General features: G+C 37.4%; 1 protein-coding gene across 1 annotated transcript; it reads left to right on the top strand.

Moving 5' to 3' along the window:
* Positions 1–68,853: 68,853 nt before the first annotated feature.
* On the top strand, positions 68,854–270,987 carry LOC123646099 (contactin-associated protein-like 3). Its single transcript, XM_045562762.1, has 24 exons — positions 68,854–69,074; positions 85,536–85,646; positions 110,912–111,105; positions 167,516–167,663; positions 182,504–182,707; positions 183,393–183,577; positions 184,741–184,872; positions 188,557–188,818; positions 193,691–193,834; positions 205,280–205,451; positions 208,848–208,954; positions 212,700–212,819; positions 219,399–219,578; positions 230,558–230,714; positions 238,223–238,350; positions 243,063–243,233; positions 243,947–244,165; positions 246,611–246,850; positions 256,304–256,528; positions 257,781–257,914; positions 258,814–258,901; positions 265,284–265,514; positions 265,722–265,793; positions 269,934–270,987. The coding sequence occupies exons 1-24, from the start codon at positions 68,990–68,992 to the stop codon at positions 270,053–270,055; spliced, it is 3,831 nt and encodes a 1,276-aa protein (XP_045418718.1). The 5' UTR covers positions 68,854–68,989; the 3' UTR covers positions 270,056–270,987.
* The last annotated feature ends 17,371 nt before the right edge of the window (positions 270,988–288,358 follow it).

The raw sequence follows: 288,358 nt of genomic DNA, 5'->3' as shown, positions 1-288,358 counted from the left end.
GTTCCTGTTCTTCTGCCAGTACCATGCTGTTTTAATTACTATACCCTTGTAGTATAGTTTGAAGTCCGGTAAATTGATGCCTCCCATTTTGTTCTTTTTGTTTAACGTTGCTTTGGCTATATGGGATCTTCTCTGGTTCCATATTAAGCGTAAAATTATATTTTCTATATCTGTGAAAAATGATGTTGGTATTTTAATAGGGATTGCATTGAATCTGTAGATCACTTTGGATAGTATAGACATTTTAACATTGTTCATTCTGCTGACCTACGAGCGTGGTATCATTTCCCAGCTGTTTACGTCCTCTGCAATTTCCTTCCTCAGTGTTTCATAGTTCTCCCTGTAGAGGTCTTTTACCTCCTTAGTTAAATATATTCCTAGGTACTTTATTTCTTTTGTTGCTATTGTGAAGGGTATTGAGATACCAAAGGCAATCACAGCAACAACAAAAATAAATAAATGGGACCCGATCAAGTTAAAAAGCTTTTGCACAGCCAAAGAAACTATCACGAGAGCAAACAGACAACCTACAGAACGGGAGAAAATATTTGCATGCTACGCATCTGATAAAGGGCTGATAACTAGAATCTCTTTAGAACTCAGGAAAAATCAGCAAGAAAAAATCAAACAACCCTATCAAAAAATGGGCAAAGGACATGAACAGAAACTTTTCAAAAGAAGACAGAATAATGGCCAACAAACATATGAAAAAATGCTCAACATCTCTAATCATCAGGGAAATGCAAATCAAAATCACAATGAGATACCACTTATCCCCAGTGAGAATGGCCTTTATCAAAAAGTCCCAAAACAATAAATGTTGGCTTGGATGTGGACTGCACAGTAGTGCAACCTCTGTGGAAAGCAATATGGAGGTACCTCAAAGAGATACAAATAGACCTACCATATGATCCAGCAATCCCATTACTGGGCATCTACCCAAAAGAACAAAAGTCATGCTGTGAAAAAGACATCTGTACTAGACTGTTTATAGCAGCACAATTCACAATTGCAAAGATATGGAAACAACCCAAGTGCCCATCAATACATGAGTGGATTAATATAATATGGTATATGTATACCATGGAGTACTATTCAGCTACAAGAAACAGTGGTGATCTAGTACCTCTTGTATTATCCTGGGTAGAGCTGGAACCCATTCTACTAAGTGATGTATCCCATGAATGGAAAAACAAGCACCACATTTACTCATGATCAAATTGGTTTTAACTGATCAACACCTAAGTGCACATATAGGAATAACATTCATCGGGTGTCAGGCAGATGGAAGGGTGGAGGAGGGGATGGGTATATACATACATAATGAGTGTGATGTGCACTGTCTGGGGGATGGACATGCTTTAAGCTCTGACTGGGTGGAGGCAAGGGCAATATACATAACCTAAACATATGTACCCCCATAATATGCTGAAATTAAAAAAATAAAAAATAAACAAAAACAAAAAAATTATTGCAGAGAAAAAGGAAAGAAGAAAGGAGAAAGGAAAAAAGAAAGAGAGGGAGCAAGGAAGGAAAAGAGAAAAATTTTTTTTAAATGAATAAACAAAGCAAATGGCAAAATGTGGGTAAAAAAATACGTGAGTGGATTAATAAAATGTGGTATATGTATACCACAGAGTACTACTCAGCCATTAAAAAAAATAATGAACTCTGGTACCCCTTAATACCCCTTGTAGTATCCTGGATGGAGCTGGAGCCCATTCTTTGAAGTGAATGGAGAAACAAGCAGCACATGTACTCACCATTAAATTGGTACTAATTGATCAATACTTATGTGCACATATGGAAGTAACATACACAAGGCATCGGGCAGGTGGGAGGGGGAGGAGGGGATGGGTCAATTCACACCTAATGGGTGCAGGTCTGGGGAATGGGCATGCTTGTAGCTCTGAGTTGGGCGGAGCAAAGGCAATATATGTAACCAAAACTTTTGTACCCCTGTAATATTCTGAAATTAACAAATATATATATATATAAAATAAAATAAAGTGTAAGTCTCAAAACAACCCTGTGAGGTGGGACTATTATTGGCCCCATTTTCGGCATTATAGTAAATGTCCAAAATCATTACAGTGAGATGCGTTGGAGACAGGATTCAAGTTTGACTGAGAAGCCCGTGGAATTGCATAGTGCTGTTCCATCTCCACCACCATGAGCCTGGCCTGAGAGAAAGCAGCTTGGTCAGTGTGAGGCGTTATCCTCACACCCACTTCTGCCCTTTACCTCGTCCCACTGATGACAGCTCTGCCACCCATATCTTATGTCAGAGAGATGTTTGTGATGTATTTTAAGTAAAAATAAAATGGCATTTTGCAGAAAATGCATACAGTATGACTTCATTTTTGAATAAAAATCTCCCTCTGGTATTTGTGCCTATGTGTGCTATGTGTGTGTTCTGGACCGCTTGGATTTTCAATCACCTTTGAGGAGAGAATGGGAGGTTGTCTCAATAATGTCTGATTTCCTTCAAGCCTTGTGAGATGGGGCCCAGAACGGAAGCTAATTTGTTTCGGGGAAAATGATGTGGCATTTTATATACATGCAGCGCTGTAGTAGAAATTTCATCCCAGTTAAACACGCAAAGGAGCAAGACTGAATCAAAGCAACTGAATTTTTCCTCAGTTTTGGCTGCTGCTGGCTCCCCTGTGCACTGGGGACCTTGGTTTATCCCTTATTTGGTTGTCAGCTATGCTGATGACCCCAGAAATCTTAGCCACTCTCAGAGTGACCCAACTCGGAAGGGAATTCTGGAAGGGTGAAGATGGAGTATGTTTCATGTCTGCATCAAAGATGGGGCTGTGCTGGTGTCTTCTGGGGCCAGTCTGGGGCCAGTCTCACAGAAAGTCTGGCATGTTTGGCTTTCTGAAGACTCAAATGACATAAATTATTGGTTCTTTCCCAGAGCTTTAGTCAATTTTAAGGTTTTGTCCTTTGTGAGAATGTAAAAGCTGAAGTCGTCAGCTTTATTAGTCCTTATATCTTACTGAGAAAGGTTTTATTGGATTTTTTTCTGATGGGAGGTGGTGTGTCGGGGAAGCAGAGGGGGCCCATGCATAACTTAGACAGGAAAGGAGGGAGCGGCACCGAAGGGTGAAGCCAGCCCCCAAGGAAACTGCCTGGGCTCCTTTCCTCCGGGTGGAAAAAGGAAAATTGGGCTAAGTTTGTAGGGGAACAAGGACAGCAAGTATTTTATCGTAGTAGTGATGAGGAAGGGGTTTGGGTTGAGAGGTGGGAACTGTGAAATACAGTCTTTCCCTCTGTGCGCCAGAAGAACTGCTTTTGTTTACATATATTCTAAAAGGTGCTTCTCATCCTGTGGCCCCTCAATTATCAGCTATGCCAACTTATGCATTATAGATAAGCTTATGCACCAAATATTGTTGTCAGAAACATATTCCAAAGAGGGGAACAATAGATAAAATCAACAAGGGTTGGAGGAGCCTTCTCTGTTGCCTCTGCCACTGCCTGGGTGCAGGTTCTCATCGTCTCTTTCCTGGACCACCGCAATAGCTTCATGATTCTTCTCCTTGCCCCAGATCTCTTCCCGTGAAAAGTCTGTGCTGTTCCACACAGCCACTCAGGGACACAGGATCCTGTCATTTTGTAGCCTGGGGAGTCCTCTATCCAGTCAGGAGATGAGAAAAGAGCCAGTGAAGAGCTTGTTGCTTCCACTTACATGCCATTAGCAAGAACCCCACTTAAGTGGGGTCATTATACCCCTCTTAATGGCAACGCAGACTGGGAAAGGCTGTCCAGCTCTGTGCCCAGGGAGAAGAGGAGGACGTGGGTCCTGCAGAGCACCAGCACACTGCCACAGGGGCCAACTCTTCACGAGCTTCCCCAGTCCGCTCTTGTCCTTGCCTCTCCCAATCCCAATCATGGGACTACAAGTGTTTGCACCTGTTGACTCTCCTACCCACCATGCTGGCTATATTCCACCCAAGTATTTCTCATGAAACTGTCCTAGAACACCCAGGTGAAGAAATACTTTCTCCAGGTTTCCATGGTGATTTTTAAAATCAATTTTTGATTTATAAAAATAATACATGCTTGTTCTGCACCCAATTTAGGCATCCCCAAGATCTGCCTCTTCAGAGACATCCCGTGTGAGAGTGTAACAGGGTGTGTCTTCTCATGAGGTTGTAGCCTGATAAGAAACACATTGCTTTGTGTTTATGCAGAAATATGAAATCACCTTGAATAGCCAAGGCAAATGTTAAAGGACAAAAACAAAGTTGGGAAACTCTCAATACCTGATTTCAAGATTTACACTAAAACTTCGCTAATTAGAACACTGTGGTATCAGCACAAGGACAAATCGAACAATGAAAGAGATTGGTGAATGCAGAAATAGCCCATGCATAAATGGTTAATTGGTCTACACAAAGCCACCGCAGCAATTCAGTGGGTGAAGAACGTTTTTTTCAATTCATAGTGCCGCATCAACTGCATATCTATATGGAAAAAATGAACCTGAACTCTTAGGTGGCCCCATACAGAAAAAATTAATTTGTGATAAATCAATATCTTAAGTTGAAGGATAAAACAATAAGGATTCTAGAAGAAAATGTTAGAGAATATTTTTATGACCTTAGAATAGGCAAAAATTTCTTAAACATGACCCATAAGCACTAAAATACAGAAAAAGTGATAAATTTGACTTCATCAAAATTAACAAATGTTATTCTTTGAAATACACTATTGAGTGAAAAGACAAATCAGGCTCTGGGAGAAAATAGTCACAATGCATATATCTAACAAAGGACTCACATTCTAAATACATAAAAAAATTAATGAATAAAAGACAATTCTTTTAAAAGTTAAAAGAGTTAACACGTACTTCCCCCAAAAGGATATACAAAATGGGTAACAAATATATGGAAATATGTTTAATATCATTACTCATCAGAGAAATGCAAACTAAAAATCATCATGAAAAACTTAATATTAAATGGACAACCTTAAAAAGACTGACCATGCCAAGTGCTGGCAGGGATACCAAGTATATGGAACTCTCACACACTGCCACAGTGGTGGATCAACTGCTTTGAAGAAATTGAAACTATCTACTAAAGCCCAGCATATGCTTATTTTAAGACCCAGAAACTCCAGTTACCTGTAGGTGTTGCAAGGATTAATTCCAGCAGGTTAGAAGTAGCCTGAGCTCTTTTGCTAAAGCACCTGCTGACCCCTGGTCAAAGCAGGAAACACACTGATTAATTAATAGTGGTGCTTTGTAACCATGGGTGTGAGGAGCTTCAGGTGAGTTGTACTAACTTGTCAGGATTATTTATTGGTAACAGATGATTTGTACCTGGTCTTGCTGAGACTCCTAGAGGGCTCTGCCATTGTAGCTGGTTAAAGAGCAAGTATTTGCCCACATGGCCAGCAGGCTATAGGAAACCCCAACAGAGACTTCATTTTGTGCTCTCAGGTTCCAAGGTATTCTGTATACACGTTGGTGATTCCTCATCAGAGAAAGTGCATCTTGCCATGGCTCTTATAGAGGGAGGACAATATGAGCCTGCACCTGGCCAATTTTGTAGAAATGTGCAATCCTAGTGACACCTTTCATAAGCCAATGTAATAAGCTACACTCACTCTTTTACTCAACTTGTTATTTGGCCAGCAAAATATTCATAATTTTTATTTTTTAGGGACTTTTCTAATTCATAGTGGGCCAATATTTTGTTTTTCTCTTTGTTGTCTTTGTAGTTAATTCTTCATTACTTGTGAAAATGGGGGCTATAGACAGAATCATACTTAAGTGAAACCTACAGATATAGATTAAAACTTAGCTATCAGTTTCAAAACTTTTCTCTACATAACCCTTGAAAAATTGCCGCTAACATCTTATAACTTACATTTTCATTGCCAACATGAAGATCTTGTTAAAAACGCAAAACACTACTCAATGATCTTGAAGTGTATAAAGAAAAAAAGATCCAAACCCCCCAAACACTATTAGTGATTAAAAAGGTGAAAAGAACTGAAAAGTACAAAAACTACATAATTAGTTTCCAAATAATCAGCAGCTTATGTATGAGGGATGTAATAGAAAGTGTACACCTTAATAATAACACACATTTAAAAGTTGGTACAAATATCAGCAAAATGTAGTAGACAAGGCAATGTGTTGAGTCAGGAGACTGTAGGCAAGAATTTCACTGGTCTTAATTTTCTTATCATAAAATGAATGAATTGAATCAGATAATCTGTAAATTCCTCCCATATTCTTTGATTCCCATGAGAGTGACATCTTCACTTATTTCACACCAGCAGTATTAAAGGGTGGAGAAAAACATGCTGTCATGGAGACTCCAGAAAAAAAAATTTATTTGAGGGTTAAATATTCTAATGTTGGTTCTAATTACCTCTGTGATCCTTAGAATATTCACTCAAGCTGTTTGAACTTTAAGTTTTTTCAAGAGTAATAAATAAGGATATTTATTTCACTAAACTGTTTTGAGTAGCAAAGGAAATCTTTAAATCCTTCTGAAAAAGCATAAAAGACTATATGAGGATAAAGTATTATCCTGCAGTTGATATTTATGTGCTTATTTTGATCTTAGAAGGAAAAATTTGGAAGTAAGAGGAGGTTAAAGAATTAAATATTCCCTGAGATACAGTAGAATCACTTTATGCTAATGTTGCAAGCTAACAATATAGTAAGTTTTCACTACGTGTAAACTTTAAGATTTGGAAGACAAAATTTAGTTCGTATAGTCAATCAAATGTGCCCAGATTACATTGTGCTATATAGGCAATAAATATAATGTAATATGACAAATCAATAAAATCCTTAAGATATTGATGAAATGTTGTGGTCATTTCCATGTAAATATTAGTAATATATGGACCATATGTTACTAACATATACTTAAATTCTTTCAAATACTTGCAGATCTAACTTTACGCCACAGCTTTATCTTTGGCATAGAAAGATTCAGTGGACAAGAGAGATGACTCTTCTCTTTTTTGAGCCAAGGCTCGCTCTGTCACCCCAGCTAGAGTTCACAGCTCGCTGCGACCTCAAACTTCCGGGATCAAGAGATTCTCCTGCCTCAGCCTCCTCAGTAGCTGGGACTACTTGAACTACTGGCTCATTTTTCTATTTTCTGTTTTCATACAGACGGTGGGAGCGCGGGGCCTTGTCCTTGCTCAGGCTGGTCTCGAACTCCTGGGCTCAAGCGGTCCTCCCGCCTCAGCCTCCCAGAGAGCTGGGATTCCAGGCAGGGACAGGCGACTTCTTCACGCCCTTGCGGGTGGCGCAGCGCCTCGTTTCCCGCCCGGCGGCTGCGTCTGTTCCCGGAACTCCGTGAAGAGGGAGCGGCCATAAGCCGTGTCCCTGGCATCTTGCCTAACACCCACATTTGTGTCTCTCTGTTATCACCCAGCAGCGAGCCAGGCGGAGTCCCACTTCCCTTTCTGCCCTTCCACCCACGCCCTTTCCGCCACCCCGATTTTCCTGCTGTGACGCTCAGGGCGGGACGGTCCCAGGGGAGACGCCGCCACCGCGGCTCAGCCCGGAGCCTGCGCGGCTGCGCCGGGTTCCCACGGTCGCAAACCCACAAATGGCTGTCATTAGTGTGAGTGCAGGATTTTCTCTTCCGTGCTAATTTGCACAGAAATTAAGATGCTACCTTTCAGTGGAAAATGATCCTCAGTGCCACAGTCTGGAGGAAAGACGAAATGTCGCCCCTCAGAAACCCGGGTGCCCGGGGGCTTCTCGAGTTCCCGGCAGAGGCAGAGCGCGGGTCCGGGAGGCTGAGGGTGCGGCTGGCGCCGCAGCGCGCGAGGGACTCTGCGACTGTCCCCGCGCTGGTCTGCTGTCAAAACAGCCTCGCAATCCCCTCATCCAGGCTAACTAAGAAAAAAGAGAGCAGACACAAATTACTAATATCAGCAATGAAAGAGGGACCGTCATTACTGGTCAAATGCACATTAAAGGGGCCGTAAAGGAATTTTATGAGCACTTCTATGCCCACACATTTCCTACCGTGGATGAAAAGGAACAATTTCTTGAAAGACACAATCTACCAGAACTCACACGGAAGAGATAGACAATCTGAATGGGCCTGTATGGACTAAAGAAATTGAATCTGTAATTAATAACCTTCCAAACAGAAAGTACCCAGCTCAGACACCTCCGAAGGTGAATTAAAACAAACAATTGAGGAAGAAATGATGTCAGTTCTCCACAGTCTGTTCCAGAAAATAGAAGCAGAAAGAACACTTCCTAACTCATGCTATGGGGCCAGCATTACCCGAATGTCAAAACCAGATAAAGACATGACAAGAAAGGAAAACTATGTAGACCAATATTTCCTGTGAACATAGATGCAAAAATCCTCAACAAAATATTAGCAAATTGAATCCAACAGTGTATACAAAAAATTATGTACCACCACCAAGTGGGATTTAATTCAGTTCTGTAAGGCTGGTTCAACATTTGAAAACATTTAACACCCTTCACAAAAATTAACTCAAAATAGATCACAGACCTAAACGTAAAATGCAAAATATAAAATTTCTAGAAGATGACATAGATAACATAGGAGAAAGTCTGGATGACTTTGAACTTGGTGATGAGTTTTGGATACTACATGAAGGAGAAAATAGGTAAGTTGGACTTTATTAAAATTAAAAACTTCTGCTCCATGAAAGATACTAAGAGAATGAAAAGTCAAGTCATGTTTTTGAGCTTAGAGGTAGTTGGGAACGGCTATCAGCGTGTTCTTTGTGAGTCACCTTGCCTTCTCGGTTTCTGTCTCTCTTCCTCTCTCTCTCTTTTATGCCTCAGGTCAGTGGGAAGTGCTTCTTTCTTCTTCTATTGAGGTCTCTATTAAGAGATGGAAACATGTTACTAAAAACAGTTATTAATAAAACCCAAATGCACATGGAAGTCAACATTGTGTTAAGAGACTTTCATACGTATAAAATTTTGATGAAATGGAAAAGTATGTAAATAACATTTGAGGTGTTTTCTGCAATAAATGTAAAACATGATAATTGGAAACCTGTCTAAAGAATAGAGGGAAACATAAGGAAGAAAAACCACCTGTGGATTTCTGCTATTGTTACAACTTGTCCACACGCCTCCTTAGACATGGCCACACTGGTCTTGTTTGTTTGATGGAGTTGGGGTCATGCTCAATCTGTCTCCCCCCAGTATACTCAATATTATATGGACAGTTTTTCACAAACAGAATTTAAAAGTGAACTTTTTTTGATTACTTAGTCATTCTTCACAAAATACCTACCATTAAAATTCATGATTTAAATTTCACATCCAAGTCTGAAACTAGTTTTTCAAGGCTCGGGTCCCTCAAATCATTTCTCTGGGGGAGAGAAACCAGCTGGGGCTCAGCTCATTAATATTTGACTTTCATAGTCTACAGAACTCAAATATTACACAGAATGAGCCCCAAATTAACTTAATTCTTGTGCCATTTGCATGATTTTTTTATATCCGAGTACTACCTATACTATTCATTTGCATTCTAAATTATTTTCACAATTTAAACTTAAATACATGTAAAAAGGAAATTTTAAATTATTTACTGTGAGGAAAATACCAGATCACTTGCCATAGTGAATCACTGTAGAAACAAAGTTAAGAATAAAAACAGTTTTCTGTGTATTAATTAAAATCAGTACTACCAGTTTGCCGTACTTTGGGGAACACAGACTTGCTGAGAAAATCTACTTGTCTAGTCGAGTCTGCAACCAGCCCATTCGGAATGAAAATGGCTCTGGCTGTGGGCTGTCTGCACGGGGCTCATGTGGGGGTGGTGAGAACATCATGCTAATCCACAGAACCAGCCAAAAGGACAAAGGACTTTCATGACATCCTGTGGGCCTGGTCCTCACGCTGTAAAAGGAGCCAGCTCATGTTGAAATCCTTCCTCCCGAGAAAACGTTCACTCTCTCAAAGACTGTGGAGGACTTGAATTCGCTCACTTCTCTGTGGCCCAGAATGATTTTATTTTCCATGCTATGATGTAGAGATAAGATAAAGTATTTTTTTCCTTTTCCATTGCTACAGCAAGAACTTTATTTTTATTTATTGTTTGCTTGTTTTTTTAATTTTTATTTTTTCATTATTTTGAGTACATAATTGCATATATTTATGGGATACATGTGATGTTTTGATACAGGCAAACAATGTGTGATGATCAAATCAGAGCAAGCAAGGCATCCTTCACCTCAAGCATCTGTCCTTTCTCTGCATTAGGAACATTCCAATTCAACTCTTTGAGTTATTTTAAAATATGAAATAAATTCTTGCTAACTATAGTCACTCTATTGTGCCACTGAACACTATATCCTATTCCTTCTAACTGTATTCCTGCACCCACTAACCATCCCCACTTTATACCTGCCTCCCCAACACCCCTCCAAGCTTCCAGCAACCATCATTCCACTCTCTGTCTCTATGAGTTCAAAGTTTTTTTTAGCTTCCGCATATGAGTGAGAATATGTGATATCTGTCATTCTGTGCCTGGCTTATTCACCTAGCATAATGTCCCCCAGTTCCATTCATGTTGTTGAAAATGACATGATTTCATTCTTTTTATGGCTGAATATTATTCTGTTGTGTGTATATACCACATTTTCTTTATCCATTCATCCACTGTGGACACTTCGGTTGATTCTAAATCTTTGCTATTTAGAATAGTGCTTCAATAAACACAGGAATGCAGATGTCTTTTCAATATACTGATTTCCTTTCTTTTGGCTATACCCAGCAGTGAAATTGCTGGATCATATGATACTTAACATTTTTAGTTTTTTGAGAAATCTCCATATTGTTCTTCATAGTGGCTGTGATAATTTATGTTCCTACCAACAGTGTACAATGGTTCCCCTTATTCCACACCCTTGCCAGCATTCATTATCGCCTTTTGGATTGAAGCCATTTTCACTGGGGTAAGATGATATCTCATTGTGGTTTTGATTTGCATTTCTCTGATAATTAGTGATGCTGAGCATTTTCTCATATACCTGTTGGCCATTTGTATGTCTTCTTTTGAGAAATGTCTATCTGTTTTCTTCCTATTGAGTTGTTTGAGCTCCTTATATATTTTGGTTATTAATCCTTTGTCAAATGGGCAGCTTTCAAATATTTTCTCCCATTCTGTATGTTGTCTATTCATTTCGTTGATTGTTTCCTTTGTTGTGCAGAAGCTCATTAGCTTGATGTGATCACATTTGTCCAATTTTGCTTTGGTTGCCTGTGCTTTTGAGGTCTTACTCAAAAAATCTTTGCAGAGACCTATGTCCTGGAGTGTTCCCCCAGTGTTTTTCTTCAAGTAGTCTCATAGTTTGATGTCTTAGACTGAAGTCTTTAAACCATTTTGATTTGGTTTTTGTATATGGCAGAAATAGGAGTCCAGTTTAATTTTGCTGCATATGGCTTATGGATAACGTGTTTTCCCAGCACTGTCCTTTCCCCAATGTATGTTCTTGGCACCCTTGTCAAAAATGAGTTACTGTCATGGCTACAGCCAAAGAAGAGGACAGCCTCTGAGCACTGCCTTTATCTGTTTCTCTCTCTTTGTGTTGGAAGGGCTGCAAGTTGGCAGGGCTGGACTATTCTATCACTAATGGAACAACCTGGTGACCAAGATATTCCTATGATTTCTTGTTGCATTTTCAGAGTGAGAACAACACAGGATCTATAAAGGTGAAAGCAGCTATGTAATGGCCTGTGACAGACTGGAACTGTCAGACAGGTTTTCACTTCCTTCCTGGATTACTTTTCCAGGAGGATATGCATAGGTGACAATAGCTTTTGGGGTTTTAGGGTGAGATAACAGGAATTTTAAGCCTGGATTTAGTGTGTCCTTAGAGCAGTTTTAATGTTGGGTGTTGCTCCTGGCATGGGATTCTTAGCAAACAGTAGGTGTGGTACTTTCTGGCTTCCTTAAGTAGAAGTTCTAAAAATAGAAAGAGGTCATGGTTTTTATATGTTACTACGTGTATAAAACTAGATGCTGGTCACAGCAAAGTCGGGTAAAAAACAAGGTGCTGCTGGTGGAGAAGCCCATTTGCAACAACACAGTAACTAAAAATCTAAAAGAAAATTAAAAAAGGCAGCAGCAGCTTCATGACATAAACTATAAACCTTTACAGACACCCATAAAAGAAGGCATGAATAAACAGCAAGATACTCTTAATAAGGTTACGTTCTAATCAAAAGCCCAATAGGATTGGGAGATCAGGATTTGACTAGGTGTTGCCAAAATTCTTCCGTAAATAAACACAAAGATGTACCACGAAGTCTTTGAAAATCAAGTGTTTTGGAGCATTTTAAATATGTTGTGGATCTATATGCAGATACAGGTCTATTACAAGAGTGGATGGATTAATTGGGGTGCACAGGCTGCTTGCTGAGCGGAGGGAGTAAGGATTTATAGGAGGCGTCACACGTCATGAGGGAAGGAAACGGGCCAGTCAGTGCTGCAGGTGTAATTGGTGGGGAACGAATGTAGGTTCTGCCCTCACACCATACACTGACCACAGTTACTCAGTCCCCAGCCCCTTCAGAGGTCAAACCGACGGAGCATGGCCCAAGGCTTCCACCATGAAAACCACGGTGTTAGCACAAACTCTGGTGTGGCCCAAGGCCCCAGGTATATACAGGTGCTCTTACAAGGCAGGATGTTCCCAGGACTTAGAGGTTATCTCCCAGGAACTGGTCAAGGGCCAGGCTTTTTTTTTTTTTGGAATGTGGAGGGTTTGAATTCCCCAGACCTGCTGGGTTAACCCTTTACTGCACAGGGACTACTCATGGAGCTGCACAGAGACAGAAGCCCCAAGGAAGGGCTCAGGCAGGTGTTTGTAAAGGAGGGGGCAGAGTTCTAGGGTGGAAGCAAAACACTGAAAGAACTTAGCCTGTCGCCTGACCACAGGCATGTGTAGTGAAGGGAAGGAGCCCTGTGTCGAAGGCAGAGGCAATCAGGAAGGTGGAGGTGTTGATGGTGAGGCCCGGCCAGTCCCAGGTTCCAGTGTCCACAGCAGAGCCCCTTCTGCAGCCTCACGTCCTCCCCAGCGCTGGCTTAGCAAGGGCAATGCCTGTTGATTACATCTTAGAATGCAGCCTGTGAGTTTTCTACACAGACAAGTTGGTCAATTTCTAATTGGAGAATGAGAAAATTTCTGAAGAGTTTCAAGGTATGGCTGCTGATTCAGATGTCTTCACTTCGAGGTTGCTGTGCACAGTATTCAAATTTTTCCTCATTTTTTTTTTAGCCCAATTGCATTATGGAATGTCACTCTGGGATACTTTAAAACATAGCTTTTAATCATTTTCTTAAAAAAAAGAACATTTATAAAGACTGGACCACTTCTCCCATTTCTTGTACAACTCTATAAGGGCACAGACAACAAGATCAGGGCAGGACAACATGTTTTTAGAGAGAATCCTCACGGAGTGGATGCCACACATTCGTTAACATTCTTTAGTTCAAACACCTGCCCATCCTGTCCCCAGGAGCAGTTGTCACAGTTACCAGGGCTTTATGGCAAAAGTATGAGGAGAAATTGGGGGCAGATCCCATTCCTCGGGCATTCAGTGTTTTAAAACTTAAGCAGAGGCCAGGCGCGGTGGCTCACACCTGTAATCCTAGCATTTGGGAGGCTGAGGCGGGTGGATTGTTTGAGTTCAGAGGTTTGAGACCAGCCTGAGCAAGAGCGAGACCCCGTCTCTACTAAAAATACAAAGAAATTATCTGGACAACTAAAAGTATATATAGAAAAAATTAGCTGGGCATGGTGGTGCATGCCTGTAGTCCCAGCAGAAGGATTGCTTAAGCCCAGGAGTTTGAGGTTGCTGTGAGCTAGGCTGACACCACGGCATTCTAGCCAGGGCAAAAGAGCAAGACTCTGTCTCCAAAAAAAAAAAAAAAAAAAAACTTAAAGCAGAAAAGGACATTGCATTATCATTTGTACCCAGTGGGTGTGGTCCCACGGGACAGGCAGAGAGAGTGACATGTTTCTTGCTGTGGAGCACTCATTCCCAGGAAGCTGCTGGGTGCTTCTGAGACAGGGACGGTCTGCACCACCCGGCCCTACCCTGCCGGGACACAGAACCTTCTCCGCAGCAGAGAGAGCCTGCGACTAAAGCACTGATTTATTTCTGTTAGTCGAGCACTTAAAGTTTTATCAGAAGAGATTATAAACTATTGATAAATATTTCAAAGCCTGCAATACTTTAATCACTATTTCTCAGATTTATACAAAAAGCCATTAAGGAAATCTGTGAAATAAGAACATAAGTCATCGGACGCACATCTGACGATCCCTGCACATTGTTAGTGGCAGGAGGACTCTCAGAGCAGGGGCGTTAGTGGGCTCTTACGGCAACTTCACCTGACGCGGAACTTGCTCTGTGGGGTCCTTGGAAGTCTAAATAGAAATGAGCCTTTCTCAATTAAGACATTTAACTGTTACTAAATTATGGATGAGCAAGAGTTGGGGAGGAACAGAACAAAATTCCTTTCACTGAAGAGCCTAAAACAGTAAATAACAAGAAAGACAAGAAAAGTGGCAACAGTAATCGAAGCCCGTGGCTTTTCTCTGCGTCACTCGCCATAACCAATGCCCTTTACACGTTTACCGAGAGGCTTTTCTGTGCCAGACTTTAACCACCCTCTTTATTAGCCAACCCTACACTGCTCTTTAACTATAAATTAGTAAGTCAGCAGGCAAAACAAAGCACCTAATAAGTTAAAAAAATAAATTCAGGTTTTCAAGAGACTTGTTTAGTCTTTATTAAAGTTCTGAGTCAAGTGTTTGATAAAATGATTATTGGAGCCTACTTTTGTGCTCAGATGGGAGAGCCCCAGGCAGCACGGGAGGGTGTTGGATGTTCCTGTCTTCAGCAGGACTCGGAAGGAGGAACAGCAGCGAGCCCCTCCGAACTGCACACCCGGGACGCCACCTGCTCAGCGTGTCATTCTCACATGAACAGACACAGGCCTCGCAGCAAGGTGGCAAAATTCTGAAAGGACCAGACAGGCATGTGAAAAAAGATGAACCAGGACTTGGAAGAATGTCACAAATGCTGAACGGATGAGATTCAGGTAAAAAATGTGAATTTCACTGGAAAACAACAAAAGAAATGTTTGGTGGAAGAAGGTCTAAAACTCATTTCCCACGGTGTCTCAGACAGACTTTGCGTAATGGAGAATATAATTAGCTCAGAAAATCACCGGCCAGGGAGTGGAGTGATCCACAGAGCACCTGCTTTTCTCTGAGGCGACCTCCGGGAGGACCAGGTCCCGGCCAGGGTTTGCTCTCCTGATCTCCCCACGGGGCCGGGGATTGTCGCTACCTTCTGCCTGCGCAGGACGGATTCTCCTCAGTGCGTGCCCGGCAGGTCTGAAACGTAGGTGGGCGGTCAGAGGGGTGTTGAAGTCCCTGGCTATTATGGTGCTGCTGTTTATCATTTGGTTTAGATCAAGTAGGATTTGCTTTATGAATCTGGGTGCACCTGAGTCAGGTGCATAAATATTTAGAATTGTTAATTCTTCTTGTTGAATTATACCCTTTACCCTCTTTGTATTTCATTATATGGTGACCCTCTTTGTCTTTCGTTACTTTTGTTGATTTGAACACTAAATTATCTGAAATCAGAACTGCTACACCAGCTTTCTTTTGGCTTCCATTTGCTTGAAATACTGTTTTCCATCCCTTCACCTTGAGTCGGAATGCATTCTTGTGGATTAGATATGTTTCCTGAAGACAGCAGATACTTGGCTTGTGTGTATTTACCCATTTGGCCAGCCTATGTCTCCTTAGTGGGCAGTTCAAGCCATTCACATTTATTGAGAGAATTGATAAGTGGAGCAGATTTCTCTTCATCCTGTTGAATTGAACTTTGTTGCTTTGTTTTCTCTCATGAGCCTTTGTGGTATTTGCCCTTTGACCTTTAGTTTTTGGATGATTTTACATTCCTGAATGTTTATTGTGCTGATCTGTGTGAAACACTGTTTTGAGTACTTCCTGGAGGGCAGGTCTTGTCTTGATGAATTCCCTCAGTCTTTGCTTGTTTGAGGAGGTCTTTATTTCTCCTTCGTATATGAAACTTAGTTTTGCAGGATACAAGATTCTAGGCTGGGCATTATTTTGTTTGAGAAGAGTGAGAATGAGTCCCCAGTCTCTTTTTGCTTATAATTTCTCAGTTGAGAAGTCTGACGTTATTCTGATGGGTTTTCCTTTGTAGGTTGCCTGCTTACTTTGCCTTACAGCTTGTAGTAGGGCTTCTTTGTTGGTTATTTTGGTCAGTCTGATAACTGTCTGTCACCGTTGTGGTGTCTTCCTGTTTGTGATGAATCTCCCAGGAGTCCTTTGAGCTTCTTGTACCTGGATATCTAGATTTTTAGCAAGGCCTGGGAAATTTGTCTCTATTATATCCTCAAATAGCTTATCAAACCTTTGTGTATTTTCTTCTTTCCACTCAGGGATGCCTATCATTCTCACATTAGGACTTTTCATATAATTCCACATTTCTTATAGGCTTTTCTCTTTTCTCTTATTTCTCTGTATTATCTTTGCTACTGGCTTATTTAATTGAAGGGTGCTATCTTCAATCTCTGAGATTCTTTCTTCTGTTTTTTTCTACCCTGTTCTTGAGGCTTTCCACTGTGTTTTGTAATTCCTTGAATAAATTCTTCATTTCCAGAAGTTCAGTCTGATTTTTCTTTAATATTTTAATTCTTCAGTGAATTTTTTTCCACGTCCTGGATTTTCTTTTTTGTGTTTTCTTTATGTTGGTTATGCATTTTCTCTTGCATATCATTGAGTTTTCTTACAATCTATGTTTGAAATTCTTCTGTCATTTTAGTGTTCTTAATTTGGTGGATGTCCATTGCTAGAGAGTTGGTGTTCCCTTTTGGAGTGTGCTTTCCATTTGATTCACTGATTCCTTCCAATCTGGACCAACTGCTGCTTATTACCTTTAGATTTTCGTTTGAATAATGACACGCCCTGTTTAGTCTCTGAGCCAGTAGGTGGTGCTTGTGGGTGGGATTCAACCACACCCTGTATGATGAGTCAGCAGATGCACTTAAAGGGTGTGCAGAATGACCTTTCTGTCAGTACATTTCAGTTGCTGGGAGGAACAAGCTGAAGTGGTTTTTTGGGGATCCTGTAACCAGGTCTCATTCCTCTGGAGAGGCACTCTAGTGCCTCAGGTCATAGGTGGGGCTCTGGGACTTTGAGGTGTGTCCTTATTCCCCACCTCAGTAGGGGCTGGTGAGGAAGTGAGGCTGAGCAGGGCTGGGTTCATTGAATCTACCCTGAATCTCCACAAATGCTGTTAGCAGGGATCAAAGTTCTGTTCTCTGCTTCTGGGAAAAGCTGCCAGGGAGAGGCTGAAATGGTCCCACTCAGCCAAAGAGTCTGCGTGTGAGGGTGGGGCTGTCTGAGACAGGCCTCTCTCCTTTCCACCGTCCCCTATTCCGAGGTTTCTCCCAGTCCTCTGCCAGTAGACAGGACCTCAAGCCAGTGGATCTCCCCTGGCTGTGATGCAGGCCGGGAGGTTCCCTGCCCAGGATCACAGCCTGAGCTGGGAGCACAGCCCTCCTGTGGGAGGAGGGTTGCCCCTCAAGCACACTGATATGCCCCTGAAGGCACACAGACCTCAGTAGGCTCGTTCACAAATACTCCTTCTGTGCCCCCGGTCAATGCAATCTAGACCTGGGTGTACAGGATCTGGTCTTCAGGCCTGTCCCCTGGATCCTGGATATCAATCCCTGACCCTGCCAGGGAAAGGAGTGCTGGTCTCAAGTCACCCATGGGGCACCCAAGCTGGATTGATGTCTCTCTGCCTTGGGATTTGCCCCGCTCTCCTGGAGTCACCAGGCAAGTGGCACCTGGCAGGGCTGGTGGGTAGGGAGCTCACAGTCTGCATACCCCTCAGTCCGCTGCAGGGCCCCAAAAGGAAAGGTCCCATTCCCTGCAAAGGCCTCCGGGTGGTGGCTAATCTCAGTGGCCGTGGGTAGGGGAGGGGAAGGGGAGAATGAAGCAATATGGCGCCTGCCAATCAGCTCAGGTCTGAGGGCCGGGAAGTGCCCTGAGGGAGCTGGAAGCCTGGTGCCCTGTCTACAAGAGGCTCACCACTGGCTGGCAGCGGCCATCTGTGGGCTGCTGTCAGCAGGTCTCTCCAACCACTCAGTAGCCCACCAGCAGTCCGAGATGCAAGGGAGGGGACATTTAATGGCTCCACTTACCCTTGTGGCTGGTCTCCAAGCCTCTCAAGGGCCTTTCTCCTTCCAGTTCTCCTCCACAACTTCTTCCCCTGGAGTCTCCTGTAGTTTCAGGCACCCTTCCTTCCAATCTATGTTTGTCTGCCTGTTTATTTTTTTTCACTTTCTTCTAAAATCTATCTTTCTTGCAGAGACACTCTGGCTGGTGGTTTTTCTCATCTTCCATCTTGAAGACTTGCTGTGACTTTTAAATCCTTTCCTTACAGAATATTTACCTAAGCATTAGGGTATGAAAGGAACTAAGAAACAGAAACTTCTAATTAGAGAAATTTATAAGAGAGAAACACATTCTGATGATACTAATTTGATGCTGGCATTGCACTAATATCTTGAGAGCACTAAGAAAATAAAATCCAAGGGTACAAGCAGGTACCATTGCCTCCATGTGGCCCCTCTTATGTCATTTTCTGCAAGGTCACAGACATCACAGAGTTGACCATGAAGGAAGGATAGGGTGTATTGAGAAGAGGTAGAAATAATGTTAAAATTAAACATTGAACAAATGAGCACTTCTCTAAGGAGCAATAGTAGGCTCCTTGAGAATGAATCCTTTAAGGCCTTGGGTTTCCAAAAAAATAAATTAATTAATTAAACAAATACTCTGGGCTATGTAGAACAAAATGAAATAGTGATAATGACTAGGATGGTGAAATGTTACACTAACTGGCATAAACGGCCAGAATTGATTAATGCTTACGGTACTGTAAAAGAAGGATCAAATAAAAGATGCAACGTGGAAGAGTAAATATTCAGAAAAACCCTTTTCTAAAGCATGCATAATAAAATATTTAAAAGCATCTGTTGTCATGCATGGCAGAGTCAAAATAAGGAAATTCTTCAGAGACCTGGAAGAACAAAATAGCTTAAATCCGGAGGTGAGTCCCTAGGCTGGCATTTGCCTGGGGGGTTCTCCCAATAATGAGTGGCCCAGATCCATGAGCACCTAATTCAGGAGATAGAGACTGATGGCCAAGCAGGAGGAATGGAGGCTGACACACCTCCTGCATAAATACAGGATCTCTAAAGAAAGGCATGTTAAGTGCCTGGGTGAGGAAGATCCCATTCTCATAAGAGGACAGTGAAAATACATTCCTGTTTTGGTCCCAGTAGGCAAAAGAAAAAAGTGAAAAAATGTTCTATTATAATTCCTAAGCACAAGACAATAGCCATATGGGTTTGGGTTTTAATTCACACCATCTATGCAGCCTAATAGTGGGAAATTTCCAGGGTGAGAAATTAGCCTCCTGTAGTCCTGGAATCTAATTGATCTGAGAAGTACAGCCATAGAGAGAAATATGTTTCCACACACATTTGGAAACAGAATTTATAACATAGCTGTCATTGTAGATATGCAAATAAATAATAATGTTTTCAATGATCAGCACTGGGATAACTTATCTCCATATGGAAAAAAATGAAATTGGACCCTTCTCCCATAGAGCAAAAACAAAAATATATTTTAATTGATTAATATAATAATTGAAATTTTTCAAAAGAAGACATAAGAATGGCCAAAAAACATATCAAAAAATGCTCAACATCCCTAATCATCAGGGAAATGCAAATCAAAACCACAATGAGATACCACTTAACTCCGGTGAGAATGGCCTTTATCAAAAAATCCCAAAACAACACATGTTGGCGTGGATGCGGAGAGACAGGAACACTCATACACTGCTGGTGGGAATGCAAACTAGTGCAACCCCTATGGAAAGCAATATGGAGATACCTTAAACAGATTCAAGTAGACCTACCATTTGATCCAGCAATCCCATTATTGGGCATATACCCAGAAGAACAAAAGTCATTCTTTAACAAAAACACCTGTACCCGAATGTTTATAGCAGCACAATTTACAATCGCAAGGATGTGGAAACAACCCAAGTGCCCATCAATCCACGAATGGATTAGTAAACTGTGGTATATGTATACCATGGAGTACTACTCAGCTATAAGAAATAACAATGATATGACATCTCTTTGGTTCTCCTGGAGAGAGCTGGAACCCATTATACTAAGTGAAGTATCCAAAGAATGGAAAAACAAGCATCACATGTACTCACCAGAAAACTGGTTTCCCTGATCATCACCTAAATGTACATCAGGGAAGGATACCAATTGGATATCAGACTGGGATGGGGGGTGGGGGGAGGGGATGGGTGTATGCCTACATGATGAGTGCGTTGCACACCCTCTGGGGAATGGTCATGCTTGAAGGTGCAGACCCGGGGAGGTGGGGGGGGGGAGGGGATGGAGGTATGACTACATGATGAGTGCCAGGTGCACTGTCGGGAGAATGAGAACGGACGCGCTTGGGACTCTGACTCGGGGGGATGGGTGGGACATGGAAAATGTATATAACCTAAACTTATGTACCCCCATGATGAGCTGAAATAAAAAAAAAATATATATAAAAAAAAAAAAAGAATATAATCTATATGAATTATGAAAACTAAAAAAAAAAAAAATAATAATAATTGATAAAGGTAGATTCTCAACATTTTTAGAAGAAAAATGGAGGGAATATCTTTTATCTTGGCATAGGAAAGAAAACAAACCACAAGGAAAAAAATTAATTTGATCACATAAAAATTTATGACTTCTGTTCATTACAAGACACTGCAGTGTGAAAAAAAAAATCCCAAACTTGGCAGAGATATTTGCAATGCATCTTATATAGAAAGGTTTGATATCCAGCATATGTAAACGCCTCCTATAAATTAATAAGTGAAAGATAACACCCCTATTAAAAAGTTAGTACAAATAGCTTATAAACATATGAAAGTATGTTCAACCTCATACTAATCGTGGAAATGAAAATTAAAATTACTATTTGATGCCCTTTCACACATGTTGGCAAGTTTTTTAAAAGTTCAGAAAAGTCAAATATTGGCCAGAGTAATGAATGATGAGAGTACTCAGCCAATGCTAGCACGAGAACAGTCATTCTGGAGAACAGGTGGACATTAACTCATAAAGCTGATCTTACATGTACCCTATGACCCAGTGGCTCTACTAAAACCTAGTGAAACCTAATAAACCTGACATATGCCCCAGAAAAACTCTTGCATTTGTTCATCTAGAGACATAAGAGAATGTTCACAATTTTTAAAACCTGGCAACAACCCAAATGTCTATCAATATGGGTAGATAATGAATGAGTAAATAAAATATTACATATTACAATAATAAAATACAGCACTAAGAATAAATGAATGGCGGCTATTCACATTTTCAAAAATACAATGCTGCAATGAGATACCACTACTTACCTATTAGAATGGTAAAAACCCAGGACACTGACACCACCAAATGCTTCTCAGGACGTGGAGCAACAGGAACCATCATGCACTGCGGGTGGGAATACAAAATGGTACAGACACTTTGGAGAACATTTGGTGGTTCCTGACAAAACAAAGCCTACTGTAACCATATGATTTAGCAATCTTGCTTGTTGGTGTTTACCCAAAGGAGTTGAAAACTTATGTCCACAAAGAGATCTTCACATCAATGTTTATACCAGCATGTTTCTAGTTCACACACACTTTGAATCAAAGATTAATCTGTTGCATAGATATTTTTATTAGCAATTAATAGATTTCGGTTTGAATTGCTCTAGCCAGATAAAACATCTTATCCTAAATGCGTCAGTCACAGTTCTTGGTTGGAGTGAGATCTGAAAGCTTTCACTCAAGCCAGCTGCCTCAGCCTCATAGCATCAAACAAGGCAGGGAAAGTGGAGAACTGACGGGGGCAAGAATGACCAGGCGAGTGGAGGAAAGATGTTTTGTCTGATTCATTCACAAGACAGTTACTCAGCACTGCTATATGCCAAGCACTGTTCTCAGCACTTTGCAAAAATTAACCATCTAACAGTTGAAAAGTTCATAGTTGCAATATGTCTTCAGTGCTGCCTATCTCTTGCTCGAAGCTAAAAAAAAAAAAAAAGGAAAAAAAAAGCATCCCTAGCATGTTTGAGAACTGTAGTTACTGGTAGTAGTGGAGCAAACCACAGCTCTGTACTCTGACAGACAATTCTTACCAGCAAGACCCTGGCTCATAGCTTCCAGCAAGGCGGAGTCAGTGGCTCTCACTTTGTGACAGTGCTACTCCTTTTACCCCAACTTTGCTCGAGTCCTTCCTTCTCCTCCTTCCTACCAGCCCGGTAATGTTTCAACCAGGATGCCAAGTTCACAGTCAATGGCATCTCTTTTAAGAGATCTGAAAGCCCTGAAAAGTAATCTCTTCCTGTTCTCGTTCCAATCATTTTCCTAGTGCATCTGACTTTTCTCCTAGATAATGAGCTCTGGGAGGCAGAGAACATTTTGGTAAATTAATAGTGTTTAGTAACTTAGTTCACCTCTGTGCACCCCACAGCAGTTGCTCAACGTTGCAGCTGCCCAGCTAGTGCCCGCTGAGGGGACGCAGGAGGAGCCCTGCGGCGGATCAGGGTCTCCAAGCCTGAGTGCGAAGCCCGAGAAACCGGCTCTGCTTTGTGAAGCCCAGGAGCACGATGAGGACGCGCGCAAACACCCTCAGCCTACCGGGACGTGGCACGCAGGCGCAGAGGCTCGGATCCAGGCTGCGTTCCCGCTCCGCACTCCCGCGTGAGGAAGAAGAGCTGTAAATACTAACGGAGCCAGTTGGAAACCTGTTAGCGTGGGAACTTGCGCTGCCGGTGAGAAAGAATTCTCGACACAAAGATTAGGCACCGCACAAAAGAAAGAAGTGTCAACATCGGTAAGTGGTTTGGGATTTTTACTGGGATAAAGGATAGAGTGTTTATTGTTGTAAAATGATAACAGTTGGCAGGTGTGTGTGTGTGTGTGTGTGTGTGTGTGTGTGTGTGTGGTTGGTTGGTTTTTTTGTTTGTTTGTTTGTTTGTTTTTGTCAGGCTGGCTTTGTCAGTCTCCGTGGAATGTGGGCTGGTGGATGTGGGAGGGGTTTGTGCCCCTGCTGCCTGCTTGGGAACTCTTCCAGTGTTGTTAAAACAAACTCTTTAAGATAACAAGTTAAGCCACAGGTGGTTAATCCAATAAAGAGGTAGCTATGTGTTGTGATTTCTCTCTTTCTTTTCTGTTAGATAGTTTGTTAGTAATGCTGTCCTTTCAAAACCACAACTATCTATAGTGTCACGTTTCAGTTGGAATCCCATGAAAGAGCTCTGAGGTTGTATAGAACAGGCACACATTGGGAGGTGGGGCCCAGGTGGGCTTGCTGTGAGAAGGTCCCCCCAGGTCATGGCTAGTGGGGTGTGGGAGGCTGTGGCCCCCAGCCTGTTATCTCTTTGTCCCTTACTTTTTGCTCTGTACACAGGGGATTGTCCTCAACATCTCAGATAATTTCTCCTGAGTAGCTAAAAATTGATACTGGGCATCACAAGTGTGCCTAACTTAGCTTAATGTGTGTCTTTTGCCTGTAACGGATCTATAAGCTATTGAGATGAGACAGGAGAGAAAGGAAGACCATGGACAACTCAAGTATAATCTGCCATCCAATAATTTCACTGCATGGTTCTCTTTGTAATAAAGTCTGCCTGTTACCGGGGAACTGCCCCACCATCTTCCTGCATTTAGAGAGCTCAAATGCTATGGCCTCCATAGTTATGGTTGTCATCGGGTTTGAAGAAAATCTACATGTCAATTTTGACAGCAACAAAAGGAGGCAGTGGCACAAGCTGGAGCAAGAAGCCACCAAAGTCAGGTCCTTCAGCTCTCACAGGGCCTGGGAGCAAGATCAGAGATACCTCCCTGAATATTTGCATTTCAAAGAGACAGCTCTCAGGTCTTTGAGAAGACAATTCTGAGTTGTAGATTTACATCTCAAAGGGAAGAGAAAAGACTTATAATTGCAAGCTTTCTAAAGTAACTATTGTAAGAGGGGATTCAGGGGCCTGCCTTCCTCTCACCAGGTTTTGGGTGGATCAAACAGCACATTCTCTAGGCAGCCTTGAGATTTTTCAGGCAGGCATTTTGGAAGGGGGTAGGGTCATCCTAGGGACACAGCTTTGTGCTGCTAGAAGCCATGCTAGAATTTCATCGCCTCTTTGTGCAAGGGTTTGAAAAGAGTCCTTATGTGCCTAGAGGTCTGTAATTCTCATGACCAAATGCTCACAGATGCCCATTGTTTTGCCTTCTGCTCTGCTCAAACCTTAGTTAGTCTTCTATCCTTCCCACAGACCCCTTAGCTTACCCTTAAGCCCCAGGAAGCACCTAAATGCAGAACACCCCCTCTTTCCCTGCTTATACCTAGAACAGAGAATCAGCTGACCACGGCAAGATGCATTTCCCAGTTTCCCATCAAATCACATAGCGCATGCAGTCCCCAGGTGATTTCCTCCCCCTCATCTGCCCCACTTCTTCCTTACTGCTTAACTGTCCTTACTGTAGAAAATAAAAGCCATTTTCTGTTTGACTTTGACATACTTGCAGATTTCAAAGATCAGAGTGTTCTCCCTATTGCAACAGTATTATTGAATACAGTTAGTTTCTCCTTATCTAAGTCCTGATTTGTTTTTATTTGATGCAGGGCCATTACAAGAGATTCATATAAGGGGATTTCCATACCTATCAACACGTCTTGGAAATTTCCATGGTTTTTGAACTATGTTCCAATCAAACAAAACAAGTATGGCCCAGCAGCCTTGGGGAGTCTCTGGGTAATGGAGAAATGAGAACACACACCCTTGGACTTTGAGAACCACTGGCCTAGATCTTTACAATAGTTGGTGAAATGGTTGTCAGTGAAGATCTATAGAGATTCTCCGAGAGTCTGAGGTTTTGGCATTATGGTCATTATAATCTGAAGGAGAAAGTAGAAGTTTGCTTACAAATATTTAAGAAGCTATTAATAATTAGCTTTTCCTTAAAAAGTAAAAGCAGAATTTTACTTTTATTTTTGGAAAAAGTAAAGCAATGGCATCTTGTTGTAAAAACTAAACTCAAAGAAATGTTGGAATTGGGGGAAATCCATTAAAAACTGAAGTTTAACTTAGTTAAAATCTATCTAGTGCTATAACTGTGGCTGTTGGTAGATCTCTTTTTATTTATTTATTTATGTATTTATTTATTTATTTTGAGGGGGGCTCTCCCCCTTGACAGCTTCTTTGAAATTTTTTTCTCTCACATGAACATGGTGTTATCTCCCAATAATTTTTATTTAAAATTTTTCCTCTTATTATGTCCTTCTCCACCATTATTTTCAGGTTACTTGCAAAGAACTGTTTTAAAGACCCATTTACTCTGAAGGCAGAAACTAGAAGTGCACACTTCTTTCTGAGGCCTTAAGGGAACTCACCTCCTTAAATCTTTGCTTTTCCACTCCTATTTCAGATATACCGAGACATAATATTTTCTCTTTATACCTTCTAATACTTGGCCTTCAATGTCAACAGGTCCAGAGCTGCCCTTGCTCTCAAACAAGCCTGCAAACAAGCACAACATCGACATTCAACTCAAACCTGCAGATGATGCTGGGACTCAGTCTTGACCTGTGAAAATTGCGAAATATTGGCACAAACAACTTTGTCCACCACACACCCTCTCCCCCCCCACTCACTCTCTCTCTCTCTCTCTCTCTCACACACACACACACACACACACACACACACACACTCACACACACAAAGAGACTTAGCCAAACTCTAGTGTAGCCTCTATCAGCTCAGGACCATGAACCTAGGATGCCCTGTCTCCTCTTAACGTGCCTGCCTGGGAAAGTTCAATTTTGCCGGAAGAATTCACTGTTCTAGCCAAAACTTGACTACAGGCACCTGACCTCCCATTTCTAAGAACCTTTACTTTAGAAAACTTGCAATTGCAAATCCTTCTCTGCCCCTTTGAGGTGAAGATCTTCTACAACCCAGAAATGTCTTTCTCAAAGACCTGGGAGTTGTCACTTTGAAATATAATTGTCAAGGAGGATAGAGCCATGTCTCCCGGTCTCTGTGAGACAGTAGGAGCCTAACATTGGTAAGTGCCAATTAGCAAGCACAGATGGCCTAACCACATGGACCAATTTTCCCCTAACATCAGTCTGTACTTTCCCTTGAGCGCACTTCAGCACTTGAAAAGCCTCTTGCCTTTTGTTTCAGTGGAGCTGAGGCTTTCTAACATGCTATGAAATGGTATGTCTACGTATTGATTAAGAGACAGGCATTAATCACTGGATTTCATTATCAGGCTGACTTTTAGGGTGGCAAACAGGCTGTGGTCACAGGTGCAACGTCTTTACATTTCTAAGAGAAACAGGAAATATTTGTCTTTGGCTCCTTTGGACTCCACTGATTAGGAGAGAAAAGAGAACTTTCCAGGACCGGATGGTACAGCACAACTCAGTTTAAAGTTCCAGGCAAGGAAAGCAACGTCTACTTTTTTACTCCAGGAAGTGAATCATTCTTTTGGGCCACAGAAGAGAAGGCTGAAGAGTAAAAGAGGGCATCTCTAAGGTTGCTGAGTGTGCTCCATCTGGGGCTAAATCAGACTATTTTCTTGTTTAAATAGCTCCCTCATACAGTGCTTTTCCTAACTAAAGTCCTGTTCCCTCTCACGACATTTGTTATAGTCTCCAGAATCTGGCTGAGAACCTCTCTCTCTGCCTTCTTCCTTACTAGATCTTACAGGTCTTCATTTGCACAGTAGTGCAGGACCATAAAAATAACCATGCAAGCTGAAGCTGTGTAAAGTGACTAAATGGTCAACGTGACAAACTAAAGCTATTTTGTGCTCTTTAAAATGTTTTGTCAAAGCATTAAAAATCCCTTATTGTTGGTTATAAGTGTATAAGGAAATGAAAAATAGTAAAATTAATATTGATGTTTTACACTATAATTTAAAACATTAAAAATTGAGAATTAAAGTGTTTTATTTATTTGTAAAAAATGTATCAACTATAGTTTGAATAGGGCTTGCTTTCTTCTTGTCACATAACTCACGATAGGGAACTGGCAGTGTTTCTATGCTTTGGCAAATTGCCATCCTCATTTCTATTTTTGGAATGGCATCCAGCATTTTATCCTCTGCATCTTCAATGTCGTGAAGTATCTGCAAGGGATCCTCTAATGTGAAGTTTGCTGCTGTTCTTGCTGGCATCACTTCCTCTGGAGCGTCTTCATGCTTTTCATCACAGCCACTTCCTCATTTATGTCAAAACATTGGCTGTCACTGAGTTCCTCTTGCTGGACTTCTAGAATGTCTCCTTCCCACGGTGAGCTAATTCTATTATTCCATTTACATTCGAGTTTAATTTCACTTCCAGTGTTGTCACGTTTTGTTTCTTTGCTGCATTTTAATCTGTTTTGGCCAATTTTCTCTTTTAATTATTCATTTTGATAAAATGTCATGTGGGTTTCGCACGGGGAGACAAGGAGTCAGCATAGTCAGAGGCTTCGCTGTCTGTCTGAAAACTGACCCGCAGGTGCTCAGTGATCAGCCACTGACAGACTTGGAAAGAAGTGAATTCTGTCCCCCCCCACCATGATATGTTTGAAGTCCTCATTCCCAGGATCTCAGAATATGACCTTAGCTGGAATAAGGTCTTTATAGAGGTTATCAAGTTAAACGGAGGTCCTTAGGGTGGGTCTACTCCAATCGATGGGGGTCCTTATAATAAAGGGAGGTTTGGACACAAACACACACAGAGAAGATGGCCACGTCACTGGAGTGGCGTACCTGCAGGTCAAGGAGCACCAGGATTGTGGCCAACACAAACAGGAAGACTAGGAGAAAAAATTCTCCCTTGGATCCAATCGAGAGAGCACCAATCTGCCAACACCTTGATTTCAGACTTCTAGCCTCCGTGACCATGAGGCAATACATTTCCGTTGTTGTAAGCAACCCAGTTTTTTGTGGTTTTTTATGGCAGCACCAGGAAAATAATACAGTCACTGATCATGGCTGTCTGTTACTTACTTACACAGGGATTTGTGGACTGAAGAGCTACCAACAAAGTTCGTACTTTATGCAGTTACTCACAGCTAACATCCTGTGGTAACTGTAATTTGAACCGTGTTGTTGGGGGACTGGTATTATTTAACTAAGCTGTGTGAACTTGATTTGTGCAAGCTGAAACTGTGCAAAGCTAGGACTGTTTGTACCTAGTTCCAACGTGTAGAAGGAAAGAATGTCTGTCTCTATTCAGAGCCAGAGACCACGCCCCCACTGCAGTCCTCCCCACCAGGTGTTTGCTGTCTCTTCCCTTCTTGCCAAATGACCAGCCAGACCCTCTTTCACTGTCAGAATGAAGTAGCCCCTCCCCACTCTTGACTGCATTTCTTGCTTTAATGTCCTTAGAGCAATTTTTACTTACTAAAATAATCTCTTATTTTTTCATTATTTAATTCTTTTCTTCAATTCTTCTGAAAAATGCATATTAAAACTCCAATGAGAAACCATTTCCCATGCACCAAGTTGCCTAAGTAAAAAATTATGATAATATTGTTTAAAATATACAGTTACCAGGATCTTTAACTTCTCATGGGAGCATGAATTGGAAAACACCTCATTTTAACCTAGTAAAAGTAACAACATACATACCCTGCAACACAATGATTTCAGTGTTGGTTTTACATCCTAGAGAAAAATCTAACTCTTGTGTCTGGCAGACTCAAATAAGAAAATGATAGCTGCTTTCTGAAATACCAAAAAAATGGGTAATAACCCTAATCTAAGAAGATAGAATGCACGTTGTAGTATTGTCCTGTGATGGAATACTATAAAGCAATGAAAAGAAAGTACAGATGAACATATCATAAGAATGAATTTTACACATTTAATACTGAGCAAAAAAACAAGTTTCAGAAGAAGTATGCGCAATGTGAGTCCATTTGTTTGAATTTTAAAAATCTTCAAAACAATATTTTTATACATCCTTTATTAATGCATTTATTTGATAGAACTATGGAGATAAGATGTAGGAATAATTAACAGGGTGGGTTTGTAGTCTCAAAAAGTATGGTAGCTTAAAATCCTTAGGCAGGTGATGTGTACATTAGTGTTCATTTTATTACTTCCTATGCTTTCCGCATGACTTACACATAATATTTTACAAGTTTTAAAACATAAGATGGGATAATAATGCAAACAGACCACAAGGAGAAAATGAACATATAAACAAGAAAAGGCAGACAAAGAGCACTGTCTGATGGAGAGCATAACACAAGAAACAAACAAAAAAAATTCATGAATATTTTATCAAATAAAGCTGTTTTTGTTCCATAACACTTTAAATATTTTAATGTGATTTTTAATTTTTGCAATGGTGACTCAGTTTCTTCTCTTCTGCATTTTTACAGCAAGGTTGAATCAAGTGAGTGTTCTTCTGACTTGTATTAAAAACTAAAACACAACTGAAAGCTATGTCTGTTCTTTGCCGTGTCCGCGTGTGTGGCACTTTTCCGTGATGGAACAGCAGCTTGTCCCTAGCCAGGTGGCAGCAGCAGCCTTAAGACTCAGAGGACCCTGAAACTAGACTAAAAGTCTAGATAACACATAAATGACACTAGCCAAGCTGTTGCTATGAACAAAGAAAGGATGCTCAAATGGGCATGCATTCAGGACAGTGCAGGGTATTGGGTGATAACAAACAGAGGCACGTGTGTGTCAAATGGAAAGGGACCTGCTCAGGAGTTAAAACAGGTGTGAGAGAGAAAACTGAAAAATTGATATATATGAATATATATATGTATATATCCTTGTAGAATTTTATATATGTTATTTTGTTTGCTTAGTTATAATAAAGTCATTCTATAATGCTTATGTAAAATATTATGTACCTTTTTATTTAAAATTGTAAAGATTATATGTATTGTCATTGTGTGGCGGTTGGAATTACAGTATTTGAAATTCAAGAAATACTGTATAAAATGCCTGATGAAGAAACTGACCTTAGGGAGATTGGTCAATTCCCTTTGGTCAGTGGCTAAACTGGGACAGAGCCCAGGTTTTCTAATTCTCAATCTGTGTTTGTTCCTCTTCATTTTAATGTTTCCACCCTAAAATATTTACAGGATCTAGGCAAATATAGCATGCTGTACATTATTTGGTGTTTTCCCTACATTGAATGCCAGGTGAAATAACTTTATTTACGAAAGTTTTATGAAACTATTCATGAAAGCTCATCCAATGGCTCAGGTTACATTGTCATTGCTTTTGAATCATTTATGCAGTCAGGATGGTAAATTCACGAGCCTCCCCAGACTGAACCAGAGTGGCATTCATCCCGGGTTGTAGAGTATTCTCTGCCATAAATAAGGACATGCTGGTTCTTGCTATTTATACAGGCACCAGTGGTCCCATTAGCTCTTATGTTTCATATTCTTAGAACAAGAATCTAAAAAGTGACTTAGGATACAATGTAAAGATACTAGTAAATTAAGGCAGTTCTGCAAGATTTGTGGGACTTCTGTTTTCCTTCTATTTATCATTTATGGAATGTTCTTACTGCAAACAGTTTATATCTCTCTACCTTGCTGAGTGATGAATGCTAGGCTAGGATAATAAAATCTGACCTTATTAAGTACTAATATATTGTGTCACATGCTAAAGGTTTCTTTATGTTCTTGTTTTCTTCCCTGAAGTGTTTAAAAGTAGAAAAATATATTAATCACAAATCAAGCACTCATCATGAGGCTAAAAGGATAAGATAAAATAATTAGTATAGTCAACTAAAATTATTACCAAAAATAATGACTTTTATTGCAAATGTAGCACAATATTAATAGAGAAAATATACCTTGTCAGGAATCTCTGAAGCATGGTACCTTATATGAGAAATATGGGAAATAACACCACGTGAAGAGCCACCTGGTGGTGAGGTAGGCTGTTCACAGAATGGAAGACTAGGCTGTGACTATCAATCTTTGCAGGTTAATGACTATTTGTAATAGTCTTTGAGGAAACCGCAACTGCCTGTTGAAGAAATAAAAATGTCAATTAATGACTGGTTAATACATAAAAGAATCACAAAAAGCATTTCACAAGTAAAAAAAAAAATTGATGCCACTTGCGGTAGGACATGTCCCCCAAGATAACCCTAGGCCCTGTGCTGAGTTTTAGCTCAAGAAAATGCAATGCTGCCAAACCACAGAATGTATCTTGTTCCCCCAGCCCATGTTGCCAAACCATTTTCAGTAATTTCCTTTTACACATAGCCCTCAGTCCCTTTGTTGTTCCCCCTTTTCCATTTTCCAATAGTCTTTTTTAAATTATTACCTACCTGTTCTCTCTTTAAAACCTTAGTCACCTTTGTCTTAGTTTATACTACAGTCTCTGTCTCCTACTGCAGTGGTTGAATAAAATGCCTCACTGCCTTTAACAAGTATCTGCTCTGTTTTTTTCTTTGACAATTCCTAGGGTTGCCTCAAGGGCAGTGGGAACAGAGGGCATTAGAAGGCAGAGGCCGAAAGATCAGGACTCCGGACTCACCCCGAATTCAACTGGGGGAGCTCCGCTTTCATTTTCTTAATGTACTGAGGTTTGCTGAGAGCTTGTTGGATTGAGTAAAGGAAAAACAATCAATGGACCCCTGAGGTCAGTCACTTCTCTGTGCTATTCAATTACATAAACATGTGAGGACTCTCAACGTTGTGAATCAGATTGCGTTGCAAAGAAAGATTTTGATTCTTTCCTGGAAATAATTTTGTTTAGAGTTAATGACTTAAGTATTAATCTCAAGGCAAAGGAGTGAATTAAATGATCTCTCGAAGTCTTTTCCATGAATGTATAACTTAGTGGTCAGCTTCTTCCCAAGCTATTTTTCTTCCTGCTCTTCAGTGATTTCATTGATTTTTGCCTACGTGCTCCCAGGAAGGGAGGTCAGTGATCTCAAAGGCACCAGGCTGATGTCTTCCAACATAAAGATCACTCCAGAGCAGCTCCTCCCTAGGATTTGTGATATTTATCTTCATCAATCATCTATGATTGGAGCAGCAATTGTTGTCTGTTTCTGCTATTTTTTGTTTTTGCCACTTCATCGAAGGCTTACTTCATCCATGATGAAGGTATATGCTTCCACTTCGATTGAGCACCTTCTCAGTGTGAACAAGGTGGTAAAATTCTCTTGAATCTATGTTGGGATTTATTCAATTATGAGAATTTATGCATATTCAAGTATCTCAAATGTACTTTTAATATTAAGTACATTTAATATTACATGTAATATTAACTTGAAGTATAATTAATATTAATGCTTCCAAAATAAATCAAAATATTTTTTAATCTTGCAAGCATGAGCATTTAATTTCTTTTCACAACATAAAAAACATGTCTGACATTTTGAAAGTCTATTAGAGGTGGAAACAAAAGATTATTTAAACATATCTTTGGATACAAGCTTTAATAAACCAAATGATTATTTAGTGTTGCTTACATCCTTTTGATAAGAAAATGGCAAACATCACTTACAACCATTAGAATTCCACCCGCTAACATTTTTTGAGTTAACTACTTGGTACATACACTGTTCAAAACACTTTGCTTGTGTAATCATGACAATGATGTTAATTTTGTCCCTATATGACAGATGAGGAAAGATACAGACAGGGGTTAATTAGAGTGTAAATTACCCAATGTGTTCTTTTCTTGTATGGGTTATTTGTATTATAGTACTACATACACAAAGGCTTTACATTGAAAATAACTTATAAGAACTGTTATAGGTCTTTTGGTGCTTTTCTCCACTCCTAGTTTAGGTCCAAAGTGGCAAATAATTTCTCTCTTTAGTGAAGTTATAATGCAATCCAAAAATATTTAAAACATGGAAAATATTTTCTTATTTACTAATAATTGTAAATGTACTTACATGTTAAAAGTGTACCTATAACTCTTGAATCAAAACCATATATAAACTTAGCTAATTAAATTTTAACCAGGTTAAGACTTGTTTTATTCTTTAAATTATAGATAATATTGTAGCCATAGGCCTGTGGTGACAATTTGTCTCCCAAATAACTGAAAAGAATAATTTATTTTTCTCAAAGAATTCTGTACCACTATGGGAATGAAAGATCATAAAATCCAACAAGGAACAGCCAAATAGCCGGAAATAACATTGCTGTTAAGAATTAGCTATAAAATAGCCTCAAGAAATCTCAGTGCACCACAGACTTTATGTGGTTGAAGACCATAATTATTACAAAAGTTGACCTCTGTTAATTCAGAGATCACTATCATTGTTACTCTCAAGTATCCAAGAACCATGCATAATCCCAGAACATTATGTACTTAATAAGAAATGGAGAAGAAATAATGTCCTTTTGAATTTTATACCTTGGGTGTTGCCTTTACCAATTAGAGGATTTGGACCTCTTTGAGGGTCATGATTTCTCTTCTATTTTCTTTGTGTTCACAAACATCTAGGATATCAGTAATATTATTAAAGGTTAAGTAATTTGCTGACAAAGAGGAAATTGAATAACATTTAAATATATTTGCTCTGAATATGTGACCTTCAAAAGACACTAATTTTTCAGTGATCCATTCTACACAATTTTTAATCTTTTTCATAGTAACCTCAGTTTGCTTGACTTTATATGGCAAACCCACTTTAATAAATATTTAATGAAACATTCCTATTTTTATTTGAGTTTATTTCAGTAGACATGGAAATAACAGAAAATGCCTTTAACGTCAAATTCCTAGGAAGTATAGGTGAAAAAGGGATCTTTAAAAGTATTTTAAGAAGTTAATGTTGCACTCTCTACTTTGTAAGTTAGCTATGATAACAAAAAAAAATACATGGTAGTTGCTTCAATTGATAGTATGAGGTTATTAAGTATTAAATGTCCTATTTCCCTAAGTACTAAATCAGTCTGTTGATATCTCTGACATTTCACTTTGACACTTCTTGGTTTATTTTTATTGTGAAGGTACATCCTCAGTCTTTTGAATGCACATTTTGGCTTGTGATTATCTTTCAAATTTTTTAGAGCAATTTTTGTGAAACCATGGATAAGTCAAAAATTTGTGTTATTTTTAATTGAGTTCTGTCGTGGAACCAATGCTGCACAGGCAGCTCAAAATATCAACAAAGTGCTTGGGAAGGATGTGGCTAATGAATGCACAGTACGTCAATGGTTTGAGAAATTGTACTTTGGTGATTTTAATCTTGAAAATGAGCCACATGTGTGACCTGAGACTAAGGTGGATAATGATGAGCTGAAAGCTGTAGTGGAAGTGAATCCATCTCAAACTACACGTGGATTAGCAGCAAGGTTTAATGTCACTATTCCAACAGTATTGGACCATTTGAAACAAATCGGCAAGGTAAAGAAGCTGGATAGATGGGTTCCACATGAATTACATTAGCGTAGCAGAGAAATTGTCTCAAAGCTTGCCTTTCTTTGTTGTCACAACACAATGGCAAACCATTTCTACACTGTGTTGTTACATGTGATGAGAAATGGATTCTTTTGACAATCACAAGCATTGGACACAATGAATGGATAAACATGAAGTGCTGAAACACATTCCAAAACCGAATATTCATCAAAAAAAACTAATGGTGTCTCTTTGGTGGCCCAGTGCTGGTATTAGCCACTACAGATTCATAAAACCTGCTCAATCGATTACAGAGAATGTCTACTGCAACCAGTTGGACTAAATGATGATGATGCTTGTGAGTAAGCAGCCAAGACCGGTCCCAAAAGACAGGCCAATGCTCTTGGAAGACAGTGCTCGACCACATGTTGCACAAACAACGCTGCTCAAATTACAGAAGTTGGACTTGGAAACTCTCTGTCATCCACCATATTCACCAGACCTTCCACCATCTGACTACCACTTCTTCCAGGCTTTGGACCATTTCCTGCAACGAAAAATATTCGATACTCAACAAGTGTGGAAACCCCTTTTCGTGACTTCATTGCCACTCACTTTCCAGGCTTCTTTACTGCTGCCATAAACAAGCTACCGTTAAGATGGCAACAGTGTGTTGGTAGTTTAGGTGTATACTTTGATTAATGGTACTCCTTCTTGCTTGAGATATAATGAACTATACTTTTGATTTGAAATTGAACATTTCATATTTAATGACCTAATATGATTTATCCAGAAATATACATCTCACATTCACTTCTACCTTTATACAGTAATCCAAAATGCCAAACACACTTGTGTTACTCACAGGAAATGTTAAGGAGCCAGCTCTCACTCCAATCCCTTCTTATACCAGGGCAATCCCATGTGTACCACGTTGCCCTCAGTGGACAACCTGCATCTTGCCAGGCTCTGTGAAGACCCGTCCTGCTTCATGCAATATGAGTCAGCAGCTCAGAAAAAGACGAGGACATTTGCACAATTGGCTTAAAATCTTCAATTTTTATTTTTTATACATACAAATATAAATCTCTAATATATATTTATGCTTTTCCTATCCAAACCAAAGTGCAATGATTTGTTAAAAAGTCTTTTCTAAACAAATGATGATGAAAAAAAGAAAAAACTAAATACAATCATGAACAACAGATTTAATCATTAGTTTCTTCTTCACTGCAGTAAATGTGAATGTAATCTAGAAAATACAGCATAAAAGGAAACAAAAAAAACTTTGGATGTTACTAAAATAAAAATGTTTGAAGATATAATTTAATCTTGTACCTAGCACACAAGTTTAAAAATTTTTACTCTGCAGAAATTTCCATAAAGTCTGTTTAATTATTAATGGTACATTTTAAGATTCCTCTCATTTTATCCATAAGTATTTCCATGTATATCTCTAAAGAGAGTTCCCCTCCTTTTAAAAACAACACAGCTAAAAAACTAACCAGAATTACTTACTTTAAACCAAAGCCCAGTCACTGTTAAAATTTCCCTGATTGTTTCACATTTTTCACACTATTTGTTTTTTTAGAATCAGAATCTTGGTAATGTTCATACATTGCAATTGATTGATGAGTCTCTAAAGCATCTCTTATTCTTCCCATCCCACCTTTTTTCTTTTCATGTAATTTATTTGTTGAAGAAAATGGAACATTTTCCATTAATTTTTATGATTGTATCACTGTGGTGTTCTTTAACGTGCTACTCTGTCCCCAGTATTTGCTTTGAAGCCCACAGGTCAGGATGTTTCCAACACTCAGAAAGGGGCCTAGTACAACCCACTGTAACGATCAATAACTGTTGCCTTGATTTTGACTGACCGCCAGAGGGCAGTGCAGGTGGGCTCCAAAAGCAGTGCTGTAAACAAACGGAGACACGTGGGCACAACGCTCCCTTGTCTGCTCCCAGCTTCTCTCTCTTTGCTGAAGCACAGTCACATATTCGGGGCCCAAACTCTGGGATGCTGTGACTGGCCAAGAGGTGCATGAGCCCCAAATGCGAGAGGACAGGAGACTGGAAACCCAGAAGAGAGGTCTTCTCAGAACCTGAGGACATTCAGTACTGTCATGGGAATAGGAGAAGGAATACCTAGTTGAAGAAACAAATACATAGTGTCCGATGTAGATAAGTGCTGTGGGGGAAAACGAAGCAAGAAAGGGCAAGGAGATGCCCATGGGCGAACAAAGAAGCTCTCATTGGTAAAGTGACATTTCGGCAGGGATCTGAAGGCGGTGAGGGAGTCAGCCATTCAGATACTGCAGCAAACTTGTTCCAGGCAGAGGGAAAAGCAGGTGCAAAGGCCTTGGGGCAGGAACATGCCAGTTGTGTTTGGGGAAAGCAGGCTGTTGTAGCTGGAATGGAGAAAGAGAGGAAATGGTAGGAAATGAGATCTGAAAGGCGCTAGATTACGCAGGGCTTTACAGGCCATTACAAGGACTTTGGCTTTTATGCCTAGTGAGTCAGGAAGCCACTGCTGGGCTTTGCAAAGAGGAGTGACACTCTCTGACAATTTTTAAAGGATCATTTTTGTTGCTGAGTTACAAATAGAATGTGGCAGCTGGGAGACCAATGAGGAGGTGATTGCAATCATCGGGGGTGGCTGATACAATCTATCTTAGAAAGTTGCTTAGTTCATGCTTTTTATTTCAGGCAAGTTCATCAGCATTTGCTTTTCAGATTCTTAATGAACTTTTCAGTCTATTTAGAGAATAAGCCATGTGCCTAAATGATCAGCATGCAGTGGTAGAAAATGGAAAGTGATGAGACAATAACAGAGGTGTTCCAGGGAGCAAAGTGAGGTTGGGAAAGGAAGGTGCTGAAGCCAGCTCGGAAGGTGAGAATGACATAGGACAGGCTTTCCTTGAAATTTTCACAAATACAGCCCTATAAGGTTTCACAAATTAAATCCTGCAATTTTTCACTCATAAAATGCTATAGATCCTATACCATATGCCAATTTTAAATATGTTTTACTCCAGTAAGCTAGGTTATCTGTAAGTAACACAAGTGGTCAAATCCCATATATATATAAGTAACTAATACTTTCTGAGCATCCTCTTGTTTTTTATATCTTGTGTTCCAAATACCAGTTAGGCCGGGGCTAGGCTAGTTTTGGCACCCAGAGAGTCACTGAGGGAGGCTTCTGTTTATTTGCTTTTTTGTTTAACTCAGGGGCTCTACTCCAGGTTTGTCCCGGTCAGAATTTCTGGAGGTAGGGATCCAGCGTAGTACTGATTTGGAAACCACTGGTTTAGTTACCATTTCACAATCTTCCCATTTCACTGATCCATAGTCTAGAATAGTAGCCATGGTAAACCAAATGTTGAAGGCTGTAGAAGATTTGGGTAAGTGGAAATGGAGGGAGGGAGGAAGTCACTTCAGACAAAGAGGATAAAAACACTAAAAACATAGGAGCTAGAAGGACTGGAAGGGCAATGACTTCTGATGACTTTTGATGAATGTTTAATGACTGGATTTGCCTGGAATGTAGGGTGCAGGGTCCTCTGAGGGGAGTAGAAAGATATAACGTTTTGCTGCATCTGGGATTAGATCATAAAGGGCCTTGCAGGTTGAGCAAAGGACACTTGAGTTCATTCTCTAGGTATTAGGGAGCCAGTTGAAGCTTTTGAAAAGAGTGATGACACTATAAAGCTACGGTTCAAGAACCACATATCTAACAGCCATGTGTAATAATGATTGATGTGTCATGAGAACAGAAATGTGAAAGCTTTTTGCTACAGCCCAGGAGAGAGGTAGGTGGGGGCTTAAATTAAGAACTGGCCATGGGGATGTGTAGGTTGTAATGAATATGGAGACAGAAGATATGATCAGTAGAAGAGAAAGGACAAGGTCAAGGGTGGTACTTGGGGTTTAAATACAGGACACTAGGAGGATAGACCAATAGCCTTGGCTATGTGGAGGAGAAAGAAGAGATTTAGGGAAAATTCAGTGTGGGTCACACAGATTTGGGAATGCTGATGCCATAACCAGCTATATCCAATGGGTGATGATTTAACACTGTTTCATGTGTTTTGAAGCCACTTGTCCTGTTTAAATAGGAAATAGTCTTTTCATATTCTTAAAATTTACACTATCTAGAATAGTCTATGTATATGTATTGAATAAATGTGTTCACTTTTTAAATTCATATTTAATTTTTAGTGTCCCATTTCACTATAGCTTTCTGAAGAGATCTCAGTTCTTTATGAAAATTATATCATAATAGTCAAGAATTTAGGATTACTTTCTTATTTAAGGTCCCATCTGTAATTATCCTCTTATTTAACATTATTGCCTTTGACCTAGTTTATGTCTTAACTTTAACATTATTTTTTCATTATGCTGAATGCAATTTTGATTTAAGAAACTCTAAAAACTGGTCATAGTCTATGACATTTTGAGGAATCAAGGAGCATATTTCATTGGAGCACCCAGTTTCATATTCTACAAGAGAAATACAATGCAAGGCAATACCAAGGCATTTTTTTCAATACAGCTCATGCAATCATCTTTGAGTCTTTATTATTTACTGGTCTGTATATCCTCTGTGCCTATTTTCTACTCTCTCTGAGAAGAAATTTAACCTTCACATTTTGCCAAGGCCTTCACTACATGAGCAATGAGTGTTCATGTATGTCAGTATTCCCTGTTTTTTTGTTTATTAAGTTTTCAGAAACATTTCCTGTTTTGGGAGGAGTGAGGAAACATGTAAAGTTGTGTTGCATCTTTTTTTAAAATTTTTTTATTTCATGAAATTATGGGGGTACAAACATTTTGGTTACATGTTGTGACTTTGGCACATCTCAACCGTGATTTGAGATGTGCCCTTCTCCCCCTCACCAATGCTCAGCGTGTCCATTAGTTGTGAGTTTACCCACCCCCAACCCCCCAACCTCTAAAGAATATTACTACTGTGTGAGCACCTTGGTGTTGATCAGTCAGTGCCAGTTTGTATCTTTTCATCTTCCGTCCTCCAGAGCGTGCTGGCAGCCGGCATGCCCAGGCGGGACAGTGTGCGTGGGGAGTGGGGCATGTGGAGAGGCCTCCATGGGTCTCGTGCTGTGAGTCAACGAGGTCACCTATCTTCAGGGCTGTCAGTCTAGCACCTTTTGTGGAAACTTAATTCATCCAGAATGTGAAAAGAAAAGAGGAATGGCTAAAAACTTTTCAAAATTAGTGGCAAACACCTAACCACAAATCCAAGAAGCTCAGAGAACACCAGATTCTATTTTCCTACTGATGTAAATTAAGTGATTATTTTATTAAATTTAAAAAGATGAAAAAGAACATTGGATTTGAGCAACACTTTACACCAAATGGACCTAATAGACACATATAGAACATTTCATCTGGCAGCAGCAGAATACACATTCTTCTCAAGTTCACATGGGACGCTCTCCAGGACAGATCATATGTTAGACTACAAGACAAATATTAGCAAATTTAAGATTGAAATCATATCGAGTACCTTTTCCAACCACAATGGAATGAAATTAGAAATCGATAACAGGAGAAATTTTGGAAAGTTCACGAATACATGGAAATTAAACAACATGCTTCTGAACAACTAATAGGTCAATGAAGAAATTAAAATACCTTGAGACAAACTCAAATGGAAAGACAACATACCAAAACTTACAAGATGCAGTAAAAGCAGTTCAAAATGGGAAGTTTGTAGCAATAAACATTAACATCAAAAAAGAAGAAAGATCTCAAATAAACAACTTAACATTACATCTCAAAGAAATAGGAAAACAAGAACAAACAATTCCAATGTTAGCATAAAAAAAGAAAGAAAGACCAGAGCAGAAATAAATGAAATAGAGACTGGAAAAATAATACAAAAGGTTAACAAAAGGAAGAGTTAGTTTTTTTGAAACATAAATTGAACAAATATTTAGCCAGACTAAGAAAAAAAAGAGCAGACTCAAATAAATAAAAATCAGAAATGAAAGAGAAGACATTACAACTGATATCACAAAAATACAGAGGATCACAAGAGACTACCATGAACAATTATATGCTTAAATATTAGATAACCTAGAAGAAATGGATAGATTCCTAGACATGGACAACATACCAAGACTGACTCATGAAAAAAATATATAAAATATAAACAGATCAATAATGAATAAGGAGATTGAATCAGTAATAAAAATCTCCCAACAAAGAAAAGCCTAGGACCTGATAGCTTCACTTCTGAATTCTACCAAACATTTAGAGAACTAATACAAATCCTTCACAAACTCTTCCAAAGAATTAAGAGGAGGAATATTTCCAAATTCTTTTTATGAGGCCAGCATTACCCTGATATCAAAGCCAGACAAGGATACCACAGGAATAGAAAACAATGGACCAATATCCTTGATGAATATACATGTCACAAATATCAACAAAATACTAGTAAACCAAATTCAACAACACACTGAAAGGATTACTCACCCATAATCAACTGAGATTTATCCCTGGGATGCAAGGCGGATTCAATACATGCCAATCAATAAATGTAATACATCACATTAACAGAATGAAAGACAAAAAACTTATGATCATTGCATTAGATGCAGCTAAAGCATTTGACAAAATTCCACATCATTTAATGATAAAAACTCTCCACAACAAGGTAGGTATAAAAGAAATGTACCTCAACATAATAAAGGCCATATATGATAAGCCCACAGCTAATGTTATACTCAACAGTAAAAAATTGAAACCCTTTCCTCTAAGATCTGGAGCAAGACAATCTACAGATTCAATGCAATTCCTATAAAAATTTCAATGTCACTTTTCATAGAAATAGAAAACACAATCCTAAAATTTGTATGGAGTGATCAAAAACCAAAAACCAAAAACAAATAGCCAAGTCAGTTATGAGCTAAAAGAAAAAGTAAGCTAGAGGCATCATGCTACCTGATTTCAAACTACGCTTCAAAATGATTGTAATTAAAACAGCATGATACTGGCATAAAAATAAACTCACCAACAAGTGAACCATTGTAGCCCAGAAATGAACCCACACATGCATGGTCAATTGATTTTTGACAAAGATGTCAAGAACATACAATGGGAAAAGGACAATCTCTCCATTAACTGATACTGGGAAAACTGGATATCCATATGCAGAAGAATGAAGTTGGACTTGTTCACTTACCATGTACAAAAATCAACTCAAAACGAACTAAAGACCTAAGCATAAGACCTGAAACTATAAAACTACTAGAAGAAAACACAGGGGAAAATCTACAGGACATTGTTCTGGGCAATGATTTTTGGATATGACTCCAAAAGCACAGGCAACAAAAGTAAAAATTGACAAATAGGATTACATGAGACTAAAAAGTTTCTGCACAACAAAGAGAACAACAGAGTGAAGAGACAACACCTCATGGAATGGGAGAAAATATTTTCAAGCCATACATTTGATAAAGAGTTAATATCCAAAATATATAAAAACTCAATCGTAGAGAAAGAAAATAAATAATCAGATTCAAAAATGGGCAAGGGATCTGAATAGACATCTCTCAAAATAAGACATACAAATGGCCAACAGATGTGTGAAAAATGCTCAGCATCACTAATCATTAGGGAAATGCAAATTAAAATTCTGAGATATCACCTCACACATGTCAGAATGGCTATTATCAAAAAGAGGAAAGGTAAGTGTTGGTGAGGAATTGGAGAAAAGGGAACTGCTGTATACCATTAGTGGAAATGTAAATTAGCACAATTATGGAAAACTGTATGGAGGTTTCTCACAAAACTGAAACAGAATTTATTATATAAATGATATATTATATGATCCAGCAATCCCACTCCTGGGCATTTACTCAGTATGTGGAAAAGGTGTTTGCACTCCTGTGTTCGTGGCAGCACTATTCACAATGGCTGAGTTTTGGAATCAACCTGAGCGTCCATCAACAGAGGAATGAATAAAGAAAATGTAGTACATATTCACAGTGGAATACTATTCAGCCTTTAAAGAAAAAGGAAATTTTGTCATTTGCAATAACATTGATAAAACTGGAAAACATAATGCTAAGGGAAATAAGCCAGGTACAGAAAAACAAGTACCGCATGTTCTCCCTTCTATGTGGAATCTAAAACAGTCAAACTCAAAGAAGTGGAGAGTAGAATGGTGGTTACATGGGGCTGGGGGAGAGGAATGGAGAGAAGATGTCAAAAGGTACAAAGCCTCAATTTTACAGGAAGAATAAGGTTTTTTTTTTTTTGAGACATATTGCACAGCTTGGTGAACATAGTAAATGATAATACACTGTACATTTTAAAACCACTATGAGTTCATTTCAAATGTTCTCACCACAAAAAATGATAAGTATTTGAAGTGATGGCTATGTTAATTAGCTTGATTTAATTATTCTACATTGTAGTCATAAATCATGACATCACTTTGTGCTTCATAAACATATACAACTATAATTTGTCAATTTGTATACAATTTAAAAATAAAAATTAAAAACAAAACAAGAAAACACAGTATGTGCATACGTGCGCATGCGTACACACACACACACACACACACACACACACACACACACACACACAAGGGCGCACACACGTACTCCTCACCTCTTTTACTTTCCAAAGTGAACAAATTTATAATTATTTCAATTTAGGCTCCAAGTATTTAGTCTGATTGTCATGTTTACTTTCAGAATCATCACTGGAGAACGGAAGAGGTGGCAGACCACAACATCAGATAATGATTTTTTAAAAATATTTTTTCACGATTTTTTTTTTTTTAACGAGAGGTATGGATAATGCTCATCAGCAGTGGAGGCGGAGTCCCTGGCTGTCAGTGCCCCCACATCTTCTGAATCCTGGAGCTGAAAATAGTGGGAGTTTTTCAGTCTTCCATCCAGAATTCTCTATATCTTATGCTGTCTGATGTAAAAGAATTAACGAGAAATACCCATAGAGCAGGCTGCCCCTTTAAGAGAGATATCAGTCAATCTCACCAGAAAAGTTTAAAGCACACACACAAAAGGGTATTATAAACAAAGTTACAATAAATGGCAACATGGGGAAAAATGTTAGATGGACAAGGACAAGATAGGAGCATAAACCAAAGGAAAACAGAGTATATCATGTGTTTGTTCAGTGAGTGTAAAGAAACAAATGAAAAATTAAATCAAATTCTACTTGATTATTTATTTGGGAAGGATTTATCTTAAGAAAGTACTATAGCGGGAATTTTAGTAACTTCTAGGATAATTACTTTTTGGAGAACTCGTGATAGTTCTTATTCATGTAGTGGACTCAAGTACAACTCTCTATTTCACAATTGTTGAGGGGATACAAATGTCAGTCTTCAAAGAAGGATATAATAACCAGAAAATACACTAAGGAATAAGTACAATAAGGACAGTAAATTTACTGATATCCTATTAAAGATAAGTGGGACACTGCAAATTAACAACATTGGAAGAATAGATTCCAATTTATTTTCTTATTTTATGAGGCATTTTTTTAGAATTTTTTAAAATTATAGAGAAGTATGTTTGCTTTGGTGTAGAGATTAAATTTTTCAAAAGGTAACTTAGAAAAATTGGAAGCAGCACACTTCGATATTTTCACGGTGATAACTGATACAAGACTTTTCCTGGAAGACTGAAATCTTACCACAAAAGATTTAAATAAAAACATTTGGCACTTGTTATGTACCACAGAGGATATTTTGGAAATGTAGTTTTTTATTTTTTAAAACCTTTTTCATTTTGAGATAATTTCATACCTGCAGAAAAGTTCAAAAAATATGCAAAGAACTCCATATACCCTTTACCTAGATTCATCAATGGTTAACAGTTTGTCACATTTTTTATTTTGCATAGATACAGATATAAACACACTGTTTTTCTGAATTATTTAAGAGCAAGTTGCAGACATTATGCCACTTTACTTCTAAATACTAGTGTGGATTTTCTAAGAACAAGGTCATTTCTTAGAGGAGGAAATTTACTGAGGCTTTCTCACTGCAGTTGTTATTCTTGGCGGCAAATGACATTCTGAGCCAGTTGCTTTGACCTTGTGACCAATATGAGGGACTGTCCAGCCTTATATTCCTTCTTTTATCTCCTTCTTTCTTTACACTCAGTGATTGCACACATGCTATACTCTGTCTTCCGTTTTGTTTACCTTCATAAATGTCAGGTTTGTCCATTTAATTTATAAAGTTTACCAGAACACCAACTTGAATCTCCTTCTCTCTGCCTAATGCTTCTCTAACTATCTCAGGAGAATTCTATCCTTCCTCCTCTCCTTTATTCATTTTCAAAGTTAAAACAAATAAAAGCCTCAATTATGGCCTTTCAGTATTTATAGTAGCTCAGATAATACATTTATGTCAAAGAAAAATGTCCTTTTCAATGCATTTTAAATGTAATTAGACATAATATAGAATGTGGACCCTAAATTCTAAACTATGACTATTTGAAAGTTATACCAGAATATGCTTCTTCTTGATTTGGGTTTATTTTGCTTTTCTTTCTTTCTCACTCTCTCTCCAAAAGAGATAGCAATTTGGGCATTTTGTTGAGGCCTTTTATCACTTCTAGTGCAAACATTTAGTAATAAAAATTTTCTTTTCCCATCTACTTTAGCTGCATCTTACATCTTTTCATGTTTTATTTTTATTTTAATTCAATTGCATGTGCTTTAATATATTGTCAGCAAAATAATATTTATGAAATAAAAACCAAGACAATCAAGGCATTATTTTCCTAAACATTTGTAGGACTTTAAGTTAGCACAACATATTAGATCTTTTCTTTTTTGGATGATTCCATAATTCATTTCCTACTCACTTCCTCTTTACTTATAAAGAATGATTAACAGATTCCATAAGACAATATCAAATAAAACCCCTAATACAACTAAAGTAGTGTAAGTGTAAGTAAAGGAGATGAAACAGAGGGATAGTTAACATGTACATCATCCAACTTATGTAATTTTTAATTATTTTTTTATTCCACTTGAAAGAATGAGTTAACAAGAGTGTAAAGGCAGTCCTTTGTTTAATTGTTGTATCTAAAACTGTTCACTGTAGAATAAAGCAAGTAAAAATAATTATCCTCATCCATTCAGAGCTTAATCAAGACCAGCACTCTGTTTAATCCTGATTAATTTATAACTAATTTGTTGCTGGTGGTACATTTTTAAAAGCAGCTTTATTGAGCTATAACTTACACTCCATGTAATTCACCAATTTTAAGTGTTCAATAAGTACTCATTACTGTATTCACAGAGTTGTACAATCACCACCACAGTTTAGTTGTAGAACATTTTTGGCACCCAAAGGAGACCCAGTATCCACTGGCGGCTCCATTCCTCCTCCACCTCCCATCATTAGGCAACTACTTTCTGCAGTGTCCTGATCATATAGCTCACTGCAGCCTTGAACTCTCATAGCTCGCTGCAGCCTTGAACTCTGGGGCTCAAGCAATCCTCCTGGCTCAGCCTCTCACATAGCTAAGACTGAAGGCATGTATCACCATGCCCATCTAATTTTTAATTTTTTTTTGTAGAGATAGGGGGTCTCACTATTTTGCCCATGCTGGTTTTGAACTCCTGACCTCAAGAGATCCTCCTGCCTTGGCCTCCCAAAGTGCTGGGATTACATACTCAAGCCACCCTGCCCAGTCCCAAATTTGCCTATTTTGGAAATTTTATATAAATAGATAATACAAAATGTACTCTTTGTTACTGGCTTCTTTCACATAGCATAATATTTACAAGGCTCACCCATGTTGTAGCATATATCAACACTTCATTTCTCTTATTGTATAGTTAAACTACATTTTATTTGTCCATTCATCAGTTAATGGATATTTGGGTTGTTTCTACTTTTTGGAAATTATGAATAATGCTTTAATGAAAATCCATAATGCTTTAATGAAAATCCAATTTTTTGGAAGAGTTTGTGAAGAATGGCATTAATTCTTCTTCAAATGATTGATAGATGTCATTCTAGAATTTGTCCATTTCATCAAAGTTATTTAATATGTTGGCACACTTTTTTTCATAGTATCCCTTATAGTCCTTTTTATTTCTTTAAGGTCAATAGTGATGTCCTCTCTTTAATTTGAGTCTTTTTTTCCTTGTAAGTCTAGCTAATGATTTGTCAATTTTGTTGATCTTTTCAAAGAACCAACTCTTGGTTTTCTTGATTTTCTCTATCATTTTAAAATTTTCTATTTCTTTAATTTCTATTCTAATGCTTATTATATTCTTTTTTCTGTTAACTTTACGTTTAGTTTGTTTTTTTCCTAATTTCTTATGGTAGAAGCATGAGTTATTGATATGAGATCTTTATTCTTTTGTAATGTAGGTGTTTCCAGATATAAATTTCCTTCTAAGCACTGTTTGAGACGTATTTTTATAAGTTTTGTTATGTTGTGTTTTTTTTCATTCACCACAGTATATTCTAATTTTCACTGTGATTTCATCTCTGATCCACTGGTTATTTAGAAATGTGTTGCTAATTTCCATATATCTATGTGTTTCTCAAATTTCCTTCTGTTTTAAATTTCTAATTTCATTCCATTTTGATTAGAGAACATACTTAGTATGATTACAATTATTCTACATCTTTTTTGGTTTTTGGCCTAGCATCCTGGGAAATGTTCCATGTGCACTTCAGAATGAGCATTCTTCTGCTTTGGGGTATAATGCACTATAAATGTCTGTTAGATCTGGTTAGTGTATACCGTTGCTCAAGTCCTCTATATTCTTGTTAATCCTCTGTCTAGCTTTTCTAACCATTATTGAAAATGAGATGTTGATGTTTCCAACTGTTGTGATCTCCAACTATTATTGTTAAATTCTACCTTCAATTATGTCTGTTCTTGTTTCATGAATTTTGGGAATCTTTTGTTCAGTGCACATATATTTATAATTTTTATACCTTTTTGATATATTGACCCTTTTAGCATTAGAATATGTTCTTCTTTATCTCCAGTAACATTTTTATTATTTTAAAGTCTATTTGTTTGATATTAGTATAGCTACTCCAGCTCTCTTATGCCTGTTGTTTGTATGGTATATCTCTTTTATAATTTAAATTTTATTGCCTGTTGATATCTTTGAATCTAAAGTCTTTCTCCTTAGACAGCACATAGTAGGATCTTGGGTTTTAAAAAATCCATTCTGATAATCTCTGCCTTCTAATTGGATTATTCGATCCACTCACATTTAATGTTATTATTGATATGGTTAGATTGACTCTCCCATTTTCTTTTTCATTTTCTATATGACTCATGTCTTTTCTTCAGTTCCTCATTTATGTTTTCTTTTGTATTACATGAATATTTAGTAGTGTAACTTTTTAATTCCTTTTTTTTTTTACTATTTCTTTGATGTTGTTTTGTTTTTCTTAGAGGTTAATTTAGGACTTACTATATATCTTAAATTATCAGAATCTACTTCAGAATATATTAATTTAATTCCAGTGTGATATATAAAAATGTTACTTCTCCGGGCGCGGTGGCTCACGCCTGTAATCCTAGCTCTCTGGGAGGCCGAGGCAGGTGGATCGCTCGAGGTCAGGAGTTCGAGACCAGCCTGAGCGAGACCCCGTCTCTACTAAAAATAGAAAGAAATTATCTGGACAACTAAAAATATATATAGAAAAAATTAGCCGGGCATGGTGGCGCATGCCTGTAGTCCCAGCTACTCGGGAGGCTGAGGCAGTAGGATCGCTTAAGCCCAGGAGTTTGAGGTTGCTGTGAGCTAGGCAGACACCACGGCACTCACTCTAGCCCGGGCAACAAAGTGAGACTCTGATTAAAAAAAAAAAAAAAAAATGTTTCTTCTATATATATATATTTTTTTCCATCTCCCTTTTGTGTTATTACTTTTATAGGTAGTCTATCTACATGTGTTAACAAACTCAACAATACATTATTATAATCATTACTTTATATATAATTTTGTATCTTTTAAAGAATCTGAGGGAAGAAAGAAGGACAAGTATATATCTACAGAATTTGTGATGCTAAACTTCTTATTTGCCATTTCTAGTTCTTTTTATTTCTGTAGATTTGAATTTGAATTACCCATGTGGTGTCATTTTCTTGCTTCGATATACCTTTGCTTCTACCCATCTCCTTTGTGCCATTATTGTCAACTATATATGACATTTCTGTATGTTACAAGATCAACAATATGTATATATATATTGTTTTATGCAATTGCTTTTTAAATCAGTTAATAGAGCAAAAGAGACAAAATATGCAATTATAATCTCTTTTAAAATTATCTACATAATTACTTTTATTGGCCTCTGTTTTTTCATGTGAATTTGAACTACTATCAGGGGTCAGCCTAAAGATCTTTCTTTAGTGTTAATAAATTTTTAGGTGAGTGGTCTAGCAACAAATTTTCTCAATTTTTATTTATGTAGAAATGTCTTTATTTTATCTGCATTTCTAAAAGAGAGTTTTGCCAGGTTTAAGATTCTTAGGTTCTTGTTTTCTTTCAGCACTTTGAATTTGTCATTTCACCTTCTCCTGCTTTCCATTATTTATGATGAGAAGTTAGCTATTAATCTTATTGTGGTTTCCTCTATGTGATGTGTATATGTATATGTATATACATTTATATGTATACATATTTGTGTGTATATGTGTTAGATCCTGTTGGAGGATGGTGTCATTCATATTTTCCTATATCCTGATAGTTTTCTGACTAGTAATTCTATCAGCTAGTGAGAGGTGTTGAAATCCCCAACTATAATGTAATTGTGTCTATGTCTTCTCTCAGCCCTGTCAGTTTTTGCTCCATGTGTTTTAAAAATCCGTTCATTGGTTTATATACATTTAGGATCATTGCATCTTCATAGTGGCTTGATCTTTTTTTTGTTTTGTTTTTTTTTTTGAAGACAGAGTCTCACTCTGTGGTTATATCTCACTGCAACCTCAAGCTCCTGGACTGAAATGATCCTCCTGCTTCAGCCTCCCAAGTAGCTGGGACTACAGGCGAGTGCCATTATACCCAGCTAATTTTTCTTTTCTTTCTTTTTCTTTCTTTTTTTTTTTGTAGAGATGTGGTCTTGCTCTTGCTCAGGCTGGTCTCGTACTCCTGAGCTCAAGTGATCCTCCTGCCTCAGCCTTCCAGAGTACTAGGATTACAGGTGTGAGCCACTGCTCCATGCAGGCGCGTAGCTTGATCCTTTTAACATTACATAATGTCCTTTGTCTTTGGTAATTTTCTTTCCTCTGAAGTCTACTCAGTCAGATATTAATATAGCCATTCCTGCATTATTTTGTTAATATTTGCATATTATGTCTTTTTCATCTATTTACTTTCAATTTACCTAATTTGTTGAATTTGAAGTGAGTTTCTTGTAAAGAGCTTATGATTAGGACTTTTAAAATCTACTTTGCCAATCTCTCACTTTTTATGGATGTATTTAGATAATTTAAAAAATTAACAGACTCCATTTTTTAAGCAGTTTTAATTTTACAGAAAAAAAGATGAGAGAAAAGTACAGATAGTTGTCATGTATCCCCCTCAATTTCCACTATTCTTATCTTGCATTAGTGTGGTAAATTTGTTACAATTGATGAGCTGGTATTGATATACATACCATTAATGACTAAAGTCCATAGTTTACATTAGGTTTCACCCTTTGTGTTCAACATTCTATGGATTTTGACAAACATACAATGACATGTATCTAAAATTACAGTATCATACATAATAGTTTTATTATGCTAAAAATCTTTTGTGTTCCATTCATCCCTCTTTTCCCTTCCCCTGAACTCCTGGCAACCACTGAGCTATTTACTGTCCCTATAATTTTATCTTTTTCAGAATGTCATATAGTTGGGATCATATAGTATAATAAGTAGCCTCGTCTGATTGGCTTTTTTCACTTAACAATATACATTTAAGTTTCCTTTATGTCACTTTGTGGCTTGATAGCTCATTTCCTCCTATCACTGAATAAAACAGTTTGTTTACACATTTACCTATTGAAGAACATCTTTGTGCTTCCAAGTTTTTGCAATTATTAATAAATCTGCTATAAACATTTGTGTACAGGTTTCTGTATGGACCAACATTTTCACTCATTTGTGTAAATAACAGGAAGTGATTGCTAGATCATATAAGTATGTTTAGTTTTGTAAGAAACTGCCAAATTGTCTTCCAAAGTAATTGTATCATTCTTCATTTCCATCAGCAATGAATAAGAATTCCGGTTGCTCCACATCCATTTGGTGTTGTCAGTGTTTTAAATTTCAGTTATTCTAGTAGATGTAAAATGGTATTACATTGTTGTTTTAATTTGTAAATTCCTAATGACATATTGTGTTGAACATCTTTAAATATACTTACTTATCAAGTGTATATCTTCTTTGGTGAGATGTCTGCTCAAATCTTTTGCCCATTTTTAAAGTGTCATTTGTTTTCTTATTATTGAATTGTGAGAGATCTCTGTATATTTTGGTTACCAGTTTATTTTTAAATCTTGTATATGCCTTGCAAAGATTTTCTCCCAAGTTTGTTGCTTGCCTTTTCATTTGCTTAAGAATGTCTTTTGCAGAGCAGAAGTTTTAATTTTAATAAAGTTCAATTTGTCAATTTTTTATCTCATGGATTGTGCTTCTGGTATTATATGTAGGAAGTCATCACCACATTTAGAGTCATTTAGATTTTCTCTTATGTTATCTTCTGGAAGTTTTATAGTTTTGCATTTTACATGTAAGTCTAAGATCCATAGTGAATAATTTTGTAAAGCATGTAATTGCTGTGTATGCAGTGTTTTTTACATGTGAATGTCAAGTTGCTCCATTACCGCTTATTGAAAAGCCTATCTTTTCTCAGTTGGATTGCCTTTGCTCCTGTGTCAAAGATCAGTTAACCATATTTGTGTGCATCTATTTCCAGGCTTTCTATTTCATTCCCTTGATTCCCTTGATCTGATTGTCTATTCTTCATAATACTAAACTGTCTTGACTAGTATAGCTCTTCAAGTAAGTTCTGAAGTCAGATAGTGTTAGTCCTCCAGCTTTTGTTTTACCCTTTAATATTGTCTTGGCTATTCTGGATTTTTTGCCTTTTTGCATAAACTTTTGAATCAACTTGTGGATATCCACATAATAATTTCTGAAATTTTGATTGGGATTCTATTAAATCTATAGATCATTTTAAAGAACTGACATTATAACAATATTGAGTCTTCTTATCCATGTACAGGAAATATCTCTCCATTTATTTAGATCTTTGATTTCTTTCATCAGAGTTTTATAGTTTTTCTCATATAGATCTGATATGTTTTGTTAGATTTATACCTAAACATTTCTCTTTCTTTGATGCTGATATAAATGGTGTTGTGCTTTTAATTTCAAATTCCAATTGTTCGTTGCTGGTATATAAGAAAGCAATTGACTTTTGTATATTAACATTATATCCTACAACCTTCTGTAAACACTTACTAGTTCCACAATTTTTTTGGTTGATTTCTTGGGATTTTCTACATAGACAATTATGCTATCTTTGAGCAGAGAGTCTTATTTCTTTCTTCCAAATTTGCATAACTTTGATGTCTATTTCATGTCTTATTGTATTGGGTAGGACTTCCAGTATGATGTTGAGTAGGAGCAGTGAGAGCAGACATTCTTGCCTTGCTTCTCATCTTAGGAGGAAAGCATCTAATCTCTCACCAGTGAACATGATGTTATCTGTAGGGTTTCTGTTGATGTTCTTTATCACATTGAGAAAGTTCTCCTCTATTCCTAGTTTTCTGAGAGTTTTTATTGCTAATGGATATTGGATTTTGTCAAATGTTTTTCTGCATCTATTGATATAATCATGTTTGGTTTTATTTATCCTGTTGATGTGATGGATTACATAGATTGATTTTCAAATGTTGAACCAGCCTTGCATACTTAGAATAAATCTCATTTTATTATGGTGTATAATTCTTTTTAGACATTGTTGGGTCCAATTTGCTAATACTTTGTTCAGGATTTTTACATTTATGTTAATGAAAGATATTGTTCTTTAGTTTTTCTTTCTTGTAATGTCCTTGGTTTTGGCACTAGGGTAATGCTGGCCTCATAGAATAAATTGGGAAGTATTCCCTATGCTTCTATTTTCTGGAAAAGATTCTAGAGAATTGTTTTAACTTTTTTTAAAAGTGTCTGATAGAATTCACCAATGAACTGAGCTGATATTTCCTGTTTTAGTAGCTTATTAATTATTGATTCAATTTCTTTAATAGATACAGAACAACTCAGATTGTCCTTTTCTCCTTGTGTGAATTTTGGATGATTGTGTTTTTCAAGGAATTTCTGCATTTCATTCAGGTTCTCAAATTTATGAAGCTGTTCATAATGTTTCTTTATGATCCTTTTAATGTCCATGGAATCAGTGGAGATGGCCTTGCTTTCAATTATAATATTAATAATTTATATTTTCTCTCTATCTCTCTCAATCTCTTTTTTTATCACTTCAAAAATCCAGCTTTTAATTTTATTGATTTCTATCTATTGATTTCCCGTTTTTAATTTTTATTGATTTTTGATATGATTTTTATTTTGTTTCTTCTGCTTACTTTGAGTTTAATTTATTCTTCTTTTACAAGTTTCCTAAAGGGAAAACTTAGATTATTGATTTAGATCTTTGTTTTTTAATATATGCATTCAATACTATAAATTTTGTTCTAAGCACTGCTTTTACTGAATCCCACAAAATATGTGGGATGTCAATGAAAACGAAAAGTTGTATTTTTATTTTCATTTAGTTGAAAATATTTAAAAACTTCTCTTGAGACTTTTCTGATCCACTTGTTATTTAGAGGTGTGATGTTAAATCTCCAGGTATTTTGAAGTTTTCTGGCTATCTTTCTGATGTTGAGTTGCAGTTTAATGTCACTGTGGTCATAGAGCATAATTTGTATGACTTATATGCTTTTAAATTGTATTTTGAAGTTTTCTGGCTATCTTTCTGATGTTGAGTTGTAGTTTAATGTCACTGTGGTCATAGAGCATAATTTGTATGACTTATATGCTTTTAAATTGTAATGGCCCAGGTAATGATCTGTTTTGGTGAAAGGTTCATGTGAACTTAAGAAGCAAGTGTATTCTGCTGTTGTTGGATGAATTGTTCTATAGGTGTCAATTAGATCCAGCTGATTGATGTTGCTGTTGGCTTGAATTACATCCTAGCTGATTTTTCACCTGCTTGATCTGTCAATTACTAATAGAGAGAGGTTAAAGTCTCCAACTATAGTAGTAAATTAATCTGTTTTTCCTTGAAGTTCTATTAGTCTTTGCCTCACATATCGATGCTCTGTTTTTAGGTGCATAAACATTAAGAATTGTTATGTCTTTTGAAGAATTGACCTCTTTTTCATTCTTTAATGCTTCTTTTTATCCCTGATAATTTGGTTGTTCTGAAGTGTTCTCTGTCTGAAATTAATAGAGCTACTCTTACTTCCTTTTGATTAGTGTTAGTATGGTATATTTTTTCCATCCCTTTACTTTTTATCTCTGTGGGTCTTTATATTAATATTTAAAGTGAGTTTCTCATAAACAATATATGTGGGTCTTGTTTTTTGATCCCCTATGACAGTCTCTGTCTTTTAATTGGTATTTAGACCATTAATGTTTAAATCAATTATCAATATAGCTAAATCAAATATGTACCATATGTGTTTTTGTTTCCTCTTTTTTGGCCTTGTTCTTTGTTCCTATTTGTTTGTCTTCCACATTTTTTCTGCCTTTGTGCTTCAAGTGAGCACTTCATGTAATTCCATTTTCTCTCCTCCCTTAGCATCTCAATTATACCTTTTTTTTATTTCGGGACATTATGGGGGTACAAACATTTTGGTTACATGTTATGACTTCACCACATCCAAACCATGATTTGAGATGTGCCTTTTCCCCCCTACAACACTCACTACGTCCGTTAGTTGTGAGTTTGCCCACCCCTGACTCCCAAAGAATATTAATACCATGTGAGCACCTTAGTGTTGATCAGTTAGTGCCAATTTGATGGCGAGTACATGTGGTGCCTATTCTTCCATTCTTGTGATACCTCATTTCAGAGGATGGGCTCAAGCTCTATCCAGGAAAATATAAGAGGTGCTAGATCACTGTCGTTTTTTATAATTGAGTAGTATTCCATTGTATACATATACCATATTTTATTAATCTACTCATGGATTGACAGGCACTTGGGTTGTTTCCACATCCTTGCAATAGTGAATTGTGCTGCCATAAACATTCGAGTACAGATGTCTTTATTATAGAATAACTTTTGTTCCTTTGAACCGATGCCTAATAGTGCTATTGCTGGAACCCCAGTGAGATTGGCCTTTATCAAAAAATCCCAAAACAACAAATGTTGGCAAGGATGTGGAGAGATAGGAACACTCTTATACTGCTGGTGGGACTGCAAATTAGTGCAACCTTTGTGGAAAAGAATTTGGAGATACCTCAAAGAGCTAAACATAGAAATATCAATTATACCTTTTCAGAACTTTTGAAAATATCAGCTTTAGAATTTGCAATACACCTTTACAACTAATCCAAGTCCACTTTGGAATAACACTATAACTTCACAGGTACAAGAAGTACCTCTTAATAACACAATATTTCTACTTCCTCCCTCCTTTCCTTTGTATCATTGCTGTCACCCATTTCGCTTATACAAAAGCACACATAAGCATATATAACTGCATGCATAATATAATACATTGTTGCTATTATCATTTTGAGCAAACTGTCAATATGATCAATATGTTTGATTAGTCAAGAATAAGAAAAAATGAATGTTTTATTTTACTTTTACTCATTTATTCTCTTCCTTTCTTTATGTAGATGTGAATGTCTGACCTATATCATTTTATTTCTCTCCGAAGAACCTATGCTAACATTTCTTGCAGAGCAGGCCTACCAGTAACAAATTTCTACAATTTTTGTTTCTCTGAGAAAGACTTAGTTCTCATTACTTCTGAAGGATAATTTCACAGGGTACAGAATTCTAAGTTGGTTTTTGTCTCAACACTTATAAATATTTCACTTCACTCTTCTTGTCTGCATTATTTCTAAGGAGAAGTAAGAGGTAATTCTCATTTTTGCTCCTCTATTATCTGTAAGTGCTTTTCCCCTCTGTTTTCTTCCAAGATTTTTTTCCCTCATCATTACTTTGCTGAAGTTGAATATATCTAGGTGTAATTTTTTTTGTTGTTGTTGTATTTATCCTGCTTGGTGCTCTCTGAGCTTCCTTTATCTCTGCTTTGGTGTCTGACATGAATTTTGAGAAATTCTCAGTCATTGTTGCTTCAAATTTTGCTTCTATTTCTTTCTTTCCTCTCCTTTTGAAATATCTGATATGATATTTTCTAGTTTTGTAGCTTTGTTACAGTTATTTGATATGCTGTTCTGGGGTTTTTCAGTCTTTTTTCTCCATGCTTTTCAGTTTGAGAAGTTTCTATTGTCATATCCTCAAGCTCCAAGATTCTTTCCTCAGCTCGTCTAGTCTATTAATGAGCTAATCAAAGGCATTCTTTATTTCTGTTGCAATGTTTTTAATCTATAGCATTTCTTTTTTACTTTGTCCTTGAATTTTCATCTTTCTGCTTACATGTTCTTGCATGTTATCTACTTTATCCATTAGAGCCCTTAACATGTTAATCATAGTTATTTAAAATTCCTGGTCTGATAATTCCAGCATTCCCATGATATCTGACTCTGATTCTGATTCTTGTTCAGTCTTTTCAAACTGTGGTTTTTGTTTTTTTTTTTTTGCCTTTCAGTGTGCCTTGGAATTTTTGTTGGAAAAACTTCAACAAAATTTGAACACATTATACACTGACTAAAAGGAGCTACGGTAAGTAGAATTTCAATGATGTGATAAGATGTAAGGGGAAGGGAAGCATTCTATAGTCCTATGAGAAAGGCTCAATCTCTAGGTGAGACTGTGTCCCTTACTGTGAACTTCACTAGTGCTTTTCAGCATCCCCCTTAGGTGAGACATGGTGGCTGGTGTGTGTGTGTGTGTGTGTGTGTGTGTGTATTTTCCATCCCCCATGTGGAAATCTAAAAGGGGTTATAGTTAAATGTTTCTTTTCCCCCACATGAAAGGCCAGAGGGAGCTGGAATTACTTACCTTTGCTCACGTGGAAGGCTAGACCCAGTTGGAGTTGGGTATTTTCCTTCCCTCACTTATCTTCAGCTCTGATAAAACCCCAGCAGGTTGGGCTCCAGTAAAATGGTTTCTCTTGGTGCAGGTCTTGTTAAGAAGAACTGAATACTCTGACCTATTACCAAATGGTTCATTTTCCCTTCCCCTGGCCAGAACCATAGGGGATATTTTCAAACAGTTACTGTGAGGACCTTAAAGAGATTCTGGAGGTAAAGCTCACAAAAGTATGGGGGACCCCCAAAGACTGTGTCCCCCTTGAGTTTTTTAACTTTCAGAGTTGTCTACATTAAGCCTCCAACAATTTGTCAATTATAGTTCCGGTTTCCCTGCTCCAGCACTGGTTCTTATGGAGGTTTCTGTTTATCATTTCTGCTTGAATTAGGTTTTGATTCTCTGTACCTGCCTGTCTCTCCAATCTAAGGGGCCTCAGCTTGATCTGTGACCTCACTTCTATGATGGATCAAAGTAGAGTTGTTGATTTTTCTGTTTGTTTAGATTTTTATTAGTTGTTAGGATAAAGTGGTGACTTTCAAGCTCCTTACATGCTGGTCTGGAGACCAACAGGCTCTCCCTGAGTTTTGAAGATCAGTTTTGCCAATTATAGATTTTCAGTTGACAATTTTTTTCTTTCAGCACTTTAAATATGTCATTCCTTTGCCTTATGGCCCACCAGTTTTCTGCTTAGAAACCTGCTCATAATCTTATTGGGGATCCTTTGTACTGGTGAATCACGTTTCTTTTTCTGATTTCAAGATCCTCTCATTGTCTTTGAATTTCAAAGGTTTTGGTGTATGGATCCCTTTGGCTTTATCCCATTGGAGTTCATTGAGCTTCTTAGGCATCCATGTCTTTCCTCATATTTGGGAAGTTTTTGATCATTATTTCCTTAATAAATCTCTGCCTCCTTTTGGAGCTCCCCTAATGAGTAGTTGGTCTACTCAGTGGTGATTCTTAAATCTCTTAAGCTCTATTCACTTTTCTTCCTTTTTGTGTTTTCTTTTTGGTCCTCAGACTCAACAATTTCAAATAAACTTTCTTCTTGTTAGCTGCTTGTTTCCTGTGCCTGTTCTCATCTTCTGTTGAAGCCCTCTCATGAATTTTTCAATTCAGTTATTGTATTTTTTATCTTCAGATTTTCTGATTGTCTTTTTAAAAGAAATAATTTTTATCTCTGTTGATATATAGTTTTCTTCATTTTTCTTAGTTATTTGTCCAGATTTTTCTTCATATTTAAGACAGTTGTTTTAAAGTCTTTGTCTAGTACTTCTGATGTCTGGGTTTTTTTAGGAACAGTTTCTGCTACTTTATTTTCTTCCTTTGATTGGGCCGTGTTTTCTTATTTCTTTGAGTGCCTTGTGATTTATTGTTGTTGTTGAAAATTGGACATTTAGAAAAAAAATTACCTCTCCCAATCTTTGCAGACTGACTGTAAGGAAAGACCTTCAATAATTAGTAGGGCTTGTTCTGAGACTTGAGATCAGACTGATGTGAAAGCTTTTGTCTCCTTAGTTGTTTTATGTAACTGCATTTTCCCTGGTCCTGTGTGTGCCTTTTAATTTTTTTTTTATTTCCTAGCTTTTTAAAAAATGTCTTAATTTCCCTAAGGGTCCCAGCCTTGCATCTTCCTATGCATCATGCATAGTCTATTGTATTCCTCTACCTGTAATCTCTTGCTTTAGGCATGTGCAAGTCTGTTGTGCATCCTCATGCAGCATTCATAACCTGTGCCTCTTGTTTCCCATGGGCTTTTATAGCCCGATTCTGAGATGTTCTGATCTTTGGGGTCTGAACTCTGAGTTAGGAAAAACAGAGACCAATCCATCTTGAAGCTCCCAGGCAAATAAGGTCCTGCTTTAGTTCCAGGGAAGGAATTGGGAGCTGAACCGTCACTTTCTCCAGACCACGGTCTGGAATACCAGGGAGTAGGTGTGGCAAGGCCAAGTGAAAATACCACAAAATTTCCTACCATTTTGAATGTGGTTCCTTCTTGTTTGGGTGTTCGCTTGTTTTCTATAAACCTTTGGCTACTTTCCAGAGCTCCCAAAAGTCAGTTTAGTCAATTTTTAGTTTTTTCATTAATGTTTCCCTGGGAGAAAAAGGTCTGAAGCTTTCCACTCTTGCATCCTTCTGACATCACTGAGATTTGTTTTCTGCCCCAATATATGTTTTTTTCTTGGTAAATATACTATGTACATTTAAAAAGAATGTGTACCTGGCAGTTATTATTTGGAATTTCTATACATTATAATTATGTCAAGTGGCAATGTTGTTCAAGCATTCTATAAACTTATTGAGTTTTTGTCCACTTGCTGTATCAATTATTGGCATAGGGGTAAGGAAATATCTGACTATAATTAAAGAAAGAAAAATATGTTTATTTTTCTTATAATCCTTATGTTTTGCTTCATGTATTTTGAAGCTACATTATTTATAAACATAGTGGATTTTTAAATAAACATTTAGGTTTTTTATTCCTCTTGACAAATTGACCCTTTTGTCATTATGAAGTGATGTTCTTTATCTCTGCTAATATCCTTTCATCTGCAATTTATTATACTTTGTGTTATATTTCTCTGGAATGGTATTAGTTTAGTATATTTTTCCATCTTTTTACTTGTGTCTTTGTACTTAAGATGTACTTATTGTTGGCTCTTGCTTTTATTGAATCCAATCTGTCAATCTTTGTCTATTACTTAGAATTTTGGGGCTATTTACATTTCATGTGATTATTGATATAGCTAGATTTAAATCTATCTTCTTGAAATTGGTTTTTTATTTATTCCCCTTTAATTTGTTACAGTGTACACCCAAATGATATTGTACTACTTCACATATAGTATAAAGTTTTGAAATAGTATATTGCCATTTTTCCCCTCTCAGGCACTGTGCTATCATTGTTGTAAATTTGACTTACATGTGTGTTATAAACCTCATGCTATATTGGTATTACTTTTATTTAAACTATTATATTTTAAAGATAGTTAAATAATAAGAAAAAATCTCATATTTTTATCCATGCATGCCATTTCCAGTGCTCCACAGTCCTCTGTATAGATTCATATTTCTATTTGGTATCAGTTTTCTCAATTTTCTTCTGCCTGACTTTCTTAAACATTTACCATATGGTGGGTATGTTGGAGATAAGGTTTCCTATATCTGAAAGAATATTTTATTTTATTTTCATTTTAAATGTTATGTTCACTGTGTCTATAATTCTAAGTGAAAATATTCTTACTTTTAATATCTAAAGACATTGTTCCATTGTGTTCTCACATTATTTTGTAATGGGGAGTGGGAAATCTGTTGTCATTCTTATTGTTCTTGTACATGTGATATGTCTTTCCTACCCCTGCATGGATAATTTAAGATTTCTGTTTATCACAGGTATTATGCACTTGATTCTGATGTTCCTTAATATTTTTTTTTCTAGTTTCTTGTGATTGAAATTTATTAGGCTCCTAGGGCCCATGGATTTAAAGTTTTAAACCAATTTGGAAGATTTTCAACCACTATTTTTTCAATTTTTTTTTCCTTTACCCATCTATCCTTCCCTTCACAAAATTCAGTGGCACATATATTATTCCACTTGAAGTTGTCCCACAGCTTCATGATACTCTGCTAATTTTTAATTTTTTTAAATTTTCTTTGTTTTTCATGTTGCAGTTTCCATTGCTGTGTCTTCCAGTTTACTAATCCTTACCACTGCAATGTCTAAAATGTCTTTATACCCGTCAGTGTATTGTATCTTTGACATAGTAGTTTTCATTTTGAAAAGTTTGATTTCATTTTTTTTTTGTATTTCCACATCTCTACTTAAATTGGTGAATATACAGAACATAGTTATAATAATTCTTTTAATGTCCTTGTCTTCTGATTCTAACATCTATGTCATTATTGGGTCAAATTGACAATTTTCCCCATTATGTGTCATGTTTTCTTGCTTTTTGAATGATAATTTTTTATTGGATACAAGACATTGTGGATTTAACTTTTTGGATTCTGAATATTTTATTTTATTTTCTCTAAATATTCTTGAGCTTTGTTCTATTATGTAATTAAATTACTTATAAACATTTGATCTTTTCTGATCTTCTTTTTAAGCTTTCTTAACAAGGACCAGAGAGATGCTCAGTCTAGAGCTAGTTATTTTTCTATACTGAGGTGAGATCCTCAGTGTAAAGTTATGATGATGCTTTCCCTTCTAGACAGTGGAAACAGACACTGTTTATATCCTGGCCCTTTGTGAGTGTCAAGCACTGTTATTCTAGTCCTCTGGAGTGGGTCTTTGTTTGGCCTTGCTAATATTCTCACAAATGTGCTGATCAGTACTCTTCAGACTACTTGAGGAAGACACTCTGCACATCTCCAGTGTTCTCCTTCTGTGCAGCTGTCACACTTCCTGTGAACTATATCCACCTCGGTCTCCCAGATTCCTAACACTACCATTTCAACTCAACAAGTCTTCTGGGCTCTGCCTGGGTTCTCCCTCCTGTGCTGCAACCTGGAAACACCCTCTTTAGGCAGGAAGCTATGGGCAGTTCTAGGACATACCTCATTTATTTCCCATCTTTCAGGGATCACCGTTTTTCCTTTCCTAGGTGCTGATGTCTTGAAAACCATTGCTTCATAAATTTTGGCCACATTTCTTATTGTTTCAGGTGGGGGAGTCAATCCAGTCCCCATTATTCCATCCTGGCCAGAACTATAAGCTGTTACCAATATTATTTCATTTTAAATGGTAAAAATTAGCATGAAATTATCATACTTTCATCATTTTACCTTCAAGTTTTAGATAAAATGCAATACAAATTTATTTCACCTCAACTCCCTACTATGCAATTCTTGTTCCATTTTCAGCAGATTCTATTCTAAGAGGCCTTTTCTTTGTTTGAATATCGTTTTGTAATGGGGACCTCATAACTTACATGAGAATATTCACTGTTCTTTGTTTGGCTTTAAAAGTATCCTCAGCTTTTTTTTTTTCTTTTTCACTGGATTACTTCTTAAAAATTCCAAGGATTTGATATAAGTATAGATTCTGAGGGAAAAAAAGTTCTAATTTCTAGTTATATTTATATACTTAAATGCTGATGATCATATTTTTAAAATGTTACATGTACTGTGAAGTTTTCCATTTTTGTTTATATATTGCTGCCATTATATCAGTGCTTAAAATCGCACCATAAGCTGAGCATTGTTCTAAGTGCCCAATACTTATCCATTCACTTAATATTCACAGGAATCTTTGGCGGTATATTGTGTTGTCATCCTTACTTAATATACCAAGAGAGTAACTTGCTGAGAGTTGCCCAGTTAGTAAGCCGTGTTCCATGGGTGAATAAAACTTTGCCTTTGCAAACCTTACATGTTGAAATGCAGGTTAAAAAGGTGATTTTTAAAAAGGAAATAAGATACATCAAAATTTACTGATTTATACCTGAAAAAAGAAAAAATGAACTGGGTTACTTAACAGTCAGACCAATACTTTGACATTTGATTCAAGTAGCTCTTTAATTGTAAGAAAACTTTAGGGCTCCCTAAAATGCTTCTTTCTGGGACTAACACAATTGGCTGAATTTTTGTCTAAGGGTGAAATTTGCTTAAGAATGTAGAGCTTTAAAATCTATTTGCTGTCCTCCTGAGAACAGTCTGTAGCTCCTCCACAATTTGGAAGATGAGCCTAGTGACAGGAATCCTATATAACCAGGCACCATATGCATAATTGGCACTTGACAAATAGCCATCTGTTAGATTTGTTGATAAAAACAAGAATTTAATAAGAAAAAAATCATATGAAACAAAATAAATAGTAGTTCCAACATGATTGTGAATCTGCATTAATGGTAACTGTGCTTAGGTGTTCATTAGAGGATATTAAAATTTTATAAATGTACATTGGACAATCAAGAAAATAAACGTATTGGCACAAAACACTTTGAACCACAAAATGTGCCCTTAATTCATTATTCATGTGGAAATTGTTCTGGCATAATTCATTCTACAGTGCTACACAAGAAACTTTAGGAACATTAGGAGGACAAAATGCCAACAATTTACCATAGCCCTTCCTGGGAGACATGATATGCTTAAATATCCTTTAGAGACAAAGAAGGGTCTTGAAAAGACAGCTGGTGACAACAAAGCACTTTGTAGTAATGATTATCAGTCTTTGGAAAAGTTCTTAATAATAATTGGGTTTATTTTCATTAATGACAATATGAATAATTTATTGAACTCTTAGTATACTGTACGCAGTGGGCACTTTGCATAAATTATTCTCAATCTTCACAAACTAGCCAGAAAAGAGTTATAATTATGTTCATTGTGAAAACATGGAATCTGAAATTAGGAGAGAAATTTACAGTTTTGTTGTTGTTTCCTAAGTCTATCTCCAGACCATTTCATTCCCTGGGGTCACTTTCCTAAATCTTAAGTGCAACCAAATATTTTATCACTTCAGTGTTGCTTTGTTTTTTTTCTCCCTTTGTCTCTCTCTCTCTCCTTTTTTCCCCTTACACCCAACAGTAATTTCTTTTAAACTTTGGACCAGAAGATGCCTGATAAGTTGTTCTGCAGACGTTCTTATTTAATATTCTTAGGAAGTTACCCTACGTGTAACCTTCTTTTTTTTCCCCTCCACACTAAGATACGCATGTTCAGCATAGACTAACACCATCCTGGATACCTCACAATCTCTGCTTAGATTTGCCACAAAAGAAAGTATGGTAGTTGCACTACATATAAAAGGCTGCCTGCTAATTGCATACTTATTTCTAGCTTCCAGATTGTTCCTTTACAGTGTTTGCAAAAGCACTAACCAGTCTTACCAGTACAATAGGAATTGCACAGTCCTCCTCTTTCTATAACAGGAGTTATCTACCTGGTGGTCAAAGTGCTTCCTTAAGGAAGACGATGCTCTTCTGCTGGCAGGAGTGAGCATGCTGCCCCTCTGAGACTTACAGAACTGGCTGGTGGATGGATTTGAATTCCCTGAATATAGTCAAGGCAAAGCAGTCTCTGCTTTATTTTATTTTATTTTATTTTTTTCCCCTGAGGCAGGCTTTCACTCTATGGCCCAGGCTAGAGTGCAGTTGCATTATCATAGCTCACCGCAACCTCAAATTCCTGGGCTCAAGAGATCCTCCTGCCTCAGCCTCCCGAGTAGCTGGGGCTACAGGTGTGCACCACCACACGGGGCTAATTTTTCTATTTTTTGTAGATATGGGGTTTCACTCTTGCTCAGGCTGGTCTTGAACTCTTGGCCTCAATCGATCCTCCCACTTTGGCCTCCCCAAGTGCTAGGACTACAGGCATGAGCCACTGTGCCCAGCCTTCTGTTGCATTATACTCAGAAGTTGAGGCTTGCCATAAGGCAAGAAACACAAATGTAGGCAAATCTAAAAATTCTTCCAAACCCATATCTATCAATTCTTTCTTTTTAAGTAGAAACAGTGTTCCCTTACATCCTTAGATCAGCTGAGTTAAAAAAATGTCCCAAACATAGAATATTATTATTTTAAGCTTGAAGTTTTTGTAACTTTATTCATGCCCGATGAAAGAGGCATTCTCTAGCAACACATTTAAGGATCAGTTTTCACTTTAGGCAAAACTATAAAGTGTATAAATTCATCTTAACCTTTAACTAACACTCTTCTTCCGGGCCCTGCCCCTACATTCCACCCCTTCTGGTACTTTCCTCTTCTCATTTTCCCCATCCCTAATCCAAATTCAGGTGGTATTTCCTATATTAAAGTTTGTTTTCAGGGAAAGATCTGAAATCCATGAGGGATTTCATGCTAAATATTAACATACCTCCATGGCAGAATATTGGTTTGCTGGAGTCTGGGATTGATTTTCTAATCCCTAAAATGACATTCTAATTGTAACCACCTGGCTCTTTCTATGATAAGATTAACTCAGATTTAGGGTGAGGATTATCTTTTTATATGAAGGAAACATTTGAGAGAATGTTTTCTTTGATACATGGGCACTTAAGGTACTTCTTACATATCTGTGTTAATGTGCCTTATCACATTATATAAATAAAGAATCTATGTAGAACTAGTCTCAATAAAACAGTTAAGCAAATTATTTATGAAATAGTCATGGATTATTATCCTCTTCTAATTCTCCAATTATTCCCAGTTAGCAAGTGATAAGAAACTGGGAAGAAAATTTCAAATTGTTTACAATTTATTTTCTTGTTTTCTAACCTATCGTAGTTTGCAAGGGTAACATTTTTAGGCTAGTTTGTTGATTTCACAGAAAAAATAATTATATAATGTTTTAATAAAGAATATTTGCCTTTGTATATGAGCTCAATTTACTTCTCCAATTGGTCCTGAAATGTAAGAATTGTTGTCCTAAAATATTGATGAATGTTGGAAGGCCACTAGCAGTGAGACCGCATCTTTTATGCTCTATGAGAACATCAATCTTTCTATTTCTGTGAAAAATAAGGAAAGATAAGTGGGCTCAGGTGACTTCTTGATGCTGAAGTTAATGAAAAGCTCCATTCAAAACTATGATACTCAGGCACAATTAATCCTCCCTGTTAATATAAATAGAAGAAAGAGTAAACTATTAGACTTCGAAACTCTGGTTTAATTTCCTGCAAATACAATTAATTCAGCTCCTAAATTTAAAAAAATAAGTTTTAGATTTCTATTCTAAGCCACTACTTCAGGAATCATTCATTACAAAAAAAATAAATAAATAAATAACGTAAACTTTCACAGACGACATGATTACTTTTGATTTGGTAAGTGTCCCTGTTCCGGAATGTGCTGGCCATTCTTTGTTGAGCCCCTTGGAACCACTCTCTACCTTTCCTGCCCAGCGTCACCCGCTGCCTTGTCTTGTTGGCTGATTTCCAGTTGGTTTCTGCTAATGGGGGACACTAGCAGGAACAAGAGGGATTCAGAAGTCAGAGTTCAAAATGTTTCTTCCCTACTCCCGTTTCCAGGCTTCGGCTGCAGCTTTTTACTTCTACGACTACAGTTTCCACTCGGGGAGCTCCTCTCCCTGGATTCTGCTTTCTGGGGTTCTGGAGACAATCTGTCCTCCTCCTGCCTGTCTGGCCATGGCCCTGATATCTTTCTGCTATTGCTGCTCGTCTTTGGGGCCCTTTGCTTTTCTTTACAGTCTCTTCATTGAAATCATCTGAAAGAATCTTGCTTTCTTCCTGGGTCTTGATTACTGCAGTAGTGTATTTTAAAAATCTAATTAATACCATATTACATTGATTAGAAAAATATTATAAGAAAAAAAGGAATGCTTAGAGATGTAGCATACTTGTAAGCATAGACCCATTTAGGACTTGAAGTGCTATTAGATTGGCAGGCAAATGTGGTTACATTTAGTATTCTCACTCTATTTTCTAGAACTGAAAATTGCAGGACTATAAATTCTAGCGTACATTGGAACACACATGGTATACTACTAAGAGAGAAGGTAAAACTGCAGAATAATAGTATAAAGTACAGGGTGAAACTACACTAAAATAAAATAAGCACAACCCTGTATATAGGGTTGTATATGTTTGTATATAAGAAGAGCAAAAATTGTGAAAGGATACAGAGTAGTGTGTTATCCATGACTAGTTACCTTAGGGGGATTGAAGTGATGATGGTCATGGTAACTATTAGCATTTTCTATATATGATTTTTGTAAAAATGTTCCTGCTGTAATTCAAAGAGATCTAGAAAAATCTAAAAAAAAGCTTACCTTACCAAACACTTACATTCTTACAATTAAGCTAGTCATTTAACACATCTCACTATCATTTGTTCCCATGTAATACACTAACATTCTAAGTATTTGCTATTATAAATTAGATTTTATTACCCTCTTACTCTGGTTGAATTATGCAACCATTATCCAAACTAAAATATAAAATATAATAATTGTATTTATTATCTAGGTTAAGTTTAAATGGAAGGTAAGCAAAAAGTTTCGAAGTTTCAATTGCATTATTATGGAAAATGGGGAAGAAAGCTGCAACCTATAAAACATTTATGTCTGTCATATTTAATATTTTTTCTAGGACATCCGGTGCTCTAGTTACATCAGCCACCTCAAATTTATGCTTTCATTTGTCCAGTAAGTGTAGTGTGTGATGGTTGCAGCAGATGCTACGCTGGTAGGCAAGGTGATTCCTAGGGCCTCACTCTTAGTCTGCGAAGTCCGTTACCAGCATCGTCACCACTGCAGTATCCATGCTGATTTAAAGGAAAACTTAACCGTAGAACAGCAATTAGAGCAACATAAAAATCACTTACAGACACATACTTACATCAAAGAACTTCAAGTCCCTTAACCAAAATCTAAAATAGAATAAACCTAAATGAGTTTTAAGTCAAGGAGGGAAAATAACCTAAACAACTAATTAATTACAAGCACTTCCTGTCTTAGAAGAAAATGCTGATGCTTATTGGTTTCAGCATACAAACTATTGTGTACATTTAGTATATAATGAACAATTTTGCCCTTTTTGAACAAATTTGAGTGTAACTGTAAATGTGTATTTTGTGGTTTTGGAATAAAATACATAAATATAAATATATTCCTCTATGTAGTAAAATAATGCATTCACACTCAGTGCAACAGTGATTTTACTGTTTAATGGAGTCATTTTTAAAAAAAATTACAAGTGTCCGCCACCATAGAAAAATTTCTTTGCTTTTCTTCATTAAGCTTAACACTTTGAACACAAAAGTTCATATTTTTAAAAGACTTGTTCTGATGCCTGACAAATTAGTACAACAATAGGTTGACATTTTGTTGTTTAACTTTAGGTCCAATTTAGACCCATTTTCTCTGTTTCTATCTCACTCAAGGCAATTGATCTGTCAATCAAAATTTTAGATTTATAATTTTTTCCTGTAATGAAAGAGGTGTGATTTACATAGTTCTTGTGCAAAAGTAGTTTATGTGAACCCAATTAATAATTCAAGAATGACTTCTTGAGATTTTTCTTAATATTATATTGGAATTTATTTTAATGAAGAAAAAGCCTTTCAAGGATATTTTCAAAGCTGTTGTTTCCAAGGAGAAGACACAAAGCACGCATAGCTATTATTTCTTTTGAGATATCGTCTAAAAATTTTTTAGAATTTTTTAGAATCTCAGTGGTCATTTCAGGGAGTTTGTCAGTCTTTTGCCTGTACTGTGAGTTAGGAAAGTAGGGAAAGAGAAGGCTGTGTCCCCTTCGCCCCCTAGCATACAGCAGACAGGAAGTTTGGTATTAGCCGCTACTATGCTTGGCGCTCCATCGCTCCACATGCAGGAGTTGCTCCTGTGGACGGAAAGCTGGAATACAATTTAAATTTTAGACGTCTAGCAGGGCCAGGACTGCCGTTAAGGGACTATCACACTCGTCTCAGGCACAAACCTTAAGCAACACCTAGCAATGAAGATAACATTTTATGCAATATTTTTAAAACAAAATTTAATACAAAAAATTGGACAAAATGGTCACATTTTAAAAGCCAGGATTCGACTCTGCGCTTGCACAACCGGGCCTCACTCTCCTTCCGAGCTTCTCTCCGTACGGCCAGAATTCCTAGCAGAGGGAAAGTGTGCGCGCATCTGCACGAGTATATGCTCCATCTTTCTCATTTGAACCGAAACGAAAAATGATCTTCCCTGGGTGTTTCCCCTGTGTGCGGCGAAGAGCCGGGCGATAACGCCTGGCGTTTTCAACCTGCAGCCGGAGGGTGACTGCGGGGACGCGGCGTGAGTCGGAACCGCGGCCGCCCCGCCCCGCGTGGGGACAGGGGCTGCAGGTGCTTTGGGGAAGAGCCCGCGGAAGGGGAGTGCGGGGGGCGCGGCTCCCGTCCCGCTCTCCTCCCCGACTCGCATTTGCCACCTGCCACCTCCAGAGGCGTGTGTCCGGGACACGCTGCCAACCTGCCGCCTCGCAGCCAGGTGCGGCGGCCGCGCAGCCCCGGGAGCCGGGAAGCTGGCGCGGCGACGCCAGGCGGCTGTCCTCGGAGACGCGGCCGGGGCTGGGGCGGGGCGCGAGGGGGAGTCTGCAGCGGGGCGGAGAGGCTGCAGCTTCTCCCCGCCCGGTGGGGGCGGCCAGGGCGGGAGCGAGACAGCCGGAGAGGGAAGCGGAGCATCGAAGACCCGCAGGGGACGGGAGTGAGGGCGGGAGCGACGCGCAGCAGCCCTGCTCTGCTGTCTTCTGGGCGCCCGGGGAAAGTGAGCATGGCCTCAGTCGCCGGAGCCTTCCTCAAGGTGCTGCTGCTTCTCCCGGCGCAGACTTGGAGCCCAGTGGTAGCAGGAAATCCACGTAAGTACAGCAAATGGTTTCAAACTTGCACTAGGCTAACTGGAAAACTTTGTATTTTTATTATCGGTAATATTTGGAGTGGGAATTACAGAGCATGCTCCTGAAAATAAAAAACCTTTTAATAAAAATCTATGGAAAAGAAAAAAAAATCTATTGAATTGCAACCTGAAAAATAGAATTATGTTTACAATAGACTTTCGTCTTGTGGGGGAGTCTAAAATACGTAATGCGTGTTCTTATTTTTTTAATCTATATATTCGAAAATTCATGGAGACAGTGAACGTTTTGTAAAATCTGAAAATAACATCTTAATAAAGGATTAGCCTGTAAATACTGTCATTTATTCGTTTTTTAGGATTTTAGCGTTTTATAGGAATTAAGCCTAACAGGGAAATAACTGGCAGACATTACATCATACTGCATCAACTTGGATGTTAGCAGCATACAGTTTTGCTGACCTTGGCAGCTTCAGAGTTAAGGTATTAATTAACTCCTGTGCATTACAGGGGCAGCACACCTGTAGGGGAACTTAATTTAAGATCCCAAAATTAATAACCTGCCCTGACTACTATGGGAATAACACTTGGACACTCCCCTGACAGGGAGCTTTATTTCTAAAAGTACGAAGTTCTTGCTTAAAGACAAAACTTAGCCAGTCATTTAGGTGATCTTGAAAATTATTTTACATCATTTAATTTGTCATTGGATGCTCTGTTTTTGATTTTCCTTGATTTGGTAAAAATTTAGGAAGCCTTTATTTCTAGAATGGGCTATGATACTAATATAATCATGAGATTCCAAATAGTTGAACAGAACCTAATGCACCCAATTTTATCGTACGCAAAAAATATTTTAAAATGTTTTTGCTTGGATTAAGTCTGTATGAGGGAGATGTATTCCTTTCTTAATTAATTTAATCCAATCATGAAATAAGAGTTTTTAAAAGTATCTTCCTCGCACTAAGATTATTTTTAGTTTACTTTCATTGCAGTCTCTCCACTCTCAGTCTCATCCCGCTTCCTACCAAAATCTCTTTTGAAATCCGTTCAGATAAATGCTAGTGACCATATTCTGAAATTTAGATTGCTGCAGGACAACCACGAGTGGCTTTCAGCAGTTTACCTAACCTGTCATAAAGTTTGCCATAGCTCAGTGTTGTTCAACCCGAAGGCTCAAGCCTGGATCCTTCACGCATACTGCACTGACGTGGGTGTGGACAGTGAGCACCATCGTTCAGTCCTCCTCACTTAATCCTACACTATGTGTGCCACTCCTGAAATGAACTGCTGACCCCTTTGGGCAGATGCTTTACCAAATGTACAGATTCAACTTTAATCTACTTTTCTGAAAAGGCTTGTAAATAAAACACACATATTTACCTCAAATAAAAATCCTCGGGTCCTGCAGTGGAAACTGCTCTTTTGCTTAAATAAATACATAAATGAGAAATGAACTACTTATATTTTAGAAAGGCGTACTAAAATAATTCAGTAATCAACTGGTAAAATACAACAACAACAAAGTAAGTCACTAGAGGTCACTCTAACTATTCACTAAACAGGGCATCAGACAGACTTTCCTTGTGGAAAGCAGAGCCATTCCACGGTTGTGATTAATTTTCATGCGCAGGATTAGTTGTATTGATAGCATTTTGCTTGAAACCAGTGGAAGGATTAAGAAGCTGACAGAAGTTAAGCTGTTCTCTTTTATGGTGAACATTCTTCTCAGAAGAGTAGAGGTCATCTGAGATGATCTATGCAGAACACATATACATGTTCAAAATGGACTTATCACCAAACTTAGCTCTCGACAGTGGCTGGATGACACTTAAAATTTTTGTGGGTTTTTTTTTCTAGTTTTATGGGTTTTTTTTTCAGTCTTTTTTTGATAAGGAAACTTTTAGCATCTCTATATTGAATAAATTTTATTAATTTTAAATTACCTTTTAGATCAAGAAATTTTTCCAGATAAGACTGTATAACATCTTCAAGAGGGAACCCTCTTGAATACCAATAAGCAAGTCAGTAAGAACATCTGACAGTCTCTGTCTCGTGCAGACACCATGACTTGCTCATATTATTTACACCTGGTTCTCCAGAAACATATTGTTCATCCACCAAAGGAGCCTGTGGATGATGGCATGAAATACTGGTTCACATGCAGAGAGGTCATGGGAGGAGCTCTCTAAACATTTGATATTTTAGGGAGTATATATATTTTTCTTGAATGTTAGTTGACCTGACAAATAAATGGGAAAATTTTATGTTAGGAGAATTCTGCTTGAGGGAAAATAATTTTCTTAACTTCAATGCTCATAGATTTGCTCTTTTGCTTGTTTTGACTACTTTGAATTATCCTCATACTCTTCATCCTTCTGAAGAGGAAATATCTAGAAGGGACTGCACTTTTTGCATTTTATGATAGTCACTGCTAATGTAAAAGCAGTAAGGAAGTCACCTGTTTTTCCCTCTGAACTATTCGGTAAACGTGGGTATAACATTTTGAGAACAGATCTTCTGAGTATTGCACTTTCTTTATGTTGTTTTATCTGTTGTTGATTTCTTCACTTATTACCAGAGGATAGGAGTAAAGACTTGCAAACATCTCTGTATGTTGCAGTCATGCTTGTGACTCTATCATTTCCTTCTGAACACCAAGACACTGTGGGGTGCGGGAAGGGGAGTGGGGAGGATTTGACTTCTGTTGTACCTTGGTTAATCAATATCAGTGCCTAGTAATAAGAATCCGATTAGTCATAACTTAAATTCTTTTCCTGTTCTATCACTTTGTCTCCCTAAGAGTGAATGAAAGGTCACTTACTGCTCTCATCCAGTCCCTGAAAACAATAGGAAGAATAAAGAGAATGATTCAGCTGTGGGCACTGATCCCAGAGACAAATGATCAAATGTCTGGGTGGATTTCTCAGAAATGCCTGTAATTGATAAAATGCTGAGTAATAGCCTTTGATGTAAGTTTTCAGTGGATTAATTTATTCATTGCTTTGCTAAAAACACTTTTAATTGTTTCATTTTTTTCCCCTAAATGGTTATATTTTTCAAGTTCACTAGCCAGGCCTGGGAAAGAAGTATAAACCTACATAGAATGTGTGGGTTAGTTACAAAAACTATTTATGATGTTAAATGTGTCAGGAAAAATATCTCCCAGAGTATAGGGATAATTACTTTAGCAGATGTTCAACTTGGACCTTTTAGTAAGACCATCTAAAAAAAAGAATCTGCGGATGAGTAACAGACTCTTAATTTTAGTGTCAAATGGTACTCCATAAAACATGGAGTTCAGATGTCTTTATTCACTTCCTCCAAATTTTATATGAACAAACTTAGTAGAGCATAAGTAGCCCATGGAAATGATAATCAATTCCAACAAATTGATTTGATCATGAGAAAAAGTCAAATTACTTGTTATTCCTCTTCCCTTCTCTTCTTGGGTAGTTCAGTCCAAAGCCATTCATTGGGTCCTAGAAGGCAGGCATCCGTGCTAGGTAGTGTGGAGGCCGAGGGGCATGGCACAGCGTTCAGAAGCCCAGCAGGGTAAGGAAAGCATCCACAGAGCAGCAAGGGTGGGGACACAGAGGGACAGGAGAGGGTGCTGATGGTGACTCGTTGTCAGAGGTTGAGTGGGGTGAGGAGCGAGGCATTCTAGATGGAAGGAAACTAAGAAAGCATGGCAGCTAAATGCTATTCTGGATTAAATGCTTATGTGATAAAGGGCTTTATTGAAATTGTCCAACTCGAACAAGGTTGAGGATAAAAGTTGGAGCTCGATCCGAGATGATTGTGATGGTGACATTATGATTCATGTAGGAGAGTATCTTTGTTGGAGGAAATGCACACTGAGGTATCAGGGAAGATGTAGCATATTAGCATAGTTCTTCCTCTCTTTCTATAAATTTGAGATTGTTTCAAAATTAAATGTTTCTTTTTAAAAATCATTAAAGATTGTGTTTAATAAAAGCGTGTACCAATAGAAAATCTCAAGTAAATAAACTTAAATTGATGCTTTTTACCTAAGACATACAGATTGAAAATAAAAAGGTCAAAAAAAAATTAAATAGTGAGAAATAACTGTCTATTTCTTTATAACTCTAAATCCAATTAGCCTGAGTTTCTGAATGACAAAGATGTAATTGACATTGGGATTGTTTCCCATCCTCTTTTTGGAAATTTATTGGCTGTGACTTCTACATCAGACTTTTTCAAAGTACTTTCTAAAGCTTGAATATCTGAATGAACCAACAGTCAGCTGCTCTTCTAGAATGAGCTTCCCACTTTTGATAAGACTTTTCGCTGAAGAGTTGGTTGCCTTTTGAGGCAATTGCTCTGTGTTGTTAGAGCATTTGCAAAAGCTTGACCGTATATGACCATAACCATGTCAAATCTACTGTTACTGCATTAAAATATTCTTTTCTACTTGACATCTAAAGCATAGAATTGTTTGTTTGTAAATGTCTTTTGTAAAGTATTTCCTATATCTGCTAAATATGATGTGATATTATATAAAAGAAATATGTGGAATTCATTACTTATTATCATAGCCTTAACTGGCCTAAAGTAAATCCAGTTTTCTAAAGAATGAAGTGTATGCTTAGTTTGAAAATTTTATAATTAAGCTACTACTCTGGTAATAAAAACAGAAAAATATTGTAAAGTAAGGGGTGAAAATGATCTTGTTTATGTTCCAATTAGTGAGCATTTTTGCTTTAATAAGATGGAGAATGACTGAAGTCTAAAAACATTTGAGATTTTAAAATGATTTTAACATTGTAACTACAGGATTGTAATTTAAGTAGTATACCTAGTTAATAAGACAGAGATAAAAGGAATTTTTAAGAATTAAATTACCAAGAAAAAATGGTCTAATATATATCACTTGGGCTATAGCTCTAATTACTTTTTATTAAGTTTAATTTCATTTCTTGAGCATGTGAAAACAAAGATATTATATGCTTCTGATTCACAGATGTGTTTGTGTCCCATTAGCAATCAAGACCTTAAGAGGATTTTAGGTTAAAATTGACATATTGAGTTGTGTCTTCCAAAGTTTTATATGTAATATTTTATTTTTTTTCAGGAAATATATAACTTGCAGTTCTTTTACTTAACTTGTTCTGTAGTTACATCCCATGGAAAAAAAGTTTCATGAACGTCATTGTTTCTCAGGCAAATGTAGAGTTAGGGAGACAATGTACATATTGGGAATCTTTTAGAAGGCTTGAATCTCCTATGACTTTGAGCTTGAACTCTCTGACCTGTTTGAGAGATTGCCTCACTGTCCTTTCTGGGATCTCCTCACTCTCCCTTTTCCTCATAGCCCTTTTAATATAAACCCAGTGTTTATGGAATTCCAAACCCAAATGGAAGAATTTCTTTGGAAACTGAGCAAACAATTGAATTACTCTTTGACTTAGTGGAGTGATTTGATTTAAAATATTACCTATCACATTTAATATCTATTAAATCTGATTTAATAGATATTAGTATAGATAGTATCTATCTATACTGCCAGTATAGATAGATAATTTGTTTTGGGTTTTTAAATCTATTAGCCCTCAGACAAGCTGGTATACTTTAAGTTGAATCGGTGTTTTAGGGGCAATTAAGTTGCTGGGATGCTGAGATAAACAACCACATTTTTATATGAGTATATATTTGTCTGGGATGTGGGTGGGAAAGAGGTTGTAGGGGAATTAAAAAGACACTGTCTTAATGCTGCATATTGGATTAAGTGAAATAACAGAACTAGGTGGGTTTGTGTTTGCTACCATTGGTAGGAGAGAATATTTGCAGCTTACATTTATAACAGAGTGAGGGATTAAAAATACAATATTATGCCTGGTCTGATACAGTTAACCACCCTCCACCACACACACACCACACACACACACACACACACACACACACACACACACACACACACACAAACTACAGAAGAGGAGTGCCCTTTCAGTCATCCTGTCTTTAACCCAGCTTCTGACAGGTCCCTGTATTCTAGTCTTTTTTTAACACAGCAGTGAAGATAAGGAACGAGGAAAAGGCTTTGATTTAAAGATCACTTGATATAATAGATTCCTAGTTTAATTGTGAAGATAAATCCATTATTAACACAGATACAAAGAGAAAAGTATCTTAAGCAAAACCTCTATTATGGCAGATAACCTTTGAAGGATTGTCCGATTTAGGTCTTCCATTTTAGATGATTTTTTTGATTTTTACATATCTCTGTAACAGCAATAATATTTAAATGCTTGATGATTCTCAACTTTAAGGACTTGTGATAGAACTTCACATTTGCTATAATTAAGATATTTACAATTTTATTAACAAGATTGGTAGAGAAAGTAATACAACATCAAATGGGAAAACAAGTATCTGTATAATGTTATAAAAGCTTTTCAAATAGGCTGTCTTGTTCCATGTGTATATGATTGTTGTGCTAATTTGAATTATTGTACAGCACCAGGGGAAAGTCCATAGTTATGTTAAGAAACCCCTTATAAGCCTATGAAATTTTATAGCATTTCCTGTCATGTCATAGAACCTAAAATTTGTAAATGTTAGGAAAAGTTTGGGCTCCCCAATAGGAAAAGATGTCACTTATCTTTAAGAAAGCAACTCATTTATCTCCTTCTGTTCTCCTTGTCCATTAACAATTAAAGGAACCCAAATAATCTTTTAACATTGTAATACTACTAAGGTAATAAAAATATCACAGATTTTGAGGTATCATGAATTACAGTATATAATAATAATTTACTATTCTTCATGTACAAAAATAAGCTTAAGACACTTACTAATAAAAGCTGGACTGTAAGAGATTTATTTCAGTAGTGATTTCAAAGGGCAGGCAATGCTTACTGACTATAGAAAGGTTTTGAGATCCCTAAGTTCAGGACTCCTGTCTTGTAATGCAGCCCACAGCATGTGCGGACACCCACCTGGGCCCATCCATGGTTCTTCCTCAGGAGTTGGAGGCAAGGAAATTGATGCGAATATGCTGATGCTCATGTTGCTTGCTGTGCTGTGAATAATGACGTCCTTTGCTTTGACCCAGGAGTCTTCTGACACATCCATGAAGCTGGCAGGCTCACTTGTTAGCTTGCATGTGGGGTAAAAATCTCAGACCCGTCACAGTTCTTGATAGTGTGCTTGCCTGTGAAATGGCCATCTTCTTCATGGATATAATTATAACATGGTCTAGGAAACAGTGAGAAGATATTCCCTATTCGGATTAGCAAACATTTCAATATAAAAATAGCATATGTTCTTTCATTAATCACAGTTGACACATTCTGGAGAAGAGGTCCGGCAGCTTTCGCCTTTTGGATAGCACAGCTGAGTCTACTGCACTCATCTCTGCTTTCACGGACTTGAGGAAGAACTGCTGTGGCAGAGCTCATCTTCTGGGTCGCCAGGGTTGATTGCCGATTTGTTTTGTTTGTTTGCTTGCTTGTGGCAGACTAGGCAGGTGTCCTCTCCTCCTTCTTTGCTCCATGTGAAACCTATCCCTTTGATTTTCTTACTGTATTTTACGCAATATTTTAAAACGCTACCCATATTCTATTCTGGAAAGCCTACTATCCTACCCAGAGTTTTCCCAGAAAGCTGGGCCTGTGATATGCTTTTGTGCATGTAGTCTACTTTGGAGAGTGATCTCATAAAAGAGAGAAGAGTGGAATAGAGAAGGAAAAGGCAGTAAAGGGTGCATCGTTAGCTGGTCACTGCTGTGAGCAGCTAGGGCTTGAACTCCCTGGGACCTCTCAGGAAGCCGGTAGGATGTGTCTCAGAATTGTGCCCCTGACAGACAGCAGAGGGCATGCATTCATCCCTAGTCCTGTCCCATGTTACAGCACTGCTCTTAGGTGCTAACTCCTGGCTCTAGGGTACGGAATATGCGTGAGTTGAGACTGGGTTTCTGCAGGCATCTCAGGCCGAGAAATCTCAGATGCCAAGAGGCCAAGAGACAGAGAACTTCCTGGCACTTAGGAAGGTGCTGCCACATTACACTTGTGAGGAGCTGGTTAGCTCAGCCCTGGCCAGAGTGAAAGGCGAGCGAAAAAAGTGTGAGGCGAGGCACAGGGGGTGACCTGCCATGGTATAGTTTATAATCATAGTACACTGGTCTGCAGAATGAGTCTGTGAATTTATTCAATTTTAATACATTTATGTTAAGAAAGCAAGATTTGCCTTCATGCTACATTAACGTCACACCTATCTCTCACTGCTGTTTCCTACTCAGTAATTTATAGAATTTACACGTTTCTCTGTGTCTTTTCCCAAGCATCATCTGTTCCCACACGCAGGTCCCAGGGGTGGTCTGACACATTCCAGGAGCCAGACCCTGGTCAGCTGGTCATGACAGTCACTCTTCCTCAGAGTCACGTCAACAGAGCATGGCTCCTCCCTCAGGACTGAGGTTCTCCTGTGTCCCCTCATCCCCATCTGCTGCTGCACGTGGCTGCCGTGTGGCTCCCCTGAGTGAGATGCCGCTCCTGCTCCAGAAGGCATCCTCGTTTCGTGGGAGGCAAGCCTCAGTGTTTCAGAAAAGCAGACAGACATCATCGGGGCCCACACACATGTGCGAAGGCTCTGGGACGGGGGCGGGGGGAGCTTGAGTGGAACCCCGACTGACAGATGATGAAGCCTAACAGACAGGGGGGGATGCAGTGTCATCGGGAGGTCAGTGTACATGGGCCCAGGCACAGCACAATCGGGAAATGGCAAGAGACCACTCTGATTAAAGGAGGGAGCTCGTCTGAGAAATTGGCAGGGGACCTGGCTGTAGTGCAGAAGGTGACAGGAAACAGATGATGAAGGGACTAAGTGCCAGGACATGACACTTGAATTTGAGAACGTGTGCGATGGAGATCCATTGGAAGTGTGTGAGATCCTTGTTTGTGAGACTTGTACACAGCAATATTTTTAAGAAGTTTCTGCTATGGTGATAGGTAAGGTGTGTGGGGGGGATCAGTAAATACACATCGGCTGTAAGGATTAGTTAGTAGTTGACGTGAGGACCTGGAGGAGGATGGTGGTAGTGACAGTGGAAAAGCTACTGCACATACAAAAGAAAGTGTGGAATCCTTCACGGTTTATTGGCTGTGGAGTGAAACTAGGGGGTGGGCACTAAGGACAGTGTACTAATTGGGCATCTTTCAGTTGCAGGTGAAAAAAATCTCAAATCAAATATGCTTAAACAATAAAGGAAATTAAAATTACCACTCGGTTCCAGCCAGGCTGAGTTTTGGCAATCAAATTCTGTCATCAGCAGTCTGCTTCTTTCCTCCTTTCAGTTTTGTTTTCCTCAACGCTGGCCTCATTCGTGAGCAGCTCTGTGCAGTAGCTTCGGGCATAGTGTTCACTAGCTTAGAAACGTGATTACGCATCTTTATTTTTGTTTTTAGCAGTTTTCAGTTCTGGAGCTATTATGCCTTTATTTGTTTACTCCGTTCAGTGGGATACGCTTCACAAGAGCGGAGCCCACAGCCCCGGAGCATAAAGGGATGCCTGGCACAGTGTAGATTTTTAACAAACGTTTGTTGAATGAATGAATGGATATTTTTCCCAGGAGCTCAGGCCGAATTCCCAGGTTTTGCTCTCATTCTTTCAGCACGGGCTTCCTGACCATCCTTGCACAATCCTTCCCATTAGGATGCGGCCTTCAGGTGGCCAGGCCCGGGCCGCGTGCCCGGTGTGGACCCAGGTGGTAGGCTGAGCCTCACCCCACGCCATGAAGTGAGAGTTAGGGAAGGCAGTCACTCAAGATGATCAAATGGAGGCGCAAGACCCCTTGAAAAAGAAGTTTCTGCAAGGCAAAAAATTAGATGTCGTGCTTGCCATCACTGCCGTGTTCGCTGTGCTTGTGCTGCAGAACGCCCTTAGATAGCACTGCATAGATCGACTCAGGTCCATTGTAACGAGGTAAACTTCCACTACCTTCTAAACAAAAGTTTATTTAAACTCTCATTAAAATAATGTTAAGGTACATTAAGAACTTAAAAGGCAGGTGATGCGTGGAAAGGAGGAAATAGCAGTGTATCCGGCTGAGCACATGGACCGGTCCTGAAGGAGGCGTGGGCACCGCTGCCCGGTAGGATTCGCTTTCCTTACGGCGTCCTCACTGACTCAGCCGTGGAATGACACGGAAGCATCTCTGTGGAGTTAGTGCATTTTCCCTCAGACGGTCTCTGAAAGGACATTAATCATATTTTTTAGAATGAAGAGGTTTTCTGTACACCTGGTGATAATAAAGTAACTGTTTGTCTAACTCTTTGATAGCAGGTTGTGTGTTTTTCTGATAATTTGGTGCTGATAACTTGCCTGCCCCTCATATTATCAGTCCTGGGGTCCCCTCCCCTCTTCCTCTATCCTTAGGTTCCACCAACACAGTGACTGGCTTCCTCCACAGTCAAGAGAAAGTGGGAGCCCCCAGCTAGCACCTGGCAGAGTGACTTAGCATCGTGCCGTCTTTTTCTGAAAGATTTGCTTATCTGTGTGCTTCAAAATGGATATTAATACCATTTTAAGTGAAACTTTCCTGCATTTTTCCCTAAAATATCAGTATGTAATTCCATATAAATGGTGTGTTAGTTTCCCATGGCTCTTGTAAAAAAAATGAGCACAAACTAGATGACTTAAAACAACAGAATTTATTCTGTCACATTTCTGGAGGCCAGAAGTTTAGCATCAATATTGGTGGTCTAAACTCAAGACACGAGCAGGGCCGCACTCCCTCCGGAAGCTCCAGGAGAAATACGTTCTTTGTTTCCTCCAGCATCTGGTGGCGCCTGCACATCTCCTCTGTGGCCACCTCTCTCCTACTTCTGCCTCCATCTTCACAGCACCTTCTCCTTTGTGTGTGTGGCCTGCATCTCTCTTACAAGGACAGTTCTGATGGCATTTAGGACCCATCCTAATACTCCAAGATGATTTCCTTATCTCAAGGTTTTTAATCACATCTGGAAAACCTTATACCTATAAGGTAGCATTCACAGGATCCAGGGATTGGGACATGGATGTATCCTTGGGAGCCATTGTCATCAGCCTACCACAAATGGTGTGTAAAACTCACCTCTGGTAAAGGCATTCAACCACAAACACAATGCCGTTTGGTTGTTTAATGAAATCCTTTAAGGAATAGTGTGATTTTTGATGCAGAGCTCTACCCAAAGATGCCAGACGTATCCTTGTTTAGCTTTAAAGCCCCTTTCCACAGAGTCAGCTGTATCCTCCTCTCTTGGCTTCTCCCATTTCCTCTGCAGATAGGGGTAAAATCTGCACTTCTACCATCCATGCATTCATCTTTATTTCTTTCTTATCATCAGATCCCAGAGCAACACGTCACCGTTTGGAAATGCATGGTTTATGCTCATCTTTCCCAGAGGCACCATGACACGTGTCTCTCCTCTCATAGTGTTTGCTCTTTCAGAAGCTGGTTTTATTCCTAAGCAATTAAGAAGCTTCCACACATTTGGGAAAAAATAGTATTATCTATTTTTTTTTGCTCTGTTATCTGTTCACATAACAGATATTTACACATCCCCCTCCCATGTCCCATGTTAGATTGTAAACCTCTTGAACCCAGAACTATGTGTCTCTTTATCCCCCACAATGCTTTGCATGTGGTAGGTGCTCAATACACTTTTATTGACTAAGTGAAAGAATTAATACTTTCAAATTAAATGTTGTTTTGAAAAGTACATCAGCTCTGTCTGACTTAGGAAAGTAGGAGAAATTCCTGAAATTTGTTAATCAAATTTTTTATATTCACATGTTAAAAGTTGAGCCTTAAGATTAGAATATCTGTGAATTCAGTGTTGATTTGTAGAAAGCCCACAGACTAATTTTGAATGTTCCACTGTCTTTTGTGAACATAATACTGAAAAATGGTTTCTGGCCCAAATCTTTCATAGGCAGCGTGGCCCAAATCACAAAGCATGCTGAGAGCATCTATCAGGGAGAAATGGCAAGCTGACCATGATGCCAGGCAGGGGCAGGGGAATAAATTGGACCATGCAATCTGGTAAGGAGCCTCCCAGGAAGGGCTAATCACCAAGACCAAGTCAGCAAGTGCAGGGCAATGCGGTGAGCCCAAGGCCGGCTGGTCTAGCATCAGTTGTCAAGGTGGTGGCGTGAGATGGCTGTGTGAGGGTAGCACATGGGATGCCCTGTAGGTTTACTTCTCTTCTCTCTCAACCACTAATTCACTTCTCTCATGCTATATTTATTCTCTGCATTTTTACAAACACCTCTCCCCTTCTAACCTGTAACTTTTAGTATGAATCCAACTGTCACCCAGCTCAGCATGTGAGATTTTAACAAAGTTCACCATTTTTGAACAAGTATGAAATAACCCCAAAGAAAACTTCTTAAATCATCTTCAACTATGATTTTCTAGTAGAAAAATAATATAAAATACATCTATGTGGTAATTAATCCCTACCTTTGGATGGTGGGATTAAATATGAAACAACATGTATCTATAGCATCCTTCTATTGAGCCATGGAAATACAGCAGATCTTAACCAAACTTCCTAATAAGCTGAGGAGGTTCAGACTCAGTAACACCTGTGGGATGTCCACCATATTTTTGACTCTGAATCTCGGTAGTGTACAACTCTTTCTAAGAAGAAACTGTTCACAAAATTCAAAGTGGTATGGAAAGAGCAATACATAAACTTAGATACCAGGTATGTTCTTTTATTTTGTCTAATTTATTATTTTTATGAAGGACAGATTTCTTCAAGCCTGTGCCTAGAAATTTTCTTCATTACAAAGTGAATCTTTGGCAAACAAATGTTATTGACTTGAATTTTCTAAAGGTGAAATTGAAAATTTCAATAATTTTGTTTCTAGCTGTATTTATAGATCTATTCTTGAACCATAATGATACTGGAATCATCTGAGACTAGTGAAACACATAGTTAGGACACCAGGGAGAAACCAAGGGAAAGAGTAAAAGTGATATTATCTATTACACCTATTTACAACATTCTTTTGAGATCACCTTAGAGACTTGAATTGTAATGTCTCTAGGCCTCTTGTCTTTTAGCTTGAATGATACAATTTAATCTCATAATTTAGAAAAATTAAGTTTAATTAAATTTACTGGTTAATTATAATTCTATTTGTTTACATATTCAATTAATAAATGTTCAATTGAAGTTTATTGAGCATGTGCTATCTTTCAGCTTCTGTGCTAGCTATACAGCCTATAGAGTAGGGAAAGACTTGACCTGTGTCTTCAAGAGCTCGTGACTCCACAGGGAGAGCTAGCATGTGAGCCAGGAATCCCAAGGACGTGTGAAAAGTCCGGGGCCATAGTCTGGAAAGACATTGTGGTACACAAGCATCATGAGTATAGTTAGTGTGTTTTTGTTTTTATCCAAAAGTTTTTAATGCTACTTTTGAAGATGTTCCTGGATTTCATTCCCCTGCCCCCACCCCCTAGCACAAATGGGAGAACACAATATCAGACAGATGGGCTTAGGGGGCAGTATTCCCTAGTGATGTCCTTCCTGCTTGGACCCTGCTGTGATCCCTTGTGGTGGTGTGGGACCTGTCATCCAAGGGCGGAGAACAGGCTTCGTTGCCTTCTTATATCTTAGCATCTTCATGGTTTGAAAACACCTTTTTAGAAAATTTAAGTAAAGTTCTTAGCAAGCTAGATTAGTATTCCTCTATTTTTCTTAGCCCATTATGTAGCATATCTGCTGATGTCTAAGCATCCTCACTGCCCAGTGTTATCCAGAGAACATCTGTCTGTGCTGGGAAGGTCAAGAAAGGCTCTCTTGTGATGTAAACATTTCAGGGGGAAGTTTAAAGAAGCCATAGAGAAAACAAACTTTTCTTAACCACACTGCATGAGTCTATGGTCACCCTGCTGTGCACATTTATTAATAGAAAATAATGGGTGCTCCCCATGCCAAGTGTGTTAAATTGATGCTGCTCTTTTTTAAATTTCAAAATAGTAATTAAATGGGTGAAAGTGTTTTTCTTACAAGGATATCTTGTATAATGCTTAAGTCAGGGCTTTTGGTGTGCCCATCACCAGAATAGTGTTTGTTGTACCCAATAGATAAGTTTTTACCGCTCACCCACTCTCCTGCCTTACCCCCTTCTTGGTTTCTGGTGTCCTTTATATCACTCTGTGCCCATGTGTACCCATCTATTAGCTCCCACTTATTAGGGAGAACATATGGTGTTTGGTTTTCCATTCCTGAGATACTTCTGCAAAGTGGGCAAAAGACATGAAAATACGTTTTTTGAAGGAAGATAGACAAATGGCCAACAAACATGAAAAAATGCTCAACATCACTAACCATCAGGGAAATGCAAATTAAAACTACAATGAGATACCACCATACCCCTATCAGAATGGCCATTATTAAAAAGTCAAAAAACAATAGATGCTGGTGTGGATACAGAGAGAAAGGAATGCTAATACACTGTTGGTGGGACTGCAAATTAGTATAACCTCTATGGAAAACAGTATGGAGATTCCTCAAAGAAATAAATGTAAACCTACCATTCAACCCAGCAGTCGCACTACTGGGTATCTGCCCAAAGAAAGTGAAGTCGTTTTATCAAAAAGACACTTGTATACGAATGATAATCACAACACAATTCACAATTGCAAAGATGTGGAATCAACCCCAGCGCCCTTCAATTTATGAGTAGATAAAGAAGATGCGGTAAATATAGATACTATGGAGTATTACTCAGCCATAAAAATGAATAAAATAATGTAATCTGCAGCAATGTGGAGGGATGATGTTCTTTATGTGTTAAAATCACAAGTCCCAGTGTCTGACTCACCTATATAAATGTAACATTGTCACCTCTAGGGAACATATAGAAAAATGTTTCTGTATCAAATACTTCGAATGTTTTACTAAGCAGTGAAATTCTGTTCTCCATATTTTAGGATAGATGCTTCACAATGTGTTATTTTTTTTCTGGTGTCATATCTTAAGGACATGTGACTAACTTATGGCGATTCATGTTTTCAGAAAAGCTGCTGTAATTCTAATATTTCTTTATGAAATCATATTCACTCAGACTAATTATAACCAATGAATTGTCTTTTTATTGCCCCCAGTATCATGTACTCAAGGCAACAAATAAATCAGTGGGAGAGCGCCTGGACTACCTCTTATATCTGTCTCATTGAACATAGTTGACATTTTGCTAAGTCATAGCAATCTAGTTAGTTCTACATGCTTTATTTCCTTCTGTGAACTTAACAAGTTGCTCACAAGGAAAAAAAAAGTATACAAACTATGCAGGTCAGAATCTTCTAATGATATGTTAAAAGTATAGTCTCATTCTTTCACAAAAATATCCCAGTATATGACAGAAAACATATGTTTAAAATTAATAGATGAATAATCATGCTAGAAAATTAGAAGAGGTAGCTTTCTGAATGAGAAAATATGTGGAATGTCTAAAAATAAAATGATTACAAGATTGGACTGAAGGATGCAAAATAACCTTTGAATTACTTCTGTTACACGTGGGGTTACATATGGGAAAAGAGTAACCCAAGGTGGGAATGGTTCCAGGGGCTCCTCAAGTTCGGAGATGGTGGATACCAGGAGCAGGTGGGGCATGCGGGTCCTCCTAGTCTGGTAACAAGTAAGGTAGTCTGGCTCAAACACTCCTTAACCCCCAGCAATTCTTTTAGACCAGAACTCAAGCAACAGAATATGACCCCAAGGTGAGAGTGACATGCAGGGGTCCCTGGGTTGAAAGGGCAGGCAATTTCCTGCAAGGCTAGAGATACCGGATGAAAAGGAGGAGCCCCATCCCCTGCAGGCAAGCATCCCCCAGGGACTCCTCTGCAGAGGTCTGCAGGGTGGGGTTTTACTAGTTCACCACTGCAGATGCTGCCTTTCCTGGGTCCTGGTTTCACACAGGTAACTAACTGATCTGAACACCTAGCACAAACTCCAGCTGTTTCGTCCCCAAAGGTTCTGTGCAGGGACACTGTGAGAATTTCTAGCCACAGTTAAGGTTTGGGCACAGAATTTATACTACGTGTGTGTGTGTGTGTGTGTGTGTGTACCTAAAGAAACTAAGCATCAAATTTAATTTAAAGTAGCCTTGGATTGGTGGTATAGCCAGACACCTTGCAGAATTCAGAAAATGTGGGACATTAGGGAATTGTGAGGGCTAATGAACCTGTTTTGTGTCTTCATTATGGTGGAGGTTACATAACTGTATCAAAACTAATAGAACGGTACTTTGTTAAAAAAAATTGAATAAATTCTCAGGAATTTTACTCTGTACAAATTATACTGCAGTGCAAATATTAAAATTGTTTAAAAATTAAAAGAGGAGCAATGCTTGCCCTAGGTCCTACTATATATATATTTTTAGGGCTATTATTTCCCCCAAGCTACAATCTGTATGTTAACCACATCATGGTATTCTTCCCTGGCAGGTGACTGTGATGCCCCGCTGGTGTCTGCGTTGCCTCAGTCATCCTTCAGCAGCTCCTCGGAGCTGTCCAGCAGCCACGGCCCTGGGTTTGCAAGGCTTAATCGAAGAGATGGTGAGTCTGCTTTTTCCTCATATTGCTCCTTGGTGACTCTCATTGGATTTTCATTTAGCAAAATAATTATAATGGATTGATGCTTTGCAGAAGGAAATAAAATGTGAAATAAGCATATTTGTTCACATTTGAAACTTTGAGGATGTATTTGACATGAATACATTGATCACTGTGGCTCCCTGGTCCTGCTTGGCCTCTCTTGGTCCAGCCCACATAGGCCTTGGAACAAGCCCCACCTGACTTGGACAGTGTTTGCACTCTCTGTGTACTCACTGCAACACGTAAGTATGTATTGAAGGCCTCAGAATGAGCCATGTTCGTTTGTTTACCTTGCATTGCTTTCTCCTACCTCAAGTCCACATTTTGTTGTCCCAGGTTATTTAATCATCCTTCTTTGGACAAGAAAATTGGCAAAATAAAGAAGTATTTAAAAAAGATTTTTATTATGTTATGACTACAACTCTTAGTTTATTTCTCATTATGGCTGACTTTAGCATCCACTGTGGAGAAATAAACATGTAATGGTTTATTCATGCTCCACTGTGAATATTCTATTTATATTTGTAAGCATATCTCATAAGGAGTGATTCTTTTACATATGCTTAAACAGAAGTGTAGAGAATTGAATGTTATCTTGCTGTGTAAATAAGAGGGAACTTTAAATATCATGTAAATAGAGATGATGCATCAGCCTGGCATTTTTCAAACAAAAACTAAGGTAAAACTTCTTTGAATAAATTCTTAGAAAATTGAATTTATACTATTAACAAAAAATATCTGTAGCATATATGAAAAAGAAGAAAAAAAGTGCATATATGAATATGCTTTCCTATTTCCTTATTGCCTTTTTCTTACGTGTGCTTTTCTGGTTTTGTTCCTACCTGTTGTGTTCCTTGGTGTTTTTAATATTTGAGCACATTAGTGCATTGCACACTGGGGCCAAATAAACACATTCTGTCCTTTGTTATAGGAAATACAGTAATAAAAAATGAATAACTTAACTTTTCATTCTGCTCAACATATATTTAAGTCTGTTATTTCATTCATTGCTGATATTTGGTTCTGGGTTTTTGGTTTTTTTTTTTTTTACTTTTATATTCCTGCAGAACCTAAGTGGATGGTCATTATCATTGCAACAGTGATTGAGACTGGGCACAGGGATAAAGGAAAACAAGAGTAAGCTCAAGCTGTAGCTCTTCTAGATGTCAAATCCTTTTCATTTATTTTTTTAATTTCAAGATATTAAGGGGGTACAACTGTTTTTGTTACATGGATAGCTTTTGTAGTGCTTAAGTCATGGCGTGAGTGCTTAAATCATGTGCCCATCACCCAAATAGTGCTCATTGTACTTGTTAGGTAGTTTTTTGCTCCTTTCCTTCTCCCCTTTTCAATGCCCCCCTGCTTTATTTCCAATGACTTTTATTTCCCTTTGAGCATGTGTGCCCATTGGTTAGTTCCAATTTATTATAGAGAGTACATGTGGTGTTGTTTTTTCCATTCTTGAGATACTTCACTTAGGAGACTGGTCTCCAGTTCCATCCAAATTGCTGAAAAGGCACTAATTCATCCCTTTTTATGATTGAGCAGTACTCCATGGTGTACTATATGCAATCCATGTGTGTATATATATATATACACACACCATGTTTTGTTAATCCACTCATGAATTGATGGGCACTTGGGTTGATTCCAGATCTTTGCAATTGTGAATTGTGCTGCAGTAAGCATTTGAGTGCAGGTGTCTTCTTGATAAAATGACTTCTTTTCCTTTGGGTAGATACCCAGTAGTGAGATTGCTGGATCAAATGGTAGGTCTGTTTTTATTTCTTTGAGGAATCTCCATACTGTTTTCCATAGAGATTGTACTAATTTGCAGTCCCACCAACAGTATAAAAGCATTCCTTTCTCTCTGCATCCATGCCAGCATCTATTGTTTTTTGACTTTTTAATAATGGCCATTCTTACAGGGGTAAGTTGATACATCATTGTGGTTTTAATTTGCATTTCCCTGATTATTAGTGACACTGAGCATTTTTTTATCTGTATGGTGGCCATTTGTCTATCTTCTTTCAAAAAATTTCTGTTCATGTCTTTTGCCCACTTTTTCGTGAGGTTGTATGTTTTTTTTTTTTTCTTGCTGATTTGTTTGAGTTCTTCATGGTTTCTGGATATTAGTCCTTAATGGATGCATAGTTTGTGAATATTTTCTCCCATTCTGTAGGTTTGTCAGTTTGCTCTGTTTGTTATTTCCTTACCTGTGCAGAAGCTTTTTAAGTTAATCAAGTCCCTTTTATTTATTTTTGTTGTTGCTATAATTGCCTTTGGCATCTTATTCTTTTCCCTAGTTTCTGTTGTTGTCTGTTTTGTTAAAGATCAATTGGCTGTGTGTAGATGGTTTTATATCTGGGTTCTCTGTTCTGTTCCATTGGTCTCTGTCTCTGTTTTTGTACCAATACCCTGCTGTTTTGGTAACTATTGCCTTGTAGTATAGTTTGAAGTCTGGTAATGTGATGCCTCCAGATTTGTTCCTTTTGCTTAAGATTGCTGTGGCTATTCAGGCTCTTTTCTGGTTCCAAATGAAGTGTAGAATTATTTTTTTCTAGATCTATGAAATGTGATGTTGGTATTTTGATGGGAATTGCATTGAATCTGTAAATCACTTTGGGTAGTATGGACATTTTAACAATGTTAATTCTACTGGTCCATGAGCATGATATATTTTTTCCATCTGTTTGTGTCATCTGCGATTTCTTTCCTCAGTGTTTCATAGTTCTCCTGGTAGAGATCTTTGACACCCTTGGTTAAGTATATTGCTAGGTATTTTATTTTCTTTATAGCTTTTGTGAGTGGGATTGAGTCTTTGATTTGATTCTCAGCTTGACTGTTATTGGTGTATAGAAATGCTACTGATTTGTGCACATTGAAAGAAGAGCTGTTACCCATACTGCAGAAGTTATTCTGTAATGTCAAGAAGGAGGGAATGATCTCCAAATCATTCTATGAAGCAAATATCACCTTGATACCAAAGCCAGAGAAGGACACAACAAAAAAGAAGACTACAGACCAATATCCTTTATGAGTATAGATGCAAAAGTCCTCAATAAAATACTAGCAAACCAAATCCAGCAGCACAGAAAAAAAATAATCCACCATAACTAAGTGGGCTTCATCCTAGGGATACAAGGATGGTTCAACATACATAAATCAATAAATGTGATTCACCACATAAGCAGAAACAAAAACAAAGATCATATGATCATTTCAATAAACAGAGAAAAAGCATTCAACAAAATCTAGCCCCTTTCGTGATAAAAACCCTCAAGAAACTAGGCATAGAAGGAATATATCTCAAAATCATAAAAGCCATGTATAACAAATCCACAGCCAACATATTGAATGGGGAAAAACTGAAACCATTCTCCCTAAGAACTGGAACAAGACAAGGGTGCCCACTATCACCACTTCTATTCAACATAGTTCTGGAAGTCCTAGCCAGAGCAATCAGCTAAGAGAAAGAAATAAAGGGTATCCAAATCAGGAAAGAGGAGGTCAAACTATTGCTTTTTGCTGATAATATGATCTTGTATCTAGAAAATCACAAAGACTCCACCAACAGCCTCCTGGAATAGAGAAATAAATTCATCAAAGTCTCATGTTACAAATGACTATGAGGATTCTCCAACCCAGGGATTATTTTTATTCATAGTTTGTGTTCCTGCAACTTGTAGTACAAAAGCATGATATCAATCTTAATACAATTTATTTTCATGTTAATGAAGTTAGAAAAACAGGCCTATTTCATTACTTTAGTTAGCTATTAACTGTGTTAGTTACAAATGCATTGTTGTTGTTCTTGCTTTTATGGTTTTGACTTTTTCCCCCTGCTTTATGGTATTCTGTAATATTCAACAAAGGAATTCCAAATTGGGAGTGATTTATTGAAAGCTACAGATTATCTCTAGTGTTTTAATACCCTTTATGAGATTTATCATGGTCAGTGGAAGGGTGACTAAATAAGTATTGTCATCATAAATAATTAAACACATAAATAAATGACCCCTTGTCTCAGACATTAAAGACTTCCTCTGGTGGCGTGTAAAGATGTGAGAGCTAAAAATTAGCAGGCAGAAAATAAGTAATCGTTCAGTTGTACAGCCTAGTACTTTGTACCTATGTGATGGGAAGATGCCAAGGAAATAGCTGTGATATTAATAATTGCTAAAGCCCTTTCCTGAGGTGTGAGAAGAGAAGAAGGTGACTGTGGAATCAATGAATCCCATCTGATCCACTGTAAGGGATAAAAGTGTACTTTTTAGAGGTCTCTTCCCTCATGCCACTTAGATGCCACTAGTAAACTAGTTCTTCTATTTCACTAAATGATGAATCCATAGGACAAACAAGTGAAAGCACTTACACAAGCAACATATTAATCTGTTTTTTTTTTTTATGGAGAAGACTCAATTTTTCCATCAAACATTTTATAAGTTGTAAAGCATAATCCAAATTTACTGTCAAGTTGTAAAAATGCATCACCATGAATACTAGACAGATTAGAATGTAATTAATTAAATATGTTTTGGCTTTCCACATTTTCATAGAGTTTCAATATACCTTGAATTTTAATGTGTCAGTTAATAATAAAATGCACATTCTTTAAACAAAAATCAGTGTTATTATTCTAGCAGGCTCCATGGAAACATTTACAGGTTAAGATGGGGTCTCAGGACAGAACATGATCATGAATGTCTGTGTCTGTAACTGAACAGACATTTGAAGATACAGCATAATATGCCTTACTAAAATGGTTTTTCCCCCCATGCACTGAGGAAACTCTGAAAATGTGTTACTGGGCCTTTAATTGCATTTGAACCAAGGAAAATTTGAAATAATAATCAGAATTAGAGTTTAAAATACAATAACATCATATCATTGCTCCCAGAGACAATGAATGTGCTTTCTGTCTCTCTCTCTCTCTTTTTTTAATCTTTACCATCTGCTCAGTAGAAAAGATTCCTAAGCTAAAAAGATTCTCGATATAATATTATATTCTTGATATAATATATATTATAAAAATATAATATTATCATTTTCTATTTTTGCCGATTGTTTTTATTTACCACCACTGAGCCTTTGTATTGCCTGTAATCACTTTTAATGTTAAGATCAAACTCTGGTACAGAGACATGACAAGCAGAAAGATTTTGTTAGATATGTCATTGGCAAAGATGATTATAGCTCTTAGATAATAAGCCTCAAAAGAGACTAATTTTAAAATTCTGGTGAGGATTTTTGGGGGAATATTTTGTCCTAAAGCAACCTGCTGAGTTTTTATGACTTTATGATGATGGCACAGTGCTCATGGACCAGGTCCTTGAAGACGACAAGGAAGAAAGGACTTTTTTGGATGGTTGTTTTCTGCTGTTTAACCTATTACATAAAAGTATTCAAAAAATGGTCTTTAGATACTTAGTTATCTGATAGCTTTCTTGGGAATGCTTATAAATATTTAGGAAAAAATAATCATAATTGTGACACTTATGTTGAAGTTGACATCAACTAATTACAAAGAAAGGGGGGGAAAGCTGGTTCCTGTACTTCAGGGGATATTTCAAAATTTAATGATAAATGCTATGTTGGGCTTCACTGAAATCTCATGACCAGTTGGAGAGAGGCTGTGGGTGAGGTGCTGGGTATTCCTGCCCACAGGAAGACCTGTGTCCTGTGAACATGTGCTGTGGGTCTATGGCTAAGGAAGGGCCCATCCTACAGAGAAAATAGGGGACAAGTCAGGAAACTCAAGCAGGTCTAGGGAGGCACTGTGCACCACAGACAAGGTGGCAGAGACATGGGGCCTGTGGTCACTCAAGCCTGTATAGGCGCCTGCAGCCCAGCCTCAGATCCTGGCTGTAATGGTGATGATCTTGCTCTAGAGGCTAACAGAGCCCTGATGCATAGTGCATTCCTGACAACTCTGCAACACAAGGTACCTCCATGTCTGCAGACATTCTCTGGCTCCTCTGTCAGAGGTCAAGGCCAGCCACCTTCTGGTTCTTCTGCGGGCCGCAACACCCAGGCCACAGACTGGTATTGGTGTGCAGTCTATTAGGTGCCAAGCCACAGAGCTCTGCGACCCCACCCCCTGCCATCTGTGGAAAACTTGTCTTCCATGAAACTTAGGAACGGGGAGATCCCACACAGCAGGAGGTTAGTGGTGGGTGAACGAGCGAAGCTTCATTTGTATTGACAGCCACTCCCCGTTGCTTGCATCACTGCCTGAGCTATGCCTCCCCAGCCACCCCGACTCCTATCTGTGGAAAAATTGTCTTCCATGAAACCAGTCCCTGGTGCCAAAAAGGTTGGGGACCACTGCTTTAGACCTCCCAGGATTGCTTCACATAGGTGACTTCTTTTCCTTTCTCCTGGGCTTGATGGAAGGAAAAGCAGTACCACCCCAAGGGCATGACTACACAGTTCACCCGTAGCCTTTCCAATCTCCAAGGACCTCTTGGCTTCCCATGTCTATATTGTAGCTCTTCTTTGGGGGTGTCCCACCTCATTTTCCAAGATTGGAGTAGCTGATTCTTCTTGTTGGGGCCTCAGCTTAAACTGGGTGAGGAATAGTCCTGCACGAAGGTCCTGTTACTCATGGAAGTGTGTCCTAGGGAACTGCGAGGCCACATCATTTTATAGCAAGGGATTGTTTAAAATGCCTAAGTTAGCATTTTACTTGTTAGGGATATGAAGAGAACCAAGAAGTATATTTACTAGTTTTCCTCTCCTGAAAGTCAAAGACAATATAAGGAATTAAATTAAGTTTGTGGCAAGTGTAGAGGGGAGATCTATACTCATGTTCATGAGAACAGGCGTAAGGAAAATGATGAGCATATCATCATGATGTGTCATCATCAAAGCACAGAAAATTCATCTATAAGTAGTTAAGGACACTGCATTGAAATAATGTCAGGACCATAAGATCAAATGAAAATGAGTGGGCTGGAGAAAAGTTCAAGGTTTCCTTCCCTCAGGTTTAATGGCAGCTGTCAAGACAAAAAGATGTTTTATGAGTCTGAAAACATGCTCATTTGATGTAAGATTTAGTTTTCAAGATACCAGATTTGTAGGTGACACAAATCTGATAGGACACTTAATAATGTGATTTAAGTATCACAGACCAGCCATCCACACATTTCACCTGGACAAGACAGGTGTCTCTTCCACCCACTTGACACCCAAAACCAAACTTCTTTTGCCATAGATGATAAAATTGAGGTGTTAGTTGGACCATATTAGCATGACAGTTGAAAGCAGATAAGAAAATAACAAGTTGCAAACAAAGTAAGGTTTTTTCATTTGTTTCAGAAACTGGTTGCATAGATTTGGACAAGCTAACTTGTCAGCAAATCTTGTAAAAATGATTGTAGAATTTTAGTGGGTTCCAAATGGTATGTTAAACAAAAGCAACAAGTGAAATCAAAATCTCGTCTCTCAAAAAGGCAAATTTCTCCCAAACCAGAAATTCCTTATTGTAGGCATCCTAAACCAAAGTGCCAGGTATGAGCCTCAGGGAAGCCCTGAATCCCCTCGTACTGTAGGACAAATGGTTGAATCTGTGTACGTATGTGAGTAGCAGGAGCCAACTTACTTTATCATATTTGGAACCTATAATCATTCTTCTGCTTCGTTATCAGGGAGGCATGAAAACAGGAATCCTTAGTTTGATCTTTCACCTTTATTTACTTTACACTTTAACACGCAGCATTATTGGATTAGATCTTCTCATTTCTAGACATTCAAATTGGCTATTTCTAGATGCTTCCCACTTCACCTTCTTCCTTGTGCTTGTCTTTACCTAATAAAACACAACCAGCCCATCCTCCCGGCCTTGTCTCCCACACAGCATTTCTCCCAAGAATCATCTCCAAGTTCTCACTCCTGGTCAGCTGCATAGATGTCCCTGAGGGGCCCAAAGGCTGCTTGTAACCAGGGTCTAAGCCCTCCCGAGGAAGGAAGGCGGGCGGCTCTAAAGCAGTTTGGCAACTAGTCTTCAGAATCCTTATTAATTTATCCCACTTCTTCCAACTATTCTGTCACCTTGAAAAGCCCTGATGCGTTGATTTCTGTACCTCAAATAAAGTCCTGTTTGTAGTTGAAGCATTATGGAGGAGATGAAAGGAGGAAAACTTGGAAGGGAAATTAATAGAAAATATAGAGAATCTGTTTAATATAATTTTGCAAAATATTACTGATTTGGTTGAACATAAGATATAAATTGTGAGCAATGTCGTGATAGAATCCAGGCTGGTAAACACAGTGTCTGGGGCATGTTTACAGGAGTAGACCAGGTGGATGTTTGACAGCCCTGAGCCTCTAACATGATACCGACTAATCTGAGTAGAAAATTGACTTGCTGTAAATATGAAGATGCTGAGGGTTGGTTTGCATTTCTCCACCTTTGACATTGCATGACTTGAAGCTAAGAAGCATTTGGTGGTATATTTAATGTACAAATAAAACTGAAATAAGCTGACGAAGACTTAGGGCAAGAAATAAGATTTTGAGAGGAATTGCAGAAAACGTTTTGGTAATAATATCAAAGAAATTCAGAGAAGTCATTGAAACCAAACATTTAATTATGTTTCATAATATGTTCATTATTTCTTTTTTCTGTAACTGTTTTTGTGACACTAAATGAAAAGTTCTGAAAATTGATACCTAATTTGAAGGGTTTAAAATATGGGAATTCAAATGATTTCCTAGCACATAGCAAATTCTTAATATTTTTGAATGAATGAGTGAATGACCTGTATTAGGAAAATAGAATATATGATAAATACATGCAATTGTAGAACCTGGCTTTTTCCATCAACAATAATTGACTTTCAGGGCAAGTTAATTATGCAATGATTGTCATTGGTTTTATTTTACTTTACAATAAAGCGACCAATGCTTTGTTTAGTTAGCAAATATATAGACCTAAGTGAATTAGTTTTACTGTTTGTATTAGGTCTGCTTTCTCAAGTGCCTGTGTCAAATGAATTTGTGATTAGATGAGAGGAGAAAATCTAATCTCTTATTTTAGGCACTTTCAACAATTAATGAACATTGTAGGATTATTATTCCATGACAGTGTTTAAGATGAAAAACAATAGCCATTCTGTGTATCATTTCACACGTTGGCTAAGGACAGTGATTTATTTGTGTGTTTGGTGCCTTATGCCTCCTCTGTATATATTTTATTAGTAGGTTCAGCTCAAAATTTATTTTTCCATACTTCTAATTCCATACTCCGTATGCTGGTTTTCATATGGACTTGCCTTTCTAAGGTTAGGACAAAACACCCTCTTTGGTGTTTTCTTTCAATCCTACCTTGAATTATTTTTAAGCCAAATGCTAAGCTGGGGTAAACTGATCATAATTTGTTTATAACGAAAAAATACTAGGTACCTGAAAATTTTTCCTCTCCCTCTTTACCCATGTATTTATTATTTTGAAACCTGAAATTCCTTCAAAATTTCCCAGGGTCAAGGAGGATATATCACCCACAGCTAAGATGCTTTTGTCTTCATCTGTAACTTTGCAAGTCCTGTCCAAAAGAGGCCTCCTCTGGGCTGGAATTGAATTTAGTTTTCAAGAAACAATTATACAGAAAGTGCTTCTTCCATCTTGTTAAAATTTTCAAGTTGGAAGAAAAGACCTCTGAAGTTTCCAAATAGACTTCTAACTGACCCCTGTGTTTTTGTCCCCACACTGTAGGCGTCCTGACACAAGGGAGCATTTGTGGCCGCTCATTGAAAGGTGTCTTGGCCCCTCACAGACTAACACACGATGAGTGTGAGATAAACACTCCGTGGTCTAAAACACAAGACTACAGCTGTAAACATGTCTATTGACCCAACCTGGGATGCTTTAGTGCATTTTATCACTTAGTTATCTTTACAATTTCCCTCCTCATTTGTTAAGTTTTCCACCTCAGGCTAAAGGAATGCTGGGTATTAAGGAGAATTAGTGGGGGGGAAGTCTTTGGAAATGCAAAGCATGGAAGATGTGGACGTGATTTATTAGAGTATTAGAGTCAGGGAGGAATTAGCAGCATATTAATAATACCATCTTCATAATGGCTCACACCTGTCACATTCTCTAGTGTTATGTCCAAGGGCTATAAGTAAAGAAGGTTGCTTATGCCGTGTGACCCTGGATGGTCAATGTCTCCTTATGTCTCTGGTCACACTGGCTTCACCAGACCTATGGGCCACCCAGGGACTACCCCTCTCAGATATTGTCATGTAAAGAGAACAGAAAAGATAGTAAGTTATGACAATGTGTGAAAAATATGAAAAGATTTTATATTCTTTCATGATAGGTATAATTCAAAATGCTACCACAACAAATTAAATACTGTATTTTCTTCCAAAGATAAGACATATGCTCTCATGGTCTAATGAAGCTGGACAACATTATTATTTATGGTTTGACACTTCTAAAAATCACAATGTAAATGTACAACAATATAAGTAGAAATATAAGAAACTCAAGGATGAAATATGGCAAGAAAATTACAATTTGGGGGATAAGGGAAAAATATAATGCGTGACGTTAAAAGTAGAGAAAAAGGAACATACACACTTCTGGTAAGTGTGAGGGCAACTTCTAAAATAATCCCATAAATTTTGGAACAAAACTAGTAAGGCACATAACAGTGCATCAGAAATAGTCTCTACTCAGTCTACCCCATGAAGTCATTGGATGAGTTACTGTCTTTCATTGTCAAGGCTGAAATATTAATTTGGGAATGAATTTGGGTATTTTCTAAAGCCCAGTCCATGGTCCTCTTCTCCTTTTCTTTTTGAACACTGATATTTCCCACTGCTGGATTGATTGTTCAGCCTTGTGGTCTCACAAAAACCTCCACAAGTTTTAGATACCTCTTCATTGCCAAGCCTGGCCCTTTTTTTGATACATACTATTTGTACATATTTATGGTGTACATGTGATATTTTGTTACATTCACGGTATGTTTAATGATCAGGTCAGGGTATTTGGGGTATCCATCACCTTGAGTATTTATCATTTCTATGAGTTGGAAACATTTCAAGTCCTCTCTTCTAGCTATTTTGAAATATAAAATCATTGTTGTTAATTATTAGTCACGCTACTTTACTATTGAATTAGAACTCATTCCTTCTATCTAACTGTATATTTATACTCATTAACCAATCTCTTTTTCCATCCCTCCCTCCACACAAGCACCCCCCTCTCAGCCTCTAGTAACTATCATTCTACTCTCTACCTGCATGATGCCAACTTTTTTAGCTACTACATGAGTGAGAACATGTGATATTTGTCTTTCTGTGCCTGGCTTATTGCACTTAATATAATGACCTCCAGTTCCATCTGTGTTGCTGCAAATGACATGATTTAATTCTTTTTTATGGCCAAATAGTATTCCATTGTGTATATATACCACATTTTCTTTATCCATTCATGTAATGGTCTCTTAGGTTGATTCTACATCTTTGCTATTGTGAATAGTGCTTCAATAAACATGGGAGTGTAGGAATCCCTTTGATATACTTATTTCCTTTCCTTTGGATAAATACCCGGTAGTAGGACTGCTGGATCTTATGGTAGTTTTATTTTAGTTTTTTGAGCAATCTCCATATTGTTTTCCATAATGGCTGTACTAATTTACTTTCCCATCAACAGTGTATGAATCCCTTTTCCTCTGTATCCTCATCAGCATCTGTTATTTTTTGTTTTCTTAACAGTAACCATTCTAACTGGGGTGAGATGATATCTCATTGTGGTTTTGATTTGCAACTGAGCAAGAAAGCGCAGGATCAATGTCTGATAATGAGTGATGTTGAGCATTTTTTCATATACCTCTTGGCCATTTGTATGTCTTCTTTTGGAAATTGCATATTCATGTCCTTTGCTTACTTTTTAATGGATTATTTATTTTTTTGGTGTTGAGTTAGTCAAGTTCCTTGCGTATCCTGGATATTAGTCTCTTGCTGGATAAATAGTTCACAGATATTTTCTCCCATTCAATAGGTTGTCTCTTCACTGTGTTGGTTGTTTCCTTTGCTATGCAGAAGCTTTTTAGTTTAATGTAGCCCCATTTGTCTATTTTTGTTTCTGCCTCATTTCTTCTCTAGTTATTTTGGAAAAGAATCATGTACTCATTGTTTGGGAAAAGGAGCATGCAGGGAGCCTGGAGACAGGAATACACACTGCACACAACAAAGCCACAACCCTGCATTGACACACCCTTCGCATCTTGGCAGTGACTTGCCCAGGTTTCAGGCTGTCTGTGTGGCTCCACAGAGCAAAGAAGGGGTAGCAGAGACCCAGCTTCTCTTGCAACACAGCATGTGGCCTTCCCAGAATGGATGTGCACTTTCTCTTTATTATTCATTCTCTTTATTATTAGCACAAATAATTATCTCAGCTTAGCAGAAAAAATAATAGCAATCTGTGCCTGATTCTCCTGAAAACAATGCATCAATTTACCTGTATTTAGTAGATATAAAAACATAGTTGGTGGTTTTTTAGTAAGTACAGAAAAAGTATTTGGCACGTTTTATTTTTCATGCAATGTGCATAAATATTTTTAGTTTTCTTTTTGATGTAATAAACCTACAGAGGATAGATTTCAGTGTCAGTAAGACATTAGTTTCTCTTCTTTGAAGAAGTGAGTATGCTGTGAGCATGTACACACACACACACACAGAAAAAAAATGGTCAAAAGTTGCTTTTATAAAATCCAAGGATCAATTTGTTACACTAGCACCTATGCTCCATGAAGACTACAATATATGAATAAAAAATATTATCTATTAATGTTGGGTGATTTGTGAAAAAAAATTTTACAGTCATCATGCCCTTTCTTTCTCTCATCCTCAATCAGATGTCAAATTCTGTGTATTCTTTCTTTAAAATATTTCATGCTTATAATCCTTTTGTTTCACTTCCATGGATCCCTCCCCCAATTCAATCCCTTCATGTTTCATTTAGATTATCTTAATAGCCCCATGACTGATCTTCAACTTGTGAAGCTTTCCTTAATTAAGTAAATCCCTAGCAAAGTCTTCAATTAATCTTCTTTAAAGCACTGCTCTATTCTTGTCATGTGCTCACTCGATAAATCTCAGGCACTGCCCCCTTGCATAAAGCAGTTCTCAAACTGCTGTTCATGAGCCATTGAATGTGCCCTCATAATTAAGCAGGTGGTTTACTGAATTTAGAAGAAAAGGAAATATGTATTTCTCAAAATCAAAAAGTAGGATCAATTACAATTTGGCCAATACTTAATTAAGAGGACATAGGGTGTCTTAGTGAATGCATTTTTATGTTTTTGAGTGTATAATTAATTATTTTGGATTTGCACTTAGCTGTTATTACTAGATTTCACTAAGTTCCTGATTTATAGAAGTGAATCTTTGAGGCATAGAGAAGTGGTTCTTTGAGGCATAGAAACAAAGATAATAACAAATATAAATTTCAGAATCTAGGATAGAAAATAGTATTAGTGATCACAACTCAAATACAAATATAAAAAGCACCTTTATTAACCTGGGAGGAAGGCCTCTCTGGGTGTGACAATTTTACCCAGACAAGGGAACAAGAAAGTGCAGGATGAATGTTTGAAAACAGCCCTTCCTGGACCAGTGATCCACTCATCTCTACTTCCCACTGCGGGCTATGCACTTGCACCAGATGGGAGCATGATGGATGTTGTCAACTTTGTCAATTGATCTTTGAACAAAACTTAGGTAATCTTATATTTTCTGGAATGAGCACAGGCTAATGTTTTCCAGTGTGAAGCTGGTGAATTTTATGAACAAAAGAGAAGAAGATATTGGAACCACACAACCATCATTCAGAGTAGTGCACCTTATATCAAAAACTTCTATGACTCTCTATTATGGACTAGAGACTTCTAAAACACGTCATAAAGTTAATATTTTGATTGGAGGGACAAGTAGAATGAGCTATTGGAAAATTTGTTTAACATTTCTTTGCTCTGGTCATCCTTGAAAAATCTTGAGGCTCGTAGAAATATTAATACTTTAACATGTAAGTATAAATCATTCTGTGAGTCCTGGTGCAAGTCAACTAGAAACTCAAAATGGAAGTTTTTGTTCTAAGGGGTGGAGGAATGTGAGATTTAAATAAAATTAATAACTTCCTTCATGGCACTGATGATTTCTGTAAAGACCATTTCCATGCCTGGGATGATGTGTACAATCAATGTAAATGACTCTGGGTTCCAAGCTCACTGAATTTTTTCACTGGTGACCTTTGACGTCAGTCTTTGCTCCTAACTGAGGTTTTCATGAGTCATCCTGTGTAGAGAAAAGGAGATCACCGCAGAGATTGTGGATGAAGGCAGCAAATCCTCAGTTGCAAAGTTCCAAAGCATCTCCTGGGTCTGAGATAGGAAAATTTGAAAGAGAACTGAGCAGGCTGAAGGTATGCTAACTTTTCTGCTATCTCCCAGAGTAGGAAAACTCAACACAGTTGGACTTTAGAATGGATGATGAGGTAGGCTCTGCCCTGAAGTTCTGCCCTCAAGGTGAGTCCTGAAGGTGGTGGCTTAATGGAAGTCTCCATTGAAGTTCAGAGATCTAAGCATGTCCTCCCAAGTGTATAGTGGAGAGGAGACAGCCAGCCCCCAAGAGAAGCCTGCACAGCATCCTGATGATGATATGACACAGACAGTGGCAGGACAGGACACACTGTGGTAGCTCGAGGTGGCAAATAAAGACAGGCCAAATTATCCAAGGGCACCTTGAGGTACCAAAGGCAGGTGAGGAAGGCCATGATGCCACAAGAGGTCAAGCAGAGGGAGGAGAAAGAAGCATGAAAAAGTTGTGGAGAGGACTGTGTTGCTGGGGATGGGAGGACTTGGCTCCATCAGCTGGAGGTCACCAGCCCAGAGAACAGAGTGGGGCTGTCAGGGCCTCAATACACTCTCCTGCCAGCCCTGCCAGGGCAACTTCCAAAGCCAGCTGAGCCCAGAGTTAACCCTGGGGAGGGCAGGGAGATGGAAGAACACCTGAAGGAATTTAGAACTGACTGTGACAACTGGAGACATGAATTCACAGCTTATCCCTGAAATGGGCTGAGACCCCTGTTGTGAATAGTTTTAGTCTCTATGTCAGCCAGAATTGGAGCTCCCATTAGGAAGCTTTCTGGGTTATGGAAAAAAAAAATTATGTTTTTCCTCATGAGTCTGTGATTGAAAAATTTATACCTGCAGAATGATTCCAATGGATTTGTTCAAGTGGTTTATGTCAGGGATGTATTAAATATCTTCAATAGCCTGAACTTATCACTTCTATACCAAAACATTATGATATTGAGGATGATTTAGTTTTCTTTAAAAGATTGAAATATGATTTAAAATGCTTGCACTAAAAGAGTTTTACATTTTGTCTACATTTGTACTTACTAGAGCCAAGTACATGAAAGATGTGGATTAAAACCCCTTTGCCACTTTCTTCCAAGGTAAAGCAGCCAGATTTGCAGATTTTGTTTGTGGCATGCTGGTCAATGCAATGTTTGTCCGCTGAATGTAACATGGCTCTCTGAGATTTCTATATCTGTTGAATATTCAGAGTTATCTGACAAAGCCACCAGTACCATTCCTAGTGATCTGTAACTATACATTAAGACCTTTCTATTTAAGAGTTATAAAGGGTGAGGAAACTAATAAACTATTTAAGAGTTATAAAGGGTGAGGAAACTAATAAACTACCATCCATTATTGAGCTTGGGACAGGTGGTTGGCATGTGTTTGCAAATACTAATTTCTCTCTCACTACAATGAGTAAATTATTAATACCACTTCTAATTTTTATGAGACATTGTTTCATTTTTAAGGTTAAAACTGTGGTTAATACTCTTTCCAAGTTCCAAAAATTGTTGATCCACATATAGGCCAAACACACATAAAGTTAAATTTTTAAGCATTTATTCTCCTTGCCTTTGTGCAAGGGACCCTCTGTGATCTGGCTCCACCCTGCCCCTTCCGCTTAAGAACCACTGCTCCCTTCTTGTCCTCTGGGTGCTCATTAATCTGACTTGTATGCTTCCACTCTCATGCATTTATTGCAATCCTCCAGCAGAACTAACTCACACTCCAGCTTTTTAAAATTCGACATTAGGACATGGGTGAAATGTTTCCTATTTCCTGATCACTCCAGTCATCAAAGATCTCACCATCTTTTAAAACAGGAGCTGGCATTTCTCTTAGGATTAGTGATGTTGAGCATTTTTCATATATCTGTTGGCCATTTGTGTATTTTCCTTTGAGAAGTGTCTGTTCAAGTTCTTTGCCCAATTTGTAATAGGGTTACTTATTTTCTTGTTATTGAGTAGTTTGGGTTCCTTGTATATTTCTGATATTAGCCCCTTATCTGATGTATGATTTGCAAATATTTTCTCCCAGTCTGTGGGTTGTTTCTTCACTCTATTGATTATTTCCTTTGCTTTTTAGTTTGATGCAATTCCATTAGTTTATTTTTGCTTTCTTTGTCTGTGCTTGTGAGGTCATATTCAAGAAATCAATTCCCAGGCAAATATCAAGGAGTTTATCCCCTATGTTTTCTTCCAGTACTTTTATTTTCAGGACTTACATTTAAGTCTTTAACCCATTTTGAGACAGTTCTTGTATAAGGGATGAAATAAAGGTCCATTTTCATTCTTTTGTATGTGGACATCCAGTTTTCCCAGCACCGTTTATTGAAGAGACCATCCTTTCTCTATTGTGTGTTTAAAGCATTTTTATTGCAAGTCAATTGACTATAGATGTGTGTTTTTTTTTCTGGGCTCTCTGTCCTATTACATTGGTTAATGTATCTGTTTTTATGCCAGCACCATGCTGTTTTGATTATGATAGCTTTATAATATATTTTGAAATCTTGTAGAGTAATGCCCCCACCTTTGTTCTTTTTGGTCAAGATTGCTTTGGCTATTTGAGGTCTTTTGTGGTTCCATATGAATTTTAGGATTGTCTTTTCCATTTCTGGAAGAATGACATTAGAATTTTGATAGGCATTGCACTGAATCTGTAGATCATTTTGGACAGTATGGTCATTTTCATAGTATTAATTTTTCTAATCCATGATCATGAGATATCTTTCCATTTATTTGTATGATTTTCAATTTCTTTCATCAATGATTTATAGTTTTCAGTATACAAATGTTTCACTTCGTTGGTTAAATTTACTCCTAAGTATTTTCTACTTTTGATGTTATTATAAATGGGATTGATTCTTTTCTTAATTTCCTGTTCAGGCAGTTTATTATTAGTGTATAGAAACACTACTGATTTTTCTAAGTTGACTTTATGTCCAGCAACTTCACTAAATTTTTTATCCGTTCTAAGTTTGTTGGTGGAGACTTGAGTTTCTACATATAAGATCATGTGGTCAGCAAACTAAGATAATTTCACTTTATCCTTTTCTATTTGTATGTCTTTTATTGCTTTCTCTTGCCTGATTGTTCTTGCTGATTAAAACCACAATGAGAAAGCACCTCATAACTGTCAGATTGGCTATTATCAAAAAGATGAAAGCCAACAGGTACTGGTGCAGATATGGAGAAAAGGACCCTTATACATTGTTTGTGGTATTGTAAATCAGAACATCCATTTTGGAAAACTGTACAGAGGTTTCTCCAAAAACTAAAACTGCACAATTACCATATGATCTAGCAATCCCACTACTGCATATATACCTGGAAGAATTGAAACAGGTATGTCAAAGAGATGTCTACACTCATGTTTCTTGCAGCATTATTTGCATTAGCCAAGATATGGAAACAACCCTAGTGTCCATCAACAGAAGAATGGATTAAAAAATGTGGTATATAGTCACAATGCAATACAATTCAGCTTTAAAAAAACAGGAAATTCTTTCATTTGCAACAACATGGGTTAACTGGAGTTTAAGTTTTCCCTTATGTTAAGAGAAATAAGTCAGGCACAGACAGACAAATACTGTATGATCTCACTTACATGTGGAATCTGAAAAAAATTGGGCTCACGGAAGTAAAGAGTAGAATGGTGATTGCCGAAGGCAAAACTCTGAAAGAGCTTCTTTAATTAGGCTCTGACAGCACATGGGGAGCTCAAGTGATATGTAATTAGTTTACAGGGACTGAATACCCTTATAGTTTCATTTAAATTGCCTATCACACTGTCAATAGCATGACATTAGCAACTCAAAAACAAAATTGACAGAAAAACTCTAAGAATATGATTAATGCATTTCTAACTCTATCATTGACAACTATTCAATTTAAAAAAACAGGAAAACATGATAAACAGTCTTACTAAGCAGTGGCTGTATCAGTGTTAACTTCTATATTAGAAATGCAATGTGGTTTTTTGGTGCATTTTAATTAATTTTATAAGGGGTCCTATCAGTTGCTGAGTAGTTTTAAAATTGCTGTTATAATTGTCAACTTGGAGAGCTCTTCACTATTTTATTTGTACTTCACTGAAAATTACAGTCCAATTTTATGCCTAATGTTTTGTAGAATGTCACTGTTTAGGATTATTCTTTCCAGTGGAATTCATGTGTGTTTTCTATTTAAAAGTGGATGATCAGGCTGGGTGCGGTGGCTCATGCCTGTAATCCTAGCCCTCTGGGAGGCCGAGGCGGGTGGATCGCTCGAGGTCAGGAGTTTGAGACCAGCCTGAGCGAGACCCCGTCTCTACTAAAAATAGAAATAAATTATCTGGACAACTAAAAATATATATAGAAAAAATTAGCCGGGCATGGTGGTGCATGCCTGTAGTCCCAGCTACTCGGGAGGCTGAGGCAGTAGGATCGCTTAAGCCCAGGAGTTTGAGGTTGCTGTGAGCTAGGCTGACGCCATGGCACTCACTCTAGCCTGGGCAAAAAAGTGAGACTCTGTCTCAAAAAAATAAATAAATAAATAAATAAATAAATAATGTACATAAAGTAATGTAAAGTACATTTTAGAAAAGGGGTTTCAATAAGAAGAGGACGGAGGTCCTTGAAGCACTGTGAGAAGGACGGCTCAGGGAAGTAGGAGGAGAGTGAGGAGATCACAGGGTGGGCCAGAACCAGAGAAGAAGCACCCAGGTCCCAGGGTCTGCACGGGACTGCTGGTCTCCCCCCGGCCTCCGCCCCCGCAATTCCCCTCAGTCTTCCTGTCAGATGCCTCCATGAGATAGAGGCATATTGAAAACAGAGAGTAATTATTTATAACACAACAAAGATGAAAAGTTCTTGAAAGCATTATCAGTCAAAAATATGATTTTATTACTCCTCATAATAGTTGAAATCTCTTCACATTTCCTCTAGAAATTCCTGATTTCAAGTCTGAATATGTATGTAATCCATTCTACTCTAACATCCAAACAGTTCTCTTACCTCATCATGCAAAGAAACACAAAGGGATGAAAAGTTAATCACAATTGTATGATTGATTTTGCATACATAATTTTGCAAAATTGATAGATGTTAATATGTTCAATAAAGTATATAAATAACACTACATATACATATATATACAACACATATATACATACCAGTTGTAGAAAAATTGGTGCCATTATATAAAATATAAAGCTCTTGAAATTTGGGTTTGACTATTAAATCTGACTATGTTGTCATTAACTTTTTACATTGATATTTCCTAGAATTTCAAATTGCTAAATCTTTCTACAAAACCAAGATTCCTAAAATACGATGGTGCATTCCATACCAAAAAAAGACAAAGCTGTGCTCCATTTTTCATTCTTAACTATCTCTTTAAGAAATCTATGTGATCCAAAGTTATTTAGACAAAAGCTTAAAAAATAAAACATTTAGTAATTCGTACTGGTATCTGATTATCCTTTTTGCCTATCAATTTTCTCCTTTTTATGGTTATAATACCTTTACTTGTGAACATTCATTGGGTTGGTTCAGTAGCATTTTATATGAGACTACATTTCATTTCAGTAACAACATTTTCTCCTGTTCGGGTGAAATAGAAATTCAGGAGTACAAATGAAATTAACATTATTGCCAGAAGCAATTTGAAACTGACTAGGCAAAAGCATGTATGTATTTTGTCTTCCTTTTCTGTTTCCAGATAGTGCTTGCACTAACTCTCTTTCCCAGCCAGAAGCAATACTTTATTAATGACTCAGGAGAGTTTTTATGTACTGAAACCCACGAACTCTGATGTGCAGAGTCCAGCCAGAGAGCGGGCTCATAGGTTTGAATGGAAATTAGCATTACTGTGTGGGAAGTAATTTTACTGAAGAGGAAAATTGAGAAACCTATGTGATCTACTGCAAATACAAAGCAAATGGAGATACACTGGATTTCCCCCTCCACCCACATTTCTTCACCAGCCAAACAGTTATCCACTGGGTCACACTTCCTTAAAACATTGTCTAGGTTCTATCCTGGAGAGGCAGAGAAAATATTTGCCTAATGCTTCTAATTTTTTAGAAAATGAATGGCTCAGGATATTCGTAAGGGTCTTTTAATAGCAAGATATTTGTTTCTCACTTTAAAAACCATAAATCCTGGTGAACACTTAGCACCATACTTTAAAATTATATTACTAAACACAAGCAAAATTCTTACATTGGGGAAATGACCCTTAAATCATTGTTTATAGCATGTGATCTTTAATTATTTGAAATTTCCACTACTTTGCAAAATGCAGTATCTCCAGACAGAATAGGATGTGAGATTCAATTGTTTTGTATGAGGAATCTAGGGGAAAGAAATTGAAGAGAGTTTGCAATAATTTAAAAATCAAATGAATGTCAATCTCTGATATAATAATGTTAATGTATCAAATGTATATAATGTTAATGTTATAATAGTTATGTTTTCCTCTACGTTTTTCATAAAATCAAAATTCTTACACATTCCTCTCCTTAGTTTACAAGCCAGAGGCTACACTCACCGGCCTGATGTGCCTGGATGTCAGATGAGCCAATTCATGTCTACAGTGAAGGGCTCTGGAAAGGAGAACATTAATAAAATGGAAAATATTTTGCTTGAGGATATTGGTTACTAAATTTTTTTATCTGTACCTCTTAATAGTTCTTAGAGCTAGTAAGTCCTGTAGCATTCTATTTTTATGCTATTTTCTCTGATTTGTAGCGTATGACAATGTGAATACCTTACAAATGTTGAATGATTTAGCTGACTACAGGCCAAACAAGATATTATTATCTATGCCAAAATGCTTTTTGATTGATGAAATATGTGAATTTTGATGAAATTAATCTTTATATACTTATACAAGTAGCATTATACTTCATCAGCACGCGCAACTTTAGTCAAAATCATCTAAGATGTGTTGTTAGTACCATGAAGGGAAATGGTATCCAAACAAACAAAATATTTATAAAGATGTTAATATAGATTAGACATGAGAACAAGACATATTTGGCTGGTCTGATTCTCTCAGGTCACTTTAAAATTATTTTTAAAGTTTTTGAAATTGAGGCATAGTTTAAATTCAATTAAATGCACAGGTAAAGTATGTAGCTTGGTCAATATTTACCAGTGTGTAATCCTATATAACCAGAGCCCAGATCAAGTTGCAGATCATTTCATCAGCCAGTTACATTCTTTCATACTCTTTGCTAATTACCTGGCCACCTTCCACCTGTCACTGTCATGATTTCTATCACCATTATTTAGGGCAGTCTGCTCCTGTTTCCTATTTCTGTAATTTCCTTAGGTCCTCAGGTTCCTAGCTGATCTGTCATTATCTCTCCATTTTTTAATTCTTATGTTTGTTTAATATATAATATATCTTTTTAACTGTACTTATCAGGAAGAATAAGGAAAAGATACGTACTTTATCCAGAGACCAAAGTCGGCAATATGGTGGCCCATATAGTGTCCATTTACTCATCTATTATATGGGGATAAAATCACATTTGATATAACTATCTCAGAGGGAAATGTCTCTTTGTGACAAACTCAATTTAGTTATTTATTTGCTTGATCTACAGGAGCCTCTAATGGTGGGTGGCTCTGCACGTTGACTTTGTTTACTTATATTTTGGGCCCTTGAGTATCTTTCCACCCTGGTGCTCATCATCTGTCAAGGAAAGTACAGGATGATGCTGATGATGCTGATGATGATGATGTTGTCCATGATGACTGGCCTCTGTATACTGTCCCATGTAAACAAAGTCAATAATACTCCGTGACGGGGCTGCTACTTAGGACCAGGTACTATGGTCATGGGAATTTTTATTGTTGTTAATCACAAGCAATGAAGGCTCTAGCTGAGGGGTCTGGGCTTTTCTTTTCAGACTCCCAGGTAGTAAAATGTGACTGTCTGACCTGAAGCAAATACAGACTTACAACATACAGACGTAAAATGCATAAAATGGAGACATAATTCAGCCAGATTATTTATAAACAAAAAGTCCTAAGTGATTGATAAGTCATATGAATATGTTCTGGGATAGGGATACAGAATGGAAGTTTCATTACTTTATCAGTAATGTCTGAAAACTGTGTCTTATTTGCATATGAATACTACCTCTTCATCACAGGTAAAATCCGGTAACTGACCTGAGTCAGGTTTGTTAGCAGGAGTACAACTATTAAAGCAAACTAAAAAACTCTTACTGGGACAGGAAGGAGCGGGGACTCCGGTTTCCTCTAATGAGAACTCGTGATCCAATGGCAGCACACCAGGCACGGGTTCATCTCTCCTCCCTGTGCCTCTCTCGGTGTGTTACCCTGTTAATCACTTGTCCTCACCTGGGATGACAAGGAGTGAATATGTCAAAGAAAGGTTCCGAAACACAAGCTACAGAGCGTGTCATTGTTGCTGACCAACCAGGATGAAGGGAAAAAACCCAACACACACAGTAGTTCCTCAGAAGTTTCAGCTGATGTGTATAAAATTCCCAAGGTACAACATCGGCCTAAGATGATGGGTTAGCTGGTAACAGCTCTTTCACCCTCTCCCATTTCTTTTTTGAAACAATCGTAAAATAATGAGAAATAACAGAAGGGATATTCAGTTTCAGTAGTGCTGTACCTAGGAACTACTGGTTACTTGTTAGACCAACTCCAAACGGATTTCCCACTTACTAAATTTTACATACGGTTGGGAGAGAACATAGACCTGGTAGATTCGAGAGGAGAACAGTAGACCTGGTAGATTCGAGAGGAAGATGCCAGAAGATACCCCCCCCCGCCCCCCGGCATTGCACACCCTCCCCTCGGAACCCAGGCCTTGCCCACCAGGAGTGAGAATGGTCGCGCCCCTGCATGGGGGCTACTTCCTCAGGTAGCTGGACCCACTCACACCCAAATTCCCTTACATCTTTTGTACATTTATTTGAAGATAACAGCATCACATCAATATCACCAAAATGGTATAATGAAAATAGTTAATCACACAGATTCTGGATTCAGACCCTGTTGACCACTTGCTGGCTGCATCAGTCTAGGAAAGCCGCTCTGCATTCACATAAGGGAGTCATCATAAGGCCTTATTTTGTAAGGGCACTTTAGGAATTAAATGACAAAATCCATCTACAGTAGACTCTGTGCCTGAGCCAAAGTTCTCAAATGCTCAATAAATATTAGTTGTTGAGTAAGAATGGAAATGGTAGGTGGGATCTATCACATCCTAAATGCTGGAGGGAAGAATGGGCAGGGAAGCAGCTATGGGAACAGTTTCCACCGAGGGCTGAAAAAATCCATGTGCTATCTCTGGCAGGGACTCGTGTAGTTATTTCTGCAAATCACCCGACAATAAATATTCCCTCCTAAAGGGACCCATGCAGCATGGGGGGAGGATGCCCCCGCTGCACAGCAGGACCCCCGACTTTGAACAACAGCTGTGCCCACCTCCTGGCCATCTGGCCTAAGAAAGGTGTGGAAAATTTTAGTGGCAATCAGATGTGCAGTGTTGGTCACCAATTTTTCCTCTTGCCTACTGGATCATCAATTCAAAGAAGTGCCTAATAAATACCGTTCTCTGCACTTCCCATAATAACTTGTCATAGCAAAGTGTAATGTCCCGCTTACTCATTTCTTCTCCTAGCAGTATTAGAATAATATCAAGCTTTTCGAACATTTGGTTTACATTAGGCATTGTAGTAAAGAGTTTGGAAGTAAGAGCATAATTATCCAAAAATAATCCTTAATAAGAAGACGTAATATAAGCCAATAAATAATAATAAACTGTCTAGAACTTCAGACTTTCTACCAGAGCTTTAAAGTAAGTGGCAGAACTAGGGAAAAAATAAAAATGTGCTAATCTCTTCAGCTTGGAAATTGTTTATAGAGTACTCTCTTTCTCTAGGCATTGTTATTAAAGAAATAGTGGTTCAGGAATGTCCCCCAATTTTATTTATTAGACTGAAAAAATAACAAACATCAATAAAACATCACCAGGCATTTCTATGTTCTTGGTTTAGATGTGGCCTTGGTCAAAACAAAAAGAGTAAATTTCCTACTCTATATTCATCTTCTGGAACACTTGACAGACTCCTCATTATCCAAGACAGACCAAGCACTGTGTGAGGCTCTCCCTCAGTCTCCCCGTAGTGCTGCCAGAGAGAGCAGAGTGTGCCGGCCCTGCCCTTCCTGTAACTCACCATGGCCACTTGCTACTCTGCACTTTTTTTTAAACCAATATTTCCTCCCACCTGCCAGTTCCCGGTAACCACCATTCTACTCTGCACTTGTATGAGTTCCATTCTTTTAGATTCCATGTATAAATGAGATTACTTCACAAAGTACTCTGTACTTTTAATTATTCTTTTAAATATCTGTTTCTCCTAGGAGATTGTAAGCACTTTGAATTCAAGAACCATATCTTAAGCACTTTGGTTTATCAGTACTTAATACCATACTTCTTACTGCAGGAATTCAGTCTATTTAGTCTCTTGTGTTTGGCAAAGAGCAAATCTTGCACGCAGCCTATTAAATACACTCGTTCTGAAAGGTGACAAGAGTACTAGATTGGGCACCTATGTCACACCATACACTTTCTTCACTCAGTGGGACACCTGCACTTCGGAATGTCAGGTGATCATCTAGCTAAATGTGAAAACAATTTAGGATCTGTCCATTTACACATAATTCATCTGTGTCTTTTTTTTTATCCTATTGTAAATCTATGATTTTCTTAAATTAATAAATATTTATGATCTTATAGTTTTCTACTCCAGTAACAGCTATGTTAAATAACTTCCTCCTCCTTACCATTTTTCTACTTTTTCTGTTTCAAAAAAGGAGCTGGTGGCTGGACCCCACTTGTGTCAAATAAATACCAATGGCTGCAAATTGACCTTGGAGAGAGAATGGAGGTCACTGCTGTGGCCACTCAAGGGGGATATGGGAGCTCTGACTGGGTGACCAGCTACCTCCTGATGTTCAGTGACAGCGGGAGGAACTGGAAGCAGTATCGACAAGAAGAAAGCATCTGGGTATGTCTTCTAATAATAATAATTGCTACGTGTGACTGCAAATCTATTAAAGAAATAGAATCTTAAGAATTACTTTGAAAGAATTTTCTGAGTTAAAGTAAGATACCTATTTTACTGAAAACATTGAAAGACAATCCTGTTATTATACTCCTAAGTAGGGTGGAAGTTTAAGAATAATACAAGTCACATATAATTTATTTTCTCTGGATTTGCTTCATAAAATAATTTAGCATTGCCTCTCCATTATTTTACATTAGCAGATTAAATTCATTCTCTTACTGTACCTAATTTAATCTGATATTTCTGAAAGACACTGAAATTTTAAATTTTAATAAATGAGCAATTTCTCTATGCATGACAAGTGCAGGAGGACAGGCTTCGAGCTTGAAGAATGATGTCGCCTTTTTTATGAAGCCACATTTAGTAATTCATAGGCTATGGATCTCTGTGCGAGTCTCTGGGATCTTTAAATAGCCTTATGGCAGTGACATCATTTCTATTTCTGGTGACATATCAATGCCTCTGTGCGGGGAATCACGTTTTGTTTAACACTTGTGAATACTGTAAATGTACTTATTAAAAATATAGCTATTACATAATGTTTGGAAGTAACACATATCTGCTTCGAATCGTGCTCTGCATTGATTAATAATGTTTCGTTGCGAAGAGTTTCCCTATTAAAGACATTCTGTAAAAGTGGAATCTAACAAATCCTGCGCAGTGTTTGTATGGTGACCCTGTTTCCTCCGCCCCAAGAGTGCATACACGATGGAGGGACCCTGAGGGTTTGTGTCACACAGTTAAGCAGTTCAGAGGAAAGCCACAGCCAAGGCAGTGCCATCTGCCTTTTCTGGCTTACTTTAAAAGGTTATGTGCCTACGGGAAATTAGAGTAAAGAATAAGATTCTGATTAATTCCAAACAGTAAAAATAACAAGTGTCGACTCCCACAGTCTGATCACCTGTAGGAGCTCACTGAGCTTTGCTGGATTGAGTGGTTCACTCTCTGTCAGTGTGAGCTTCCTCTAAATGTCTCTGTGTCTTTCATGCTTCATCACTGTTATGGGTTGAATTGTAGTTTCCTAAAAAAGAGATGTTGGAGTCCTAACCCCCAGTACCTTAGAATGTGACCTTATTTGGAAATAAGTTATTTTCAGAAGTAATCAAGTTACAATGAGGTCAGTAAGGTTGGCCCTAATCTAATATGCCTGGAGTCCTCATAAAAAGGGACATTTGGACCCAGAGACAGATGCATGCAGAGGGAAAATGATGGGAGGACACACAGGGAGAATGCCCTGTGAAGGGGGCCATTGGACAATGCATCTACAAGCCAAGGAATAGCCGAGATACCAGAAGCCGGAAGACGGCATGGAACAGCCCCTTCCTTGGTGCCTTCAGCAGCAGAATGGCCCTGGGGACACCTTGATTTTGGACTTCTGGCCTCCAGAACTTTAGCTACCTAGTTTGTGGCACTTTGTTACGGCAGCTCTGGAAAGCTAATACAATCTCTAAAGCTTAACTGTGCCTTATAGAACTAGGACATCCAGGAAATGTTACTTTGTTACTTGATGCTGTGAGGGTTCAGAACTGTCCCTTCCACAAGGTTAAGTTGAAAGGTTTTGAGAGTAGGGCGTTATCTTTGCATATCCTTCATCCTCTGTCACTGTGACTGGCGAATAGTCACCATTTAATGGATTTGTTTCCTACTCTATGATTAACTGTACAGAATTTTGCATGGTGAACAAAATGGTAATGCTACTAAAGAGACAGAACCCACAAAACAAAGCAGAGATGACTGTCATGAGTATTCAATGATGAGACCAAAGGAGACTTGAGAATGAAGTGGAGCTTGGACAGGCCTTGGAGGAAGCATCATGATGTCCATTGTTGTAAAATAATTGAGGGGGACATTCCAGAAAGCAGAAATAATGTGAACCAAAGCATGGATAGTGAATGAGATATACAGAAACCAGTGAGATGTGAGATCACTGTTCAGACTGCAGTGGAATGAACATGAAGAATTGGATGAAAATTGTAAAATGGCACAGAGGGAGGATCTCCAGTTGGGATTATACAATATCTATGCAGATATTTGAGTTTGTTGAACTGCTACATAAGTATATTAAGGGCCTTTTCTCCATTCTGTCTTTGTTTCTTTCTTTCAGTAAATAAGGAAATAAGTATGGTAGAGTCTAGTAATACACTGTTGGAAAACATGAGCTGAGTTACAATGAGCATGTTTTTGACTAGATATGTCCCTTCTGTCTAGTATTTTTCCTACCAAAGCTTTTTTTCCCCCAGAAATAACATTCACTAATTGATTGTCTTACATTTATAATTTATCATTTCGTTAAGAGGAGGGGCCGATATTGGCTGTTCTCCAGCCTTATCATTCATTGCTGTTTTGATAATAATTACATGTCTTATTGGAGCTTCTGCCTTTTACGTAAGCATTAATTTTAGGTATGAATAGATGAAGTTACAATGAGTTAACTTAAAGAGATGTACCTTTGATGCCTAAAATATTAACACTCTTAATTAAGGAAAATTAGATATTTTTACAAGCTTATTATCATCTTAGCACAAATTCCGACTATAGCTGCATCCCTGCCTCAGGTTCATGGTATTAACCTTCCTTCACTAGGAGAACAGAATGCATTTTCAGCCCTCTCCTAAGAGCCTTTCTTTTACTTTTATGTTAAGAAGGACACATTAAAAATTCATTCTTCTGTCTTATATGTTTCCTGGATGTTCTCCTTATTCTCTTTTTAATGACTTTTGTATTTTTTTGTCTGGGTTTATCCATTATCCATGTTAATGTTTTCTATTATTAAAAATCCACACTTGCTTATCTGCAATTCCTAATTCCAAAAGCAAAGTTATTAAAATGGAAAAACCCAAGCAGACCTAAATTCATTTTGCAGCAAAATCTGAATATACTGACTTTGGATCTATTTACATTCTTTATTTACCCTGCTTAATGTGAATATCCATATGTTTTACTGCAGAAAGAGTAATGCATGTGATTACCCGCCTAGTCACTAATATTTGTATGCACAGTATGACCCTTCTAAAATCTGAAAAAAAATCTGAATCTGAAACAAATCCGGTACCAAGCTTTAGATAAGGGATTGTGTAGCTGTCATATCAATCTCTAACATTTGATTATCTGAATAGATTAATATCTGAATCCACATTCTTACTAACTATATGCTTCACATTGACTGCTTCAAGGGCTGGACTGGTTTGTGTTGGGAAACACCCAAGAGAACTAAAAATAATTGCCGGACTTATGAAATCTTCAGAGTAATAAAAGCTGTGTTCAAATGAGACAAACCTCGTTATTTAAACAGGAATATATGAATCTTTTCCTCATAACAAAACAAGTTTCACTATGTATTGTATTTTCATTTTAAAAAATGCATTTCAGGACACATACTCACTTGATGTGAATAGTAAATATCCTCATCTGCTACGTCATTTTAAAAGGCCCCTTTCATTATTCAAACAAGGTCAAAAGAATAAACAACATAAGAGAAGAGATCAGATAAAAGATAATTTTCTGGGGAAACCACACACTTCCCCTCCCCAGTAGCAGTAGTAGGAATAGCCTAAGAAACCACAGGGTCTAACAAGAACAAATGTTTAGGATCAGGAAGGAGAGAACAGATGTTTGAAAATCCAGCTTACCAGTGCTTAAAAAATGTCCTGGGATCAGGAACAGAGGTTATATGACAACATTGTGCTGAACAAAGTTCCAGATTAGCAATCCCTGAGAAACCATCTTCCCTATGTGTACTTTTCACTCATTTCTGAGAGAATAAAGACCCAAACCTGTAAGAAAATATATAACTCTTTAATTCATTATGAAATTCTCTCCAGGCTGGAATTAGAGATATTCAGATAACTATTCAGCTCTGACGCAGTTGTGAGCTCTCCTCTGAACATCAGACTCTTTGCTTCCTTTTCCATGTCAATTAGACTAGAAAATTAGCACGTCCAAACCAAATTCTTTGTTTACACACCTTCCCCATCACCAAACCCATCTCCCCTGGGCACCTGTGTCTCAGTAAGTGCCACAGCATTTACCAGCCACTTAAGCCAAAGTGCACGGAGTCATCAATGACTTCCGCTCCTCACCCCCACACTCGATCCCACAGCGGATCCTGTCAACTCGTAATCTTCGGGCACATCATGGCAGATATAGCTTCAGAGTATTTGTAGAATCTGACAACTTTTCATCACTTGCGTCATTACCCCTACAGCCCAGTTGACCTTCACTTTCACCTGACCACTTCCATGGCTTCACACTTGGGCCCCTGTGTCCACCTTTGTAATTGGCTTCCAATTATACAATCTGTGGGATTTTATTTTCTTTAATTCTTGCTGTAAATAGCCACATATTCTATGTGCCATATGATGTAGTTGTTTCCAATGAAGAACTTATCTTATTTAGAGACAAAGAAACAACATTGACTGTATTCTCTGCTTATCTCTGGCTTCACGGTATTTTGTGCTAAGTTGCCCTTCCACTGCTCTTTTAAAATGTCAAGTGAAGTCTGTCTTATGTTCTAGCTGTTCAGTCTCTCTGAGATTTTCCCCTAGATAATTTAGATAGCATACATAACCTCCTCAACTCTCTTCTCAGATAAATTATCTCTTCCTCGTGGAATTGTTCCAGACAACACCCCAAAGCACGTACGTGTGCGTGCACATGAGCACACACACACACACACACACACACACACCTCTCCCACGTCCCCTGCCTACCCCAACCACCCTCAGCCCCGTCTCTTTTTGTGTTTTGAATTTCCTCCTGGGCCTCATTATTTCCTATTACCATGTATGGAATTTTGTTCGTTTTCTGTGTGTCTCTCCCCACTAGAATGATTTTATGTAAAGACCAAAATTGTTTTCTGAATAATACTGTGGGAATTGGTTTGTTTACCATTTTAAAACTTTCTGGCAAAGAGCATACATTTTGCTATAATTCAATACTTATAGTACCAGTCTTTATCTTTTTATAAGTATTTATTGCACAAGAATTGCCTTTAATCTATATTGAAATCCGGCTTAAATATTTCTGAATGCCAGTTGTTTTTATCATCATTCTTCTTGTGGGTATACATAAAATCCATAAATAATATGTCATCTTATGGTAAAAGATATTATTATATGGAAATATTTCTTTGTTTAAGTCACATTAAGGTTTTTAAAAGTGGTTCTAGCATAAGAAGAAAGTTTTCTTTTCCTCTGCTATATATTTCAAATATTAACCCTTCAGTAAATATCTTTCCAAGTTTAGAGTTTGAGATCCAAAATGTATAACCATCCATACTGGGAAAGATGAAAAAATCTACTAACTGTAATGTGTTACTTTGGGCAAGGTAGACAAAGTATAGTAGATCTTCATGGCCTGAGTGCATTTTCCTCTAATTTTGTTCTTTGGTTTCTGGGCCTGATTGGAGCAGATGTGAGGGGAGCTCACGGAAGCTGCAGAGGGAAGGTGGGATCAGCTGACGTCCACTGAGCCCAGAGGCAGCAGCCGTCTGGGCCGACTCTGCACCTGCTGTGAGAGAGCAGAATGGTTGGCAGACTCGCCACTTAGCACTGGGTAGAGACAGAAATGCCCCTACTCACTACTGGTGGTCATTCTGCAGTAATTCGAATGAGTGTGTGTCGCATGCCACGCACACAGTCAGTTGCTCTCAGGGAGAAGAGAGGCTGATGGTGTGGCTGTGTAGCCACCAAGCCGTGTGCCAGTGATGGGCTTCGACACAGTGGGCCAGAGGAAGAGCAGGTCTGAAGGACATATCCAGTCCTGCTCTCTCACGGCAGGCACAGTGTCAGCCCAGACAGCTGTCCCTGCTGGACTCAGAGTGACTAGAGAATACCAGTGTTCACCAGCCTTCATTCTGCCTCTGGCCGTGTCATGGGTATTGGGTTGTTCAAAACACTGCTTGTTTCCTTCTGTGTCTCCACATCTGCACTTGCAGCTTCCCTTCATCCAACGTCAAGTCAAGCAAATTGTCCTTGTAAGGCAAACTACACGCTAGCAGATCCAGTGCATACACAGAACACTCCAGAAGGTAGGAGGACATTCTCTTCTCTTGAAGCAAATGCGCTTTTCCTGACTAGCAAGCAAGGGGAAAAAAGAAGCATGTGGCCAACCTTGAAGCTAATACCGTGTACCATTTGTGAAGAGCTCTCTGTACACCACATTCATGCTCGGTGCTTTCCAATACTTCCACACTTAATCTTTGCACAATATTTTCCAAGGGTTACAATTTATAAGAAGATGAAAAAACAGAGTCTCCCGAAGGTGAAAGGGCTCTTTTTTCACCTTCTTTCCTAAATCCATTTCTATAATAGCAAAGGAATGAGAGACTTATGATGCATTTGTCCTTATGAAGCATTCTCAGTTTTAGTTGTATATATACACACACATAAATACATATACTCACATATATATACATACATACATATATACATATACATACACAAATATATACACACCTATATATGATTCACCTACAAAGAAAAATGTAATATATACGTGTATTTATATATAATATGTGTGTATATGTATATATATATAAAAAATCCATCTGCAAAGCAAAATGCAGAAATAACAACAACAACAACAAAATCCTGCTGGAATGCGGTGGCAATTGAATGGGAAACGCTTCTAAAGTTGGATTTAGAGTTGAGCAGAGGGGCAGTCCACGCGTTAGAAATTCCTTTGAGGTTGATCTGTACAAGCCGGGAGCGCCATAAGTGACACCTCTACAAACTGGTCTTTCCAGCACTCCTGGGCCTTCTTCTTTGCAAACTGAAGGGCAGCATGATGTGTCCCCAACTTTGCAAGTTATTTATTATAAAAGACAGCCTATAAGCTGCAGTTGCAGGATGAAAAGAGACCTGGAGATGGATGGTGGTGATGACTGCACAAAAATGTGAATGTACTTAATGCCACCAAAGAGTATGCTTAAAAATGATTAAAATGATAAATATTTTGTGATATATATTTTACCACAAAAAAATATCTTTTAAAAAAGTATCCCATGAGTAATTTAGTCATTGGGCTATATTTAGCAGTGCATGATTTACACAAAGATTATTTTACTTTTTTCTGTGCAGTTTCAATTGGGTCTGAGTTTTAAAAGATAAAACCCTCTGAAAACTCCTAAGGTTAATCATTTCGGCCTAATGTTATTGAGCCAAGTGTAGTTAGTGCGAGGGAGGAGCCCTCTGCAGCAAGATACCCCTGGGAACACAGAGGTACCACCCGTCGAGAAGGATTTAAACCATCATTGCCGTGAGTGAGCTATTGATTCCATAAGCTCTGTGGGCAAACACATGACCCTGAGAGACAGCAGAAAAGATTCTAGCATACACTTATGTTAGGTTACGTGAATAATTGCCTGGGAATTTTACAGAAAATCAAAATAGGAACTGTGGGTGAGTGTTATGAAATGATTAAAGATGGAAGTAAAAGGCGATAACTCAGCCTTAACGAGGAAGATCTTCCAGCTCTTTCCCCCACTTTGGGCACTCGTTCTGGTGACCTGAACCTGTGAAAGCGCTTGTGATGACATCGAGACTCGGGCTAATCCAGAGCCTAACTGACTTATTCCACAATACATGATTCTGTTTTGTCAGGGATTCTGTCCTTTTGTCAAATTTAAAATCAATATAGCAGTTTAGAACTGTTTGTCACAGTGGCAGTGAAGCTCCTCAGTAATTTCTTTAAACTGCTCTGCCTTTTAAGAGAACCTCTGCCACAGCCCCAGTGGAGACCTCAGTGATAGTCCGTCTTACCAGCCAAATCCTCGCATTTCTCTCTGGGGTCCTGAATGACTGTGAGTCCCTTAACCTTCTGGAAACAACTACCCCAGAATTGTGCAGATGTCTTAGAAGGTAATAGCCCTCACTTTTAGCTCAGCCACATAGACAATCAGACAAATTTGCTGGTCTAAGCAGTTTTCTTCCAAGTAGTATCATCGGTTTAGTTCTATCCAAGATACAGATGAGCAGGGGTTTTTCCTACACTGAAACTTTGGCTATATAGTTAGTGATAAATTATGTCAATAAAAAGTATAGCCCTCTATATAATTATTGCCAGTTTTACTCAAATAATGACATATGCTAGTTTCTAATGTACATATTCACTGGATGTTGGTTTTCCTTTTTAGATAGGATGTCTTTATATGGCTCTGTAGAAAATTTCTGAGATTTTTTTTTTACTCTTTCATTGTAATTATGTTTTTGTTCTTTTATCTTTACTGAGTATTCTATTTTAGATAATATTTGATCAGCTTGCCATTAACTGTAGGATTTTTAAAATCAATTTTATTTTAAAACAATTCTTGTTTGTGGATTCTGTTCTTGTTTCTTTCTTTGTTCTTATTTGATTCTTAAATATCCTCTAAATGGAAATGCACTCTTTAGGCCTCAATTGGAGCCTGGGCTGGGGCTTTAAAGTCATACAGAGCTGGCTTTGAAAATAAGAACCAGTTATAAACTATGTGAACTTAGACAATTTAACTTCTCAAAGTTCTAGCTTCCTCATTTATAATGTAAGCATAATTTTTGGGAGGATAAATGAGATAATCCATTTAATGAGCTTAATTCTGTGCATTTAATAAGTTCCTGTAAGAGCTTTGTTGTTATTTTTCTCTCTTATCTCTGTTTCAGTCCTGTTATGCCATTGAAAACTTCTTCTATCAAGCAGTATGGTCTATTATCCTTTTATATAATTTTGCTCATATAGCATACTGTATCAATGTTTATAAACTCTGCAGATTTTATCTATATAGATTTATAGGATGTAATATGAAGATATGGACTGAATACTATAAAACTTAAATATATACATTTATAATTATGCTTGTAAAAATGGCTCATATTGCCTAAACTTCTTCAAATTGATTAGTCTGTAGAAGGCAAAATAAAAATAACTTGTAGGGAAAATATCAAAGCAAATAGAAAATTTGGTTTGGCTCCCTCTCAGGAGTATACACACGTGTAAGGAGAGAAGCCTGACCAAAATCACTATTCAGAGGTGAAAAAATGTTTTAATACTTGCATCTCACATTATGTTATTAATACAATACTTCATAACCTCTTTCCTACCTTCCCTCTTCATGTTGCTATAACGTTCTCAAATTCTACTGATGACTTTTTTTTTTTTTTTTTTTAGTAATTTGGTCTCAGAGATGCTGGGAATTTGAGTTTCCCTTATTTTGTGGCTGTAAAATTTCTTCATTTTCTGCAACCCTGCAAAAGTAATATTTCAGGCCCTTCTTCTCCAGTGTCTATCTTTATTTTCCTGTGATATAGAGTGTGCTCCAGTTAGAGAAGAGAATGAAAACAGGAGGTGTAAAAATTAGAAAGGAAGTCAAAGTTATCATTTGCTTCTTGCAAACACAAGAAAATCACCTGAAATAAATCAGTAATGCCTCCCTTGTTATAAGTTATTAGTTAAAAATTAAAAGAAACAAGACTTCATTTATAATAGAACAAAATTGAAAAAAATTCACAAAAATGAAATACCAAAAAGGGAGATGTACAAGATCTATGTAAAAAAGAAAAGGTTAAAATATCTCTATGAGACATATGAGGAGATTTGCATAAACTCCCATTCTTCGATAGTAAGACTCAGTAAAGATGTTAGTCCTCCCTAATTTAACTCACAATAACATGAGATAATTCTAAATTTTGCTTTAAAAATGTTCACACAAGAATAAACAAGGCAAGGGGCCAGACATCAACAAGATGGTGGAACAGGAATTTCTCCTGCAGAAACATCAATTTGAACCACTATCCACACATAAAAACACCTTCGCAAGAGCTAAGAAAACTAGATAAAAATCTTATAGCATCTGAGAATAGCACAGAAATAAGAAAAGATGCCTTAAGAAGGCAGAAAGGACAGTTTTACATTACCTGTGTCACTCTTCCCCCACCCCCAGGCAGCACAGTGTGGAAAGAGGTACCCTCCATGTGGGGGAAGGAGCGGGAAGTAGTTTGCTTCAGACTCCCACACCAGGCCCACCCCAGTAAAACCCAGTGCTTGGCTTGCCCCCACAGCCCCAGACTCCAGGCTGCTATCTGCAGACGGAGCCTCCAGACTCACTCTGGTGACAGCCTCTATTTCGAAGCCCCAGGCTCCAGAATGCCCCCAGGCTTTAGGCCCGCCCAACTGCCAGGCCAGCCCCCACAGCTCTAGTCATCAGGCTGGCACCCATGGGCTGAGCCTCTAGGCTTGCACTTGCAAATACAGCTTCCAGGCCCACCAAGTACCAGATCAGTCTGTGTGGCCCCAGGCTTTAGACCCATTTCAGGTTCCAGACCAGTTCAGAGCCAGGTTGATACCCTGGCCTTAGGCAGTGGGCCAACACTTGAAGAAAAAGGCTCCAGGCAGCCCAGTGCTAGCTCAATCCCTGAAGCCCCACCTCCTTGGCCCAGCCCCTGCAGTTCCATTGTCTAGCAGACCCATGCTGGGCCAGCCCCTAGGACTCCAGGTCCCAGGCTAGCACCCATGATTCTAGTCTCCAGACTGGCCCCCAAGATCCCAGTCTCTGTGCTTGCCCAAGAACCAAGCTGGCCCCGGGATCCAGGTTGGTTCCAGTGGACCTAGACTCTAGTGAACCCAGAGTTCAGGTCACCTGTTCCAGCAGATACAGGGTCCAGGCAAACCCTAGTAGAACCCAGTGCTATGCCAGCCCCTATGGACTGAAGCTGCAGGGCCATCTCTGCAGACCCAGGCTCTAGGCAAGCCTCTGTGTACTTATACTTCAGGCCCACCCCAGCTCCAGGCCAGCGCCCATGGACTCAGGCTCCAGGCCCATTCTAGTTGATGCAGATGCCAGGCCCATCGCAGCACCAGGCCAGCCCTTGAAAACTCAGGTTTCAGGCCTAACTCAGCACTGGATAAGCCCCTGTGGAACAATTTTCAAGCTGGTTAAGCAAATAAGGACTCCAGGCCAACCCTCATGGACCCAACATTGAGGGCCACTCCTGTGGACTCAATCAATTTGTCCACCCCGGTGAAAGGAGGCTCTAGGCTCAGTACCATGGATGCAGGCACCAAATATGCCACTTGCTGACTCAGGCACCAAGGCAGCCTGCTGAAGGACTCCAACAACAAGCCCATTCTTGTTGCATGCCAGATGGACTACCCAGAATCTTTGGACAGGCTGACTGGGTAAGGACTTTCCCAAACAAAGTCAGCCTGTAAAGACTAGAATAAGTACCTACATCATCAAATACACAGATACCAGCACAAGAATCAAGAAAAATCAAGGAAATGTGATACTACAAAGGAACAAAATAAAGCACCAGTAATAAACCCTAAAGAAATGAAAATTTATGTACTTCTTGGCAAAGAATGCAAAAATAATTGTTTAAGGAAGCTCAGCAAACTTAAGAAAAATACAGAGAAATAATTCAAAATTAATTAGGAAAATGATAAGTGATCAAAATGAGAAATCTAACATAGAAATTGAGAATTTATACATAAATATATATATATATATATCTCAAATTCTAGAACTGAAAAATAAATTAATGAAATGAAATGCAGTAGACAGTGCCAACAGCAGAATTGATCAAGCAGAAGAAAGAATCTGTGAACTTGAAGACAAGTTATATGAAAATATACAATCAGAGAAGAAAAAAGAATGAATGAAAAGAAATGAAGAAAGCATATGGGACTTATAGGAAAGCATCTAAAGAGCAAATTTTCAAATTATAGGCATTGATGGAGAAGAGAAGCAAGACAAAGGGCCAGCAAACTTATATAAACAAATAATAGCAGACAATTCTCCAAATTTTGAGAAAAATATAAATATCCAGGTACAGGAAAGTCAAGGTGTTTATTCAGATTTGATCCAAGTAGGATTACATGAAGACATACTACAGTCAAACTGGCAAAAATCAAAGACAAAGAAAATACCCTGAAAGCAGCAAGACAAAAGAAGCATATCACATATAAGGGAGTTCCAATAAGGCTAGCAGCAGACATTTCAGAAGAAATTTTGTAGGCTAGGGTAGAGTGGGATGATACATTCAAATTGCCAAAGGAAAAAAGCTGCCAATCAAGAATACCTTATTCAGTAAAGCTGTCCTTAAGAAAGAAGAGTGAAAAAGACTTTTCTAGACCCAAAATATAAAAAAATAAATAAAGAGCTGAGTGAATTCATTACCATCAGAACTGTCTTACAAGAAATGCTAAAGGGAGTTCTTCAAGTTGAAAGAAAAGCTAATTAGGAACACAAAAACTTAAGAAAGTATAAAACTAACTGGTAAAATTAAGTACACAGTCAAATTCAGAATAATCTAAAACTGAAATGATGGTGTGTAAATTACTTATACTTTTATAATGAAGATTAGAAATAATACTATTAAAAATAAAAATAACTACAATAATTTATTAATATAAAAGCACAAAAAACATAAAATGGGGGATAAAAAATTTTGAATCTTTCTATATGATCTAAGTTAAGTTCTTTTCAGCTTTGAAAAGCCTATTGTAACAATACGATATCTTATGTAAGTCTCATGATAACCACAAAGCAAAAACCTGTAGTAGATATACAAAAGATAGAAAGTAAGGAATCAAAGCATACCACTGAAGAAGATCACCTAATTGCAAAGGAAGGCAGCAAGGGAGAAGAAAGAAGCAAAGGATCTATAAAATAGCCATAAAAGAATGAATAAAATGGCTGTGATAAGTCCTTACCTATTGATAATTACCTTGAATGTAAGCAAATTAATTTATCCAATCAAAAAATATACAGTGACTTAATGGATTAAATAAAACAAGACCCAACTATTAATATATGCTGCTTACATGAGACTCACTTCACTTTAAGGGCATATAGAGATTGAAAGTGAAGGGATTTAAAAAAAAATATTCCATGCAAATGGAAACCAAAAACGTGCAAGTGTAACTAAACTTACATCAGATAAAATAGAATTTAAATAAAAAACTGTCAAAAGAGACAAAGAAGGTCATTATATAATGATAAAGGGTCAACTCACCAAGAGGATACAACAATTATTTATATATGCACCCAACATTGGAGCACCTGAGTATATAAAGCAAATAGTAATAGATCTGAAGGGAGAATTAGACTGTTATAAAATAAAATAATAGTATAAGGCTTCAATACCTCACTTTCAGCAATGGACACATCATCTAGGTAGAAAATCAATACCAAAACATCAGACATAACCTACACTTAGATCAAATGGACCTAACAGACATATACTGAAAATTCCACCCAATAGCTGCAGAATACACATTATTCTAAAGCACAGAGAGAACATCTCCAGGATAGATTATATGTTAGGCCATGAAACAAGTCAACAAATTTAAGAATATTGAAACTATATCAAATATCTTTTCTGACCACAATAATATGAAACTGCAAATTAGTAACTAGAGGAGTTTCAGAAAATTCACAGATACATGGAAATTAAACAACATGCTACTGAACAAACAAGGTATAAAAGAAGAAATTTAAAGGGAAATTTTAAAACCACTTTAGACAAACAAAAATGGGCATATAACATGCTAAAACATATGGGATGCAACAAAAGCAGTTTTAAAAGGGAAGTTTATACCAATCAACACCTACATCAAAAAGAAGAATGATCTCAAAAACCAGCCAAACATTACATTTCAAGAAAATAGAAAAATAAGAACAAACTAAGTCCAAAGTCAGTAGAAGGTAGAAATACTATAATAAAGATCAGGGAAGAAATAAATGAAATTGAGACTAGAAAAACATTAAAAAGGATCAACAAAACTAAAGGGTTTTTTTATTTTTAAAGATAAACACACACAGAGAAATAAACTTTAGCTAGGCAAAGAAAAAAGAGAGAAGACCCATATAAGTAAAATCAAAACTTAAAGAAGTGACATTACAACCAATACCACAAGAATACAAAGGATCATAACAGATTGTTATAAACAATTATACACTAACAAATTGGACAACCTAGAAGTGGATAAATTTCTGGACACATACAACTTACCAAGAATGAACCATGACAAAATAGAAAATCTGAACAGACCATTACTGGGTAAGAAGACTAAATCAGTGATAAAATGTCTCCCATCAAATAAAAGCCCAGGATCTGATGGCTTCACTGCCAAATTCTAAATAGGTACAGTTATTATGTATCAAAATTTTTAAAAATAACTAATACTAATACTTCTCAAACACTTTAAAATATTTGAAAAGGAGGGAATACTTCCAAACTCATTTTACAAGGCCAGCATTGTCCTGATACCAAACCCAAACAAGTACACTTCAAAAAAAAAAGAAAATTACAGACCAGTATTCTTTATGAACATGCAAAAATAATCTATAAAATATTAGCAAACCAAATTTAATGGCACATCAAAAAGATCATTTGGCTGGACATGCTGGCTCACACCTTTAATCCTAGTACTCTGGGAGGCCAAGGAGCAAGGATTGCTTGAGGTCAGGAGCCCAGACCAGCCTGAGAAAGAGCGAGACCCAGTCTCTACTAAGAATAGACAAAATTAGCTGGGTATGGTGGTTCTTGCCTGAAGTCCCAGCTACTTGGGAGGCTGAGGCAGTAGGATTGCTTGAGCCTAGGAATTTGAGGTTGCTGTGAGCTAGGCTGTTGCCATGGCACTTTAGCCAGGGCGACAGAGCAAGACTCTATCTCAAAACAAAACAAATAAACAAACAAACCAAAAAACTAATAAATAAATTCAGTAAAGTTGAGGGTACAAAATCAATAAGAAAAATCACTTGTGTTTCTATACAGTAGTAATGTATATTAGTGTATGCATTAAAGAAATCCAATAGAAAACAATCCAATTTATAAGAGCTACAAAAAAAATAAAATATTTAGAAACAAATTTAACTAAGGAGGTGAAAGACCTGTACACTGAAAACTATAAAACATTGAAGAAAGAAGTTGAAGATGACACAAGTAAATGAAATGATATTGTATTGTCATGGATTAGAAGACCTAATATTGTTAAAATGTCTATACTACTCAAAGTGATCAACAGATTCAATGTAATACCTATCAAAATTCCAATTACATTTTCACAGAAACAGGAAAAATAATCTTAAAATTTGTATGTAACCACAACAGACCCCAAATATCCAAAGCAATCTTGAGTAGAAAACAAAGCTGGAAGCATCACACTAACTTCAAAATATACTATAAAGCTATAGTAACCAAAACAGCATGGCACTGACATAGAAAAAGACACATGGAGCAATGGAACAGAATGGGGAGCTTCAAAGTAAATCCACACATTCATTATCAATTTGCTTTTGACAAAGGTGCCAAGAATAAATAATAAAGAAAATTTGATCTCTTCAGTAAATGATGTTGGGAAAATTGGATATACATGCACAGAATAATGAAATTAGACTCTTATCTTACACCATGTACTCAAAATTGATTTAAGACTTCAAAGTAAGACCTGAAACTGTGAAACTACTAGAAGAGAAATGTAAGGGAAAAGCTCCATGAAATTAGTCTGAGCAATGATTTTTTGGCTATGACCCCAAAAGTACAGGCAACAGAAGAAAAAATAGACAGATGGAATTAAATCAAACTAAAAAGTTTCTGCACAGCAAAGCAAACAATCAACAGAGTGAGGTGGCAACCTATGGAATGGGAGAAAATATTTACATACCAAATATCTAATAAAGAGTTAATATCCAAAATGTATAAGGAACTCAAATAACTGAATAACATCAAAAGAACAGCCAAAGGACCTGAACAGACAGTTCAGAAGACATAAATGACCAACAGATATATGAATAAAACCTCACTGATCATTGTCAACCTCACTGGTTATCAGGAAAATGCAAGTTAAGAACACAATGAAATGTCACCTCATACCTGTTAGAATGGCTGTTATCAAAAAAGATAAATGCGTATATAGTATTGGAGTGGGCATGTATATCCAAGTAAGATGCAAAACCCAGACCACAGTGAAAAGACTAATAAATTAGATTATTCAAAAAATACCATATCAATTCATGAACGGGAAATAATATTTTCATATATATGACACCATTAATTTCTGTATCTGTAAAGTGCTCTTATACATCAATGGATAAAAATGAAAAAATGTAAAAATGAAAAGGATTAATGGGCAGTAAACACTCATAAATTTATAAAATGATATTCAACCTTGCTTACAAGTTGAAGAAATGCAAATTAAAATAGCAAACTATTAGATTGGAACATACTATTAATAAAACATTTGCTGATGCTGGGTTGATTAGGATAGTAATTTAAACTCTAATGTAGTACAAACTTTCTTTCAGTTTGTAGTTATGTATTAAATTTAAAGTCTCAAAAAGTATAAATAGTATACAGACCTATGATATCATGAATATTATTGCTTAGCATAGGGCTCAGGTTAAAAATAATCAATTTAAAGAAAAAATTTAGGTATGAAGCGTTTACACATCCTAAGTGCTTAGTGTGCACTAGACACTATTCTTTGGGCTTTGACATATTTAAATCCTCACAAAACTCTATGACAGAGGTACTAGTATTCTGCCCAGATAAAAACAAGAAAAACCAAAAATGCAGACTGTGTTTATTTACCTCAAGCATGGAGCTAGTTAGTGGTGGCACAAGGATTTGAACTCAAGCAGCCTGGCTGAAGAATGTGTGCCACAACCCCTCACCACAGCTAGGGGTGTTATAGATAGGTAGGTCTGTTACATCTCTGTACATGAGTTGAAAAAGGAGAGCTAAAATGATTCGGTCTCAGGAAACAGTGCCTTAAGATGTTGGTGGGTGCATATATTGATATCATTTTTTGGCGAGCTATTTCACAATATCTATACAATAAATAAAAGTTATCAACTTACAACATACTGAAAGGAAGTAATGTAAAAAGAGGGGTGCTTTCAGTTCCTGTCAGTGTACAATCTACATTAAGTCGCACTGTACTTCTAGGAATTTATCTCACAGTTATACTGTATATTCATATGTAAATCTTCATAGAGATTAACTAGCATTTTATCATAGCAAAATAATATATTGGTACAGTTCTCTATCAGTAGGTGAATGACAAATAAATTGATACATTTATACTCTGGAATAACTTGCAGCTTTGAGAAAGAATGAGGTTAACATAATTTATTGATAATAGACTTCAAGATATTTTTCAAAAGTCAAGGAATAGGATAAGATGTTCTCCCATCTGAAATTCCTAAAATGAACTTATGTATAAATGTGCATGTAAAATATTTCTGGAAGAATACACAAGGAAAATCATTATACCATTTTTTCCCTCTGGGTAAAAGGAATAGAGATAAAAAAAAATAGAAAATGAATGTATATATAATTTAAACAATATGAACTGTATGTTTTTTTCAATTAAATGCAAAACAATTGAAAGAATTTTAAAATAATAAATAGTGATGCTAATGTAATTCCTTTTATCCATTGAAATTCCTTCAGAGTGAAAGCTAATTGATAAAGCTCAGTGTACGGATAGAAAACCTGAAAATGAACAAAAAGTCCTCATCTTGGTGTCAGAGCGAGGGGCAGCGAGTGGGGCTTGTGGACGTCAGTACCAGAAAGAACGAGACTTTCATGGGTTTTCAAATGAGGTAGAGCAGCCTGGGTGTCAGGAGGAAGATCCCACTGGGGAGTCCATTTGGAATAGTGCAGAAGAAATTTATTTGATTTTTTTAAAAGAGAAATCCATAATATGTATCTCATTTAGGTTAAATGTCATTCTAACTTTGTAACATTTATTAATGGTTATAAACCCCATGGAAGTAAATATGAGCCATCAAGCCAATATTTATTTTTTTAGTGGTGTTTTAAAAATAAAGACCCTGTATTCATTTGTTTAATGTTTAATGAATGATACTTATTCATGTTCTGGATCTTTGACCATTACATGATGTGGTACAGACAGCACCTGGCTAAGGGCAACTGAATGCTGTCCCTAAAATGGCCCCTAACAAGACACCTGACCAAGTATGAGGTATTCAACACCTGTGAGCTTCCTTTCCTTTTATTACAAAATGAAAGGTGGAGATGGAATCCATCCATGTACTATTGGCTGAAGCATGTTAAATTGCCAATATCTAGGTATTTTGACCCCCCAAAATAGCAGTTTCATATGATTCGAGCTAATCAATATACTTTGATTTTATTTCAGGTTTAAAATTAAATATTTCTGCAGCAAAATAAAGGGAGAGCAGCACCAGTTTACTACAGAAGCAGTCGCAGTTCAAACTATTCAATTCTTATCTACCCCCCCTTTTAAATTCATACGGTAGATCTATTTCTCACACCAAGATCTCATGAGTACACACACACACTCACACACACACTCACAACGTGGGTGCTGCCGTAAACTACGATGAAGTAATCCAAAAGAAGATTGAAGAATGAGTTAAGGCCTCTTTCATAAATAATCTATAATAAGGAAGCACGATGATGTAAAGTTTAATAAAGTATTATTCAATATTTTATTATGCTCTGAAGTATTATTGGAGTTCAAAGTGAGTTAGCTTTGCTCTGCCCTCCACCTCTGCATCAACCTTTCTGTTGCTAGATTTCCGGAGTTCTCACAGAGGATTCATTTGAAAGGGAAAAATGCATAAAAATAAGGCTATCATGATTTGGGAGGGTTTGCTGGGTGAACGCTGTGAATACAGGTAGCACATCAGGGTGTCTGAATGGAAATGTTTGGCTTTACTGTTGGAACAGCCAGTGCTGCCCACTACTCTGACCCTGGCTTTCTTCTAGAATGGCTTCCTTTTGCACTTCAACTACTGACTGAGTTTCTGAATTTCTGCTCCTAGGTAAATCGGTAGGGTTTTGCATCTTTACTCTCATGAACACTTCTCCAACTCTTGCTCCCCTTTGGTCTAGGCATCCCTGCCAAACGTTTTTCATCACATCACCTCTGAAGTGGGTCCTTCAGCCAACAGTAAAGCCATGTGTATGACAATTGGTCTCCACCTTGGAACTATCCACTGAATTATTTCTCACCTATCATGTAAATGGCTTCTAAGATGGTTCCATTTCAAGATGCCTTTCTGAATTACCACGAGCCACAATGGTTTGCCTAATCTTTCCCTGCTGTTATTTGAAACTCAAATTATTGTCCATTCTGTCCCACAATGGCTCTATGCTGGCCTTTCTCCCAAAATTATTCCTTTGACATAAATTAATGCCAAACCTAATATATATATGCTACTGGATAAAATATATATCATTAGACTATATTTTATTAAAAAATATTATTTGCTCATTTCAGATTATGAACTCCTGAAAGATGAGGACTTTGTCTTAAGTTTTCTTCATATAGATAGAATATTAAATCATCTCTACCATGAATATTTTCTTAGTATATTCTTTCAAATAATGTAGATAAGATAAATATTAATAATACTATATTCTTACTGACCTTCTTAGATAAAATGGAATGTTGTATCTAGTTAGAAGTTTCTGCTTCTAAAGAGACATGTGCATCTCTCTGACACATTGTAAAAATATCTACAAGAAAAGCTCTCCCTCAGAAATAGGAGGACTTAAACCAGATGGCTTCTATTCCATCCGTATTTCCAGTTTCTCTCCTTGTCCCCTTCTAAATATGCTTTGTATAAATCTTCTGTTTATAGCAATAAAAGCATTATTTCTCCTTTCACAAATATCCTTGTGGGTGCTATGGAAAAGGTTGAAGTGTCAAGACACTAGTTCTGAAGTAGCCATGAGATGAGAAAAAAGGATGGACATTAGAAACACCAGCACTTAGTCTCAGGATTGTGTCTGTGAAGCAGACACACTCCAGAAGGAATAAAATGCAATCTGCATTCTGAAATGAGAGTACTTTTTCTATTTAAACTCCTATCTCTTATTTTCTATTCCTTAATGTCCTTATTAATCATTCAAATCAAATGGCTTGTCTTTCTTTCAGAGCCTTCAACATTTTGAAGACATAATGTCATTCTTTTTAAAAGAGAGAAAGAGAAAAATTACTTAAGCTGTGGAAAGAGATCCCCAGGGTGCTATTGTGCTACCCTCCAGCAAAAGCTTTATTCACTAAACTTCTGACTGAAAGGAAAAATAAATTCAGACAAGAAAGGCTTGTATTTATTGTAAGGAAGTTTGCAAAGATTATTGCAAAATATCCCAATAACTCAATGCAAATTTACTACGGCAGTATTTTTTCCATCCTGCTTCCCAAAAACAATAAAAAGTAAGATGTTCCCTAAATTTACATTAACAATAGATTTTCTTCTTGTTTTTATTTCAGCATATTACAGAGGTACAAATCTTTAGGTTACATATATTGCCTTTGTCCCACCCAAGTCAGAGCTTCAAGCATGTCCATTCCCCAGACAGTGCACACTACACTCATTAGGTGTGAATATACCCATCCCCTACTCCCCGCTCCTGCCAGACTGACACCCAGTGGATGTTATTACTATATGTGCACTTAAGCAGTGATGAGTTAATACCAATTTGATGGTGAGAACATGTGGTGTTTGTTTTTCCATTCTTGGGATACTTCACTTAGTAGAATGGGCTCTAGCTCTACCCAGGATAATACAAAAGGTGCTAGATCACCATTGTCTTTTGTTGCTGAGTAGAACTCCATCGTATACATATACCACATTATATTAATCCTCTCATGTATTGATGGGCACTTGAGTTGTTTCCACATCTTTGCAATTATGAATTGTACTGCTATAAACATTCAAATGAAGATGTCTTTTTTATAGAATGTCTTTTTTTCTATGGGTAGATGCCCAGTAATGGGATTGCTGGATCAAATGGTAGTTCTACTTTTAGCTCTTTGACGTATCTCCATATGACTTTCCACAAAGGTTGTACTAGTTTGCAGTCCCACCAGCAGTGTATGAGTGTTCCTATCTCTCTGCATTCATGCCAATATTTATTTTTTGGGATTTTCTATAAAGGCCATTCTCATTAGAGTTAAGTGACATCTCATTGTGGTTTTGATTTGCATTTCCCTGATGATTAGAGATGTTGAGAATTTTTTCATATGTTTGTTGGCCATTAGTCTACCTTCTTTTGAAAAGTTTCTGTTCATGGCTGGGTGCAGTGGCTCACGCCTGTAATCCTAGCACTCTGGGAGGCAGACGCAGGAGGATCATTCAAGGTCAGGAGTTGGAGACCAGCCTGAGCAAGAGCGAGACCCTGTCTCTACTAAAAATAGAAAGAAATTAGCTGGACAACTAAAAACATACATAGAAAAAATTTTCCAGGCATGGTAGCACATGCCTGTAGTCCCAGCTACTCAGGAGGCTGAGGCAGAAGGATTGCTTGAGCCTGGGAGTTTGAGGTTGCTGTGAGCTAGGCTGATGCCATGGCACACTAGCCCAGGCAACACAGTGAGACTGTCTCAAAACAAAAACAAAAATTAAAAAAAAACAAAGTTTCTGTTCATGACCTTTGCCCACTGTTTGATAGGGTTCTTTGATTTTTTTCTTGTTGATTTTCCTGAATTTGATATAGATTCTAGTTATCAGCCATTTATCAGATGTATAACATGTGAATATTTTCTCCCATTCTGTAGGTTGTCTGTTTGCGCTCATGATAGTTTCCTTGGCTGTGAAGAAGTTTTTTAATTTGATCAGATCCCATTTCTTTATTTTTGTAGTTTCTGTGATTGCCTTTGGGGTCTTGTTCATAAATTCTTTGCCTAGGCCAATGTCTATAAGAGTTTTTCCAACATTTTCTACAATTCTTATAGTTTCATGCCTTAGGTTTAAGTCTGTTATCCATCTTGAGTTGATTTTTGTGAGAGGTGAGAGGTGTGGATCCTTTTTCAGTCTTCTATATGTGACTATCCAATTTTCCCAGCACCATTTACTGAATAATGGTTCTTTTCCACAGTGTATGTTTTTGTCTGCTTTGTCAAAGATTAGATGGCTATATGAGGATGGTTTTATATCTGGGTTTTCTGTTCTGTTCCATTGTCCTATGTCTCTGTTCTTGTGCCAGTACCATGCTGTTTTATTTATTATAGCCTTGTAGTATAGCTTGAAGTCTGGTAAATTGATGCCTCCCAATTTGTTAATTTTGCTGAAGATAGCTTTTTCTATACGAGGTCTTCTCTGGTTCCACATGAAGCATAGAATTATTTTTTCTAGATCTGTGAAAAATGATGTCTGTAGTTTAGTAGTGATTGCATTGAATCTGTACATCACTTTGGGTAGTATAGACATTTTAACAATGCCGATCCATGAGCATGGTATTGTTTTCTATATTAGCTGCTACTTCCTTCCTCAGTGTTTTGTAGTTCTCCCTGTAGAGGTCTTTCATCTCCTTAGTTAAATATATTTCTAGGTATTTTATTTTCTTTTTTGCTATTGAAAAGGGTAGTTAGTCTTTGATTTGGTTCTCAGTTTGACTGTTGTTGGCATATAGGAATGCTACTGATTTGTGTACATTGATTTTGTAACCTGAGCCTTTGTTGAATTTTTTTTATCAGTTCCAGTAGTCTCATGGTAGAATTTTGGGGGTTTTCTAGATATAAGATCATATCATCAGCAAAAAGTGATAGTTTGACCTCTTCTGCCCCCAATTGAATGCCTTTGATTTGGTTCTCTTGTCTGATTGCTCTGCTTGGACTTCCAGCACTATGTTGAATAGAAGTGGTGACAGAGGACAACCTTGTCTGGTCCCACTTCTAATGGGAATGCTTTCAATTTTTCCCCATTCAGTATGATGTTGGGTGTGTTTGTCATATATGGCTTTTATCATTTTTGGGTAATTCACATCTGTGCCTATTTTGTTCACCATTCTTATCTTAAATGGGTGCTGAATTTTGTGGAATGTTTTTTCTGTATCCATTGAGATGATCATGTGGTCTTTATTTTTATTTGTATTAATATGTTGAGTTACATTTATAGATTTCCATATGTTGAACCACCCCTGCATCTTTGGGATGAAGCCCACTCTGTTGTGATGGATTATTTTTTTGATAAGCACCTGAATTCAGTTTCCTAGGATTTTGTTGAGAATTTTTGCATCTATGTATTCAGAAGAGATATTGGTCTGTAGTTTTCTTTTTTTGTTGCGTTCTGTCCTGGTTTTAGTATCAGGGTGAGGTTGGCTTCATAAAGCGTGTTGGGGAGAATTGCTTCCTTCCTGATGTTGTAGAATAATTTCTACAGAATGGGCACCAGTTCTTTTTTGTAGATGTGGTAAAATTTGGGTGTGAATCCATCCGGTCCAGGACTTTTTTTTTAGGAAGGATTTTTATTGCTGCTTCAATTTTGGTACTTTATATTGGTCTGTTAAGGAATTCTATTTCTTCCTGATTGAGGCTAGGGAGGCTGTGTGTTTCTAAGAATTTGTCCATTTCCTCCACATTTTCCAGTTTATGTGCATAGAGGTTTTGATAGTATTCATAGATGATATTTTGTATTTCTGTGGCATCAGTTGTAATCTGTCCTTATTCGTTCCTGATGAAGCTTATTAGAGTCCTTTCTTTTTGCTTCTTGTTAATTTAGCAAGAGATATGTCAATTTTGTTTATTTTTTCTGAGAACCAATTTTTGTTTTATTAATCTTCCATATAGTTGTTTTGTTATCAATTTTGTTTCAGTTAGTTCTGATCTGATCTTTGTTATCTCTTTTCTTCTGCTGGGTTTGGGGTCAGTTTGCTCATCCTTTTCCATTTCTTTGAGACAATTTATTAAATTGTTGATGTGTGATCTTTCTGTCTTTTGTATGTAGGCATTTATGGATGTAAATTTTCCTCTCAGGACTGCTTTAGCTACTTCCCACAGATTTTGATAACTTGTGTCTCCTTTATCATTTAGTTCAAAGAATCTTTTGATTTCCTCCTTAACGCAATAATCATTCAGCAGAAGATTGTTTAGTTTCCATGACTTTGTGTAGAGATGAGAGTTTCTGTTGAAGTTGATTTCTGATTTTATTCCACTGTGGTCTGAGAAGATGCATGGTATAATTTCTATTTTTTTTTAATTTTTTGAGACATGCTTTGTGGCCTAGGATATGGTCCATCTTAGAGAATGTCCCATGAGCTGATGAGAAAAATGTATATTCAGTGATTTTTGGGTAGAATGTTCTGTAAATATCAGTCAGTCCCATTTGTTCTAGAGTTCTGTTTAAGTCCCTTGTTTCTTTGTTTATTTTCTGTTTGGAGGATCTGTCCTGTTCTATCAGAGCGGTGTTGAAGTCCCTGGCTATTACGGTGCTGTTGTTTATCATTGGGTTTAGGTCAAGTAGGATTTGCTTTATGAATCTGGGTGCACCTGAGTTAGGTGCATAAATATTTAGAATTGTTATGTCTTCTTGTTGAATTGTACCCTTCACCATTATATAGTGAGTGACCCTCCTTGTCTTTCATTACTTTTGTTGATTTGAAGACTAAGTTATCTGAGATCAGAACTGCTACACCAGCTTTCTTTTGGCTTCCATTTGCTTATAATATTGCTTTCCATCACTCACCTTGAGTCTGAATGCATCCTTGTGGATTAGATGTGTTCCCTGAAGACAGCAGATACTTGGCTTCTGTATATTTATCCATTCGGCCAGCCTATGTCTCTTTAGCAGGCAGTTCAATGCATTCACATTTATTGAAATTATTGATAAGTGGGGCAGATTTCAGTTCATCCTGTTGAGTTGAACTTTGTTGTTTTGTTTTCTCTCTTGAGCAATTGTTGTATCTGTCTTTTGACCTTTAGATTTTGGATGATTTTATGCTGGTGAGTGTTTACTGTGTTGATCCATGTGTAATGCTGTTCTGAGTACTTCCTGGAAGGCAAGTCTTGTCTTGATGAATTCCCTAAGTCTTTGCTTATCTGAGAAGATCTATATTTCTCCTTTGTGTAGGAACTTAGTTTTGCAGGGTACACAATTTTAGGCTGGGCATTATTCTGTTTAAGAAGAGTATGAATGGGGTCACAGTCTCTTCTGGCTTGTAAGGTCTCAATTGAGAAGCTTGCTGTTATTCTGATGGGTTTTCCTTTGTAGGTTACCTGCTTCTTTCACCTTACAGCTCATAGGGGGGCCTCTTTCGTGTTTATTTTGGCCAGTCTGATGACTATGTGTCATGGTGTCTTCCTGTTTGCACTGAATTTCCCAAGAGTCCTTTGAGCTTCTTGTACCTGGATATCTAGATTTCTAGTAAGGGCAGGGAAAATTTCCTCCATTATATCCTCAAATAGCTTATCCAACCCTTGTGTATTTTCTTCTTCACCCTCAAGGATGCCTATACTTCTCATGTTAGGACTCTTCTCATAATCCCACATTTCTTATAGGCTTTGCTCTTTTCTCTTGTTTCTCTGCTCTATCTCTGTGACTGACTTGTTTAATTGAAATGTGTTATCTTCAATCCCTGAGATTCTTTCTTCTGTTAGATATACCCTATTCTTGAGGCTTTCCACTGTGTTTTTAATTCCTTGAATAAATTCTTCATTTCCAGAAGTTCTGTTTGATTTTTCTCTAATATTTTAATTCTTTAGTGAATTTTTCATCCCAGTCCTGGATTTTTTGTGTGGTTTCTTTGTGTTGGCTATCAATTTTCTCTTGCATATCATTGAGTTTTCTTGTAATCCATGTTCAAAATTCTTCTGTGATTTTTAGTGTTCTGAATTTGGTTGATACCCACTGCTAGAGAGCTGGTATTCCCCTTTGGGGATGTCCTTTCAGTTTGATTCTTCATACTTCCAGAGTTCTTTTGCTGATTCCTTCCCATCTGGAGCAGCTGTTGCTTCTTACCTTTGGATTTTCATTTAGATAATGACACTCCGAGTTTAGTCCCTGAGCCAGTAGGTGGTGCTTGTGGGTGAGATTCCATCACAACCTGTGTGATGAGTCAGTAAATGCAGTAAAAGGGCATGTAAATTCACCTCCCTGTCAGTAGGTGGCGCTTGTTGGGAGGTGTAAGCTGCAACGTTGTTTTGGGGACCTGTAACCACTCTCCTTCCTCTAGAGAGGCACTCTAGTGCCTCAGGTGGTGAGTGGGGCCCTGGGATTTCCAGGTGTGTCCTTATTCTCCACCTCAGGGGGGTAGGTGGGGGAGTGAGGCTGGGCGGGGCTAGGTTGGGTGAGCCTGCTCTCAAATTCCACAAGTGCTGTTATTAGGAGTCAAAGTTCTGTTCTCTGCTTCTGGGAAAAGCTGCCCGGGAAGGGCTGAAATGGCCCCACTCAGCCAAAAAGTCTTTGTGTACGCGTGGGGCTGTCTGAGAATGGCAGTTTTGTGCAGGCCTCGCTCCTTTCCACCCTCGCCTGTTCCACAGTTTCTCCCAGGCCTCTGCCGGCCGGCATAACTGCCAGCCAGTGGAGCTTCCCTGAGTGTGATGTGAGCTGGGAGGTTCCCTGCCCAGGCTCATGGCCTGAGTTGGGAGCACGGCCCTCCCATGGGAGGAGGGTTGTGCCTCGAGGATGCTGCAGCTAGGACCTACTCTCTCCCCGAAGGCACACACACCTCAGTAGACTAGTTCACAAATATTCCTTCTGGGCCCCTGAGCAATGCGATCCAGACCTGGGCGTATGGGATCTGGTCTGCAGACCTGTTCCCTGGCCCTGGAGATCAATCGCTGACCCTGCCAGGGAGAGGAATGTTGGTGTCAAGTCACCCACAGTGTGCCTAAGCTGGATCAATGTTTCTCTGTCTGGTGGTTTGCCTCACTCCGCTGGAGTCACCAGGCAAGCAGCACCAGGGAGGGCCAGCCGGTAGGGAGCTCACAGTCTGAGTACCCCTCAGTCTGCTGCAGGACCCCAAAATGAAAGGTCCTATTCCCTGTGGATGCCTCCAGGTGGTGGCTAAATTGTCTCTCTCAGCAGCCATGGGTTGGGGAGGGGAAGGGGAGAATGAAGCAATACGGCCCCTGCTGATTGGCTCGGGTCTATGGGGCAGAACATGCCTGAGGGAGCTGGGAGCCTGGTGCCCTGTCCGCAAGGGGCTCACTGCTCACTGGCGGCAGCTGTCTCTGGGCTGTGTTAGCGGGTCCCTCCAGCAGCTTGGGAGCCTCCCAGCAGTCTGAGATGCAAGGGAGGGGAAACTTAACTACTCTACCTACCCTTGTCACTGGTCTCCAGGCCTCTCAGTGTTTAGAGCCTGCCGATGCCTTTTTCCTTCCAGTTCTGCTCTGCAGCCTCTTCCTGTGGAGTGTCCTGTAGGTTCAGCCACCTTCCTTCCGACCCTCATCCAATCTGTGTTTGTCTGCCTGTTTGTTTGTTCCACTTTCATCTAAAATCTTTCCTTCTTGCAGAGACACTCTGACTGGAGGTGTTTCTCATCCACCATCTTGCCTCTCCTCTCAACAATAGATTTTCTATCATTGAATTAGAATTACTTCATTAATTCATGTTATCTTAAGGAGCCTGTATGCCAATGATGCCATGTCGCAATTAAAACACCTCTAAACTGAGAGGAATTAGCCTTATCACATCTCATTAATTTAGTATAGAAAAACTTTTAAACATAGTGAGTTCCCATTTGTACTAGTACTATAGGTTTTTTTTATTGTTCTATTTAGAATCTCAGTACTGAGAGAATATTTTTCCTCCATCTAAGCTAAATGCTTTATGCTATGAGACAGAATATTTTAAGAAAATTATTTCTGCAAGGAAACTACATTTGTGTGCTGGAATCAGACTGAATAAGCTGTAGCTACCTGAATTCTGGTTCTGGAATATGTGACTCTCTTCCCCCCTCAATCTTTTTTGTGATACCTGCTTTGGGCATTGCCTGGAGCTCCTGGCTGCCAGGGGTCCCATAGGGTCACATCTTAGTTCAAGACACTCATACCTTATGGCGCTCCAGAATACTCAGTGCTGGGTGGCCCTTGCCTTTTCTCTCTTCTCTTCTGTCCTTCCTTCTCCTTTCCTCTTATCTCCCCCACCCTTACTCCCTGTTGATCCTCACCATCCAGCCTCCTTGTGGCACAATAAATGTTGCTGGATCTGGTTACTCTATCTAGCTAATGTGTTAGAGGAAAAATATTAGTGAAAACCACCAGCACACTTCCTCTCCTCCGGCATCTTTATGCATTTTAACAGTGGATTTCTGGAAATTATGGTCCTACCTCTGCTATCTAACCCAAGACTGACTTGAATGCTAGGAATGTCAAATCAGCTAGGACAGCGTTCTGTCATCAGAGCAAGCACATGCCAGGTGAACTGCCAGGAAAAGCAGGAAGGTACATAAGGACACAGATGCTGAGTCAGATCGGTTGGGTTCAAATATCTGCTCTACCTTACTAGACTTGGGCTAGATGCTTAGCTCTTTGTATCTTGTTTCTTCATCTATGTAGTAGGCATTATTACTATACTATATACCTTATAAGATTATTATAAGAATGAAACAAGAATATCTGTATGAATTAATGTGAGGTCATCTGTAACTATCAGTTGATGAGAGTAGATGCCTGATTGCAGTGGGCTTGGGAGAGGAAATGGAAAATGAAAAGGAGGCAGCAATAACAAATACTTTTTCTAGAAGTTGAGATGCTTAGAGAATGAGAGTGGGATAGCAACAGCAGGAGGGACATGCGTGGGCAGAAGAAAGCACGAAGTGGAAGCTAGGGATCTGAGCATGATCGCCCTGGGAAGGATGGTGGAAATCCCACACCCAGCAAGACGCTGGATATAGATGAGACTCATGGAGTGACTGTGGAGCAAGATCCCAAAGAGCGTGGTAGGGAAAAAGACCCAGAACACAGAAGACACTGAAAAGAGACATTGCCTTTTCTGAAACAGGAGGGAAAGAGCTGATTATGTATGCTTTATTTGAAATTTCTGCATGGGGAGTTTCTGGCTGTTTTTTTTTAGCTACTTGATGTTCAAAAGATTCAAGGAACTTGAAGTCAAAGGATCTTATTGGTCTTCCTCTAGGATGTTCACATTGTGGTGTTGGGGTGGAGGAGGTGGTGATCTATGTGAGGGAATGAGTTTAGACAATGGCAGTGGTCAGGAAGGGTAGAAGGGGCTAGAGTCAAATGTTATTTAAGAGAGGACGTATTTTCTCATTGTACTTGTTCGGTTATTTTTGTTAGTGAGGAAATGCAATGATCTGAAATTATAGGAGGTTGATAAAAATGCTTTCAGACCTCATTGCAAATAAGATGGGGGGAAATGAGGAAACTGCATTCCTGAGTGTTACAAGGGCAGTGGTGTCCAAAAAAGATCTGAATTTCAATAGAGGTATAGAACAGCGGCTGACACCTAATATTATTAATACTAAATTTTTATCATGTATCAGGCACTATTTTAAGAATTTTAGGTGCATGATATCACTTACTTTTTCATAATCAACTTGGGATGAAGAAACGGAGGTTCAGAGAGGTTATGAAATGTGCTCACATCACACGAGCAAAGAGTCTGTATTAGAAACCTGGGCCACCCATCTCGAGAGGCCACAGTCTCCATCTCTAGGATACACTGGAATATTCTGATGTAAGATTAAGGTATCGTTTTTTTCTTCCTTTCTTCCTTTCTCCCTTCATTATCCCTCCCTCTCTTTCTTCCTTCCCTCCCTCCCTAACCCTCCCTTCCTTCCCTACTCCTTCCTTCTTTCCTTCCTTCCTTCTTCCTTCTTTCAAATGAGGGGCGCAGACAGCACAGAAGAAGGAGTTGCAGGGAAGGGAGGAGAGCAGTGGGAAGGCACATTAGGCAGGCAGGAGTGTGGAGGGCACATAGGACAGATTTATCTGAGGGTCAATGGCATGGGATTTGAAGGTGTGTCCAGGAATGACAGGGATGAGAGGTCTAGGGGAATTGCTGGCCTCAGGATTCTAAACGGAATTCTGGAGTGAGGTGGTTTTGCTGCTGTCCCAAGCCCAGACCTTGCCCCTGTTCAGAGAACCACACAGAGAACCACACAGAGAATCCCAAGTCATTTGGTATCTCCATGAATTCTGTCTCCCTGGTGGCAGTGAGGGTACAGACAGGTGCGGCTGTCCTGGTCGGGTTTGGAATTCATCAGCGTTGGGCAAAATGCATCCCCTGCTTCATAAAGGCATATGGATTTTCTCAACTAGGGACTCCAGGGCATCTTCATGCAGAAGAGGGGAGAGACTTAGTTCCATCTAGGTCTTTAAAGTTCTTTTCACTCTGAAGCTTGAGTCCTAGGGAGCCTCTCCACCTCTCCAGTCCTTGGGCACCCTGTTGTCTAAACCTGCCTGAACTCAAGTGTCTGGTCCTAAAGAACTATCCCAGGCAGAGAATCTATCCCAGGGAAAGGGAGAAAGGCTGACAAGAAGATGCTGGTGAGTGGGGAGGGGAAGGGTACTGGCACCATCCAGGCCTACAGAACAGAAGGGAGGATGTCACTGGAATGTTCCCATCTCACCTCCCCTGTCTCCAGGCTGGAGCTGAAGGGCTCGACCAGACTCATTTCTTTCTATTTATAATTTGCTATGTCACTTTAACATTTAATTCTCAATTTATTTTCCCATTTAAACTTGCTTTAGGATTGAATTTGCTTTGGTTTTGCTTTCTGCTTTTTTCCTCTTGATTTTAGCTTTATTAATTACAAGTTATACCTCTTTTTCAGTTACCACTTTCCTCTTATTATTGCCATTTTAGTTTGTATGCTGAAGGCTAATTTCCTACTTTCACTCAAAGTCTGAGCCTTGCAGTGATGCAAAATAATGCAAAGAAGTCTGATTGTCCTTTATAAAAATGGCAACATTTTATAAGTTAAATCACATTCACCTTGAACGTGCTCAATAATGCTGAGCACTGCTGTCCCCAGGGGCTACATGTGCACACATTTGAGTGGTACTTTCACATGTGCATTAATGAATATGGCTGATAAAACTTGTAGTTTAAAATGTTATACAGTATTTAAGAAGAATGCTGCAGAAGTTTGTGTTTTTATCTTTCTAAATCAGTTGTGGCTTAAATCCTCCTTCCGAGTACATATTGCACAATATCATATTAGGAGGACTGCACTGTGGCTTATGCTAATGAGCACTGACAGAAACAAATACCACGTTGGGGTGAAAATGAAGGAGAATTAGCAATGGACTGAGCACCACTGTGAGAGCTGTGAGCAAGTGAGCGGGAAACCGACCCTCTGTAGCTTGGTTAGGACTAGATGCAGCTTTTCTAGAAAAACAGACTAGGAAAACATCTTTTTTTCAAAGTGTGTATATTTAGAGCCAAACAATGCATTTTCTTCCAATATTACTTGTTTTTTCTGTATCCTGTTTTTCAACCTAGTTTTCGTTTCCCAGAGTGAAAAAACACCTCTTAACTCTGGGAGAGTTAAGTGTAATTTTGAAATATATTAAGCCCACTGAAAGTTACAAAGAATGAAATATGTTTTAAAATTTACCTTTTGCTGTGGTTTCTATGGTATCTGTAAGCACACTGACTACGACACACCCAGCTATCACCTTTCAAATGTCTGTGTGCATTTGTTACAGCAAAGACAGAGAAACAAACCCAAAACCTTCATCCTTTTTTATCCTTTTCTTATTTTATTTTCTTTCTACCTTGCTTCATTCCAATGCGTATTTGAAGTAGAAATTATCTGAATTTTCCACAGTGCATTATGTTTATAGGTATGCATCCATCTTCCCTCAGACAAGATCCTTGGGGTAATTGCAGTGACCTGTTACCTGCATTTTGCAAATGAAGACGTGGACATTCCAGGAGGACAAGTGATTCATGTCACAGTCTGGAATTATGACAGGTCTTAAACTCTCATTTAGATCCTCTGACTTAAAAACCATTCCCCCCACCCACCAAATTCAGTGCTGCCTCTCTCAGTATGTAGATAGGTCGCCTATGGACAGAAAGATCCCAGAAACTTACAGTTTCTCAGGGAAGCACCATTTTCTACTGAAAGTTTCACCCAGGCTGGTCCCTGTGTGGTTTGCAAAGCGAGCCCAAGGCACTAACTACCTGTGCTGGGCAGCTCTGGGCGGCAGCCGTGTGGGATTCCAACTGCCCCCCATCTACTCCATGGATGCACCGAAGCTACAAGACCCTGATGGGCAGCTCCCATGGCCCCGTAGTTCTCCTAAGGAGTCCAACTTGGGAGCCAGGAGTCACACAGGACAAGCTCCCGTGGGGCCTGTAAGCTGCCTGCGGACCCGAGGATGTAAGGAAGGTTCAGCGACCGGAAAGTCTGAGCCCTGGTGAGATGTCAGTAAAAACACTGAGGCTATTCCATACTTAACTGAATCTGCAAGATCCGAGTGTGGAGCTGAAAAGGGCATGCTAATATTAAGACTTGATAACTGGTGCAGCTTGTGATTTTAAAAATTCTACCATATTTTCTTCATTCATCTGTCAATGGACATTTAAGTTATTTCCACATCTTGGCTACTGTGAGTAATGCTGCAGTGAACATGAGAGTGCTAATATCTCTTCGAGATCCTCATTTCAGTGTTGGGGGTATATACCCAGAAGTGAGATTTACAGATCACATGGTAATTCTGTTTCTAACCTCTTGAGGAACCACCATACTGTTTTCCTCCATGGCTGCAGCACTTCACATCCCTACCAACAGCGTGCAAGACTCCGCTATTCCCCACATCCCCACCAACATTTGTTATCTTTTCAGTTCTAAAGTCTCAGTTACACAGATGAACAAGTTGTAGAAATCTGCCATACAACACTGTCCTTATAGTTAACAACATAGTATTATTACCATAAATACAGAATACAGCAGTCTACCATAAAACATGCATGAGATTTTTTCAATGAATATAATACTCAAAATCGGCAAAGGAAATGCTTCATAGCAACAAGGGACCAATAGGAGGCTTATATCCTTTAATACATCAGCTATATTTGACTGGAGTTTTTAAGAGTTGAATAATAATCAATGTTTTTCTCACTGTTTTCATTTGGAGTCACAACACAAACAGCTATAAAATTTTCAAGAAAAATAAGGTCATGCTGAAGTATAAAGAAGAAAGATGACATATGCCCACAAATCTGACTTGTAACAGGATCAACTTGGAAAGTATAAAAGAGCTTCTATGTTAGAAGTGTAATTATAAATTGATAAAATGTGCTTTTTTATCATACTACAGTATATTTTTATTGCTTTAACTTTCTCAAGATTTTTTATTGCTCAAAATTTTTTTGTGGAATGTACTTGAAGCAAAGAGCTGCCCATTGTAAAGCCATAACACTGTCTAGAAACACTCATTTCATGAACCACTTCCTCTGGCACAGGCTTTGTAATTTTTCTTTTTCTTTTTCTTTTTTTTTTTTCAGTCCACAGAACCAGCCTATGGCAAAATAGTAAAGTGGAACAAAGTAGTCTTACAGTTTCTTGTGTTATTTACTTATTCATTGATCTGCACTTTTCCCCAAATCAATCTGAGTCACTTGTCTTCGGGAGCACTATAAACTCTCCAAGGCCTATCTTGTGCATGCTTGTTTCCTAATACAGTGCCTGACAGTGTTATGGTTTAATGAATATTGTGAAAAAATTAGTGAACAAGGCACTAACTGATAGGAATCCCACAAAAGGGCATTTAAACTTTAATAAGGGACTCCATGAATTTTAAAAGGCTTCAAGCCCCAAAACAATGAGTATTTTGATGGTGACACCTCAGATAGGAGAAATGGAGGTGATATTTTGACAGAAAGTGACTACAGTAGTCCTAAGACCTCCAGTGGATGCTTGAAAGCTTGGATAGTACTGACCCCTATATATACTATATTTTTTCTGTACATGTATACCTATGATAAAGTTTGATTTATAAATTGGGCACAGTAAGAGGTTAATAACAATAACTAACAATAAAATAGAACAACTGTGACAGTATGCCAGCATCACTATTCTTGTGCATTGATTAAGTAAATAAAGGTTACTGGAACATGAGCACTGTGATCGGCAATAGCCAATCTTATAACCCAGAGGGTTACTAAGTGACTAACAGGCAGATAGCATATGGGGTGCAGATATGCTGGAGGGAGGGATGATTCATGTTCCAGGTAGAATGGGGCAGAGTAATGTGAGATTTCATCACATTACTCAGAAGGACATACAATTTAAAACTTATGAATTGTTTATTTCTGAAATTTTCCATTTAATATTTTTGGTTCATAATTGACTACTGGTTATTGAAAGCATTGAAAGCAAAACCATGGATAAGGATGGACCACTGTATTTCTGTCATACTTCAAATTTCACTTTAAAATTTGAGTTAGAATGGGGAAAAATTGAAAGCACTCCCACTTAGAACTGGAACAGACAAGGTTGCCCTCTATCACTGCTTCTATTCAACATAGTACTGGAAGTCCTAGCCAGAGCAATCAGACAAGAGGAAGAAAACAAGGCCCAAATGGGGGCAGAAGCGGTCAAACTATTGCTCTTTGCTGATGATAGGATCTTATATCTAGAAAATCTGAAAGAATCTGCCGAGGACTACTGGAACTGAACAAATTTAGCAAAGGCTCAAGTTACAAAATCAATGTACAGAAATCTGTAGCATTCCCATATGCCAACAACAGTCAAGCTGAGAACCAAATCAAAGACACAATACCTTTCACAATAGCAACAAAGAAAACAAAATACCTGGGAACATAATATTTAACTAAGGAGGCAAAAGACCTCTACAGGAAGAACTATGAAACACTGAAAAAGAAAATAGCAGAGGACTTAAAAAGATGGAAAACCATACCATGCTCGTGGATCAGCAGAATCAGTATTGTTAAAATGTCTATGCTACCCAAAGTGATTTACAGATTAAATACAATCCCTATTAAAATACCAACATCATTTTTCACAGATCTAGAAAAAATAATTCCACACTTCTTACGGAACCAGAGAAGACCCTGTATAGCAAAAGCAACCTTAAGCAAAAAGAACAAATTTGGAGGCATCAGTCTGCCAGACTTCAAGCTATACTACAATGCTATAGTAACTAAAACAGCATGGTACTGACACAAGAACAGAGACATAGACCAACAGAACAGAAGAGAGAACCAAGATATAAAATCATCCTCATGTTGCCATCTGATCTTTGACAAAGCAGAGAAAAAAAAAACACACACACACACACACTGGGGGAAAGAATCCTTATTCAATAAATGGTTCTGGGAAAACTGGATAGCTACATGTATAAGTCTGAAACAGGATCCTCACCTCTCATGTCTCACAAAAATCAACTCACAATGGATAACAGACTTAAACTTAAGGCATGAAACCACAAGAATTCTCAAAGAAAATGTTGGAAAAACTCTTATAGACATTGGCCTAGGAAAGAATTTATGAACAAGACCCCAAAGGCAATCACAGAAACTACAAAAATAAATAAATGGGACCTGATCGAATTAAAAAGCTTCTGCACAGCCAAGGAAACTATCATGAGTGCAAACAGACAACCTACAGAATGGGAGAAAATATTCACATGCTACACATCTGATAAAGGGCTGATAACTAGAATCTATATAGAACTAAGGAAAATCAGCAAGAAAAAATCAAACAACCTCATTGAAAAATGGGCAAAGGATATTAACAGAAACTTTTGAAAACAAGATAGACTAATGGCCAACAAACATATAAAAAAATGCTCAACATCTCTAATCATCAGAGAAATGCAAATAAAAACCACAATGAGGTATCACTTACCTTCAGTGAGAACAGCCTTTATCAAAAAGTCCCCAAACAATAAATGTTGGCATGGATGTGGAGAGAGAGGAACACTCATACACTGCTGGCGGGACTGCAAACTAGTACAATCTCTCTGAAAAGTAATATGGAGGTACCTCAAAGAACTAAAAGTAAACCTATCACTTGATCCAGCAATCCCACTACTGGGTATTTACCCAAAGGAAAAAAAATTCATTCTATAAAAAAGACATCTGCACTAGAATGTTTATAGTAGCACAATTCGAAATTGCAAAGATGTGGAAACAACCCAAATGACCATCAATACATGAGTGCATTAATAAAATATTCTATATGTATACCATGGAGTACTACTCAGCCACAAGAAACAATGGTGATATAGCACCTCTTGTATTAGCTCTCTAGAGGTTCATCCATGTGGAAAGGGAAAATCATGTTAAATCTCTCCATGATTTTAAGAGCTGCAAAACGATGCAGCTTTGAAAAAGAATGAGTGAGACCCAAATACATGAAATGGAGAGATTTCGAAGACATTTGTCTTTTAAGTGAAAAAGAACTTGAACAATGAACAAAACATGATCCCATCAATGTTAAAACACACTCAGACAACATACAACAATAAAATATGTGTGAACATAATGTTAAAGAACTCAAAGAAATTCACTGATCTTGTTATTCCTAGGGGAGAGAGAGGACAGATTGGCAAAGGTGACTTATTCATTTTACTCATATATTTAGCTCTTACTTGACTTTTTAGAAAGACACATTTGCGTCCATAAATATAAATAATAATGACAATAAACACTTTGTGCAAACCATGTGCCAGGCACTGTTCCTCACAGCAGCCCTCTGAAATAAATACTATTTTCATAATTTTACAGATGAAGAAGCTGAGGCACAAGTAAGTGAAGGATTTTGCCTAAGGTCTCACATTTAGTAAGTGGCTCCAAAATCTTCATTGTTAACCATTGTGCTATACGATCCTTCAAATCGTAGAAGCTGGGCTCAGTGAAAAATGAAAATGTGAGGCCCTGTATTCAGAAATTATTGATAATTTCAAGATGGCAAAAGCAGAGAGAGAACTAAACCAAGCATCGATGGGGGCCCTTCTGAGCATGGCGCCCTGTGGTATTGCGCCGGTTGCACACTTCTGACGCTGACCCTGCATATAATAAGTAATAAAAATATATCAAACAAGGGAGGTGAATAAAACAAATGTCTTAAAGAAGATGAAATGGCTGTATCAGATTATTTCTAAGAATCGTTTGAGTGGTTTTATCTTAAAATAGTTAGGAACATCCTCTTTTTATTATTTCAAAATATTACGGGGGCACAAATGTTTTTGGTCACGTGGGTGGCTTTTGCTATGCTGGAGTCAGGGTTATAAGGCTGCCCGTCACCCGAGGAACACGCTTTTCGAGGTCAGGCAGATCTGGATGAGAGTCCAGCTCTGTCGTCGACCGGCTGTTGGACTCTGAGCAGCCCGTACTGGAAGGTGACATTTGATCTGAACACTGGATTATAGAGGGGGATAAGCTGTGAGGAACCTTTCTGAGCTTGTTTACTAATCCATAAAATATTTAAGAATAGGAACTGCCCTTCAAGGTTACCATGGTGAGGGGAGATGGCCAGGAGGAGACTCGGGAGAAAGGTCATGAGTACCCTTTGATTCTGAAGTCCCAGAATTCTGATTTCTACATGTCTATTTAAAGACTCAAAATGTACCCCACAGTTATGGCCATCTAACAAGTCTGAGGTTTAGGAGAGGAATGTTTAGAAATGAGTAAATTCTGAATTATCCACACATTTGAAATTCTAGTTAGATATGCATTGGTTAATAAACAAGCACATCTGGGAGATGAAGGTGGAAAATATTGGTTACAATTTTATAAGCCTTAGTTTAATTAAGTATTTCCTGATAATCCGCGGGTACTAGGCATCAGAGATTCAGAGCATAACGTGAGAGAACACACTGGTGAGAGACGGATAAAATAGCTATTGAAATAATTAATACTTGAACACGACAAGTACCGTTCCAACAGCAGCTGTAAAGGAGTAATGGCGTGGAGAGCACGGCTGGGGCCCGAGGGGGCAGGGAGCTTAGCCAGGGTGAGCGAGACACGCAAACTGGAGAAAGTGATGTGGGTCTGAAGACCGGATGATGGAAGGAGCTGGCCAGAGACCATCTGGGACAGAAGCATCGTGGACAGGCAGGAGGAAGAGGAAGCCAGGAAGCAGGGGCCAGCTTGAAGATTTTAAGGGAGAGAAAAAAGTTCCTCATGACTGGAGACCAGCGACCCAGCGGGAAGGTGGTGTGAGATGCAAGCAGGGTGGGAGTGCTCAGACTGCTGGGGTCTCGGAGGCTGAGAAGTGAGAGTGTCGGGCTTGTCAGAGTGATGTTGGTGATCACTGCAACGTCAGCATCAGGGGAATTAGGGGGAAGCGGATCACATTGTGAAAGGTTTAAGGTTGTGGGTGTGGAGCAAGCAGAAGCGGTATCTTTATGCTTCTCTTTCCTGGAGAGAGGTGGCGAGGGCATTCATGCGTATGGCCAAGGGGGCTTGGAAGTTCCACATGGCTCCTTGCAAGCGATGCGAAGTGGGCGTAGTTGTCCTGGTTATTGTGGATAGATAGATGGGATGTGGGAGAGAGAGATGATAGATGGAAGGATAAAAATATACAACTGCTACTTTGGTTACCTTTCTAACAGAAGTAGTAAGATCACTAGAAATAATCAACCTGCAACATTTTCGAGACGTGGCAGAAAGTCTACATTTAGTATCACATAATCAAGACAGGCACTGTGGCCAGTTCTTAGGCATTTCATTAAAAACATTATCTCTACCGTGTATACTGTATACTATTATTTCCCCATTTGTCTATAAATATTTTTTAAAAAACTACCCCCTAATTAGTCAGCATCATTTTCAAAGAAAATTTAAAAACCTCTCTGCTGGACATGCTTCTTGAAAAAACAGGATATAGTAGGTTAGGTCACAATGTTGTGGCCATGGCTTGGATCCAGGCAGCCTGTGGGTATTTGTAGTGGTGCTCCAACATCCGTGCTTGTCCTCCCTGGTAATTCAGACCAAAATTACCCACAAGTTGTGGGGATCACTAAGTGGCTAGTGAAGATCTAATATTTGAAAATAATGTCAAAAGGTAAAATTTTCTAGAACAATTTGGAATTCTTGGTGTAGACTTGGGAATTTAAGTGGGTTTTTTTCTGATTTTGAAAAGAATTATATCACAGTTTATAAAAATGTATATTTAAAGCACAATTAGCCTCATAAAAGTCATACTTGCAGCGAAAATATAGAGTCATGGTAGACATGTAACACATACCTGTTTTTCTGATACTTAGCCAGGGTTTGATCACTGAGAAACAGTTCTTATTGTCCATCAATTTATATAAGCTAAATTAGCATCTCACCTAATATTTATTGGCTTCTAGTTTATCATTTATAGATGAAAAAGATTTTATCTTAAAATTGTCTTTACCAAATCTAATTGTGAAAAGCTAGTTTTCAAGAGTATTAACAAATATATATGACCATTATTAATGGGAAAATTAGTTCTTTTCCAAAGTCTAATTTTAGAAAGTTTGTACTGGGAGACAGATTTTTATTTTGGTTTTTATAGCCACTGTTTTTATTTTTTGTCTTTCATGATTTTTTTCCCTCAAAAAAATCATTCAAATGGAGTGTTCTATGAACAGAATTGTGTTTCTGTTAATATGTTGAAGTTTTAACCCTCAAGGTAATGGTATCTAGACGTAGGACCTTTAGTGAGTATAATTAAGGTTAATTGAAGTTGTAAGGGTGGGGTCTTAATCCCATAGGACTGTGGTCTTATAGGAAGAGGAAGAGAAAGAGAGAGAGAGAGCTCTCTGTCATGTGAGTTCACAGTGAGAAAGTGGCCATCTGCAAGCCAGAGTATTAGACATCTAGGTATTTCCAATGTTTTTAGAGTGCTTTTGTACCACGTTAATGATCGCTGAGTCAACCCATAACTTCAAAATAAATATTTTCAGAAAATAGACTGCTTTTGAAATTAATCCACATATGTAACAGTAAATTACTCTCTGAACAAAATTTGCTATTTAACCTATATAAACTGTTCATCTGGATATTTCTCAGTGTCTACCAGTATCCCCCAGTGTGAGATCATTTATTTCTAACAGTAAAATTTCATGTACTTTGGCCTTTATCATGGGGAGATAAATTCTGTCTGTGAACTTTAAGTAAAGGTGGAACAGTGAGCAATCACTCACCTTTAGAAGGAACCAATGTAGGCAATGAGTTTCAGCCTCAGTCCTGTGAGTTCCACAGGTCTGAGGCTGTTATTTCAATGTATATTGAAATAACAACATATATTTTTGATGAGTGCTATAAAACAATTGACTTTTTTTAAAACCTATAGTGTTAAATGGTAGAAAGGTGGCTGTGAAGGCTATGAAATCCCTTGGAAGGCTGCATAAGGGAGACTGCATCCGCTGACTCAGAGATCTGCAGGTGGCGGCTCCTGTGGGATTATGGTGGCAGAGCATCTGGACAGGACCCGTTACCCCAAACCGACCGCCCATCCAACACGCCGTCCCCAGCCCGCTCTCCCGCAAGCGTCAGGTTCACCTGCAGCTTTAAGACACCGCAGATTCCACTGCTTTCCCTAAAACAGGAAAGAAAAAGTTTTCTTCAAATGATATCTGAGTTCACTGATATTGTAACTCCAAGTCCTGTTTTCTGAAAATAATCTTCATCGAGCCAGACTTGGAGTGGAAAGAGAATCCACATGGAAAAGGAGAAACAAAGGGGCAAATGTATTAGTCCATGTTTATGGATCAGGCTGTCTGAAATGGTTTACGTTTATCACATTTAATTTTCACGAAGGCATATGGGAAAATGGAGGCTTCGCAAGTGAGGAAACGTCATCAAACCTATTCACAGCAACTTAGCCTGAATAAAGACAGAATGAATTCCTCTGAGAGTTTCTCGGGCAGGTTAATTACATGTTTTATTCTGAACATAGAGCAGCCACACCTTCTAGATTCTGTGGAAGAGTCATGATTTTCAATATTCAGCACTGTCGTGTTCCATATTTTCATCTTATTGTCAAACCCTCTGTCTCGAATTTAGAGCAGTAAATTTGGACACAGTTCCTGGCCCGACCTTCTTTTGGCATCTTTGAATAAAAAGTGCAGTTGTACAGCAAATATTACCATCAGTGGCAGATCCGGAATGCATATGGCTTGAAGCTTAGTCAAGACCAAATGGCTTTAATTTAGAACTGCTGCTGATGCCACTGCCCACAGACACTCTAGTGGAGAAAAACACAAAGTACAGGGGACAGGAGATGATATTAAACAAAATCTCCCAATTTAGATTAGTGAAAGGAAAGAAAGTGGAGGCAGCTTATAGAGGTGATTTAAAAGCTTTATTAAAACAGCCCAGAGAGCTTTTAAAAAATATCATGAAAAGGGTATGTTGGTGATTCTGGACTGAAAAAAGGGAAAAATGAGAGAAAAATTAGAAAACTCAAGCACAGAGATAATCAGGGTTATTATCCTAGAGACTCAAACCGAGAGATAACTACTTCTTTTTGCTAAAGGTGTCTAGAAAAAGAAATACTTTAGCCAGACAGAAGATTAAACATAGGATGAATTAGAAGTATCTCCTGAGGAACGCCAAGGCCTTGGAAAAGGCTAGAACCTTGTGTGGTCCTTTGCGGATTTCTCTCGCGCTCTCTCTCCCTCTCTCTCTCTCTCTCTCTCTCTCTCACGCACACACGCCCTTCCCTGGCAGGAGAAACACCTGCAGGTGCGGGAAGTGTGGTGGGCAGTGAGGGGGCTGGGCCAGCTCTCTCTGTGGGGTCACCCTGGACTGGCGAGGCTCTCTGAAGCCTGAGGGCACCCACACAGGATGGGATAAGGGCAAACCAGACGGAAGGAACCTGGCACAGGACATTTAATCACATGCTCCTGCCCTTCAGCCTTAGGCTGGGAAGAGCCAGTCCCCCAAGCCTCAAATTACAGAACATGATGCCAGATGAGGAGGCAGGAAGAGTCAGGAGCACACACAGGCCTGGAGCAAAGCGGGGTGTCCCAAAGAGCTGAGCACACTACAGCGTGTGTCCCAAGTGCTGTGGGGAGGGCCACAGCCGGAACACAAAAACTAGCGGGGAGCGGGCAGTAGATTAACCTGCATGGCTGAGGACAAGCAGGCTGTTCTAGAAGAAAATATGGACTAAGAAAAGATGATCACAATAAACCCTCAAGAGTGGTTACTTTTGGGGTTCAATGAAAGGGTGGCATTGGTTTTTTTTATCTTAATCTTTCTGTATTATTTTAATTTTCTAACCAAGCATGTTTAATATATGTAATAATATTTTATTTGTTGACTTACTAATATGTTTATTTTATTAATATATGTCAACAAGTGAGCTTACGAACCATATTTTGTTTTTTCCTTGTTATTTTCTATATAAAAACAAACAATAAAAAGAAATAAACAGAATGTCTTTAAAATGTAGATTTATAATCTTGCACTGATGGAAACAAATAAAAAAAGCAAAACATTTATCCCCGTATATTAATAATAAAATATGAAACTAATATATTTAAAAGAAAAACTTTTTAAATTACTGAAATTACTCAGGTACATTTTATTCTGTTCTTTCGGGAGTCAACTGAACATCCTTCAGGGTACTGGCCTCGTGGGGGCAACTGTTAGGCACCTGGATTCTCCGCTTTCTGCACTCCCGGTGAACCCACTGCCACTGCGCAAGGCACAGGGAGGGACATAAACAAAACGCCTCCTGCTTTTTTCAATTTACTTTTCATATGTACATTTATTTTTCTTTTATCTTCAATTTGATATTGAGCTTTTTGTGCACAGTAAGCATTCGTCTTGAACTTACTGTTAATTACATGACTTTCATCATTTTGGTTTAGACATATCGGAGATTTATTTAAATGCCAAGAAAAACGTTTTTATTTTTTCACTAAAACTTCCAAAATGGCTTGAAAGCACAATTCTGTGGGGTTTAGCCATTTGATTTTAACAGATTTCAAATATATCTGGCTAGATTCTGTTTAATGTTTTCTTTAAATGCAAAATTAGTATTTCTTATAAATGCCCAATGTTATTTTCTATGAACAATGGCAAACTCCTGGGATAATAAACATATTTCTGTTATAAACACAATGTAAGACATATTTTAAAATTCTAATATGAGAAGAAAATTTTGAATGAGATAGTTTTTATTTCACTTACTGTACTGTTTCTCAACATCAAAATGGACAGTTACACTCTTAGAAAAAAAAATCCAAACTGAAGTTCTCAAAATCAGGTTTGGGGAAGAATTATTATTGATTTAGAATTTAACTGATAAATGTACTCCTCCTGATTGGGAAATTATTGCATTTTCAGCAAGTGGCATTTGGGCCAATTTGGAGTGATTTGACATAGATCATAGCTGAAATTATTAGTGGAAAATGGAGTATTTGCTCAAGATAGCTCATGTTCTTTTACCAGTTTTTCTTTTTTCTTGTGATATGAGCTTATTTCAAATTATTTCATACTAGTTATGGTGCATACTATTGAACCAAAATTTAATGGTTAATGAATATATGAACACATTGTCTTATTCACATATTTTAAGTAAATGTTGTAAGCACAATTAATATTATCGATCTCAAAAACATTTGCAGTCCTCCTTCTGTATTCAGAACCCCCCTCAGAGACCAAAATCCACACATACTCGAGTCCTACCCTCAGCTGGCACTGCTGGAGGGCTGACTGTATTTATTGAAAATAATCCATGTACAAATGGACCTGCAAAGTGTTGTTCAGGGTCAACTGTAATTGTTCAATATATTAATGGTTGTTCTTTGTAAAGATCTTAGAAAACATAAGCAGATTGTGGCAAAAGTCTGTCTCTGTTGACATGTTGATTGTATTATAACTCAAAAAAGTAAAAATGCAAGGAACAGTTTTCCTTACATATAAAAGGCATATTTGTGCCAGATGGAACAAGTGAATATAAGAACAGTATCTAAACTACATTCTGTAGAACTCACATATGATCCCTGTCCCAATTAAATATGGTTATTGATTATTTGCCTCTTGTGTTTCTATTTTTTAGTCCAATACACTTTACTTTTTTCTCCCTAATTACTTATCTTTTTTTTGGTCACCAATATTCACAGTCTGGGAGCTTCACTTCAATTTCATAGTCTATTTGATTTCCCCTAAAATGTCTTTAGCTTACTCCTCACATACTCAAACACACGATAGTAATTGATTAAATAAACACATTCTAAGCAATACATAAAATTAAGCAAATCATTACATTCAGAACAAGTGAGTGATATTTAAAGTCATCAGTTGAGAAACTCTCTCTAAACTTTAAATGTTCAGCAAATAAAAGTTCTGTATGAATACAATTTTAATTAACAGTCGGTTCATTTTAAATAACCACATCACTTACAGAGGTAAGATGTTAAGAAGCTTGGGTTTTGCATAATCCCTGTGGGAAGGTGGATAAGCACATGAAATCCACACCCAGCTGAACCCAGAGGATTCGTGCCATGGGGAAACGGGGCCTAACCTAGCCTTGCTGAGGAATGTTCAACGATGTGACTCATCAGAGGCACTAATGCACAGTCGGGGCAACCATACATCCTGATACAGGATTTTGAAGAACTTAACATCAAAGCAAGCCTGATAAAGAAGTATGTAAACAGAACATCAGGGTAAACTCAATGTCATTACTGATGCAAAATGGATGTCTGCTAACTGTTTTCTTAAAGTAGGATGATGTTTAATAACTACAAGTTTAATTCCATATAAATGAATATCCACTACAGCTTTGTAGCCACTTGCTGGCTACCTGTGTATATTCAGGGCATTTGTTTTCTCAGTAATAAAATCAACTAATTCTATGTTTATGAATTGGCATATTCGTTTGGATCTTGATATTTTTTGCCCCAAACAATTTGGTAATGTGGATGGGATTTCTTGAGTGCATCTTTCTACTGGCTGAATTTGTTAGAAGAATTGTGGCCACTTTTTTTCAAACATTTTTATTGTGATAAAATATGCATAACATAAAATGTGGCCTCCTTTGATCACGTAAGAGACCCTGACTATTTACTTTAAAGTCTCTCTTTGTTCACTTTGGCTCAGCAGGATTGAGTTTCTGGGAAATATTTCAAACCCTCGTTGCAATTTTTGAGTTATCATTGAGCAAGATGTGTAATATGGGCTCTCAGTTCCCATCTGATTCAGAATGGAATTTAATGGCAGAAAAATATGGGAAAGTCCAGAATGTTGCCAGCAGATCTCTTTCTTAGAAGGCTTATTTCAGTCTGTCATGTTTAGAATATGTGTATTTATGAAAATTCTCCTTTGCAAGGACCAGAGAAAGGCTCTCTTGAGGTAGACAAATTGGTATATGCAAAAGAATTTTAAGAAAAAAAATCACCCAAAATAAATGGATTATTTGTGTCTCTGGGATGAATATTATTCAGGAAACAACAAAAAAAGAACAGACAGCTATAAAGAATGAATTAAGAAGCTGGAAGAAGAGATTAAGAAGTCGAAATCTATTGCTCCCTCCAGGTTCTCATTCCTTCTCTGCTGTCATTCCTTTTGTTTCCTCTGCTTCTGTTTATATTATACTCCTTTTCTTCACTCTGGGACCTCAGAGGAGGGAGCTAATGGTCTCGTGGGCAGATGGTTCTCACTATCTGTGGACATCTGGGATGACTTCCCTATAGACGGGGCAAGTTGTCAGCCTTATTAGAATATCCTGATGTTGGGTGTCCTGGTCCTGACTTCAGCTCTGTGATTCCCTTTAAACCAACTATGCAAAACATAGCTAAGGATGTATAAGTCATTAAGAGGGAAGGTTGAAGAGTCATTGAGAATTCGGGTAAGAGATTGTATCCTAGAATAAAGGCTTTAGGATGGTGAGTGATTGCCCTAGTAACTTAGAAGAGAGAGAATACAAAAGGAGTCAAACTACTATGGCAAAATGAGAACCGAAACTACAGTGACACACAAATCTATTTTTTGTTTGAACATGATGAAAACCAGCCCTACACCCTTGGACCTCTAGCAATTCAAATGCTAGGATCCTTCCAGTTGCCTTCCCCCCAGTTGATATTCCCATCTTTAGAGTTCTTTTTATTGCACTTGGAAGATTCACAAAAACTTGCAGAAGCACTCTGCAGCGTTTTTTCAATTTACAGCCATACGTGTGGGGACGTACACTGGCTGCTGTGTGAAAATGTTGCCTCTGGCTGACTTGCTTAGCTAACAGAGCAGGTGTGATGAGAGCCAAATGATAGCTTCCCTCATCAGAGAACGCATGGCCACAGGAAGCCAACCGTCCACCTCTTCCAGTAACTCAAGCTGCTCTTCATGGCTGAGAAACCCAACGTTAGGGGCTGCTGATGGCAGTCCTTGGAGCCTATCTGCAGATGGTGACCTCTAGCAGTGTTACAATAATGCACTCAAGAGCCAGGTGTGTCCCTGTTGCTTTTCATCAGCAGTTCATGGAAACGGTTTCTAAATTTATGGGATCAATCCGGGAAAAGATCAGAATATATCCTTGACCTCTACTCTTGCAGCAGCCTTTTTGCCAGGAATTTCCCTGCCAGGAATTGACAGGGAAAAAATAGTTGCATGGCAAGGGCAGACAGTTGGTGGCAGCCATCCAGTTCAGGAAAATGTGGAGAAGAACTTAAGACTGCAGTGTTAGCTGCCCAGTAAGAATTATTCACAAAGGGAACACAATTTATTGGGAGCCAACAACAAATAAGAGGGATGCTCTAGTGGAAAGTCAATATGTCACTATGTTAAGAAGCCAGGACATTTGGGAAAAAAGATTAAGGATGATATGAAGGATGCAACCTAAGTCCGAAGCTTCATTACCTCCTGAGAAATTAGACAGAAAATAATTGGGAAATGGCGCAAACTAATGTGCAAAATTGACATGATGAAGGAACTTCTGAGTTGGGAAATGGAGTGTCTATTTCTTTTCCCCAACTTAACCTTTTTCTGCTCTTTTTTGGATCCTGGAGCCATGTACTCTGTAACTTCTTCTGACCTTTTTTTTTTTTAAAGCTGTGGGTCTCTCTGGACAACCTTCTATCTATTCTTTCTCCTTGAATATTCTTATGCAAATAGACCTTTTGTTAGAGGAACATACGTTTCTCTTGTCTCCTAAAGCACCTGATGATCCCTTGGAAAGACAACCACTAGGAGAACTAATGGCCGCCCTATTCTGCACTCTGGATGAAGTGTTTTGGGAACTCCTGGGGGACAACCCATCTGAGTTGGTAAATATGTGCCTTCTGAAGCAAAAACTAGGACAGGGAAGAGTGGCAATCTCACCTGGCAGCAGGAAAAAAAGCAAGAAAATTGCAAAAATAGATCCATTCTAATTACAAGAAATAGATCCATCTTTATGAGCCCAAGGAACAAACGTACCAGTTTAGTAAAATGTATCAATTCTATGATATAGCTTAAAACAAAGAAAAACCAGGGCCACATGTAAAATGATATCCTTTTTCTCTAGCCCAATTACAAGGAATAAAATCTGTATTTGTTTTTAAATTAGGAAAACAAGGTGTAACAAAGAAGGGAAATTCACTTCGTAATACTTCCATAGTTCCTGTGAAAGAAGGAGGGAAAATTTGACAGGGAAGGTAGACCTGTTTATAGATATGTACAAGATCTTATAGAAATAAATATGTTTGTGATTCTTCTGGCACCTATGGCACCCAAACTTGCTACTATTTTAATTGGAGTAGTAAGTATTATTCTGTATTAGACTTTTATGTCCAGCTTTCTTTTCTGTACCTTTAAATCAGGAATCAAGGTTCTGCTTTGCATTTGCCTAGGACAGCTTTCCATATTTGTGGCAATGGATCCCTCAGGATTTAGAGATTCATCTACTATCTTCTCTCAGCATTTACTGTACAAGAGAACTTAAAGTAATTTTCCTCATCTTAGAGTTTCACACTAATTCAATATTTGGATGAGTTATTAATGGCTGCTGACGCTTTATGTGTGATAAGAAAATTTAACTTTATTACAATTTTTAGCTTCTCAAGGACATAAAGCATCCCTATGTGAACTAAAATAAAATCTTAAGCCCCTCAGCTGACTGAAAGGACCCCCCTCTTGGCCGAGGGGACGGCAGAAAGCTCTAAAGCTGAGCTGCTGGCCATGAGAAGTGAGGTCAGACATGCCTAGCCATGGCCCCCTCTCTTCTTGAGACATTATCAGGCCTAAGGCCATGCAAGACAAGCTTAAACCACACCTTCAGTCATCAATTTACACAACAGATCATGTGAGTTTCAGTAAATGTCTGGTGGCTTGTCTCACATCCTTACCTTAAGTGAAAACATTTCAGGCCTTTAGACAAAACTTCATTTCTTTAACCAATTACAGACACAGGAATATATATTAATAAATGCACCTTATGAAGTAGACATTTTATAGATAGGGCTCTTTCTAAGAATATAGGTGTAAAGATATAGTGAAATATATTTTTGTCATTCAAATGATTTTTTGTTGCTAAAAATAAAATTAAAAATAGTGAAAAAGTATTCTAAAAGTTTCTGAAACTATTATCATAGCTATTCTTAGACTATCAGGGCTATGACCTATTTTCCATAATAGCACATTAATCATAACCACTTATATGTGCATATCCAATATCTAATATTTGGGGATAAAATCACATGGATCACCCAGTTTAATGCCTACAGATTCTTATGTTAAAATATGTAGATCTGGCCTCAGCTAAAAGGGACAAAATAAATTAAATCTATCTGATAGTTACTGACAAGTAAACATGCCCAACAAACAGATGATTATAATCTTTAATTAGAATAACAAAAACACTTAGATCATTGATTTATTAATGGTGGTTCCTAGCTAAATTCTTAACCTGGGTTGGGATCATCAGGGACGAGGAAGAGTGAAAACGCTACAATTAATAAATTGCTCTGGGGTTGGTGGGAGTACCCAGGAACTACTAGAGAGTGCAGAGCTGGAGATGTGGCGGTGCCCTGAGCTGTCCAGGCAAAGGAAGGGAGATGCTGGTCTGCACGGGGGGACCAGGAGGCTGGCCTGGAGAGACTGACCCAATATGGGACAGGCGTCCCAGGTTATGGTTGAGATACGTTCCTGAGAATATCTCTAGGTTGGATTTGTATATAATTCGGATCCCTGATGAACGTTGCATATACGGTAATAGTAACAATACTATAATGTCTCATATGTGGTAATAATAATATAATGTAATACTATAATAATAAAAATGCCCTCTACTATAATAATAAGTTGTAGAAACTTTTGTGCTCTTTCTTTTAATTCCTAGGCTAACAGAAATGTTATTCCTATTTTGATCTTCTAGCCAAATCAATAATAGCCTTTCCATTTCAATAATTAATCTGCTACTCTGCTTGGTAATAATTGATGCTTCCACAGAAGCACTGCCTTTCACACATTCCATTCTTCTCACTTTATCCTTTATAATTGTTCTGATCATTGAGAGACTGAAACCTAAAGCCATCCCAATGAATGGTGGCATGTGGCCTTTCTCCAAAGGCTTAATTATTTCTACTTCATTTCCTTTGTGATCACCTTTCTCTTTGCTGTAGGCGCACCTGGACTTGCAGTGGACTTTTCCATGGTCATAAGGGTAAACACAGACTCACTAAATCAAATAAAAAAGTCAAGATGAAAGTGATACTGTGTGTAAGCCACCATGTAAACAATAAGGCCAGCTGCTAGCATAAAGATGCCGCACCAACCGCTTAAGCCATGAGGGTTTGTTTATATGCTCAGAAGAAACTAGTTCCTGAATTATTAATTTAATTATTTAATTATAAATTATCCGCATGGGGAGCTTTGGGAGCCCATTTGTAAGTATGGAACCCTGCTGAGTTGAGTCATCTGTAACCAAGGACTGCCTGTCCTAGGAAGACTGACTCTGACAATTGAGCCAATTCACTAGTGCTTACTTGGCACCAGCTAAGTGTTAAACAGTGGTAAAGATTGTGAGGGCTAAGAAAGGGGTGTGAGTCTTGGGGACCCTAGCGTAAAATTCAACACAGCAGACATTTATTACCCATGAAGAATTTCTGATTTTGCAACAATGCTTACTATCTGCTAGAAGCAGGCTGATTGCTGAAAGTCTCTGAGAAACCAGAGATGGCACCAGTAGAGCCTGAACTTTAAAAGCACCAAGGCTTATAATCATAACAGGGAAATCAAGAGCAAGAAGACTTACTGAGCAATCTTACACAGCAAACTTGTCCAAGATCCGAGTAAAATGACAAGTTAGATGAATTACCTGTTTTTTAAAAAGGTATTTTAACATTTAATTAATGTGATCACTTAAAGTTGATAGCAGTATCTCCGTCAGAAACCCTATTAAACTGTGTAATATATTTAGCTATATTCAATACATACAAAGGACTAAGTGGCTAGTTCTGCTCTTCTCATTATCTGAATTATTTTTTAAATGACATTTAAGTTCATCTTGATTCATACCTTGGATATCTCATGTTTCCGAACGATCATTTCCTCAAAGTCGCCCATAGTGAGCAAACATGAAGAAGTATTTGTTCGAGTTGTCTTTTTTTAACATGAGCTATACTTTGTTTTAGTCTTTTTGAGTTATGATTCAAATATGGTAAATTACTTCATTTTTATTTTTTAAAAATTGGGATGTTCAAGTATCAAATGATATACAAATGTATTTTCAGTGTTTCATTTTTAACAGTTATATATATTTAATTAGTTAAATATATACATATGTGTGTATACATATACACACAGACATGTATTTTTTAAATAGGGTACTCCTGCTGTCACTGATTATTCATTCATTTTTTCTGTAACAATTATTTTGTGTACACCTGAAATAAACCCACTATTTCAGGCCATGATTTTTTTAGTGCTGGAGAAAACCTGAGATTCCATAGCACTTTATACTATGCCTCCAGCTCTGAGACTTCAGGTGACTTACCCTGGCTCTCACAGCTAATTAATGGAAAAACCTACATTTCTTAATTCCTAGTTAAGTTTATTTAATAATACTAGAATAAGGTGAAGTCACATTATTCTCATTTTTTTATGTTAATAAACATTAATGTATTCTAGTGGTTAGTAAAATATTAATTAAAATGATGAATTCTAGTGCTTACTTTAAAATAATTAAGTACAAGTGTTCACATAGCCAATTATAGATACTGGTTTACATAAGAAGCAATTTTGCATGTGACACCATTATCTATAATCCTTGAAAATGACAGGGACAAAAATAGCACCATTCTTGCCTAATGTCACCTGCTAGTGAGGGGCTGCAGACCTAAGAGCTTGAGATGAGTCAGGTGAGAACCGGAGGGGAAAGCGCGCCGACTCGGTACTGTCAGGATAAGCAGGAGGAGATCTCGTTAGCGTGGTCATAGCAGTAGGTAATCGTAAGTGGTGTTTACTGTGGATTATTTACCACATGCTCGTCCTATGCTAAGCGCTTAAGAGACATGTGGGAATCTCGTGAGGCTTGGCTGTCACCGATCCACTGTTCAGAGGAGAAAGCTGGTGTCCACGTGGTTGTGTAACGTGCCTGCAGTCATGGAACCAGTAAGTGTCGGGACTTGGACTCAGATGCGAGTCTCCAACTTTGCAGCCCATGTTCTCCATCATGTGATGGGCCGCCTACAGGAGACCCTAAAACATAGCAAAAGGCTTCAACAGCCACAGGAACCAGCATGCTGCTGGAACGGTGACCTCCCAGTCCCGTCAATGCCCCTGGGAGGGTTCCGTGGCAGCCCCAGGTCACTCTGCAGCAGTCCCGCCTGCACTTGCCCAGGTCGGCCTGGAGACAGAGCAGGGGGAGGAGGCAGCAGCGGAAGGTTAGAGGCTCTTCAGCAACATACTCGTGCCCACATGCTGGAGCCACTGTCTTCCTATTTGTTTGTTTATACATCAAGTGTCAAGGTTTCGGTTAGTCACATTCCTCAACGAGGAGTCCCTTAGGGAATGACTGGCCTGGTCTAGGCAAGGCCCTGCTCTTGCCCTGGTGTTTACTCATTCATTCAGCATTCCTTTTCATCTCCAGCAGACTCGCTCCCCAGTCCAATATGTTGTATGTATTCTTAAAAAAATATATAATTGTTTTGTCCAAATACATTTAAACTTACATGTAATATTGTGTTATATCTTTCATTTTTCTTTTACTGATTAACTCTTTACATAAATATAATTATACTACTCATACTAAGATAGTAAAGACAATATACTAATTTTTAACAATCTGTAGAAATATCTTAATTCCCTCATAAAATATCATCAGAGTATATGCTATGGTAATTATATTATTAATGATCTAAACTTAACATTAAAACAATTTTTTCAAATAACACTTATAAATAACAAAGTGTCTTAATCAGATAGTCTTGTTACCATGCCTTATGGGGAGCAGCTTAATCATATCTTTCATTTGTGTAGTTCCTAAGAATTTTCAAGCCACTTTCAGAAAAATCCTCCAACAAGCTATAAATTGGGCAAAGCAGTTATTATTGATATTATCCCCATGTTACTCATAAAGAGACAGAGAGGCTTGCAGAGGCTAAAACATGGGTCCAGTATCAGCCCAGCCAGGCAGTTAAGGAATCAGAATTCAAGGACTCGGGGACACTTTCTTACCCCAGACATGGATGGTCCTGCCACTTAACCAGGACAGCTTAAAATAATAACAGTGTATTGAAATAAGAATCGCTTTTAGTACATTAGAGTGTTTGGGGAAACTACTAATAAAACTGAAATTTCTGAAGAATTCATTTCCTTTCCAGCACCTTTGTGAGCACTCACTGAAATAATGTGTGAAATTGCACCGTGTGGTGGTGGCACCTAGCAGAGATTTAATAGTTATTTTAAAATTCAGACTCATTTCTATAGCTCATAATTTAAAGCAAAGATTTGAGGATAAAAATCCATTAAGACAGAAATGTTTCCAAATTACAAATCTCTAAGAGGCTTCTTAAAAATAATTGTTGATGAATCTTACATTGACAGTAAATTTTCTGCTTATGGCTGTTTGTCTGAGTATTTAATACTCAACCAAGAGCATTGATGAGTTTAACATTATGCAGAAAATCAGGATATCACATGAGCGCCATCGCTGACTCTGTCCTGTGATTGCTAGATTTGACCAGTGTCATTGCTAAAAATCAAAGTGGGGTGTTGGAAATATTTTAGTAATGTCATCAATTCATAAATTATTTAGAAAACATGTTTACATGTGAGTGGACCTCAAGCCACAGATTTCAGTCACTTTCATGTTATGGGAACTGGTCATTTTATCTATAAGTATTCAATTTTGATATAACACTCAGTTGTAATGCTCTCAAAGACAGAAAATCCACATAAAACTTAAATGATTCTGTATTTCAGTAAGAGGGAGATTTTGTGCACACACACACTCACACACACATACACAAATAGCAGAGGAATGCTATAAAGAAAATTATTTATAATCTTACAAATTCATTATGTACATTAACTAATTTAATTCTTCCCAAGATTGTCAGGTAGGTATTATTTTTCAACTTGAAAAAGAAAGATGATGATTTCTGCCAAGATCACATGCCTGATAAGGCAGAAGAATTTGAAGGACTGTGGCTTCCAAAAACCATATTCTACACCTTCACTCTCAACAGAGCTGTGTTTTCTACCATTTATTCTAAAATGAATATTTAAGCGTCTGTAGAATTGGTGAAGGCCGTATATTTCCACAAAGGGTGCTTGTCCCTATTCTCGTGGAGACAACTTATTATTTATTATTGTCCCTATTCTCGTGTTTCCAACTTAACAAAACAAAGCAAAAACAGGTCTTTGTGTCTGTCATTCTTTCTATTTGTAGTTGTTATGTGCTCACCTATAAATTCGTGTCTGTTCTGGAAACTCTCCAACTAAACTTTGAATATAATGAATAAAAAACTACAATACATATTTTCAAGACACATTATTTTACTGTAATATATAAGGTTATTTCAGTAATAAGCCCTGAATGTTATGTCAGTGAAACGCTGGTATAAATCTTCCCTTCCCAAAACATACTATCTTTAATTTCTATATTTTTAGAGAATAATGGTTCATTTGGTTTGTATTCTATGAAATTGGTCATAATTCTTCATAAGATATGAATAATGTGATTGCTCCAAAACTCAAATAAATTAATGTGATCATACCTATATTCATATATATTCAAACATTTGAATATATTTTAATCACATGTGATAAACATTTGATTTCATATTCAGATCTCCAGAGTTGTAAAGACTATGTTCCTCATCTGCTCTATTCATAAATTATTAGATTATATCTGTTTAAAATTTCTTAAATATTAATCAATTTTAATTCCATTAAATAAAAATAGACATTAAAAATTCTTTTTGCTACATGATGCCATAATCACATCAATCAGAACTATATTTTCCAGAGTATATTTTAAAACAAACTGAGAATGAAATAATATTTGCTATATAAAGACAATAAGACAATTCTGATTAGATAGGGTTTCTTTGAAAGATTGTTATTGTCTTATTTTATACTGAGGTTTAAATAATTTTGTCAGCTACAGACAAAATGGATTTTAATTCTTCAATCTGAATTTTAATGTTGCAGTCAAAATGCCCACAGGAGCTGATGTTCCTAGTTTAGCTGTTTAGCTAATTTGGCTCAGATAGTAAACTCAAGTTAGAACCTATGTAATGGGATTCAGAGTCTGGTGGAAGAACCGTCTCTGCCAACCATGCCAACAATAACCAAAACATCATCAGCTTCGGTCACAATCACAGGAGCCACCTCTACGCAGGTGGTGGGCAGATGCTTTCCAAGTATTGTCTCAATCATTTCTCCGACCTTCAGTCTAGGTTGTATAGATGAGGAAACTGCAGCTTGCAGCAGAGAGTAACAGCTTAAGACCACGAAATTTGAAGGGGAGGAGCTGGGATATGCTTCTTTTACCCAGGTCAGCCTCAGGTGTCCAGATGAAAGGTTCTGGGTGGACATTCTTAACTTCCCCTTTGGGGTGTGGAGGGGAAGCACACATTTCACCTGAAGTTGGCATAGTGATTGTTAGTTCTTGAAAAATGATGTTGATGAAGATGATACCTTAGTTGAACAAGAATAAAATAATGAAGTATCTCAGAGTTGGCATTAACTAGCAGTAGATGATCTATCACCAAGACTGACATACACACTAGCATCAAAATGGACCACATTCACTAAGGCACTGTCTATATTTTTATTTCCATTTATTTATACCAAAGGAGGCCTACCGGTGGTCTGGGACTAAGCACACTGATCTTTATTCATTTTGTTGTTTTGTTAAGTCTGGCACCTTCTTTGGAAAAGCAAAAGTAATTAGGCAAGTAACATTCTGGACTCTTAGTTGAACTAACTGGTTTCACTGTACATTTAGGTAAACTACACGCCCTGGGCACACTAGGGGCCAGTCATTCTAGTGCAAGAGTATCAGAAAAGTGTAATTTTTACTCCCTAATTTCATTATTCTAAGATAAAAGTGTCTCTGTCTTTGGCTTTCCTGGTAAGTAGCTTTAGTTGCAGCATCAACTGTGAGAAGTCTGATTGAAACCTTCACCCATGGGGAAGCTGTTGCTCAGTGAATCCCTCATCCTGCCCACGCACTTTCTCTTTCACGTAAAATCCACAGACTACTTTGGGAAACACTAAGAGTTTTGCAAAGTCAGACAACAGAAAAACTGTGTAAGAAACAGACTGTCTGGGTGGTTAGTGTTAACTTTTCTAAGTTTTTATTTCCCTATGAATGGTCATGATTATGATTTCTACCTTATGCATTGAACAAGTCATTGGCAAACGATCAAACATAAATTGATATGTACAGGAGCGTCGACGCTTTTCTTCCTCCTGCACATGCTATATTCTAAACAATCTGAAAACAGAGACATAAATTATTTAAAGAAACTTTATTCTCGCTCCTCCTTCCTGATGTCCAGACCGTGGGACTGAGCCCAAGCTCTCCCCCTTGCCCTGGAGCAGATAATGGCAGTGTGTTCCTCTGGGGCAGTGCCCAGAAGCTGCCACAGGAACTTCAGTTACTGGGGACAGCAGTGCATGAGTCCTGCACAGAGCTGTGTTCCCTGTGAAGGGGATTCAGCCTGAGAACAGGGAGTGACCACCCAGACTGAAACACAAGCCAGTCGTAACCATGTCACAGTGTAGGATAGCGTCCTGCCTCCAGAAAGTCTTTCTTCTCCCTAGACTGTAGTTTCTCACTTGTAAATTAACGGTACAGGGCTGGAATTATGTCTGGGTCCCTGCTAGCTCTCTAGTTCCAGATTCCAGGATCCTTACTGGAGGTCGTGTGCTTGATGGCCTTGCTGAATGACGCTGTGGTTTCCCGGGAGCATCCTCACCACTGGGAGACGAGGGAGGGATTTGCAGCGTGAACGCTTTAGAAAAGCAAACTTCGTGGAGGTCGTCATGTCGATAGACATTTTAATGGTGCTGAGGAAATTGAAAATACCCTGTAAATAAAGAAAACTTAAGACAGTGGTGACTAATCCAGGACCAAGAAAGGCCCTCACATTGTTGTTAAACATTAAGCCGTGTTTCTTTTAAGAAGATAGCTTTTTGCACATTGACAAAGTGAACATACATTGCTCATTGGCATCAGAGCTGATGAAGTGAAGATGATATTCTGCAGACTCATTGATCCCTTTCTCTGTTCTCTCCCAGGGATTTCCAGGAAACACAAATGCAGACAGCGTGGTGCACTATAGACTCCAGCCTCCCTTCGAAGCCAGGTTCCTGCGCTTCCTCCCTTTAGCCTGGAACCCTAAGGGGAGGATTGGGATGCGGATCGAAGTGTACGGGTGTGCATACAGTAAGTGCTGCTTATTCCCCGTGGGAAATCGATGTCGGCCTGAGATGTTGTAGAAGCCAAACTGTAAAAGCCAACACTGACATGAGATGTTGAACTTGACTTTTTCTGGCTTTTGAGATAACTGTGCAAGTAGAACTGATTTTTAATGGAAAGCTTTTTGTGTTTACCAATGACAACATGGACTTTAGTGATTGTCTTGTATAGCTGAATTTAGAGATGGACCTGAACTGACACACATCTGTCTTTAGATTCCCGGAGTTTAGCAACGCACTTGCAACATAGTAGGCATCTCATAAACCTGATACAATTCAGACTAACAACAGGAATGCTGTTTTTCTGAAGCTGAGATGACACTGAGGAATACTAAGTGATGCTGGGGCCAATTTCTCACGGCAACTCAGTTCTTCCTGCTTTTCTCTGCTAACATGACCATGACAGCTACAGTACGGCGTGCTGTGCTTCACCCCCCTTCACGTGGTGGGAACTTATGTTTATGTATCAAGTCAGCTGTAATAAAAGTAGAAAGAATGGAGCCGACAGGAATATAACACAAGCACAAAAAGCAGGTAATGAAATTGTATGGCAGTACACATACAGTTGTCATTTGATGATCCAGAACATACTTGTATTATTTCTTTACGTTATTATCAAAATGTCTTAAATTATTGTCTAAATGGAACAAAATTAAAAATACTCCTGTATGGAACTGGAGAACAATTCAAAGAATAGACTGGATGGAAATGTCTTAAGTGGCTTAGATTTGGGTCAGGTTGGACTTTCATCTCACACCATTTACACACAGCCACCCCTGTTCTCCGCTTGGTCACAGCTTTAGCTTTGCAGAACATTAATTTTCTAAAGTGTAATCATAATATCTGCCATCTATGCAGGATCTAATGTCTCGGCTACTGTTCTTTCCATTTAATTCCTTCACCCCTGTACAGCCCACTGCTTCCCCAGCTCTGCCTCTGTTTTCTAGCCTTTGCTTTTCCATGGGGCTGAATGTAACGGTGCTGCTTCACCGTCAAACTCCTCTCCCTCCATGGTCTCTTCCTCCCACCGCCGCGCTCTCTGGGATCTGTCACTGGGCTCTGTGTTTCAGTGGCTAAGATGTCTGATACTTAGAATTTCTCTTTGATGCTATGAAATTAGCTTCTCCTCTCATTACTCTGAAACAACTTCAGGTTTGCTGACTTCAAAGCAGAACATGCTCTTTGATGGCGATTTGCCATTAGCTCGATGTTCCTTCATGAGGAGCTACTACTCCAACTCCTTGGGCTGGAGGTCGGTACCCGGAAGATCAAAGCTCTGTTCCTGGTCCCGGGGAGGGGGGCTGGTGGGCCGTGCAGCTGTCGTGGAATCTGCTGGCACCGTGAGCTTCTGTAAACATATGCTGTTGGGCGTAAAGGAATATTGGGGAAAAAAAGAAAAAGAAAAGCTGAACATGCAGACAGATAATATATTAGCACTACTAACCAACTCAAAGTAATTCTTTAGAAAAAATGGGTCTTTACATTGTCTTTTTATCCTTAGAAGAATAATCATTTAAGTACAGTGATTTTATTTTTGTTGTTGACAGTAATAGTATTATATGGTGTATAACATGTGGTTACTATATTATTTATGGTTTATGTTACTAACAAAGGTTTTAGCATTTTTATTTGTTTTCCCACTGCCCTTTTTATATTCTCAAACTTTCCTTATCATGGCATATGATGTCATTTACAGGCGACATCTCTTCCAAGTTTTATCTTATCTACTTTTCTACAATGATATTCTCATTACCCCTTTAGATGTTGTGTGTTTCCACAGATTCCTGTGCAGGTGGGCAGGGCTCTGGGAGCATCCCTCACCCCCAACCCACTCTAGATGTGGAAGTGAAGAAAACGCATATGCTAAGACTGGAAAGTCTCGCCTCTTGCCGCCATCCCCCACATCACCTGCTACTTGTCTGCTGTTGACTGCACCAAGCTTTCTGTGGCTCAGAGCCTCCGCACCTGCGGTTCCCCTGCTTGAAATGCTCCTTCCCTGCGCTTTCAGCTGTACTGGCATCTCATCTTTCAGATCTTAGTTTAAATGGTGCTTCCCAGGCCCTCAGTCTAAATTTGGTTTCTCATTATGAATTCTCACGGAAGTCTACAGTCTGACTTCATGTGCTCCAGTCACTTTTGTGACTAAATGTATCTATATCTGCCCTGTTAGTGGTCTAATTTCTTTCCTCCTCATTAGATTTCAGGGTACATGAGGTGGGTAAGATGTTTATGGCTGTAGCACCGGTGTCTAGTACAGTGCCAGGAACACACCTGAGTGCACAATTGCTCTATGTTGAATGAATGAGTGAATGAGCAATTCAGGGAAAAACTCTGAGAGAAGATAATGAAAATTGAATAATTAACGAATCCAAATTTCAGATATTTATCTCACTTTTATACTAACGATATAGGTAAGGCAAGTATGTTAGAAATTAAATTTTTATGGATTTTGTTATTAAAAACCAGTAATATCTCCAGTAATGATAGCAAATACAAGACTTTCCAGTTACAGTTCCATGATTCCATTTGATATTTGATATATTTGTGCAGTAGGAAAGGTAGATATTGATCCCCAAATATTCCGAATAAGCAATATGAGAAGCCACAGTTAAGAGACTTCAGTGTAAGAACTACAAGTAATTATCAGAGACAGGGAGAGCACTCATGTCCTCTGACTACCAATTCCATGTCCTTGATGGGCAATACCCACAAAAGTTTTATAAAGGGAAATTATAACGATACCTGTTTTGATATATTGAGATATCGATTGATGGCAGCGACGTCTTTGCTACTTCCAGAGGGTCAGTATCAAACCATACTGTCCCTGTGTTTAAACATTTAGTATTAAATTCTGTGTCTTCCTCTTTTTTACTGTAACAATTTTATTTTTTCTCAATTTCAGAGTTCTTTAAATCACTCTGCTTTCTTTTATATTAATGCAAAAACTAGAACAGTCCTTTTCCTGTTGTTTTCTCAAGTGCTTAGTGTCCTTTCCATCTCTTTAATTCCCAACCCAGTAATGCAGGTTTTAAGGGCCTGCATTCTACTGCACGCTAGAGCTGTATTGTTTTCACTGGATAATACTCTAACTTGCTTTTGTCTGATTCTGGTTTCTGTTAAATTAGGATTGAGCTTCTATTCATTCGTAAATTGTGGGGAAAAACTGGTGAAGAATAAAAGAGAAAGGTTAGTGTTCAGAGCTTGGTTCACAACTGTTCTCTCCCTTAATTGTTGAAAATTTGGCGGCAGGTGGGGGTCTTAGAGGGTAGGACTCTTTTTTTTAAACTTTAATATTTAGAGTGTAGCTCAGATAATTAATAGAATTCCAAAGTGTCCTTCTCATGAAGAACTCTTTTATGATATCCCAAATGAAAATCATTTCTATTATGTATGATTCATTTTCTATTCACCTATTCTGTTGCATTTTCTTATAACTTAGTCTTCAAATAGTGCTATGTGGCATTCAGACTGTTTGTTATTTAGCTATGCTATTACCAGTCAGTCCTTTTCTTATTCACCATTCTAGCTTCAATTGTGATTAGGTTGAACCATATATTTGCCAGGTTTGCAGATCAAATACAGTTGAATATTGGCAGTTTCACATGGATTAACTTAGAGCTATCTTGTTCTCTATAGGAACAACAGAAGGCAAGTGGAGGTTCCCAATAAAACAAAATAAATGGTGACTGGAGAAAATAAGCACATTTTATTATCTCCCTTCTAAAATTTTACTTGTGCTTGATTAGATTTTGGGACATAGAAAATGTTCATAACTCACGAGATAGTCTAAGTACTCTGTTGCCTCGGTGGTGTTCCTCCCTTTCTACACGTCCTTTGATTTTTCCAGCACTTTTATCTGTGCATGTTGTGGTAGTTTGCGTCACTGGCACCGGTTCTGCAGCCCCCTTGCCAAGGCCTCACGGTGAGTGGCTTGTGCTTCTCTGCCCCCCGATGTTCGAGTTAGCCCCGCGTCCTGCTTTGACTAATGATGGCAGCACTGACGGTGCACCAGTCCCAGCATCACACCTCGAGGGGCCTTTCTTTTTCCCACTGCTCTCCTCCTCGTCCACTGTTACTGCGAGATGAACATGCATGGACTATCTCGTTTCACTGCAATGAAGAGAGACACCTGCTTTACATGGTTCCAAGCTATTTCATTAAATGCATATTGTTTGGGAATTGTTTCGTCGTCCTTAAAAATTGATTATTTTATCATTATGAGATATCCTTATTTCTCTCTAATATGCCTCTTTCCTGTAAGTCTACATTCTCTGATGACAGGGCTGTATAGCTATACCAGCTTTCTTTTGGTTAGTGTTTGCGTGGAATATCTTTTTCTATTCTTTGCTCACAAACTTTCTGTGTCTTTCTGTTTAAGAATGCTCTCTTTATTTCTTAAATCCAATCTGAAAATCACTCAGTTTTAGTTGGTATACTGAGTCCATTTATATTAAATGTAATTCCTGATATATTTGAAATTATAGCTCTTTAATCTTTGTTTTATATTTGGCCCACCTGCTCTATATTCCTTTTTTCTCCTTTCTTACTTTCTTGTGGGTTAATCAAGTTTTATTTTTCCAATTTTCCACTATTATTTGCTATTTTAATTTTATATTCTCCTGGAGACTTCAAAGTGCACCGTTAACTAGTGCTTTTATCACTTTCCAAACAACACTAGGATTTAAGTGACATCAGTTTAAACCCCTCCCACATTATGTGCTATGTTGACATGTTTTAGTTTCATACACACACATGTGTATGTGTGCATATATACTTTATATCAAAAAATTTAACATTAATGTTATAATTTTTTTCACAGTCAGTATTCAGTTAAATTTACCCACATATTTACCTTTCCTGAATTTTTATGCTTCTCTCTGAATCAAATCCTTTCTGCTAGAAAAACTACTTTTAGTGTTTTTCTTAGCACAGTTTACTGGTGACACATTTTCATAGCATTTATTTACTTGGGAAATGTCTTTATTTTATATTTATTTTTGAAGCCTATTTCAGCTTGCTTAGAATACTGTTTTTATTTTCTTTCGGTCTTTTAAAAATGGCATTCCATTGTTTTCATCATTTCTGGTAAGAAATCAACAGACAATTGATTTCTATTCTTGTAAGGAAAGTGTATCTTTTTCCTCTGGTTACTTTTTTTTTTCAATTTAGATTTCCTTTAATGCCTCTAAATAACATTTTAAAACTTGTTTCTCAATAATTTTCTCTATAAAATTTATTTTATAGGCACTGTTGGATTTTTTTTTTTCAGAGTATTACAGGAGCACAAATGATTTGGTTACATAAATTGCCTTTGCACTGCCTGACAAGTGCTCATCCCCCAGATAGCTAGATGTGGATTTACCTATGCGCTCCTCCCCTCTCCCACCTGCCCAGCACCCTGTGAATGTTACTTCCCATATGTGCACGTTAGTGTTGATCAGTTCATACCAATTTAATGGTGAGTACACGTGGTATTTGTTTTTCCATTCTTGTGGTAATTGCATTAGAAAAAAATCACAGCATCAACAAAAATAAACAAATGGAATCTGATCAAATTAAAAAGCTTCTGCACAGCCAAAGAAACTATCACTACAGTGAATAGACAACCTACAGAATGGAAGAAAATATTCCCATGCAACACATCCGATAAAGGGCTAAAAACTAGAATCTGTACAGAACTCAGGAAAATCAGCACGAAAAAATCAAACAACCCCATTAAAAAGTGGGCAAAGGACATGAACAGAAACTTTTCAAAAGAAGACAGACTAATGGCCAAGAAACGTATGAAAAAAGGCTCAACGTCTCTCATCATCAGGGAAATGCATATCAAAACCACAATGAGACATCACTTAACTCTAGTTACTTTTAAGATTTTTGTTTTTTCTGTCTTTGCTTTTCAGCAGTTTTACTTTGATGTGGCTATTTTAGTTTTCATTGAACTTATCCTCTTTGGATTTCACTATATTTCCTTTTTCTATGAATTGATAAATCGTCAGTTTGGATAATTCTCCACTATTATTTCTCCGGACATTTTCCTCTGGCTCTCATTCCCTTTCCTTCTTTCTGAGATTTCAATTACATCTATCTGAGATGTTTGTATCTTATTTTCTTCCTCTTTCTTTCTCTTACTCTTTGCCTCCTTTCTTTCTCTCTCCCTCTCCTCTTCCATCCTTTTCTCTATTTGTGCCACAGCCTAGATAACATGTACTGTTTTGTGGGCTATTTAGGTTATTAAGTCTGAAATGTCCAATTTCCTTAAAGGCTAAGTTAGTTGATATCTCTGACATTTCACTTTGACACTTCTTATTTTATTTTTATTGTGAAGGTACAGCCTCAGTCTTGCAAACACGTGTTTTGGCTTGTGTTTATCTTTCACTTTTTTTTTAGAGCAATTTCTGTGAAACCATGGATAAGTCAAAAATTTGTGTTATATTTGAAAATGAGTTATTTTAAAAATGAGAACCAATGCAGTGCAGACAGCTCGAAATATCAACGAAGTGTTTGGGAAGGATGTGGCTATTGAATGCACAGTACATAGATGGTTTGAGAAGTTCCATTCTGGTGATTTTGATCTTGAAAATGAGTCATATTAACTACCTCAGACCGAGGAGGATAATGATGAGCTGAAAGCTGTAGTGGAAGCAAATCCATCCCAATCTATGAGTGAATTAGCAGCAAGGTTTGACAGTACTATTCCAACAATATTGGACCATCTGAAGCAAATGGGCAAGGTAAAGAAGCTGGATAGATGAATTCCACATGAATTAAATGAGTGTCAGAGAGAAATTTTCTCAAAGTTTGCCTTTCTTTGCTGTCATGACATAAAGGTGAACCATTTCTACACTGTATTGTTATGTGTGATGAAAAATGGATTCTTTTTGACAATTGCAAGCATTCAGCACAATGCTTTATCCACAATGGTTGGATAAAGATGAAGTGCTGAAACACAGTCCCAAATCGAATATGCATCAAAAAAAAGTTATTGGTGTCTGTTTGGTGGTCCAGCACTGGTATTAGCCACTACAGCTTCATCAAACCTGGTTAGTCGATTACAGCGGATGTCTACTGCAACCGATTGGAGGAAATGATGAGGATGCTTGCAATTAAGTAGCCGAGATGGGTCAATAGAGACAGGCCAATCCTCTTGCAAGACTACATGTCCCCAAAAAACAATGCTGCTCAAACTACAGAAGCTGGACTTGGAAACTCTCTGCCATCCAACGTATTTACCAGATCTTGCACCAACTGACTATCACTTCTTCCAGGCTTTGGACCACTTCTTGCAAGGAAAAATATTCAGTTCTCAACAAGCTATGGAAAAAGCCTTTCGCAGTTTCATCGCCACTTGCACTGCACGCTTCTTTGCTGCTGGCATAAATAAGGTACTGTTAAGATGGCAAAATTGTGTCTATAGTTTAGGCACATATTTTGATTAATTGTACTACTTCTTGTTTGAGATATAATAACCTACACTTTTTATTCAACATTGGACATTTCATATTTAATGACCTAATAGTTTACTAACCTAATCTTCTGCTGTGAGCAATCACAACTGGCTGTTAAATACAACAAATGAGTCATTAATTTCAGTTACTGCAATTTTCAGTTTGAAGATTTCTATTGATAGATTCCAGTGAAATTCTCCCTCTTGTTATCTATTTTCTTGAAATTGTTAATCACATTCATTTTAAAGATTGTTGGCTAATGTCAATGTCTAGATTATCTATCTCTTGCTCTTTTCTATTGTTTGTTTTTTTCTCTTGTTCCTGTTTTCGATGTCTTGATTATTTTAGTTGCATTCCAAACATTTTGTACGAAAATCTGTAGAGGCTAGAGAGGACAAAATGGGCCTCTGAGAATCACCATCCCAGCCTCTGAGGGGCTTCTAGATGAGGCACAGATCTTAATTCAAATAACGGTGTAGCTGACTCAGTGCAGGGCCTCCGTCCCTCAAAGGCCGAGTTTGTATCTTATATCTGTAGTACCGTGCTTCTTTAGTCCCAACTGGGTTTGAACTTGTCTCTGACAATCCCTGAATTCCACTATGTGACTCCTAATGATCACGGGTCTGCAGAGACTTCTGCTTCATGGCCCAGCCTCACAGCTGTGCTGCCACTTTCTGCTTGGCTTCCTACTCTCTTGCTCACGGCTCCTCAGGAACTGACAAATGCTTCCAGGGTAAAAGCAGAAGTGTTCTGAGCTTATCTCCTTTCTAAGATCTTGACATTATCAAGTCCTGGCTGCCTTAGTAGCTCTTTAATACTTTCAAGAAGATTTGATACATATTTTCTACTTGTCCTTGGTGACAAGTTCAGTCTTCTGCAGGTTTGCTTGTCATAACTGAAAATATAACTACATTTTTTTTCATGTCATGAAAATATATTGAAGAAAACATAGTGTTTACACGATGTATATAATTTCTTCACCTAATGTGTCTAAAATACAACGTACTTAATATTTTGAAAATTATCTTGCTACAAAACACTGAAGTGCTAATAAATTTCAACAAGCATTTAAAAAAATAAATAGAAAATCAAAAAGTCAAACCATATCTACTAGAAATAAGTTAGAGAACTGGAATTTGAACCAGCTCACAGTGGATTCCAGATGTGTGAGTGACTGTTTTATGATACATCTTTACCAGGAGAATGGGAGAAGAAAGAGAAAGAGGGAAGAAAAGAAAAAGAGGAGAAAAGTCAAGCGTGACAATTGAGAAGGGAGATCAAGGTCTTTCCTGAAATGTAAAACCAAGGCCTGTTTTCCCTGTGTCACTGTCCCCAGAAAGAAAGAACATATGTGAGTGAACGAAGGCAAATATTTCCTAGGAAAGCTTTGCATCTTTATGGATTGGAAGAGTCAATATTATTAAGTTAATCTCCTCCCAAAATTGATCTATAGAATCCCAATAGACCTATCCCAATCTATTATTATACTAAAACTAACCAGCATTGCTAGTCATTAGAGAAATACAAATAAAATCACAATGAGAAACCACTTTACACCTACCAGAACGGCTAACATCGAAAAGGATGGAAACACCAAGTGTTTGGTAAAGATATGGAATGCTCATACATTGCTGGTGAGAATGTGGAAATGTTACTACCACTTTGGAAAACAATTTGACATTCTTCTAAGTATGCACTTACTGTATATATAACACTCAGCAATTCTACTCCCATGTATTTACTCAGGAGAAATTAATGCATATGTCATCACAAAGATGTGTGCATGAATGTTCATGGCAATTCTGTTTATAAGAGCTAAAACCTGGAAACAGCTCAAATGTCTATCAACAGATAAATGGATAAATTGTCATACAATTGAATACCCTACAGCAATAAGAAAGAAAAGACCAGTGATAAATGCAACAGCATGCATATATCTCAGACACATGCTTAGCAAAAGAACCCAGGCACAAAAGAATATATATATGATTCAATTTTATGAAATCTGTAGTTAGAGTAGATCATTTGTCTGGGTTTAGGGGGATTAATATAAATGGCAATTAGTGAGTTGATATGAAATGGTCTATTCTTTGATTTTTTGGCAATCACAAAGTATATATTATACCTTGGTTAAAATTCATTGAACTGTAACCTTAAATAAGGGCATTTTATTATATAAAAATTATAACTCTATGAAGATGATATTCATGTTTCCATATTGGAATTAATACACAATTTATTTAGAGAATAAACTTCTGTAATCTACCCATTCTCTCTGATAAATCATCTTCTAGATTTAATGTATATCATAACTGCCTAGTTTGCTTATTAAAAATGCAAAGCCCTGGGTCTCACCCACAGAAATCCTGATTCATGGTTTGGTCAGGTCTCCTGTTCTAACGTCTCCAACTGATGACTCCTAGTTGATTTAAACAAGGGTGGTTCATAGAGCACTTTAGGAAAATTACTGTGGATTAGTAGTTTCTTTTTTAAGTTGTCAGTGTTTGCACTTCATAGGGTCTTGCTTTTTCAATTATCGTTTTCCTCTGAATGTTGATATGTCTCCCTTGGGAAGAGATGCAAAGCAGGATTGGGAAGAGACATGCCTCTGTTTGGAACTACAGTGTGTGAGTAATGAGAAGTCAGAGTTAAGAGTACATTTTAGGCGTGAAAATGTAAAGCTAAAAATATGGTTCAAGGAAATAGCAATGCAAGGAAATAACCTATTTCTGCCTTAGCTTTTCAGAGATTTCACACTTTGCACGAGTCTAAAGTAAGTAAACTCCTTCTCTATCCATTCTTAGAAGTCATTCTGGGCCAAATGTCTATTTACAGAAGCATCACTGGGAATGTGGCAGAAATAATCATATTTCAGAATATATGTCCTCTTTTCTATACTTGGTGCTGCTGAAAAGTAATTCATTGCCATATGCATTTTTATCTTCCACCCAGCACTGGCAAGGTTTTCTGTGAATATTAGCTGCATGAATGAGGCTATAACGCATTTTAGTGAAATTACTTCTGACACAGTTCTTCCCAGACATGTGAATGTTTTCTATGACAAAGCTCTTTATCTTACAAGAATTAATGTTTGGGTACCTTGTGAACACATCTGTCCTTAGTTCCTTTCCAATATTCTTTGAGGAAATGATGACATGATAATTGTACCAATAATCTTCAAGTATTATTTCTAAACTCTTATTCTCTTCTAACACGAGAAAATGAAGTAGATATACTTTTAAGTAAGATTTAGGTCACAGTGATTGCAGTGAGTTAGCTCAGGAATAAGCCGACTGGCAGAAAAGGAGCTGTGTAAGTGCAGATGGTTGTAAATCTCTTTCTCTTTGCTGAGTAGGATCTAATCATGGGACTTGAAAATCAAAGATTCCCTGGGTTCTTCAAAAATTAAATTTGACATCATTTTAAGCTGTCCACTTTCCTATAAATCCCCTATGTGCTCTTTTAAACTAATTTCTGCCTCTTTTCTCTGCCCAATGCTCTAAAAATAATGAACCAGACATCCACTGAGGGCACTCCATGTGCCAAACCCTGTTGTAAAACTACAGATACTAACTCATTCAACCCTCACAACAAGCTTGTGAGAGAGGAGGGTTTGTATTTGTACTTCACATATGAGGAAACTGAAGCACAAAGAGGCTATGTAACCTATCCAAGATAAAACCAGGATTTGAGACCATATGGTATAAATCCTTATTCTCTGAACTACTACACCAAAAAAAAAAAAATACATATATACATATATGTGTGTGTGTAAAGGCTTGTAGTGGGACTAGACCAAAAGAGTCTAAATATATAAGTATAAATTTAGTCTCAGCACTGGAAAATGTAGCTCCTGATCCACTGGGAGTGGACTAACATATAAGGGTCCATATTGCTAATATTGATAGAGATTCAGTAGTCAAAACTATAACCTTAATTAATAAAGCTAGTAATTATAAACTAAATTCATATAAAATGAGACAAGCACTTTCCACTTTAAACCAAAAGCTAAGTTTTCTCCATTCATTTTGGATGGCAGGTCCTATATTCTGAAACTGTTGAGGAACTTTGGATTCTTATTATAAACATGATAAGTGACCCTAATTGTTCAGTATCCCACTACATTTCCTATTTATATAATTCGATTTCATTTCAATGAATTTTTTCCTAAAGGTTTCTGACAAAAGATAATATTAAATGTGATCCTGAATGATATTATTTTATTTTAGAGTTTTCATTCAAATACATATTGTAGTGGATTATTGGTATTTATTATGGCTATAAGAACTTTTATTTGCTATTACAAGTGTTTTAAAATGTTAAAAATATGACTTTTGTGGCCAAGCTGGGGAAGGGTTCATCTTTAGCATTACTTCTAAGCATTAAGACTTGAAACTTTGCTTCCCCATGGGAAGACCATATTCAAGACAGACTCCCTGGGACTCTCCCTCACCAGCACTCAGGGAGCAAGCTGCTGCTTAGGTATAGACTAAATGCTCTCCATCCCAGACATCATTTTTGTTTAGTTTCATATTTTTAATCTATTTACTTCACAAATCACGGTTGAGTATTTTATGCTGTTTTTTTAAAACTTGAATTTTTTATTTATTAATTTGTTTCTATTTAAAAATATTCATTATGAGTTAAAAGCATATTATTGTTAAATTTCTAGTTACAAGCATTAGAAATCACAATGGAGAGAAAATCAAGAAATTATCTAGAGGACAAAAGAGTTTCAAGGTCATTGCTTATGTCTCTTTTACTTGATAACTTTTTTACTATTCTATTTCGCCTGAGGGAAACATTCCAGGAAATATACTCTACATGTCTTAGAAGATCCACACTGCTATTGCAGAGTAATAGTAGTTGTAAAGAGGATGGGGGAAAAAATAGGTTGAAATAATCCAGGCTAAACCCTTTTAGGAACAGAACTTTTTTTAGTGAACTAAAATAATTAATAATAATGAAGCCCAAATATTACCATTGCCTTTAAGCAACAAAGACACAATAAAAACACAGTCATGGCCATTATCAAATGTGAAAGTCTCTAGTTGATCTTTTCTAAGTTTCCCTTAGTTTATGGTTATGTAATTATCATAGATGTCTTCATTTGGATTTGACAGAGAGTTTTGTTTTTTATCATGCACATAATTAGTTATATAACAAGGAATAATTGTTTAATTTACATATATTTTACACAGAATGTGGTATTTATTCATTATGTACTTGATACATTAATTCTTTATATTAACCAAATGTGAGAAAATGAAACTTTAAAAATTTTAAATGACAGCTGCATAAAATAGACAATTTTTGAGGTATAGTTTACTGTATAAATTTTGGATAATGTGAGTGAAATGGATAGCCATTTAAAAAAGTACTAGTGGCCGGGCGCGGTGGCTCACACCTGTAATCCTAGCACTCTGGGAGGCCGAGGCGGGCGGATCGTTTGAGCTCAGGAGTTCGAGACCAGCCTGAGCAAGAGTGAGACCCCATCTCTACTAAACATAGAAAGAAATTATACAGACAGCTAAAAATATATATAGAAAAATTAGCCAGGCATGGTGGCGCATGCCTGTAGTCCCAGCTACTCGGGAGGCTGAGGCAGGAGGATTGCCTGAGCCCAGGAGTCTGAGGTTGCTGTGAGCTAGGCTGATGCCACGGCACTCACTTTAGCCCGGGCAACAGAGTAAGACTCTGTCTCAAAAAAAAAAAAAAAAAGTACTAGTAATATTTTTGTGAAATTAAAAATGATAAATGATGCCTTCTCATTGGCTTGAATGACATCAGCTAGTCAGCTTCAAATAGCTTCATAATTTATTGGTTTTTTCATGCATCTTTGCTTATTACATGAATATATTTTTCAAAGGACAATTGCTTCTTTTTCTTCTTTCTCACTTTTGGAAAAGACTAGAAAATTTTCTAGGTAATATTAATTCATTTGTATGTCTATTGTTTGGTCTACAATTGATTTTGACAAATGTTCTTTTATATTATTAATAAAATACAACTTGTTGTTTTGATCAGCTGAATGTATGTGACATTTACGGTGAAATCATAGGACCCCATCAGAAAGCTGCGAGAACGTGGCAGTGTTGTAGTTCTGACAGCTGCAGCAGGAAGATCCAAAATAGTGCCATTCAGATCATGCCCTCTCCACAAAGCATCCAAGAAAACCAAGCCTGTGTGCCTGGATCAGTCAGGGCTCTCCAGAGAAACAGAACCCACAGATTGTGCTTCTCCAAAGAAACAGAAACAGAGAGAGTTATTTGAAGGAACTGGCTCCCCAGATTGCAGGGGCTGGCACGTCTGAAACCAGGAGGCAGGTCGGCAGATTCCCTGAGACCAAGGGAAGAGTTGATGTTGCAGCTGGAGTTCAAAGTCAGTCTGGAGGCAGAATTCCTTCCTCCCTAGAGAACCTAAAGTTTTTTTTTTTTTTTCCCTCTCTCTTAAGACCTTCAACTGATTGGATGAGGCCCACCCATATTATGGAGGTTAATCTGCTTTAATCAAAGTCTACTGATTTATTGTTAATCACCTCTAAAAAGTACCTGCACAACAACATCTAGACTGGCGTTTGAACAAAAACTGGATATGGTGGCCTAGACAAGCTGAAACACCACTGTACCTGTTAGCAGTAAAATTAGCCAAGAGTTAAGAAAAATATTACATATCAACTTATTTAAAATACAGAATCTTTACTGCATGCCTAAAGCAGTATTTAATAAATGCAGTCTGTGTGTGTATGTATCTTTTACATACAGACAAAATCTTTACTAAAGTGAATACATGTGTAAGAATCAAGAGAAGACAAAGCTACTGGGAATGAATAGGTATTTAAATTGAGTGACATTGGTACTTAACATAAGAATGAGCCAGGCGCAGGGGCACACACCTGTAGTCCCAGCTATTCAGGAGGCTGAGGCAGCAGGACTGCTTGAGCCCAGGAGTTCCTGGCCACCCTGGGCAACACAGCAAGATCCTGTCTCTAAAAAAATAAAATAAAATAAAGAATTCATGTAGTAGAAATACAACTTCTTTCCTGATTGTTTTTAATCAAACAGAATGAGAAGAATTAGGCCATTCTAAAGATAGGAGCCATTGGGAGAGGATTAATTAAAGTATTTCTAGATGATGAAGTTTGGGAAAATGTCATCAAAGTCTAACAGTGGGTATTAGTTATATCAATTTGTGATGCCAACAGAAAATATATTAGTATCAGTTTCCCCCTTTTATGAACAGACTAGAAATGTAACGTATGTCTGTGTGTGTGTCAGAGATGTGATGTGTTGACCTGTGCATTTCAATGTGCTCTGTGTGGCCATTTAAATTTAGAATTGGTCTTTAATATCCTCTTTTCTAGGATCTGAGGTGGCTTATTTTGATGGACAAAGTGCTCTGTTGTACAGATTTGATAAAAAATCCATAAAGCCAATAAGGGATGTTATTTCTTTGAAATTTAAAGCCATGCAGAGCAGTGGAATTCTACTTCACAGAGAAGGACAACATGGCACTCACATCACTCTGGAATTAATTAAAGGAAAGCTTGTCTTTTTTCTTAATTCAGGTAAAAAGTGTTTGTACTTTTGTAGCAGCAGTTTCAAAAATCTGTTTAGCTAAGAGTACATTTATTGTTACTTCATCTTTTCACAGTGAGGTAAAATAACCATAAAAGTTATCATCCAAACTAGAACACTTTTAAGAGTTAAAAGATACACTACTATGAGTTACTCTAGGGTAATGAGTCTGGGGTAGAACTTTTGTGGGAAAATATAAATGAAAGTTTAAGAGCATTACAAACAGATGCACGTAACGTGTACGTGTTCACAGTACAATTTATGTAAACAGTATATATTATATTTTGACACTGTGCAAGATGGCCACCATATAGGTATATGTAATATTACATATGATACATTATGCTTATATATAATCATAAAAACAAGAATAGATTATTGTCAAATCATGAGATACTGCTGATAATGAAGTTCTAACAAAGAAAATATTTGCAATGTAAATACAAGTGCTATGAGTAATAATAAGAAAAAATAAATTACTAAAAAGAAATTTCAATGAAGTGTAGAAATGAATACAAAAAAAGGTGTAAGGATATTGTATTCAAAATGGAGATGAAGTCATCTGACAACTATATGAGATGGAAGTTTGGCTGCAAATTGTATACTGAACTAACAAAAGGAAGCCATGATTTTAAACAGAGATAACCGAGTGGTTTTTTTTCCTTCTCTTTTAAGGCAATGCTAACCTGGCTCCCACTAATGCTCACGTGAACCTCACCCTGGGCAGCCTGCTGGACGACCAGCACTGGCACTCCGTCCTCATCCAGCACCTCGACGCAGAGGCCAACTTCACCGTGGACAAACACACTCATCATTTCCATACGAAGGGAGGATCCAGTTACTTGGATCTTAATTTTGAGGTTATTATAGATCGTATAATTTAAATGAAATATAATGTGAAAAAGAAACTAATGCTATAGAGAAATTCAATTTTGTAGCAATTCAGAACTATGCTGAGTAATACATGATAATAGTTATGTTAAGGTCCTGGTGAACTGTGTATTTTTTATAATAGGTCAATTTATTATTATAGATCATCTTTTCCAGTTATGATATTAGGTTTAGGAAATCTACAAATTAAGAGATATCAAAGGCAGCAAGTAATATTATTAAATGTGTTTCTTTGGTATATTACATCTATTGGTTGGCTATGAACATATTCCTGGGGGATTTTTTTTTCTTGTCTTCATGCAATTCTAACCAGCATAGCATTATCTAGAATCACTCTGAGGAATTCACATATATACCAGTAGATTTATTAAATAAAGAGAGAGCCAAATCCTCACATATAAACAATTTCTTAATATTTTTAAGGGCTTAACACTTTTTTGAAATCCTTTGCCCATCTAAGTACATGTAAATGTATCTAAGCTACACTATTAAATAACATCTATTCTGCCGTTCTTCACGGGACACCTTAAAGTTCAAGAAGAATCAGAACAAACCAGGAAACTCTGATATTTATCTGGCTTAGGCATGTAATATTTACTGAAGACCCTAGTCCTATGCCAGATCATCCATAGTTTTATTCCCTTAATTTAACCGTGTAATAGCAAAAGAGAGTACCCAATGCAGAGATTGGCAAATCATGGGCATCAGGCCAAATCTGGCCATTATTTTGTAAAAAAAAAAAAAAAATATATATATATATATATATACACACACACATTATATATATAAATATATATAGTCTATGGCTGCTTTGGTGCTATAACAGCAGAGGTGAGTGTTGCAAAAGAGATCATATTACCCACAAAGTCAAAAATGTTTACTATGTGGTCTTTCATAGAAAATGTTGACCCCTTCCTTTAATACAAATGTCTGGTTCCAGAAATATAGGTATTAAAAATGCCATTAATTATAATACAATAGAACACTTCATTTGAAATTAGCAAACATGGAAATGTGAGAAGCCACAAATGAATTTGTGACAATTAGTGGTATACTTAGTAGTTATAAATGTTTTAAATAGATAATCATAAAATCACTAAATGATATTATTTATGTCATTTTTCTTTCTAAGATCAGCTTTGGGGGAATTCCGACACCTGGAAGATCACGTAAAAGCTTTCATGGGTGTTTAGAAAATCTTTATTATAATGGAGTGGATATTATTGAATTAGCCAAGACACACAAACCACAGATCCGCATTATGGTAAGGAAGCCTAATGGAAAGAAAGAGAAAAGGAATTGTTATTTTTTGCATTTAAAAAACATTTGTGTTAGGTCTCCAGTTGATATAATATTTTAAAAATCAACTCTTACTTTTAAAACAGCTACTCATGTAATATAACAATTTTTATGTATAAAAATGTTAGAAAGTAATTATGTCTCATAGGACTTAGTTATTTCATTTTTATATGAAGTAAAACAACTTTCTATTTTTGTATAGAAATCAGAATTCATATGTCTCCTGTGTTTTTGGTATTGTTATTCTCAGGAGACCAATTATTTTGCAATGGAAATCCCTAATGAGCTATTCCTTAATGAATTGGAAATGCTTCCAAATCAGTTAATAAAATTCTCTTTCAATATTTAAAATTGAAAATATCTAAGTTTTGGGTTAAAGAGGAAGTTCATGCTTAGTTATCAGCAAATCTTAGAAGCACATAATAGGAATATTTATTTGCACTGTTTTAAAAAAGTGTTTTCTTTCCTGTTGCATACTGGGAAAAGTTGGCTCAGGGGTTGTAGGAACAAAATGTGAAAATATCTTTGGCTCTGTGTCACCAGGCCACAAAATGAATACATCATTAGTATTAGCATGAGAAAAGGGGAAAAAACAGCCATGAAGCCCATGAGCCTTCCAAGAAAGTTAAGGAAAAAATCTAAAAAGATAGGATTGAAGTCTAAGCTCTACTATGAATGGCACCATGCCGAGATCATACAAATGAAAAATACCATCAAGATACATGAAAAGAGAAACACCAAAGGGAGAAGTGATACGAAAGCCCCACAGTGCTCGGGTTCCTTTGACAAGATTAAAAAGAAATGAAAAGAGGAAGGAGATAAATGGAATAGCCCTCTGCCTAAAGTTCCTGTCCTTGGAGAAACTGAAATATTAAGTGTTGCTTGCACGGGAAAGAGAAAGGAGCCCTGGTTGCTGAAGTTGGCTTTGTTGGAGGTGATTTACTCAGATCAAAATACAGACACTTGTTTGGCCAATGGGCATCCATGTTAACATGACACATTCTGAACATTCAGCCACCTTTTATCTGCCAACCCTCGGTGTTCAGAAGAATCCCTCATTCCCACGCTAACTTCGATGGTGTTGTTACCACAGGTGCTGCCACAGAGATGGATGGGAGTGAATTGGGCCTTAGGACACAAGGGGCCAAGATTATTTGAGGAAAACAAGTACAGGTTTTCATACACACTTCATGCTACTCTGGGATATTGATGGATTTGCTGATGTAATTATTTATTAACTGATTATAGTCAATCAGGAAAACCACAATTTGGCTGATATTTCTGGAGTTCTGAATATCATCCTCAAGACAACTATTTACTAATTATAATACATGCATAAAGATGTTAAAATGTATAAGTTTTACATAAAAACAAGCAAAAGGAGAATTCATTCCAAATTGTGCATATGGATACATATTGTTGGATATGAGAACTCCATTCTGAGAGTTATTGCAATTTTATATGCTCTTTATAAAACTAGGAAAATAGTTGCTTCCATATGTAAAAGGAAAACATTTTAAAATGTATTTTGTTGGCAAAATCAGTTGCCAGAACTGGTTCATTCAACTAATACTCGCTCATCTGTAGCCAGAAGTTTTGCTCCCTTGTTGTTCTAGTGGTCAGCTGCCCATCTACATAATGACTGCAAGAGATCTACAACTGATAAAAAACTAAAAACATGTAATAGTCCAGTGATTAAATTTATACTATGGATTAGTGCTTATTACTCTTAAGCTTTTGGTATTTAATTCATTACAGCAAATATTCTCTTATAATAAAAACTCTTTCACATTCAGCAGAATTTAAAAACAGACAAGAGTAAATGTTCTGATTTATGTATATAGGTATAATATGTATTACAAGATTATTTTATTTTTTTAGAGACATGGTCTCACTCTGTTGCCCAGGCTGGAGTACAGTGTTGTGTGATCATAGCTCACTGTAACTTCAAGTTCCTGGGCTCAAGTTATCTTCCTGCCTCAGCCTCCTGAGAAGCTGGGACTACAGGGGCACCACCAGACCCAGCTAACTTTTTCATTTTTTTGTAGAGAGCTGGCCTCACTATGTTGCCCAGGCTGGTCTCAAACTCCTGGCCTCAAGAAATCCTCTGAACTCAGCCTCCCAAAGTGCTGGGATGACAAGTGTGAACTGTGCCCAGCCAAGATATTTTAAAATGAAACCTGAATTATATCAGTTTCTAAAGTATATTAAGAGAGAATTTTTTAAAAATGTGATTCAGTCTTGAAAGTGGGTTTAACCCCTGGATCAGTGTTTCTTAAACTTGGCTTTATCTTGAAGTCACCAGAGGGGACTTAAAAGATATTGCTTCCTGGATCTGCCTCCAGAGATTGGGATTTAATTGGTCTGGGCGTGGATTTTAACAGCTCTCTGGGTGACAACTGTTTAGCAAGGTTCAAGAACCACTACCCTAGATTATCTGTCTCACTTCAGTAACGTGTTTTTTTCTAATATCATTTATAGATTACAAATAGAAATAATTCAGTGGAAATTCCAATTAGAATCTGAATTGCTAACTGTTTTGTCTGGAACTGAAATATACAAAGAAAAACAGTGAGATGGGACTTGACTTACCAGATAGTAAAACATACTAAAAGCCAGTGTACTAGAATCGAAATGGTATTGGATAGGAATAGACAAGTCAGTAGAACAAAGCAGAGATCCCAGAAAGATTCCAGGGTACATGCAGTTATTAGTAACAAGGTATATGGTTCAATTCAGTATAAAATGGAGGGATTATTTCATAAATTCTGCTGGAACAAATAAACGTCCGTAAGGCAGAAAATAAAAATGGGTCACTAACATACACTAAAAATATGTAAATTTAGGAGGATGAGAAACAAACAACAACAAAAAATCTTGGAAGAAAATCTATGAGACTATGTGTAGGACCTAGTGAGTTGTGAAACTTTCCTAATGAAGATTAGAAACTCAGAAGCTATATGAGAAAATATAGACGTAATTGACTATATAAAAATTTAATATTTTCATGCTAAAATACTATAAGCAAACTTTATATATAACTATTAGACCTGAAAAACACTTGGAACACTGTCAAAGTATAATTTTCCAAAAGCTAAAAATGTGACCCATATAAATACCAAATAAACATGGGTCCAAGATTTAGCCAACTCACTGACTAGCAAGGGAACCAGTAAAGTAGTAAAATGGGTATGAAGGAGATCATGAGGACTTTTGTTTGGGGAAGACCAAATGTTGCTCAGGAGAAGGATATTCCCAGAGTGCAGACACGTCCTGTTCAAGACTAGCACAGGGCCTGGAAGACAGCTGGCATAAAATAAGTCCTATTGAATTAAATTATATTGAGACTTCTTTGCTAATACAGAGAAGTACAAAAGTGGAGAATTTCCCACACTCTCTCTCTCTCTCTCTCTCTCTCTCTCTCTCTCTCTCTCTCTCTCTCTCCTGCTACAGGGATAGGTTTGCCCAGCTATAATAATAATCCTTACATTGAAAGACAAGATACATGTCATAGATTAAGCTTTAGCAGGCAGGCTAATTTATAAAATTCCAGATAAAAAGCCTTTGTAAATCTTTGCAAAATCTATCTCTAATTAAATAGAAGCACCACTCTCAGGCCTCTCAATATGCTCTTTTGTTTCATTTATAGGGAAATGTGTCCTTCTCATGTTCTCAGCCACAGACTGTCCCTGTGACTTTTCTGAGCTCCAGTAGTTTTCTGGCCCTGCCGGGCAACTCTGGGGACGACAAAGTGTTTGTCACTTTTCAATTTCGAACATGGAACAGAGCAGGACGTTTGCTTTCTGGAGAACTTCGACGTGGTGCAGAGAGTTTTGTTCTCTTTCTCCGGGACGGAAAACTCAAACTGAGTCTCTTCCAGCTGGGACAGTCATCGAGAAACGTCACGGCAGGTAATGGAGGTCCTCCCATTAAACCTACAAACATCCAGCAGACGAATCATTCTGCAGTAAGTTAATGAGGCAGCAAGATACGCGATGACCCACCTGGAGGAGGGAGTTGCTGTGTCTTCCAGACTGTGGCCATGTGTGGGACATGCGGCCATCACTGAGGTATTCTTTGGACCAAAATGACCACATATGAGAAATAAGAAATGGACACTTCTGCAGACATAACTCCCCATATGCAAGGAAAATATGTAATAGCCTTAAGCCCCGTTTCCTGACAAACATACATCCATCCTCCATCCCAAAGAACTACAGTCGGGACCTCATGCAGCAGGCAGCTCCCAGAGGCACTCACTTTTCTCCCTTCCCTCCCCTTGTCTCCTCTTCTGTTCTGTGAAGAAATATTCTATACGCAGTAGGTGATTGATAACTGTCGCCTTGTAGTGAAAGATGCCAGCAAATGCCAAGAATTCTTGTTCTTTTGCTGGTGGCTGATTAGTTTTCTGAGACAGCCTGACACCAGGCAGGAATGCAGCTCCTCCACTTGCCGCCCTTCTGATATGCAAATCACTGAACCTCCCAAACCCAGCCTGTTTTCACTTGTGAAATGGTAAACCTTAGGTCTTTGCAGGGAACAATTGCAAGGAAATCTGATTTTATTAGCACAATGGCCGCCCCTACACAGGCCCTCCCTTGTCCCCACTCCTCATCTAGGGTCTGTTTCTGTTGGGCAAATGCTTTGATATGCCTGCTAGGTTAGAGGCTCAAATCCCATGAGGCAAAACCCAGTAACAATAGATGGTAATGGATCTGCCTCTGTTGTCAGTGTGCTGTGGGCAAGTCTGATAATACAGAGCTGTTGGATTTTGCTGATTGGATTTGCAAATTTAGGAGGAGATCTGAGTCCTACATCAACATCATGGCTAAATTGGCATCAGAACAAATTAGGGCTTTTTTTTTTTTTTTTTTAAAGATAGGGGAGTCTAAGATAGAAGGCACAGAAAAAGAGCCAGATGTGTCGCTTAAACCAGGGGATTATCCTCCTATAAGAGAGATTCCTTCTGGCTACTTAGATGCACACTTGACCAGACTGCTGTTCAGTGTTGCTGTGTGAAAGCAGGATTTCAGAGGGGGGCCTTATCTCAGTACTGCTGACAAGCTCCACATGCTGGAATCGGTGTCCACCTCTGATCCAAGGTAAACTGTGTGAGATAAAACAGACATTCAGAGGGATATATACATAATATATATAATCTTTTCAAAATACAAACCTATTTTCTATTTCCTCACAAATAGGGCTTTTTTTTCCAAGAAAGTGTAAAATCATGACCAACACACATATACAAATGAACACGTCAAAGATTTTATTTTACTCATTAATTAATGAGGAACCAGTACTGGGGAAATAATTAAAGGTAAATTGCCTACCAAACTAGTTAATCCCTTTCACAAGGTAGAAAAGAATTAAACAGTTTTATTACTGAATAAGTATTAAACCAGAGTGTGATGCACATTTGAGGCAGTCACTAATGTGATTGCAAAGACAGAAAGAAATCTCATCCTGTCTAGCCAGGGTGATATAACCCATTACATACATGTTTTCAAGATAAAGGATAAATTGTCCTCAAGTAAGAGGACGTGATAGCACCATTTGCTACACATAGTCCATCCCAAATTCACTTGTTAATTGGGGACAACATCTGTATTAGCTCATTGCTATAATCCAAAGGGAAACTAAAACTCCTTATATCTCTTTGACAAGCAGGTAGTTGGATTTGCAAATACAACTTGGAGCCATGCACCTAAATTAAACTGCCACAAAGTCAGGAAGCTAGGGGCAGTATCTTTCTTGATACTTACATTTCAAAGAAATGTTTTCAAGGCTCTCAAGAAAAACATTCTTGGGTTATAAAACTAGAAAAAGGCTAAATAAGTTTTTAAAAAGATTTTTAAAAGTTATTTCAAAACTAAATAAGTTTTTTAAAAAGATTTATGTACACCTCAAAGAGGTAGAAAAAAATTTACAATTACACATTTTCTAAAGGAAATGCTCTAAGAAAGGGAGAGTAAGTAAAAGTCTCTATCCCTTTTGGCACCAAGGAAGATTTTGTTTGATCAGTTAACTTTTTTTTTAGATTCATGTTTGCCCTTACATCAGTAAAGCCAATTTAAAGAACCCCAAATACCACACATTTGTAGTCAGAAAAGGAATGCTGAAATGAAATTACAAATAGATACAAATGTTGTCAATATCCACAGGGAAAGGTAAATAAATCTCTTCCCTATACAGAGTTTGTATCTCTACGGACAAGTATTATTTGCATTACCGTCAATTTTGTGCAAGTTAACTTCTATCACCACACAACGGTAAAGTAATGTAGTCAAAGATGAAGGTTTACAGCCCTATAAGATGAGCTAATCCTTCCATCAAAAAGATATCCAGTAATCTCTTTTGCCCAATTCAAAAACTACCCTAATTTTTTTCCTACAGTAGTTGGTTCAGCTTTACTGTTCATAAGTTGCATATATTCTAGATGTAATGAAATGCTGAGCAAGCATTTTCTCCAGTTCTCGGTTTCACAATCACCAGAATTAAATATCTAAGTTCTTAAATCACATCAGGATTTTGCTTTAGCTCAGGGCTTTATGAGAGTGATATTTTGCCTCTGCATTTAAATGTAGTTTTTGACAAGAGATCGTCTTCATTTTTAAACATACTTAAAATAATATCTGTGTTGTAGGCAATTAATTAATTTAATCATTTCTCATTAAAATATTTATAGATGCCACTGTATCTGATTTTCTTGGAAATAAACTATGACCAAAGGCCAAATACAAGCTGACAAAAAACAAAAAGAAAAAAAAGAAAAAATATTTGGATGAAAAACATGAAACAAAAATATATACAAAAATCTGCTGTTATTTGTCAAAAGATATTCCTAAAGAGGGCACCATTAGGACTTAATACAATTATGAAAAGAACACATCAAAGATTTTACTTAACTCATTAGTTAATGAGGGAATCAGTAAGATGCTACAGCAGATTCCACAGAGAATTCAAAGAGTCAAAGATATATAAGCAGGAAGCTACAATGAATTTGCATATAATGTAAAACTGGCTTTTTCCATGTGATGTGATGGGGAACATGGAGAAGGCTCAACTGTATTTTTACAGACAAAATTTATTTGCATGTCTATGGACGATAATCCTTTGCTTGCTTGCAATTTTCTACAATCTACAGAGGGGTAAAAGAACTAAAAGAAGGTGAAAGGCACAGAGACCTGTAGAATCAAATAATCCTAGAGATCGTGTTTATACAATGCCTAGTTTTACACTGAAGACATCCAGTAATCACGGTTGATTTTAAAGTACAATTTTTTTCCTTACACCTATTACTTCTGTTTCTGTTTCCTACATCACTGAAGGTTAAAAGGAAAAGCTGTCATGTTAATATTAATTTTTAATTTTTAAGAAGTACTACATTTGAAATGCTAATAATAGATTAACTTCAGATAAATGTATGTTTGGAAAGGAAATAAATCAAGCACAGCTATTTTAATAATTAACAAGCTTTGTAAAACCATCAACTAAAATGTTAACTTTATAAAAAAACTTCTAAGCTAGTGTTTATTATGATATATATGACTCCTAATGTAGTTTTGATAATGGCCTAATTTTAAACATCAGTGCAATGTTAATTTAATAGGCCTTGTGAAGCTAATCTCATTTTTAATCCATTTATTGGCATTTATCTTTGACATATTACCAGGTGAAAGAAAACACAGAATAAATCCAGTGATTTTAAATACGTTAACATTTAAATTTACCATCAAAGACAATTCATTATGTCAGCAAATTATTTCACAAGATTAACTTCATAGTTAATACTAAGAATCACAGACTAAATACTGTGGCTATGAATGTAAATATATGAACAATGGTGTACTTATATATAAAGTATACATTCAGTTCTTTCCTGAGCATTTTCTTACTCAATACTAAATAACAATTTTTATAAGAAGGTATAATTATACATACAATCATAATATGCTCAATCAGAGAACACATGAACATATGTCAAAGATTTTAACTCATTAATTAATGAAAAACCAATAAGATGTTATAGTCAGCTCAAAGGAGAATTCAAAGTATTAACACCACGCACACAGGCAGATAAGGAATGCTGAGATGAATGTACAGACAGATATGAAATGGCTCCAATTGTATCCCAGCAGGCACAAGTCATTTGCAATTCTATTGACAAAAATCATTTTGCATTACTGTCAGTTTTCTGCAGTTTACAGAGTTGTAAAATAGCTCAGACAGTGAAAGCAGAGTTTACCTGAATGGGTGCACTGGATAGGACACTCAGTAATTTTTCCCCCATTTCAAATAGTGTTGTACCCCACAAATATGTTCAATTATTATGTGACAATTTTAAAAAAAAGCTTTTCACAATTATTCTTGACACAATTTTATCAGCTCATTTCCTTGATTCTTTTAAAGTGTTTTTGTTATTTTCAGTGAAACAGTAAATTTTGCATTTGAAGATCGGATTAAACTGTGTTTTTTTTATTGCATTGGTAAAGACTTTTAACATATGTATTTGGTAATTAAATTTGAGGTACTACTTTAAGCACATTATCAGAATTTTTTGTTACAGTGACTCTTTAGAAAGAGTAATATCTTCCTTCATGTGTTATTGTCATAGTAAATGACATCCTTTCATTAAAGAAAGGAGGTTAATTTTTTTCTCAGTGACATATCAGCATGTAAATACTGGTCTTTTATGATGCATTCAGTGATCTGAATGGAATTTTTCTCAAATGTTTACAAAGTTGGTAATTTAGAGTTGTCTTTGATTCTATTCCTTCTAGGTGCTGGCTTAAACGATGGGCAGTGGCATTCTGTGTCCTTATCTGCTAAGTGGGGCCATGTGAGTGTGGCAGTGGATGATGACACAGCTATTCAGCCCCTGATGGCTGTGCTGATTGATTCAGGTGACACCTATTATTTTGGAGGTAAGTGACGGCAACTGAACTATAATACACTGACAGTGGAACCATTTTTATCTCTATTGCTTTGCATCCTGCATCTCTAGTCATATTTCAACCAAGTTAATGCTAAGAAATGATTTATCTCTTCCTACGAAATGAATACTTTTGAGTTTGTAAAGAACATACAATGTTCAATGAATTGTTCTTTCCAAGAAAAAAATAAGTTATCTGCAGAAAGTTTACTTGCTTTTTAAATAACCTTATATTTTTCACTTAACATTAAATGGAAATTTATTTTAGCTACACATAGTAAACAAGAAACAAGTAAAACCTTTCAAACATCAAATATTATATCATAATCAAATCTCTACAACAGATAAATAAATTTATACTTCTAACAACTTATAAAAACAAAACAAATCATACTGTCCAAAGTCATTGGCTTACATAAAATATTACTTGTGATGTATATTTAAGTTATACATCTCAGTCCATACTATTGAATCATTATTACACAGCTTAGTTTACTGATACATAGATAAATAGATATTTTTTTAAATGGGAAGGGAGTAATAGAATGTAAAAACTTACTATGAAGAATTTTCCAAACATTGACAATAATAAACAAGTATTAATTAATAGAAGACAAGCATATGAAATGAATCCATAGTGTAATTGGTGTCACATTGGTGCAAAGTACTGAATGTTTGTGTTTCCCCCAAGTTCATGTGAAAATCCTAACTCCCTGAGGTGCCAGTATCAGGAGGGTTTGGAGGGTAATTAAGTCATAAGCGTGGAGCTCTCATGAACGGAAGTAGTGCCCTCATAAAAGAGGCCCAACAGAACTCCCTTGCCACTCCTGCCATACGAGGTCACAACGAGAAGACCACGGCCAGAAAGCTGGCCCTTACCAGACATTGCATCTACCGGTGCCTTGATCTTGGACTTGCCAGCCTCCAGAACTGTGGGAAGTAGATGTTTGTTCTTTAAGCCACTCAGTCCATGATATTTTGTTGTAGCAGCCCAAACTAAGACAACTGATATAGCTAAAAAAATGGAAACAAGTGAATTTTTTGATTGGAAAGGAAATTTGGCTTTTTTATTAAAGGAAGCACCAAAACCAATAACAAATCCTGGCCATCAATCCTAGAATGCTTCTGTGAGACATTTTGTTAGTCCAAAGATTAGGCTTACACCTGGGAATCACAGGAGAAATAGTCATATGAGGAAACATGTCACATCAGGTCATAGACACTTGTACTTTAAAGCATTCTGTTATCATTCCATGTCACCACATATATGATAAGAAAACTTATTCTTGAGTAAGAAAGTTTCAATTAAGTAGGAAATGCCATGATGAATATAGATGCAGACAGTCACTTTTCACTATTCACTTCGTAAATAGCTAAACACTCAAGTGTCACCCCAGTAATTCAATCACGTGTAATTCTTACTGGAAAGCTAAATATATCCCTCCTTTCCTATAGTGATTAAAAATTCTATGTAAACAGAAATACAGATCTAATAGAAATGCAGTTCTATATATTGCATCTGCCTCATCAGTATTTGCTGTGTATCACATGGAAGATGTACATTTCCAAGTATACAACCACACATCTTCAAAGACTTCACAGAGCTGTCGTTTGCCACATAGTGTACATTTATATTGTTAAAGTAAATTAAAATGGCCCTGAGAATCCCTGAGCAGACAAAGCCAGTTAGGCCTCCTAAATGACCTTAACCTTTGCTTGATTTACAAATATGAGCAAAATTTAACTGGGGTTATTTCTTGTAAATGTCTATATTCAAGAAAAATCAAACTTTAAGCTAACCAATCAGAAGCCGCTAACTTATATACCTAGGGGCTTTCCAGAAGGATAGACCAAATAAGGCAACTGTATAACTGTAACCAATCAAATCAAATATATACATATAATTTTTTTTGCTTTACGTCCATGTTTACCCTATAGAAGCTTTTCCCTGCCGATCCCTTGAAGGAGCCCCCAAACAACTTCCCGTTTGAAGCTGCCCAATTCTTGCATCATTGTTAGCGGAAATAAACTCTTTAAATTTTATTTTGCCTCAATTTATCTTTTAATAATATGTACATTTATATCTCTAGTCAGATGCTTTTTTTCCTCTAGGCAGATACAAAGTACACTTGGAGAGCTTAATATTTTTAAGATTGCAATAAGTAAATGTCTTAATTTATCTTGAATGGATGATAATACAAGGAGTCCTCAAAAATGCAGCTATGCATGCCAAGCTTTTCAAAAGAGCACAGTTAGCTTTGGGAATAATAATATGCCAAGGTTGTTAGTGATCTGAGAAATGCCATGTGCGGATGATGTTGAATTAAGGGTTTCCAAGTAGAAGGACCAAGATACCCCTTGTGTCTGCTCTCAATTGACACAAATAATTACCTCAAATAAAATTTTGCCAAACCAAGCACAAAAGAACAGCAAACAGAACAGGGATGTTCATTACTAGGTTGATAACTAAAATCCTTACGACAGAAACAGATGATGGAGTTTGATCCACACTATTTTGTTTTCACAATGACTAGCCGAGATGGAATAGGTCAAAGAGACAAACAATAGAAAATGTGAAACATTGTACTCTTTGAGAATGTATATTCATTCACATTCCCATTTCTTTCAGAAAATACTTCATACTTCCTTCTCCTAAGACAAATGTATGAAAGCAAAAAGCATTTCATGAAGGAATGGGTAATATTTTGTAGTAGGCAGAATGACACCCAAAGATGCTGTAATCCCTGGAAACTGTGAATATGTTACATGGCATAAGGGATTTTGCGGATGTAATTAAGGTTACAGACCTTAAAATAGGGAGGTTATCCAGAATTATCCAGATGGGTCCAGTGTAATCACATGAGCATTTCAGACATTTGGCTCTGTTTTGAGGCGTGGCAGAGGGGAAGTCAGAGAGATAGCAGGAGGACGTCTCTGTGTACTGTTGCTGGTGTGGAAAGTGGGCTAGACATGGTGAGGAGGAGCTGACAGGCCCCAGGTGACCGCCAGTAAGAAACTGGAACCTCCTGCAGCTACAAGGACCTGAATTCTGCCCACCCCGAATGTGCTTGGAAGCGCATTCTGCCCCAGAGCCTCCATTTCAGAGCCCAGCCTGGCCAACACCCTGATTTTGTCTTTGTAAGACTCTAAGTAGCCAGTCCAGCCCACGCACACTCATAAAGTGAGAGATAATAAACGGATGTTTGTAGTAATTTGTTATAGCAACAATGAAAAATGGATACATATTCCTACCTCCATCTGAATCTTCATTTATATACATTCCATTCAGTTCAAAACACGTGGACAATGTCCAGAGGGAAAAGCTTTTCTCAAACACACCCGAGAATATGCTGAGAAATATATGCATAAGAACAAGGAGGCTCAACAGAAAGTCAAAATAAACAATTTCTGGTTTTTGGAGGCAGGGGTGTGTGAGTGTGTGTGCATGTGTGTTCGGATTATATGTGGCATCAGAGCTAAAGTAACATACGTGATCGGGAACCAGTAGGAGACACAGTTAGAGAAATGGCGAGGCTGGGTGATGATCATGTGAGCGTGCACACTCTGTGGATTCCCAAGTCCCCTTTGATCCAAAAGCACCAGCAGTGCCGCAACATGTTAGAAACAGACACATAGCAACTGCAACCCAAACATGCCTGTGCGCGGGTAAAATTGTACTTGTTTCAGAGATGATGTTATGGATTGAGTTGCTTCACCCCCAGATTCATATGTACCTCAGAATGTGACCCTATTTGGAGACAGGGTCTTTGCAGAGGTGATCAAGTTAAAATGAGGTCATTAAGGTGGCCCCAGTCCAGGAAGACTGGTGTCCTTATAGAAAAGGGAGATGTGGACACAGAGACAGACACACAGAGGGAAGAGATTGGGAACACAGGGAGATAACCACATGAGGTGGAGGACTGGAGTGTCACACCTACAAGGCCAGAGTGGCTCGCTGGCTCCCCCCTCCCCAGCTTGCTGCTGTGTGAAGGAGCTCAGGAGCCTTCCCTGGGGGTCTGAGCCTGACTGAGGTCCTACCACTCTGCAGCTGCTCTGCTGTGAGTCCTTTGATTTTTTTTTATTTTTAAATATTTCATTGACAAACAAAAATTATATATATTCAAGATATACAATGTGATGATTTGGTATAGGTATAATTGTGTACTATTATAGTCAAATTAACTAGTACATCTGTCACACCACACATAGTCACCATTTGTGTGTTGGGAGGGTAGGGACATTTAAAATTTACCCTCTTACCAAATTTAAGTCAATAATACATATTATTAATTATAGTCATAATGCTGGCTCCCTTTATTTTTAATGGGCATGTTGAGAAGGATTGTGAATTATGGACTGAAATGAACATCTCCTAGATAGGCTTAAATAAAATATCACATTTGGGGTCACATTCACAGAGCTTCCCTTCATCACCTTGCTCTACAGAATTGCCACAAAGCTAAATAATTGTTGTTATCTTTTCTTCTGTTTTATGTGCTGGTTTTATTGCACCGTATGGGTGTTCCCCAGAGCACTGGCTCCTCTAGACCGTCTTATTGATTTCCCACTGCCCAAAAGAAAGGCCATGTTTTGCCCAAAGTGACTAATAGTGTAACTCAATCAGTTATTGCAACTTCTTTTTATTGCCAAGTGATAATGCAGTGAAACAGTTTACCAGGTTAGGGAGCACATCAGGCTTTCACGGACAGTAACAAACAGAGTATTTGCCAGCTCAGTGATTGAGGACAGCCAGGAAACGCTGCGGCCTAGGAGAGGGAGCTTGGAGGGGGCAGGTTAAGAAAGGGTGTGATAAATCTTCCGTGGGATGCTCACGGGGCAAGTCTTTGGTCACTAGAAATGTCATTTAACTCTGTCAATAATAAGGTATATTTGCTAACCGAAGTCTGAGTTGCTTCCTGATAGTATGAGCATAGTTTTGCATATTACTAGTTTCTTTGTAGAATCATTTTGAAATTATAATGGAAATAGCATAATATGGATGGAAAATTCATTCCTAATATTGGCTGTCAGCACAAAAATTATTAATTCCATTGACTAAAAATTGACCATCCCTCAGAAAAACCCTTCCACAGAGCAACTGTGAAAGCAGAGAATGTCAATCTTCAAAGTTCTGATTGTTTTCTTTCTTTATATTCTGAGGTGTGCATGTCTGCCCAAAGTGGTTTCAAGACATTTGCTACACTTGATAGATTTTATAACAATCCTAAGGAACAAATTACTTTAAAAACAAATAAGGCAATATATCCAAGACCTATCATTTCAAAAGTAAAAGATTTATGAAACTCCAAGAGGGATAAGAAGGAAAATATCATTCAATTTTTTAAATAATACCAAATAAAATGGACTATAGGAAGTTATTTGCCAAATTATGAATATCATATCACCATTTATGGTTTAACAGTCTACATGTGAGATTTAATAATGCTCAGTTAGTCAAGAGCACATTTCCATAAATTATATATATGCTAATGTTATGAATGGTTGAGTTATTTTTATTAATATCATAATTTTATTCATTTTTACTGTGAAATAGGTCATATATGTATATTTAGAATAATATTACTAATTTTTTTCTCAAAAAATGTATATATTCTATTACATGAATATACTATATTTTATCAGTTTTATTGTCCCATTTTGCTATTCATAGAAAATTTTATTTTTTACTTTATTTTTGCTGTTATAAAATTTACTCTTATAAATATTCTCAAAAATGTCTTCTTTTCCAGTGAATTTTTTTGCATCTTTCTTATGTGTGGCCATTTAACTGAATTCACCCATTTGTACAGTAAACTTTGGGAAATACCAGATCTAACCACCATTTTTAGCAGCATAAGCTGGTTGTTAAGTTGAACTGATACACATGAACCTGAAATAGATCATTTCTTCACATAGAAACTGCCTTTGGTTCAGCTAATATTCATTACTAATTTTAGTATGTTAAAGATCACATGATCCAAATTCTTCTTGAATGCTGTGCGGTGCATTGAAAGAGATATAATAAGTCTCTTTTCTATTTTCTTGGTAAATTTACTTCTTGGGATATTTTTGTTAATATGGTTTCCTATGAAACATAGCATCACTAAAAATCTAATAAGTGAAACAAAAAGTTTAATATTAATCCTGTAATAGAGTTTTACTGACAAGTTCGTTTTATTGGTATGTTTCTTCTTTTTCCACTGTCATTTTATATTCATCCAGAGAAAAGAGGTTTGATGAATAAAGTACAGTGTTTTCTCCCTAACCAGCTTACAAATTTAGAATAGCCTAAATATGTACAGCTGCAGACACTAATTTCATTCCTACAAACTAACCTACTCATCTGTATATTTTAAATCAGTGTAAGAGCAATCCTTTTCAGAGAAGAATGTGGACTGGTTTTTAAATAAATAAATAATAGACCAGGTTAAAAAACAAACGAAGAAAATACTCCATCAATTTCCTAATGCCAGATAAATGGAATATGTTATCTGTACCAAAGAAAACTTGAGAGAAAGACTTAGAACAAATCATTGGTGGACATGGATTTCCAGATCTCACTAAATTTATTATAGTAGAAAGTTTAATTCACAGATGCAGACTTCTCTTCTGGACTGTCATCTGTTCAATTTGTTTTTTCTTTTCCTAGTCTGAGACATCATCTTTTTGAAGTGTTCTTCAATCAGCACTCTTCACTTAGAAGGTTGTGCATATATCTTGCATTGTTTGCATTCCTGTCTGAAATTGAGGATGACTGAATGTCGAATTATTTTACGTTTACTTTATGGACTCTTTCTGTTGTTCAATACCACAGCAGCATGATGGTATTGATGTTGGGAAGACAAAATTAACTGCTATCTGGACAATCCCCACATCCTCCTCGTGGGAAACCTTGCCAGACGGGGAACTTGTAATAATGCAGTACTGAACTCTGTAGTGAAGCTGACTCTTGTAGTTCCCTTCTTGTTGCAATGACATGAAGTGACCATTTTCTTGTCATCCTCAGTTGCTTACACAAATGAAACAAACCTGGGTCGAAATTTTCTTGGTTCTTAATATCTTTATTTGTTCAATTTCATAGCTAAAAACATGAAGTACTTTATGATTAGAACTTGGCCTAAAAGTTTCATAACTTTTTCTTGGGCACCTGGATTTATTTTAGTTTGTTTCCTAACAGAGAGTTACTAAATTCATTTTATTTAGGAATAACCTATGGTATTCCTATGGTATTCAGGAAATACCATATGGTAAAAGGAATATTAGCAGAACTGTGGATATTGCTAGAATTCATTGCTCAAAAATATTTATTGAATTAATATCTTCTTAGTTCTTATCCTAATGGGCTTAATCACCTTAATGTTTAGGGCATGCAATGAAGTGGAATTACACAAAGTATATTTTCTATCCCATCCTTCAGAGGGTTCTGTACCATTTAAACTTATGTTTCTTTCTTAAACATAACAATATAAAACATTTCAGCATTCAAGCTTTTAAAAAATATGGCATTAAATTTTCAACTTCCAAGTCTCTGTAAGGTTATGTATAAGGTTTCAATAAGCTAAGAAAAAAAAGTCTTAAATATGTTGGAGGCTTTTATTTTAGAAATATAAAGTAGAAAGTATTAAAATATAAAAGAGATAAAACTTCAGCTATTAAAATAGAAATCTAAACACAACATTTAATTTTTATGGGAATTTTTAGCGACGAAATCAGAGTATAGGCATTAAAGGGTATTTCATTGATTCCATTAAGAGGAATCTTCATTGCCTATACTTTTGAAATTGTACTAGTGTTTAACAACATAAGGTCAAAGAGAGATCAATGAAAAACATGTAAGTATAATGGGTAAATTCTATACTTCTTTTTTCATTTAATTAAAAAACCCAGAACAGTATAGAGAACTCAAACCCCAAGTGATAAATACTGATGTATTGTAATCATCCTTTAATACCTAATATTTAGATGATTGGAAAAATAAAGTAAGAAATTATATCCACAAGTTTGAAAGAAAGAATGTGGAATCAACATAAGCAAGCTTCTTTTTAAATATAAGGCAAAAAATAAAATTTTCAAAAACAAACATTTCAAAATATACAATTAAGTTAATTACTAATTCAATTTATGATGTTTTTGGCATTAAGCCATTATGAAATGAGGTACCTCTTTCATGTGTGTATACTAAAATTAAGTATTTACTTAGATAAGTGGTAGACAAACCATAGCTCATGCGTGGCTTGTTATTATATAGGCCCAAGCAAAAAATTGTTTCATATTTTTAAAGGATTGTAAAAAATAAAAAAAGAAGAATATGCAACAGAGACCATTTGAGACCCACAAAACCTAAAATATTTACTATCTGACATTTTACAGAAAACTTGTAGACATCTGATGTAGACAAATGACTTGTAATTTTATTTTGTATTAATATGACTCTCCAAACAGCTGTCTTTAAATAAAAAGGCACTTTACAATTATTGTGCTCTTTTTCTTTTCCTTACTCATTTTGCAAACTTTGAATCCAAGTTCCATTATTAGGTTATATACTGTAGCTCATAGAGGGTGGTAGCAAGTTCAAGTCTCCACTTTTCTATTAATGTAGGCTTGCACTGATGTGGAGGTAATATTGCTTAATTTAGGTCAAAGTCATCCCTCACCTATACTTCGTATAAAAGTATTGCCCTTCTGAAAAGCCCATAAAGGCAAACAAGGTTGTAAGCATTGCTGTTTGTTATTATAGGGCCCAATTCCTTGGCCCTCTGAAGGTTTGCTGAAAAATCAACTGGTTAAATACAGATTAATTGGCAAAAAGGCATATAAATTTATTTCATGTATACAAGGAAGCCTTCAGAATGAAGACCCAAAGATACAGGGGAATTTGTCCATTTTTATGTTTAGGTTCAACAAAGTGTGGACAGCCATGTAGAAATATGACTGGGCAAAAAGGGTGTGATCTCATGCTAATAGACTAAGGAAACCCAGCAAGGCCTGTCTGTCTAGATTCTTCTTGGCCTCTCTGAGCGTGCTTCCTTCCTTCTGGGTGTTGGGCAGAGCCTCTCGGCAGGGCCAAAGAAGATAGGTCAGATAATTTCTTCTGCCCAGTTTTTACACGGAAAGGCAGAGAGAAAGTTAGAGTAATGTTTTTAGGCTTTATGGCTGGCTTAGGGGAAAAGGAGTTCTGGTTTCTACCTGCCTTGGGGAAGAGGGATTCTAGTGTCTATAGTTAGCGTCAGGGGAGAATGGAACTGGGAGACAGGAGGGCAGGCAAAAGTCAGAGGAAAACTTTTGCTTCTGAGGCCTTCATTTTGGGCTATTGTTTTCTTATCCTCAACATAATTTAGGTGAAATTAGTTAATGGTTGTGATGAGATGAAATAATCAAATGTCTATTTTATTTCTATTTCTAGAACATTCTAAACTGCTCATTTTTTATCATTACGTACCATAACAGTGTGGTGGGTTCTGTTACTGTTACCGAGCAATCAATGGGCTCACTGCCCGATGCACATAGAACCAATACCATGGCACCAGGTTTTGAGAAAAGAAAAGCTTTGCTGTGAATCGACTAGAAAGGACACGGGAGAAAACGCTCAAAGCTGTCTCCCTGAGCTGGCGGCTGCGTTGGGATTTGTAAGTGTAGGGTAACGAGGTGCGATCGCACTGGGTCCTGCCACGGAGTGATGCCAGGGCTTGATCTGACTGGATCCTGGATTCTGCCATGGGGTCTCCAGTTCTTAATTCAGTCACTGCTCCTCAGACCAAGCACTTGGGTTCCGCCCGTGGTTGTGGACTTGGTTCATCTGAGCATGCTCAGGTGACCTGGGGACCCATAGCAAGTGAAAAGCAACTCAAGACTTTGTTACAGACAAGTTGAGCCAGATTGGTCTGGTGCAGTTACACTACTTTTGGGGTTGTTAAGTTGTTAGCATTAGAATTTAGTCTTTGGTGATATATTTCACTAAAGCACGTAATACAAAAAAAAATTATTACTAGAAAATTAAATCTACGTATTTCCACCTAATCAGTATTAAAAATATGTTTTTAAATATTCCCAAATGCACACACATCACAACAGATAAAAACACCTACAGGGGTAGATAGTTAACATGTTTTCGGTAAGTGGGAGAACCCAACTACATTTTTTAAGTAGCATTTGTCACACTTCACAAATCCAGTATATCCTAAATATGTGCTGTGCTTTCAGTTATTTTAATTTAACCTCCATTTTAATTTCTTTCACTTATGCTACATGACATTAAAATGCATTATTATTTTTAGATGAGATTTAAAAACTAACCCCATTAAAAATGGGCAAAAGGCATGAACAGACCTTTTTCAAAAAGATATACAAATGACCAGGAAACGTATGAAAAAATGCTCAACATCATTAATCATCAGGGAAATGCAAATTAAAGTCACAATGAGATACTACCTTACTCCTATCAGAATGGCCATTATTAAAAAGTCAAAAGACAATACATGTCGGCACTAATGCAGTGAAAAGGGAACACTCATACATTGTTGGAAGGAATGTAAATTAAGAAAACCTCTATGGAAAACAGTATGTAGAATTCTCAAAAAACTAAAAGTAGATCTACCATTCTATCCAGCAATCCCACTACTAGATATCTACCCAAAGTGAAATAAATCAATATATATAAAAGATACCTGCAGTAGTATGGTTATGGCAGCACTATTCACAATAGCAAAGATATGGAATCAACCTAAGTGTCCATCAGCATGACTGGATATAGAAAAGTGGTATATATGCACAATGGAATACTAGTCAGTCAAAAAAGGGATGAAATCATGTTTTTTGCAGCAACTTGGATGGAATTGGAGGCCTTCATCCTAACTGAAGGAACACAGGAATAGAAAACCAAACACCTCATGTTCTCACTTATAGGTGGGAGCTAAGGTGTGGGCACGCGGGGCAGAGTGGTACAAGGGACACTGGAGACTCAGCAGTAGGGAGGCTGAGAGGGGAACGTGGGGAGAAAAACTAACTATTGGTGCAACGTACACTATTCGGGGGATGGGTACACTAAACACCCAGGCATCACCACTATACAATTCATCCATGTAACCAAAACCACTTGTATCCTTAAAACTATCAAAATCATAATTAAAAAAATAATAAAAAAGAAAAACTTCTCTTCACTTGGATGTACAATAATTCCTGTTGTAGGAATTTTAAATCTTAATTTTCCGCCATACTTTTTATTCTCAATTCCAGGTATTATCTTACTTTGATCTACCCTAACTTGTGTTCCTCCCCACCTCTCTAGTGACTGGTGCAGCCCTGCCTGTCACAGCGTGTCCAAGTCCGTTCCTCAGGTGTCTGTAAACAAGGGGAAGCAGCAGTCTTCGTATGATAAGTACTCTGGAATAGTGTGGTCATAGTTGCTGCTTTTGTCCTGTGTTTGTGTCTCCATATTCAGGTTGTCCCGACAACAGCTCTGGCTCTGGATGTAAAGGTCCCCTGCAGGGGTTTCAGGGCTGCCTGAGGCTCATTTCCATTGGGGACACAGCGGTGGATCCCATCTCGGTACAGCAGGGGGCGCTGGGGCGTTTCGGTGATCTCCAGATAGACTCGTGCGGCATCACAGACAGGTAAGCGCGATCTTAGGTCATCTTAGCATACCTGTTTTCAAAGTTTTGTTTGTTTGTTTTTTAATGGTAGACAGCTGGAAAATAAAGCATTTCACTCTCTCCTTTTTTTCCATTATCCTTCCAGAGGGAATGAAATAGTCATATTTTCAATGAGTATTAGAAAACTGCAATCTTTAATTGAATAAATAGTATTTTTCAAATGATAGTATTTTATTAGAAGATATATACCTTATGAATTTTAACTCAGTATGATCGCAGGTTACTCAGTCCATGGTTATCAACCAGCTTTTGCAACCCTACCCCCGTCAGATGGATGATACTTTCCTGCGCACCAGAACTCGACAGGTTGCTGCTCCTCGTTAGCCACCCAATACTGCCCCTTCTGCAGAGAAAATAAAAAGCGATGTGTCCTTCTAGGAAAGTTTGAACCGCAAGAGACGGATGACTATATGTGCATAATGATATAGACTCAATGAAATATGGAGAAGACAAGACATTTAGTTTATAAAAATTATTATAACCACAGTTACACTGCCAGATGTGCCATATATTAATATTTATAATGATTTTGGATGAAAGGAAATACAGATTCACACCTGGACAAGCAACATTTCTCTTATGATATGCCTTAGTGCCATCCCTCTGGTATCTACTTTCAACAAATAGGCAAGCGCTACAGATTAAAAAATTAAAAAGATATTTCTACGTATGGTAGACCTTTCAAAACTTTTCTTCTTCTTTGTGTTAGTCAATTCTAAACTGTCAAGTTATCATCTCCAGCTAAACAGGTTGTAATTTACAAACCATACTTAGTGATGTATTAAAAGAACATAATTCCTATTAAGTAAAAAAATTCACTCATATGAACTTTATTTATTCAACATCAATTAATTTTCCCCTGTGAACAGTTTGTTGATTTGTAGAAAAAAATTAATTCAAAGATGAGGGGTGTATAAAGTAAGAATTTGCCCAATAACTCTCACTGTTGGCCTTGGGAATAGAATTCTTGGCTCAGGCCTTTGCTACTTTCCTTATATTCAGGTTGCAAATCCTAAAAATGCTGAAAATTCACTTTTAAGTATCCGGAAAATAGGCCTGTAAACATCTATTAGCTTTTCGTTGTTGTTAAAAACAAACAAACAAACAAAAAACTATTTTAATTCACAAAATAGAAATATATGTCATTCAAATACCAAACCTAAAAATCCTACCTAGGGACAAATATGGGAGTATGAAGTGATCCTTTTTAATCAAAATTTTAGGCTAAGCAAAAAATAGGTAATTGGCACTGTGGATGACAGAGCCACAACTATGACAGTTTTATGTTTGGACAGGTTTCAACTTCCAAAATCACCCGTTACATCAGACTGCTATGATCTTTAGGTGAAAAAGCCTGGTCTTACCTTTGCCCTATATGCCACGTGACAGAGTTTCCCTTGGGGCTTCTGCTGCGTTGCCGCCTGGATCCCCTTGAGCAGGGGGACCTCCGTCTGGTCGCCCTCCGCACCTGCCCTCCCCCTGACCTCCCCCTGCGCAGGTCCCCTCTGTGCTGGCTGCGTCCTCTACTTTACTACATGTAAATGTTTCCTAATCCATACTGCATTTAGTTGAGAAAAATTAGCAAATACTTGTTGATATTCTCTTGACCATGTAAGAGGCCTGATTCCAAAATATTTTTAAGTAAAATTACACTAACCCTGTTGATATCAAACAGCAATGGTTTTTAATCTTTTTTTAAAAATTGTGGAATCTTCAAGTCAGGTATGCTCTTAAGATGTCCCATTAGGTTAAGAAGGAGGAGGAAGAGGAGGAGGAAGAAGAGGAACAGCTGCTTTTTTTTAAAAAAAAAAAAGTGACACTGAAGTGGGTCTCCCCCACCGCAGCCTGTCAGCCACCCTCACCAGTCACTCCCACCCCTCCTCCCTGCCCAGGGTCCCCTTTAGGTCAGGCCACACAGGCTTTGTCATGCATTGGGGCCCTTGAAACATTTGAGAAGTTGGGATTCTGATTGTCCCTAACGATTCTTCTCCGAAAGCAGACTAAACTCTCATTAACCTCATGTAATTAGTCAAAGTCTTGACCCCAAGCTTGGGGCAGGCATTACAGGGGAGCCAAGATGGTGGGGTGTTGGAGGCATCGGCAGGCCAGGGGGGCTGTGGTCTCTTCTGCCCAGCCCTTCGGTGCCCCTCAGGGGATCCCTGAAGGGACCAAACACAGGCCCTTGGGGCTTCGTGTCACCTCCACACCCCAGCTCCCCGCCCCGGCCTTTCTCCTCCGATCACAACCTTGCAGCCTCTCCCGCCGCTGCTCTGGGCCCGGCCTGCAGGGCCCGGCTCGCACCCCCACCCCACCCCCGGGCCCCCCTAGGCCTTTGCCGCCCCCCTCACAGCCTCCCTGCCAGGGCCGGGCCGCACGGAAGGTCAGCGGCCTTTAGCCCTTCTCTCCCTCTTGCGGCCTTCGCCCCGTTCTCAGCAGGAGGAGGCAGGCAGAGGCCGGAGCCAACCCCGCTGGCTCGATGCAGAGGTGGGGAGAGGCGCCCAGGCGGGCGTCCGGCTGGTTGTTCCTGGCGCGCCCTCCCCGTGCCTCCCGGTGATCCCAGAGCCAGGCGGGCGGGGACAGCCGCCCAGCTTCACAGCGGGGGCAGCAGAGTCCAGGGAACTCTGGAAGTGTGAGACCTCGACCTTTGCTCTTTCTCAGGGTTATTTTAACTCTTCTGGGTCCTTTGAAATTCCCTATAAATTTTAGGATGGATTTTTCTCTTTCTGCAAAAAAAATTTTAAAAAGCCATTGGGATTTTGATAGGCATTGCATTGAATCCGTATGTGGATTGCTTCGGGTAGTATTGACATCTTAACAGTATTACGTCTTCCAATAACTAGATTGCTCCTTTTAAATCTAAAAGGTGACAACAAGATGACCTAAATTAAATGTTCTTCAAATTCCTGAATCTATGTTACTATGTGACTGAGATGCTCCCATTCCATTCTCCTCCCCGGTCTCTCCCTCCCTGCCTCCCCTACTTTCTTTTAAAAATGCCCACAATGTAGTAATGGAGCATGACAAATTTTATAATTTTATGTATGTAATTCACTTTGCTAGCCACATGTGAAGTATCATTGTGTCACTTGGGGCAAAAAGAAAAATATGATGTTGAAAATTCAGCTGTCACACATACATAATAATCAGCTGCATGCTCGTGGATATATTTATCTAAAATTTATCAGTATGATCAGAGAACAATTACTGGGTCTGCCATCACTGATGGCAGACCCAGTAATTGCATGTCATATGGAATTTTCAGATATATGCTGTTTTGTCACATTAATCTATTTTTAGTAAATAAACACTTATGATGATTGAAAAAGGGAAATAGTAGTTGTATCTGTTTTCTTTTAGGTGCTTGCCCAGCTACTGTGAGCATGGAGGTGAATGTTCCCAGTCATGGGACACCTTCTCCTGTGACTGTCTAGGCACAGGCTACACGGGCGAGACCTGCCATTCCTGTAAGCCTCAAGCCTTATTGTTCTCGTTTCCATTATGATTTCTTTGTCATTTTCATTTCCATTAGTTGTTGATGTGTATCTGGATATTTGAAATCATGCGAACACACCAGATGAGATATTTTAGCACCTAATTAATTTCTCATTTATTTTTAATCCTCCAACTCATTTAATACAAGGGTGTGAAGGTAGTGCACAGACACATGTAGTACTAAATAGGGAAGAAGAAAGAAGCCGGCAAGAAATGAGAAAATAAGTATAGGAAAATGAGATACAGTCAAGGGTAAACATTAAATTAAATCAAGAATGCATGATATAACACCTTGTTCCATTGCTTGAGTTGATACATACTTTTAATTCTCAGAATCTTTTCAGTCAAAGAAAGATGAAAAAACAATCAGTTGCGAGGCTATCAATGTTAAATGTAATAATATTATAGATTTTTTTTTTAAAAATCACCGAATGGGAACGCTACATGGTAAGGTTTAAGAAGAGGCAATTAGATATCAGCTAGAAACTAGAGGATCTTTAAAGTCTCTTACAACTGTGATTTTCTTTGATGATGATTGCAAAGTTAATAATTACAAAAGCATACATTTATTGAGTACTTAAATATGCCTGTCCTCTTCTAGTGCTTTGCATATATTTACTCCCTTAACCCTAAAGCAGCTCCAGGAAGAAAGTACTATTATTATCTTCATGAAAGAGTTGAGGACAGAAGGAGGTTAAGTAACTCGACCCCCAGCTAGTTGGTAGCGTAATAAGGAGCTGAGCTAAGGAAGTTGGCTTCAGGATGCCTGAAGGGTGCTCCTCAGCCCAGTGAGCATCAGAACCACCGGGGAACTTGTTACAGTCAGGAATCTCAGGTCTCACCAAACCTACTGAATCAGAATCTGTGGGGATGGGGCCCAGAAGTCTGTTTTAACCAACCCTCCATGTGCTTCTGATGTTCAGTGAAGTATGAGAACAACGTCCAAGGGATATTGTATTATAACGCTTCTCCACTGCCTCTCCTGTATTAAAAACCACCTGTCTTTACTGAAGAATCATCTTCTGTGTATTTTAAAGGCCATGCCATTTGATCGACCTCTTCAGGAAAACAGAGTAAGATACAAAGTCCTCAGTCCTACCACTGACTTGCTCACACTGAGGTCCCACGTGAAACTTTTAAGAACTCTTCCGTGAGACTTATTTAATTTGATTTTCACAAAAACTATAGAAGGAAGGCAAAGTTGGGATTTTTAAAACTCACTTTACACATGCAAATGAAGCTAAATGAGAATCCCAGCTCTGATGTTCTACAAAAGATCTGGGCAAAAAAGGAGACAGTCCATGGCCAACTCTGTTACGGATTAAAATGTCAAGCATGATCTTAGTACTAAAAGGGTTTTTGTCTCTAAACCATTCCACTTTTTCTAGGAGTTGAGTGGCCTCTAAAACCAGAGGCTGAATGTCTTGAGAAGGTCACAGAGCTGGTGCAGGGACTAGATCTTGTACTTCTGTGTGTCTTCCATCTTTCGAACAGAGTATTTACACAAAGCAGATGCCTCATCCGGTGTGTTGTTAGACAACCCCTTTGTGTCCTCCACCGTACCCCGCGTCATCTCTTACATGTTGCATTTGATGAATGAGTCATGTTAATGCATGGTTATTCACTGTAATCAAAACACAACTCCACACAATTCCGAAGGAAAATATCAGAAGATTGAAAAAAGAAGAATTTCAAATGTTAATCTGATCTCATAATTGGGTTGACTCTGTTGTGGTTTTCAAACAGATGCTCCAAGCAAAGATGGAATTTTACCAAGCCACTGACCATGAGGCTAGATTGCCGCACCTAGTTATAATAGGCTACTTTTGTTTTGGACAATTATACAGTTAGTACATGTCTACATTGTCATTTAAAAAGTCAAACAATTCACATAAAGCAAAAGTTCTCCTAATCATCCCCTCGATATTTGTTCCCTATGTAAACCTACCCTGTACCCCAAATCTAACCATTGTTATTAATTTGAGTGAATCTATTAGGCATTTATAAATATATGTTTCTACTTAAGTAAATATATAATGAGTGACAAAAAAAAAGTAAAGAATTACAAAAAGGCAATCCATCCTATTAGGTCTCCATCTATGAAATTGTGAAAGGAACACCATTGATTTGGGGCAATTTATTGTGGAACAACTCTTGTTTCACAATTGGTCACATTTACATTAAGGTCATTTAGTTTTAAGATTTTTTTCTTGCAAAGAAACAGTTCTCTAAATCTCTTAATTGGTGAAATGAGAGAAAAATAACTCTCATGCCTGTCTTTGGGTTTTGCCTTAAGTGTTTGAAAACATTTTTTCAATGACTATTTATGAAAGTAAGTGTGGATAATTCAGTCAAGGTATAAATGTCCTTCTTATATAATGGCATAAATATTTTCCCTTCTCTTTCCCATATGATGGCTTCTTTTTCCTTATATTTCATCCGTTCACTCTGTCCTCCCCAACCTCGTCGGTACAGATGCCAAAATGTGCTGATACAGGTGAGGCTGGTACTTATGGCTTTAATGAGAGGGTCCAACAAGGCTGGTGTCCCTCACGTAGCTTCTTCCAGGAGCCATTATCATCCTTCTGCTTCTTCAATGTGTGCTTGCCTGCCAGCCAGCGAGTTCCCCTGCTAATCTTCCTTGTAAACTTCCGCTAGGCATTAACATGGCCATAACCCACAGATGTTAATTCCATACCTTGCACTTGGTAAGGCATTTACTTTCACAATAAAAATATTCAATTATTTCAGAATAAGTTAACATTATATAGGAACATCTTTCAAGGAATTTTTTTCGCTCCTGTTTTGAATTTCAATTGTCTTGAATTGTCATGTGCAGAATACTTTAGTGAACTTCTTTTTCAAATCAATTTTAAATATTTTCTAATGAAGAGAGTTTGCCAGTTGTAAATTATATTTATCTCTTTAAAATACTTATTTGTAGCTTGCTTTTAAGTAAGCCAAGGGTATAATTACTGCATAATTTAAAATACTTTACAGCATGCTTATTGGATAATACCAGATTATTTAGTTATGTTAAAACTAATGTTACAGCACTTTACTCTGAAGTATAGTTGCTACAAGTTTGAAAAGACTCATGCTTCAGCAGCACCTGGGATTCAGATTCACAGGTTTCCCTATAATACCTTTTCAAATCTTTTACACTGTACTTCAGAATTTTCATGCCTCACTGCTTAAAAGCAAAAGAAAACATTTATGTAGAGAAAACATAATCTCCAGACATTACCAAAAGACTGTATTGAAGATGGTGTCACATTCCCATTGCAACCACATCTTCATTTTTCCACACCAATACACTATATCCTTCTTCCCCCAAATAGGAATATATTATATACAAAATATTTATTCAGCACTTTCTAGCATTCAACATTTAAATATATTTGACTAGGTAATTTCCTTCTTTGTTAATAAAAATACATTTAATTTTTAAAATGTCATTTTTTCTTCCATCTAATCAAATATAATGTCATATACATTACTAAAAAATGATATTGAATAATTTCCTTCTCCTTTGTTAATAAAAATGCATTTAGTTTTTAAAATGTCATTTTTTCTTCCATCTAATCAAATATAATGTCATATACATTACTAAAAAATGATGTTGGATAATATGTATCATATGTTTGTAATTCAGAAATGGAAACCTTTTGGATACTAATTAAAAATATTGAGGGATTCATTCCATTTCTCCTTCAGCTCTCTACGAGCAGTCTTGCGAAGCCTACAAGCACAAAGGGAACCCTTCTGGGCTTTACTACATTGACGCAGATGGAAGTGGCCCCCTGGGACCATTTCTTGTGTACTGCAATATGACAGGTATGTTCATAACCTCTAAATGCATTTATCTTCTGTTTACATATATGATCACAATAGACCTAGGAAAAACTTACGTTGTGTCAGTGCTATTAAAACATGCCATTTGATAGTTGTGTACTTACTAAGTAGATGTATTAAATATATACCTGTCAATTTTTTGCCAACAAAATTTTCTTGTATTTTTTGTTTACCTAGATTTGATGCTCTGCCAGGGCATCCCTGCAGCTCTTACTCTTCTCGTAATACATCTGTTCACATGCATCACAATAAAATATAAAGCTCTGATTCTATCATTTACGTATTTTCTAAATTTAGAAAAAAAGAGGTCTTTAGAAGTGCTAAGAAATAATATATATTAATGTTTTATGTACATCTTAGATAATTTAGTAATTTGTGTGGCATATAATTTTTTCATAATTGAAGTAGTTTGATTCTTTGATTATCTGATATTATAAAACCACTCCTGGTTTAGATATTATTACAAACGAATACAGCTTGATTATAGAAGATTGCAGTAAAATGTCTCTTAGATAATTAAATTTTTACAGAAATTTGTTATTATCTAGCTCTTCCAACTCTCCAGAAAGTAGAAATATGGAATAAATAGTTCTCATCTATTGTGCTGAGAAAAGGTTCCGAAGTTTTATAAATGTGGACAATAGTCAAATGGGTCAGAAAATATCAAGAAAAAAAAATCCAGACAGCTGAAAGTACATAGGAATTAAAAATGCTTTGGCAAAGATTGCCAAAAAATATTAAAACTTCATAGGGGAAGTTTGGAAAATTCAGAGCTACCTGCAACAATGTGCTGAAGATAGAGAAACATGGAAGTCCTGCCAAGAGATACCAACTTAAAGTGAGAAACCCCACAAAGTGGTCTTGGCAGAAACCAAAGAACTCAACCAAAGTCACAACCAGGAAGAAACTTTGTGGTCATCATTCTAAGATGAGGAAACCAAAGCTTACAGAATTTGGTTAGAGAAGTATCTACTGACAAAATCTAGTTAATGACAGACGAGTCACTAAATCTGGTGTCTTTTCTTCCCTAGAAAGGGTCACCTTCTGTCTAGATGTTGCATTGCCCTATAGCCAATAAAATATTCTCTAGTTGTGCAAATCAAGCAATAACAACTATAAAATGTGTGATAGTCAAACCACTATTGCAATAGCTTGAAATGTATATATGGTAATAACCTTCAAAAAACTGTGGTTTCAGTCCAGCATGGTTGGAGCTTACAACAAGGAAAAAGCTGAACAAGCTGAAAAACTGACAAATCTTTTTAGATGCAGCAGAGAAGTGAGGTCACAGAACAAACCTCTGCCCCTCAAAATTACCTCCCAGGCAGGCAAATACATGCAATTACTACTTATCCCCATAAGCAAAAACCTTTGGGGACTCTACTCTCAAGGTAGGAAAACCTAAACTGAAATTGATGAATTGCTGGATTCTCAGTGTGGACAAGCCTGAGACTTAAAAACTCCCGGGGGACCCAGTCATAGAAGGGTCCCCACACTTTTGTGAGTTTCACCTCTAGAAGCTTGAGAAGGTTCTCACAGTGAACATTGGAGAAAAAGCTGTTCATGCTTCCAGAAGGGGAGGTGAACCAGAACCACTCTGAAGTACACCAGAGCATCCTGTGCTTCTTAACAAGGCCTTCCCTCAAGAGAAAATATTTTACCAGGACCTAAACTACTGTTTTTTTTCAGAGCCTAACCTACCTGGAGGAAGGGAAATACCAAACTCCAGCCCCGTCTAGCCATCAGATCCCACATGGGCTGAGAGATGAGAAGCACTTGTGAAGTTCACAGCCCAGAGGCACAGGCTCCCTAAAAGACTGAGACCTAATAATAGGCTATAGAATGCTTCCCTTCCACACATCTTACTTACATTACTAAAGGCCTATTTGCAAAAGTTACTGTTACGTAGTACATCGTGTCTGGCCATCAAGAAAAAATTTCAAGGCATATTAAAAGGCAAAAAACACAGTTTGAAGAGACAGAACAAGCATCAGAAACAGACTCAGACATGGCAGGATGTTGGAATTATCAGGGAATTTAAAACAATTGTACTCAATATGCTAAAAGCTCTAATGGATAAAGTAGACAGCATGTAAGAACAGATGAGCAATGTGAGCTGAGAGATAGAAATTCTAAGAAAGAAGGAATGCTAGAGATCAAAAACTCTGTAACACAAATGAAGAATATCTTTGATGAGCTCATTAGTAGACTGGACACAGCTAAGGAAAGAATCTCTAACTTGGAGGTATCACAAAAGAAACTTCCAAAACTAAAAAGCAAAGAGAAAACAAAAAGACGTAAAGAGACTTAAAAAAAAAAAAAGAGATCACATGTGAGAATAGTGGTACAACTATAAAAGGTATAACATGTGTAAAGAGAATTTTAGAAGGAGAAAAGAGAAAGGAACATAAGCAATATTTGAAGCAATTATGACAGAAAATTTCCACAAATTAATGTCAGACACCAAACCACAGATCCACAAAGTTTAGAGAAAACTAAGGTAGTATATGTGCCCCCCCCAAAAAAATACACGTAGGCATATATATTCAAACTGTAGAAAATCAAAGGAAAAGAAAAAATCTCGAAAGAAGTCAGACAAAAAGAAATACATTACCTACAGAGGAGCAAAGGTAAGTATTCCATCCGACCTCTCTTCAGAAACCATGCAAGCAAGAAGAGTGGAGTGAGATATTTAAAGTGTTGGAAGAAGAAAAAAAAAACAAAAAACGCCTTAGAGTTCTGTACCTTGCAAAATTATCCTTGAATAGTGAAGAAACTCTTTCTCAGACAAAGGGGTTGGTCCTCCAAAAAGAGATAATCCTTAATGTGTGTGCACCTAACATCAGAGCACTGTGGATCTTGATGGATCTTACTGTCTTTTTTCTTCCTGGGCACATGGGAATGGGCATACTAGATGCTGGGGATTCATATGCTATGTTGAGCACATTTTATTATTTAAATGTGGATGGTCCCCAATTTCTGATCGCTCCACCTATAATTTTTCAACGTTGTGATGTGAAAGCAATACACATTCAGTAGAAACCATACTTCAAGGACCCATCTGACTGTTGTTTTTCACTTTCAGTATAGTATTCAATAAATTACATTAGATATTCAACACTTTATTGTATGATATCATTGTGTTAGATGACTGTGCCCAACTGTAGGCTAATGTACTTGTTCTGAGCACATTTAAAGTAGACTAGGCTAAGTGTATTAAATGCATTTTTCACTTACGATATTTTCAACCTACTGTGGGTATATTGAGATGCAACCCCATTGTAAATGGAGGAGCATCTGTGCTACTAATCCCAATCAGTCATGAAGTTAAATTAGCTTAATTGCATCAACCCAAACTCTGTAAAATAATTTAAAAAGGTTTATTCTGTGCCAAGTATGAGTGACTGTGGCCTGGAGTCATGCCCAAGAAGCCTTGAGTAAGTGGTCTTGCTGTGGTTGGGTTACAGTTTGGCTTTATACATTTTAGGGAGACAAACTACACATAAAGTCATAAATTAATACATGGAAGGTATACATTGCTTTGGTCCCAAAAAGATAGGACATCTTGAAGTGGGGCATTACAGGTTATAGGTGGGTATACGGATTCTTTGATTTGTAATCTCTTAAAGAAATGAAGCTTTGTCTAAAGCCTTGGAATGTTTTAAGTTAAGATAAGGAAGTCTGTTAATCAGAGACAAGCCATGGAATATATACCCAGACTCAAGCGATCTGTTAAGTCTGCAGTCCCCCACCCCCAGGCCTAGGACCAGTACCAGTCCATGGCCTGTTCGGAACTGGGCCACACAGCAGGAGGTGAGCGGTGGGTGAGGAAAGCTTCATCTGTATTTACAGCTGCTCCCCATCACTGGCATCACTGCCTAAGCTATGCCTATCCTCCTCCACGCCCGCTCTCCCCACCCCCTCCATGGAAAAATTATCTTCTATGAAACCAGTCCCTGGTGCCAAACTTTACTATTAAGTAAATGGATGACCTGCAGGTGTGGTTTAAGCTTTGGCTTGCATAGCCCTAGGCCTGTCAATGAGTTAAAAAGGACATCTCCAAGAAGGGAAGGGGGCATGAGGGGGCATGAGGGGGCATGTCTGACCTCCCTTCTCATGGCCAGCAACTCAGCTTTAGGTTATTTCTGGGGTCCCCTTGGCCAAGAAGGGGTCCATTCAGCTAGGGGGAGATTAAGATTTTATTTTAGTTCACAATTTTCTAAATTGGATATTCATTTGAGCGATCACCTAATACTGTGGGCCCCAACCCCTGGGCCACAGCCTGGTACAGGTCCGTGGCCTGTTAGGAACCAGGCTGCGCATCACTATCTGAGCTCCGCTTCCCCCCGCCTCCTGCACCCCCATCTGTGGAAGAACTGTCTTCCATGAAGTGGGTCCCTGGTGCCAGAAAGGTTGGGGACTGCTGACCTAATAGTCACCCCTCTTGTAGGCCAATGAGACAGGCTCCAGTGAGTCAGAACATACATGTTGTGTCTGGCTAAACCACACCTCTGAAACCCTTGCCACATTTAGCCACTGTTAAAATTAATTTCCTCAGGTCCAATTCAGGATTCAAACTATAGGGATCATAACGTATGTGCTTTTTCATTATAATGATTACTTAAAATTTTTAGGCTTTTCTTCATAAATATATTATAGGGGTTACATTAGAGGCTCTTTAAGATCCATCCCAGCTCCAATATGCTTATAACCTATTAAAATAAATTATGGACAATTAGAGAAACGTTAACAATTATCTGTGTTCTTCCTTGAGGCTTTCACTACTGATAACATAAAGGTTAGTGACTTGAGTCTAATTTTATAAACACAACCATATATCGCACAATGTCCACAGATGACTATTCTGCTCTTCAGAAAAAAGTTTTACAGATATATTCTCAACACTTCCCTTCTCAGTACTGAGGACGTTTTCTATGCCTACATTTTAACCATGCGTGCTGCAAATCTGCCATACTGACCACCAGCCCATGTGAACTACTCAGGACCATCATTTCTCTCCCACCGTACGACAAACCATGAGCACCTGACAACAAACAGCACGTGCTCCACTACCCTCAGTTCCTACCTTAGTGTCCTGTAAGGTTTCTCTGTATTTCAGTCAGTTGATAGGAGAGACTTGAAAGTGAATGCAAAGTAGATGATGTGCAGAAAATAATGCCAGGTTTTAAAAATTCTAAAATTAAAAAAATGCTTAGTTGGAATATTATTAAAAGAAGACTCTATGGAACTGAGATTGCTGTAGGACACTTTGAGCCTCCTTTGGTGAGTACAGTGAGCCAGGTGACCAATTAATTTAAAATTGCATTTGTTATTTAAATTCACAGATTCTTTCTGTACATGCTGCTCATTTGTGGGCATTATGTCTTTGCTCTCCATAACGTCTGTGACTAAAAGGATATTCCAGTAGCACTTCTGGTTTTCTTGTCCCTCTTTTCTTGGATCTCTGTTTTTTATTGTTGTCTTGCTATGTTAGGAGTGTGTAAGCACAGTAAGGCTGTAAAATTTGTCTCATGCGTATTTGGCAGCCAAGCCATTAAAAATCTTGATATGTGAAAGTGTGGGAGGGTGATTTCTCAACGTGAAACCTATTGCATTGCTTGACTCTTAATTCTTAAAAATATCTCCATGAGAATGTTATCCAATCTCTCCAGGTAGGAAAATTCCTATGGGAAATGTCCATTATACTAAATATATCTTTTTAGAGGTTAAAGGACCAGATAGCACCAATGTAGTAGAATCAAGATGACTTGAAGTCAGCTTCTTTTCCACTGAATACTGCATAATACTGCAGGTATTTAAATGTAGCTGGGTGATGCTTTACACTGCCTGAGTCATTGTTGGAGACTTCAAAGAACCCAAGGTGTGTTTCTCCCCTTAAGAGATTGTTAGGTTGTTTTGTTTTTTATTTTATCAGAACAAATATAAGTACCCAAAGTGACAGAAGTACCTCGGAAATTATGTCAGCAAGCAGGCAGCTCTCGGCGCTACCACCTGGAATACTTCTGTTAGATGCTCAAGGCACGGGACTCTTCAGTGCTTGGTCACTGATTGAGAAGCTGACACAATTAAACAATTTTATTTAATAGAGCTGATTCTTATTATATTCCGCCAGTATGTGGCTCACATTATCCCCAAATGTATCTTTTATACATTTATTTGATAATCAGAGAAACAGACGCACGTACAGACGAGGAAAACAGATAATTAAAAAAAAATGTGCAGGCCAGTAAGAGTTTGGTCTCATGCTTGCGTAGACGTAAAAAAATAGTTTTAAGAACTAGCAAGTCATCGCTCGCATGATACACTTACAGACATGATGTCCCAGAAGTTTGAACATCAGTTCCCCCAACATACTTTCTATTGGAGGCCCAGTTCTGGCTAAGTCCACTGTTATACAAACCCAACCCTCAAAATCGCTGCGAACACGCAGTAATATAAACTTCAATTAAAAAGCTCACGCAAACGAAGACTCTTTCGCTTTGCGCATTCCTGCCGGCCTCTGCAGCCCAGTGACGCCTCCTCTTTGCCCGGTTTCTGCAGCGGACGCGGCGTGGACGGTGGTGCGGCACAGCGGCCCCGACGCCGTGACGGTGCGGGGCGCGGCCTCCTTCGCGTACGCGGCCGGCGCGGGGCAGCTGCGGGCCGCCGTGGGCCCGGCCGAGCGCTGCGAGCAGCGGCTGGCTCTGCGCTGCGGGACGGCGCGGCTCCCGGACGCGCGAGGTAAGGGCGGGCCGAGCGCTCGCCGCGAGGGCAGACGCCGGGCAGGCCGAGCGCGCGGGCGGAGGTGAGCTGCGTTTCCAGCCAGCACAGGCCGGGGTCGTTTACGTGGCGCTCGGTTCAACCCCCGACCGCTCGCCCAGCGCCTTCCGGGTCTCGATCGGACCAAAGGGCAATAAGTAGCGCTCTCCTGCGGGTTGATAGACGGTCAGCGATCCCGTGCAGGACTAGTGCTTCACGGGGAATTTTGCTAATAACATTATGACTTAGCTTTCTGTTGACAATTAGGACATGATGGCTATAGGGTGGGTTCAGTCTAACCCAGGTGTTTCCCGAAGACCAGCGGGAACCAATAGTGCGTCCTCCTTACTCTTCTCAAAGTCTACTTCTAAATCTCTCTGTACCATTTTGGCTTCTTCCCTTTAGAGTATCTCATTATGCCGGGCTGTCACTGTGTATTCCCCAGACCCACCACCCCCAGTTTGGTAGAGGATGAAATAATAACTGAAGTTACTGCGAGATTTTTTCAGCTGGTCTCTCATTTTTCCCAAATGATCCAACATATATCTTTATCTTCATAAATGCAAGTAACCCTTAGGAAGCTCTGTTTGCAACATAACCCTCTTCTCTTAAGTCAGAGGCACATTTTTTTCTTCCTCTTTCCAAGAATTCCCACAGTCTCCTACAGAACTCCCCACTGCTCCCCAACACAGGTGCCATATGGTTTACTGCAAAAACTTTATTATTAGTGATAGTTAAATACTGAAGTCTGCCTTTCATTTTTTTAAATTTAGCAATCAAAAATAGTATATGTTAGTGGCAAAAGGAAGCCACTTTTTTTCTCTTTTTTTGAGACCAAGTCTCTCTCTGTTGCCCAGGCTAGAGTGCAGTGGCATCAGCCTAGCTCACAGCAACTGCAAACTCCTGGGCCCAAGAGATCTACTGCCTCGGCCTCCCGAAGAGCTGGGACTACAGGCCATGCCCAGCTAATTTTTTCTGTTTTTAGTAGAGATGGGGTCTCGCTCTTGCTCGGGGCTCAGGATGGTCTTGAACTCCTGACCTAAAGAGATCCTCCTGCCTTGGCTTCCCAGAGTGCTAGGATTATAGCTGTGAGCCACCGCACCTGGCCATGGAAGCCACTCTTAAATTTTCAATCCACAATCTTTTGTTAAATTGAAAAGTGGTATGTGACTCTTGTCTGGAGGTGGGCCTGGCCCACGCCTGTCCTGCCTTCCCTAATCTTCACCTCTCATGGCCACTTGGCCCCTGGAATATGCCAGACCGTGTTCTTCCCCAGGCCAGAAGCTTTCTACCACTTCCTCCACTTGGATGGTCTCCCCACTGCCTTTCACTCTCTTAAATCTTACGCATTGTGGGAGACCTGTGCTGTCCCCACTTGAGTCCCTTCTCAGACTGATCTATCCCTTCTTTGGATGCCTGTCAGCCACTTCAGCCTACTAGAAAAAGCAAAGGGTTTGTTCCATTTCCAAATCTGAAGTTCACCTTCCAAGACTGCCACTTAGCAGCTGTGGAAATTTAGCTCATTGCTTACTCTTTCTAAGGCTCACTTTCCTCTCAAGTGAAATGGACCCAATAGTTCTGATCTCATAGGATTTCTTACATAAATGAGATCACCTAAAGAAAATTCAGAGAGTAGGAAATTCTCATTCCTACCTCTCTAGTTTTTTATATTTATGGTTGGCATTACAAAATTTAATTATGTATTAGTTCATTGCTATTGAATTTTAATCAGTTAAGAAAGATAATTATAGCAATCTAAACCAAGACTATGTAACAAAACCCATTGGATTAGTTAACTAGGCAACGCCAGGCCAGGTGAAGAAACTGAGCAAGTCACATGGGAGTAAACCTCTAATGGAACTGGAAAACCACATTACCCAGTGAGTCAGCAGGAAAGCACCACGTGTGGACTGGCCCACAGCTTGGACATTGCACAGGTCAGCAAGGAAACTAGTATTTAATGCATGCATTTGCTAGCTATTACCTACTTGGATTTATTTCTAGATATAAGGATTATTCTAAAATAACAAAATCAAATTTTTAATTTGGAGAATAGATGATTGAAGGTGAAAAAATGTGAGATTATCAGACTACTTTAGGAACAAAATAGTGTCCCTTTTCTACAGGCTCGATATACAAACACTCCTCATTTGTATGTCTGATGGCTACGTTGGCAAAGCTGCCACTGGAGAGTTTTAAATATAAACTTAATTTAGACAAATATCTAAGATGGCCCTGATATTGCCAGGATCTCCTAATTAGGCTAGAGATGAAACAGGAGGATAGCGTAGCCTAAATTTTCTTTATGATAAGACAGTTCTGACCTGCTTCACCTTACTAGTGGCCACGAACAAGTCAGGAGGAACTTTAATTTATACTCTGTAACACTGTAAAATGAAGTAACATCTGACTCTGTATTGTAATCATGCCTGTATCCCGTACCAAGAAATTATGATTTAATTTGTCTGGGGTGTAGCTTTGGAATTTTAGTTTAAAAGATCCCCAGGTGATCTTTTGGAAACTCTTGGGCTAGGGACTAAATAATCAAAGAAATTGAATATTCTACTCCAGTCATTGATAATTTACCTATTTCTTCTCTTTTGAAAAAGAGAATATATTTCTTCTTTATAATTTTCTTTTTTTTTTACTTAACTTTTTTTAAATTTTGAGATAATTGTAGATTCACATATACTTGTGAGAAATAATAGAGAGAACCTGAATACCTTTTACTCCAGTTCCCTGCAATGGTAACATCTTACAAAACTGTATAGTTCACTATTACAACCAGAATACTGACATTGATACAGTCAAGATTCATAATGTTTCCATCAGCATGAGAATCCCTCATGTTGCCCCTTAATAACCACACTTGCTGCCCCTCCCATTCACCAGGCTGTAAGCCCTAGCAACCACTAATCTGTTCTCCATTTCTATGGTTTTGTTTAAATTCCAAGAATGTTATGTCAGTGGAATCATGCAGTATGTACCCTTTTGCAATTGAGTTTTTCCACTCAGCATAATCCTCTCTAGATGTATTTATGTTGTTGTGTGTATCAATAATTTGTTCTTTTTTTATTGCTGAGTAGTAACCAATGGTATGAGTGTACCACATTCACCCATTCACCCACCGAAGGGCATCTGGTTGTTTACACTTTGGGACTATTATAAATAAAGCTTTTATGAACATTCATGTACAAGTTTTGTGTGAACACAAGTTTTTGTTCTGTGGGACACATGTTCAAAAGTACAATTGCTGGGTCATATGGTAATTGCATATTTATTTTTATAAAAACTTGCTGAACTGTTTTCTAGAGTGGCTATACCATTCCCATCAACAGTGTATAAGGATTTTATTTCCTCCACATCCTCATCAACACTTAGTGTTGCCACCAATTTTTATTTTGCCTTTTCTGATAGGTGTATAGTAATATCTTTATTGTGGTTTTAATTTGCATCTCCCTGATGTCTAATAGTATTGAATATCTTTTCATGTGCTTATTTGATATCTGTATATCCTTTTCAGTGAAATATCTATGCATTTTTTTCATTTTTTAATTGGATCGGTTTGTTTTGTTATTTTTCTTTTGAGTTTTGAGTTCTTTATGTGTTCTAGATACTGGTCCTTTTTTGGATATGTGATTTGCAAATATTTTTTCCCATTCTGTAGTTTGTCTACTCGTCCTCTTAATTGGGTGTTTTATAGAGCAAATGTTTTAATTTTGATGAGGTCCAATTTATCATTTTTTCCTTTTATGGATTGTGCATTTAGTGTGAATTCTAAAAATTCTTTGCCTACCTCTAAATCCCAGAGATTTTCAACATTTTTCTAAAAGTTTTACAGTTTCACATGTTACTTTTAATTCCATGCCTCATTTTGTGATAATTTTTGTATAAGGTGTGAGAGTTAGGTCAAGGCACTCAGGTGCATGTACACTCTCTGTTTTTGTTTTGTTTTGTGTTGGTTTTTTGCCTAAGAATGTCCAGTTGCTCTAGAACCATTTGTTGACAAGGCTGGCCTTCCTACATTGAACTGTATTTTCAACATTGTCAGACATCAGTTGGACATATTTCTGTGGGTCTATTTCTATGTTCCATAAATGATTTCTATTCTTTTAAATTTGCTAGAATGTTTTATGGCCTAGAATGTGATCTAGCTTAGTGAAATGTGCGTGTGTATTTGGAAGGAATATATATTGTGTGGTGGTTGAATGAAGTGTTCTATAAATGTGAATTAGATCCAGTTGATTGATGGTGCTGTTCAGTTCAAATCAATCCTTAATGATTTTTTGCCTCCTGGATCTGGCAGTTACTGATGGAGGGGTGTTGAAGTCTCCAGTGTTAATAGTGGATTTGTCTCTTTGTCCTTGCAATTCCATCAGTTTCTACCTCACATCATTTGACTCTTCTGTTGTTAGGTATATACACATTAATTAAATATTATTGTATCTTCTTGGAGAATGTACCTCTTTATCATTGTGTAATGCTCTTATTCATCCCTGATAATTTCCTTGCTCTGAAGTCAGCTTTGTGTGAAATTAATATAGATACTCTGGGTTTATTTTGATTAGTGTTATCATGATACATTTTTCTCCATCCCTTTACTTTAAATCTGTTGTTTTATATTTAAAGAGGATTTTGGTAGACAACATACAGTTGGATCTCGTTTTTTGTCCACTCTGACAGTCTGTGTCTTTTCATTGGTATATTTAGACCATTCATATTTAAAGTGATTATTGATACTTGGAGTAATATTTACCCTGTTGTACTCTTTTTTATTTGTTGCCCTTTATTTTCTTTTTTTCTTTTTCTTTTTTTCGTTGAATTCCTCTCTCATTTTTCTTTTCTTGTTTTAATCGAGCATTTTATGTGATTCCATTTTCTCCATTCTTCTAGCATATCAATTATACTTCTTTTTAATTGTTTTAGTGGTTACCCTTGAGTGTGAAATATATATTATAACTAATTTACTTTCAAATAACACCGTTCCACTTCATTGATAGTGCAGGTACTTTATAACAAAGTATTTTCAGTTCTTCTGTCTGATTCCTTATTGCATTTCTATCATTCATTTCACTTATCCATAAGCTATAATCACCCAGTACATTGTTGCTATTATTATTTTGAACTGTTGCCTGTACACTGATTAAGAAAAAGACAAAAGATTTTATTTTACCTTCATTAATTCCTTCTCTAATGTTCTTCCTTTCTTTATGTACCTCTGACCCGTATCATTTTTCTTCTCTCTGAGAATCCTCTTTTAACATAGCTTGCAAGGCAGGTCTGCTGGTGATAAATTCCTTCAATTTTTGTGTGTCTGAAAAGGTCTTTAATTCTGCTTTACTATTTAGGATAATTATACTGGATATAGAATTCTAGGTTAGTGTTTGTTTTCTCTCAGCACTTTAAATGTTTCACTCCATCTCTGTTTGCTTGTGTGATTTCTTAAAAGAAATCTGCCATGATTCTCATCCTTGTTCCTCTGTGGGTAAGGTGTTTCATTTTACTCTGGTTTCTTTCAAGATTTTCTCTTAGTCTGTGATTTTCTGTATTGTAAACATGATTTGCCTACGTGTAGATTTTTTTGTATTTATTGTGCTTGGTGTTCTCTGAGATTCCTGGATCTGTGGTTTGGTGTCTGTTACTAAATTTGAAAAATTCTCAACCATTATTATTTTAAATATTTCTTCTGTTCCTCTCTGTTTTCCTTCTCCTCCCGGTATTGCCATTATGTTACATATGTTATACCTTTTGAAATTGTCTTACAGACCTTGGATATTCTGTTTTGTTTTTTCATCCTTTATTCTTTTTGTTTTTAATGGGCGGTTTCTATTGACTTATTTCCAAGCTCACTGACTCTTTCCTTATCCTGGTTCAGTTTACAAATGGGCCCCTCCAAGGCATTATACATTTCTGTGACTGTATTTTTTTAAATCTCTAGAATTTCCTTTTGATTCTTCCTTGGAGATTCCCTCTCTCCGTTTATATACCTATCTGTTCTTGAGAACCCTTAATATATTAATCACTTTTTTAACTTAGAGCCCTTAACATATTAATTATTATTATTTTAAATTTCTGATCTTGTAATTCCAAAATCTCTGTCACATCTGAGTATGTGTATGACGCTTGCTTTGTCTCTTCAGACTGTGCTGTTTTCCTTTAACATGCCTTGAAATTTCCCTGTTATAAACTGGACATGTTGTATTGGCAAAAGGATCTGAGGTAAGTAGGCCTTTAATGTGAGGTTTTACGTTTACCTGGCAGTGTTTACTCATTGTGTAATTGTGGTGTCAGAGGCTAAAATTTCCTCTGGGGTATTTTTTTCTTTCCCTTGTTTTATTTGGGGTTTCCCTATAGATTCCGTCTTAAGTACGGTCTGAAGCTTACATTTCTTCCACCTGTAACCCCCTGTTATTATACAGGCAACCTATTGATGTGGTGGTAAGGCCTGGGGAGAGGTGAAGCATTCTGCACTGCTGTGATTAGGTCAGTCTTTTCGTGAATCTGTTTTTCTGGGATGTGACCTTCACAGTGCTTCTCAGGCTCCTTCCCCTTCCCTTGGGTGAGAAAGGAAGCTAGAGGGGCTGGTACTGGAAATTTCCCTTCCCCCAGGCTCTTTACGCTCTAGTACACTAGTTCCTTTGGGGTCAGGATGTTGTTAAGGAGAACTGGGTGCTCTGGGTTTATTTCAAAATGGTGACTTCTTCCCTTCCCCTGCTGGGGACGTGAGAATATTTTTCTCCTGTCTTTACCCTGAGAACCTGGTGGGGCTCCTGGAGATAAAACTCACAAAAGTGTGTGGACCCTCTAAGGCCGCCCCCACCGCAGGAGTTTTGAATCTCTCCAGCTGGTCCTTGCTCAGTATCCAGCAATTAGTCAATTATGTCTTAAGTGCTCCTGCCAGATTAGCCCCTACTTCTGCTCCGTTAGCCATGATTCTGCTTTTACCTGTCTCTACAGTTTCTGGGAAGACGTTTGCCCTGTGACTTCAATTCTCTAAGGGGACTAAGGGGAGTTGTTGATTTTCAGTTAGTTCAGCTTTTTCTTGTTGTGAGGATGGGAGTGATGACTTCCAAGCTCTTAAATCATGTCAGATTAGAAACCAGAAATCTCAAATTTTTGCTTCATTTTTTTGAGAGTCTGTTGTTTGTTGCATACACATTTAGAATCAGCATGTCTTCCTGGTGATTGCTTTTTAAAAATTATATGTAATGTTCCTCTTTGTTCCTAGTATTTTTAGTTGTTCTGAATTCTGTTTTATCAGATATTAATATAGCTATTCTTTCTTTCAGAATTAGTTTTTCAGGGTTTATCTTTTCCCATCCCTTTACTTTTAACCTGCCTATGCTGTTGAATTTGAAGTTAGTTTCTTATAAATATCACCTGGTTGTGTCCTGTGTTTTTTATTTTTTCCAGTCCACTCTGCCAATCTCTACTTTATAATTGTTATATTTTAAGTATTTATATTTAAGGTGATTATTATAATTTTCTTACTGATTATTTGATATTACAATATACATATGTGACCTATGACAGTAAACTTCAATATTTTAGCTTTTCCAGTGAAATATGGAGTCCTTATTTCCCTTTAAGTCCTCTATCTTCTAAATGTCATGAAGTATCATATGGCATTATAAATTTTGTATCAGTTATCACATATCTTTTTAAAAATTAATAAGAAGTATAGTGTATTATTAATATATTTACCCATATTTCTGCTCTTTTCATTGTTATTTCTTCTTTTCTGATACTCCAGAATTCCTTCTATTATCATTTACTTTCTTTTTGTAAAACTTCCTTTATCCATTCTTTAGGGAACCTATTCTTTAGGGAACAAATTCTTTTAGTTTTCTTTTCTGTTAAAAAGTTTTTATTTCCATTTTATTTTTGAAGGATAGTTTCTCTGGATATAGAATTTGTAACTGACAATTCTTTCATCCCTGAAAAAACATATCATTCCTTCTGGTCTCTGTGATTTCAAATGAGTCATCTACTGTCATTGAAATTAGCATTCTTCTATGGGTAAGATGTTAGTCTCTCGAGCAGTTTTCAGGATTTTTTCTTTGTCTTTAGTTTTCAAAAGTTCCATTATGCTGGATCTTGGTGTGGATTTCTTTGGGTTTATCCTTTCTTGAATATATTGAACTTCTTGAATCTGTGGATTTATGTATTTCATCACATTTGGGAAGTTTGTAGCCAATATTTTTTCAAATACTCTTTTAGCCCCACTTTCTTCTTCACTCTTTTTGAGATTATGGTGATACAAATGTTGGATCTTTTGTTCTTGTTCCATTGGTCCCTGAGGCTCTGTCTTTTTTATATTCAGTCTATTTCTCTTTGTTGGTTAGGTTGGGTAAAATCTATTGAACTGTCCTCAAGATTGCTGATTCTATCCTGTCTTATGCACTCTATTCTTGAGCCCATTCAGTGAGTTTTTTTAAAGTTATATTATTTTTTCAGTTTTATAATTTCCATTTGATTTTTTTATAACTTCTACTTCTTTACTGAGCTGTTCTTTTCATATGTTTCAAGAGAATTTGTAGTTGCTTGTTTAATCATTTTTTTATGATGGTTGCTTTAAAAATCTTTGTCAGATAATTTGGATTCATCCTTGGTGTTGGTGTCAGTTGATTGTCTCTTTCCAGCAAATTACGATTTCTGGTTTGGCATGATGAGTGATCTTCCCAGTGATTGTGTTCCAGGTAGTTCTTTTGGCAATTAAATGAGGAGACCCTGGGTCTTATTTACATTTTTATTTTAGCATACAGTCACCCTCATTAGGGTGTGTAGGTTTTAGCACATTTTTTATGGGCTGTAGTTTCAATGACAATTTAATTTTCAGAGCTTTTGTTGGGCTGTTTTGATCAGTTTGGTTTATCTGTGCTGCTTGTACTCCTCCTGCTCCCTGCCAGTGCTGCTTGGGGAGACAGAAGGAGCTTCCCTAGGCTGGGATGTGTGGTGGTGCCTTTATGTGGGGGAAGGGCAGCTCAGGCCCACTGGGATGAAGGGTCTTCCAGGGCTGTGATTCTCGTGGTAGGTTCCACCTTCCACCCTGCATCTGAGAGGTAGAGATTGCGTCCCGGGTCAGGCATTTGTTGTTACAGAATATCCATTGCTGATGCCTCCCAGCCTTTCAGGGTCTTTAAGTGAAGGTGGGAAATCTCAGGCCTTGGAGAAGGAGAGCATTTCCCTACCTACTTATTATCAGCTTCATTTCCACTTAGCCCCTTTGCCATGCGAGGGAGGAATGATCCTCTCTGGGCCTCCTTATGTTGCTGGTTTGGGGATCAGAAAACATCAGATGTGTGTATTCTTCTGTTGCATGGGGAGTTGTAAGATGCTATGTAAACCACTATACTTTTCCTCCAGGCCTGGGGTCCTAACCAGTTAACCTTCCTCTTTCCATTTTTCGGACTCCCATTTGGTTGTCTTTTGTATTATTTCCAGGCTTTATAATTATACTTAGTGAGGAGAATCAGGGACAGACAAGTCTACATGTTCCTCATCAGTCCTGAAATTCTCTGTTAAGTCTTTTCTGATAGTTCTCTCAATTCTTTAGTACACTTTAAAAACATTTGAGCAGAACCAAAGATATTTACTATTACTAAAAAATATATGTTTTTACTACTTTATAAGGAATGTGGGAGATTTAGACATAAACTTGTGCATTAGGATATAGAGTTTTTTTGCTCTTTAATCTATGAAAGTTCATTGAAGTAATTTTTAAAGTAGTATTATAAGAAAAGAATATTATTTTTTAAATATCTTTCACTTTCTAGTGTCAAGATTTCAATGTATTTTTAAAAGATTCTTGATAATGATTCCTTATACACTTAGCAGAATTTTTTTTTTCCCTTTTTCTTTCTTTTTTTCGGATGAGTAGATGGGTGGGTGGCAGTGGTGGTAATGAGTATAGCAGTCTTATCTATAAATGAGTCACAGTTGAGTTGTAGTAAATGGTAAGAAAGAAACTAGCATGACTTCCAGATACCAATTCAGGGCCCAATAGTAATAGCCAATTAATTTGAAAAACAGCACAAAATGGTCAAGCTATGTTTGAGAAATTGATTGAGTTAATCCTCTTCCATTTTCTTCTTGCCCTAATGCCATGATGACTGAAATTTGTCTCCTCTCACCCGCTTTCTCTTTTTAAGATGGATGGCCTACACACCTTGTTCAACTATCCTGACTTCACTGGGAGGTGCACTCTTATCCTAATATAGTAGAGTAGAACTAAGTCAGGGTCTGGCTGTATCATTTAATCATTGCTCATGCTGAGGAGGAGCCGGTACTAAACATCTGCACTAGTCAGAGCTGTAGTTGACCCAGGGGCACTTTGTTTCTGAACATACGATTCACCCTAGGCATGAAGAAGCCCTATCAGTGTCAGTTCTTTAGCCTCCGACTAGAGTCAGGCCATCTAATGCAAGAAAAACATCTTCCTCCAAAAAATTTATAAGTCCTGACAGGGAGTACCATGTTAAACATACAGCTAGTGTTCTTAGCAAAAAGACGTCATGAGATAAATCAGTGCCTTTTTATAACATTAAGCTTTCTCAAAAAGTATTTGATCATCTCAAACAAATTTTATCTTTAGTGTATAAATTACTCTGGTTTTTATTTTGATGGAAAATTTTTTTGAATGTTATTTCTATGGAGAGTATGTAACATCATGTACAAATAAGTTAAGGACTCATTTTCTAATAAAAGAAAAATAGATGGGAATCATTTAAGCCTAGATTTTGAAATATAGGGGAAAAAAGATTGGTTAGCATGCTTACAGAAACATCTTTGTTGCAGAGGTGAAATGTAACTCCTGAGGTATATTCTTTTCTCTCTCTCTCTCTTTTACACACACACACACACACGTTCATGAACTTTAAACCTGGGAGTAAAAGGAACTGTATTGGGGTGGTGGTAGTGGGGGGCAAGTAGATGTCATCTTTCTCATACTTGTCTTTCAGATGGAACCCCCTTGAGCTGGTGGGTTGGAAGAACCAATGAAACACACACTTATTGGGGAGGTTCTCTGCCTGATGCTCAAAAGTGTACTTGTGGATTAGAAGGGAACTGCATTGATTCTCAATATTACTGCAACTGTGATGCTGGCCGGAATGAATGGTGATTTCCACATGATTTCCCTGCACAAAAATGTAGTTTTTATTCCTTAATTATGCATAGTTAATTAAATATCAGACAAGCTAGTACAAAAAGGTAACTAGATTAAAGTATGTTCAAGCAAGTTAAAAATATGTCTTGATGAAATATGATCAATTAATTTAAAGGTTAAATTTCATGACCAAAGATTTACTAAAATATTTCACTGTGAATAGTATATAATGTACAGTTTATTTTTTCTAAAATAGAAACACCTGGTAAGTTTTCCACTTACTGGAAATCAAATATCAGTCCTTTGGAAGTTTAATTAATCTATCATGTATTCACACAGTATACTCACAGCAGCAACTCAAAGGTGAATTCCTCCAAATGTTTGTCATAATAGATTTGGGATATAATGCTGCATGTTCTATCATTTTTTTTAGAAATTCACAGTAAGCATTAACACCTTAAAACTCTGAGAGGTCCTACATAAAAGGACTGTGTTTATTTTGTGGAATCGACAATTTCCCACACTCTTTTAACTCTTCATTAGTACAATACCAAAGCTTTAAGAACCAAATGTTCTATAGACCACACTTTTAAACAGCTAACACAGAATTTCAAGGATTTGAAAATTGTACTTTAAGCTTTCTTTTGAACACAAGAATTTTCTCATGTAGATTGCATGCTTCATTTTATAGAAGTTGTTTTTGAGGTTATTTTTGTAATGTGTGTTGGTCTTGTTTTTTATTTGTAATGTGAAAATGTTTTAGATCTCTGGATTCATGTTGGTAACTCAAAAACATTGTCATAAAACAATTAGACCATGTAGACTACTTTCTATTTTTAAAAAAATCTTATGGTCAATCGGGTGTCAATATAGTTGATTTGGCTATAAAATATCTAATCTAAGCAGTAATTTGACTCCTAAAAATTGAGTTTACCATTTGGACTGCATGATAGTCCACTTACTTAGTTGGCATAAATACAGACTATTTTGAATCACTTTAAAAAATGTTGTTGAATTTGAAAAACACACTTGAATAGACTGGAGTTGTCAATAGAATTTGTACTATATGCTTCCATGGGGATTATTTTTACTGTTCCTCAAGTTCAAAATTACAGAATCATCATATAGATTTATGAGACACTGATTTTTCAATATTTTGATGTATGGTGCGAAGACAGCTTTTTCCCATTTAAAAAAATGAATGCAATTTTAATGCAATGAGTAACAGGAAAAAAAACCTGACCTGTAGTTTTGTTTTGTTTTTTTTCCTCTCTTTTTTATTTCAGCATATTATGGTGGTACAAATGTTTAGGTTACTTATATTGCCCTTGCATTTGGCCACCAGTAATTCCCAGGTCTTATATAACCTTCTGTCAATTAAAATACTTTTGTGAAAGTTAAGATGTACACTATAAAGTGTCTAGTGTTGCAATGTGGTGATATTTGTTAACCTTGAGCTCCATAATGAGACAAACAGCCACATTCAAATCTTCTTGCAGGGCATCTCTAACAATCCTAGAGATTGTCTTTCCCTCTGTTCTATAAGGGGCTTCCGCCTGTGTCTAGCTCCTGACTCTTAGGAGACCTAAGGATCACTGGTCTGTCCCCAGCACCATTCCCTACAGGTCAGAGAGGAGAGATTTGGCAGGGCATTGCTAGAAAGCCAGAATTATATATATTCTGGTGGCTTTATAATGCGGTTTGAAGAATGTTAAGAAATTTATTTTTTTTTAAAAGTTATAGAACATTCTATTAGTATTAAGTGCATACTTTACTGTGTATCTCATTTGCTTGGGGCAGTAACCAGAGGAGCATACCACATGGAGGATCTAACTGTATTGAGTGACCTTCCTACTACATACTGAGTAGTGAGGCAGGGGACAGAAACTGATGTGGGTCCAGGTCCTCTGAGACTCTTAGCTGTGTCAGCTTCAGTTCATTCGAGTAAAGGGCTGCACTCATGTGACAGAAGACCTGGGTTTTCTTTAAGAGGAAAACAGATTGAAAGAATTAAATCCAATACTAATTTCGGAAGTGGGGATTGTGGAGTCATTGCTTTTTAAGCTTATTTAATTTGAAGCTTCCAGTGGACAGATCTTATTCAATAGTAAGAATATAACCATTCTCAAATTCTGTCCCAATTCTTGTAGAGTATGTTTTGTAAATATGGGTGTATATATGTGAGAGAAGGCTGGGGAATTCCAATTTTAATTTAAATTTTTCAAATGAAATTAATTTTTCTCTTTATAAAAATGGAATTCTAAAGATTTTATGATCAAAGTTATAAATAAATATGAAAAGATATATAATTATAATAATATGGATTAGGATATAGAAATAAGAACCTAATCCTAGTTTTCATTCAGAGTCTTTCCTCGAGTAATTATTGAGGTGCTTAGAAAGTTTTTCCTGGTTAGAAGTTTATAATGAAAGAATATCATTCAGGAATGGAAGTAAATTGAAAACTATTTTGCTATCTCTTCGTGTGCGTGTCTATTGATGTGATCAGTAGTATTGGTAATGTAAACGGTCACCATTTTTCCACAAGTTGTCCCTATAATCAGCAGCTCTTTCTCAATCATGTTATGTGAAAACAATAATTTATGATCAGTCAGTACCCCCATTAGAGTAAGAATTTTCTGTCAAATAATTAATTATAATATTCCATAAGTTTATTAAATAAATAAATATATTTCAAGGGTACTATAATAATTTAAAATATTAAACTATACTCCAAGTCAATATATGGATATAAACATATAGTGAACTATGTTTAAAGAGACAAACATATTCTCTAAAATATGCATATGACATATAATTCAACTATTTTCAAAAATCCACAAGTTATTTCGATAGTTATAATGATTGCACATGTAACTATAATATTATTTTACTTCTAAGAATTTAAATAGGACTTTTGTGTGATTATTTGAGAGCCCTTTAAAAAAATAAATAAAAATAAAAAGTATAAAATAAGATGACTTAAATATATCCAAATATACAAATAATCACAATAAATGTGAGTGAACTCTTTATTCATTTAAAAACCAATATATGTAACCAAAGTGTTTGTACCCCATAATATTCTGAAATGAAATAAAAAATAAATAAATAAAAGCCAGAGACACCTTATGGTATTAGATTTTTAAAGAAGCTATAGCTTGTGTTCAAAAGATAAAACATAAGCAAGCATTCAGTAAAGTTGGAAGTAAAAGAATGGAAGATATTTATCAGGTAAATGCAAACTCCAAAAATAAACAGGTATAGCTGTGTATGTCACACAAAGACAGAAAGCATCATTAGGGATAAAATTGGACCATTTCTAATGCTGAGGTTAATGCTCACTGGAAAGAAAGATCTAACTACACTTGTATGCATCATCAAATTATTTAAAATGTATAAAGAAAAAAATTAACTAATATGCAAAGGGAAACTGACAAATTACCCAAAATAGTGGAATAATTTAACATAACATTTTTGGTAATCAATAAATGAAGCAGATAAGAATATTATGATACTATAATTAACAAACTTGATATTGCAGCCATATGCAGTTATACACTATATATCATTCTCAAGCAAAGATAGAACATTTTGCAGATGAGTGGAATTTTAACAAATTTTAGAAAATTGTCATGATAGAAACTATATTGTTAATTGTAATGTGTTATAAATTAATGACATACAGTTCTTAAAAGCTTGCGCATGTGCCAGTCAAAGACACAGAAAGAAATGAAATACATGTACTCCATGGAAATAACAGAAAGGCTAGAAAAGAAGAAACCAGCCTGGTAGGCACTGTTAATAGCATGATTGTGAACATAGAAAATCTAAGGTAATCTAAAGAAATATTATCAGGGTAAATGAGAGTTCAGTGAATTTGCTGAACTTATGATCAGTTGATGTTGAGAAATTACTTGAATTTCTATAATATCATATTAATAAAATAATTACCATTATAAAACCTAGTAAAATTATTTGCAATATTAACAGAAATGTAAAGTTATGTAGAATAACTGCAATACCTTTGTGGAAATTATAAAACTTTATTAAGAGAATTAAAGACAACCAAATAAATAGATTGATTCACTACTGTCATGGACTCAGTATCTTAAAGCAGTGGTTCTCAATCAAGAGTAAACTTGACCCGCAGGGGATATTTGGCATTTTCTGAAGACATTTTTGTTGTCACAAAGAGAGGGGAATTTTTTCTACTGGTGTGTAGTAAGTGGAAGCTAAGGCTGCTGTTAAACATCCTACCAATGCACAGGACAGCCCCCACAGCAAAAACATCATCTGGTCCAAAATATCCATAATGCTGTTGATGTTTGAGAAATCCTGTTTTAAAGATATCATTCTCCACAAATTAAACTATCAATGTAATGAAATTCCAAACAAATGCCAAGCGTTCTATTTATTTGTATAGATTTCAGCAAGCTGATTTTAAAATTAATAGGGAAACTAAGAGTTAAAAAATAAGCAAGATAATTTTAAAGCTGGAAAACAAGGTGAAGATACTAATTGTATCAAGACAGATTATATTGCTGTAGCAATTAGTGCTGGTTGAATCAGCCAAGCAACAGGCAAATCGACCAATTAAACAGAAATTGAGAACCTGGAAATTTTTTAAGTGGATTAGTTGTGTATCATAATAATGATGTTATTACTGATCTTGTCCCCCCAAAATCATTAAAAGTTAAAGTTAACTCAATATTTCACCCCTTTAGCTTTCTTAACAATCCCCCAAATTTATAGCTCTGCTTTGCATCAGATGAATTCCCCTGGCGACAATGAGTGGTAGCTTTTAGAAGTTTTTGTATTTCCTAGAAAGTAGAATTTCTTGAGCAATAGGAACTTTTAAGTGAAAAGTGAAATTATTGAACTTTTGATACTGCTACAAGAAATTTTTGTACCTTAAAATGTACTATTTCCAACTTTATAGTATAAATTTTAGAAAATAATAGGAAGGAAAGAAGAAAAATGAGATGTCCCTATTAATTAGGAAGTTTTGAAGAGGTCTGGTAACTATGACAAATCTGCAATATTCTATTTGAATCTGGAAAGATTGGGATCTGCCTATACCAATTAGAAATTGGTGAAAAATGCTGGCCATCCTTGTGCTCAGATTAAAAAGGCCTTATTATAGTTCTGCCCTAATGCAACTGAGATACACTATGGATTCCCCTTACACATTCTCAGTAATTTGTACAACTTTCAGTGTAAAAAATGAAATGAAACTTGCAGCTTTCATGCAAAATGGGTCTTTAAAATTCAAGCATCCTCCATGAATAACTAATAGAATTGCATTTCCTCTGCTAGGCTATCTTGCTAAAATGGCAATCACAGAAGCTGAAATAGTTATTTTTGATGCCTACTACATTAGTAAAAAAATCCCAGACTGACCTACCTCGTTCCCCAGGAGATATATTTCTAGCTTGTCTACTATCAGTCCACTCCAAAGCTGAATGGTGATGATTTTTAGATAGTCCATGCTCTGTTCTATGCATAAACATGAGTAACAGAGTCTTAACTAGGTAAGGCAATGGGATTTTAGTCTGATTTTAGAAATAATTTTTTAAGAAATAATCTTTACCATTAAATATTTCATATTTTTCAGGATATTTAATTCATATTAATTTAAATCTCTTTATGTGCATTATAGGTTGCCTTTTTTTTTACAGGATGAAAATCTTAAATAATATAGTCATTTTATTTTAGTTCTATCTTTTCAAATTTGAAATTTTGATGCCTAAAGTCTTTTATAAAAGAAGTTGGTTAATGGGTACAAAAATACAGTTAGATAAAAGGAATAATTTCTAATATTTGATAGTATAGTTGGGAAATTATAGTTAATAATAATTTATTGTATATTTCAAGAATTACACAAAAGAAGAATTATAATGTTCCCAACACAACAAAAAGATAAATGTTTGGAATTATGCATATTCCAATTACCCTGATTTGATCATTACGCATTGTACATGGGTATAAAAATACCACATGTACCCCTCAAATTTGTATAACTATGATATATCAATTCAATTTTTTTTATTTGGAAAACTTTGTTTTGCAAATACAAAAGGATTACAATGATTAAATATTAGTTATTCTGATCTTTTGCCACAAATCCAAACAAAGGAAGATTTGAGAACTGAGCATTTTAAAGAAAAAGTATTTACTAGATTCTATAGAGATTCTGTATCAGAATGAGGAGCTGGATAAGAGTGTTTTGTCTGTAAATGAGAATACACATGCAATGGAGGCATAGATATATGATAATATATAAGCATAGGTATATAAATATAAGCATAAAATATAAGTATTTTTTGCAAAAGAGTAGACAAATGCCTTTACTTTGGCCAGAGAGGAAATTAGATGCATAGCTGGGACCAGGACCCCAGGCCTCCCAGCTTCTCCTCCAGGCCCAGAGAATGCATTTATTTTCCCAGTCACTTATGCATGGAATGATGATGATGCTGATGGTAATAACAATTAATATTCATGATGTCCAATAGCCGGTGTGCTGTTGGGGGCAGAGACTGTATTTTTTGCTCTGTGCTCTCAGTGCCTGGCACCAGCGCCTGCCCAGCAGGAGGTGAGCGCTGAGTGGGTGTCGACTCAGTGACTGGAGACAGCATTTCACAGGACACTTTCACACCCATCAGTCTATATTTATTTGTAAGGGTGTTATATTTATTTTGGTTTTGAATCTATGGAGTTATTTTTTCAATCTATAAAGTTAGCAAGGAAAGAAATAGCCAGGTAAAATAAAAGGACTTTAAAACAATGATAAATTGATATTCCATGAAATAAATATCTAAATCTAGTGTTACCATTTATATTTGTAATTAATAATCATTCAGATATTATTTGTAATCAATAATCATTCAGATATTATCGTAAGACTAATTTTACAAGAGAAGTTACATGCTTAATTACTGTGAAAACCCCACGCTTGCAAAATGACCACCCTTCTGGGTTTGCCCCCTTTCCTCTCTGTGGTCGTTTAGACCAGCACTTAGCAAATGAGTCAAGAGTTGGTAAACTACTGCTTATGGGTCAAATCCAGCCCACTGGCCTGTTTTTATATGGCCCATGAACTAAGAATGTCTTTGTTACATTTTTAAATGGTTGAAAAATAAAAGGAAGAATATTTCATGATGCACAAAACTTGTATGAAAATCAAATTTCAGTATCTATAAATTATCATTGCAACACAGCCACTCCTATTTGTTATTGTCTGTGGCTGCTTGCGCACTCTGCAGGCAGAGTGAAGTCATAGCTGCAAGAGGCTGCATGGCCTGTGAAGCCAAAATCACTTACTCTGTGGCCCTGTACAGAAAAAGTTTGCCAAACCCCAATTTAGATTCATCGTAGTCTCTGTTCTCTCAAAATATTGAAAATGTTTTTAAGTGTTCAGTCCTTTAATGTTGGTTTCAAATTACAATAAAAGATCATAGCTAATTTTGTCATTATGTTAATCAGGATAATTTTAAGGGTTTTGGTTGTTGTTTTTTAGGACCAGTGACACAATAGTCCTTTCCCAAAAGGAGCACCTGCCGGTCACTCAGGTTGTGATGACAGACACAGGCCGACTGCATTCAGAAGCTGCTTATAGCCTGGGGCCGCTGCTCTGCCAGGGGGACAGTAAGTGGCAAGAAAAAGATTTCTTTTCATAACATGTTTTGGTTGTAAATGAGTAGATGAATACCCTTATTTTGGCCAGAGAGAAAATTGGTGGCAGTGCTGGGACCAGGATGGATCTCAGAAAAGCACAGGTATCATAAAAACACTGTCTGTACTGAAGATCAATATTTCCTTAGGAAGAATTAGTTTATAGAGGATGAATTATCTTTGTTTTAACTTATTACTTGGTTGGCTGGATTTATTGTCCATTTATTGTATTTCTTCCAGAACAGTCATTAAGTAAAGGATTTCCTGAGTTTGTAAATGCTTGGGGATATTTATTCATTAGCCCATATATTCTTCAGACAACTGTAGTGGTATAAAATTATTGGGATACACCTGGTTTTTCTAGACTTTTGTACATACCATTTTTTCATTATACGGTACCGAGCATTATATTAATATTTTTTACTGCAACGTTTTCATTCACGGTTGGATTCCTTGGTCAGGCTTTCCCTCACCCACCCAGGGCTCATTGGCACTACATCCCCAGAATGGTGTCAAGTTGGTGAGGACCTGCCTGTTGCCCTAGTACCTGAATAGCAGCTAAGCCGGATATAAAAATCTTACTTCCCTGAGAAAAGTTTTAATGCTGTTTCTTATATCCTAGCATTGTCTGTTGCTGTGAAGAAGTCTGAGACTAAGTTTATTTTGATTTACTTCTCTGCTCCAGTATGTGTAGGATTCTGTTGAAAGAGGTAGTCCGGTGAGGACCCTGAGCAACCCTGCATGTTCTTGGGGGTGTGCCAGACCACACAGTGTCTGTAACCAATCGGGTAGGCAACTAAGGAGGTCAAAGAGAATACAGCATCGCCGCCAATGGCTACTCACTCCCCAGAGAGAAGGAGTTCTGGCTTGTTTGCTACTTGCTCAAAAAGTCCTGGACACTTGTCCGTGGGTTCCTCATCTGAGATGCAAACCTACTGTGCGTGTAGCATCAACCTGGGCCGGTGGATTGCATTGCTCTGTGAGATTTGGAGATAAAGGGAACTGATGCGAATATTCTAATGCCTTTGCTGCTTGCTGTGCTTTGATAAAGTTCTTTGACTTTGATGCAGAAATGTTGTGTTTTCTATCAGCATCCATGAAAGTGTGGCAAGCGAAATTGTTAGTTTGCACGTAGGGTGAAATCTCTGATTCTTCACAGTTCTTCACAGATAGGCTATCCTTCAATTTCAAAGCTTATCCAAAATATGCCCGAGTGTTAATTATTCAGTGTTAATTTTTCCTAAAATAAAGCATGCTTATTTTGACCTAAATATTCTGATATTATATTCTCCTTTAGGAAAAATTATGCCTTTTTATTATGCCTTTTTTTTTTTTTGAGACAGAGTCTTGCTGTCTTGCCCAGGCTAGAGTGTGCTGGCACAATCATCGCTCACTGCAACCTCTCAAACTCCTGGGCTCATTATTGTGCTTTAAATACATTTTCTGTTTCATTTGTTGGATTCTCTGCATCTGGGACTTTATGTCAGCCTGTATTTCATTGCCCTCCATACATTTCTGTTTCCTCAAATTGCCTTAGTGTCTTTGTTCTTCTTTGTATTCAATGTGATTATGCTAAGTTTTTCTTCAATTTCAGTCGTTAAATATTGGCCGTATTAATTCCATTTCTAGATACTTCTGATTTATCTATTATTTCAGTGATGATTTGTTTGGATCTCTATTTTATTTTTGCTTAAAAATCTCTTTTAATGTATTTTAGAATTATCTAATCTTTTAGCTCTGGTTTTACTGAATTAGTGTTTGTGTTATTCCCATACTATGAAACTCTTACAGGGGTTTTCTTTCCCTGGGGTTGTGTTCTTTCGGATCAGCTTTTTCACATGTGTGTGCTGTGATCTGTCTTCATGTCCTCCCTTCCTCCCATTCAGTTTGCCTCGTACACATTCGCTCCCTCCTTCCTTTCCTCCTTCCTTCCTTCCACCTTTCACAGTATGTGTGCATAGTTGCTGTGCTGCTCTATCTTGTTTATAGTTCAGACATTTAATTTATTCATATACAATATAGTTGAATTCTTCTTGACATCTGTCCCCCCATAATCAGACACCTATTTCTGTCCCTTCTAAATTGTAATCACAGGACTAGAGTCTGTCATTCTATCAATTTTTTCCATAATTTAAGATCCCAAGTTGGTGAGAGAGGGATCCGTTGAGTTGTATCAGATTTACTGGCCGTTCTCTGTGCTGTTTTACCTTTGAGATTTATTTAAATGCCTGTGCCAGTTGTCCCCTCACAGCAGGTAGGGTGCATCATACACTCCTGTCAGGATGTCCACAGGCTTCGGGTTCTTCCCACAGTTCAGCATTAACCCCTGGAAACTTGGAGCTGTTGTTTTTTTTGTTTCCCTACCTATTGAGATTTTAGCATGAGGCATTGGTATGTAGGGACTCTGCACTTTTGAGATTATTTCTAGATTATTTCCTCTCTGGCAACTCTCCTCAGCCCCTCACTTCTCTCCAAATGTGGGTACGTTTGTGAGATTCTTCAGGGTATTTCATTCACCTTCAGTTTCTGAACAGGACTCTAGAAGGTATGAAAAGATCAAGTGTGATATTTATAATATCCCCTACTGCAAAAATCCCCTTCTCTTTCCCTTTCTTTATTTTCATCTCTATTTTCTTTAAAACAACATTTCTTGATTCTTTTCTCTTCCCTTGGGTGGCTGGGGCCAGTGGAGCTCCAGGGATGGGGTGAAGGAATTGGCTACTGGGGTTAGGAGACCGGTTCCGTGCTGGGGACCAAGCAAATACGGAAAGAAATTGGGGATGATGGGAGCCAGTTTTCTCACCAAGAAAGGAGTTGTACACGTGGAAAGGGGAAAAACTGAAATGAACCCTGTGGTGCTGTATTGGAAATGGAGGTATTAGTGTGAACTCATAGATTTTAATATATTTATCTACATAATAGATAAGTATACATGTTGTCCCAAAAGTCTCCATACAAAGGAAAAATTTTGGAAATTTTTGTAATGACTATTTTATAAATAAAGGTACATTTAGCTATAATTTCCCATTTTCCCTATGTATGGTGACTTTTGGGACACCCTGTAGAATAAATACAGAAGTGTATGTATGTGTATGTGTGGTGTATGTGCAGTATGCAGACACACATATTTCCTAGCTCTGACTACTGAAGGGCCTAGAAGCAATGATACCCTAGTAGAAAAGAGATGTCTAGCACATAAATCTGGGCTTCTAAACACCATTTTCTGCCATTTTCCACTAAAAGAAACCACAACACCTTGGAGAAATGGCTGATTCCAGAGATGGGGCAGAGAAAATATAAGATAAGCCTGGATCATCTTGTTGTGACAAAAAGTAAAAATAAGTTCAAAAAATAATGGGGACTTGTTAAGAGGACATGACTGTCAGCTTAAAGGGGCCCCCACTGACCACATTTGAGACAATTTAAGCATCAAAATAAGTTATAGATTATAAACCATTGAATAGATGGGAATCTAAGAGTGATATTGATATAAACAAATAAATAAATCAATAGAAAGTCAAGAGAAAAGCTCTTTCTAACAGAGGAATGCCAACCAATTAATATAGAAGGAATGATCACCATTGGCAGCCATAATTATAATGATTCAATCAAGAACCATGAATAAATTATAAAACCAGTGGGTAACAGTTTGAAAAAGTGAGTAAGGTTATGTTTTTATACCCTTGAGTGCCAAAATATGGATGAATTACAAAGAGAAAAATAGTAACTTCATACCGGAGAAACTTGACAGATACCACTTTACAAGGCAATCAAAGCAAACATGACAAGTCACAGGGCTAATCAGCATTGCCTGCCTCCTGGTATGGTATGCTGCAAAGAACACAGAATCACCTTGGCAGTATTTTTTACAAAAATGCCTAACATGAATCTGATCATGAACATGTCAGACACATCCAAACAGAGGAACATTCAACTGAAAAGTGCTAAAATGAAAAAAAAAGTCATAGAAAAAAAGATAAGAAAAGACTTACAGTTCCAGAATGGAGACTGGAGAAATAAGTGTAATGTGTAGTCCTAGAATGGATTCTGGAATAGAAGTAAAAAAAAAATAGTTGTTGTTGTTGTTGATTTTTGCTGTGGTGGGAAGTACTAGGACAGTTTTCTTTGCAAGAAAGACAGAAAACGAGAGTCTGTGCTCTGGCTTCTAGAGTCATGTATCCAACTGCCTCCTTTAAATCTCCGCTTGTATGCCTAATAGATATCTCAAATTTAACATGTCCCAAACTGAGCCACTTCTGAAACCTGCTTTTTCAAAATTGTTCCCCATCCCAGTCAGACCCAAAACTCTGGAGTCATCTCAGACTTCACCCTTTGTCTCACATCCCACATCCAATTCATCAGTCGATTCTGTTGCCTCCAACTTCAAAAGGATTCTGAGCCCGGGCCTGTCTCAGCACCTCCACTGCGCTGCTGGTGTCATCTCGTAACTGGCCTCACGCTTTTGCTTTGCCTTCCTTACCCCTTTCTCAACACTGAACTCTGATCCTCAAAATAATCACCACTTGGCTGTAGATGTCATGACAACATGACATGACGGTTTGGAACCCCTAGTAAAGGATTATATAGATTATTAATACATTTAGCACTAATAATCCTCTAGGTATAAAATGTAAATGTTATTTTTGTTTCATGATTTTTTTTTCCTTTTGTCTTTTTGTAAACAGAGTCATTTTGGAATTCAGCTTCCTTCAACACCGAGACTTCATACCTTCATTTCCCTACTTTCCATGGAGAACTTACTGCCGATGTGAGTTTCTTTTTTAAGACCACAGTTTCCTCCGGTGTGTTCATGGAGAACCTGGGGATCACAGACTTCATCAGGATCGAGCTGAGCGGTGAGTCGCCCACACTTTACAAGTCATGGGTTGCCCATTATTTAGCAATAAAACCTTTAATTGAACAAAATTTTAAAACATTGTCATTCTTACTTTATAATTGTATTTCTTTATTAAGTATTAAAATTTATCATTTTAGTTAATCATTTTTTATTTTTAAGAGAAAATAAAACTTTGAGGCATGAAGCATGTAATAATTCATTAAAATGTTATACCTTCTCTTGACTATGCCAAGAATGGTCAGAACTTTAAACCAACCTCATGTAATCATTTCCTGAATTAATATTTGGTCAGAAGTACTGTTTTTCATGTGCCCAAAGCTTAATTTATTACTGTCAAAATTTAAATTTAGTGTTTTTAAAATTGCATGAGGCTTTGAGCCATTTTTAAGTAAAATTACTTAAACATGTAAAACAAATACTATTTGGTATTCTAGCAATGCATACATATTTCTATTAATTAGGACTTAGTAAGATTGAATAGTAAACTGTAAAGATAAGTATGTTAAAATCGGTTTTTTTGGTTTTGTTTTTTCCTCTAGTTTTGTTTTGATTTTATACCCCCCTCCCCCAGCTCCGATTAACATTTTTCTGCATCAATGTCATTGTCCCCTTTTGCAATGAGCATGTCATGATATTTTCCTATGTCTACACAAGTCTAAATTTTCTCCCCTGTGAATTAACTTAAGCAATATTCATATATAATATTTCCAGCTCCCACTGATGTGACCTTTTCCTTTGATGTGGGGAATGGGCCTTGTGAGGTCACGGTGCAGTCACCCACTCCCTTTAATGACAATCGGTGGCACCACTTGAGGGCAGAAAGGAACGTCAAAGGAGCATCTCTTCAAGTTGACCAACTCCCTCAAAAGATACAACCTGCCCCTGTGAATGGGCACGTCCGTTTACAGCTCAACAGCCAGCTCTTCATTGGTGAGTGCTGTTGGCTTATAATTGAACTTGATGTGAGGGCAGACATGGACCAAAAGAAGATCAGAATTATAAAATATTGATAGCAATGATTGCAAGCAACTGCTAATAATGGCACTATTTATTGATAACCTAGTTGGTTCCAGGAACTTGCTATATGCTTCTTATTTGATATTTCATTGTATAGGTATTATTGTCACCTGTTTACAGATTAAATAACCAAGCCTCAGAGGATGGAATAACCAACTAACAAGAGGGTCTAAACCCATGATAGCCAAGCCCCAAGCTTAAACCATTCATTACAGAGGATCAGCATTTGTGACATTTGTCACAAATTGTATCAACATTAGATTTTGTCGACACTATTAGTGTGATAATTAGAAATTTTTATCCAGTTCTTCAGTTTCACTTCTCAGTGGAGTTATAATTGGGACAGAGGTCATCCAGTATCTGCTCAAGAGCAGAGCACAGGAGACCTGTGGGCAGAAGCAGGGCAGTGTCTACTCCTGCGGCCTTTCAGGAGCCCCAGTCCTGGTTCTCCTCACTGTGCCCTCCCTCCTGCTAGTCTCTCATCACTCGCTTCTTGTTTATATCTAGGCCTCGCTCCTTTATTCTCACAGTCCAAGTCATTTAAAGGCTACGGCTACAGGCCATGGAAGGCTGTCCTTGAGTTTGCTTATTTACTGTTTTACCAGTGTTATTTGGTTTTCCCCAAGGGAAAAATATATTTTGCTGTATGACTTTCGAGACTACTCCATTCTAATTTAGGAACCAAGCAGATTAAGGAAGTGGCTCTGACTTCCTCATTTCTCATGCATTTTAAAGCAAATAAGGACACCATCCAATTAAAAACTAGACTAAATCACAAGTTATCACAGCCTGCTACACAAGAGGATACATACAACTTCTGGGTACTGAATGCTGCACAATGAGTGTGTGTGGGTGAGCGTGTGCGAGAGCATGTGGGTGTGTGAGAGAGTGTGTGTGAATGTGTGTGTGTGATTGCGTGTGTGTGATTGTGTATGTGAGAGTGTGAGACTGTGTGTGTGTGGAGAGGGGTGTATACACCATAGCTCCCTAAAACCTAGCTTTAAGCATTGTTGGTTCTTATATTAGGATGAGATGAGGCCTCTTCAAAAGACTTGAAACCGTCAAACTACCTGAAAGGAGGAACACACAGATGAGTCAAATTAAGGAACTTCATTTTCTCACTTGTAATCCTAGGGATTATTTAATGGAATGCCTAGGAACAAAATGAGCATAAAAATTCAGCTAGAATAAGCATTCACATTAAGATAAGGTTTATAAAACTGTGGTAGATGAATCACTGGCTTCAGAATCACCCCTGAAGCTGGTTGAAAATTCAGATTTGGGGCAGGGTGTGGTGGCTCACGCCTGTAATCCAGCACTTTTGGAGGCTAAGGCAGGAGGACTGCTTGAGGCTGGAAGTTTGAGACCAGCTTGAGCAACATAGGGAGATCCTGTCTCTAAAAGAAAAATTAACCAGGTGTGGTGGTGGTGCACACCTATAGTCCTAACTACTTGGGAGGCTGAGGTAGGAGGATGGCTTGAGCCCCCGGGTTCAAGGTTACAGTGAGCTCTGATTGTCCAGCCAGGGTGACAGAGTGAGATCCTGTCTCAAAAAAAAGAAAAAAAAAAAGAAAATTCAGATTTGGGGCTCCTCTCTTAGGCCCACTGAATCAGAGTCTCTGGAAGGAGCCTCAGGAAGCTGCATTTTTCACAAACTCCAGGTAATTCTATGATCCTGACATGGAGAATTATTACCCTCATAATGGTGTTTTTCCCCACACAAGTGTAAACCTCTCTAAATATTTTCTTTAGCGTTCAGGTTGGACATGATGAAATATAAATGTGTGTGTTACTCAGTTCAGGTTTACCTCTGTGTCCCCAGAGAGGAGTGGACGGAGTAAGGGACAACTTGGGTGAGACCCTGTGGGATGGTTTCACCCCTTCCAACTTCCCTTTCTTTGCCTCAATCTCTTTTCACACTGTATTGTGAGAGTTCATCAAAATAAAGAATTTATCTACATATATTCTAATTACTGTAAAAATATTGAAAGTTCATACCTAACCATACAATGCACATTATTGTTCATAAACAAAAATAAAATAATGATGTGGTTTACACTTTGTCCGTGTAAAGAAACTAAAGTAAAAATCTTTAACTGAAATTAAAGAAATATTTTAGAATGAATGTTTGCCAAGCTCATGATGCTTAAAAATTATGTGAATACGTTTTATTTCAGTGTCATTTAAAGTTTCATGATATATGATAATAGTTTATATTTTCCAAATGTTATATGTTCACAAAATTTTTTGACAAATTGCAATTTTTGCCACTCTCCATAAGGCCTGAGTTTGACATGGACATAAAATCCTAATAAAATACCAAGGAACACATTTCTATTTGCAGTGTTTCCCTTGTAGGGGGGACAGCCACCAGGCAGAGAGGCTTTCTGGGCTGCATTAGGTCTCTGCGATTGAACGGGATGGCGGTGGATCTGGAAGAAAGAGCCACAATGACACCAGGGGTGGAGCCAGGGTGTGCAGGACACTGCAGCAGCTATGGACACTTGTGTCGCAATGGAGGGAGATGTAGAGAGAAACGCAGAGGGATCGCTTGTGACTGTGCCTTCTCTGCGTACGACGGGCCATTCTGCTCAGATGGTAAGTGTGGCCAGGGAGCAGCTAACAGAGAAAATGTGGGAAACTAGGAATATGAAGAACACTCCTGACATTTGACGTTATAAAGAAAGGATAATATTGAGTAATTATTTGACATACAATCATTTCTGTTTCAAATTCCTCTACTGAATGTCTTTGAAAACCCAAGGCTGTCAGTCTTCTCTGCATTTCTTACATGGAAGATCTCTGTGTTACCTCCCGTTTTCTGTTCAGTGCTAATCCTCTCAGAATGATTTGGTTTTCAAAACTCTGTCCTTGGGTTATTCTGATTTTAAAATCATTAAAGCATCATTTTTAAAAAAATTATTTTAATTTTTTAGAGATGGAGTCTGACTGTATTGCTTAGGCTGGGCTCAAACTCCTGGTCTCAGGCAATCCTTCTGCTCATTGTTATTTATGACAATGACTTGAAGTGATGCAAAAAGACATTTTAAAATTGTCTTTTCTTATAAACCAAGCATATTAACTAGGAAAGGAAATGCATATTTAATTAAATGTTGACATGTCATTAAGGGGATCATTCCGACACTTTGCCCTAAGATGTTTAAGTATCTGTTCTTGGAGGAGTATAGTGGAGTATCACACAGCTTCTGTTCAAGTATAAGTCATATTTTGAAAGGAAGGAAGGAACTGGTTTTGGTATTAAACATACTGTACTAACTTCCTGAATATACTTGGGTTTGTAAGACTTTTAAGTATTGAGTAATCAAAGCTAAATTTAATAGATTTTTAAATGTGTCTGGTCTGTCACCCATATATCATGTTTAGCAGCACAATAGGCTTTAATTGCTACATAAATTGTGTGACTTTCAAAAGAATTTTGAAATTAGTTATCTAGAATTCGCTGAAATTTTCAGAAAAGCACCTTCATAAGTCTTCTGTTAGTGCTCTTGAATGAATTATAACTTAAGATCTATGTGTGATAACAAATAACATAGTTCTGGCACAAATACAGAGCTTTCTTCCCATCTGAAGGTCAACTTCAAGGTGACCACTTCCTCAGGAGCACAAGAGTCAATTTCTAAATAATTCCTAGTGTACATTTGCTAAGTGAAATTTAAATTTTATTTTGTAACCTAAAATTATATTAGACATAGAGATTGCATTGTGGGTGAAAGGGAAATGGTCCTCCAGTGGCTATGGGGTAAATTATAGTTAGATTACTTAATATAATAAGAATGATCTGGATTTACAGCAAATTCTTTATATTCTAAGGAACTAGAAAAAGTGGAACAGTAATCTAAGACAGTGACCACCTTTCAACATCGTCCTTTTATTTATAAGTATATTTGGGGTCTGTGTGTTTGTGTGTGTGTATGTGTGTACTAAACACATTTTGGGAGTTAATCTGATATAAAATTAAAATTTCAACCTTTCATAAAATGTTTTAGGGGAAGCTGAAAAGCTTTTCATCATCTCTGTTTCAGAACACTGCAGACATCGCTTTGGATTAGCTTTTATTTTCTGGTAAACAGTAAATCTGAGAAAGATCTTTGACATAAAAGAAAATTACTAAATTCTGATTTTGAAGAAGGGTTGGTCCTCAAATCATCCTCTTACTAGCTACTGAAGGAAATCTGTTTCATGCTTCCTACAAAGCAATAGATTTTTAAAGAAGAGGTGAAATTTAAATTAAAAAAGCTTTTGTCCTCTGAGAGACACTGGCAGAATGGCCATATAGGGAGCTCTGTAAACCCTCTCCCATGTAAGACAGCCATGACTGCTAAAAATTGTTATTTAAAAAACCCAACTATTTAAAGTCTCTAGAAAATCTCCTAAGGGAGTACATCAAATGAAGAAACATTTGTTAATCTTAGTAATAACAGTAAGAGTTTGAGGCATTTCAGCCAAGGCCCATTCCCTGCACCACCCTATCCCCAGCCGAGCATGATGGAAGCTCTACTTTATATGAGGATAGCCAAGAAGCCAGAGTTTCCTTTCTCCCTAGTTTCTACTCCAAAAATACTACTTTATTCCCAAGATTGGGTGCCTGCATTTCTCATCGCCCCTGTGTGGCAGGACTTCTATCCAGGCAGAAGCAACTGAGACATCTGGGGCTTCCTTGCTACACCAAGTACTCATTTCCAGGACAGAAGCTCTTCAGGTGTGGCAGCTTGAGAATACCAGGTCTCAGTTGCCCTCACTCCAGCTTGCTTATAAGTAAAGTTTCCACCACCGGGAGAGGCAACACATGAGGTCACCATGCCCAACCTGTGCTCTACTTGTAAGCAAAGGTTTCACTCCAAAGAAGCAGGCCACTGTCACTGCCCACAGCTGCAGAACAGTGAGACAGAGATTTGAAAACACAGAGCTCTGTATGTAGCCCTCCCCAAATGAACTGATTTTATTTGAAACAGAATATGGATAAGTGCAATCCTGTTGGTACTTTCAAAAACAGTGAAGATTCTGGTGGTAAGCAATTAACAGGAAGTTGAAAGCTCCAAAAGAGCAGCACATTAAATCATAGACAAACCAGAAATCGAACAACAAAAAAAAAAGGGAATGAGACAGGTAAGATTCCTCCTAGAGTATAAACAAGTTTCAATGACTGGAACCAAGACAAATTCAGCAAAGGGGCCTGAATTTAATTGGCTCAGACTGTGGAGCAATTTATGCCCTGGAGCACTACTGAATACAATAAAGCAAACAGCAGACAAGAAGTGAAGCTAACATCTGGGTATGACACCAACAGTAGCAGGTGGGTTAACACAAAGAAGAGGTAAAGAAACAGTCAAAGAGAGCCTTGATAAAACAGGTGACTGTGCACATGCCCAAGGATATACTCTGTGAGGAGTGATGTCAGAGGCTACACACTTGAGGGGAAACAGACTTCACTGAAATAGTCCAGCTGAGTCACTAAACTAACAAGAGATCAACAGCAACAGCAGCAGCCCTAGGGAGAATCTATATCCAGAAGTGTTATAATATGTTATCTACAATGACAAATTTTCAGCCAAAATAAAAAGTCATGAGACATGCAAAGAAAGAAGAGAGTGTGATCCACGCATAGAGGGAAAAAGCAGGCAAGAGAAACTGTCTTTGAGAAAGTCCAGACACCAGGACATTGGTACTCTAAGACAGAACTCTGCCAGCCTCCTCATTTGCTGGCAAATGAATAAACTCTTCTTTCCTTCTCTTCAAACCACTTGTCGTTGTTCTTCTGATACAGTCTCAAGGACAAGTAACAAGAGCAATGAGTCACCAGGAGGCTATGCCCAGTGCGGGGAGTTAGCTACGCTCCCTGCAAAAGTCCGGGTCCCTCAGACAGGGGTTGTCGCAAAGGATGAAAAAATAGTAGGAGACAGAAATAAAAATAATACACAGAGCCAAAGATATAGTTTATAAAGTAAAGATTTATGAAGATAGATAAAGCAGGGTGCCCGGAAGGTTACATCTCTCCTCACGGAAATGTAACCAAGACTGAAGTTTTACACAGATACTTATAGCACAGGTACAGGTTTTCGGTTGCCAAGTGTAATGGAGTTTGCATAATAATAGGTAGTTTGGTTTAGGGTCAAAGTCTTCTAAAAGGCTACTATAGATCCTTCAACTAACTCTATCTAGGTGAACAATGAGTTATAAAATCTTCTTAGGGCAAACTTCTAAGTTTTATGATAAGGCTATTACTTTAGCAAAAACAGAGACATTGTGGCTCTGCTTATTGTGTATTAGAAACAGAGATTTCAGAAGTCAAGCATGAGCTGTCTCTTATGCTATTTACTTTAACCGCATGGTTCTGCTCGGGCAGTATATCCTATGATCAGCTCTCCTCCCCTGCGGCATCCCGTGGCTCCGGCATCCCATGGCTCTAGGCAAGACTGCTTTGTCTTTCAAAACAGGTGAGAGCCATAGGCCCAGATATCAGCGGTTGCCTTGGAAAGCAGCTGCTACCGAGCATTGAGATGCCCTCCTGAGGCAAGGCAGCTTTTGATATGTGAACTAACACGTTTACATTTTCCCTTAGAGCAAAGCCTTTCAAGACTTCTGAAATCATATCTGTCTCTAAAAATATGTGGGACATTTCTATAAATCAATATTTCTTAGGCTCAACAGCCCAGGAATCATGTAATGGAGCCTGCTGTCCAGGTGCACAGTCTTGCCTGGAGGCACAGAGGTAAGGCCTAGAGACACAGAGTTAAGGGTCAGCGAAGAAAAAAATAATTTGAGTTCCTTCAGAGTAGAGGAGGGACGAAAAAAATAAGGAAAAAATAATTTTAAGTGACTATGAACATTAACTGTATATAACTATATCTCAATCCATTAAAAAGCATTCATGAGTGGTTCTACCCTATAAAATAAAAAGAAATATTAAGAATTTCCAAATGTGGATTCAGAAATGGCATTAAAAGAGGATAAAAGATTTAGAAAAACTGAAGATAAGGACTTTAGGTACTTAATACATACTTCTGGATTTTTTAAATTTATTTTTAATTTTTTTTTTTTTTTAAGAATTTCAGTTACTCTACATACTTTTGACTTTGAAATAGATCCTTTTTTTTTTTTTTTAGACAAAGCCTCACTCTGTTGCCTGGGCTAGAGTGCCGTGGCATCAGCCTAGCTCACAACAACCTCAAACTCCTGGGCTCAAGCGCTCCTCCTGCCTCAGCTTCCCAAGTAGCTGGGACTACAGGCATGTGCCACCATACCCGGCTAATTTTTTCTATATATATTTTTTAGTTGTCCAGCTAATTTTTTTCTATTTTTTTAATAGAGACAGGGTCTCGCTCTTGCTCAGGCTGGTCTCAAACTCCTGAGCTCAAACGATCTGTCCACCTCATCCTCCCAGAGTGCTAGGATTACAGGCATGAGCCACCGCACCCGGCCTGGAATAGATCTTTTAAGATCTGTTCAGAGTTGCCAAGGTCTACTTTAGAATTCATGAAAAAAGAAACTGGAATAGATCTTTTACGATCTGTTCAGAGAAACTGGAATAGATCTTTTAAGATCTGTTCAGAGTTACCAAGGTCTACTTTAGAATTCATGAAAAAAGAAACTGTTCAGTGTACTACCTAGCTGAAGAACCAAGATTAGATGCCATCAATTGAAATACATAGTAGTCTCTATTTCACACTGACATGTAAGAAGCGTAAATTTACTATGTTTCAAAAACAAAAGAATTCTATCAATGCCTGCTTGGCACAGACTTTAGATCTAACTTGTTTACCACCTATACTACCTATCAATAAGATACGATAATTTGGCCAAGTACTCAAGATTAAAGTTTGAGGATATAATTGGGGTTTCCCTTTTAAAACCACTGATATCTACCATGCATGGTCCTCAAACATAGGCCAAAAGAAAAAAAGAAAGAAAGTCCAGATACCAGACTTAGCAGGCAAAAATTCCAAAGCTGCTGTTAGAAATATGTTCAGAGAAGCAAAAGCAACCATATTCTATGGATTGAATGTTTATATCCCCCCAAAATTCATATGTCCTAATCACTAACATGATAGTTTGTAGAGGTGGGGCCTTTGGTAGGTGATTAAGTTTAGGTAATTTGGTCATGAGGGTGAAGCTTCCATGATGGGATTAGAGCCATTATAATAAGAAGAAGAGATCAGAGCCCTGTCTCACCCTGCTATGTGAGGATATAACAAGAAGGAGGCCACCTGCAAACCAGAAAGAGGGTTGTCACCAGACACCAAATCTGTTGGTACTTTGATTGCAGACTTTCCAACCTCCAGAATTGTTGGGAGTGGGGAAACCTTGTTGTTTGAGCCACCCAGTTTATGGTATTAATATTTTGGTATAGCAGCCTACACAGACTAAGACATCATGCTGAAAGGAGTGAGAGAACGTATGACAGTATCTCATCAAATGTAGAATTATAATAGATAAAAAATTTAAGAAGAACAAATAGAAATTGTGACATCAAAAAGTACAGCAATTGAAATGGAAAATTCCCTGCAAAGACTCAACAGTAAATTTGTACTAGCAGAAGAAAAACTCAGCAAACTTGAAGATGGACCAAGGGAGATTATATATCCTGAAGAATAAAGAGAAATAATAACGAATAAAAATGAACATCATCACAGAAGCATCAGACATAATTAAACACACCAACGTACACATAACTGATAATACCAGAAGGAGAGGAGAGAAAGGATCAAAAATTTTTTGAAAAAAATTATGGTTAAAAATATCCCCAAATAAATGAAAATCATTAATCTACACATGCAGAAGCTCAATGAAATCCAGGTAGGATAAACACACAGAAATCCATACATAGACACATCTTAGTAAAAATGTTGAAAGCCGAATTCAAAAAGGAAACCTTAAGAGCAATAAGAGAAATAACTCATGTACAAGAGAATACCAAGATTAACATCAGAAACAAGGGGAGGCCACAAGTCAATTCCATGACATATTCAAAGAAGTAAAAGAAGACAACTATCATTAAGAAACCTACACCCAGCAAAATTATTTTTCAAAAAGAAAGAATAAGGTCTATCTAGTGTTCAGTAGCACAATAGGGTGACTATAGTTAATTGTATATTTCAAAATAACTAGAAGTATGGAATTGCAATGTTCCTAACACAAAGAAATAATAAATGTTTAAGGTAATGGCTATTCCAATTACTCTTATTTACTCATTACACATTGAATGCTTGTATCAAAATATCATGGCACCCCATAAATATGTACAACTATGTATCCATAAAAATAAAAAAATATTTTTTAAATTCTAGTGAAATAAAGATATTTCCAGTTTTTAAAACAAAGACAATTCATTGCTACCAGGCCTGCATTAAATCAAATAACAAAGAACATTCTTCAGTCTGAAGGGAAGTAACCCCAGACAGTAATTTGAATCTGCACAAAAATCAAACAGCACTGATAAAGGTTAAGTTTGTGGATAATTATGAAAGAAAGCAAATGGCATATTTCTTATGCTTTCTGTGTTTAACTGATTTAAAAATCAATTGTGTAAAACTATAAAAGAGAATATGTAAATATATAATATATATTTGTATTGGTAGGCCTATAGAAATACAGTATATTTAAGAATAACAGCACAGAGGAGTCCAGTAGGAGCAAAGCTGTAGTGAAATAAGGAAATGACACCAGATGTTAACATAAATCCCAGGAATAAAGAAAAAAGAACCAGAAATGGTCAATAAGAGAGTTAATATCACAAAGTTTATAAATACATACTTGCACTTTTTTTATTTCTCAGACTTTTTAAAAGACATCAAATTATATAAAATAATAATTACAACAATGTAGTGTTGGGTTTGGTATGTATAACAACGGCTCAAAAGACAACCAAAGAAATAGAGCTACATCAAAGTAACTTTTTTATATCTCACTTGTGTTAAGTTATTGTAAACCTGAAGCAGATTCTGATAAGATATGTAAGTCCTAGAGCAATCACTAAAGAAAATAAAACAAAAAATTATGGTGAAACATATTAAGAGGATTATATACCAAAACCTAGTAGGATTTATTTCAGGATTTCAGGAGTGGTTCAACATATGAAAATCAGTCAATGTGTTATACAAGACTAATAGAATAAGGGAAAAATACATGAATATCTTAATTGTTGCTGAAAAATATAACAAACTCCAAATCCTTTCACAATTAAAAAAACACTCAATAAACTAGGAATAGAAGAGAACTTCATTAATGTGATAAAGGCTGTGTATATAAACCTGCAGCTAACATCATATTCAATGGTGAAAGCTTCTTCCCTAAAAGCAGGAACATAACAAATGTGTCCAGTCTCACCACTTTTATTTATCATAGTACTGAAAGTTCTATCCAGAGCAGTTAAGCAACTAAGCATATATATTTAAAATCCAGATATGTGCCCTCACATTATGGTCAATGCATTTTACAAGAAGTGCCAAGAAAATCCAATGGAGAAAAGATAGTCTCCAGGACAACTGGATATCCACATGCACATGCAAAAGAATGAAATTAGGCTTCTGTCTAACACATACACAAAACTGTACTCCAAATGCATTATAAACCTTGATGTAATAGCTAAAACTATAAAACTCTTAAAATATGGGAGAAAGAAAGAAAGAATAGATAAGTTGGACTTCATCAAAATTAAAAACTTTGGTTGTTAAAAGGACTCACTTTGAAAAAAAGTGAAAAGACAACCCAAAGAATGGAAGAAAATGTTTGCAAATCATGTATCTTGCAAGGATGTAATATTCAAATTATTTTAAGAGGTCTTATAACTGAATAATAAAAATATAACCCAATTAAATGATGATCAAAGCTTATAAATAGATATTTCTTCAGTAAATATATACTCATGGCCAATGAACACATGAAAAGATGCTTGGCATCATTTGCCAGTAGAGAAATGCAGATCAAAGCCACAGTGAGTTATGACTTCATACCCACTAGGGTAGCTATAATTTAAAAGAAAGACAGTAACAAATGTTGGTGAGGAAGAGAAGATGTTGAAACTCTCATAATTGCTGTTGGGAATGTAAAATGATACAGCTGTTTTGGAAAAAAATACTATCAGTTCCTCAAAATGTTAAAGATGGAGTTATTATAAGACTGAACAATTTCTCTCCTGGGTATATGTTCCTAAGAGAAATGAAAATATGTGTCCACACAAAAATTTACGTATGAATATTCATAGCAGCATTATTCATAATAGCCCAAAAGTAGAAACAACCCAAATGTCCATCAGCTGATGAATAGATCAATAAAATGTGGCATATCCATACAATGAAATATTACTCATAATGAAAAGGAATAAAATATTCATACATGCTACAACATGGAGGAATCTTGAAAATATACTAAATGAAAGAAGCAAGACACAAAAGACCACATGTTGTATAATTCCACTGATAGGAAATCTCCAAAACAGGAATCTCTATAGAGACAGAAAATAGATTAGTAGTTGCCTAGGCTGAGATGTTGGGAAGAAACAGGGAAGAACTGCTAATGAATATAAAAGGGTACTTTTTTGGAGGGATATAAAGGTGGGGGATGGTGAAAATACTCAAATTGATTGTGGTGATGGTTGCACAAGTCTGTGAATATACTAAAAGACATAGAATTTTACACTGTAATTGAGTGTGTTGCATGGCAAAGGGATTATATCTTAATAAGGTTGTTTTAAAAATTAACATTTTGGGAAAAGATTTAAACCCAAAGATAAGAGTGATTACGTTTAAATTATACGTTTATACTGGAGAATTAGTTATATGTAAATCTAAGGTGAAGATAATTTGAAGAATTCAATGAAATCTCTATTAAATTTTATTCAATTCTGCATTGTGAGTGTATTGGGATTTGTTACTTTTTTCTTCAAACTTTATTTTTTAAAAAACTTTAAAAAGTGAAAATAATCAAAACAACACAAGAAAGAATTTCACTATTATTTTATCTCCCAGGATATTTAGGGATTGGATTCATTGAACTTATATTTTGTTACCATAACAATTTTATTTGTTGTTCCAGAGATTTCTGCATATTTTGAAACTGGCTCCTCAGTGACCTATAATTTTCAAGAACATCACATCTTAAGTGAAAACTCCAGCGCCCTCGCTTCTTCATTACATAGGGATGTAACCTTGACCAGAGAAATGATCACACTGAGTTTCCGAACCACACGAACTCCGAGCTTATTGCTGTATGTGAGCTCTTTCTATGAGGAATACCTTTCAATTATCCTCGCCAACAATGGTGAATATCTTTTGTGTGAAGAAAAAAACCCCTGAATTAGAAAAAATAGGACTGTAATGACACGGGTCTTTTCAGCATTCAAGCTGCAAGGAAAGAAAATTGCATGCCTTCCACATCTTTTGATTTTTCAGTACTATCAGTAATGGTTATAACAGCTAGCATTTCAAGATTAAATTAGGATGCTTTTCTCCCGGTACAAATTTGATAATTTTACAGATTTGATATAAAGTTATACATCTTATTATTGATAGCATGTCTTTCTTACTGCATGATGATCATCAAATTGTGATGATTTGAAATACGATGTCTGGATATATGACACATATCCCTGCTCATTCTAAGCAAAGTAGAGGAGTATTAATGTGAATGTTATAGTAAAACTATATAAAAGCCAATTTCCATAAGCAACAGAGAAGTACAATTGCTCTTTATCCTATCATTGGTTGAGAAACCAGTTATATCATTTTTATATAAGAAGAAAAGTGAAGTGACAGTCTCTCAAACAGTGGCAACTGGGGCATTGCAAGGCTTTCACAGTGGAACAGGAAGCCCAAGCTTTAAGTTTGTGTTAGGTAGTGAGTCAGCACAAAAATTTAATTTCTTGAAAAACCTACAAAAGCTCTGACTAACCAGATCTTTGTATAAACCGTAAGAGAATTATGGGTAATAGAGGTGCATGCATGTAGGAATGCAGTGTGTGTGTTAGAAGATGTGAATACTATAGAAACCTTGTCTCCTGGCAAAACCTTTTCTCTTTCTCATTTTTTGATTATGGCAAAAGACTTTAGAAGAAAATTCTGACTGTAAAAATAATTTTTAATTATGCACGTCAGTAACATATTAAAATAAGCCTTATTAAAAGTCACAAGTATATAAACTATATGTTGATACAATATTGCATGAAGTTTCATTTCATCAAATAAGTATCATGGTCATAATGAATTTAGATCTGAGTTCAGAGATTTTATGTGTAATTTAAACCTTTTCATTTAAGAAAAGTTTGGGAAGACCACTTATTATCAATGCATTTGGTCTTGACTTTTAGAATAGTATAGTTGGACTCAGAGTTTGGCGCTGGAATAGCACTTAAGTAATCACTATTCCAGGAAAGATAACTATTGGGTGCATCCAAATCTATGCTAAATAGATTCAAAAGTGTCTTAAGTAAATAATAATAAAAGTGCTCTAGAATCTGCAATAAGAGTTTTGTAAAATATTTTAATTTTAAATGTCATTTGTTTTTTCTCCTTAGGAAGTTTTCAGATTAGGTACAAACTAGACAGACATCAAGATCCTGATGCTTTTAACTTTGATTTTAAAAACATGGCTGATGGGCACCTTCACCAGGTGAAGATTAGCAGAGAAGAAGCAGTGGTCATGGTAGAGGTAATGCAGCAACATCAAAGTCAAAATAGCCACATTATGGTTATGATTCTGAGAATGAGTAACCTAATTCAAAAATGTGATAATAAGTATTAATAAAACAGCCACCCATTCAGTATTGCTCTTCCATAAGTCAAGGATAGGAAGTCAAATGCAGCCGGGACTAGGGGAAGGAGAGGTGGTTGTTTATTTTGCTTTGTTTTGTTTGCTTAGCCATGTACTTCCGTCAAAGTTATTGTTAATATTTTACCATTTAAAATACCAAAATGTCCTTATATGTTCTACTTTACTCAGTAGGGAAATGTTCCCTAGTTTATCACGGTGACTTTTGGTGGAATCTGTTAGCTGATATTTCAGTGGGGACCTGCCCCGTTCTGATTATAAAGCAACATATACTACAGCAATTCAGTCACAGGTAAAAAAGTACACAAGTATTCATTAACGTGGGAATACACAAGAAAATAAACCTGAGTAAGAACAGAGTAAGTAAATTACACATTGTTACTGGCATTTGAAGGAAAATGTACTTTTAAATCTGTACATAGAACAGCAATTCTTGGCTTTATGTTTCAGGTTTTCTCCATAGAATAAGTAAGTTTTTAAGCTTAAAACAGTTGATTCCATCTTTTTTGTGGACTCTGCCAATTACGGACTCTTCCATTCTGAAGAAGAGTAAAGCCGGGAAGGGAGCAGACAGTGGGTGGAGAGGTAGCTGATGCCGTCCTAGGAACTGATAGCTTCCCCTTCTGAATGATTAATTGTTCGAAGGTGGTTTCTTGATCCTTTCTAGGGGCACTTACCAGTGATTTACTTTTATCTTTTTTTTCCTGTTCTCCCCTTGCTTCCTTATTATTAAAATTGCATTTCCTTTTCATGTTTGCTTCTCGTGGAACATCTAACAGGTTAACCAGAGTGCAAAGAAACAAGTCATCTTGTCCTCAGGGACAGAATTCAATGCTGTCAAATCCCTCATACTGGGAAAGTTTTTAGGTAAGTGCGAGAAAGAGCTTTTCCCCCAAAAACATCAGATCCTAAGTGTCATGTCACAGACTCTAAAAGCATTCATCATGCTGAAAGAAGCTCCTTGTCTTACTTGAATACTAATTTCCCTGTGAGTGACAATCAAGATGCAAACGGTACTCTTGCCTGAGTGTACCTATAATCATGAGTAAGTGCTGCTGCGAGATGTGTGAGGGTGTTCCTGGAAAAATACTTCCACACTTAACCTCCCACTTGGCAATCATGCATAATGGATCATGGTATTTTTATAACACCTCTTGAAAAGTGAAATGTTATCAAAGCAGATACAAAGTTCACAGATTATGCGTTAATCAGCATCAACTCCAGAGACCTCCATTCAATGATAAAACTATGCTTGAGTTGAAGACAAGAGGAAGAAAATGTTTATTTTCTTTCAGCAGATGAATACGGTTGTAACCTGTCCTGAGTCTGACTTTGCCTGTTGTTTCTGTCCTCTGTGACTCTAGTATCCAACAGGAGAGGCGGGGAATGTTCATAAATACCTATTACACCAGGTAGAATGTTACAATAATTGCCTATCATACTGACAGGGAAGCATTTTTAAAAGGACACCTTAGCTTTAAACTTAATAACATAGTAACTGAGGAAAACAATCTTTTTAAGAGATTATGTAAATCAATTAAGAAAACTATACTATATGTCATATGAAGGGGATCAAAATAGAATAATATTCATTATATGCATTTTTCTTTTCCTTTAAATACATAGGTACATGGAGTTGAAGATGTGTTAATGTTTTTATTCGAGGACAGTATATTAAAAGGCATGTCACTTATAGTATAAAAAACAAGTTCAAATTCAGCAATGAAGTATATAGTCAGAAAGTTACAAATATTTATTTTGCCTGTGCCTAGAAGTAGAGATAATAATCAAATGTGAACTAAAATAAAATCTTAAGTCCCCCAGATGACTGAATGGACCCCCTCTTGGCCAAGGGGACCCCAGAAGTTGCCTAAAGCTGAGTTGCTGGCCATGAAAAGGGGGGTCAGACATGCCCCTTTTCTTTCTTGGAGATATCCTTTGTAACTCATTAAAAGGCTTAAGGCTATGTAAGACAAACCTTAAACCACACCTTTAGGTCATCAATTTACTTAATAGATCACTTGAGTCTGAGTATATGTCTGGTGGCTTGTTTCTCTGATTAACAGACTTCCTTATCTTAAAACATTCGAAGCCTTTAGACAAAGCTTCATTTCTTTAACCTATTACAAATCAAAGAATCTTTAAACCCACCTATAACCTGTAATTCCCCCACCCCCCACTTTGAGATGTCCCGCCTTTTCAGGCCAAACCAATGTATGCCTTCCATGTATTGATCTGTGATGTTATGTGTAATTCCTGTCTCCTTGAAGTGTATAAAACCAAACTGTAACGCAACCACGGAAAGTCCACTTGCTCAAGGCTTCTTGGGTGTGGCTCTCCAGGCCATGGCTGCACATATTTGACTCAAGGTAAACCTCTTTAAGTTATTTTACAGAGTTTGAGTTCTTTTCCATTGACAGAAAAATTAATAAAACACTTCATGTTCTGGATAGCAAATTTTTTGCTGCTTTCAGATCATTTAATAATTAAACCAAGACTACAATTTTATATTTAAGTTTGGGGTTATATAAGAAGTGATTTCTTTAACTTATGGTAAATAGACCAACAAGTTGACTAATAGTGAAGCCACTAATTTTCCAGAGAAAGTTACCCAAAACACTCTCTGCTAAGTTACCAGTATGTTTCTCGTGAGTCCCTGTGAATCACTGATCCATCCATTTGTTCAAAAATACTTGGTGAGCAACGACTATGAACAGTTTATTAAACATTGAGAAAGCCTCTGAACAAGAGAGACACAATACCCACCCTCGCGTGTAACAAAAATTCATGTTAATAGGCAACATAGGCTAGTATGCGATCAATTCTAATAAAATAATGCTCATATCCAATCTAATTTATTAATATATACCTTAACATGCCTTTGACAAAAATGGCCCAGCATCCATCATAATTAAAATGCTGTTATTATCTTGCCATTTGAGTAGTCTTACTTAATGAAGACCATTCAGATTGGTTATCACAAGATCAATTCAGAGTAAACCTATTTAAATGTAAACTCTTTAGATGTCTAATTTTCTACATAGCTTTGAATTTTATCTGAGATGTAGTCTTAAAGAATGTGAACGCTTAAAATACTATAATCCAGTAAATGTGAACTATCATTTTGTAAATGGCTCTCTACTGAACAAATTTCAATGATCCCTATATAACCCTCTCCCTTAATTACTTGACTTTTTAAGATGTTTCCCAGAAATGACAGATGTTCTGTAAGACAAAGCACTGAAGATTCCAAAGGCCCCTGAACAAGATTCTTTTTGCCAAGAATCATCATCCCCCATGACCTTTCCCAATGCACATAGGCCCTTGTGAGACACACCAGGACCAAGGCACATGGCCCCTCCTTTCAAAGCGCATGGTCTCCCTTAGTCTGGGAGATGGATTTGAGACAACTTCTCATGTTGTCCTGGCAAGACATCTGTTGTATTAAAATTTTGTTTTTTTCTTGGCAGTCCTCGTTATCTCTATAATTGGATTTTTGTGTGATGATCAGTTGGATCTAGACCGAACCCCCTTGCAGTTTTGACAACAATTTTGGTTACATTTTGTTTCTTCATCTGCTTTGGTACTATTGGTATTCTTTTGATTTTGCTGTGTGTGTTTAAACAGTAACTTAAATACACACACACACACACACACACACACACACACACACATATAAACAAAACAAAGTGCAGAAGCTGAGAATGTGTCTTTTTGACTGCTCCCAGAAAATTAAAAAAAAAAAAATAGCCTGTAGATAGTTACACACTAACGCAGCTGTGCTTATAAACCTTACGAGGTTTACATTCTGGGTAGAAGAAAATGCACTGCAGGATTGTATTTCAAACAGAGCTCTATATATGTGATAATGCCAAATAGTTTTCGTAATTAAATATTTCTGGAAATTGCCTTTTGAATTCTGTAAGGAGATGTCACATAAGACATATAATTTTAACACTTAAAACTCAATTGACCTACATATTTTATATTACTTTTATGGTATGGTATTTGTCTCATTTAGAAGGGATGTTATATGTTGGGTCTGGGATTTGGATTTTACCTGACTTACAAGCTAGTAAGTTACACAAGACTATAACTGTTTTGTGAATGCTGGAAGATGACATAAGACTCCTGGTACAGAGACAAAGGACTGTATTATTCATGGTGCAGCAGGCCTCATGAGCATTAGCATGTTTGCATTGCATCCCTTTGGCCCTCAAGTCTTAGGGGACAATGACAGGGGCCCAGATGAATGCTGCACCTGCAGTGAGTTTGCATTGCAGCTGAGCTTGGGGAATCCACCAATTTTATAGCAAGTGGTAAACAAGCCTATGCTTTGTCCTGGAAGGAGACATGACCTCATTCCTCAAGGTTGCCTCCTCCAAATACAGCCTTGAGAAATGGCCTGAGTAAAGCACTAGCAGAGTCTTGCATTTCTTGGCAAACCTAGTAAAACAGGCAAACACTCAGAGCCAATGGTGGATTGCCTCTCCCAACATTATGAAACAAAAACACACAAAAAGTCTAAAAAATCAAGAATATAAGAGATTTTGAAAGTTTTTTTTTCAAGAAAGATCAACAATTGACTATCTTTTCCTGTAAAATGAGGAAGCTGGACTAAATTATTTCTAAGATTCCCTTTAGTAGAAACTTCTAAGATTTTCTAACTTAATCCATTAACCAGGAGTCAGTGGAGATCGCCAGTGTCTTAAGGTGTGTAGAATTATAAGTCAGCCAGACCAATGCCATCCAATAGAATTTTCTGTGATGATGAAATATCTGTGCTGTCCTGTATGGTAGTCCCTAGACACACTTGAAACAAGTGTGTTTTTAAATGCTGGAAATGTGGCTAGTGTAACTGAGGGACTGAATTTGTTATTTTTTAAAATTTTAATTGATTTGAATTTCAGTGGTCACATGTAGCAATGTCTACTGTATCGCACAAGTATAGAAGATTGTCCACTTATCTAGTCATTTCCTTCTTTAGATCAACCAAGTGGCACTCTTCTGTGAGATCAGACGTCTGTCTATTTGGCATGAGTTCAGTGGGCTCGAAAGGCAGCACTACCTCAAATATTCTTTTTTCTACAACTTCAAGTGCTAATGTTTCAAATTCCATATTAAAGATCCATTCCCTTGGCCTAATGCCTTGCCTTCTGCTAAAATACTCATACTCCTAAGAGTGTGAATAAAAACCATAAACATGGATTTATCTACAAGTAAATTTACTCAGGAGTAGGCTTTGATGGAAGAGAAGAGAGAATTAGAAGGGGCCTGGATGCAGGAACACACAGGTGGAGAAAGCACGGGAAGGGAGGCCAGATGGGTCAACATACATTTTTGATTACAGCTAATCAGCTAAGAGGAGCAAAAGTGAAGGGCTTTGACAGTGTTGGCATGTCAAGGTAACAGGGGAGTCATATATATACACATGTCAACACAGTAGGAATTAAGTTTTACTAAAAATTTGTTCTATGAAAATCGCCAGCAGTGCTGGTTAAAAGCTGGGAGTACAGAATTGCCCTTAAATCATCAATGAAAAATACTCTGACACCTGTTAAAACGGTAAGGCAGACTTTATTCAGGACTATCACAATAGGTGTAGAAACTACTGGAATGGGATTTTACAGTAGGGGAGAGAGATTGGGCTCAACTTTAAATACAACAAGGATAAGTGGGGATTTATAGCTAAGGAGCAGAGTAGCTGGGGCAGGGGAGTCAGTGGATAGAAAATTACTAAGAGGGTAGAGTAATTCTTGCTAAACTGACCTGACAGAATTCTTGGTGAAGCCAGGCCAGGGTGATCAGACATGGCAGGGAAGAGGGGAAGATGGTGAGGGCTGAGGAGGGTGATCAGATACTGAGGGTGGGGGATTCACTTGGCAGGATTCTTGCTAAACTGGGCAATGCAAAGACCAAAAGTCAGGGATAGCTGAGCTAAAGTTGGGTCAAGGGGAGAATCTTCGTCAATCCTGTCAAAGTTCTTTCTTAGAAAAAAAATCAATTATATAAAGATTCTTGAAATAGGATAAACATAAGGGAACAAAAGCAAATGAAGGAAAATTGTAATTCTAGTCAGGAACTAAATGTATTAGAGTAAAACCAAAGAAAAGAATGTAAGAATGAAAATATTGAGAGAAGAAAAATAAAAACTTTCCAAGCCTCCCCTGTGGGGAAGAATTGTTGTGGGGGACCCCACTGGGGGAGGGAGGAAACCCATCAAGTGGGAGTGGGGGTGAATGGGGGGTTGTTGGGAGATGGGTGAATGGTCTTGTGGGAAGAGACCATGTTTTCATATAATAGAGTAAAAGAATGCTTTTCATTGTGTATGGTAGGAAGGTTGAGCTCTCAAAGTCACAAAAGGAAAAAGGGGGGAAAAGAAAGAAACTGGTTAAACCAGTAAAATAAAGAAAACGAGATGAAAAGATGAAACAACCATGTAAAATAGTGTAAAATAAAAAGAATAAAATCGATACAGCAGTTGCTACTCTACATGTGAATGGACTAAGTTCTGTCATACTAGGATTAAAGAAAACCAGTTAAATGCACTTACAATATTGAAAAAGGAGTATGCCAAGAACTAGCAGGTAACAGCTGACAAATTTAAGAAGTGCAATATTACTATCAGAGAAGATCAAATTTAAGATTAGAACATAACCTAATCTTAAGATAAAGAGGGACATTATCTGGTGATAAAAGGTACAATTTATTAAGACAGTATAAGTCATAAGTCCATATATATCATACAAAATAGCACATAATAAGCCAAAACAATTAGAAAGGATTCCCAGAGCTCTGTCTTCATCTCCAGGAGTCACTTTACTGTAATCCCCTGGATTATTGGCTAAAATTAAATGGCAGAGGGTTTCTTTTTTTTATTTCAGGATTTCATGGGGTTACAAACATTTTGGTTACACGTTATGACTTTGCCACACCCAGTGCTCACCGTGTCCATTAGTTGTGGGTTTACCCACCGCCAAGCCCCAACCCTGCTTGCCATGGAAGCTGTTACTTGCAGAGAGCCCGCCGTCCGCATTTGAACCAACCACACTGAAAACCTGCCCCTCATAACCCTGGCAATGGAAACAGTTGCCAACAGGTAAAGGTCTGGCTGTCCTCTCCTAGGGATGAAAGGACAAAGGGCTGCGAGGGACTTTCCAGTTGGTCGCTGCCACGCCAGTACGGGCGTCCCCGCGTCCGCGCCCTTTCCCTGCGCCCTAACGCTGTGTCCCGCTTCTCTTGCCCGCAGAGCCCCCCGGCGCGGACCCGGACACGCGGCGGGCCGCAGCGCGCGGCTTCACCGGCTGCCTCTCCGCTGTGCGCTTCGGCCGCGCGGCCCCCCTGAAGGCGGCGCTGCGCCCCGGCGGGCCCGCGAGGGTCACTGTCCGCGGCCACGTGGTCGCCGCGTCCCGCTGCGCGGCGGGGGCGGGCTCCGGCTCCCCGGCGCGGGAACTGGCTCCCCGGCTCGCGGGGGGCGCAGGTGCGTGGCCCCTCGGCCCCGGCGCGCTCAGACAACGCGCTTCTTGCAAACGTTTGCGAATTTCTCTGAAGTCTTTTCTCGCTTCCATCATTAATTTTTTTTTTGCCATGTGTTTATTTTTAATTGACAAAATTATGATATATGCATGTATTGTGGAGGGATTGAATCAAGCCAACAAACATATCGTTCCCCATTTTTCTATCCTAGGCCGTTCTGGACCAACAGACGAGGGAGAGCCCTTACGTAACGCAGACAGACGTGACTCTGCTGTCATCGGAGGTAAAAAGGCCTTGAATGAGCTCGTCCTGGGCGTTTAGTGCCACTTTGACAGTGGATACTTGGTTAGCATAACAGGAAAATATACCAAAGCATCAACACTCAGTGGTGAGGTCAGAGGGGTGCTACATATTGTGTTGGATTTCTGAGGTATTATTTACTGATTTCATCTTCCCTGGACATAGTAAGAATTTCACTGAAACATAATTTTTAAAGTACAATTACAAAACTAATAATGAAAAGTTTTAAATTTGAAAATAGCTGTATTCCCTAGGACCTATGAGATATTTGTAAACTAAATAAATGGCTCTTTGGACAGAGTTCCAAGTAATTATGTCAAAGCAATGAAAACTTAAGCTGAGCTAATTATCTGAGCACATACTTTATGATACTTTTTAAATGGCAATTTGCATGTTTTGGATGCTTCCCCTGACAATATTTCACTTGTTAAAATTTTTTTAAATACACATAACATTATTTAAAGTGAATTATTTCAAAGTATATAGTTCAGTGGCATTAAGTACATTCACAATGTTGTGTACCAACAGCTGCTATAAATTTCACTTTTAATCATATTTTAGAAAGAATTAGTCTAATAGACTGGGTATTTTGTGGTTGTTTTTAATTGAAGAAAAGTAAAATTAAACATCATGATTTAATAAAGTTATATTACATAACTTATTGGCAATGAAAATGGTGTTTTTTTCTGAAATATAATTTATCCAGAACTAGTGCAAAAAATAAGCATTTACCTTTCCTCATTAATTAATTAATTAATTATTGAAATGTTATTTGGTTTTTTATTTTGCATACTCTTCATAGCACATACAAAAGTAAGCTATTTTTTCCCTCCAAAATGGTAGAAAACAATTCAGACATTCTAAAGTTCTGACTAAATTTCAGTTGAGGATATTAACATTTCCATCGCTATGTCAATTCTTTTACTCTTTCAAATCAATAAGGTAGAAATTAAAAATACATGACCTGATGAACAAAAACTGTATCTAAACAGTTTTCTGTGAGAATCTGGTCAATGATGTATATCCAAAAGGAATATTTTTGTGTTCAATTTTAAATCCAGTCCAATCCTAAATCAATCCTGATTTTTTAGGAGACTTTTTATTGCAATGCAAAAGCAATTTCAGTATGCTCAACATTTTGAGTAGCTTCACAAGTCCTACAAATATTTGCACAATGTCATAGTTAGTGCTGGCCTTCAGGGAGCACGTGTAATGGGCAAATTGATATCAGAACAAAAGCACTTACCTTTAGAATTTTATTGCTTTTGGTCAAATATCATTGGGAAGATGTACTGAGTAAATGTAGGAATGTGATGCTATTAAAGAGTAAGTCTTAGCAGTCTTCTACTCCCCTGAGAAATTCTTTCTTGAATTCTCAAGGGGGGAATGGACAGAAGCCGTGTGTAGAAGGCTTCCCCTGGGCCTTCACAAAGGCAGTTGTGTTTTCTAATAGTTACTACCTGAGATATAAATTAATATTTTTGTGAATTATCTTAAATTTATGATGTGGGCAGTGAAAGTGTCAGGGAGGAAATATAACTTATTCTCAACCCTCATAAATTCATAGGTGAGATTAACAAAAGAAAAACAAGCAAGTTTATTAATGTGTGCAGTGCACAGCACGTGGGAGAACTCAATGAAAGGTAACTCAGAGCAGTGGCTTTAGAACTCTGGCTTGTATAGCATCTTCAACAAAGAACAACAAATTTGTAGAGAAATGACAGGACAATGGAAAGTAGTTTTAGGTTTCTACAGGCGAGAAACTGTGGGAAGTAAATATATGGGAAGAAATTGATGGAATAATGTTTGTTTGCAGATTTCTCTGGTGCCATCTCTGAGCTGATAAGAGTTGTCTGCAGTGAAGGAAAATTTACTTCCTGTCCTTAGGTGGAAAAGGAGGAGTATTGGAGGATTGAGGAGGTTCTTCCTCTATTTACTTCTTAATTGCCTTTAGCTCAAAAATATTTATGTCAAAAAAGCTTATTTGGGATGACATGTTTTGGCTTCCTTCAAAAGTTTGTCTTTTTACATATTCATTTGCTTTAGTATAGATTTGACTTTCATTCTTCACTAATGTGATTGCTTCAGTTAGCAGCTTTTGGAGACACGGCTTTCCTGCTTTAGCACTCTGGCTGTGGACTAAAGCCAAATACAATTTATAAAAGTACTGGTACCCAGGCCTGCTACTCAGTTATCCAGATTTACTGGCTTCTTGTGCAGCAAGGGTTAAAAATCACTGGCATAGCTAATAGTGTCAATATTTTAGAACATTTATAACTGGCTCTTTCAAATAATCCACATTCCATATATATAAACTTAATAAATATGCCTAGAATATTTTTGGCAATAGAGTTTGAGTACATATATGTTGGACAACTGTATTTCAAAAGTATATCATCATAAAAGTATTTTTTAAAGATTTCATTAAAGTGTATCCATTCCATTGTACTAACAGTATCATTTAATGATTTATGGTGGTGCTAAACACTATCTATATACTTCCCACTTGTTAACTGAAGGATGCATATAGGGTTACAGACTTGTATGTGTTTGTGCTGCTAACAGAAAAAAACGAAAGTCTGTAAAATAATTTAATAGGTTTATTCTGAGCCAAATCTGAGTGACCAATGGCCCAAAGAGCCATATTCAAGAAGCCTTGGGCAAGTGGTCTCAAGGCAGGTGGATTACAGTTTGATTTTATGCATTTTAGGGAGACAGGAATTGCAGATCAAATCATAAATCAATACATGGAAGGTATGCATTGATTTGGCCTGAGAAAGCAAAAAGCAGGGGGCGGGGGGGCAGGGCTTCAGGTTATAGGTGAGTTCAAAGATTCTTTGATTTGCAATTGGTTAAAATGAAGCTTTGTCTAAAGACTTGGAGTCAGTAGAAAGGAATGCTTGAGTTAAGATAAGGGAGTCTATTAATCAGAGAGCAAGCTACAATATACTCAAAGTGATCTGTTAAACAAATTGACGGCTTGCAGGCATGATTTAACCTTTGCCTTGCATGGCCTTGGGTCCAGTTTGCAATTAGTCTAAACTCCAAAAGGGAGGGGCTATAAGGAGGTGTGTTAGACCTCCCTTCCCTTCATGGCCAGCAACTCAGTCCTAAGGTTTCTTTGAGGTTCCCTTAGCCAGAAGGGGATCCTTTCGTTACTGAAAGTTCCGTACTTGTTCCCGAGGCTGAATCGGTGACAAGGAAGAATGAGGACAAATGGTTTGAGGAAAAGGAAAGAGAAGTTTGTTGCTCTTTTTCGGATCTTTACCTCTGTTTCCTGTTCAGTCAGCAGGAGGCTTAGGATTTTTAGTTTATAGTGCTTTTAAATCTGAAAGCATTAGCTGAAATCCAATTACCATATGCCTTTAGGAAAAAAGCCTAAGACAGCCATATCTAACAGTTGCAGTAACTCAGAAATATATAAAATATTATAAAACCACTTGGCCTTAAAATTCCTGAATTTTGATGTTTCCAATTTATGGTATAATAGATGGTTGTTTTAACCTAACTTATTAAGCAATGATGTCTGTGTAAGGGCCACAGGAAAACTTCCTGTTTGCCCTCGGAAGGTTCACTGAAAAATTGACTCACAAAAGGAGATCAGTAAGAGAAAAGGCATACAAATTTACTAACTTGCACATGGGGAGAACCACAGAGTGACTGCCTCCCCAGTGGGGTTCAGAAGCGTATATATCATCTCAGGGTTACAGAAAGAGTAGGGACTTGGATACTGGCAAAACAGGCTATGGGAGGGTGGAGACGAAGAGGCTTGTTAGGTAGATGAAACCTCACAGGTAACAGCCCTCAGAGAAAAGAGATGGTAAATGTTTCTTTCAGATCTTTAAAGGTGTCAGGCTCTCAGTTAATATTTCCTAGATCCAGAAAAGGGAAGAGCTCTGAGAAAGCCATCAATGCAGATTTTCTCTAAAGATGCAAATCTCCCCCACAAAAGACAGCTCTGCGGAGCTCCGGTTTGCAGGCCTACCTAACAGCCATCTCAAAATATGTGGCAGAGGTATATTTTGGAGTAAAATATTTTTATTCCCTTCATCTGCAAAGCCTCTGGTTGGGACAAAAATCGCCACTTATATTTTGACATCATCTTTTTTTCTTCTTTCTCTAGGTGTCATAGCAGTTGTGATATTTATTTTGCTCTGTATCACTGCCATAGCCGTACGAATTTATCAACAGAGAAAGTTACGCAAAGAAAATGAGTCGAAAATCTCCAAAAATGAAGAGTGCTAAGATGGCTCTGACAAGTGAGCTTGATGTCCAAAACAGTCAGTGAGAGGCAGAGCATGTCCTGCGATTGGCAGCTGTGGCCAGTCTGTCACCGTGACTGCTTGACTTTCCTGCTTGCCATCAGGGCACTGCAGTCAGCTGGCTGGGGACAGCACTGAAGCCTCAAGTGGTCTGGGAGGCCCCTTCCCCCTCAGCAAAACACATTCCTCCACTATCAGTTTAGGGACAGCAAACTAGGGATGGTCTTTCATCCCCGTCGGTAGGGTAGTTCTCCCTTCTCAAATGCTCTCTTCCAAAACTGGTTTAATTTATGTAAGAATTGTGGGTTTTAGATGACAAAATGGCTACAAAGCTTTGCTCCTACTTTCTTAAAAAATGTGACAGAACTTTTGTTCAGATGTAAAAGACACAGTTCCACTCTGACGTTTTTTGTTACTTGGAAACTTACCTGGGATCCCTTTTTTGATCCTCTGCTGAAATTTGTAAAACAGGAAGTGCTCCTTGGTCACCTTCCCTGGCATTTCTGTGTTCTGGAACACAGAGCCAAGGGGCCTGCCGAAACTGAGCAGCCCTGTCTCGCCCTGCCTGATGGTCAGTAGGGTGCAGTAGAAACCTGGAAATATTACTGTTATTTTTGGTGTATTGCTTTTTCTAATTGACTGTTTTTAATCATTTTGATAAATTTTAATGTTGAAATCAATATTGAATGTTAGCTATTTAATTTTGTAATGGAACAGAAACTTGATAGGTAACAAAGTGCATAGAGGATGTCAGTACAAGATAGTCTGGATATTTTTCTTTGTAATTTATAATTATAGTTTTTGTAAATTGTGATTATGTTTTTAACTAAATTTACAACCAGATATAAACACTGCTTCTTACACTGAAAGAGTTATCCTTCATTTATAGTAATACCTGAATGAAACATAATCCTAAACTTATTTCCCCCAAATATTGAGAGATTATATCAGTTTTTCTTTACCATTCTATATTTCTCTTTTCTAAAGGTTGTTACCAATTTGCCTTTGATTTCTTGTGACTATATTATGTTGTACACTCGCAGCAGTCCCCAACCTTTCTGGCACCAGAGACTGGTTTCATGGAAGGGGGTGGGGAGCTGAGGCAGTGACGCGAGCAAGGGGGAGCAAGAGCGGCTGTAAATACGCTCGCTCGCCCCCTGTACTCGCCCACTGCTCACCTCCTGTGAAGCTTCCAGCTTCCCAAGTTCCATGGAGGACAATTTTTAATTTTTCCATGGATGGGGTGGCCGGTGGGGAGGTGGAGGAGCTCTGTGGCCTGGTCCCCAGGCACTGGGGACTGCAGTCGTACAGGGCATCTTTTCAGGGTTTCTTTTTTTAAAGAAAATTAGCATTAACGGAAGAGCTCCAATTCCTTTTCTAAATTTTGAACTGCTCTAGGCATAAACATCATTGTGTGTTATCCTCTCATCTAATTGCTTTTAGAATTTAAACTGAAGGCTGCTCACTCTAAGGAAAGACAGCATTTACATGATCTGCTTTAAATCTGCCATGCTAATCACAGCTTTATGAGCATGGGGCCAAATTCTCATAGATTACCCAAAACTGAATATATGCTATGAACTGGAACATGTCTCATTAAGGTTTATGCACACACTGAGGTAGCAGAGGAGTGGAATTAACTTTATGGGGACAGTTCCAGGAGCTAATATTAACACAGTGCTTATTTGATAATTGCATGGAACCACCATTTGGATTCCATAAGCCAATTATGTAAAAACAATGATGCTACACTCTTCATATTCCAGATACCAACTGCCTGCCAAGGAGTAATTAGATCAGACAGTGTAGTTTGTCCACATCAGGGCAAATTGAAAATATACCAGTTCAGCATTATTATTACATAACTGAATTTCCATCTTCTCATTTGTGTTATTTTTGAAAGAATGAATATAGATACTGTCTGTCTTAAGTCTGCTCTCAACAAATGATCTCTTCTCAGAATGCTACATCTCTATTGATGTTTCTTTAAGTGACAGATGAGGGATTTTCTATTTCTACTGTATTACTCCCTTAATATAGCAATATATGAAGGACACATCTTGATGAATAATACACATTTTTGGTTTTTGTTTTTGTTTTTTTCTCAAAGACCTGTCCAGGATGGGGAAGGAGTCAACAAAGATATAGTACACTTTATTAGCGAATGTAGACATCACGTAATCACTAAAACTTTTACAGACACCTATTTTATTCCACAGAAGATTTTGATGGCTGGAATTTCATAGGGTCACAGAGAATAAAACACTACCACCCGCTGCTTTCTGCACTTTTTACAAGACAGCAAAACAGATGCACCACATTTCACTACATCATCCACTCTTCGTGATTTTTTTACTTTATCATGTTATTTGAAAATAAATTCATCTTTGAAATAAAATAAGAAAAATATTATAAGGAAAGTTGTGTAAAATTTAAATTAGGCAATCATGTGTTTTTTCCTAATTTATACAAAACAAGTACAGATAAATGCATTCTGTATGTTTGTGCATTACTTGACCCTCTTTGATATATTTTGAGATTATTAAGATTTGTTAATTTTTTTATGATCTGGTGTTTATTGTCTGGTAAGTTTTAAATTGTTAAACACAAAGTGAAACAAAAAGAGATAAATCTTTACTGATTGTTAGAAGTAAAAATCTCTGTGAATGTATATATTTAAACTTTTGTGGCCGGGCGTGGTGACTCACGCCTGTAATCCTAGCACTCTGGGAGGCTGAGGCGGACAGATCGTTTGAGCTCGGGAGTTCGAGACCAGCCTGAGCCAAAGTGAGACCCCATCTCAACTAAAAATAGAAAGAAATTAGCTGGACAAATACAAACATATAGAAAAAATTAGCCGAGCATGGTGGTGCATGCCTGCAGTCCCAGCTACTCGGGAGTCTGAGGCATAGGATTGCTTGAGCCCAGGAGTTTGAGGTTGCTGTGAGCTAGGCTGACGCCATGGCACTCTAGTCTGGGCAACAGAGTGAGACTCTGTCTCAAAAAATAAAAAAATTTAAAAAAATTAAAAAATAAACTTTTGCCAGAGAGCAACCATTTAACAATCAACTTACTAAAATGTGGATTAAGTATTTTTTATTGGTGCAGAGAACTTAGTCACTAAACATTCTTTAAATATATAGATGCTAGTTGCAAGTAGCACTCTTCTATAAATTAAAAGTATAATGATTTCCCAGATTTGGTTTTCAAATTTTAAAAAAGTAACATATAATTAACATTCTTCATTTGAGAATGCTGAAATTTCTCATTCTTAAGAAACTTTGAAATTCTAATATTAAAAATAGAGTGGTTAATATGAATTGAAGGCTTATCTCTGTAAAATGGTGGCATTGGTGACTGGTATTATCTTGATAGTATGATCCAAATTCACCTTAGGAACTCACTCTAAATCTTTTATCATTTCCTATGAGATATCATTTCCTATGAGTTATTTCAAGTACAAACTTAATACATTTTGATAGTAGTTAATTGTTATATAAGACCTATTCTACTCCATAACTCTATTATTATGAAAGATTATAGTAAAGTTAAAATATTTTCATTGAGACTGACCCTTCATAGTAATATAAACATGGAGTAGAATAGGTCATGTACATGAGATTTTTGGTTTTACCTCATCCCTCAGGTTTATAGGTAAAACAAAAACAAGGATGTGAGAGTTGATTTCTTCCAGGGGACAGTGCTAATAAGTTGCCATGCTTGGACTAAACTACCACTTTTCTCTCTCAACTTCACTCTGAAGAGAAGCCCACCCTGCTACCTTCCTAGTGTTATTTAGCAGAGTAAAAAACATATTAGGCTGCGTGATATTATGTCTGCCAAGACTGACCAATGGTTCTGGATCTTTGTTCACATCTTGTCTGAAAGAATGTTTAATGGAAAATTAATTTTTATGGCTTTTTTTCTTTAATAAAAGATTACTTTCATTGTGTATAACTAGAAGTTATTCTGGAATCCATAATATAAACGACACAAATGGATTACTGAAATATTCTTGAAGTTGGAGAAGAATGAAATGGACACACTTTAAATCAAAACAGGATTAGTGTGTTGTTTAACCTGCTACCTCATTGGCCAATTTTGGGCAGGAGGAGAATATTCATAAACACTGTTTTAGCAGCTAAGTTTAAGGAAAGAACCAGTTTTTTATTTAAAAAACTAATTCAATTATAGAGTTTTTTATTGGTAAAGACATTAAATATCAACTGCAACTCTTTCCTCTTCCTTCACATTGCTCCTAATGGATACAGCTCAAGTTAATTTCATTGCCGATGCATTGTGAGAACAGACACTACTACAGTGCACTGGAGTACTAGTGTGGGTAATGTTTAAGAAGGTTAAAGTTGCTATCAGTACGACTAGTAGCAGAATTTATTACACATTAGTCATATTGTTGGGAAAGTAAGCTGAAGAGCTACTTACTGTAGTAATTTTTTTCAAATTACTGATAACTTAGTTTTTGCCCATAAATTATATTTTTGGGTTTTATTGTATCATTATTTATTTTAAAATTTAAGGTTCACAATGTGCCATTTGCTCTGTGAATAAAAATGTCTACAATCACAAGACTAACTTACTTTTAGTTTTTGCAATATGAAAATTTATAGTTTAGCCAGCTTGTGAGGGGACCTAAACATTTAAGAAAGCTCTTAAAATAGAAGCTATATGACTGTGTAAGCATTTTGGATGACTAATACCACATTTTAGCTCTTTCAATAAGCTAATGAGGGAAAACATACAATTATTCTCATTTCTGAAAAACACACAGAGGCCTTCATAGCTTTGATACAATGTTGCATAGATAATTATTAACAAAGGATTAGAATACAGGTCCTGACATTTTTAGTGTCTGACTAATTCTACAGGTTGAGTAAACATAATCAAATTTTCTTTGAATTAAATTTAAATAAATTTTTTATTGTTCCAAGTCTATATACACACACACACACACACACACACACACACACACACACACACACACTTCCTACTTCATTTCTGGCCAAGATGGAGTAATAGCATATTTACCCTCCTGTATAAAATAACTCCAAACCAAGCAAAACATATGAAAAGTGGTTTTCAATAGCTGGATATCAGGCAGAGTAAGTGATTCTTGAAAGATGGCAAGCAAATGAGACTTGTGCTATGATTGTCGCAGTCTATAACTTAAGAGAGTTTCTAGACAGCAGTGCAAGGCTGAGGATGCCTAAGGGAAGCCTAGCAGACCTCCGAGTTGAGTGGATGTTCAGGTATGCCAAGGTGGCTAGAGATTGCAGGACACAGGACCAGAGAGGAAATTGCTGCACATAGAGAAAAGTCTGGAGATCTGTACAGGGTCACCCTTCAGTATGTATCAGACTACTTGTCAGCACTTGTCTGTGTGGAAACCACCTGAGGCAAGGAAAAGACTCACTCAAAAGAATTAGAGCATCACTTATTAACATTTTAAAAAGTTATTGACCCCCATAAGGAGTCTTTTTACACATTTTCTTCCCTAATCACCCCTCCATGAAATTTTAATACCACATATACACTGTGTATCTCCTCAGTACTGTATGTATATCTGTACTTTATACGTCAAGAGTACATATTTTCTTTCCCCCCCAAGAACTAATTTTTGCCCTTTAGGGGGCAATATCACTTCCTTTAAGAATGCATGAATTAGAAGAACCAGTGTACAGTGTTCACACAGGACCAGGGCTCAGGCTGGTTGCCACCAGGTATACTGGAAATCCTCATAATTAATTGGACATTAGGTAGAATATTCATAAAGGTCTTGCCTCAGTAGTGGCAAGTCCTAGATTATACCCTGCTGTGGTCCCACTTAACAAATTTTCAAAGACCTGAAAAACAAATCAACTGGTTCCAAATAACTAACCTGCATCCCTGAACAAAGTTCAAGTGTACTTACAGGAATATAAACATATCCAATATCCAACAAAGTTAAATCACAATGTCTGGTATTCAATCAAAAATTACCAGGCATGCAAAGAGGCATACAATTATGACCTATAATGAAGAGAAAAATAAATTAGTCAAAAATGACTCATAACTTACACAGATGTTAGAATTACTAATCAAAAGTATTAAAACAGTTATTATAACTATATATATTCAAAAGGTTAGGATGTTACATGGATGATATGAAAAAGGTTTAAATCAAACTTCTAGAGATGAAAACTTTAACATAAGAGATAAAAAAATATAATGGATTAATTTCAGATTAGAATTTTTTGAAGAAAAGATTAATAAACTTGAAGACAAAGCAATAGAAACTATCCAAAATGAAACATAGAGAAAAAAACAAAAAAACAAAGAATAAACAGAGTAGCAGTGAGCTGGGAGACAATTTCAAGTAGCCTAATCTGTGCATAACTGGAGTTCCCAAAAGAGAAAATAGAGTGGATGGACAGTAAAAAATATTTGGAAAAAGTAATGAACATTTTCCATATTTGATGAAAACTATAAAGCCACAGATCCAGGAAGCTCAACAACCCCCAGACATAAGTATTAGTAAGAAAACTACACCATGACTTTTCTTAGACATACAAAAGCTAAAATAATTTATTACCAGCTGACCTGCACTATAAGAACAGTTTAAAAGTCTTCCAGGAAGAAGGAAAATGATATCAGATAGAAATATGGATCTACACAAAGGAATGAAGAGCACTGGAAATACTAATTCCATTAGAAAGTATACTTTTTCTTACTTAAATATCTTTAGAAGATAATTAACTGTTGAGAAATAATAGTGATATCATGTAAGGTCTATAACATAAGTGAAAGTAAACTGTATGACAACAATAGCACAAAAGCCTAGAGAGAAGAAATGGAAATATAGTTTGTAAGGTTGTTATGCCGTATGTGAAGTTGCATAATATCTGTTAAAAGTTAACTGTTATGAGTTATCTTTAAGTTATAACATCTGTATACTATACACCCTAAAGCAAATGCTAGAATAACAAAACAGTAATACCTTATAATAAATAAGTAGATAAAATAAGAGTACTACAAACATTTGAAAGTAGACCAAAAAAAAGACTAAAAAGGGAATAAAAACAAGTGAGACAAATAGAAAACAAACAGCAGATATAAAATAGAAATTTGATAAACTTGATTTTATCAAATTAACAACTGCTCTTTAAAGACATTGTTAAGAGAATTCAAGCCACAGACTGGGAGAAAATATTTGCAACACTATACTTGAACATGATATACTTCTTTCCAGAACACAGTATATAATGAACTCTTACAACTCAATAGTTAGAAACCAAAAAATAATAAAAATAATGGATAAAAGACAAAATGACAAAGGAGCTACACCATTGGACAAAAAGCACAAAAAACATCCACTGAAGTAATTAAGATTAAAAATATTGCCAATACCACCTGTTGTTGAGAACATGGAACAACTGTAATTCTTACACATTATTATTGGAATGAAAAATGCTACAATGCTACTGGAAAAACAGTTTAACATTGTTTTGTATAACTAAACATACATCTAATCTATGACCCAACAATTGCAATCCTAGGTTTTCTGAAAAGAAATAAAAATTTATGTCCACTATAAGATTTACACAAGATTGTTCACAGCATCTTTATATTATCCAAAAACAGTAAACTACCTAAATGACCTTCAACAAGAAAATGAATAAACAAATTGTTTTATATTCACAAAATGGAATACTCCTCAGCTATAAAATATACAAACTACTGGTACCTACAATGAACATGGCTGAATCTAAAAAACTTTATGTTGAATAGTAAATCCAGACACTACAGAGTACATTCTGAAGTTCTAGAATGAGCAAAAGTATTATAAAATAGTAGAAATCATATCAGTGGTTGCCTGGAGTGTGAGGTGGGGTGGGAATTGATTGCAAAGAAACACAAAGGAACTTTCTGGAGTGATGGAAATGTTCTATATCTTGATTGGTTATGGTTACATTGGTGTAGACATTTGTCAAAACTCATTTAATTTTATATTTGGAATCTGTACATTTTGTATATAAATTATACCTCAATAAAGATTATATATGCATACATATAATGTGTGTATGCATTTTGATATATCATCTATGACTTCACATAATATATCACATCACATTATGTTTATATAATAGAAAAAGATGAAAAGAATGCTGTGTTTGGGGGAAGATTGTAAGAGATAATCACTTTTATTCTTTTTTCTACAAATATGCATAAATCTTTCAGCTATTACAATATAAATTTCAAAATAATTGTGATATTTTCACTGTTCTATACATAAATTCCTATTTCCTATGTTATGTAATAAATTTAAAAAATACATATTGGGAAATCTTCACACTTCTGTTAATTCCCAAATGTTCTGTATACTATTTAATCGTGTGATGGGCTGCTCAGTGAACAGTGCTGCACGTCTGCACCCACTCCATGTCAAGCACTTCACATCATCTTCCCACAGTCTTCCTCAGTAGACATGTGACCTGCCAATGACATTTTCAACCATCCTTCTAAAGAAGACTGCAGAAACAGCTAGAGACAGGGAATACATCAAGTCTATACCTTGCTCATTTTGTCCTGGAATTATACGTATTGAAATATCATAAAGACTTTGCTCCATTTTTATCAACATGCCTACATGAAATTAGATTTCAGCTCCACCTGACTTTCAATCTCCAGGAGGCATACAGATAGTTATTAGGAAATGGAAGTGCAAAAATGCTGCCTGATTCTCAGAGCCCAGCCTGAGATTAGAAATGTTCAAAAGAACAGCAGACAGAAGAGTCCTGAGCTCCTGGGATGTGTGGAAGGGATGGTCCACTGATGTTGCAGTGGGATGAAAGCGGTAGCACCACTACGGTCTGAAGCAACGTAGCTCTGCAGCACAAATATCAAATGACAATGTAGACCACGAGGTCAAAGTAGGAAGCAGCTGAGACTGAGAACAAGGGTAAGCTGATGCGGGAGGTGTCACCAGGGAGGGACCACAGGTCCTTACTATGCTGATAGATCAAAAGCATTTAATTACGTCCAACAGAAGATAATGCCATTTCAAAACATTTTCTGTTAGGACAATTTCCAGAGACTTTAAAAGTTTGTGTTCTGTGTGATGATTATTGAGCCTGGTGGAAGTTTTTCCAGCCTGTGAGAGGCCGATGCTCAGTCTGGAAAGCCTCTCTGACAGGTAAGTGATGAATGCTTCCTTTCATGCTGCTCTGGTAGAAGGAGAATATTTCAGGCCAACAGGATCCAGGACCTTGGTTATATATGTCACAATCAGATGAATGATTTTGGTTTCGATACTCCAAAGAAATATGGGACATACTGTCCTAAAGAAATCTATCTTTCTAACTATCTGTCCACATTCTTTCAATGATCCCATAGCAAACAACTGATGAAAAACAATAACAAAAAAGAGTAACAACAGCACACCTGCTAACCTTTCACCACTTGTAATTTACTAAGGAATTTAGACAAATCTATTGCAAAAAAAAAAAAATCAATTCTCATTTTTTTCAAATAGCTTTTATCACTTAATCAGAGTATTTAACATTTCTCCATTTCTATATGTACCTCTGAACTTCACTAAATCCAATGAATAAAAACCCAAGCCCTAAAGATGTTTGTATCAACTTCCTGGCATAAATCTAAGATAATAAAATATGCCTTTGTCTTTAACTCTGCTATTTCACTATTTCTATTGTAAGTGTTTCAAAGATGTTTGCACTATTTTCAAATATTCCAAATTTTTAATTTTCACACAAAATTTTTTCTCGCTGTCCTTTACAGGTCTCCACCCGCATCCACACTGACAAAAGGAACAGTGGAGGAAAAATGACTGCCTCTACAAAAGTTTAAGCTGGTTTTTTTTTTTGCCCATAGAAATACGCATTTAAACTTGCTTCTAGCTTTCCAGGATAGCTACTTCACTTATTTGTTGCAGTGACAACAAAATACAATTTTTGTTTGATTAAAAAAAGCAAAGAAAGCATATGTTTTCCTTCATTGGGTTCTGTATTGATTAAATTCAACTTATTATTGATCTTTTATAATAAAATTGACATTACTGTTACATTTTCAGAAAAAAGACTTGGACATATGGAAAATTTAAGCCAAGGAAAATAAAAGTATAAAATTTAAAAAATACTAGCTCATCACATATGTTTACTTAAATTTGGTTAGCATCCTGGAGAGAATTTTAAATTGAATCCAGTTCTTTGCACTGATTTTATGCACACACACACACACACACACACACACACACACTAAATTTACCTAGCAATTGGAGGGGAGTGGTTTGAAAACTTAATATTATATGTAAATATTATAAAAATTTTTAATTCAAGAGTCATTCAATAAAAAGAACTGGGTTTTGAAATTACCACGCTGCATAAATAGAGAACTGCTGTATTTAATTCTAGATAAGCATCCTCACTGCCAAAAGATGCACATATTTTACAAGGCTCTTTCTCTCAACTTGAATAACAATTATCTTTAAACTGCCATTACCAGTATCTGTTCGGTGGACGTTCCTTGGCGGGCTTTACTCTAGTTCTCTATCTGTGGCTCTGTCTAGAGGAATTGCATCAAGGTGGACACGGCTCGTTGTGTGGAAAAAGAATTCAGAATTGCTGTGAAAAATGGACTCTACACAATGGATTTTCTGGGCTGATTCGTTAAACAGCATGGATATATCACTGGGACATCAAACCTAGTGATCTGAAATAACAAAACAAATTGCCTAATTTTGAAATATAATGAAAATACATATATTATTTAAGGAGATGTTGCAACAGTAGATGGCTGATTCCCAGTTTTTAGTATTTATAAGGTCCATGTAATTTCTTTTTGCGTTAAGCAAAATTTCAGCTTTCTTACATGATATCTAAGTAAGGGAGATAAAATTCCTCTCGTTATTTCTGATATCCAATGTGTGGTTAAATTCTTGGTTGTTAGGATCATCTATACATTCCCCCACGCAGAGTACCTATACTAGCTATTCTGAGCCCATGAAACCACAGAACACTCACTGTAAGAGACTGTGTGCCTCAGTTCTAGTACCTTCTTTTTATGTACCTTCTTTCAAGCTCCCTGCTCCTTCTCCCCACAGGGACTTGGCTCTTCAGCCTTTTCTGTTTAAAACTGTGTACGCTAAGATGCTCCACTCACCCCTTTTATGCTAATTAAAGCCTCCTCTACCTTCAGTTCTCAACCTAAGAAACATTTGTCTTGGGGCACTTTTCATTAGCCTTCCAAATCTGGCTTCCTCATAAAACCATCATACAGATAGAACATTGTGCTTTTTCATCAGTGTGGACGTCTCAGTTTCCTGGTGTGATAATGTGACCCATGCTTGTTCTCTGGTGAACTGCAAGAAATCAGAACTCTTGTTCACCCAGGACTGTATGGCTCTTGCCTTCCAGGTGCAAGCAGATGAACCAGCAGGTAGGTCCGGCACTGGTGTAGGGCTCCAAGTTTCTGCAGTCAGAGAATCTGGAAAGATACTGATTTAACTTTGGCACATTTGTTAGATCTCTTCTATTTGGATAGCATTTTAAATAGCATATGAAAAAGATTACAGAGAGTTTAAAGAAAATACTTTTCTTATCACTGCTTGGGGCCACAATGACTTAAGCCCTAAGTATGGACTTCATAAAGAATTTTGAACCTTTAAGAAATATTTTATGTAATATACAGTAAAGTGTGTCTTATTTTGTTGGTGGAAGTCATGCAAAAATTTCCATTCTAGGCAGTTGTTCTCAGTTTCCACAGAGAAAAGATAAATTGGGAATACATATGTTTTATCAGGAGAGATTTGGGCTAAACATTAGGAAGAATTACCTGGCAAGCAGGTTGCTATCCACCATAACACTGTCTCCTTTTGGGAGGAATAAAGGAAATAACGTGATTTAGGAAGAGTCTTAATACAGAAAGAGATAACTGGATCAGATGGAATTTCATCAAGGTTCCTTTGAGATTTCTTCAGCATATAATTCTGAGATTTGATAAAAGTATGTCATTCCCAATAATTAAGTGTAATTAAAAATTTGTAAGAAGTTCTACATATGTGCTTGGTAATTTTAAGAGTTATTACTTATAATCATTACTAAGATCACAACATAGCTATGTCCTAAAAATAATCTAAAAAGAAAATCATTCTAATTGTCATAAATTATATGAGAATAAGAGTGAATCTTAAATAATATTTAAGAATAATAAATAAGAAATCTTAAATAATATTTTAGATATTGCTCAAAAGTACATTTCTGTGTGCTGTAACTAATGACCCTCCATTTGTGACTGCTTGAATTATTGAAAGTCTTAGTATTAATCAAACTTACCATAATTAATTTCAAATATTTGAGTAGTCAGTTTTAAAATATTGAAATTATTGTCTGTTTTTATAAAGTAAACTTGAATGTTATTCAATCAAAATGATTCTGAAATAAAATCATATTAATATTAAAATGAGGAATTAAAGATGATGAATTTAGATAATGGGGACATTAGAAGAATCACTTCAAGTCTTTGCCATTCTTTAGTAGAGAGTAGAGCCTTTCATCCAATTACTATTATTTTCAATTATTACAGTTTTGAAAATGTAGTAAAATCCTTTTCTTACATTTTAGGCAGTATATTGCTTTTTTGACAAATTGAACATATGAGAAAAAGGAAAATTTGTCAAAATGTGTATTTTCATACTTTATGAGGGTACTTTATATCATATTGTAAAAATATGCTAATAAAGAGAGGTCCATAGTCTGCAGAATGCATGATAAATACCCTGAACTAGCTCTTAACACTGATGAACTTTTTTTCAATACTTTTGTTAATGCAGACACTGTGCTTAACATGGCACTGGATTTTCAATGCCATTTGCAATATTTTAAAATAATACCAAGCCCCATTTTGAGGGGAAATTTGTATAAGTGAAGGTACATAGAATACTTGAGATATAACTGCAGTTTGAGCTCTTTATTGTTCATATGTGGTCATTTTAAACAAGAGCTGAGATTGATAATTTATCATCTCAACTAAAAGGAAAGATATTTTAAATTTCTATACCACCAAAGTAAAGTTTTCACAATAGCAACTAAGAAAATAAAATGCCTAGGAACATATTTAACCAAGGAGGTCAAGGGTCTCTACAAGGAGAACTACGAATCACTGAGAAAGGAAATTGCAGAAGTTGTAAACAAATGGAAAAACATATCATGCTCATGGATCAGCAGAATCAACATTGTTAAACTGTCTATACTACCCAAAGTGATTTACAGACTCAATGCAGTCCCCATCAAAATACCAACATCATTTTTTGCAGACCTAGAAAAAATAATTCCACACTTCATATGGAATCAGAAAAGAGCCTGAATAGCCAAAGCAACCATAAGCAAAAGGAACAAATTGGGAGGCATCACTTTACCAGACTTCATGCTATACTACAAGGTCATAGTAACCAAAACAACACGGTACCAGTGCAAAAATATGGACATAGACTAATGGAAGAGAACAGAGAACGTAGATATAAAACTATCCCCATATTGCCATCTGATCTTTGACAAAGCAGACAATAATACACACTGGGGAAAAGAATACCTATTAAATAAAAATGGTGCTGAGAAAATTGGATAGCCACATGTAGAAGATTAAAACAGGATGAATATCTCTCACCACTCACAAAAATTAATTCAAGATGGATAACAGACTTAAACCTAAGACACGAAACTATAAGAACTCTGGAAGAAAATGTTGGAAAAACTCTTCTAGTTATCAGCCTAGGCAAAGAATTTATGGAGAAGACCCCAATGGCAATCACAACAACAAAAAGAATTAATAAATGGAGCTTGATTACATTAAAAAGCTCCAGCACAGCCAAAGAAATAATCAACAAAGCAAATAGACTACCTACAGAATGGGAGAAAATATTTGCATGCTATACATTGATAAAAGGCTGATAACCAGAATCTACAAAGAACTCAAGCAAATCAGCCCATTAAAAAGTGGGGAAAAAACATGACAGAAGCTTTTCAAAAGAAGATAGACTAATGGCCAATAAATGTGAAAAAATGCTCAGTGTCTCTAATTATCAGGTAAATGCAAATCAAAACCAAAATGAGGTAACACCTAACTCCAGTGAGAATGGCTTTTATCAAAAAGCCCCAAAACAACAGATGCTGGCATGAATGAGGAGAGAAAAGAACATTTATACATTTTTGGTGGGACTGGAAATTAGTACAACCTCTATGGAAAACAGTACAAAGATTCCTAAAAGAACTAAAAGTAAACCTACCATTGGATCTAGCAATATCACTATGGAGTATTTACCCAAAGGAAAAAAAGCAACTTTACCAAAAAGACACTTGCACTCAAATGTTTATTGTAGCAGAATTTACAATTGCAAAGAGATAGAATCAACTCGTGTCAATCAATTCATGAGTAGATTAATAAAATGTGGTATATGTATACTATGAAGTACTACTCAGCCATAAAAAGGGATGAATTAATGCCTTTTGCAGCAATTTGGATGGAACTGGAGACCATTCTCCTAAGTGAAGTATCACAAGAATGGAAAAAAAAAACACCATATGTACTCACTATTAAATTGGAACTAACCAATCAGCACTCATGAGCATATAGGGAAGTAAAACACAATGGAAATCAAACAGGTATGAGGGAGGAGAAGGGGATGGCTGAAACCTCACCTAATGGGTACACTATATGTACACTACCTGGATGATGGCACACTTATACTTTGACTCAAGGTGTACAAAAGCAATTAATGTAACAAAAACATTTGTACCCAAGTAATATTCTTTAAAAAAAAGATTTCCACTTCCTCTTCCTGTAAGGACACTAATCTCATAATGAGGGCCCCACTCTCATGACCTAATCTAAATCCAATTACCTCCAAAAGGCCCACCTCCAAATACCATCACATTGGCAACTAGGACTTCATCTTAGGATTTTGGCGAGACACAAACATTCAGCTTATAACAAACTAGCTACAGTTAGCTTCACTAAATGACATTTTCTATTTTGTGAGCCACTTTTGAAAATTTTAACTTTTGACTTCTTGAAAATGATCAAAAGTGCTTTACCAGGCAAAAAGAGAACTCATTTGGAAAGACTATTGGTACTCTGTTCACAAATAAATAATCTGAGGTGCTTAATAAAATATTTGTTTTTTTTCTACTTTGATGAATACTGTAGCTCCTTGTACCATGGGAGATAATTACATTTTGTCTCTGCATACTCCTAATAAGTGTTCTGCCAATAGGCAGGAAAGTAGGACTTTCTACTGCAATGAAAGCTGTGGCTTTTTTTTTTTTTTTTTTTTATCCCTGTAGTTTCACAGGAAGGCAGCTCTTTCTAAAAGGTAAAACTTAAAGAACTAAACTGAATTCAGATTGAAAACAACACAACTCAAATGAAGAGGGTACTAAAAACCTTGCTTTTCATATGCTAGTGATGCCTCAGCCTACATCCCCCAGTGTTCTTGAGTTCAACAGAAAGTTCCAGAAATGTTGACATAGTTTCACTTCAAGAGTCTGCTTCTGTCACTCTTCCCAGAGAAAATTTTTCCTCAGCAGATTGTCTGGAAACATGAAAAACAACCCAGAAGTGTGTGTGTCAGGGGCCAGTAATGCCCTAGAGGCAACGTGCACCAAACAGGAGATGGGAGTCAGTGGACAGGAAGATTCTGAGGCAAGTCTCAGGGGGTGACTGAGAGAGTCCCCAGCGGGATTGACTATACAGTGAATAACATCCCACAGCTTTGACTTTTCACATAATGAATTCCTACTACACTTATTGGACCCTTGTGTTTGTGCCCTGTTTCCCACGCTCTGGGCAAAGGGTTGAGGGTGCAAATCCCCATACCCCATGCTGGGGTTTTTGCTAGAACAGCTGTCTACCTCTGGCCAGCTGAGGCTCGAGAAAAGACCATGCCAATCGTACTCCCCATCACTGTGATTTTGTCATATGTTTTTCTCCTTCCACATCTGAATTAATTTGAAAACGCAATGCCAAAAATAAGATTTCCAAGCAGTTAAACTTTATATAATAAAAAAGACTTTAATAAAATTAATAGAAAGTAGAAACTTTTAAAATATTGATATATAAACTGCTTATGATAAAATAGGTACAAAACTAAACCATTACTTAAACCTTATATTAAAATGTATGGAGTACTAAACATTATTTACTTTTTATTTCCTCAAATGGAAGTACCATATTGTCATTGATTCTCAATGGTGAATGTGGTACCAGAATCATCTCTGAGACTTTTTCAAACTATACTTTCCTGTTGCAAATTCTGATGCATCCTAAAGGTGTATTTCTGAAGGTGGAAGCTATTTCCACAGTGAGCTACTGTTACTGATACGTCATCCCTCAGGAGGAGTATTTACAAGGAAAAATGTGTTGTCTCATTAAAAAATTGTGCAGTTTATTACATTGGTTAATTAAATATATTTCCATTTTATTTAATATGGTAATAAAGGTAATTATTTAAAAAATAAGGTTAAACTTTTTAGTTTTTAATTCTATGGGATCAACTCTTTTTTTAGCACCCACAGAGGATGCTAGAAGCTGGGAAAGGGAAAAGGAAGAGAAGGAAACAGAGAGATTTGTTAAAAAACACAAAATTACAATTAGATAAGAGGAGTAAGTTCTAGCCCAAGGGTGGGGAACCTGCAGCCTTAAGGCCACATGTGGCCTTCTCGATCCTTATGTGCGGCCTTTTGACTGAATCCAATTTTACAGAACAAATCTTTTTATTTTTATTAATACATTTTTGTTTGTCTTTTATATTTTTATTTTATTTTAAAAACTAACATATTTAAAATTCCAAAGAATAAAATAAGTTTCAACAAAATAATACTCCCAGATTGACCAGTACAACTAGAACATTAATAAACCATAAGGGCTAAATTGACGGCTGCTACGCTCGTTATTTAGTTCTAACTTCCCCCACCTGACTGGCGCCACTATGGCACGAGGCTGAATGGCAAGAGTTTATGAGGGTCGAGTCCACCAGTCTGTTACCAGCTTTTGACAGGGTGCACTGTGTTTCTTTTGAAGTGGAATTTGTGAATTGTTGCACAGCTTGACAGAATTTTTTAATTCTGTCTGCTTAACAGCCCATCATGTCAAAGACCAAGAAAATGGTGAAGGAAGAAAACAGATTTGTTAATGAGGATTGGGAATAGCAATATTATCTTGTTTCTGCTAAAGATAAGATCATTTGCTTGCTTTGTGATACTGCAATATCAACATTAAAGAAATTCAATACTCATCAGCGTTACAAAACTCAAAAGGACCACCAATGTTTTAAATTAGCGGGAGAGGCACGAAAGGTTGGATTGGAGAAATTAAAAGAGGAAAGGCAAAAGCAAAGACAATTCTTTCAAGCAGCAATAAGACCTGGAAATAATGCCACTGAAGCAACTTATAAAGTAGCTCATATGCTTGGGAAAAAAGGGAAGCCACTCAGTGATGTAGAAATCTGGAAAGAATGTTGAAGAGGTAGGATGTTTTGGCCCTGATAATGTTTCAAAGTACAAAAAACTGCCTTTTTCAAGGAGAACCATAACTGATCAACAGCATGAATTAGCCTCAACATAATAGAACATCTTCATGTAATACTTAAAAAGGAAAATATATATTATTCAGTCACTTTGGATGAATCAACTGATACTACTGACTTGGTGCAGGTTTTATACTTCATTTTGGGTCATAACAAAATTTTCTTTGCTATGAAGAGTTACTCTCTTTGGGCACTCATATAAACAGAACACAGGAAATAGATATCTTCAACACATTTCAAGATAAATGTCATCAGGTTGGACTGAATTTGGCAAATTTAGTGAGCGTATGTAGAGATGGTGCACCTTCCATGACAGAAAAACAGGAAGAGTTTATCACACAGATTAAAAAAATATTAACAGACCAGATGCCCTCATTTCTTTTCATTGTATCTTGCATTGGCAAAATCTCTGTGCTAAAACTACTATTTTAGGTGACACTTTGCAAGAAGTTATTAGTATTGTTAACCATATTCATACAAATGAAACACAGCATCCTTAGTTTCATCACATGCTAAAGCTGAACCATGAAGCATTCATTGTGGATTTGCTGTATCATTCTAAAGTGTGTTGGCTATCGCAGGGACAAGTGTTAGCCAAAATTTTATCTCTATGAGAACAGGTAGTTTAGTTTTATGAAAAACAGAATCAGCAATGTGAATTATTGAAAGATTTCTGTAGGAATGCAACATTTC

The sequence above is a fragment of the Lemur catta genome, chromosome 10 (genome assembly GCF_020740605.2).
Source record: "Lemur catta isolate mLemCat1 chromosome 10, mLemCat1.pri, whole genome shotgun sequence".
NCBI classification, from domain to species: Eukaryota; Metazoa; Chordata; class Mammalia; order Primates; family Lemuridae; genus Lemur; species Lemur catta.
The sequence above is the reverse complement of the archived record's forward strand: the minus strand, read 5'-3'. Positions and strand labels throughout refer to the sequence as shown.

What these genes read in the sequence shown, in the direction of transcription:
- LOC123646099 (XM_045562762.1), top strand. Translation starts at nt 68,990, where the DNA reads ATGGCCTCAGTCGCCGGAGCCTTCCTCAAGGTGCTGCTGCTTCTCCCG. An exon ending in GCGGCTCCCGGACGCGCGAG is followed by an intron (nt 219,579 to 230,557) that starts GTAAGGGCGGGC and finishes CTTGTCTTTCAG; the next exon opens with ATGGAACCCCCTTGAGCTGG. An exon ending in CATACTGGGAAAGTTTTTAG is followed by an intron (nt 258,902 to 265,283) that starts GTAAGTGCGAGA and finishes TCTTGCCCGCAG; the next exon opens with AGCCCCCCGGCGCGGACCCG.